This window comes from Cheilinus undulatus, linkage group 15, assembly GCF_018320785.1.
Source record: "Cheilinus undulatus linkage group 15, ASM1832078v1, whole genome shotgun sequence".
Taxonomy (NCBI): Eukaryota; Metazoa; Chordata; class Actinopteri; order Labriformes; family Labridae; genus Cheilinus; species Cheilinus undulatus.
The window spans coordinates 24,370,739-24,645,053 of record NC_054879.1 but is presented as its reverse complement, the minus strand read 5'-3'; the positions used below and the strand labels follow the sequence as shown (position 1 = coordinate 24,645,053).

The following is a 274,315-nucleotide window of genomic DNA, read 5'->3' as shown; positions in this document are numbered from 1 at the left end:
AATTTACCAGAGAGCTGCAGTATAGTTTAATGTATGTTGAAGGACTGTGCATGTCCACCCCTCTCCCTGCTGAAACCTACAGGTCAAGCATTCAATAATAGTGTTGGTATTGATTCTGCGTGATATTTATGATGCTTATTTCATATATATGTCCACTCAGAACACAGCTTACTGGTAACCCACGGCAGGTCAATGAGCTGCAGTGGATCAGGAGGATAAGGAGCAGACCGTATTGGTGATGGAGCGTTTCCAAGGTGACGGGGTGCTTCCAAAGCCTCAATTGTTCCCGGTAAATGGATCAGGATCATTATACTGGGCTCATGGCCTAATCTGGACTGTGGACAGCAGATAGGAGGAGGATGGGTGGTGTAAGAGCTGGAGAAGAATAATACTTTTAGCTATGTAAGCTTTAGGGTTGTGTTGGTCTACTGGTCTCACCAGACTTAAATATCATGTAATCAATTCTAACGACAAAGCAATGAATTAAAATTCAATAATTGAAGATCTGGTTCTAGTACAATGGAAAGTGTTTAAGCAGGCATAAAACTGAGGCAGAACCAGACTCATATCTCCTACAGTAGAAAGACCTAAGCAGACTGTTTCCACATGTACAGTGCCTATAAAAAGTATTGACCCCCTTGGATGTTTTACCCTTCTGTTGATTTTATAAATCAATCTTGGTCAATATAATTTGGTTTTGTTGACAGAAAAAGACAAAACCCCCTCTTTAATGTCAAAGTGAGAACAGATTTCTACAAAGTATGTCATGCTTCAGCTAACTGTCTCGCTGGAAAATAAATCTCCCAAGCAGGAGCTCTCTTGCAAACTGAAAAAGATTGCCTTCCAGGATTTTCATATATTTTTATGCATTCATTTTACCCTCTACAAGCCTTCCAGGACTGGCTGAGAAGCATTCCCACAGCATGATGCTGCAACCACTGTGATTCACAGTGGGGATTGTGTGTTTGTGATGATGTGCAATGTTTTAGTGTCTGCCAGACATAAGAACTTTCTTCCACTTTACATTGGAGTCTCCCACATGCCTTTTGGTGAACTCTAGTCCAGATTTAATCTGTGTTTTCTTCAACAGTGACTTTCTCTTTGCCACTCTCCCATAAAGCTTTGACTGGTGAAGAATCAGGGCAATATTTGTTGTATTCAGAGTCTCTCCCATCTCAGCTGCTAAAGCTTTTAACTCCTTCAGAGTAGTCATACATGTCTTGGTGGCCTCTTTCAATAGTCTCCTTCTTGTATGCTCACTCAGTTTGTGAGGATGGTCTGATCTAGGCAGATTTATACATGTGCCATATTTCTTTCATTTCCTGATGATGGATTTTACGGAACTCTGAGGGATGTTCGGGACCTTGGAGATTTTTCTGTCTCCATCCCCCGACTTATACTGTCGTGTTCCTTTGTCTTTGTGGTGTAATGGTAGCCAGGAATACTGATGAACCAGGGACTGGACCTTCCAGACACAGGGGTCTTTAGACCTCAATCACTTGAGGCACATTCACTGCAATCAGGGAATTCCCATCCATCCATCATCCATCCATCCATCCATCCATCCATCCATCCATCCATCCATCCATCCATCCATCTGCCCACACATCCATCCATCCATCCATCTATCCACCCATCCATCCATCCATCCATCCATCCATCCATCCATCCATCCATCTATCCACCCATCCATCCATCCATCCATCCATCCATCCATCCATCCAGTCATCCATCCATCCATCCATCCATCCATCCATCCATCCATCCATCACAGTGGCTTCAGGAAAAGAAGTCAACACAAATATTCCCTCTCAAATGATGTTTTCAACTCCAGCCGGGGCATTCTGGTGTGATCCTAGGTTAGAAAGGGTCGATAATCCATCCAGCTTGTTCTGGGTCTTCCATTGCCAAGCATTGCCATGATCAACCTGGGTCTTCATCATATCATGTTCCCAGCGACTCATACACCTCCTCTGACTCTGCTGAAAGAATAATCAGAACACAAAGAGGAGAAAAAGAGTACAGCTAAAAAAAAAAAAAAAAAAAAAAGAAAATCTGTTGTGAGTGCCGAAGGCGACTACATTCACACATAAACACAATCTATCAGGGCAGGGCACCTCCCATGAGTGCACTAAAAGGTCTTTCATAGCATTCAAAGGCACTCTGCGCTCTCAATCAATGGGAAGTTGCCTGCCAGGCTGTGTTAGAGGAGACCAGAGCTCGGCTTTTACACTCTGTGGTTTGATAAGACTCTGACTCAACACAAAGCAGAGAGCTGACGGCCATGCGAACAAAGTCTAAAGCTTCTCACTTTTATCAAGAATCCGAAACTGTCAGGATACAGCACAAGAACATTTAACCGCATACTTTAATTACGAACTAGACACTGAAAATGACAATACAGGCCTCAAGGAAAAATGGAAATCATCCAAGGAGAGGTTCATTTATCCATATAGAACCATTCATCCACAGATGAACCAGAAGTTCTTTCACACAACTAAGCTATAATTAGACATTTAAATACGAAATGTATCAAGATAAAAGTCCAACAACCAGGCTTAATGAACCTTGAACTCCTATCTCCTTATATTTTATGGGGCCCATGAACCTTTTATTTCGAGGGCCTTGAACCCTAAAATTTTATGGGGCTTTGGCTTAGACCATAATGGGATATCAGTTCTTTGACTTCATGTGGCCTTGAACCCCAAGGTCTTTATGAAAAACTTTATTTTTCTGCATGGATTGTTGAACACCCAAGGCCTTGGACTTTATATTTACCAGGGCCTTGGACCTGTCAAATTCATGAGGCATTGGCTTAAATCCTTATAGCTCATAGGGCCTTTAATTCTTAGATTTACTTAAACCCTAATATACCCGGGGCTTGGCTTGAACCTGAGTGGTTTATTGGGCCTTAAATTCTTACACTTTATCTGGTACTGAACCCCAAGGTGTTGAACATGTTTATTTGACATGGGGCCTAGCATCACTAAGGCCTAGGACTTTAATAGGAACTTAAGCTCTTATATTTCAGGGTGACTTGAGCCCTCACATTTTATGAGGCCTTGCCTTGGACCCTATCTTTCACAAGGCAATACATTCATAGATTTCTTAGGGCCTTGAACACTTTACTATCACAGGGTCATAAACTCTTTTAATACCTGGCATTGAATCTTAGAATTCAGTGGGCCTTGAACCCTTAAATTTTGTGAGGCCTTGGCTTGAAACTTTATATTTCTTAAGGCATTTGATCCTTACATTTTATGGGGCCTTAAACCCCTGTATATCTGGGGCCTTGACTAGAACCTTTGTGTTTTACAGGGCTTTGATTTCTTATACTATATCTGACCTTGAACCTACCCTTATATACCCCTTGGGTCTTGAAATCTTACACTTTATCTGGCCTTGAACCTTCAGGGTCTTGAATCCTTATACTTCATGGGTACTTTAGCCACTTGAGATTCAAATTCTTTCTCTTTGTCTGGCCTTTAAAATTTTACATGGGCATGGAACCCCCAGGGTCCTGGACTTTTCAAACCTCTTGATTCTTGAATTCTTACACTTTTTCTGCCCTTGAACCTCCATGATCTTGAACCTTTATATCTAACATGGGGAACTTTTTGTTTAATGGGGCCTTGGATTCATGATTCTTGTCTTTTATGTGGTCTTGAACACCTAAGACTTAATGGGTCTTTAAGCCCTCTCCCAAGCCTTGAATTGTCTTTGAAGCCCCAAGTCTTAAACCCTTATATTTCAAGAGGCTTTGAACCATTTAAGCCTTAAAGTTTTACATTTTAGCTGTCCTTGAACCCCCTAGGATCAGCATGTTTCATGGGACCTCGAACCCCTTACACCATCTTTTTGTAAATGTTTTCTCATTATATAGAAATCTAGTGTTTTTTGTACAACATTCATATAAAATACACAAATGTAGATCTAATGGGGTTAATATGCAGAGGTCCCTTTTAGTTCCTTAAAACAGTTGTTGATTAAAGTAACTACAAGCAATTCTGGCCTTATTTTTGTGGTTTATATCTTGAAATTTGATCTTTATCTGAGCTAAGCAATTTAAAGTGGGTTGCAATAGATGTCATGAGATGTTTTTTCCATGAAATTATACAAATTAGACAGACTTTCATTTAGTCCTTTTGAACTTCTAAAGTCATTTTAAACCTCTATAAAATCTTATTTACAGTTTCTGAGATTATGAATCAGTAGTTTATCACACCAGATGTTGCTTTAAGTATAAAGTTGGGATCTTGGGATTTTTAAAGATTTTTATTGTTTGTTGATCTTGGTTTCACTTTTCTGCAGTGATCAGTGTTTTTCCTCGTACACAGTTTTAGCAGATGTTGCTCAAACAGTCAGGCCTCAGGTTAAGAGAGAGTAATCATTTACTCAGAAACACAGAAAAGAGTCAGAAGCATGTGACTCATGAAATCAGCCAGGTCAAGCAGAGTGACTGCCAGACCACAGCAGCCCGTCAGCTGACCGGCCGACTGCACGCAGGAGGAAGAAAAAAATGATGAAACACACCAGGACTGCAGGCAGTGAAGCATAAAGGACCGTTTATTGTACCCAGTACAGATTATCATAAACTCAGCAGTGTAAGAAACACATTGTGAGGGAGGGGAGGGGAGGAGGGGGGGCTGAAGCCTATACAAGAGCAGACTCCTCTGTGCTCGGGCTCGATCCCATGATAATATCCGTGGCCTTCGCTGGAACTCTGGCCTTTTTCAAACATCTAACTCAAAGCTGAACACAGAGGCCTCTTAAAGAAACAGTCTGCATGAGGAGCGTCGTAAGGATTGTTTTTTAAAAAGGTACATTTCTATTAGAGGCAGAACTATACAGCTTATACATCAAAATCAAAACAAATGCAGCCTTATAGCAAAAATATATACTTTTATATACGTTTTGTCTTTGCCCCGGTTCAGAAACATACATAAAGAACACAAAAATAAAACTGCAGAGAATATCACAAATATCTTCTTTGTCCAAAGACAGTAAAGCGATATGTTAGTGGACACTTACACCATGCAAAGAGAAGCAGAAGTCTCTGGTTGTGACTGGCAGAGAAGGTGTCCAAAAAACGGGTCGTCAAAACGTCAAAAAACCCTTCTGATTTTTTTTGCATGCAACGTCCCGATGCTCCGGCCATACTGGGGCATCAGAGGAACTAGTACACTGCCAAGGAAACATGAAGCACCCAGACGGGAATACAAAAGAAAGGGAGCAAAATCAACTTTTATCATATATAATCTTAGGCGTTTTAATGGGAAAATATGTACTTGTGTGTCCCTTTTGAAAACAGAGGAGATGGAGTGCTTATCATCTCGATAGAAAAGGACCCAGCAGTGAGAACAAACATGATATAGAGGAGTGTACTGTACTGTAAAGACTCTCAGTCTCTAAAGGGAAGCAGATACAATCTCTTACACGGAGCGGTAGGTAGGTACGATTAAAATAACGTAACATTTACACGAGAGAGAGAGAGAGAGCAGCCTGACCGACTAGCCTGAAAATACAGCAACGCCCCAGAAACCTGAGAGTCCTGGGTCTCAACGAAATTCTACAAACAGCTGGCATATTTAAAAGAAAAAGAAGTCCTATCTACAGAAAACAAAGTCATCTGTGGGGTTAGAATATGCTGTGGTTTTCTTGTTAATCCGTTTTTGCAAATTAAAGCCCTTTAACGGATCTTCAGTTAAGATGTGGTGAAGTGAAAATGCAGGAAAGGGGACCCAAAAAGGCAACGATAGAATTTAGATTTTAAATTTTACTCTGTTTCATTTTTAAGAAAAGCAGATTGTCACAAAATCAGATGTGTAACATCTCTTGCTGTCAGTTCTTTTTAAAGTTGGCGGCCTCGCTTTGTTTGGTCTCTGAAGAAAACAGCAGCCCCCTTGTCTTATTTAAGGAAGCCGGGGCAGAGCTACCGAGTCCACTTGTTTCTGTCCTTTCTTTTTCCCCCCTCGTTGTAGCTCGGGAGCTTCCGGAGTTTCCGAAGGTTTTCCAGGGAGCAGGAGAGGGAGCAAAGAGCGTGAGGTTTAGCTTCCTCGCAGCTCAGCAGGTCCAGAGTGGGCATCGAGGGAGTGTTTTTGCATGTAGATAAGTGTGGTGGGGACGACAGTTGTTAGTAGCCGTAGCCGTCTGGGAAGGGCAGGCCGGCCGCGCACTGCTCCGCCGCGTCCAGCAGGTAGGGGGCAGTGTCTTCGTAGTGGGTGAGGGGCACCGTGTCATCATCCAGACCCGGCAGGCTGTCAGGGTCCACCTTCAGGTTGGGCCTCTGGTTGTCAGGGAAGGCCATGGAGAAGAGAGCCTCAGGGTCGCACACAAACTTGTACACGTACCTCTCACCTGCCACCTGGAATAAGAGATGAAAGAGATTATTGAAACCGGCATCAAACTCTCAGATTATTCAATTATCCATAATATGAGTGCATGCAAAACATCCTATCCATCTAGGCAGCAACCCATAGACGGTGGACTGGCCGTTCCGTCAGTCGCATTCATCCATGGCCAATCAGAGCAACAAACAATATAAAATAGACATGTGCCACCATGAAGCTTGACAGGTAGCCTTAAAAATTTTCACCATCAGTGGAGCCTGTTAGTGAATCAAACTCCTTTTTTCCACCAAGGAAACCTTTCAGTGTGTTTTTTGCTGTCCTTTTATTAAAGAAACATCCAGTACCAATAGAACTGCCTCTATAGCTGCATCATGTCTGCTCTTTTTTACCAGCCGGCATTGTTTACAGGCTAGCAGTCACTTCAACTACACCTGGCTTGTAGCTACTACGTCTTTCCTCTCAAATGGCGTAGATTCATCTGGTCATTCTCTCACTGAAAGCAAGCACATCAGCTTATTGCCTTGCTAGATTGATTATGCCTGATAACAGATATGGAATCTGGCCAATGCTATCCTCCCAAAACAATCACTGGTGTGTAGCCCAACACAAGCGACCAGTTATTGTCCTTTACTTGCAAGACACCCTGGCTTCAGACCACTACTGTCAGACACCACCACTGTCAGGGTGGAAATACATGCAAAAACTTTCAGAATAAAATCACTTCTGGCTAAAGTAATGGTTAAGATCACAGTGGGTGGGTTAGGAACAGTCTTTTACATCAAAAGTAACTAACCTGACCTGCAAAACCTAATTACAAAACATTTAATTTAAAGCTGACTAATCAATATGCTATCAAAAAAAGATTGTCCTTCATAAAAAAACACTAACATAGCTAAATTTGATACATCCCTGTGCAAGCTTTAGCTGCATTAGCTAAAGCTATGCTAATGCAGCTAAAGCTATGCTAATGCAGCTAAAGCTTCCCACTGTTCGCATATCTATTTCTGAAAACAGCAAGTACATTGCACCAGCAAATTGCATCACTTCCACCCTGACAGAGGGGGTGTCTCAGTTGTGATCTGTAAAAGGAAGTGTCTGAAAGCAGCTGTCTGCAGCCAAACCCCACTCTTAATTTTATAGGACAGCTGAAGAAGGATGGGAAATATGGAGGGAATGGGTGCCAGGACCAGATCATTACAGACTTTGTGTCCATGTTTGCTTCAGTCAATTAAGAAAGTAACAGGTAAGTCCCTCAACCAGGGAAGAAACTGAACCAAGGTTTAAACCTGGCTACTACCAAGAAATCCTCACCAACACAAAGACTGTAGCCTCTGTATATGGGTCCCTGCTTTACTAACTGAGCTAAACCACTGCCCATTTTATTATATAATTATTTAAGTCAAAGCCCTGAACTGAATCACTAAAATCAAATACAATATTTTCATTTCCAGGTCAGGTTGGCTTGAACTGAGTGGCTGTAACAGCCAATCAGAGTGATCAGACTGGATGTTGCGTACTTTGACAGTTCTATAACAGGGCATTGAACAAAACTAATCCTTTGAGCCAGAGTATTGAAAAAGAAGAGCAGCTTGTCTGGAAATGGCATCGAGTGCTGAGCTGCCGATGTTAATTATCCGCCATGTTTGTTTTTCTTCTGAATGTACGTTTAATCACACAATTTCTGTGAGCTATTTCATGCTGATTGAGTCTGAACTGTGAAGTTGTTACTTCAAACAGCAGGTGTTTTACTGCTTGCATTCAGTGGATTATAATGTTAACAATTGGTTCAACACTGTCCTTATCATCGGTGGTCTCCCACATTTTACAAACTGTTGAATGTTTCAAAATACTCCAGTGTATAGCCAGCATAATTCAATATGTTACAGACCCACAAATGCTGCTTTAACGCGTCAGCTGAAGCAGTTCCGGTACATTTTGCACAAATAAAGCCAAATTTTAAAACTGATGTATTGCTCTTTTGTACAAAACGCCTCGAAATGTGCCTGAAGGAGATTAATCTAAATGAAACAGTCATATATTCAGTAAAAGCAGATTCTGCAGGCTTCTTATCCACTTCGACTACTTAGCCCCCGGCTGTTGTAAGAATCTACATCAGATAATTCCCTGTTGGCTGTAATCAAACATGACCATCAGACCGTTTCAGCCTCTCTGCAGCTCTAATGTTTCTCAGGGAGGAGGGAGGGAGGGAGAGAAAACAAAAAGAGTGAACGTGCCTTTACCTTCTGCATGATGCCCTTCTCGTAGTAGTAGCGTAGAGAGCGGCTTAGTTTGTCGTAGTTCATGGCAGGTCGGTTCTTCTGGATGCCCCAGCGACGAGCAACCTGAGGACAAAGAATCATGGTTATCAGTCATGTTGATGATGAGATTAACAAACTGTAAAACTTTCCACATGCCCTGATGCTGTCTATACCGTAACATGTTTGCTTTCTACTTCAAGAAAACAAAAGAAGTCAACATGCAATTATGGCTCGTTGTATAAGTAAAGCTTCACAATTCAAGTCTGACTGACTGTCAAACTTTACCATGTAGTATATGACTGATTTAAAGCAATTACCGTGATTTGTTTTCTTCAAAAAACTTAATTTCTGGGTTCTGGATGTGGTTAATTCATGCTCTGTTCATAGAGGCTATGACAAATATGTACTAATTTATGAGCCAATTAATTAAAAAATGAAATCATAATATTGATTACTCAGCCCACAAGCAGAGATACAAGGTATTCCTGTTGTTGGTATTCAAATTGTGCTTTAACTTCTTAGAATCTTTGAACTTTTGTGTTTTTGTCTTTTCACTGTTGTCCTGTATTAATATTTCTCATGTTTTCTCACGCTGATATGGACCTATGGGTTTTAAATAAAGTGTAAGGGGAAGTAAAGTCAAGTAAGTAGAGTAGTCCTCAAATTTGGCCATCTGGGTTTGGCCCTGACCATAATTACTCACTTTCTTCCCCTGGTTTCCTGCTCTAACCACTATCCACTAGCAGAAAAGCCAGAAAGTTTTTAAAAAAGGCAATTAAATTGTTGCAAAACTTCTGTAACTGTAATTCCATGTCTGTAGATTCTCCTGCAGTTACTGACAGGGAGTACTGACCTCTTCAGGCTCGATGAGCTTAAACTCCATGCCACGGCCGGTCCACGCAATGAAGTGACCATTAGCTGGGTCGTCCAGTAAAGTGACGAGGAACTGCCAGAGCTGCAGGGAGCCGCGGCGCTGGTAGGGTGGGCCGTCACGGTACACTGAGGGCTCCTGTTTTACTTTACCTGCAAGACAAAAAACAATGGAAAATCAGCATTAGCATTTAGCTTGACATCAGTTTTATCCTCGTCCTTTTATTCTAAACATGTTGACTTTGCATGCTTTATAGTAGGGTTCTTAACATTTGCGATACTTTGATACTTTCTTGATTCCATGTGTTTAAAAGAAAACAATCTTTCTTATTTTAATGATTATAGCCCTGATAAGAACATTATCTTTAAAAAAAAAATGACATATACAGTACGTCAGAGTGTCATCTATGATCACCTAATAGAACTGAATCCATCCAAAATTGCAGGCAAATTTCTGTCAACTGATTATGTGTAATCCAACTGTCCCCTGTGGCCCATTTGGGGTCACAGGGATAGCTGGGAGTCTATCCTAAGTATCACCGGGCAAAAGATGAGTTACACCTTGCACTGGTTGCCAGCCAATCACAGGGCTAGAAGAGTCCCCAATTCACCTAACAAAATGTCTTTGTCCAAAATACCCCGAATGTCTTATTTCCTATTACAAATGACAAAATTGTAGCAAAATATCCAATTTACATAGTTTTATAAAAATATACATTTGACATCTATGCTTTAACTACCCCAAAAAGAGGAATGCCAACTCAAAGTACTCAGATTTAGAGGTAATATATATTTTGTCTTAAACTTGACAAATCATCATTAATCAATAATACGTACTTTCAGTCGTACAATTGTAGCTGTTAAGTGACTTGGTATTAAAAAGTGCCAAAAAAGGAGGGTGTTTTATTCATCTATCAACAACTGCAGGGAAAGTCCTGCACATTTTCCATACTGCACAAAAACTTAGGCAACATTTGTCCCTGAAACACTGCCAATGTGTAGAAATTTGCCAGTAGTTTTGGGGTATTTATTACCAGAATTTCTCAAATAATTGTTCCTTTTTTTGGTATGGTTATCTATCTTACTGTATGGCAAAATTATGGCATCCCTGCTTTCTAACCTCCCCTTGCACTGTGTCTTTCTAGTTAGTTTTTTGTTGAAGTGTGCCAAAAAATAAGAAAATCCAATTTCACCAGAGCAGAATGGAGCTCAGAGACGTAAAAAGAGGCAGAAGGGGAGCAAGAGAAGAAAAATAAAAGTGTCAGTCAGATCTGCGCTGCTTTGAGGCCGCAGTGTGGTGAGAAATTCCTGCCAGATGGTGACTGTGAAGTGGACTTGCTGTTCATTATGCACCACAAGCTGAAGACTAGTTTCAGCCTCTGAAACAGCTCACAGTATCGAGCTCTTTTGGTTGAGTGTTTGCTTCCTTTTTTTGTTTAAATCCTCACCTTCTAATCTCTCAGGAACCACACAGGTGTCGTCAAAGTACAGCTGATGATCTCTGTCGAAGGGAAAACCTGCGATGGAAAAACAGAAGAAAGCAACATTAATCGGGAGAATCTAAGCAGCATATAAAGCGTGGGAACTTGGCTTTTCTTCTGACGTAAAGGCCAGCGACCAGAGATCCAAACTGCATGCAAAGCAATATAGCCGGGCAGCCTCCCAAGACTGGAAGGCTTGTATTGTGCTGAGCCGCTGCCAGCTGCAGCTACACAGCATCCATTGATAGATTCGCTTTCCCCTGAGCTGTCACTTTAACGCCACTCTCCCAGCCGGCTATCACTGAGCAGAGCTTTCAGCCGCTCGATAAGATCCAGGGCCGTGGAGAGACGGACATCACTAATGCAATCATTTAAACACCTGGGACTTAAAAAGGGAGAGAATAATGAGAACTTACTTTCATGGTTATTTTGGTAGAAGCTCCCCGCTCTCCCGAACGATGACTGACAGTTAGGCACTTCTGTAAACAAAGAAGAAGAAGAGAGGGTAAATTTAGACCAGAGACACCCTCACTGTCATATCAGATGTGTAATACGTCAAAATCCACCTCGCAGCTGACAGATATATTTGGATCCCTGCCACTGTGTGCAAAGATACATGGCTTTGATACTTAACCACTGTGTGGGTCTGTGAATAGAGGAGGCTAAAGGCTCATAAGGGATTTATGACACTGTTACTGATATAGAAGGGGAGAATTTAACTGATTAAAAATACTGCGACCCACATAAAGTCCAGTTTGAAAGCTTTAATAAGCATGGACCCAGCGCAGATACAACAAATATACTAAAAGCTTTTACAAAAACAATAACCAGTAGTTTCTTTAGTTAAATTAAGACTTTTTAGGACCTTTTAAGACCACTTAAAGGCTTGTTTATCCTGTCTAATGCCTGTTTTCAAGAGGGTACACACCAAATGTTGTAAGCAGTGATGCTTCAGAGTCATACCAGCAAAACATAACAAAGAAGAAAAAAAAACAGAAAATGCCAGTGCTTTTTGCAAAAGGATTTTGTGCATTGTTTATTAACTTTTAGCATATATTTGGTAGTTGCAAGCCAAGTTACAGGACACAGATTTAGTCTGACACAGAGCAGGTAAAGTGAAGTGTGACTGCACCCTCTTGCAGATGCAATTTCTAACATCTATTTAAATGCAAAGGACAATATGAAGCAGGCTTGACAGCTTTTTTAGTAATGCATGGCTGCTCTCAATGGAACCTTATTACTATGCAAGTTTGTATAAATAAACCTCTTTTACCAGCAAAAATGATCCCTAAACTAACAATTTCTTTCATTTTGTAATGTTTTATCCGCATTTTTATCCCTACCTAACAGCAACAGCCATGAACCAAACTTCTTCAGCACCTTTGATGCTGTTTTTGCAATCTGATGCAAAGGAGAGGTGTCATTTCATAGATGTGAACACTGCATGGCTGATACCATTGCCAAAAGATCTGATCTAGGATCAGTTAAGTGTGGTTGAGTGATCACAGAGGAAAAAACGCATTGTGCGGAACAAGGGGCGTCCCACCCAGGACAATCAAACTCAGTTCATAATACCAAACATCCTGGCTAATACAAGATGGTTCACAACCCTACATGGAAGTATAGTGATTGTTAAAACACATCTGGATCTATTTTCATACAACAAAGGAAGGGTCAAAAATGCATATAAATACTAAAATGTATGAGCTTTACACTGGTATATTACCATTTTCTTCTGTCTTGCTAGCTATGAAATTAAGACCTTTGTCAATGAAATTTAAGACTTCTAATGCCTTGATTTTTAAAGGATATTCTTGGGGGCTTTTATATCTATTTAGATACAACAGCTGAAGAGAGACAGAAAATACAGGGGGAGAGAGTGGAGGAAGACATTAACCAATAGCACCAGAACTACATCTGAATATGGGGTCTTCTCCACAAGCTGAGCTTTAACCAGTGCCTTTTAAAGCCTTGATTTGAAGACTTTTAAGACCCTGCAGTACCCTTGTACTTAGTTTTTACCATTACAATGATGTTAACAATTGCTGTGCTGCAGAGAGCGCTAAGAGTGGGGTTTTGTTGACAAACTTGCATGGATTTATAGGCTGATTTTACCATCTGATATCAGGTAGCTGTCATCTTACATCAACTTGGTATTTCTTGGTTTGCCTGAGTGCTTATTTACCTGATTTTATCATATTAGATTATGTTCAACTGTTTTTATAAACCACTCATTTGTGTCGTTTTTCTGTTTTATCAATCATAAATATGGTATTTGCATTTGTTTTTACTTTTTAGCTCTTTATGCCTCTGATAGCAGAGGCTGGAGGCATTGTGTTTTCAAGTTCTCTGTCCACGTGGGTCTCTCTGGTGAGCTTGATATCTCAAGAATGCTTTGGTGGGTTTTCTTTGTATCAGCATCTACTTTGACTCAAGGATTAACTGTCTCAATTTTGGAGGTCAAAGGTCAAGAGAATTGGTCATTAGGCCTGCATGGGCAGCCATTACACTGTGCAGTTTTTTAACTGCATTACTCATTCAGGTTTATAACCACTAGACATTAGTCTTCAAGTGTTTTCACTATGCATTTGCATGGGTTGCACCCTATTGAAGTTCCACTGTCCTCACGCCTAAGAAGTTCATACTAGTACAGTGATGGCATGATGACAAAGTGCTTTTCAGTTTTACCGGAAAGTGAAAGAGCGCAGCAGAAAATGGACACTTCCTGGCCCTGTTTTTGCCTCTGTTACTTTTTCTGAAGATGGGACAGAGAGAGGATCATCTTGTCCATGCCTCTGTGATGTTCATAGTGAGGGCGAAGCATCGCAGGGGCGTCGATATCACATCAGCATACTGGGGATTAACTTTCATAATCGCCATAATGTTATTTCAAATCTGCAATAACTTCATATTTATCATCATTATTATTATCTTTAAGATACATGACCTGATATGATGTTTTCCTCTCTTGAAAATAAATTATTTATCCCATCAACATCTGGAAGAGTTCTTATTTCAGGTCTGTGTTTTGATGTTTCAGTGCCTCAAAATTTTTTTTTTTCGTGTTTTATCTTTGCTGCCAGATCGATTTAATCTAAACATCAGTGAGGTGATTTATGTGTCAGCCTCTGCAGGCCAAAGCCTCAAAATTGAGTTTTGTGACACTATGGACATAAAATCTCCATGACAGCCCCTTATCCGTGGCCACCACCGGCCTTTAGCTCAAACAGCTGGCCTAAAATATGCCTGATCCCAAACACCCCCACACAGCCGGGATCAGAGAGCAGCACACGACATCCCTCCCATGTCCACCCAGCTTGTAAATAAGATTAGCACCATGGCTGCTGTTTTAAATCTCAATGACAATCGAGTTACACCAGTCCTCCACCCCTGAGGCTCGGAGTCTGTCTTCTGTTCTCAGAGTCCCTGCAGAGCCGTCCCGCCCCCGCATTTTATTCTGTTTCCTGTCTGCTGATAAGATGAGCAGAGATCAATCTTTGGGAAGTGTTTCCTAAAGTCATGTCTTCTTTTTAGGAGACGTCTGCTGGAGGTTGCATCACATTTTAACATGCAGGGAACAAAAGACTACAATCAGAGATATGCTGATTGAGGCTGTCAGTGTGCAGCAGTTCTTGGTGGAATCTTCGGTGATTAAAAGCAAGAAACTGATCAGTATTATGTGCTTAAAACTGTTTTACTATGCATTAAGGATGCCATTCTCGCTATTAAGGTGGTTAAATCTTTGACACTTAGCTAAATGTTGTTTCTGTTTACTTCAATGACCAGCAACCTTGTAGTACAAAACTAGAGATTTTTAATCATGTTTTTACTGCAAGTTGCTGCAATATGAGCAAAGGGGACTGTAGTTCATTTCTGAACAGTTTGTTAGTCCTTTTGATGGCTCATGAAGTGTCAAGAGTTATGTTTATGTCTTAAAAGCACACGAAGTGCTGCATATTGAATCTTTGCCAATGTATTTGTGCAACAGAGACATGCATGACTTTGCCTGTGTTTCTGGTAATCAAAACAAGAAACTACCCAATTTTAGGTGCCTGCAAATTCAACATTTGTTGGCATGGTATCAAAACTGGTATCAATACTGTTTAATTTATGCTCTTTTTGTTTAAAAAATTACAAATCTGGTATCAGAGATACCACAAAATTTCTGTTTTGTATGAGTATAAGGGTAAAAACAGGCAAAACAAAAGTAAGAATGTCCAAAAACAGGAGTAGGTAGAAATTTAACTTAAATATCCTCGCCCCTCTTTTTTAATTTTCTACTTCTAATCCATGTTATTTCAGAAAATCCTCACTTCTGTTCACAACAGACAACTTTTCACAGTTTATTTCCCATTAAATAAATAAATTATAATATTTACTGTTATTCTTTGTTTATTCGTTGTCATATGGATACAAGCAGGGCTGCAACAACGGGGTTATTCATTAAATTGTTTGCAAGATAAACAACCTGCAGCTGTTACCAACTATATTTAAAGACAGTTCGAAAACATATGATGGCTCAAGGTCCTAAATATAAGTATTTTGTGCTCCTCTTACTCTTGCATGAGAAAAAAACAAATATTCAGATTAAGCCAGACAAACAAGACGACATGGAGAGAAGATTGCCAACTGTTTTTAATCCTAACTAAAAGGCCTGTGACGAATTAGTATTAATATAGAGTCAAATGTTTTCCAGTATGGTATTGTGACAACCTCTACTTTTATAACTGAGCTGTGTTTTTTAAAAAGAGATGTTAGAGGAGCTGTATCAATAAGCAAATTACAGGATTTAGTTGCAAAATAAACTACTCTGCGAGTCTAACAAAGAAGACTTAATGTAGAACATTGAAAAACTTGATGGTTAAAGGCCCTTAATGTGAGGATACTCTGCTATTTCTACTCTTGGATGATGAAGTTTCAATATTAAGAGTAAGCCAGATAAACATAGAGACATGGAGAGAACCTTGCTGGCAATTTTTTGATAATTAACACAGAATTACCCTATTTTGTTGCTGTAGTACCAAATAAGGCATCAATAGTCTAATTTTTATGAGTATGGTATCTACAATTACAAAATAGTATCATTAAAAAGGACTTTTATTTTTCTGACATGTTTTTTGAATAAACTGTAAGAATAGCTACATCAGTGAGCACATAACAGGATTTTTGGAAAGGAAACTGATTTTAAACTCTTACCAGAATGAATTTAATATGAAATATTACCATTTTAACACTTCAAGGTCCTCATTTTTAAGATTTTGTGCTCTTCTGGCAAACAAGCAAGACAACCACTTTCCCACAACTGGAAATGGATTTGCCAGGGAAGTCAAAAACCACCCCGTGAGCATTTAGGGGAACTTTATGGCTTGCATTGAGATTGTGTGCAACTTTTATACTTGCATGAGATTAGACTGAATATTCAAGATTGATAAAGGGAGCTGGCCTCAAATTTTTGCAAATTAAAAACAAGAATGTACCCTATGTTTGGTTGCTGTAGCACCAGAAAGGATATATTTAGTCTCATTTATCTAAAATGACAAATCTTGTGTTTTTAACAACCTTGATTTTTATATTTCTCCTGTGCTTTTTCGAATAAGATGTAAGAACATATGCACCAATAAGCAAACATTAGCAAATAAAACTGATCTGCAACTATAAAGTAAATTGAATGTAAAAAATAAAAATATTTGACAGTTCAGTGTCTTATTTTTAAGATTTTGTCAACATGCTGTGACAATCACTAACATGGTGAAATGGATTTGCTAGCGAAGCAGAGAGCTACCCAGTGAGTATTTAACAGAAAATCATGACAGCTGTTGAGATTTTGTGCTACTTTTCTTCTTGCATGAGCAATAACTGAACATTTAAGCCAGACTAAAGGATTTTGCCTGCAATCTTTGGAAAGTAAAAATTACCCAAAACTGGCTGCCTAAGACCTCTGTTTTAGTTGCCGAGGTACTGTAGCAGTTATCATAATGTGGGTTTATAACGCTTGGATTAAAATAAATTGCTGTTTTATGTCCTCATAACTGGTTTTGTTGACGTGTGCAGACCACCCACACTGCCGTAACAACATGTTCCATGTTGGAATGCCGAACAGGCACTTCTCCCGTCCATCTAGAGATGCTAGTCCCTAGTGACGTAGGTATTTAAAGGCCATAAGAAGCTAAGAGGATTTGTCATTACATCACTGCCCGGGCCAGCCGGTCACCAACCAGTCGGCAGGAAAGGAATGAGAGTATATGAGAGCGATTGGAAAGATGAAAAAGAGTGGCGAGTTTCAGGGAAAAGGGATGTAAATGCATGAGAGCGAGGGGACAACAGCTGGGTGTGTGGGCGTTGGGATCAAACAATGCCCCGACAGTGGCTCGGCCTTGTTTGCTTTGCACCACGTGGACAAACAGCCATCACTGCCAGGATGAGGCCTTGTGGAGAGGACGGGCACCATTTGGCCCCTTTTGTGTTCTGTCAGATTTTCCAGGCTTCTTCTAATCAATGGTCGTACTGCAGGTCACTAAGCACTCTGCAGGCGTTGGCCTAGATCTATTCCAGGTAGGCTCAGAGAAGAGGCTCTGTGCACCTGGCTGGAGGAGTGACCCATTTACTTTTTGCCCTTGGAGGCTTAGGCTGAGCTAAAAGACCCACTTTTACTTTGCTGGTGTGACTCTGGAGGAATGATGCAGATTAGGGCTTTCAAAGTGAGTGTGTGAAATGAGCACCTGTGCGTTCAGCGCTAAAACTCACAGGCATGTGTTGGTGCCCAGAGCAAACATGGAAAGGCACATTCCCCACCTTCAGCCTGCTCTACTTGCACACAAAATGAGACAATGACTTTCCCACAGATGGCTTTGGACCTGCCAGTGAAATAGAAAGCTCTCTGGCCTGCATTTTTACATTTAAAAGGCGCTCAAAACTGGTTCAAAAGTGAAGGGTTTTTTTGCAGTCAGAGTCAACCCAGATGTCACCAAAAATCTTCTTCAATTAAAGTTTGATATTGTTACTGCATCGTCATTTAAATCATTTCTAACACTTGTTGCTGGACTCTTATTTTGCTTCTAGATATTGTGCATTTAGAACCTGATTCCAACATGTTTTCAACAGAATTTACCTCAATAATGGCCATTTTGGTGTCCATATCATAGTTCAGTGCAAATTGGATGTCATTAAGAAGGACGTAACACTTGTTGCACCATTTTCAAATTGGCTAAAAGGATGAAAAATAAGGTACATAATAACTGGCAACCTATTATGACTATGAGTACCCAAATTCTCCTTTTCATAGCTTCTTTTAGTGCAATATCCAAATGTAACAATGCACTTAACTTAGGTTTTGCATTACTGAGTGTACAATCCATGAATTTCTGGAGATTTGTCAGATATTCTGCCTTTTCAGCACCTTTCAACACCCAATCCTTAGTGTGATATCAGAGAAAAATGGCCACCAAGTGAAAACAACAATTAGATGCAACTTCAGGCTCGATTTACTCACCAGAATCGAAGCAGAAGTCTCTTGGCTCTTGCTTGATGGCCATGGGGTGGAACCCAACCTGGCGTGGTGGCCCCGACGGAGGGACAGGAGGGCCCATGGTGGGGACGCCCTGCTCTGTGTATCGTGGGTCGATGAGTTCTTGTTTGAACCCCTGTGGTGGAGGCACGGCTACCAGCGGCTCTGACATCTGCCGGTGGTACGGTGGCCGGCTGTCTCGTGGCAAACTGTTGTTGCTGCTGGGAACCTGCGGTAGGAACTGGGGTCGTCCTTGGCTGTCTGACGGCGGGAAAGGTAGACAAGGCTCTGACATCTGCCTCTGGAACCTACAGATGATGGGACAGACAGAAGACAATGAGATTAAGACTTTCACAGATTTTATCATCTCCTTAGTTAGTCCTCCTTTGCACTTTTGACAAGATCTAAACATGCAGGATGCAAGTTGGTACCAAGGAGCTCTGAATCAAAACAATGACCAAAAATGATGAGTCAAGATGCTGCTGAACTCTGCCATCTGTTCTTACTTCTTGATTTGATTTGAGGAATTGCTTCTAATAGTTTTCTATAAGCTGTATTTATCAAAAAGATGCCTCCATTTTCATTTCATGGATATATTTCAAAAATAAGGGAAATAGGCCATTTGGTATTTCTACCTTTGACATAGAAACTGGATGTTTTCGCTCGAGTGTTAACATGTAAAATAACTGCTAGTAAATAACAAATGTTTGTAAACAGTTGTGCAAAAATGTAAAAATCCATTGAATTATCTTATGAAGATGCAAAGGAATATTCACTTTAGTTGGCAAGGGTTGCATTTCTGAGAAGCTGCAGTTTATAATTCAAGCTTTAAAGCTTAAAGGCCTTTCTGCAGACATTTTTGTAAACCTGTCAAGTACTACTGAATACTAAAATAATTGTCACCTTTTATGCGATTATATAAATGCACAGTCTATCGCATCTTGAATATTTGTGCAGCACTGATGTAAATGAATATTTGCAAGTGCAACTTCGAAAAAACCCATGTGTGAAAATTAAAAAAACACATTCTTAAATGCTGACAAATTAAGATTTTAACCCATGTATCTCCATTTTAAGGGCTGAACCTGGATGAGAACTTAAAAAAAATTGTAGCTGGATTGTTACTGGGCCCAAGATAAGGTTTCTGACTGATACTTAACAGGAAGCTAAAAAGCTTAAAAGAGAAAGTATGAACACAAACCTGTGCTCAGGTGTGAAGGTGTTGGCATCCTGGCTGATTGGTGCACAGGGCACCACGAAGGGTGGGGTGTGGCTGTGGACTGGGAGGGCCTGTTGGCTGGCTGAGCTGGCATTTGCTGTGAGCGGCTGCTGTACATGAACGGCACGTGGCCCTGCATTTGGGTTGGCTACGTGGGGATGAGGTGGAGGGGGGGTCTGCTCGCTCAGGGGGTGCGTTACTGCTGTGCTGGTGGGGCCACAGGGAGACACAGGTGTGGAGGGGGGAGTTAATGGCTTGAACCCTGGAGTGGGCTTCCTGTCACAGGCACTGTGGAGGAGAGAAAAGGCAGAGTGGGACGATCAATACATAGTCATGCTCCAGGTGAACTCTTAATGTGATTACACCGCTCTTACCTGTAGCTGTAAAGGCACTTCTCTCCGTAGGGCATGGGACTGCGGTCTTGGCGGCAGGGAGAGAGCTCTTTGGAGGGGGTCAGCTCTCGTTTGATCTTGGCTGGTGGCGGGCCATGAAACATCACTACAGAGGAGGAGACAAACAAGTGAGTGCATTAGATAAACTCCAGATATCTCAGAACTGAAGCCATAAACAGAAGTGCAGCAGTTATCTTAACCACATTTAAACTGATGGATAATGGACGTATGGACAATGTCTCGACTGACAGAGACACTTAGCAGCAATTTATCATCATCCTCTCTAATGACGCCGACTCTTTCTGTGAAAACAACCATCCATCCTCCAAAGCTAGGTAGCACGATACTAACTGCACTGTACACACAAAAGCTATCCAACTCCTCGTCTGATTCCCATTAGAGCGGGCCAATACCAATACCCATGAATCAGTGTGGCTGTAATCTAATGGCGATGAATGATTTTCTTCTCCTGTGCTGTAACCATTAGACACTGGCTGCAGCTTCCGGGGCGCCACATAATAGCCGGGCAGAAACTAGATCCCTGAGCGCAGAGGAGCGGGAGCCAAATAAATCAGCCGTGGTGCTGATGGACCTGAGCGGGGCAAACAATGGGCACGTGAGCTCCCGTGTGCACGCTGTGGAGCCTAATGGCTGGATGGAGACTTTTCACACAGAGGGAGTAAATAATGGAGAGATTAGGCATCTTTGGATGGGTGAACAGGGGGCTGGATTAGCAAACAAGTGCCCTAAATGCAAACTCCTCTCCTCCCCTGCACTGGGCTGTGGGTTTACAAAAATCTATTGATTTAAGTATCATGATATGTAGCATATCAGGGAGCTTTTAGTTCAGCTACATAAGGACATAGTCAATTCTAAAACTACATAATGCCCCACTGAAACAGTGATTTTTACAACAGAACTGCAACAAAGCTCTACCATTGCATCATCTTTGTTTTAAACACTGAACAAAACAACATGTTTTCTGCTCATGGTGTGAGATTTTACACCAGCATTGAGAGATGCACATTTACGACTTTTTCCTCCACAATTTACACCAGAATTGTTCTGCCCATGTCTCAACTGCTGATTCTGGTAAAAGGGCAAAACGTCCTGTATTAAACAGGCTGTTTAAAAGGGGCTACTGTCCGAACAATGCACCCCAAGTGGGAATATTAGTGCTAGGAAACATTACGAGCAGTAATTAGTAATTGCAACTAGTGTTTATGATTGCCTAAACAGGTAAAACTATATTATTGTATAATATAGACAATATTATATTGTAATAGACAGATTTTTTACTCCTTGTGCAGGCTAAAACAAAACCAGTCCATATCACAGTTGAAAAGTCTTCATAAACTCAAGACCTAGTTGGGTGCCCGTTTAGCTCCGTGGTTATTTCGGGTGCTCAAATAAAGAGGCTTTGGTCCAGTTCTCAGCACTGTTTGGTGCATGTGTTCCCCTACTCCCTCTCCCCCATATTCTCTGTCTCTCTTAAGCTGTCCTGTCCAAATAAAGGCAAAATACCCCAAAATATTTCAAAAACTCAAGACCTAGTTAAGAGTTCGGAAAGACCCACTTCAAAGACTATGCGAAAGGGGGCTGTTGTCCAGAGAATACACCAGAAGAAAAATACAGCCCTGACTTAGAACATTTTAAATCAAGTCATGCCAAGTGGTGTTAAGACCTGTATGCTCAATGATTTTAAAATGTAAGCACCTTAGGAGGTATATGGTGGTGTAATAATGCTTGGAGAAGTGGTTATACCTCCTGTTTTAACTACATGCAAGACCATTTTGCATATTTAGTTCACAATAAAACAGGTCATTGGCTTTGAAAAATGAAAAAGCTGATATAAAAGACCACCACTGGCAAAAAGGCTGAGATCACCACATTCCCTTTTCAGTTTCAGCAAACTAATGGGGTTAGTGCGTCACAAAGCGATATACTAGTGTACTTATAACTTCAGTCTTGCCATCCTAGGAGTGGAGATTTTGAATTGGGTATACTGAAAAATGATTGGGTGCACTCCATACACCACTACTAGTATATATTCTGAAATGCACCACAGGAGACATTTCTTATAGAGTTTGTAGGAAGCACGGCCATAAATACAGGCACAAATCAAGCCATATAAACCTTCCTTTTGAAAGCTGCTGCTTATTAAAGTCTGAAAGTGTGCACAGATACGTCCCTTCAACTTCCCTTTTACATGCAGAATCAGAATCATAATTGTCATTAAAAACACCAATGTGCATGTTCCTTAACAGCAGAAAAGGCAGCATCTGAGCAGTTACAACATCATAAAACATAGAAATCAAAACAGAAGATTTTCTCCAAAATAATAATCAAAACAATCCAGTCTAAAGGGGGTCAGTGCACGGTTATTAAACCCATGTGATGTCCTACTGACTGGAGCTGATATCAGAAAATCAAGTTTCAGTGAATAGGCAAATTGTGAGAGCAAGTGGCCTGCAGCCTAGCAACAGAAACAACTGCCAAATCCACTTCTCTGTTTCCCACACACACAAAAAGTACACACAAGGTCAAAGACGACGCCTCAGCAGCGTTTACAACAAGCTGACTACACATCTACGAACCTACATAACCTTGCATAGGAACACATACATGTCAATGCATCGACCTCAATAATACGTTACAGCTCTGCAGCTTAGCGGTCAGTTTGCAGCTTTCTGAGCCGCAGGAACCAAGATTTATCGAGGCAAAGCTGACAAAGACAGGCAGCCACCACACCCTGTCTCCACCTCCTACGCTTCAGACCAAAACATAAACTCTGAGAGTCAGAGGGGGAGGAGTCATAAAATGCTCCATCGGGCATAATTCAAACATATCCCTCTGCTGCAGGCAAAAAAATTAGAGTGCAGAGACAAACAGGCGGCTGCGTGGAGTTCAGGGGATCAGAGTTTAGCTCTGATGTAGGGCTGGGAAATAAACCCAGATTTACAGATATAATGATGGATGCTTTCGAACGAGACATAAGACAAGAAAATATTGTTTACAGTGACATGGTTTATGCTGATGTTGATTCTTATATATTCAAATTCATTTAGCAGCTTTCATTTTATTAGGAAAAATCAAACATAATAGATACCTATTGGATACGATAGCAACCCAAAAAGAAGCCCTAGACACCTAATATTGTTCACTTGTTATTTTGCAGGCAGTTTCTGTTAGTCATTTATAACAGAAAACAGGAAGTTGAAACCTGATTTTTTTTTTTGCCTGTAAAATGACAGATAAAGCCATTTGAAGTATTTGAGCATTGGCAACATTTCATATTTGTGCAATTAGGACAGTTTGCTTGCAGGCTATTTCACTTCTAAGCACTTGTTACATGAAATAGGTGTTGTTCTGTTGGAATATTGTTAATGTCATTTTTTGACACCATAGCATATTTAAAATAAAGGAGGATGTATCATGGTAACACATGGTACTAAAACTTCAGAAACTGGGAAAATTTATCCAGGAAAGTAACAAATAACCTCTAAATTCTTTACCTTTAAAGAAACACCTGTTATCAGAATAACGGACATTTGATCATTCTGAAACACCAAATTTTGACAACCTGAAATGTTTCTAATGTGCAGGAGTATAACTTAAATTATTCATGATTAAATACAACAAATATGCATAGTTCATGGATCCTAATTTTTTTGCTTTTCTTGGATAAAATTTGGTAAAATTGTTTTGTATGACATTTCAGTACTTGGTGAACATTTTCAGCATTTAACCAACAAAGTGATGGTTTGAATTGTACTACAACCATATGAAAGTTTGTTATTCTAGTATTGTGACACTCTTAGTTCTAGCTTTACAAGAAAAAAAAGTATGTTATGTGATGCCATTCATCTAAAAAAAAAAAAAAATAATGAGATAAGAATTTCAGTCCATATCGCCCAGCCCTAACTCTGAAGCTGCCCATCCTCTGGAATCCATCCCACTCCAGCAGCAGGGCCTGAGTGCGGGAAAGTGTGAAATCAGATTAGAGGCTTGGCTCATGTGATGCCCCATGCCAATCGGCTGATTAAACTCAAAATGGAGGGAGGGAGGAATGGGGGGGAGGGTGGTCTTCCCAAAGCTATGTTTTTGAAGAGGAAGGATGGTGTTTGTCCTCGGCAGGATGGAAAAATTTCAATAAAAGACGGGTGAGCTGGATGTCTCGGTCAGGGACGGCAACTCCAAAAGAACTAGAGCTCTCTTCCTCAGAGCAGAAACCAAGCCCACGCACTTTTTTGTTATGAAATTTTGTGATGCAGAGCTGCCACTGCTGCTTAAATCTCTCGCCAGATTTCACTAAAACTCCCAAATTGTAGTCGGGTTATTATTCAAATTAGAACCAAATTGCAAATTTTCTTAAGGAAAACAGGAAAGAACTTAAACATAGCAGAAAATAAAGATAAAAATTAAGCACTCACAGCTATCCGACTGGAAATCTGGGACAAACTGTTCGTCATCAGGCACCTGGGCTGTAAAGACAAACAAAAATGTTACACAAGTGAGAAAAATCAAACAACTTTTGACCCCTCTGATAACTTTTTCCTACGCACCCAGGGGAAAAAACACCGAAAGGGAAATGATGAAAAAAGCTGGGAAAAAAACAACAGGTATTTTTGCCAAGATAAAAAGAGAACTCCGTCAGCAGTTTCCCTGGAAGAGGACTTTGGTTTTTTTTGCTCGACTGATGAAAACAAAAATTGAAATAATTCACATTCTCATCAAGCTAATCTTTAAGCTGCAAACCTTCCCAATTTTGCTCATTCCTAAAGAGACAAGAACCTCTGCAGTGGCTGGTTTAAATACAGTAACATACTCAAAAATGTATTTTTTAATTCAAGTATTTTATGGTTTGTACTTTTATTTCCAAAATTGAAGATGCCCTTTGTCATCATCCGTTAAGAAATACATCCAATTCACAAAAACATAACTTGCATGGAGACTTAAGTGTGCCATTTCCTTGTTTCACAACTAAGTATGAGCATGCATGATTAAGTGAAAATGAGAATGAAGCAATGTTTACGGAAAGTTGCAGCGCAAATTTTGATAATGTGCAATAAAAATTAAAGGTTTCCTGATCAAACCTACTTCCTTAGTTAATATTTTAGTGTTTAAATGATGAAAAAGACATTTCAGGAAGCCTTAAATAACAAATAAATGGTTATAAAGCAAATAGAGAACTCACCTTCTGCAATCCAGATCTCTTGCAGCTGACTGAGGTCTTGAAAAAGTTCTAGAAAATCAAGATTGAAAGGTTTTGAGCCTTATTGCAACTGAATATTTAATGAAGGTGAAAGCATTAAGAAATTACAGGTTATTAGAAGATTGCAGATGCTGTGTTGGTACCTTCTGTGTCCTGGGCGAGCTCTGTGTCCACAAATTTTCTCTTCCTGTCGTTTAGAGGCCTGCTGTGAGATGGTTCCTCCACGTGAGACTTGTGCTGTTTGGGAGAATGAGAACAACAGAAGACGTCACTTTTAAGCGGACTTAAACAGATTTATAATATGATCAGTCTACAGTAAAGTGCCCTGATGCTGCATCACTGCCATAGGTCCACTTACACTGGGAGGGACCATAAATGGGACTTGCTGGTCGTAGAATCCGTCCATGTTATCTGGGTGATTGGGGGGCTCCAATATTTGAAGGGGGAGGGGGAGGTGTTCGCTTTAAAGCGACAGCGCCTGGGTCACTTTGTGGGTCACTGGAAAACACATGATTGGAGAGAGACACACGCATAAATAATCAGCCCAGTGAAGATATGCATGTGATCTGCTATGGTTCATGAGAAACACTAACATGACTCCAGTAAAAATCAAACAGTATTGATAATTCCTTGGACACCATAGCGTCAAAAACAGAAGTCCTAAGCACCTAATTTAAGTGTTGCAGAAAATCTTCTGCACTGAATTGTTTTTTTTTAATGGTCTTGCATATGTTTCTAGGACTTTGCTCTCATCATTTTTTGACACCACACATTTTTAAAATGATAGAAAAAGGTGCCACACAGCACCAATACAAATCAAAATTGTAACAACTTCAGAAAATAACGTAATTAAGTGTGGCTAAATGTAGTTGTTTTGGCCATTTTTCAGGGTTTTAAAGCAAAAATCCCAAACTTGGGAAACAATTTTGGGCTTATTTAATAAGGATTTTTGCAGTTTATTTGTTATTTAGAACAGAATATAAATATTTGCTAAGTTGGTAGAACAAAAATAACCATCAAAAAGCACTTTGGGATTTCAGAAGTCATACGCAAACTATAGACAATTAAACTGTTTTGTAAAACTAAGATTAGGAAAAGATGACAAATTAATGGTATAAGTTTGACTTCAATAAGAACAGTTTAGTATTTGGTAAACTGAGCTTCTTATATGTTAAAATGGCCATCTTTAACATGCAATAAGAAGTTGAGAGAATCTTTGCTGCTGTGCAGACAAGAAAAGCAACGTGATATCACTTAAGGACCCCAAAAGTTTTCCAGACGGCCCCCCCCCCACACACAAATTTTCAGACTGAAAAAGCCTTATAAACCATGCAAAACTACTGCAGACTGAATGACAAGGAAAGAAATAAATAGGTTTAATTGTCAGAAGTCATAGCCTATCTTACTGCAGAAATGTAAAAAATAGACTTGTTCAGGCCTGAAAACGTAAATAGTTCTTAGTTTTTGATCATCTATGGACTAAATCAAAGGTTTTTTTAAATTTTTTAGCTTTTTCTTGGTGAGGATACGTGATCTGAAGATATCACTTTGGGAATTTTGGTATTATGGCAAGCTCCTTTCACTACTTTTTAAACACAGAAAATGTTAACGAAGATTGTGACTTACAGCCTCAAACACAACAAATTAATGATTTAAGTGGTATTTCAAAGCAGGACTGTCAAGTATATTCCTGTTCGTGCATCTTAAATGGAAATATTTTTCCACTGAGAATACATTTTTTTGAATCATTGTCTAGTTTGACAAAATAACCCTTGCATGGCATCCCATTGGTCCTTTCACCATTTTGTAAAGATAAAATCACTTCGACTGTATTCATATTTGCCTTCCACCATATACACTAAATTTATATCAAACATAAAACGAACATATTGCATAATGAAACACTAACTATTTAATAAAAAGTACACTTAGGGGCTTCAGAGTGTCATTTCTACTGTAATAAGGCATGCAGTGATGCACTCATGGTCTTCTGCATCATATTCCAACCCTGAAACATCTCCATATTCTTCCCTCCAGCCTTTTATTTAACCAACAAACAGCCTTTGTAGCCGCGCCATGCAGAGGGAGAGGAAAGTAGCACAATGTAAACAACACGCCGTCATCATGGAACACATGTAATACAGTTATATAAGCCTCACTCACTGGCCATCTGCGGGCAGTAGTTTCCACTATAATCAGCTTGGAGATCTTGAGTAAAAGACTTAGAAATGTGACACTCCGGAGTCTGTCTAAAGTCTGTGACGTCCTCGACTCAAAGCTGAGCAAACGAGATAGAAAAAAGGGCGGCCAGCGGGCTGATTGGTGTCTAACAGCACTGGCAGAACCTGGACTCTTTACTCGAAATACAACAAGGGAGAAAAGTTAACTTTACATTATAGGAGGCATGATAAGGCTCAGACGCTGCCCTCTTTTCTCACATCTCCCTGTGATATGACTCACTCCTCTATGTGCTGTTTAGGATGACGAATCCAAGATAGCTGCGGGGCAGTAATTACACATACACAGCACAGATAGCAATTACAACATTGGACCTCATGGTACATGCACTCATGTGGACGATAAAATGTTAATGCAGCATGTCAGTCAAGAGCAGCATGTTTAAAAACCTACATATTAAAGCTTTTAGGGCATATAGGAGTCACAGCAAGAGAAGAAACTTGAAATAAATAAAATAAGTTACTTTCTAAACAAAAAGAGCTTCAGTAAAGAAATTTAAAATCATTGCATTGATTATGACCGTGTCAATAAAGCTTAGAATATGTAAACAATTACACTTTATAGTTTAAACTGGCCCTTCACTTCACAAGCCAGTATGCATGGGTTGAGTAGGAATTGGCTTTTCCAGTTAATTTGTAATTCTGCAATCTTATTTTGGTGATGAATTAAAAAGTGAAGCATTTTCAGGCATGCAAATCCAGTGGTTGTCTTGCAGAAGTAATTCTGTTCAATACTAAAGCATGGGATGAATTTACATTTTATGGTGTTTTATAAGTTAACAGAAATGGCAGCCTAACCCAGTTTTCTGCAGCAAAATGAACACATTTCTAACACATAAGATGTCTTGAATATTACTTACTTCTTGTAAGACATAAGATAAATAAGTTGTTTTTAAGTGTTGTAAATGATGGCGTTGTGCCAAAAATGTTCATTTCAGCCATGTTTGTTGCAACACTCCAAAATAGAAGGAAAATTTGCTGAATATAACTGATTTATACAACTAGTTCTTTGCTATTGAATAAAGAGTTGATTGAAAGTTGAAAGAACTGAACAAAAATGATCTGCAAAGATGCAACGGAGCTGCAACCGACTTTTTTGCACTAAAATGACAACATTGTGGATGCTCCTTTTCTGTTAAAGAGTAAACTCAAACCCCAATTATGTCTTTTTTCCTTTTAACCTTTATTTAACCAGAATAATCCCATTGAGATTAAAAACCTCTTTTTCAAGGGAATCTTTGTAAGGTAAGGTGTTTAAATAATGGTTTCATGGCATAAATAATTCACATTTTGGATATTATGCAAACTACAAGGTCTCTAAAAATGCTGCGAAATAGTTAGAATAGTATTTGTTCAATCATTACGATTATTGGTCAAAGCTAAGGATGCATAAAAAACAGCATCTGGATCAATGCCAAACCTAAGAACGTGTATGCATACGATGTTTGTAAGTTCTATACAGCATGGTATGCACACTATACACTACTAAATTACCAAGCGGATAAGGAACATCAGAAGGGGATAAGACCAAGTCTCCACATTAAGGACTTAAATGTTTTTAAGTGGGCTTTTTATACTCTAACATATACCTAAATGTAATTATAAAAAAAGTTTGACTAAATTCGATAAAACTAGTAAGATAATCTAAACTGGGGCATTTGAAAGACGAAAAGAGTTGGTCGAAATGAGCGGATCACGCAAACGAATCGAAATTCCCATCTAGACAAAAAGTGCACCACATGCAGCGACCAAAGTTAACATATAATTTTCGCTACGGCTTTATAGCAATTGTGTTACAAAACAAGTAAACAGTCAAACTTGGCTACATCACAGTTCAAACCAAGTTTTCTCGCTGCCCTAAAATTACAACATGAGCCAATTTTTGTACAAACTTTGCCAAATAAAAGGCGGGGGACGAAGATCAGCAGACTCCCCCCATTCTGCCTCCCCCCTCACACTCCTCCTTTCCTCCTCCTCCCCCCGCCCTTCCCCCACCCTTCCCTGCCTTGTTTTTCTCAATGAAGTGAAACTCGACCCGTGTGGAAACACAGAGGGAGGGAGAGAAAAAATGGCCCGTCCATTCATAAAAATCACAAACAGTCGCTCCACCGCGCTGATAAGCTAAAGCCAACATCCACGCAGATAAAAATCAAGGGTGAAATACGAGCCACGCTGCACTCAAAAGCAAATTACGGGGTATTTCACACGAAAACACGCCGATTTAAAATGGTTGACAAAGTAAATATCTTTATATAAGATGGCGTTGGGGTCGTTTGTACTCTTAAAAGAGCGTCTAAACACCAAGCAAACACCAAGGCTTCGTTAAAGCAAAGTTCTCACCGAAATAAACACTGCAGCTTACCTTGTTTTGGTATAATTACGTCCCTTAATTCGAAAAGAGATTGTAGAAATATCCACAAATAAAAAAAACAACGTGTCGACAGTGGTACAGTCGCCTGAGCACGGACAACTGCTGTTCCTCCGTCGACTAGCAAAACTTGACTGAGCTTTTCGTTAATGGCCCGGTTGGTTTTCCCCAGGGCTCAAGCGGCAGGCAGAGACACGCGCTGATTGGTGGAATGCTGCTGCCCGTTAGGAAAGCAGCCAACCGCGTTCGGGCAGCTTATGAATTATGCATGACAACCGCTCTAGCCAATCAGAGCTTAGCAGAGGACTATTTTTATGAATGGCTGGATTTCATTCACATTTTTTTCAAGCATCAGTGCCAAGATGTGTTTGTTAAAGGGCCAGCTGCCTTTGGTGGAAATGTACTAAAGATCGAAGCCCACACAGAGGCTGCTGTGGCAACGTCTGTGTCACGCTGTCTCTCTCTCTTGGACTCTAATGATAGATTATTACTCTGAAAGAACAAATTGTATTTTAACTGCACTATTGGCTTTGCCACATTGTACCGCACTGAAGAAATCATTAATGTGTGAATTTAAAGTTGATTTTTAACAGCGTAGTAATGGAACAGATTCAGCTGAGTGACGCAAATGACCGAGGATTAATAAGGATAAAGAGGAGGCTGTATTTTAAGTAAAATTTACAAATGAGTAGATTATATAAGTCTCACTTTTATATGTCAAACTTGCAAATGTTGCACAACACATATAAATAACTCTTGTTTCATGGTAATTTGCTTTTTGCATTTTAGACAATGCAATCTCACCTATAGAGCACTATCAATACACAAAGCTATTCAAAGTTCTTTGCAAGGTTAAAACAGAATATTTATGACATAAAGAGGATTAAGAAACAGTAAAATACATCTAAGAGAAAAAGAGAAAGTGATGGGCCTCTCCATGCCATTATCCTTAGTTACTTATATTAGTTCAACCTCAATTCCCAAAAAGTTGGGGCACTGTGTAGAATGAAAACAAAAAGCAAAGGAAAATGAGTTGTAAATCTGATAAATCCATATCTTGTTCTGAATTTAGTGGCAGCAAATCATCTAAAAAATTGGGATGGGGCAAAAAGGGCTGGAAAAGTAGGTGTTACTAAAAAAAACAGCTGAAGGAGCATTTTTCAACTAATTGAGGTAATTGGCAATGACTGATCAGTTACATGTCTGGGTATAAAAGGAGCATGTCAGAGAGGCAGAGTGTCTTGGAAGTAAAGATGGGCAGAGATTCGCCTATCTACAAAAAATGCATCTAAAAATTTGTGTTCCTCAGTGTAAAATTGAAAAGATTTTGAATATCCTACCATCTACAGTACATGACATAAAAAGATTCAGATAATCTGGAGATATCTCTGTGGGCACGGGATAAGGCTGAAGGTCAATATTGGATGCTGGTGATGTTGGGGCCCTCAGGGGCCACTGCATTAAAAACAGGACTCAGGAACACTTCCAGAAATCATTGTCTGTAAACACAGTTGGCCATGCCATCCACAAATGCAAGTTAAGGCTGTGTCATAGAAAGAAGAAGCCATATGTGAACACAATCCAGAAACGCCGCCATCTTCTCTGGGCCAAAGTTAATTTTAAATGGACTGAGGCAACATGGACAACTGTTCTGTGGTCAGATGAATCCAATTTTACATTCTTTTCAGAATCCACAGACGCCATGTCCTGTGGGCTAAAGAGGAGCAGGGCCATCCAGCACATTTCCAGCCTGCATCTCTGACGGTAGGGGTTGCATTAGTGTCTATGGTATAGGCAGCTTACACATCTGGAAAGGCACTATCAATGATGAAAAATAGATAGAGGTTTTAGAACAATATATTCTCCCATCCAGTCGACGTCTCTTTCAGGGAAGGCCTTGACTATTTTAGCAAGACAGTGCTAAACCACATCCATCATAACAGCATTGATTCACAGTAGAACAGTCTGGGTCCTGCCTTTTACCAATAGAAAACATTTGGAGCATCAGAAAACAAAAACCCAAGCAAAGAAAAATCCTACATTAGATAAAATGGGACAACTTTCCTCTCCCAAAACTCCAGCAACCAGTCTCCTCACTTCCCAGACATTTACAGTCTCTTGCTTAAAGAAGAGAGGATGCTACGCAATGGTGAACGTGGCCCTGACCCTACTGTTTTGGGATGTGTTGCTGCCATCAAATGTAAAAGGAGCTAATCTTTTTCATGAAATGATAAAATGTCTCAGTTTCAACATCTGATATGTTGTTTATTCTCGCTGTGAATAAAACATGGGTTTATGAGATTTGACAAGAATTATGCCCACAGCGCCCCAACTTTATTAGGAATGGACTTGTACTGGAATGTTCAATGCACAATCATACATGGTCATTACCACTAAAATGACACATATTATTTATCATTATAACTTGAATAGTAGCCAGATATATTTATGACCAGGGCAGTCATGAACTCATCCTATACATTGTTGGTGCTTCTCATTTTTCTCTTTTTATATCTCCCTCGTTCAATTTACAACCCCAACAAAGATTTAGCAGATGCCTATTTAGCATGAGCCTGGTTCTTCCCAGGGTATGTTTATGAGCAATTTTTCCTGCCACTGTAACTCTGTTAAATGTTGCTTCGATGTGCTTTTGGCTTAATGTTGAAGGTACATATTAGATTGTGCTGATATCAGATAAACTAATGTAACCTGATTCATTTTTTTTACAGCTGCTAATATAAATTATACACAATTCTGCTTAAAACTCAGCAAAACGTGATGCTTCACTTTAAAGGATGCATCGTTATGGTGCATTAGTGTATTCTGCCAATATGTGCAGCTGTTATATCAGCTGTACTGTTCATATTTGCCAGTACCTCTAATCCAATCTGATAGGCCAGATTGGCCGCTCCACATATCCACGGCAATATTTTTCACATCCACCTGGACAAGTCACATAGATGGTGTATGGGAAGGGAAGAACCTTTCATTAAACTTGAAGGGTGATTAGATGAATGTTCTGTCTGTTGCATTCATTACAGCTCAGCAAAACGTGATGAAGTAGACATGTGCCAGCATCATGGAGTGAACTACATAATACAAACTCAGCTAGCAGCTGTTGTCATTTTCATACACAATTTTACACTAACAATGGAGCCAGTTGGTAAATCAAACTCTTGCTGAAGCTGGTAAGGAGAAGAGTAAAAAAATCTTTTCCATTAAGAAATATTGTCCAATCCTCATAAAACTGCTGCTATAAGCTGCATCAGTCCTAATCCCTTCATCGGCTGCTGTTGTTTACAGGCTTGCAGTCGCTTCCACTAAACCAAGAATGTAGTTACAGCCTTCTCTGACTGAGAATAAGCATTTCATCTTCAAGCTTTACAAGATAGATACTCCTGATGACAGACGTGGAAGCTGGCAAAACCATCAACTTTGCAAGATAACTGATAATTCTCTTTGAGTTATTGTCCTCTGATAACATGTATGGCAATAAATATATTAATGTTGTGTCTTTGTAAATGAGATGGCATGTCGCTTACGGTGGAGCCAGTCAGTGAATATAACTCGTACTGAAGCCTGTTGGGAGGAATAAAAAACATCTTTTAAGTCTGTAAAAGGTTTCAGTGCAGTTCTTTGCACCTCTCTATTAAATAAGTATTCACCTGAGCTCCACCAGCATAAACCATTGTCTTGCAGTAAAGCTAAACTATGCCTGTATCTACCACCTGTTTTCTTCAAATGATGCTGATTGGTCTGGTCTGACACAACTGTTTTAAGATTGGAGCTAAGCAAGATGGATCTGCTTGATGACTGATAGAAATCTGGCTAATCCTTTGGCAAGAAAGGCTCAAGGAAGGTCAAGGAGCTAGCATCAGTTTGGTGTTGGTCAACAGCTATCCTGCTCATATATATAATAGCTATCCTGCTTCAGTCAGGGGGGGCTTTCAGTATCTTTGTGTGGGTGGTCTTCTATTGAGAATTTCCCTTGCCAGCCAGTGTTAGCTGGTAATCAACTGAAGCCAGTGCTTTTTCTTCAAATGAAGTTGCTGTCTGCAATGATCAGTTGTCGCCTTGCATAGAGGGAAACAGCATCCAAATTAGATTGATCTGATGCATACTGTAGTTTTCATCTAGTTAAAACATTTCAGTGTTTTTGTTTGCATCTTACAGACTACATATTTGGTAAATTAATTCTGACATAATAGGGACTTTCAAATACAGCCAGAGTGTTAGATTTCATCACCTCATCAGATTTGATTTAAACACCTCCGACAATAATAGTGAATGATTACTATGAGTAACTATCTCTGCACACTCAAGGATCCTGTGTTCTGTTCCTAACTGTTCTTATCTAATCAAAATAAATTCTGCAATTTATGTCTCTCCAGGACGTCTTCACGAGGATTCAGACTCACAGGTTACTACGTTCACTTCTGCTCATAAAAGCTTCATCTGTTTGGGTTCACAATCTGATCCCTTTTATGAGCCTCTGTGCTTAACAAGTACAGAGGCAAACATGTGACGATGAGTCACAGCAACATGTCACAAGTCCTGATAAGATTAAAATGTTTTATAGACATTTATTGACGCTACAGGATGTAATTAACTTCCGTGCTGAGCTGACATTTCATGCAGCTTTATTTGCTTTAATCCTTTCCTCTTGTTTGAGTCCCAATTTGATCTTTTCTCACAGTTTAATTCAATTTTACAGCCAAGTTTTCCTTTTATCCCAACCCATTCAGAAATGTGTTTTTTTGGGGGGGGGGGGGGTTTGGGAGTAAAACACAGTAACATGGAGATTTGCGGGATAAATATTGGAGTTACGAGTCCAAGTTTGAGCCAAAGCAATCTTCAATCCACAAAAGGAAGGACTTTTAGTTTCTATTTACACAACCATTGCATGTTTCAACTACTTTGATTTATTTACAAGACAGGACCAAAATAGTTGTCTTGACATAAGAGTTTTAAAACTTAAATATGATACTGTTAAAAATCAAATAATATTAATACCTGATTTTAGGGACGATTAGAGTCATTTGGAGGTCCTGGGAAAGACCAATAAGTATCCCTTCCCTAGGGCAGGAAACTGCAGGATATACCAGAATCTGAAATGCAGTACTGTGCAGGCATATAGGCATTTAATAGTGTATAAGCCTGCCTGAAGGCACCATCGGGTGGGAAGGAGGATTGACACGATCTTGATTGTGCTCTGGATGTCCTTGCATATTACCAAAGGCATGGGAAAACAGTCAGCTAAAAAAGAACAAAGTCTACACCTTTTGAGCAGAGAAAGGGGATGTGGAGAGTAAGCATGGCCTAGGGTGCCAGCCAGGCAAGTTGTAGAGTTTCCACAATCCCCTGGTCGTGCTGTCAACACCTGGTCTTCGGGTGTGGCCACGTCAGGTATGGGAGCATATGTCAGTTTGGCACTTTGATGTTAACCTTGGCCCTGTATTGCTCTGGCTTTCTGATGGCCATCACCAAGAGGGAAAAGACCCAGACAAAAGAGATACCATCAAGCTTGATCTTGGCTGCTGAGCGATGCACATGTGTCGACATGTGTTCAGCTTGACTGGCAGCCTACCCCGTCGACCCTGGTTGTGGCACATCGGTCCCTGTAATCAAGGCTGCCCATAAGGGGGGATAAATGGGACAGCTATCTGGGGCCCAGCCAAATAGGGGCCCATGGTGGTCAGCAAAACCATGGTCCACTGTAAAGTTAATCTGTGAAGACCATATTTTATTATTTTATTTTTAACCTTAATAATAACCACTTTCATCAAAACAGCTAAAAATGAATTGTATTTATCTATGCTGTGGTACAATGTAGCTTTATCAAAATGTAAACCTCTTTTCTTTAAACAGAATTACCATTCTTTAGGTAATGTCAACAAGATGGATGGGCACACTGGCTAATCCATTTGGAAAGTTATGTTAGACTTTATAGCTAAACTGTGACGTGCACAAATGTCAGGATGCCAGAGAAAAACTAGAGAAAATGGGTAAAAAAAAAACTGGTTAAAAATTGCAGAAAAAAAAAAGCAAAAGAAAGTTGGTGGGAAGTGGTTACAGAGTGGCAAAAGGGGGTTTAAAGAGGCAAAAATGGGATATAAGCAACACAAATGAGTTTTTAGAGGCAAAGAAGGATTATAAATGGGTTTAACATGGTTAAAAGTGGCTTAAAAGTAGCAAAAATGGGCAGCTTAAGTAGTGGAAAGGAATGAAAAATATCAAAAATAAATCAGAAGTGGCAAAAATGGGCAACAAGTGGCAAAATTTGGTTAAATGAGGCAAATATGGGTCAAATGGGGAAAAAAAGCATGGAATCAGTGATGAAAAGTGGTTAGAAAGTGGCACAAACTTTTCAGCTCCAATACCAATGCTACCGATCCAGCACACATTGATATCAATGAATCCCAACTGCAGAGGGCCCATTTACTGGGCTGTCCAGGGGCCCAGCCAGTTCTGTGGGCTGGCCTGCCTGTGATGAATCCTTAGTGACCTACATGCTGAAAACATATCTACATGACTGCATCAATACCCCAGCATTTAAGACCCATTTTAATATTTCATCATGTCTGTAGGCCAGGTAGATACAAATATATACAGTTATACAGATATATACAAATATAAATATGCTCATTAATGGTGCAATATCTAGTTTTCTACCAAATATGCTGTTTGCCTGTTAGAAATGAAGCAATTCATTATTTCAGTCTGTCTCTAGAGTTTTTCCTAACTGTATTTGCTTGATACAAAAACATTTTGTGACGTTTGAGGGTCTTAGACCTTGTTTTTAGGGCTCTGGGTAACCCAAGAAACTTCTTAGGAAAAAGAAATCAATGTTGAGTCTATTTTGATATGATTCCCTCTGGGGGTCGCATTGACTAGTGAACTTGTCGAATATGTTACGGCTGTGTGATGCTTGAAGTTGACCAGTTGTTTATCCCATGATAGGCATTGACAAACTGGGCTCCAAAAAGACAGGTTGGACGTATGTTGAGTCTCCTATTTCTCCTCAAATCATGCTGATTAGTTTCATTCTCTGACAAGAATCAGACTGAAGCTTTGCAAGATGGAGCTGCCTGAAGACAGACATGGATCCTGGCCAATCCATCAGCTTTGAAGGGGTAATATACCTTTTGAAAGGCTAGAAATGCGGTTGATGTAGTTGTTTAAATAGTTTTGGACTTTAAGAGAATATTGATTACTAATTGGTATTGTTAAAATAAAGTTTAAAAAATGTCCATGTGTCAAAAATTTGACAACCTTTACTGAAATTAAGGATTTAAAGGCTGCAGATGGGCTAAATTCTGAGAAATTGCACCTTATTTTCACAAAGATCACTTTTAAAAGCAAAACATGCACTTTTTTACCACATCTCTGAATTTCAAAGATATTGCAAGAGTGGTTTTGTAGCAGCATTTAAAGAATGAGTGTTATGTGTGAGTGTAATCTTAAATGAACAGGCACCAGTGATATTATTGAAAGGACTGTGAGGAGCCTGGCGACAGCTGCACTCCTGGTATTTTGTACCTCAGGAAGTAAAGCCTTCAACTGAGAACCCTTCTGTTTATTCATCACACTTTCTCCCAGCCCTAAACGATGTTTAAAAACAAAGAAACACATGAAGGGAACATTTATCATCTGGTTAACCATTGCTGCAAATACCTTTGTTTAGTGTGAAAAAGCTGCGAAGATAATTCTTGCAAATGTTCTTGTGTTGAAATAAAAAACCCTGTAACTTCCTCTGTTTTTAAGAATTACTAAAGTCTAGATTGGTCTTAATTTCAAAGACATCATGATGCATGTGTGTGCATTTGTTCATGCAAAGCAGTGACTGTTGAGGCCCAAAGGTTAAAGGTCATAAATAAATAATCTTTCTCATTATCACCTAACTCTCTAGATCACAAATCCCTTGTATCATCTCTGCGTCTCTGCACATCCAGGGGCGTGACCAGGATTTCTGGGCCCCTCCACCACAGTCAGACCCTTGTTAGCAGATGGAGTATGAGTTTTTGTATTCAACTGTTACCCTGATGTCTGTAAGCCGTGGCTAAATGAGAGAGAACTTTGACTAGAAGAGTTTCTGCACCATTAAAGCTGCTAAACAATAACACCAATAAAGATACAGCCTAACCTGATGTTGCAGTCTGTTGTTACTAATATCTGCAGGGATGTTCACTCTGCTGCTAGATCATTGCTCTCCCATTTACCATGAGACAGATCATAATGCTTGCTGACTGGTTGTGTAACCAGTTTGCAATTATTGCACAGCAACATACCCAGCTTGGCATCAGACTGTACTGAAGTTTACACCAATGTGTGAAAGCCTGTCCTGTATTACCTCTAGTCAGCCACTCTCTTCCTCGTTTCTTATCTTCATCAGTCACCATCCTCCTCACTCTTAGCCTCAGCTGTTGTATCAAATAGTAGAGTGACTGGCTAACTGGCTTCTTGTTAGCTGAAGGTGGTGTGTGAACCAGTGTTGTAAAGCTGTATGCACTCCTTGTGAGAGAATGATGTCTTCAGGGTTAAAAGTTACTATGCTGTCATCAACTTTGAAACTTCAATTTCTACTTGTTTGGCAAGAATAACAAAGGTTTTCCCCAAATAAATGGTTAATATCTTGAGTTCTTGAAAAAAAGAAATAACTGATATTAACTTATAGGAAAAAAATCAATGTTGTCATCTCACTCTGAAGAGATGAGAATGTTGAAATCTTGAGAAAACAACCAAAATTCCCCTACAAAGACAGGGTCAAATAAATCATATGGATACATTTCCTCTCAGGGCTTCTATGCAAAAATCTATGAGCCGCTACAAACAGCAAATTCTTACTTGAGTTACATACAACCATAATCCTACAATTTATCTTACAAATTTTTAACTTCTTAAAAGTATAGAAGCACATAAGAGGTATGCATTCCTCATGAGAGAACCCCAGCCTGCAGTCTAAGTTACATAGGGCTGAAAGCAGGCCACTTTGAAATAAGAAAAAGTTATATATTGTTATTGCTTCAAGAATGACTGAGGAACAACCCATCCATTTTCTATACCACTTATCTCATTCAGGGTCACAGGGGGTTTGAGCCTATCCATGCAAACTCCGCACAGAAAGGCCCTGACTGGGAGGCAAACCAGGGACCTTCTTGCTGTGAGGCAACAGTGCTAACCCCTGTGCCAATGTGCAGCCCCTGACTGAGGAACCATATTCATTAATTTTGTCGATATTACCTTTATTATGTAAGTCCTGAATCTCACAAAGATCACTGAAGGACTGTAAGTTCTTGCAAGGATTGTGAGATCATGCAATGACTAACAAGTCCAAGAAGACAGCAGCATGGTAACAGCATTTTGCTTTACCTATCATTGGCTGATTTGCCGTTCTTTAAGATAGTATTCTGTAATTTTTTAACCTTCTACCATGGACGAGTGCATTAGGAAATTAAAGGGTTTTAAGTTTTCTAGAAACCTCTACAATTAACTTTTCTTCATCCACATGGCTTTGCTTTACCTCTTTGACCCTTAGACCAAATGATGACCTATGGCTTGTGCCACCTGTTGTGACATAATGTTGATATAGACATGAAATAAACAATCAGGAGTCCATGCATCATGTTGTGTTTTGAAGCTGATCGAATGCTTTATGGATTCTTGTTCCTGTTTGGGCTGATCTGCTCTACCTAGGTCGTTGCATTTTGGCAGCAGTGTCCACTGAAAACCATCAGCACACATCTCAACTGTGCTTCCATGCGTTTGTGCTTCTTGCACGCAGCAGAGACAGACCAGAGTGCATGCTGTGGAAACGCAAGATTATTTGGAAAGGAAAAGGGTTGCACTTTGCATGCAGATCACTGTACAAATGGAGTATGTGGGCTTTGTGGGTAACCTGCAAATTGCACATACTTGGTTTGCAGCAATGTACGCCACAGATTTGCTCTGTTCAGTGGCATGAGACCTTGCACACTGGATGTGTCTCTATAGGAGTGCAGCAATGAATAACTGGGGATGGGAACACAAGATCAAATGGCTAAAAATAGAGCAGTGTTTTTGGCAAACCCAGAGATGGACCTGAGCATGAGCTGTGAAACTGCAGACTGACTAGAAAGGGCGAAATTTGTTTTGGAGTTTGCCTCGCATGCATTTGATCCGCGGACAGAGTATGTGGAATCTGAGGGTCAGAGAGAGAGAAGTCAGACCTAAACTGCACTCACTGAAGGGCCCTCTCCTTGGGTTGTGGTCTGGGTAGTCTGTCCCATGTCTCCCCTACACTACGCTGCCCTTACGAACACCACTTACTGTTTAAAACCAAATCTAGCAGCTGCTATGAAAACTATAATCCATGTCAAATCCCTGCAGCCACGATGCAGAGATTATGAGATGGCTGCAGAGGCAATAATAGCAGGAAAAGACAAACACACATGTAGCTGTCACACAGAGCTATCTTTGTTGGACCCTCTCCCAGGTCTAAAGGCCAAAGGCAAACAGCTTGTCTTTCACTCTGTTTGGAGCTGAAGAGCTACAAAATATAGAGGTGAGCGGCCTTAAAAATATCTGCCGTCAAATTCAATATGTGTGGAGCGTTAAACAGCAGAGGACACATATCAGCGAGACTTTTCCAGAAGCTCCAGCCTGCAGGTCCACTGTATGTGCACCTCTCCTCTGCTGCGGATGTGGTGGGTGGTCACTTGGAGGCGTGTGGAGAGCGAGCACATTGTGTTGCTGTTCTTACTCTTTCCTTAAATAAATGTGCCATATGCATACGGGGTGACACGCTGCTTTCTGTATACATCTCTCGCTCTCTCTCCCTGTGAATGAGTGTGGGCGTCCTGAAGGCAGATTTAAAGCACTAATTTCCTGTTCCCTCGAAGACGAATGCTACTGTAGGTTAGTGTGACACTGACATAACAGCCAGGTCAGCAGAGCTGCATGGGTGTCATGTGTGCTAATCTTGATACCAAGAATCCTTCACTAAGCCACCAAAGACACTGACGCAGTGAACCACTGAGGTATACATGCACGGTCACCTTGGTGGATCAACCATCTACCCAGCACCAGGGTTAAAAGTTAATGTTTGATCTCAGCAACAACACAGCACTCTCCATTAATGAGCTGCAGGGGTTTTTGGACTGATTACATAATCTTCATCAGCTGATACAGTTTTCTTTGTAGATGTTTGCAAACCCAACTCCATAAAAGTTAGGATTGGCTGAAAAAACCGAGTCCTCTTTTGGTTCTAAATAACAACCCCTGTTCCATAAAAAGTTGGGGTGTGTGTGAAATGCAAATAAACAGATTTAATGGTTTCTCATCAATCTCATAAACCCATATTGTATTCAGAATAGACCATAGATGACATTTCAGATTTTACTATTTCACGAAAATATCAGCTCATTTTGAATTTAATGGCAGCAACACATCTCAAAATAGTAGGGACAGAGTAACAAAAGGATGGAAAAGTGAGTGGCACTAATGAAAAACAGTTAGAGGTGCATTTGGGGACTAATTAGGTTAATTGTCAACAGGTCAGCAACATGACTGGAAATAAAGGATCATTTTAGAGAGGTAGCATCTCTTAGAAGTGAAGATGGGCAGAGTTTCACCAATCTGAAAAACTGTGTCTGAAAATTGTGGAACAAGTCCAGAAAAATGCTCCTCAATGTAAGATTGTAAAGTATTTAAATATCCCACCATCTACAGTCTACAGACAAGGCTGAAGTTCAATATTGGATGCTGGTGATCTTGGGGCCCTAAGGGGCCACCGCACTGAAAACAGGCATGGGCTCAGGAACACTTCCAGGAATCACTGTCTGTTAACCAGGCCTGCCCACAGAACTGGCTGGGCCCCAGAAAAGCCCAGTGAATGGGTTCTCACCTTTTATTGATGATATCAATACATGATCAGTAGCACTGGTGCTAGCATCCTGGCTAACAGTTCCCTCATTTTAGAGCTAAAAAATGTGTCAAGCTATTATTTTTGGTGTTGAAATTATTGAGTTGTGCTACTTTTGATCCACTTTTTACCCATTTTCACCATCGTTTCCACTCATTTTTGCATCTTTTTCAAATGTTAGCTATTTTTTTTTCCACTTTTAACTCTTATTTCTGTTCCATCTTTCACCTCTCTTTAATACTTTATCCAGGAATTTTCACAACATTTGCTACTTTTAACTCATTTCGTCACTTTAACCCAATTATACACATTTTTGGTTATTTTCGTATACACATTTAGCCCATTCTTTTCATTTAAGCCCCTTTTATAAGTTTAATTTTTGTATATTTCTAAACCCCCTTTACTACATTATCTTGTAATTTTAGCAACGTTTTGCCTCTTTAACCCATACATGCCAATTTTGACCATTTTTTAACCACATTTAACCCATTTTTTGCATCTTTTAGCCCATTTCTCCCCAATTGTAACTAATTTTTGCCTATTTTCAACCCTTTTTACTACTTTTTCAAGCATTTTTTGCAATTTCTGTGAAACATATTTCACAGCTGTGTTGCACATTTTTGTCTCTTTAACCAGTTTATGCCAATTTTGGCCCACTTTGCCACTGTTGATCCACTTTTGCCACTTTTTAACCATTTTCCACCAATCTTTGTATTTATGCACCCAACTTTGCCTCTTTTAATCTCTATTCACTACTCTTCCTCCTTTTTTTGCCACTTTAAACCCATTTTTGCCAAGTGTATTATTACTTTTCCCTAAATTTGTCTCTGTTCCTTCCACTTAATTTTCTGACATCCTTACATTCATGCCTGATATAAGATATGGTTCTCACAGATTAACTTTATAATGGACCATGATTTTGCAGATTCCATGGGCCCCCCACCTGGCTGGGCCCCAGAAAGGTCTCCCCTTTATCCCACCTAATGGGTGGCCTTGCTGTCAACACAGTTAACAATTAAGGCTGTATCATATATGTGAACAGGATCCAGAAACACTACTGTCTTCTCTGGGCAAAAGCTAATTTAAAATGGACTGAGACAAAATGGAAAACTGTTCTGTGGTCAGATAAGTCAAAATTTGAAATTCTTCTTGGAAACCACGTAGGAAATGCTAACTTGCGCACTTCATTTTTCAACACAGTAGGATTTGTTAAATTTCTTAAAACGATGAATGGACTGTGATTGGCAGATTTGGTGTCTTCTGTTTTTCCACTTAAAAATCAGAGTTTCAAAAGGTACAGCAGGTAAAATTTAGAGCACCAGAATGACTGAAAAGGCTTTTTTTCTGACTGTTCTTTCAAAGCAATCACTCCTTTGTTAACCAAATGGCAGAAATAGCACAGCTTTATCCCATCGGTGAACCTAACCTTTAATCTCTACTTGATAAGCATTGGTGTGATGAAGCAGAAGTGGGTGAGAGGCTTCATAATGGAGAGTCTTTGCAGTTCATCCCTGTTTGCAAATGTCTGTCAAAAGGCACATTTGAAAAGGAGTTAAAATGGGAAAGTAGTGCCTCTGGGCGCAGGATGCTCTCTCACTGAGGGACAAGATGTGACTTGCCTGCTATTAATAGCACTTTGGGAGATAATTCCTGCCTTGTTATCTTAGCAGCCGTACTCAAGAAGCCTCGCCAAAGGCACACTCTTCAGAGGCTCCCTGTTGTATAACCATGCTTTCTTCTATTATCTGGCTCTTGTCTCTCTCTCATTCTTAATTCAATGCCTCCATCTTCTTTGACATTTCCTCTTTTTATCCTTGTTTTCTGCCTTCTGCCTCTTTTGGAAGCGGTTTGGCCTCAAATCAGGGCCAGCAGGGCAGAAAAATATTTAAACACAGTGGAGAAAACAATCAAAAGAACCAGGAAGTCCCTCTGTTCTGGTGTAATTAGCTTATCAAATGTTTGAATCAAGTGTTTCTGGAGCTCCAGATATTAAATTCAGTGATAAAGGACAGATATGAAATTGAATTAAACCTTTTAACAAGAATAATCCCACACAGCCATGCTAGTAGATCTGTGAGGTGTTTTCATTGTACATTTTTGTAACAGTGCTGCTGTCATTCAGGTTGAGCTTTAGTTAAGTTTGTATTTTACAACATTTAAACACACTATCTTCACTCATGCACACCCCACACTTCTGACTCTACTGACTTACATATTTGATGTTGTAAATAAGTATTTTTGTAGTAAGTAATTTGGTTTAATTTGGCCTAATTTGGCTTTTTATACTCTTTAGTTTGGTTTAATTCAGTTTAATAGTAAACTATCTGATTTGATTATTTGACTTGGTCTACTGTGGTTTAATTTGGCCTTATTTGGTTTAATTGGAGAATTGTTTGATTTGAAAAATAAAGACTGGTGTAAAACTTCGCAATGGTATTGGTCTCCTTTCTTTGCTGTGACCACCTAAGCCAGGTCATGACAACATCCTGAGACATTCATGTTGATTCTGCAAAGATGTGACAGTTGGTATACCTATTGATAACACTGCATTTTGATGCAGAAGGAAAGTGACAGCATGGTCCAGTGGGAGCTTTACATACAAACATAGACATGGATATACACTGCACTCCCTCACTAACTCTGCTGATCTCATTCTCACCTCTATATGGCTATTTTAGACTGGGTGCATGTATACAGCGTGATGGCTGGGTCCTAATTTTTCATACACACAGTTCAGCTTCTCCTAAATCTGCAATGTGATCTTTTTCATTCACAAGCTTTCTCCACAGAATCCTACCAGGGAACTGTCAGTTCTATAAGATAAACTAAAGGCTGACCAACTGACCAGCCTCATAAAAGCCTGTCTGATGTTCTTGCTTGGTCCCTCCCTTTTTGTCTTTCTCTATCCATCACCATCCTCTTCTGTGTGGTAGCTTAGGCCATTCTATCAAACAGTTAGACAGGCTAACTGACGTCTTATGAGCTGAAGACTGGTGTGTGAACTTCTGTAAACTGTCCTGTAAAGCCATTTTTCATCAGATATCTGCAGCCCTCCGCCAAAGTTATAGCGCTGAAAGCAGGTGACAGGGACGATCTGTGGAAATGTGGTTTTTATAGTAAGAAGTTGTAATTACCAAGTAAATTCTCAAGAATAAGGTGTCAATAGCTTAGTAATAAGTTGGCACAAAGTAGCAGCTCAAAAATATGGTAATGTTAAGAAAGTTTTTACCTCATAATAATGCATTAATTATAAAGTAATTCCTTGTAACTACAATCCTACATATTTACATGCAAGTGTTTAATAATATGCACGGACCCTGATATTTTAGATAAAAATAAATAAATAAAAATAAATCAATAAATAAAATAAATAACTGTGTGGCAGTTCTCTGCTAATTAGATGGTATTTTTCTTCAACTCTAACAATAAAGCCTAACTACCAGAAAATGATTTAGACAGGAGTCATTTTAACTTAGTGGGTGAAGGAAGTTACCTGGGATTTATCCAGCAACTTGTGTATAAAATTATCATCTTACTTGTTAGAAATTACATGGCAAAATACCACCCAACTACCAGAGATTTGATATAGTATTACAAGGAATAGGATTAGGGTTGGATGGTTAGGATAAGGGTAAAAAACCCACCTAATTACCAGACAACTGCCATAATATTCCATGGGTCAGGGTTAGGGTAAAATACCACCCATTTTGCTTGAAAACTGCCCCAATATTACAAGGGTAAGGGATAGGGTTAGATGGTTAAGGTTGGGGTAAAATACCACCTAATTATCAGAGAGCTGTCACAATATTACAAGGGTCAGGGTCAAGGTAAAGTACCCCCTAATTAATGGATAATTGCCATAATATTACAAGGGTCAGAGTTAGAATTAGATGTTTAAGGTTAGAGTAAAATACCCTCAATTATTAGAGAACTGTCACAATATTAAAAGGATCATGATCAAGGTGAAGTACCAACTAATTAATAGAAAATTGCCACAACATTACAAGGGTAAGGGATAGGGTTAGAGGGTAGGGTTTGGGTAAAATACCACCTAATTACCAGAGAACTGTCACAATATTAAAAGGGTCAGGGTTGGGGTAAGAGGTCATGTAAAATACCACCTCATTACCAGAGAATTTCCACAATGTAATGAGGAATTATTTGTTATTAGTACACTGTTACTAAGTAAATACTTTCTCAATATTATTGAGTTATTAGTTGGTAAAATGCCACTTATTACTAAATAGTTACTGTAAAAATGTCTAGTTAATTAGAGCCCACTTAAATACAGCATTACCAGAATATCATAGTGTTACTTAAAACTGAACTATATATTCAGGGTTTATAGAAACATGCTAAAAATAGAAAACTTGATTTTTTACAATCCTTTTAGATAGAAATACCAACGATAACCTTCTTACTGATTTGAATGGTATCTAAGTGAAGAGGGATTATTTTTAACACATCTTCACAGACTTGAATATGTAGTCTTTGTTGGTCCTAAATTGGTTAATGGTTAGTTAACCAGGTGTTATTTACAGAGCTTATGCCTCTTTTCTATAGGACAGTGACTGTTTCTGTTATCAGGAGGAAAATGGGCCTCTTTTCAGAGCATTGTCTCGTGGTTTATTTGCTCTCGTCCCAGATTTCCTCTCAGATTAAACAGGGCTGTTTAATGTCATCAGTGACTCACAGTTGTTGTTGGATGTGTTTAACATCAAATGAAGCATGAAGATAAAAAACAACACAAGTTTGAGCCTCTATCAGGTTGCTCTAACAGACACATTTAGATCAGATCAGAGGACGGAAACCTGCTTTTAGAGCAGAGTTTGGAGCTGAAATCAAACATCGTATGAAGAATCTGAGGATGAAAAATGTAGATGAATTTATAGTTAGCCTCCTGTTTATCTGCTACTGTTTCAGTGACTCAGTGAGGGACACAGAGTAAAGAGAGGCTGAATGTATGGATTTTTCATGTCAGAATCATGAAAATGTGCTGAGGTCGTCTGCCCTTGAACATGTGTTGGATCAGACCCCATCACAGCCTGAGGGCCTACAGAGCCCTCCTAACACACAGTTAGTCTTCATTACTCAGATAATTTGACCAATTAGGCTTTTATTTAATACATTTTCTTTCTGTTTTAATCCCTTGATGTTGTGTGAGGACTTTCTGCTCTTCTGTTTCGAGTTTTTGTCAACCATCTACTCTGTAAACTCAACTTCTATGATGTTTAATATTTAGGTAGAGAAATGAACCCTCAGGCTCTACTACATGCTGATGCCACTCAATACTGCTGACCCATCCCAGGATGAGAACTGGATCAAACCAGACTGGAGAGACACCAAGCACCAACACACGGTGGTAGACAGGCCCTGGGATGGTTCTACATGAAGGAAGGCTTGGGGATTGAAACGGCCTTTTGCTTGAACAAAGAGGAAAAAGTACAATTATGGAATCATGATTTAAGTCCTCAAAAATAAATCCTGTATTGCTGTGCCTACATTTGAACACAGTGGTCTCAGTGTTTAAAACATAACACTGAATTTAGAACTGCTACATGAAAAGCAGAAATATGTCACAAATCACAGAAAAAATTTTCTAAACTCCCAAACAATTTTCTTTATACATACATATTGAATGAAATATGAAAAAAGTTACCATAAAATGCAAGAATATTTTTTTATGTAATGCCAGAAACACTCAGTGAATCATGTTCCAACACATGGTTTTGATTTTTTTTGTTTTTGTTTTTGATTTTTGATTTATTTATTTTTAATTAAAGGTTTTAGGGGCATTTTTGAAATATCTGATCTGCATTTTTTTAAAAATATAATTGTCTTTCTAAGATGCGCTTAATGTATTGCGTTGGTTATTTGTTTTGGTAGGTCTTATGTTGTCTTTTATCAGATATTTGTTTTTATGAAACATTCTTGCTACATTTTATTTATGATTTTGGGGCTTTATGACATTTTTTTTTTCTTAAATACTTTTTTGTTATTTCATGAATATTTGATGTACTTTTTAAAGTTTTAGTTTCATATCATACGTTTGTGCTTTATGAGATATTTTAGAGTTTCTTGATTTTTTTCATTTAATTTATATTATTTTATTTTTCATAAACATTCTAGTGATCCATTAAATTTTTAAGAGTTTCATTAAATATTTTTTTGGCTCTGTGATTTTTTTTTTTCTATATTTTATTTGACATTTTTGCCTTTTATGAAATATTTTTTTGTTTCATGAGTCTGTGTATCTTTTCATATTTTTTGGCTTTGAGAATTACTTTGTACTTAATTATTTTTTTTATGTTTCATGAAATATTTTTGTTTTTTTTAATGTTCGTTTGCATTGGATATAAACATTTTTGCTTTTCGTGAGTTTTACTTATTTTTTTTATTTTATCAAAAACAGCCCTTTACATTCAAACTATTTCTGCTGTAAAATCTTAATCTCCTGTTCTTTATTATGTGAATCAGGTTTATTCTTCATGTTTTCAGACTTTAAAATACTAATCTTGCAAAGCAGATGGATTTCCTTGACTATCATCATAAATGTGAGCCTTTATATGGCTGCTGGTGGAGTTGTTAGCTTGGATGTAGCTAGCCTCAGTGGCAGTTTATCAGAACTGGACGACAGTGAGTCAGGCTTTAAACTCTGGGCAATGAAAGAGGATGCATATATTTTCCATAATGTTAACTTCTTCTTGAAGAATGAAAAAACAAAATAAACTTGCTGAACTTTATTTTTAAAGTAGGTTATGTGTGAAATTTCCTGTAAGATCACCTGGTCTGTTTTTTGTCCTGCTTGTTTCTATAGGGGGGAAGAGGGTAAGGCTCCATGGGACCAAGAATCACAGAGGGGCTCACTGGGGTTAGCAGAGATATGGTCTATTCTAAATTCAACCAATGAAAGTCTTTTTATTCGAACTTTAATACCCATATAACCCATTAAAGAAAGGAAAAAGCACACATTGTATTTGTTGTTGCTTTTTTCAAAATGCAAATGTGGTAAAAGCCTTAATTTTTTTTTTTTTTTAATCATTTTAACACTGTGGGTGGGACCACAGAACACAGTAGGGGCAGTAATGTCAGAGAAACATGGACTAAAATTTTTTTGGCCACTTGACCATCACACCAACAGTGGCTATCATGATATTGTATTCAAATACAAGTACTTTAATAAGGAGTTGGCCCCCCTTTTGCTGCTGCAACAGCCTCCACGCTTCTTGGAAAGCAAGAATTTGGAGTGTTTTTGTGGGAATTTGTGCCAATTCATTCTGTAGAGCATCTATGAGGTCAGGCACTGATGTTGGACCAGAAGGCCTGGCTAACAATCTCCATTCCAGTCCATCCCAAAGGTGCTTAATGGGGTTGAGGTCAGGACTCTGTGTAGGCCAGTCTAGTTCTTTCACACTCATTAAACCTCGTCTTTATAGTCCTACTTTGTGTACTGAGACAAAGTCATGTTGGAATAGAAAAGAGCCTTCCCCAAATTGCTGCCACACAGTTGGAAGCATAGCATTGGTCAAAATGTCTTTGCATGCTGAAGCATTAAGATTGACCATCACTGGAGATAAGGGGAACCAGCCCAAACCCTGAAAAACAGCCCCATTCCATTATCCCTCCACCACCAAACTTTACAGTTGGAACAATGCAGTCAGACAGGTGATGTTCTCCCAGTATCCTCCAAACCCAGACTCAACCATCTGACTGACAAACAGAGAAGTGTGATTCATCACTCCACATAACACGTTTTCCCTGCTCCACGGTCCAGTGTCGCTGTGCTCCATTCCATCCAACGCTTGGGATTGGACTTGGTGATGTGAGGCTGGCATGCAGCTGCTCAGCCATGGAAACCCATTTATGAAGCTCCTGCTGTACAGTTTCAGTGCTTGCGTGCAGTCATTGACCCTGCTCTGTGGTCTTCCTCTGTGTGGCTAAGCTGCTGTTGCTCTTAAACTTTTCCACTTTCCAACAATATCACATACAGTTGATTGTGGAATATCCGGCAGAGGTAAAATTTCACCAGCTGTCTTATTACAAAGGTAGCATCCATCACGGTACCACGCCTGAAGTCACTGAGCTCTTCTGAATGACCCATTTAGGATCATAAATGTTTGTAAATGGAAACTGCATGGTAAGGTCCTTGATTTTACACACCTGTGGAAACAGATCTGATTGAAACACCTTAAATCAATAACTAACAGGTGTGGATAAATACTTCCTCATGACAGCAGTTGGTGCCTTCTTAGATGGAGAAAGACATCAGTGAGAAGCCTGTTTTCGTCTGACTCATCAATTTGGACACTAGGAGGAATCAGAGAGAGAGAGGGGCCAACATTTACACCGACACTAGCTTTAGCAGACAACACAGTGATGATATAAGAGCGTTTTTACACTTCTTTTACAGCTGGAAACCTGCCTGGTAACTTAACTTAAAGCCTGCGGCTGAAGAAGGCCGTGATGTTTACCCTTCATTATGAGCTGTCAAACATGATTCTCATGACAGAAGAAACCTTGAACAGAAAGAAAAGAGTTCACAGAAATGATAAAACTGACCACAGCTTGATTCATTTCAGTGGATTTTATTTTAGTTTGACTTTACCAGAACCATGATCTACATGTGCCTACATGTGTTGAATGCTTTGACAACCAGTCATTCAATAAATATTTTAAAGTAGCAAAATAAAACAAGGATAAGGCTGGTGATAGTCCTTTTTTTTCTTATTTTGAGCAAAACCCGTGAAAAAAACACAACCAGCAATGAGTACACCACAGAACAACCAAGTCCTTCATACCTTTATCTTCTTAGTATTTAACATTGGACTTCAGAGATGGGTGTGGACAGAGTTGGAAATCAGAGATGGAGAGAGGTGGGTGCCTGCTTTGAGGAAAAAAGCCTCTGTACATGCAGCTCAAACTAACCACAAGGACGTTTGGGCCCTCTTTTGTCTTAAATCTTTTAATTAGTGAGCCAAATATTGCTTTTAGTAACACATTTAATCTTAAAAAAGCCATGGGCTCTGGAATTGTTGATACGGCACCAAATAAAACAACCTGCTTTAGAATAAACTCAATAAAGGGCCAGATTCATATCCATCCACAGCTGAAAATAGTCCCTGACACTAGCAGCATTTCCTCCTCTTTGAATAATGTTTGCTAAAACCTACAGTACCCAGATAGTTAAAAAGTAATATTGCTTTAATTAGGAGATCAAATACATGAGATCTGTTATTTTAAAGGGTAGCTGAAAGTTGAAAAGAGCACCAAGAAATGAAGCAACCCACTGTTGGTTTATTTTTTTAACGGGTTATGTCGCCTTATCTTATCAGAGCAACAACTTGCTTCAGGAAACAATGCAGGTAAAGATGAACACAACTCCTTTATTTGCTAATAAAGTTCAGCTCAGTGGTTAAACCAGTCCATCAGCATGAGCCTCTGCTGCTAACTGAAGGCCAGGATGAAGCAAAAAAGGCCGAGCCAAATATTGATTGAATTGTCTGTATTTGTTTGGTCTAAATTCTGAGGGGCATCTCTCGGCAGTCTGGGTTTAAAGAAATCCTTTTAGGGCCAGCATACTGTTCAAAATCTTGCACTGGAAACTCAATTTGATGACTCTTTTCCATCTTCTGTTTGCGCCCCGTGGCATGGCGTGAGCACAGAGCAGATCAATTTATTTGTTAAGGCAATTGATTACTTCAAAGGACATGAACAGACATGATTTGTTAGCCAGACAGGCTGTGTGGGCCTTCATGCTGCTGCTTTGATCCAACAATGAATCACAAACGTATCGCTGGATAATAGCAGAAATATCTAGGTGTCCGACTTTCTCTTTCCTTCTTCTTCCTTGCTTTTTTCTGATCATAAACATGCTGCAAAGAGAGAAAAATAAAACCACAACAAATAATAAATATATATCAGATAAATGGAGCAAAGAAAGAAGTCTGAACAGCTGATTCACGCTCTCCTCTTTGTTCACTCTCCTTTTGTTTCAGCAGGCATGCGGTGATGTTAAGTTTCAATTCAGATAAAATATTATAAACAAATATGTACACTTGGTAATATAGCTGTCTAAAACCATTCTTATAATAAATGTAGATTTATTGTAAACATGCACTCTTTAACCGCTGAGCTCTCTTTGCACCCAGGCTCCACCGGAGAAAAAAATAAAAGTAAAAAAGATTAAAATACCTAGATATTTTCAATCTTGTATATTCTAATGTGATAAAGGTCATGCCAGGAATGAAATGTGGCCCTAAACTGATGTTTAATAAAAGAAAAACATGCAGATTGCTGAAAGCAGGCAAAATACAGCCCTAATTCCAAAAAAGTTAGGATGCTGTGTAAAATGATAACAAACACAAAAAACAATGCAATGATTGTCAAATCTCATAAACCCATATTGTACTCACAATAGATGTTGGAACTGAGACATTTTGCCTTTTCATGGAAAACATTACCTCATTTTGAATTTTGCTGCAGAAACACATCCCGAAAAAGTAGGAACAGGGCAACAAAAGGCTGGAAAAGTAAGTGAATTGATGCAAAACAGCTGGAGGAGCATTTTATAACTATTTAGGTTGACTGGCAACAGGTCAGTTGCAGGAGTACGGTATTAAAAACAGGCGTGACGGGCTCAGGAACACTTCCAGAAATCATTGTCTGTCAACACAATAGGCTGTGCCATCCACAAATGACAGTCAAAGCTGTATCATGCAAAGAAGAATCAGATTAATCAAAATTTGACATTCTTTTTGGAAACCATTTACCCCGTGTCCTGAGGACTAAAGAGGGAAGGGAACATCCAGCTTGTTATCCTGGAACAGCTCTAAATTCGGCATCTCTGATGGTATGAGGTTGCATTAGTGCCAATGGCGTCGGCAGCTTACACATCTGGAAAGGCACTATCAATGCTGAAAAAGGGATAAAGGTTTTAGAGCAACATATGCTCCCATCCAGACAACGCCTCTTTCAGGGAAGGCCTTGATTATTTCAGCAAAACAATGCTAAACCACATACCACATCTATCATAACTGCATGGCTTCACAGTAGAAGAGTCCTGGTGCTGAACTGACCTGCCTGCAGTCCAGACCTTTCACCATTTTGGGCATCATAAAACAAAATATCCAGCTGAGGACTGCTGAACAGCTAGAATCCTCCATCAGACAAGAATGGGACAACATTCCTTGCTTAAAACTACACCAACTGGTCTCATCACTTCTCAGATAATTACTAACTATTAAAAGAAGAAGGGATGCTACACAATGAACATGGCCCTGACCCAACCTTCTGAGATGTGTTGCTGCCATCAAATTCAAACTGAGCAAATATTTTTTATGAAATGGTAAAATGTCTCAGTTTCAACATCTGATGTGTTGTTTATGTTCTGTTGTGAATAAAATATAGGTTTTATGAGATTTACAAATTATCACATTTGGTTTTTGTTTACATTTTACACAGCACACCAACCTTTTTGGAATTGGGGTTGTATTATCATTCCTTTCTTTGCATAAAAATGAAAGAAAAAAAGAAAAAAATACACAAGTAAGCTGAGCTCAGACTGTGAGATGCTAACCTTGCATCTCTGAAAGTTGAACCTGTTTATAGAAACTTAGATTTGATATATGAGGAAATGCTGGACATCATTTATCTTCTGTTTGCCTTGAGCCCGGGTACAAGAGTGATGACTCAGGGTTTTTTAAAGGGAACCAGAGTCTAAAGGCGTCAAAGCCGGACCCTAAAGTGGAGCTCAGTGTGAACCATCAGAGCGTCTCAACAGTCTCTCTCTGGTTAGAGTCAGCAGGATTCAAGACAGTTTTCTACAAATGTCCAACTCAGATTTTTAACACTTAGACATTTACATTCTCTTTCAGTCTGACTTTTCTTTAACAGATCAAATATTAGTCCACAGAGAGCTTAGACTGAGATTACTCTAGCTGCCAATTTGTTAAGCATGTGTAATAAAATAATCTCAACTTCAGGTCTTTTCCCCTCCATAACTGAGAATATTTTCTCTAAAGCAAGATCATGAATCTTTTCTCCAAATAAACATCAACAGTGTGATAAGGATATGTTTAATGTGTCTCACCACAGACTTGTAGTAAAGGTTTGTTAGGATCGGGGATGACAGATGGAGAACAGTGGGTCCATCATGTCAGATCAGACCAAATAATCTGGTTAAAAGTATTGCCATGGAATTCTGCAGGAACAGCGATGGATAAGTCCATGGTGTTCTTCAGACTTTCCATGATCACAACTAGTATGCATGCTGTGATTACATTTTTGAGCACACGACTATCAAAAAAAAGACTACTTTTAAAAATGTATACTCCCCATAAGTACATTTGAGCAGTCTAGTATTTTTTTGTTTTATAGTTAAAGCAATCTGAGTTAGACAAAAAGGGAAAACTGTCTCCAGAGAGTGACTGCAGCAGCTCTGCTGGGTGAAGAATACTGATCTGAACCCCTCTAAGCTAAGATATCCACATTAATAACAAAGATATATTAAACCACATTCGCGTGTACAGTATATGTGAGCTACACCTACCTTCCATATATATACATATAATCCTTCTGCACATACTGTATATTATATTTGTAATGTGGGGACAGTAATATGAATAGTGTTTATAAAAACACTGAACTAAGAGCTCTCTGGTCGACAGTTTCTCAGTGATACATCCATTTTTCCATCGTGTGAAAATACAATTCCCCCTGGTTTGTCCGTCTCCTCTATTATCATCACGTCTTCATTTGGCTTGGTCAAACAAACCATGACTGCAGTAAAGCCGCCCAGCAGCAGCGTGCAGCGAGGGCAGGCTCCAGGATTTGCACAGTGACAGCACTCTTGACATTGTGAGTTGATGTTTGACACGGTAATTAGGCATAGGGTTTCACTGGAGTTGAGATAGAGCATCCCTGAAATAGAGGGATAAATTTAGTCCCTCTGTCACTGCTGTGGTAAATAAAACCCTCGGGGGCCTGCTGATTTACCCTTGAGGGGATTTATTTCAATCCTTGACCCAGTAGAAAGATCCGTTGGCATACAGTTCATCAGAGCTGTTGATTCAGTTTTGGTGGTGGCTTTCAGATGAGTACAGGTCAAAAGCGAAGCAAAATTTCATGTTGTTTACTCCCATGAGTTTGAACACTAAGTAATTTGTGTTTCTTTAAAGCAGATTAAAAACAAACTGCAAAAATTCACCCTGCCAGACAAGCAAAAGACCAGTACATGGTTTCTGACTACATAGCTTCACTGGGAGCTGCACAGGGCTGATTTAAATTCAACATCTTATCCAGAGCTGGTTTGGTGAGTTGAGAGCTATGTCTGGCTTGGTGCAAGGATTTCTTGGAAAAGGACCGACTTACAGTCATCTTTTAAGCTGTAGAGTGCTTTTAATTTTGCTTTTACACATTTCACATGCATTGTTGATTTTGTTCCACTAGGGACACTTGGCACTATTTGACAATTCATGGCAATGAAACTGGGTCAAAAAGTGGCAAAATTCATTTAGTCTGAAATGGTCTTTACAGACTCCAGAGGTAATTTTGGCAGCTTTTAGAGATTTAGTCTTAGTTAAAGCATTAGAATAAGTTTTGTTTGATTTGAGGATCCTGTTCAACAAAACATAAAATTATAAGGTGAATTTACTAATCAGAAAACCAACGCTTTGTTTTCATTCCTAAAGTTCTCATACTGAGGGAGAAATACACTTAAAAGAGCCCTTACCATTTACGCTGGAAGCAGTCCTAGAATATGCATGTATGCTGGAAGTGATGCTAAGCTGAGTAAATAAAATTTGTATGTGATGGCTTAACCCTCTCAGCCAAGGACTGGCACAAGCACAGCAACCTGTACACAAATTTCCTGCACAAATTCAACTGGTGCAAATCAGCAAAAAAACTAAATTTGAAGCTATTTACATCTTGTATTGACTTGATTTTATGCAGCATGAAAAATTTGCTCTGCTTTTGATCTGAACAGTGCGCATTGTACACAAACCTAGGCCCACCGACACCTTGAGAGTCCGTTAAACTTAGACAAAGAACAACAAATGTCTCTAATCTCATCTTTAAAGCCAGAATCTTGTCATTCCAACTGCTCATCTTGATAGACGCTTCCTCTTCCTGCTGCTCCAGTCTGCACAGGGTCTGTTTTTGTAGGCCAGTGATGCTAAGGGGCTAAACTCTCTGCATGTTTCCAGGCCACTGTTACGCCCCACTGCCGTCAACCCACAAACAAAATAACTCAATAATGGATGAGGCTCTTTCCTCTCCTCTGGTTCTGGGCTGTACCGTGCTGTTGGTCTGTGGGGAGGCCCGCAGCGAGTGCTCTTACAAGCATGGACTGATGCATTATTTATACAGGTGTTTTAAACCGAGAGGTGGATCTTACTTTATCTACTCGCCATTCTCTTGTAAACAGCAGCGATGACTGCCACACCACTCTTCCCCCTTCCACTGTAGTGTGTTGGAGATTCTTCCTCATTTTTCATTCAACCTACTTGTGTAACTCCCCCATTTTTCTCTCACTATGACTTCCTCTACTTTATTGAGGGAATCCCAGCAGTTGTAGCTGGATTTAGCGGGCAGTGCGGTACTGGCATATGGCTGAGTTTTTCGGGCAGGGTGTGCCTTGGATGAAGAGACTAGGCTGCTGCAAGTGGCTAAGCCTGAAGTTTGGAGATGAGACTAGAAGGGTACACAGACTGGTCTAGATTTGGAGTCGATTCATTTCAGGTGCCTTCCTTTGGGAATAAATCATCTGTTGGCATCCTGATTGAAGGAATGTTCCACTTGTTATCCCATTTTTAAACTTGCCACTTTCAGTCTTTAACATATGTCGTCCAATCGAGCTGCCTATACAGTCAGTGGCATTTATGTGTGCGTAAATATGAACTGTCCATGTGTGATTTGGTGTTTGCATGCACAAGTCCTAGTCACGGCTCCGGTTGCGTCTCTTGAAGAAAAAGAATGGCGTCTTCTGAGGTGGGCCCAGCAAAATTGGAACCTGGTTCTTGTGAGTGATCCTGACCTATAAAAGTTAAAGAAAGACATGAAAAACTTTAAACATGGGCCTTCTCTGCAAGTTTTCTACATGTTTACAAGTCGTCACTCATTGCTTCCCGGTTCTTTACAACAGAATGTTATAAAATCACTCTCTGGGTCCTTGAAAGTAACCCACAAAACTCAAGCAAAAGCTTTCCGTTTTATGAATGAAGGCCTCTGAAAAATTGGTGAAAGTGCAGCGAGGCTGAACTGTTGATTTCCTCTCTTCTGAAGGATTCGCTCCTTTCATAATCTTTGATGGCATTACAATGACTGTTTTGAACGTTAAGGCTGTTGGTGTGCAGAGGTGGGAGAAGAATAAAAGCAGGGAAATGAGCAAGGTTAGAGAAAAAGTAGGTAAACATGAATCATAGTCAAACATACGGCTCACATAATCAGTGGTCAAAGACACGGATGTCCACCGAAAAACCAGGGGAAGTTTTGAAGATGCTAATCAATAAAAACCATTATCTCCATTAGAATGAAGAATCTGTGAACAAGGATGCTGCTTTTTAACTGTTCTGGTTTATTTCAGCAATCCAGGTTGCAGGGCTGCTCCATTATGGCAAAAAATTATAATCAAGATTATTTTGATTGATTCTGAGACCACAACTACAACATTTAGCGCAATAAAGCCACCATAGAACCACACTTCATCTTCTCTGCATTTAACCTGAAAAACCTGGATGCCATATGTTTTTTCCAAGGGCTAGAGAAATATATCAAACAGCGTGGACAGCTAGTATGCAATGCAACACAATGTAGTACACTTGCACATACAATTCCCCCAAAAATTGAGCACTGTGTATAACCTAAAAACTGGTGTTTTTTTCTGATCCAGTCATATTATTGAACGATCAAAATTAATGACATTTCTCCTCTGTGCATCCAAAGTATGTTAGTTATGCCAGTGGTGTATTTTGAATCAATTTAAATATTGGTAGAGCACTTATGAGTATTTTACAGTTACAACACCAATTCCAAAAAAGTAGGAGCGCTGTGTATAATGTAAAAAACAGAATGCAAAAATTTGCAAATCTCGTAAACCCACATTTTATTCAGAATAGAAAACTGACTACATATCAGATGTTGAAACCGGGACATTTTATCATTTCATGAGAAATATGAGCTCAATTTGAATTTGATAGCAGCAACACATCTCAAACTAGAATGGCCGTCTGAGGCGGCAGACCCACGCCTAAGCAGCGCCACCGAGGAACTTCCCATTGATTATTATGGTTGATTATTAAGACAATGCTAAACCACATCCATCACAACAGCATGGCTTCACAGGAGAAGAGTCCTGGTCCTGAACTGGCCTGTCTTTCACCAATAGGAAACATTTGGAGCATCAGAACAGGAAAAATCCAGCAAAGAAGACCCAGGACTGTTCAGGAGGTAGTATCCCACATCAAACAAGAAAGGGAAAACACTCCTTTCCTAAAACTCCAGCAACTGGTCTCCTCACTACCCAGATGTTTACAGACTGTTGTTAAAAGAAGAGAGGATGCTACACAATGGTGAATATGGCCTGTCCCTACTGTTTTGAGATGTGTTGCTATCATGAAACTCAAAGCAAATAATTTTCATGAAATGGTAAAATGTCTCAGTTTCAACATCTGATCTGTTGTTTATGTTCATTGTGAATAAATTATGGGTTTATGAGATTTGAAAATCATTGCATTCTGCTTTTGTTTACATTTAACACAGTGTCCTAACTTTTTGGAACTGGGGTTGTATATCCAGTAAAATACATATTAGCTGGTGAGCTGATATTTTAATGGGTGAAAAGATTTTATGTTACATTATTGCCCATTTTAACATGCATTGAACTGTTACTGTCAGTCGATTGCTGTGCCTTTAGTTCATCATGGCCATGTTCTGGCCTTGACTGAGATTAAATCAGTATTCTTTACTACATTAAACAGAAATTTCAACAGAAATGCTCATACTGTATGTGCCATGAATGCTGTAGGCTCCATGACAACTAAACATTAACTAAAACTCTCTCAGACTAGGCAGTGATTCACATTTAACTCTCACCGTGCAGGGGGGCTGCATCCAGGGCTCGCCATCGATCTGCATGGGCAGCCGCCGGGACGTCCTGTGAGGGCAGAGAGGAGGGACGAGTGAGAGAGGGTGGGGGGAGGGAAGAGTGAGAGAGAGGGAGGGTAGGGTGGGGTTGGAGGTTGTGAAGGTCAGATCACACACACCTCAGAGGCACGAGAGGCCTGTTCACACCGTCCAGGGCCCGGGTCAAACACTGCACCCTTTGTTCCCATGAGACCCATTCCCAGACAGGCCCCCACTCTTTAAACTCACAGACCCACTGTAACTACACACATTATACACACACTCAGAGTTGGTTTAAGACTGTCATGCATGCCTCTGTGGTTAGAGAAACACAGTATGGGAAAATGAGTGGCATGAATGCTCTTTTAATTCTGGTCGTGGAAAATATTCGAGGCAGAACAAGTGAGAGAAGAGATTGATAAAGTCGCTTCTGTTAAGAGCTAGTGTCTCACTGTAGAGCTATTTAATGGGCTTTAAGAGCTACATCTGTTTAAAAAACCACCTTCACTGAAGAGGATATGGAACAAAAAGAGGCCATGATGTACTTTAATTTTACTGCATTTCATTGACTCCAGGAACAATATCAAATCTGCTGATTGAGGGATTGTTGCTGATTTTAGTTGAATTTACATGGGAACATTCATTTTACAGGCCCGTTATTAGTTTGACTGATTTATCATATCACATTATCATATCATATCTTACTGTATGATATTCTGACAATTCTATGAAAACCAGGTATGAAAAAACCTGGTATGAAAACAGCAAAACCAGATCCAAGTCTTCAAAGTCTTTCTAAGTGAACTCGACAGAAGGATTCTTTCATTCTCTCTGTGATTGTGGGTCAGTCGTCAGCTCATTTAGTAAAACATGAAGTACAAATGAATAACTCATGAGAAACAAGCATGTTATTGTTTGGATACAGTGGGGGATTTTAACCTTCAAAAACACAGAGACACTCCAAAGGAATACATTTTTGATCAGATGTGTACAGAGTGGATATAAAGCTTCCAGATGGGTGACCAGGAGGAATAGGGAAAGATTCAGGCTAGATGGAGGTTCTAACCTGATGGTGACGTTTGCACACTGAGCCAGTCTGCGTCCGGCACTCTTCAGCCCGGTGTAGATCTGACCCATCTCTATCGCTCCTTCTAGGCCGACCACCTCCAACAGCTGGTCACTGAGGTCTGCATGGAGAGAGTGACAGAACACAGAGAGAAGTTATGAGACCAACTCTGCTTGACCAAACTCAGAAATAGATGTTAGAGACGAGGTCAGCCTTTGAACTGAACAGCACTTCTACACATCCTTTTTGCAAGGTTTGATCTTCTTTACCAAGCAGTTTTTTTCCTTTTAACACCTACTTCTATCATGTTTACAGCAAAATACAGCAGCACGAACACCTTTAGGAGCAGTCTGTCTGAAAACATGAACTCCAGTCCACCCAGCACTCATTGCAACACCAGCCTTTACTAAAAGACTGACTTTGCCCACTCTATGATGCATGATTGTCAAATATAGGAACTGATAATTAAGCATACCAATGCCTTGACGCCTGCATAGCTGTTCTCAAGGATATTCTTTTGTTTAATTTTTCATTATACAAAGAGGCATTCCTCAGTACCCTCTGTTTTTAATATCTCATTCAGTTCAAAGTCACCAGTTAACTGAGTCATGTTTTATAATGATGTATGATAGCTTAGCCATTAGCTCATTCAGTACTTCTGCTACAGTGAGAAATTGATATGGAAATGCTGTTTTACCCTTCATACAATGATTTTGCAGGCATAACATCTGCAAATTTCCCGTAGTCTGTGTCTACAGTGCTGTGTGCACACTGTGGTTTGCCCACATGATGGTGCAAGCCCTCGCCCACTGGATGCATTTTTGTAGAAATACTCACTGGAGTTCAAGTGGGAATCTCAAAATTCCACAATAACGGCAAGTTCAACGTGAGAGTAACAAGTGGACAACTGATTGCCTTTACCTTTCTGAGGTTACTTTGCTGTTGTAAAAGGTTAAAATGGTTCACCCATGAATTATTTCTCTGTCCACCTCTACCTTCTCCTTGTTCATGCCCATTCATCACCCATTGGATACCCTACCTGCCAGTCAAAACCCCAGAGAACAAATCACAAACAACCTTCTCAACAGTTGACCCATCCCCCTCCCCTCTGTGCAGCTCACCTGTTCTTAATCAACCTCTCATTCTTCTTCTTCTTCTTCTTCTTCTTCTTCTTCTTCTCCTCCTTCTTCTTCTTCTTCCTTTCTTCTTCTTCTTCTTCTTCTTCTCCTTCTTCTTCTTCTCTAGGTTAATGGTGGTTCGCAACCAACTTGAATAGGTGCATATTGCCACCGACTGTACATGAGTGTGCAACTTACGGGTGACAGTTACTTCAGGTTACATTCTTAATTCTTACAAAGTAATAATGGAGGATTATGACAGTTATAATTCCCGTTCTAATCCTGTGTCTTTTAGGTAGACTAGAGGAGCCTTATAACAGCCTCTCATTTTATCACTTCTTCCTAAAATTCTGTTCAGACTCCAAGGTTGTTCTAAATCCTGTTTTTTAATGCATTTCTTTCTGTTTTATGTTTTCTATACTTTAAGACAATATGTTCAATGTTTCCACTTATTTCACAAACATCACATTTTTCTGATACACACTTTCCCATTAAATAAAAAGTTGATTTTAAACCTGTGTGCCCTAATCTAAGTCTAGAAATGATTACTTCTTCTCATCTGCATTTTCCTTTGTCATCTTTTATGTTAACGGATCTTTGGATATTATAGTAGTGTCTTTCTTTAGTACCTTCATTCCATCAACCTCTCATTGATCTCCACTTCACACACCAACTGAGTCTGAGTGCAGCAGCAGCAAAATCACAGCAGAAAACCTCACTCAACCTTCCTCCACATCAAACTAACTTTGGAAAAAGCAGAAAGTGAAAATAAAAGGAAACTGGAAACTGGATTTTGGAAACACATCACTTACCCTTGGACCTGATAAGTTAAAAGCACTGTAACAATTCAAACAGTTGTGCTAATACTAGCAAACTTCTCCATAACTCAACCTCAATATCAATTCAATGCCCTACAAAACTGTGGATACTCCTGTGTGGCATGATGCAGATAAACTGAGTGAGAAACTGCTGGAGAACAGTGAGCAACATCTTACAACTTTGATGAAAAGGAGAATGAACCTCTGACTGAAAACTTCATGTTCATTAATCGCAAGGTTTTTTTTTTAAAAGGTCAGGCTGGAAACATCTGGATGGCGAGCTAAAAGACAAAGACGACTTCTAAAGGCTTCCCATTCCGCACTAGGCCTCAAGCCTCAAGCCTTAGCTCCCTTTTCCTGATGTGGTAGGACATACGGCCAAACCCTTAGCCCTTTTTCATTAGTTGAAAAAAAAAAAACCCTTTGAATGGACTCTATAGGCATTTATTTCTTTATTGTCAAACATAGAAGAGCTTTATTTGATTTAAGATTTCTTTTTATTGAAACAATTTGAAAAGTGAATTAATGTACCCTTGGTTATTCATTCATATGCCTTAAAGAATTGTGATATTTGGTTACATTGAAATTTAAAAGAGAAAAAAAATATTTATAGTTTGTAAAGTTTGTTTTATTTTAGTGCCTGGTTTTTCCTTGATTGTATATCATGTTTTTTGTTGAACTATTATAATTTTCAATACAGTTGGCATAAATGTAACTGTCTCTGTCTATTAATTTTCACCCAGCTCCAGAGCCGAACCACTAGCCCTCACTCTAACCTTGCGATATATGTTTAAGAAAAAAAATCCCACAATTATTCCTAAATATTTCATAAGTGTTTAACTTTTCATTTGGATATTATTCTGTTTGGGTTGACTGATATTGGTTTATTTAGGCCAGATATTGATTATTAGTAATGTATGAGACTGAAAAATGGAACTGATTTGCATTTAGTACGATTTACAAAATGTACTTAATGTGGCAAAAGTAAAATAGAATGATATGAAAAAGGAAAATAAAAAATCTAGCCCAAAGTCTATCAGCATGAGAAATGACACACTACACAGTTGCAGCAGGAAAACAGGAAGTGATTCCATATGCTTACTGTGTCAGTGGTGATTGGCTGGTACACATGTGACACCTAGCCAATCAGACTGTGATGCAGGACATGTGGTGAGTCTTTAGAGAGGGGATGTCAAACTCAATCACAGCAGGTCTAACCTGCCTAATGGGGTCAACATTTAACCATAATCTGCTAACCTTAGTTTCACCAGTAATGACTTCTCGGGGCAAAAAAAAGTAGCATTTATGATAAATGATCTTGAGATTTTAAATATAGACAAAATGATGCGTTTAAAGACTCAAAATCTGAGATAAAAAGTCAAACTTGTGTCAACAGGTCAAAATCCGAAAGTCAAAATTATGTTTTACAAAGGTCAAAGTATGAGTTTAACTTTTAAATTGAGTCTAGAATGTCAAAATATGGGATTAAAAGTAGAAGGTAGGTGTTGAAAAGGTCAAAACATGAGATAAAATTCAAAATCATAAGTTTAAAAGTCAAAATATGACTTAAAATTTAAAACTGTGAATCTAAAATGACAAAATACGAGAAAAAAATGTCAAAATTATGAATTGAAAAGGAAAAAATATGAAATAAAAAGTCAATAATATGTTTAAGTTGTAATTGTGAGATGCAACATTGCATCTGGTGGGCCATTCATAATTGAAATAATCTTGTGGGCCATGCATAACTGTATCATGGGCCAGATTTGGCACCTGGGCCTTGAGTTTGACACCCCTGCTTTGGAGTGAAAATAAAGCCAGAGGGGAAGGCACACATTACACTGGAGCCAAAGTAGTACACTTTTTGATTAAACAATCTTATCTGTTATTGGTAAAATAAAGCAAGAGCAGATCAATAATTGACAAAATGCCAAATATCAGCTTTAATAATTGGCCCGGCTAATAGTCGTTTGACCCCTATTATTCTGTGATTTTTTTTTGCTTCTATGATGAGTACATAAGTAAAAAGGTTTATGCTTTCTAGAAAGGAAGTGAGGTGACAAATAAAATCTGTGGTTTTCAACCTTTAAATGAGCTTTTCATTGTACATAGTGCTGTATTACCTCTGTGACCCTCTGACCTATGACCTCTGCTGTGTGCCACAGAATGAGGCTTAGTGCTGATATACTAGTAGTGACGACATGTATGATCAGGAGTCTTTGCAATGTGTTGCATTCTGAAATTGACTGAATGCTAGTGTAAATGGGTCCTTGATCCAGTTTGGGTTGAATGACATGTTTTGGCAGCAGCCTCCTCTGAAAATGGACTCGGCAGCCATCTCGAGTGGCGAAGAGCGGAGTGGTGCTGCGGGCCACACTGAGATGGACAGGAGCCCATGCTGAGGAACTGCAAAAAACTGACCAGAAAGGGAGTGATTTGCCCTGGAGTGTGATTTGTGTGTGGCTTGCTGTGCAGATGGAGTATGTGGAATTTTAGGATCACACTTAGAATTCAGGCTTTGTAAACTTTTTCATGTACAAAATGTGCATCACAAAGATAACAGTGTGGATTTTGTGAACAAGATTATTTATTTAAGGCTTGGATTCAGTGAGTAACATGTCCTTTTTGCCTTCCAGGTAGGGGCAGGACTGGGTGGGACTGTCTGTCACATGCAAAAGGTCTATACACTTCAGGTAAGAAAATTAAAGATAACTAAAATGAATAAAATGAGTGAATGAGAGCAGTCAGGGAAAGCTAGACTCTAAATTGAGTCAAATCTCCTCATCTGTTACCTATTCTCCTACAGGTCAGCGTGCCTGGCTCTGAGGGTTGATAAACTTGACTCAGGCAGTGTGGTGCCAGCCAAACACCTCAACATCCTCTTCTTCATGCATGCAAAAAGCACTGGGCTTTCCCTCTAATAGCCTTTCAGTCTTCATGCAGTGATGAATCACGGACTTCTTAAAATGTCAAAGACAGACTGAGAGAGTGACTCCTCCATTAAATCTGCCACTCTCCAAATCCTAAATGCTTTCTTCTGATTACATGTTCCTAACGTTAATGCCTGCCTGACAAAAAGGCCAAAAAGAATAAAAGTGAAAAGAGTCTCGATAAATATAAAGGCATGACTTGATTTAATGGCTCCTGCAGAGTTTGCTTCAGTGCAGCAGGAGAAAAGGTTTGTGAGAGGCACCCAGGGGAACAAGTCCAACCATTCTCCCCCTGAGGGTCTGAATCCTCCATCAACCCTGAGACAAGCTATGACGGGCAACGCTGCATGTTGTGACTGGAACCGGGGGCTGCAGGTCTGACTGTCTGTCTGTTACAGTGTAAACAAGGTGAATAATTTCCAAACTCTCTCAGACCTCGCTCATCCGGTTGGCTTTGTTTCAGACTGAAAACAGGAAGTGGTTTTGTGTTTTTGCTTTGCTCAGGAGAGGAGAATTGTTACGCAAAAAGTCTGATGCAACACATGGATGGAGTTGACAGGTCATGCATATTAGGGACAATTTAAGAAGAAAGGCATGTAAACACTGTGACATAAGCACCACCACAGTTAGGATCTACCTTTTAAATCAGGGTAATATACAATTTTCCCAACTCTGTAGTTTTTGTTTTGATAGTCTTTTTACTTTTCCATGGATCTTTTAGAATAAATAAATATGAATTTATTTACGAATATGAATATATGAAATCTTAAAAATGTACACAGTTACTTCCATGGCAGTAATAAAAATATTAATTTGTAAATGTTTAAGGATCAATTATTGGGCTTTCTACGTAGTTGGTAAGACAGTGGAAAGAGTAAAATATGAGAACGGAGGAAAAGCAGTATCTTCAGCTCTGACAATGGTGCAGCATGTAGGCCTTTATTGTGCTAAATCAGCTGAAAATATTTTCCTATATTAGCTGTAAATATCTGCCTGTATCAACCGAAAACATTGTCCTGTCATTTGTAAAGTAAATATCAGCCTAAATCATCTGTAAACATTGGCCTATATCAGCTGTAAATATCAGTCTGTATCAAATTTAAATATAAGCCTATGTGAACTGTAAACATTGGTCTATATCAGCAGGAACTATCTGCCTATATCAACTAAAAACATTGTCCAATGTCATCTGTAAATATCGGCCTGTATCAGCTGTGAATACTGGCCTGTATCAGCTGTAAATATTGGCCTGTATCAGCTGTGAATAGGGTACCCATCAGGACCTACTTTTTGACAAACAATGCATTATAGCACAAAATAAAAGCCTATGAGCACAAATTGATGAATGTCACAAATAAAAAAAACATAAAGTTAAAATTGAAGAATGCAGAAACTGACAACCTGTGGTAATCTGCCATTTATGTTGGTTCTAGTGTACAAAATAACACATGTAAGTCTGCGTTTGTGACATTTAAAAACCTGCTGTCATTTGGTTTTAAGTTTAAAAGAAGATGAAGGTTTCTATGTGAATAGATTTGCTTCTGCTGCTGAGTCACTGGTACTTTTTAATATTTGATTTGACAATTCAAAAGAAAATGTCAGAGCTGAGTAAGAGGCAAACATTTTACCATCACTCAAGGACTGTACAGGAATTTAGTCGTCCCTCTGAAGAATTAAAGGCTCTATGCCGATGCGTTAGTCCAGGTGAGACAGAAAATAATGAAATAAACCGCTAATTCTCATTATTTGTAATGTGAAAATGTGCACATTAGTCTGAAAAAAGTGAAGAAAACTTTTCTTTTAAAGTTATAGCCTGGTATTGGTTTGGTGATGCAACTGTTTCATATTTTCAGAGAAAGATTTCATCAACAGGAGTCTGCAGAGCTCTTTCATATTCTGTTTGGAAATTTGTTGGATTAAAAGTCTTTGATTTTTAAACATCTTCTCTTCTGGTGCATCATAAATATAAAAACAGACATTTTACAAGATAAAGCAGTTTTAGCAGCTCTGTAGGAGAGTGTGGAGGGGTTTAATGCTATGTGTCATTAAGATGCACATGTCCGAACATTTTGCACACTTTCACAGCTACATTTTTGAAATTAAGAAGGTATTTCATACTGAAGGAGCCACAAAACCAGGAAGTACAAGCACAGTAGATGTGAGAACAGTAATTACAGATATTAAAGTTTGATTATGTCTTGTTAAGCTACTGAGTTGTTTGTTTTCATCCATCAGCTATGGAGCACAGTAATCCTACTTTAAAGTAATGTTTCTCAAATTTCAAAAAGTTTAAGCTGATTTTTTTTCAAACCCAAATTCTGGAAAAGTTGGGACATTTAAAAAAAAAAAGAATACAGAGATTTGCAAATACTTTTTTAACCTTTATTTAACTGCATACGCCACAAAGGCAATACATCTAATGCTAAACTGTTTTGGGGGAAATACACACATTTTGAATTTGATTCCTGCATCACCTTCCAAAATAGTTGAGACAGGGGCAAGAAAAGCTGGGGAAACATTCTAATTGGTGACAGGTTATAGTATCATGATAGGGTATAAAAAGGAGCACACTTTAAAGGCTCAGTTGTTCAAAATGAAGCTTTACCACTGTGAGAAAGATTGTGTGGACACAAAGACAAAGTTTGTCAAAGTGAAACTGCAATGAATGTAGAGGTTCCACCCTCTACAGTCCAGGATATCAAAAGTTTCAGAAAGTGGGAAAAGAGGGGTGCGTTTGTGGACTTTAAGCATGTGTCTTAAGGTTATCTCAGAAGGATAACCACTAAAATCAGGAGTGAATAACTGGAAAAGGGGCAAAATCTAAAGCGAATAACAGTGATAACAATGACAATCAACAGCATCACAGACAAACTCTAACACTGGGGTAACAGGCAAACCTGCTAAATGCTTAAGCAACCTTTCAAACCCATGAGAAAACACAAGGAGCTGCTCTCCCTGCCTCTGAAGGTAAGGTAATGAGTCAGCATTGAGTGCTGCAACCCTAGAGTTTATAAAAGCTTGTCACACCTGGACACAATCAGTGGCAATCAGCCACACACACCTGGCACTGCACTGATTGATTCCCACACAGTGAGTGACCAGTGTGATCTCCCTCACACAGAATATCTGAGGTCTTGTCCACATGTAGACAGGTATTTTCTAAAACAAATGTTTTTCTGCGAACAGCATTTAAGATAAATAATGTACTTTTCTGAACATTCCTTCCATGGTGAGGATTTTTAGAAACTCTGTTTACCACATTTTCGCGTAGACAGGGAAACAGTGCACCCCCTTCTCCTCTGTTTGACATCACTAGTGTGTGGTGAATACCTTTGTTTTCATAGTGAAGACTGACATAGCCAAACTTGCCACAGAACAGATATGCTGACACAGACACAGTTTCTCAAGGTGATGAACAGAGATGCCTGAATGAACTATGGGGTTTGCTGCTGCTTCATGTAACACCAGAGATTTTCACACGTCAAGAACATTATTTATGTATGCCTGTGAGTAAACTGCTTCACCCACACAATAGAGGACAAACTAGTGTTAGCATGGTGTGATATTTACAGTGGTGACTTTTTACATCTTCGTGTAGATGAAGATGGATTATTTTTTAATACAGATGAGGAAAAAACTCCTGTTTTAAAAAAATAACCGCCTTCACATTTGATTAATTAAAAAAAACAAAGGGTTTTCTGTGCATTTGGACCTTCTGTACATATGCAAACAGTGTTTCAGATCACTGTAGCACCTGTATGAAAACTCCTTCCAGGGTGAAGATTTTTAGAGACTCTGTTTACCACACTTCTATGCAGATAAGGAATGAGAATCTGGAGAAATCTCTGCATGTATAGGATAAGGCTGAAAGCCAGTGACCTTCAGCCCCTCAGGTGGCAATGTGTATTACAACATGGGCTCAGGAACACTTCAGAAAATCACTGTCAGTTAACTCAGTGAGTCACTGCATCTACACATGTCAGTTAAGACTCAACTATGGAAAGTGACAGACATAAATAAACAACATAAGCCCCGCCCACTTCTCTAGGCCTGAGCTCACCAGAGAAAGACTGACCTAAAGTATGTTGTGGTCTGATGAGTCCACATTTCAAATTCTTAATGGAAATCTGCACTCCTTGCAACCATACAATTAACTAACACAGACTTACATTATTTAAGAAAATTAGAACATTTTAATGTCTTATTAGAGCTTGTACACATTTCATTTTAAAATTGATACAATATTTTTTCAGTTTTTATTTTTATATTTAATATTTATATTTATAGTATTATTTGAAAAAAAGCATACTTTACCAATAAAACTGATTCTGAAGTAACGGTGGTCCAGTTCTCTGGCCTAAAGAGGAAAATAATTGTCTAGATTGTTATGGTATGGAGGTGTATTAGTGCCTATTGCATCTGTCACTTCCACATCCGTGAAGGCACCATTAATACTGAGAGGGACATACAGGTTTTGGAGCAACACGCTGTAATGACCCAGGGTCATATGTTTTGTAGTGTTCGTTTGTAAATAAAGCTTTGCCTCCTCTCCTGTCAATGAGTGTGGCTGTCTCACTGAGTGTGTCTGTGTGTGTCATTAGGTCTGGGTGCTGAGGCTGATTGGCTAGTACAGAGATTGTTGCCATCTGAGAGACTCCAGCAAGTCTGCAAATACCTGCTCTTCCTCTTCTGCTCCAGCCACTTCCAAAAAAGCAGCATGGTTTTGTATGCTCTGTGTGTAGTAGATCATTTTGACATTTAAGTGAGTAGTAAGGATGACAGACTTTCAATTGTAATGTGTTAAAGTGCTAGCAATGTTGAAATAGCCAAACTTAGATTGTGTTAACTTCAAGATTTCAGACTGTCATTTATAGGGGTAAATTGTTTGAATTGTTGTTGCAGCCAACAATTTAACCCTTGTGTAAAATTTAGGATTTCAGACTTAAATTGTGATGTGTTAGCTGATTAGATTGTGATTAACGCTAAACACCACACTTTGTGTTAACTCTAAGATTACAACACCCCAGTTTTTGTATGTGGGGACTTTTGTGTTACTGGGTGATCTTTTGTTGTATGGTTTGTGCTCTGTGGCAAGCAAATAAACCACTGAGTTAATTTTTGAGTAGTTGTGCTGCTGGCTTTCTTGGGAGTGGATGGAATTTGGGCAATATCATGTTATGTCTAGGTTCTCCTAGACCGGGGATGTAACAATGCTCAAAGACCTCCCTGCATATTTCAATGCAGGGCGACAATGCCAAGCCATATTCTGCAGGAGATACAACAGCAGGGCTTCACAATGAATGAAGGCGGGGTCTAGAATGCCCTCCATGCCTCCATACCTGTCTTCCATTGAAAATGGCCAAAGCATGAAATACAACAATGGAAACCTAAACTGTTGATAAACTTAAGATTAAAATCATGCAAGAATGGAAAAGTGTTCCACTTTCAATTCTGAAACAATGTCTTTAATTCCCAGATGCTAACAGAGAGATGTCAGGTGATAGAACACATGCCAGTCCCAACTTTTATGCACTAAACATCCAGTGTTAGTGCAGTATGAAATTGGATGTCAGTGGAAAAGGATTTGCAAGTCACTGTATTTCGCTTTAGTTTTAATTTTGCACATCCCAACTTTTTTTTAGAGTTGGGGTTTGTACAACAGGATATTTGATCATAAATACTTTTGGTACAAATTCAGAGCAGATCAGGGAGGGTAAAATCACTTTCAACACACCTGAGAATCTGTCAGGATAATCTCTAGAACAATCAGATGATTGGGCCTTTGGTGACTTTGATCAGGAGGGGGGATCAGGCCCAAAATTGTCCCAGATCTTTTGTAGTGTGTACCCCTCTTTAATCTATCTTCTGTTTGAAGCTGGGTAGGTATTAGTGTAGAAACTGTGTATCACAACGTGTTTAAGCCAGGCGAAACTGTGAAACTTTGGCCTTAGTAACCATAAATGTGATCAGAGAGGAGATGCAGAGTTTTTAGGATAAATCTAGAAGATATTAAGGGATCCCCTTCACATTATATGAAGTTAATTCACTTGTTCTTTATGCAAAAACAATAAAATTAAGTGCAGCTTAAAGATTTTCCCAGAATAACAAAGGATAAAACCCTGACTCAGAATCCTTCTTAACTGATTCAGATCCAAAAAAAAGTTTCATTTTTTTAGTTTAATTCTAGGAAGCTCTGAAAATACATTTTTCTGTGCGGCATAAGCTCCTCCCAGCGTCCACTAAACCTCAAATTCCATGAAAAACACTCGGACATAATCTCAGCGTCCAGGATGGCAGCAAAAGCTCTAATCTCATGTTTATTATCCTGCGTCAGACACAGAACCGATGCCTCATCTTTTGCATGCTACTGCACGGACACATGCTCACCATATGCATCTGCGTCTCTGCAGAGCTTTCCAGGAAATAATTCTAATAGGATTGGACATCCATTAACAAAAAGTGGACAGTTGGAGAGCAGATCATGAAGGGGGAGCACTGACACAATAGATGAAGATGACAGAAAGGAATTAAAGACAGCAGTGGATGTAAAGATGGATGAATTCTGTCACTGAGGAATGAGTGAGTCAGGGAGAGCTCAAACTGAAGAAATAAATTCCAGCATTGAGTGTTGACATGGCCTATTTTAGGATTTTAAAACAGTACTATTCATATATCCTTCTCCTAAATATAAATATATAAATCCCCCTCCTTCGCACACCCACCCGCACACCTCTACTTCCTCCAAACACCAAACATGGGCATGCCGTCCTGCCCGGGTCCCAGAGCGAGAGCCTGATGGCAGAGTAGCCCACTGCGCTGGTTCTCACCTCGCCGATGATTCCCGCCTCATCAGATCTCTGCGCTCTGACTCTCAGGCAACCAGCACTGTTACTTCTCAGTGAGGTAGAGCTAAGAATAGAATAGAACAGCCTCTTACATAACGCAGCCACAGTGCATTCTGGGATGGGGTGGCATTGCTCTGCCAAGCAGCGGGCAGCAAGAAATGCTGTGCTGCACTATTTTTCTCTACTGTGAAGGCAATCTGAGCACATTTAAATCCAATCTTTGGTTGAAAAATGGAGCTTTATTACTGAGTCATTAGAATATTTAAGTCCATCATTAAAGAACATCTCACTTATACTGTCACCTGTATTTAAATATTCAGAATTCTTTCATATAGGTTTGTCATAATATCAGGATTTAAAGACTTTGATATGATACTAGTAAAGTCCTGAAGTTAATCAGGACATTTTCATGGAGTTAAAAAAGTTCATTTGCTTGCTAGCAGACTTATCCTTTAATATACAAAGCTCCATCATTTGTCAGAGGATATGAGAGATGCTTTCTTTCTTATTCTTAGAACTCAGAGACAAAAAAACAAAAGACCTCTGCTCTGACCTGAAACCCCTTTTATGGATTTTGTTGAACTTGAATAAAGGAAATTAACTGTGGTGGGGTTAAGGTTTAATTGTACTAAATCAAATTTCTTGAAGTTGGACTAAGGTTTTCTGAGCATGCTCCATAGCTTTTCTGATGATCTTTGACCCAAGAGTTAAACTGCATCAATGTGCAGCATCACAGAAGATGCATCGTCTGCCTTTGAGTACCGCAACTCTGAAATAATGCGTTAGCCTCATAGGCTAGATAGATGGCTTCACATATCCACGGCATTGGATTTCACATCAAGCTGGGCAACATCTTATAGGTGGTGTTGGGGACTGAACACGAGGACTGGAAACATTGTTTAATTTTTGGAACTTGGTTATCTACAGTGTATTCAGAAAGTATTCAGACCCCCTTCATTGTTTTTGTTTTTCTTATGTAGCAGCCTGATACTACAGTCATTTTTGTTTTCTTTAATCTATACTCCGTACCTCGTCAGTACAACAGCATTTTACATTTTTTTGCAATTCTGAAAACAAACAAAAAAAAATGCGGACAGTTTTCAGACCCTTTACATCAACACAGTAAATTTAGCTCAGATCTCTTTGCTGAGATGTTTCTACACCTTGAATGGACTCCACCTGTGCTAAGTTAAACCAAAGGCCTCACAGCTCACAATGCATATCAGAGCAAAAACCAAGCCATGAGGTCAAAGGAACTGCCTGCACAGCGAAGACACAGGATTGTGACAAGGCACAGATCTGGAGAAGGCTACAATAACATTTTTGCTTCACAAGAGCACAGTGGTAGAAGTTTGGGAAAACCAGGACTCTTCCAAGAGCTAGTTGCTGGGCCAACCTGGGAGGAGAAGGGCCTTGGTAAGAGAGGTGACCAAAAACTTGATGGTCACTCTCACTGAGCTCCACAGATCCAGAAGGACAACCATCACTGCAGCCCTCCCCCAATCTGAGCTATGTGGCTTAGTGGTTCAACTTAAGATCAGAACTTCAGAACAAAACAAAAACGACTGGACTAACGCATGATCTGTAACATTCATTATGTCCAATCAGAGCAACAAAACTCATAAATTATGAATACATTACATTACACAAGTTCACAAGTTATCAATGTTCACTACCAGAGGAGCCAGGTGGTAAATCAAACTCCTACAGAAGTCGCTCAGAGGAAGAGATAAACATCTTGAATGCCAGACTTTCAGTAAGGTTTTGCTCTTTTTTTAATAAAGAAATGTCAAGCAGTCAGTTCTAATCTCCTCACTGGCCTCACTGGTCAACTTAACCACACCTTAAGCTTAGCATTATGGATTCACCTGATGATGGACATGGAATCTGGACAATCCATTGGCATTGCAAGGTTGGTGGAGCACAGACTATGGACACAATGTGTGTAGTTGTAAAGCTTGTTCATGTTTCACAGTTGGACGTGCAACTGGTTAGCCACTTGGCAGTTTGTTTGCAAAGTCAGAAGGAAAACAGTCCAGTAGGAAATAGCTGGTAGGGGTGTATGGCCACCTAATCTACCTACGATAGAGAAGCTTCCACCAATAGAATGATTCTCCCCTGGTGTTTACATACTGGGACAAGGATAGTAGTCCTGGTAAATTCCTAATCAAGCATCACTTAAATGCCCATGTAAACATACTAATCAGCTGTCTGTATACCATAGCAGAATAAACAAATGAATAAATAAATGAATAAATAAATAAATAATCAAATTAATTAATTAATAGATAATTTAATTAAACAATTAAAAAATAAATAAATAAATACATACATACATAGATAAATAAATATAGAAATAAATGAATTAAAAATAAATAAATAAATGAATAAATAAAAAAATAAACAAATAAATAGATAAATCAATGCATTAAAAATAAAATAATAAACAAATTAATTAATTAATTAACAGGCACCCGATATTAGAGGCCTTATGGTTTGCAGTTATAAAAAATAGCAATTGAGCATGCTCTTGCAGAATATCAAAAACATTTAGGTATAAAAACATCGCCAATGTCTTTGTGTATAAAAGTATTCCTCCCATTTTTGCTGGCTAAATTTCGCTCCTAAATTATATGTCTGATCATACAGATGTTATTATCAAAGGTTTGGTGGTTTAGATACAGCTACTCACTAAAATATTAGAAATAAAACAATTTCATAGTTTTTGATGAATAAAAGGCTTAAATTAAAGTAAGGCTATAAAACCACTGTAGAAAGACATAGGTGGATGATAAATTGGATGATTTTTGTATTTTTTAACAAATCAAATGACTCGTCCAAAATAAATAGTGGATTTCTCATTGTCTTGTATTTTCCTTCTTTCCTGTCTTCCTACCTTCTGCAGTCCTCAGACAACACAGATGCAATTTCTAAAATTAGGTTTTATTTTCCTCTAGAGCATTCATTCTTTGTGATTCACTTTTGAATATGTAAAATTAAATAAGACAAATATAAAAAGTAGGAGAATTTTACACTCTGCTTTATTGTGCTGCCCTCTTCATTTACATTCAGCCTAAAGAAAACCATTTTTGTGTTAAGTTATATAAATGTATACTGGCTTTAATAAAGAAAATGCACATTCAACAAAGTCCATTTCTAACAGTGAGCCTTTTAATACAGGCCATTATCAACCAGCAGCTTTACCACCAGTTTTGAACAACAACAACCCATGTTCACTCATTCACTTATGTCATCTGTTATCTACAGTGACCTATAAATACATGAACATATGTGTGGTCATGTCATAAAGCTCTGTGAGCAACTGGTCAAACAAAGCCCATAAAGCTAAGGTGCTTCAATGACGTCAATATAGAGACTAGATGCTCACTTACATGCACAGCTTCATTGTCGAGTGTTTCTTGCTCTTTCTTATATTCTTATATTACACGGACATTTCTATCTTAATAATTGTAGAAGCATAAGCAACAAACCCACAGAATAAGGATATGTTTACCATTGTAGTCTGACTTCTTTTTTTACCAGATGACACAGAACCTGGTATTTCCTCAGGAAAAACATAGGCTACTGACTGGATTAAACGGCATAAGAAGGTGATGGTCTTGTTTTGTATTGAAGGTTAAATGGAAGCATCAGTATTAATTTTCGTCTGCTTTATTACCAGATTAAGTCGTCCTCACAGGAGTTCTAAATGAAAATGTTGAATATTTTTGACAGAAATGTGTGAAAAATGAGAGCTGCAGTAACTAGGAGGTATCTGCACTTCATTTACTGGGAGGAGGTTACCTGGAATATTATTTCTCACAATAGAAATTGATGAACAGTGATTTATCCTGATGTTATTTTGAATTTAAGGTCATTTAAACAGTTTCTCTGCACAGCCAGCTCTTACCTAACTTTAATGCTGTATAAAGATTAATTATAAATAAACTCTGCTGTCTATTTCTATTTTAATAAAGGAGTCTGTCAGTCCACAAAAATGAAAGTAAGCCACATTAAAAATATAGAATGTGCCTTTAAGTTTTAAATTTAGTGATGGGTTATTTATATGTGTGCTCCATTTAGATACAGACAGATGAATTATAAATCCCCCTGAGGAATAGCTTTCATTGTGCATCGGTTTGAGGTGTTGGAGCTATAATTATAAGCTGACATATTTGTGTATCCTTCCTCTGCCCACTCGCCCTCTTCTTCTTTCTCTCCCTCCTCTTCCTCCTCCTCGCTCGGCCTGTTTTTGTCTCGGGTTGGCCGAAGTCGTGGCAGATGGTCAAGAGGAACTGCAGCTCACCTCGCCAGCACCGGCGGAGGTAAAGGTACGGGGGGAGAGCACTTGGACAGCTGACAAAGAACACGATGTTACTATGATAGAGAGCACAAACACAGCATCTCTGCTGTCATATTTTAGAGAAACTCAGATGGGAAAGAACACATTATTCTGACATGTTTCATCTTATCCACTGCCCACTTGTCTGCAGTGATTGGCCACTTTAAGAGAGGCTTGTTTGTCATTCATTAACTTTGAGTAAATGTATCACTGAAAGGTCATCCACTCTCCCACCGTCCGTCCACTCAGCAGCACAGTGCACAGACTATTTCCAGCCGCACACACCAGCAGGGGGGAGAATCAAAGTAATTATAGTCTGCTGCCTCTGTAGTGTGAGAACAAAACAATATGCTGAATGCGATTGGCTTAATATAGACTCCTTTATGGCGTGTCACAGCTTGACTAGTGAGTTGGAGGGAGGAGGGGAGGAGGGGCATGAGAAGGCAAGGTGAGAGGAGGGGGAGGGGAGGGAAAGTCGGACAAGCTGGCATAGAAAACAAGTGAGTCATGAAAAAGAGATGCGATGACAATCCAGTCAGAACAAACCTCAAACAGCAGGTTTATCAAAATTAGAACCAATATACTACAACGGTTATTTAAATATATGGTCCATTACTCATCGCTGATATAAAAAGGTTTACCATTGCTCTATTAGTGACTCAACAGGAGGAGAGAGAGCAGTCAGTGCAGCCCTGTTCAAGGTGCTTTAAAACACAAAGGCTAGGGGGAAGACTGTAATTTTAGAGAGACAACTAAGAAGGTATTTTTCTTTAGCGAGCCAGCAGCCCACTGTTTAGAGAGATTAACTGATCAAGAATCAAAAGCAATCTTTAAACTTGTTGATTCATGAAATCTAACCCTGCCAGGCTGATGGACTGTCTAGATTCCATGTCTATCATCAGGCAGCCGCAACTTGCAAAGCTTTAATCTGATAGGCCTGTTCCTGGTCAGAGAGTGACCAGCCAATCAGAGTCACTTAAGGAGAAAGAGGCGGTAGCTACAGGTGCTGTTTAGCTGAAACATCTGCAAGCCTGTAAACAATGGTGACTGTTGAAGAAATTAGCATGGATGCAGCTATAGCAGCAGTTTGATCAGATCTGGACAAGATTTTCTTAAAAATGAAGAGCAAAGAATCACACTGGAGGTTTTTGTTGGTGGAAAAAAAATGTTTTTGCTCTTCTTCCGGCTGGCTAAGTAAGAGTTTAATTTGCCAACTGATTCCACTGATAGTGAGCAATAATAAAAGCGACATGTTGAGTTTGCATTAACCCTCTTCCCTCATGTTTCTTCTTGTTGTATACGACAAGAAGAAACATGAGGCTCTGGAAGCCCTCAGCTGTGCCATTTTAATGACGCTATCCATGCTTTCATAGCCCTTGTGGTGACTTTTCTGGTGAGCCTGGAACTTGGGTGTCAGCACATGTGTAAACACTTAGAAGGAGAGGGCCTGAGTGGCTCCTAATGAAGAGAAAGAGAGACAGAGAGGCTGTGATGTGTCACTCTGTGTGTCTGCAGACAGGAACGGCTTTGAATAAGGACTCATAATCAACCAGTATAAAAAAGTGCATGGACCTGTTTATGCATGACACAGTAATGAAATGAAATGAAATGAAATGAGTGTTAGTTGTATAACCTGAAGCAGCTCATGGTGCCACTTCTTTGTTGTTGGGTTAAGGAAGATGCTTTATTCTGCAGCCAGTAATAGGTGTAGATTCCCATAAAAGTGGCACCTCGTCCCGGTCCTTTTTGATGACCCAGTGATGCATGACTGCGCTGATCGCTGCAGTATGTACCAGTCACAAGAACTCAACAACACAATGAGCTCCCATTTAATCAAAAGTTACCCTCACAAGGAGGATTGTGGAGACTAAACATAACTTTGAAAGCTGGTAGAAATGGTGGACAACATTTAACACATAGTATGTAAAATTCCACCACCAGGGGGCTCTAGACCAAAACAATAACACAACATAATGATAACAGACCAGCACTGCCCATCTCCATTTTTTACCTCTTGTTTTAATCAAGGAATCTGTTAAAATGCCACATCACAACATGTATTTACTAAATAGAAAGCTGACCTTTTGTCATCATTCATTACCTTCTCATTAAAGGGGAGAAATGCACTTAAAAGTGGACTTCCACATTTACACTGGAAGCAATCCCAGAATGCAAATGTGCTCTGAGAGCGATGCTAGACTGCATGTGAATTCTGGGACCACTTCTGGTGGAGTAACTGTTTGTCTGAAGGCCTGAGGCCCTTCCCAGCTTCACTTATATTCCTGGTTGTTTGCTTGATCAAACGATTCAGATGATGTTTCAAATATGGCAACCACTATCAACAGGCTTCAAAAGCTCCATTCAGTATCCTTCAGTATCCTATGGGTGACATCATTGAGACTTTGCCCATGTTTATATACAGTGGATGGTTATAATTGTAGCTCAGATTCACCATAAACACCTTGACTAGCAGTAACCATCCATTGATCTCCAAGAAAGCAGAGGAATAAATTGAATTTACTGAATACATTTTCAAAACCAACCTGGAAATTATCCCGTCACAAGTAAAAGCCTTTCAAAGGTATGCCTCAGTAAACAAACCCCTGTCTTCTAACATGAAACTGCTGTCCGAAAGGCACTCACGACATTCCCACGTTTCAATCCCTCGGCATTTGCATGCTACCTCACTTTATTTATGTGCATCCTTTCCAGCTCAATCCACAGCAGGAAGGAGAGGAAATGTGATCCAGGAGCAGAGAGGAAATAAACAGGGCAGGGGGGAGATGGTGCAGAGATAAAAAGTAGAGGAGGAGCATGGTGATGGGACGGTGTGACAGCGGGGCCTTCATACGTGAGTCTTGTTCCTGCAGGCAGCTCTGGATTTCCGTCTGCTCCTCTGACTGTTATCTGTCTTTAAGACCACAACAAGAGTGGACTTTTGACCCCATTAGCTCACAAATTTAGACAGTTTGATATTTAATATCAGCTCATTTGGAAACCATAACTCCTCTTTATATCAGAAAAAACAATATTAAGACTTCTTTTATTAGTCTCAAATTTTGTATTTTTGCTATTGCCCCTTCAATTTTTATTGTTTTTGTTTTATAAGAGCTGGAAATTACCATATTTCAATGGAGCGGACATTCAAAACTGATTTAAGGCTTGTCTTGTCATGAATAATTATTTGTCCAAACAAAATTTGAATGAATGCTGTCAGTACTGTACTTATTTTACTGCTCCTAATGTAGTCAGAGCCTCCACAATCTCAGATATGTTTGGAATCTAAAAAGACTAGATTACACAACCCCCAATCCCGAATAAGTTGTGCTGTTTAAAATGTAAATCAAAACAAAAGTCAATGATTGTCAAATCACATAAACCCATATTTTATTCACAATAGAAAATAAACAACATATCAGATGTTGAAACTGAGACATTTTACCATTTCATGAAAATTCTAAGCTTATTTTGATTATGATGGGAGAAACACATCTCAAAAAGTAGGGACAGGGCCATGTTTGCCATTGTGTAGCATCCTCTCTTCTTTTAACAACAGTCTGTAAATATCTGGGAAGTGAAGAGATCAGTTTTGGAGTTTTGGGAGAGGAAAGTTGTCCCGTTCTTGTCAGACATCTAAAACTTCTATCTTCTTTTCAGCATAGTTAGCGCCTTTCCAGATGTGTAAACTGCCCACACCATAGGTACCAATGCAACCCCATACCATCAGAGATTCAGGATTTAGAACTGTTCCAGGAAAACAAGCTGGATGGTCCCTTCCCTCTTTAGTCCACAGGACACAGGGTCTGTAGTTTCCAAAAAGAATTCCAAATTTTGACTCATCACAAAACAGTTTGCCTCAGTCCATTTTAAATGAGCTTTGGCCCAGAGAAGAAGGTGTTTCTGGATCCTGCTCACAAATGCCTTTGTAGGATCTATCTTTAACTGTCATTTATGGATGGCATGGTGAACAGTACAAATCAGTACACTGATTTCAGTACAGAATCAGTGTACTGGAATGTAGGGGCCCTGCGGGCCCCAAGAACATCAGCATCCAATATTGACCTGCAGCCTTGTCCCTTGCTCACAGAGATTTCTCCAGAGAATCTGAATCTTTTGATGATATTATGCACTGTAGATTGTGGTGGTGGGGTGGGGGTCAAAGTCTCTTTTAGTGTTTCTAGATGCAGTTTTTTGCAGATTAGTAAACTTTTGCCTATCTTTACTTCTGAAAGGCTCTGCTTCTCCAAAATGCTCGTAACTTTAACTGCTGCAAATTTACCTAATTAGTTGCAAAATGCTCCTCAAACATTAGTACCACTTACTTTTCCAGCCTTTGATTGCCCCCATTTTACTTTTTTGGCATGTTTGCTGAAATCAGATTTAAAATGAGCTATTTTTTTAATGAAGTGGTAAAATGTCTCAGTTTCAACACCTGATATGTTGTTTATGTTCTATTGTGAATAAAATATGGGTTTATGAGATTTGACAATCATTGTATTCTATTTCAATTTACATTTTTCACAGTATCCCAACTTTTTTGGAACTGGGGTTGTAGTACTGAGCTGTAAATAAAGCCGTTGTTTATTAGCAGAATATAGCAGATAAGGTCAATTGATAGGGAGGTAATCAGTGCATGCCAATATGAGTTGTGTCTACTCAGCCAATCAGGTGAAGGCATCCCAGATCACCACATGCAGTCTGAGCAATCAGATATAAAACCAATCCTAAACATATATTAAAGTGCTTCCATACAAAGCATTAAAGATGGCCAGATACCCATAAACATTTACCATTTTCTACATGGGGTATAAATGTGCAGTCACCCTTACTGCAGGCATTGAAATAGTAAGGGTATGTAAAACAGGCTAAAAATGTTTTAGCTCTGCATATACTGTGCAAAGATACAGACAAAAGAATAAAAGAAATATGTGTGGAGAGAAAAAAATAAACAGAAATTTTCGGCCCCTGATAGGCGTCAGAGTCTGAGCGGTCACATTAACACACTCCTGACACACGGTTGGTGTGTGGATCTGTTGTTTGCAGCTGAAGAGTGAACGGTTGGTACTATTTGTCGTTTTGAGCACATAAACATGGCAGGCACATTCCAGCTCTTCACTACGTGTAAATAATGAGACACAAACATGTCATCTCTGCAGAAGAGTGGAGTAGATATACTCCAGTTTAAGCAGTGTTTGGATCAGAGTTACACAACTAACTGTATTAAAATTAGACATTATTCCAGGCTGTCTCTGTGTGTCTGTCTCTGCTGTCAGTTCTGTCTGCGCAGAACAAAAACCAGAGCAGAGACACGGTGACTCAGAGCGCTGAAGTTTCATCACTGAGGTCAGAAATGCCCGCGGCGTCTTTCACTCACTCTGGGTAACCCGGGCTGATTGCATTATCTGCAGCAAATGGATTTAAAAGCTTTAGTTTATTGCACCAGAGAAAGCAGCTGCCATAAACAATTAGTGGTATGATAAACATGCAGGCACGCATGGACAGTGACAGAGGGGCTCTCTCTCTCTCTCTCTCTCTCTCTCTCTCTCTCTCTCCCTCACATGAACTGGAGATGTACACGGAGCATGCAGACAAACGGTGTCTATCTGAAACTGGAGCACTCGTCTCTGAGCCCCGATTCCAAATAGAATTAGTGAAGAGGCTAATTTAATAAAGGTTAAATCCTGAGGGACGACTGTGGAGCAAAGATTCCATTGCACACGTCATAACATGCGGTGTGGACAAATTAACACTGAAGTATTTACAGAAAACACGTCTGTATGGAGCTGAAACCTTACACATATATTGAATAGATACTTAAACATGTCTGCAGAGGATAAAACGTGTTTCTGTCTTTGCTGCCTTCTCATAGATCCAATCTCTTCTTAACTACTAATGCTTAATTATTTTATGCAACCACGATTTATATACTTTTCAATTGATCTTATTTGCATGTATTCTGTATTCAAGTGCCTTTGTTTTTCCACATTCTTTTCATTTTACTACTGTTTTTTCATTCTATTTTGGCAATTTTGTATCTAAATGTCTCCATTATGCTTGGTGTCATAACTATTTTAATGCTCTATAAGCAACAGTAGGTTGGAGTTTGGCTTTGGCGCCTGCTGAAAGTGTCTGATTGCAATTACACTTTCATAAAACACAGATGTCTATAAGCTTATAGCTTATGATGACAAATTCTCAAAGAGAATTTGAAGAGAAATCAGAGGGAGGCAAAGATGTTGTGAGAAGCCAAATGTTGATCTGCAAGGTACAGTGTTATCACAGGATTTTGTACAAATATGACTCTGCTAGTGTCTACAGCCCGTTGTTTGCTAACTGTTAGCATGGGGTGCATACGTATTCAACTGTTACCTTGATGTTGCTAGCCTGAGGCTAAATGGCTTCATTAATGAGGCTAATCTATTAAACACTAGTTAAGATAGGTTTGTAAGATTCTAAACTTGTAAAGAAAACTTGAAAGTTGTAAGTTCAGATCAATAGAGATGGGGAAATCTTTACTTACTCTGCTCTCATTTCATCCTGCATGTTCTCTTAAAACTTAAGTGGGGTACACACATAAGGATTTTCTAAATCTTAAGAGATTTTTTTGTCTGTTAAGAGACCCCACACATGAAGATTAAAAAATCAGGCACTGAACAGTTTTGATCGTGTGTGTGTGTGGTGTGCTCCGATAATCTCAACACATCACACCACACACATCATGATTCTGTCCCACCACCGATCTACAATCTCGTCCTCCAAGCCAGAAATCTCGCGTGATCTAACAAAAATGAAGAAGAGGAAACATAGCAACAACCGGAAAACACAACACGCAAAGTGGAAGAGGACATACAAGAAGAGGGAATGATGGTGATGATGATTATGGCTCCACAAGCTGGTCCTCCATTTCAGAAGTCCACCGAACTTTATAATGCTTCAGCAGGTCAGCTATGCTTGTTTTTATTTACGCTTCCTTGTTCCTCAGTCAGCTCGCTTCTTCTTCTTTTTTTTTTTTCTTTTTTTAAAGGTTTATTTTTGGCTTTTTAATGGATAGGACAGTGGATAAGTCGGAAACAGGGAAGAGAACGGGGAGAGACATGCAGGAAATAGTGCCACAGGCCAGACTCGAACCCAGGCCGCCCGCGTACATGGCGCGCGCCTCAACCACTCGACCACTGGCGTGCTGGTCAGCTCGCTTCTTGATTGGCTACATTCTATTCCACGTCACAATTCATGGAGTCATGACTCGGGAGTCGTCAGCTTTCCCCACACACATGAAGATTTTTGGACATAAATATTGAACAGGTTTAATATTTAAGATTGTCAGCCCTGACCGTTTTCGGAGCCAATTATTGGGTCAAATTCACTCTTAACACACCTCAGACCACAGGATAATCTTATAGGATAATCTTATAAGAAATAAGATAATCAGGCATTTGCCGTCTTTGGTTGGGGAGGGGGAAAATCGAGACAAAAGCAGCCCGATTTATCTTTATGTGTGTACCCCACTTTACAGATATGGACAAAATGTTGCAATACCTCGGTAATCACAGGGGCAATGTTGAGCACTGCAGCCAACAGCCCAGTCAGAACAGCAAAACACAATGAAGAAAAGAAAACTAGTAAAATGGAGTAACTTAACTGGGACTTTTAAGGAAATATTTCTGAATACTGAGAGTTAGAAACTGCAAACATGTAAAGTGGCAATCAAAATTATTAAACCCCCACTGCAAATCAAGTTTATTGTGAAAATGTACAGACTTTTGGCTGTTTGCAACAAACAAATCAAACAAAAGGGGATGAAATAGCTCAACACAACTAATGCTTCATGTAGTTTCCTTGAATCAAACTGAAAATGCAATTTATAATGACTTATCCAGTCTCAAATTAATTCAACCCCTGAACAGAATCCCTCACAACAGTTAAAATATGCAAAAAAAAAAAAACAAAAAAAAAAAACAAAACAAAACAAACAAAAAAAAAAAAACCAGTGTTGTTTCAGTTGCCTTTTAAGTTGAATTTGGGGAAACCACTTGAAGATTGGATTTGTTCATTGCAAAAAACTGATAGTCGGCAAATTTTCATCATATCTCTGTACACTTTGCTGTCAGCTTTTTAACAGTTTTCTTGCTCTTTTGCTCTGTTTCTCTCTTCTCAGCTTAATCTTCTATCTATGAACTGTGTGTACTTCTTACAAGAGAAATGTGGCTTGCAAATGAAAGTTACTGTACTGTTAGATCAACTTTGAAACTTCAATCTTGACTTATTTATGCAATTTTTTTAAATTTTTCAGGTAAATTGCCCTGAAAAGGTATGCACTTCTAATAAAAGAACTGCGGCCTGCTGCCAGAGTTCCAGAAAGCAGGCTACTGGGGCACTCTGTGGAAATGATGATTTTAAACCAGTAATTGAATATGAAATAGAAGTACATTGTTGCTTCAGCAATAATACTCTGTCTTCAGCACTTTAAAGCACTTTTAATTGCTTATGTATGAGCGGTGTCTTATACAGTGCCGTGAAAAAGTATTTGCCCCCTCTCTGATTCCTGATGTTTTTGCATAATTATTACACTTATATGTTTCGGATCATCAAACCAATTTTTATATTTACAAAGGCAACCCAAGTCAATACAAAATGCAGTTTCTGAATGATTATTTAATTTTTTAAGGGGGGAAAAAATCCAAACCTATCCCTATGTGAAAAAGTAATTGTCCCATGAACCTAATAACTGGTTGTGCCACCCTTGGCAGCTATAACTGAAATCAAGCGTTTGCGATAACTGGTGATGAGGCTTTCACATCGCTGTGGAGGAATTTTGGCCCACTCTTCTTCACAGAATTGTTTGAACTCAGCCATTTTGGAGAGTTTTCCAGCATGAACTGCCTGTTTAAGGTCACACCACAGCATCTCAATTAGCTTTAAGTCCAGACTTTGACTTGGCCACTCCAAAACCTTAATTTTTTTTTTTTTTTTTTTTTTGCCATTCAGAGGTGGACTTGCTGGTGTACTTTGGGTCGTTGTCCTGCTGCATAACCCAAGAGCGCTTGAGCTTGAGGTCATGAACTGATTGACGGATGTTCACCTTCAGGATTTTCTGGTAGACAGCAGAATTCATTGTTCCATCAATCACAGCAAGTGGTCCAGGTCCAGAAGCAGCAAAGCAGCCCCAGACCATCACACTGACACCATCGTGTTTCACTGTTGGCATGATGTTCTTTTTTATCAAATGCTGAGTTATTTTTTATGCCAGATGTAACGGGCTGCACACCTTCCAAAAAGTTCAACTTTGGTCTCGTCAGTCCACAGAGTATTTCTCCAAAAGTCTTTATTAAGATGTATTTTGGCAAATGTGAGACAAGCCTTTGTGTTCTTCTTTGTCAGCAGTGGTTTTGGCCTTGGAACTCCCCCATGATGCCATTTTTGCTTAGTGTCTTTCTTATGGTTGAGTCATGAACTCTGACCTTAACTGAGGCCAGTGAGGCCTGCAGGTCTTTGGATGTAGTTCTGGGTTCTTTTGTGACCTCCTGGATGAGTCGTCGTTGCACTCTTGGAGTCATTTTGGTTGGCCGACAACTCCTGGGAAGGTTCACCACTGTTCCCAGTTTTCTCCATTTGTGGATAATGGCTCTGACTGTGGTTCGCTGGAGTCCCAAAGCCTTGGAAATGGCTTTGTAACCTTTTCCAGACTGATAGATTTCAATCACTATGTTCCTCATTTTTTCTTGAGTTTCTTTGGATCATGGCATGATGTATTTCTTTTTGAGATCTTGTAGCCTACTTCACTTCATCTGACAGCTTCTATTTAAGTGATTTCTTGATTCAACAAATCTGGTGTTAATCAGACCTGGGTGTGGCCAGTCAAATGGAACTCAGCTTTCCAAGAACTGTGGTTAATCACAGTTAACTCATGATTTAACAAGGGGGGCAATTACTTTTTTCACACAGGGCCAGATAGGTTTATACCCCCCCCCTAAAAAATTAAATAATCATTCAGAGGCAAATTCAGGGGCAAATACTTTTTCACGGCACTGTAAATAAACCTGCCTTACTTCGTATATGATTTGAAATTCATAAAATATGTTCAATTAATATCAGGATAGGTCTATTGCTATTTTTGCATGAGTTTGGATGTTGGTTGATTTTAAATGTGTAATTAAACTTAAAAAATTAAAGTAGACAACAAGAAAATATCTAAAATTTCAATGATATGTCTGCATGTTTGACTTGACTTGAAGTATTTAATGGTTTGCTTTGTTCTTGGATAAATCTCTTAAACAATTAGGCAGTTATGTAAACTAAGAGATCCACAAAGTGATTAATGAAGTTACCTTTTTACATAAACATCACTGTTATGGATTTACAGATAATTTTTTTCTAAAAACACAAATAAACATACACATTTCTCAATAAACAAACTAGAAATCAGGCAGAGGGCACTTTGATTGCATTACAGGTTTGTGGGTTTGTGTTTTTTCTGGTCAATGTGAGTAATAAGATCAGGATAATCTCTTCACGTGAGGACAGCGTGTTAGTCTTCACTTCTTTAATAGGCTACTTTTGGGATTACGGCGTGGATTAAGGTCAAGAGTTACGAGTCGGCTCAAGAATTACAACATGAACGGAGTCAATGGATGCTAAGACTCTCACACATACAGGGATAAAAAAGTCTGTGCAGTCTGTAAAGGTGTTGGAGATGTGACTGAGCAGAACAGTTAATGGGTAACAGCACAGGGAGGCATTTACTGTGTAAGTACGGTGCCTTAAAGGGACATTTCCGCAATCAAGCATGGTGTTTAAAGACCTTAATAATCAAAATAGCCCCAGTCTCAGACTCAAGGACGCTCCCATCCAAAAAACTTTACATAAGTGTATTTAAAGGTTGATTACTCCTCTGTAGATTTATTTTTCCCCATGAGAGAACTGCCAAGTCCCACCTTACTCTGTTTTAATTGGCTAAGACTACTTTGCTATGATTGGTTAAGAACTCTTCTTGGTCAAACATAAAACTTTCACTTAGGAGATTCAAGTCTGTGTCCTGTCTGAGACCAAATGTCAATACTGAATAAATATTCAAACTCTAAATAAGATAAACAAAGTAGCTTGGTGTGTAATGCAAAAAATTGTTATCAATAAGCTATTTTGGTTAAGGATGTTTGAGAGCAGCGGTACTCAACCTTATTCTACCCAAGCGCTACTTTGTCTTAAAAATACTTCTGTGAGAGCCACATTCCAAACCTGGGGATTTGATAATCAATCTATCAATAGTTGAAATGAAACAGTGAATTGGTGGATTTTTGTGTTGTTAAATGGGATAAAATAGGCTACATAAAAATGTCTGTATAGTGCCAGAAGAAAGGATATTTCACCAATAATAAACATATGTTTTTATTTATGTAAATTCCACCTAGACTAAAGTCTTTTTAAAATATCAGAACATGCTGGCTTAGATCTATGAGATGCTTTTCAAAGAGCTGATGAATCATGGGTGTCTGTTTGGATATTTATATTTTATATTTGGACATTTACTGTAGTTCTGCAACTCTGTTAACTTAAAGGGATGCTTACAATTTTTTTTCCTCTCATTATTAATGCTTTTAGTGAAAGGGGGAGGGTCCCCATATTGGTCTTTGCCCTGGGCATCCAAATGTTTAAAGCCAACCCTGCCTTACACCTGCAGCTCCCCCTCACAAATCCTTCTGCCCTGCCAGTTTGTTACTTTCATTTTTCTGTTTCTGCCCTTTTGACAGTATTTATTATTAGTACGTTTAAGATCAAATAAAACACCCACGTTTGGACAAGTTTTACTCAATTTTACATTATTTAAAAATGTGATCCGTGTGTGTTTTACTCTTTGATGATGATGCCCATAGCAAAAGTTATCATCAAATGCGAGTATTGGAGAGCATTGGCAGGGAGTGACTGAAGAAATTAATTAAAATGAGGGCATTAGAAGCTTCAATTTAAACACAAGACAGAAAACCTCCATGAGTGAACTTACTGAAGAGAATCACCACCAGCGGACTTCCTCTGCGCTTTTTTACGCACGTTCCTCCATCCAGCGCGCATCCGACGGTAATAATATACAAATTTTCATTTGAATTTGGCAGTTAAAGTCTGCCTTCTTTGTGTGGAATTACATTTATTAATATGACTTGTTGCAATGAGTCTTTACTGTTGACAGTTTTTATCTTAAGAAAAGATTTCGGAAGGATTATTTTAAGGAAGCCTTAAAAGAGCCGCAACTGGTCACTCGAGAGCTGCGGGTTGAGTAATCACTGTTTTAAAGGATTTTCTTAACCAGGAAAACTCTGACATGTTTGCAAATCTTCTAAACTGGAGTGAAACTGACCAAAGATGCTCTAAAATATCAGAGGAAATCAGAAACTTTCCAAAAAATCACAAAGATAAATTTCACTGCTTCAAACAAATACATGATTAAGATCCTTAGATAATTAGAATTTGATGAGACTAAAGCACCAACGCTTCTTTTTTAGATTAAGAAAAAGGCTTGGGTTCTTAGAAAAGTCAATGTCATCTTCTACACTCTAAAAGAGCACTGCCCTCTTGTACTTTGGGGTCAAAAGCTTCCTGGCAGATGGCCCTGTAGGCAGAATTTAAGGCAATTAATACAAGCCAATTACTGTCCAGTAGAACCAGCCAATTAGGCTGCATCAGCACTAGCCAATCACATGCTGGAGGGGTGGGATTAGACACTATAATACAGACAGAGCCTCAAGAACACCACTATTCTCTCTGGCAGGAACTTAAGGCATTAAAAAAGTGGATCTAACTTGAGTTATATTTGAATGTACATGTGGAATTTCACATTTCAGCGGCTGTCACAGCCATGAGTCAGAGGCTTTCTAATTTCAAAGGCTCCTTCAAATGCAGCCAACAAATGCATCCTCCTTTCCTGGGTCAACAAAAGATATATTCTGTAACAATTCAAACAACCTGGCAGACTCTCAAGCACCCAAGGAATACACATTTGAATGCTACATTTCAGATCAACCTGGGCGAGCTATAAAGGCTATAAAGATTTTTAAGTATATTATTCCTGGAATGAGACATAATCGCTCCATTTTGACTGTTGTCACCGATGGGTATTAATTTTGAAATCTTGAGGAACACAACTGGACTGGACTTCTCCCAGGCAGAAAAATCCCTCATACTTGTTTGAAATCTGTCAAATCACAACTGTTGCTCTAAGAAACCATTCAGTATCTTCAGGATGGATGGATACATGGATGGATACATGGATGGATGGATGACTGGTTGGATGGATGGATGGATGACTGTTTGGATGGATTGATGGATGACTGGATGGATGGATGGATGGATGGATGGATGGAAGGAAGAGTGGGTTGATGGATGGATGGCTGGGCAGATGGATGATGGATGGATGGATGGATGATGGATGGATGGATGGATGGATGGATGGAAGAGTGGGTTGATGGATGGATAGCTGGGCAGATGGATGATGGATGGATGGATGGATGATGGATGGATGGATGGATGATGAATGGATACATGGATGGATAGATGACTGGTTGGATGGATGGATGGATGGATGGATGGATGGATGATGGATGGATGGATGGATGGATGGATGGATGGATGGATGGATGGGATAAAATAGTGGCTTTGGGGGGACATATCGAAGGATAGCTTGTTGGAGGGAGGGGTGGGTACATGAGACAAAAGGATGTCAGACATGATGAGCGGATGGCTGGCTGGGTGTTGGCTGAAAGGATGGCATGTTAGGTGGATAGATAGTTGATGTTATATAAGATGAGAGAATGGCTAGATAGATGGATGAATGGATCTATGAATGGATGGAAAGATGAAGTAGTGGATGGATGAGTTAAATGTCTTGCTGTCTGGAAGACTTGATGGATTGATGGATGGAAAGAACCATTAGATTGGCCAGTGAATTGAAGGATGGATTGATGGTGGATGGATGACATCGATGGGGCAGACAGATAGATCCAGCTCATGGATTGCTAGAAGAACTGTTGAATGGATGAGTTAAATGGATTGCTGAATACATAAATGATAGAACAATGGATGGATGAACCACATGTATGGATCCAACACTTGAAATGTTTGGTCTCAGAGTAACAGATTATTAAGATTATTAGAGCAAAACAGAGCAAATAAAAATGGTAATGACAACCACTCATTTCTAAAGTTTGTTGCTCCAATTAGTTGGAGTTAAAAGAAAACAGAACACATTCATCACATCACAAAAACGGCTATTGTTCCAAATATTGAGCAACTACAAAACCAAAGTTTGATTACTATCATAACAGTGACATCTTTACCATTCATTCTTCTCTAACACAAACAGCCTTTGACTCAAAACAATCGAGTTTACTGAGCAGTTTAAATGAAAAGAGAAAGAAAGAAAAATATTGAAAAGGGATGCAGATGGTGAGACTCTGACAACAGGGCCTGTGAATCTAACACAGAGATGGAGGAGACATCAGAGGAGTAGCAGTGCATTCAGGCACACAGACACAAAGAGACAGACTGTCTCTTTTCTTAAACAAGTCTGGAGCCTGCCAGTGTGAAGCCTTGAGTTTCACATTTACATTTCCAGCTTTGATTGATCAGCCTTTCCTCGTACTGCTTCTTCACTCTGAGACAATAAGGGAGTTTATGTCTCGGGTAAAATGTGCATTTTTCCATTTTCCAGTCCAGTATCCCCTTTAAATTGTATCATTTAGAAGTGGGAGAACCTTGACAGCACAATCAACATTTTCTCCATTTAGTTTATGAAGTTTTTTATGTAGCTCACTGGAGCAGCTAACACATTTTTCTGTTTGATCAGGGAAACTAAATGAGGAGGACATTTGTGAGAAGCCCCTCAGATGCTTTAACATCTTTACTTTCCTATCTTGAATTCTTGGTGTTTTTCCAATGTGAGCACAAGCTTTGGATGAGATTAGAGCATTTATGGCTCGTTACTGGGTATTATCATCTCCCTTAGAGGATAGTTATCTGAGAGTACATGGAGACACACCGGCCATCTTTAGATACAGCCAATGTATGTAGACATTTTCTAGTGATAACTGCAGGGCATAGGTCCATTCAGAGTTTTAATGTTCTCTACTTCCTGCCTCCCATCTGACATATATGCTTCACTGGGATCACATGATTACAAAAAAATTATATGGGCTGCAAGGTGAGCTAAACCAGGACCAAGCAGCAGCACTTCTGCAGACAAACACCATGAAGTGACCATCTGTGGGGCCATCTAAAAATCAAAAGTTTAAACTGCTTAAATGATGTGTGGACAACAGTAGGATAGTTGAGCTCTTAACCTACGGTAACACTGATAGTTGTAAAGTACAGACCCACAGTCGGTGACTGATTTGTCCTTAAATTGCTATGCCAGGCTCTGCTGTCTTTACTTGATCAGTCTTTTCAAGCAAACTAAATACATGACATTCAGAAAGTTTTCAGACCCCCCTTCACTTTTTCACTTTTGTAATGTTTACAATCAGCTACACCCTCCCCACAGAGGCCCCTGAACAACCCTCTCCAGTTGTGATTTATCTGATATCAATGCATGTGTGTTCGATCAGTTGCATTGGTGCTAGTGTCCTAGCTGGATTCTGAGTTTGAAATGATGTATCTGTGGAACTTTTAAACACATATGTGACCAAAGCCAGATAAAGTTCCTGAAAGTCGGCATTCCGGTGGTTGAGAAAAATTGATACAAAGTCGTTTTCTTCAAAATGATCATTTTTCGTTTCTTCTCATTTTATACAAGTCCGACATTTAAACTACTAATTCGATGAAAAAAGTAACACAAATGTGATTTTTAAAAGCGTTAATTTTGTGTTTTAAAATGCTCTGTTTTTAGAGTTGCTGCGTAGAGATTAAGGGGAGGGTAAAGCGAAACTGCGGGGTGATAATTGGCCACTCAGCCTGGCATTGTTCCCAGTTTCGCCCATTGAGATGGACAATAACAAACACTGCATGGCTCAAATGCCACCCCTCCCCCGGCACATAAATACAGCTGTTTCTAGTTATCACCTTTTATTAACAAGCCTCAAGATGCACCCTGCAGTGAAGAAAAGTAGAAGAGACGATGAAGAAGTGGCAAGAATTATCAACAGACTTGGGACAACTTCAGGGTCACTCGACAGTGAAAGTTTGATGAAGGCCGATTTCCTTTGGGAATATTTTGATGAGCATCCCCAGTCCGATTCAGAAGCTTGGTTTGGGTGGACTTTATGTAAATGTGGCCCTATTACCTGGCCTGCCTGAAGGTAGGAAAAATCCTGAAACTTTGAGCCTGGTTTTCTCAGAACAAACAGAACCTAGAAGTTAACATTCAAATGAGCATATCTTTGTAAAATATGCTCAGATTAAGGTGTATGATACACCATTTGAAAGCTTGGAATCTACGCTTTCATAATGTGTAAAAAAACAAAAAATGACCTTTGACGACTTGCAGGAGTTTTTACCAGCAACCTGACATTTGTGCAGCTCATGGTTTAGCTATGAAGTCTGACATAACATTCCTAATGGTATAGTTCAGTGTGACCATCCACTTTGTTAACATCACTAATAAAAAGGGAATTCTATTTTAAGAAAAGAGGTTTACATTTTGAAAGAGGTTATGAACAACGTCATACATGAATAAAATGAATTTTTGTTGCTTTGATAAGAGTGTTTATTATTCTGGTCAAAAATGAAATATAGTTATCACAAATTAACTTTATGGCTGGGCCCCAGAAAGCTCTTTCCTTTATCCCCCTTACAATCAAAAATAAAACATGTTTTTATTCTCATTGATCTACAATGAGTGACAAAAAATGACAAAGTGAAAACAGAATTCTACATTTATTTTGTAAATTTATAAAAAAATAAAAAACTGAAATATCACACTGATAAACTCATGTCAATCTGTTTTCACTTTGTCATGATGGTACTGAGTGTCATGATGGGTTACTGAGTATCGATAAAGGGGTCTGAATTCTTTCTGTACCTCTGTTCTCCTTCAATGTACAATTATGACCTGATGAGGGAGAAGATGGTGAAGATGCTGAAGCTTGCTGGTCTGCATGGAGCTGGGATGCAGCTTAGATGAAAAGCTTGTCAGTTAAGTATATAAAGTGAGTCTTATACACCAAATGTTCTAGCCCTTGATGATATTTATGGTCTTAACTGACAGCCATGATCTTCATAATTTCAAACAAGTCTGCAGTGGAGTAGCAGAGCTTCAGCTGTGTTTCCATTAATTAAACAAGTTTCCATGTTTTTACATAATCCTGAGTACAAGGACTACATCTATTAAGATTGAATCAGATGGAAAGTCAAAGTGAGTGACATGAGTCATCCCCCTTTCACTACTCTTTTCTTTTTCTCCGTGTCTTCCTCTCCTCTACCTCGGTACAGCCCTGAGGTCTCCATGGAAACAAGGTTTAGTTCAGTCAGCAGCGATGTGGAGACAAAGTAAAGAGAGAGAGACGGGAGTGGGATGAATCGAGAAAAACCTTGGTGAAAGCACAGAGTGGATTATTCTTTTAATGTTGGTGGACATAAAAATGCAGCTTCAATGCCAAAAGGATGTAACTCACCCCAGAGAGGAACAGAGGTGTATATAAAACATACAAAACCAAATAGATTAAGTGCATTAAAAGGTCAACTTTATATCTATAATGGACACAACCTTCAGTTAAATCCCTTTAGTCCACAGATCTGTGTATTCAGACTTCAATCACTGATGTATTTAATGTCCCTTTAATCACAATGAAGTGGCCTTTTATGCTAATAGTCGTGTTTTACTGCTTCCTGTTTGAAACATTTTTCAGAGTCATGTTGGTTGATTTTTTTTTCTGGCGAGGTGAAAGAATTCAAGAACAGGAAGAGATAAAGAGGGTGACGTGAGAAAAGTCCTTGTCTGGACATGAAGCTTCGAAGAGACACATCCACCAACATCACACACCGAGCTGTAGATTTAGAGAGAGACATCTAAAACTTTATAAAAGTCATAAATATGTATTTCTGATTTTAAAACTGTTAGAGTAAAGTATGTTTTATATTGCTGAAGTAATATTTGTAATCCTCTATATTTATGAAAATAAAAAAAAACTGTTAAAGACTACCTAATTGATTGTTTGCAATAATGTGATCCTGGATGTTCACTGGGGGTCAGGAAGGGAGGGCAGCAGATAGGAATGAATGGGAATGGAGGGATGTTAGTACTTTTCAGCTCTAAATGGACCTCTATGCTGCAATTATAAAAAAATTCTACATACATTTAGTATGATCCATACACTTTAAAAAATTATTTTTACCACAGTTTAACCAGTTTACATGGCTTAGAGGAAATCAGTATCACAAATGGCTCAGTCCTGCAGACCTCTAGCAGGGGCTAGCTGAGCACCTTTAATATACATTGCTTAACAAATTTATTAGACCACCTGTCTCAGAGATTTGTCTCAGAGACCATCCAGCATCATGAAGTGCTTTAATGTGGACTCTTTCATTTTCAGTGAGCTCTCCACGTTTTGCCATTTTGAACAGGAATGAGGGATTTCAAAGTGAATTCACCTTTTTATACCCAAATTTGAGCTGGCTCACTGGGCTTCTCTGAGAAAATGAATCAATCATAACATTCTGAAACTGAAACTAATTTTTCTGTTCAGGAATGCAAGTAAATAACTATAATTTGACATATGAATCGAGAAATATTAATGTGCTTTACTATTTTTTCAGGTTTTTTGTAAATCAGTAAACTTGAAAATTAATGGATAACAATTATAATTATATTTTAGCATTAAAAATATCATTTCAGTTAAAGAGCTTCTACATACTGGTGTATTAACCATTGCAGAAACATAAAAAATGATTTTGGTAATTACCAATGCTGTTAATTTAGGGCAGCTGTGGCATAAAGCTTACTTTGGGTGGTGGTCTAATAAATTTGTTAAGCACTGTATAAAAAATGCTCATTTAGTCACAGACACCCTTTTAATTAAAACTGTGATGTACTTTCAACCGACTAAACCTTATGGTGTGAGTGACCATGTGATAATGAGCTGTTCATGAATGAGCCTGGTCTAAAATATGACTCTTTAATGTTAACCACTGTAGCTAGCTCCCGTTTGAGTGCCAGTTTCTTTTCCTCCATCCTTTGTCCTTAGTTAATCCACGTTTAAAAAGCCAAACTTTAAGAAAATAAGAGTTGTTAAGGAGCAGAACAACCAGCTCTAATGAGATGAGCTGAATGATCTGGATCTCTAAAAAGAGATGGATTTCCCATCACAACAGGCTGGACTAGACAGACATCGGCTGAAGAAACACAGGTGAGATCAGATTTTAATGTGCTAAACCATGACATTTTTTTGCCACATATTTCACTACTTTTAGAGCATAAAAGTAGCTTAAGAATAAAGACTGTTTTAATTTTAGCACTTTGAACATTTAGCGTAGTCTTAAACAGCTCAAACGTGGTCTTTTTGGTAATGTTTCTCTTTGTAGAAATCACTACTATCACAGGAGTTTGCCACTGCTGTGATGCCATCTGCAACGAACGTTTAAAGTTTTTAACTAAATATATGTCATCTCTGTGCCAGTTGTGGGATCCAGTCCCCAACTTGGTTCATGTATTTCCCCACTTCCTCTCCCTATATTTCCTGTGTCTCTTCAGCTATCCTATCAAACTAATCTTGAAAATAAAACCTAATTCAAGAGACTAAAGACCATTGCACAAGTTTTTTTTTTTCTTTTTTGGTCAGAAACAACTGAAGTTTAAAACAGAAAGATGATCCTATACTGTGTTAGACATGTGTGGAAACTGTCTCAGAAACTTCTCCCAATCACTGTTTTATTCCAAACAGATATGCTTTTTTTGCAAAAAGGTTTTAAGTATTGCTGCAGCTCCATTTCTCACTCTTCCTTGCACTTAACTTTGAACAACATGATTTGCCATAAATTCTGAGGATTTCAACCCAGCTGTGCGCTATCTCTCAAGCTTGGCACAGCACTGTTACACACAAGCTTATGCAAACATCCCATGAGAGGTCTCTGTCAGGATGGATGGACCTGTGTGTTTTCTCTTTCCAAGGAGTGGAAGTACCATAAAATCCTCTTGGATGCTTTATGCCTTCCTAGCAGGAGACCATTTAGCCTCATACTGCGAGTTTTCACGGTAGGTGAAGTAATAAATGCGTCAGACTCAAAACATGCATACATAAATGTTGTCTTAGTGTGTAAACACCTTAATTTATGATTATTGGTATCTGCTCATTCAGGTTTTCATAGGACTAACTTAACAAGATGAAACAATGATGAAGATAGGTTTCCTCCTTGACAACCCCGGAGAAGTGCTGCTCTCTGAGCTTCCAATTGGGAACATGTATCTTAGATTAATTTTAAATACCCTTTCACAGGCTGAGCAGGCTTTCTTTCCCTCTCTGATCTGGTAAATGCTTACTTCATATTCTCACATATGATTGAGATTTTCTGTTACATCATATATTTACATCATTAGAATCTAAAGCTTGCTCTTGGTTTTATTTTTCCTAATTTTCTTGGGCTTGACGAGGCTCAGGGACACTGAGGATATTATACAACTGTTATCTGATTAATACTCCTCAAGATGAGTAAACTGACCTTTCTGTGAGCAGTAAATGCTGATACACACAACACTCAGGTAGCGAGCATGCTCAGTGCTTATCTTCTGTTGTCACACAGAGCTGAAATGTCATTGTCTACCAGAGAGACACAATCCGCACAGTGATGCAAAGAAAGCATTTTTACACAATGGATGTGTGGTTTTCTGGATCAACTGCAGAACAACAAACCCACACAAGTGTAGCCCTGGGCTATGATACAGCTGTAGTTTCAGTGGCTAAGTTTTCTTTAAGTAAAAGGGAACTGAACGTCAATTTTCCCTTCGTTGTTAGTTCTTACAGAAGATCCTTTGACTTACCTTGCACACAGAACTTGAGCTCTTTAGCGTCCGTGACGGTGCTCGATGGCATCATGTAAGGAACCTTCTTGCTCATGCGGTTGTAGTTCCTCCTCTTCTTCGACTCACCCCACAAGTTGGAGCCACCATGCATGCTGGGAATGTTGAGGACGGCGATGCCTTCTAAGGAGGTGTTGCTCAGGTCCAGGATGATCCCGTCGCACTGGAGAGACAAGCACAAGGGAAAAAGAAGGACTGTAACACATAATCTACAAACACCAAAAGCTTCCTTCTTCTTACAGTAGATGACAAAGATAGGACGACTTTTACTGTGAATTATGCACATGAATGAAGCTTGGGGATAAAATACACCATATCATTTAACTTTTCACCGCATTTATTTGGCAAAATGTTTAGCCAAAACAACACAGGATGTTTAAATTTAATTCATGTAGAAGAAGAACCGAGGTCCATTTTTTTGTCAGGAGCTGGAGGTTCAGGGCCTGGCACGATGTCTGATGATGTATGGGTTTGGGGGTAATTCATGATAATGAATCTGGTGTTGCATACCTTGATCAATCTGTAGTGTTTTCAGGAGGGCAATGACGCTGTAATGGCCATTTTTTGTCCTTTAATGAACTCTAAATGCTATTGAAAATGTTTACACTGTTAACTAATGAGTGGAGAAGAACATCCACATAATAAATACACTATGAAGCAGCTTTTATAAGTGCACAAAGATTTCATCAGTCACTTCCCCCTGCCTGCATGCTTGTGGTTAAATTTCATGAACATTTCCGGTTGACTTCACACAAAAAATATACTTGTAAACCTTGGCCCTGTACTGCTCCGGCCTCCTGATGGTTATTGTACCGGCTTGCTCAATTCCCCATCCTTCCAGGTATCTTCCCGGCTGACCGCAAAGAGTCCTCCTAAAAATTCTAGCTCCAGGCGTCCATCTGCCTCAGATTGAGCAAAACAAATAAGAACCAGTCGTCAACACCTCCTGCATCTATATGAAAAACATGACTAATACTTTTATGTACTTTCCCTTCCAGGATGTGGTCTAGTATATATTCAACCATCTCATTTTTGTCTTCCTTTATGTACATTTCCTGATACAGCATGACTTTAAGTAACTTTAGGTGTTCCCTGAGCATAAAATCAAAAATATATAAACAGAACATATGTATGTGTTAAAAAAGACCATTCAAGACAGGGTGGACTTCATTGTTTTCACAGTGATGAAACAAATGTGAGTGGTTGCCGGGTTTATCTCTTCTATCTTGTCAGATTTCCAAACCAACATGCATGCCTCCACCAACTGCATCAGAATGAGGTCAGGGGTATCAAACTCAAGGCACAGGGGCCAAATCTGACCCATGTTGCAGTCATACCCGGCCAGCAAGATCATATCATATTTTCATTCTAACTGGCCCACCAGTATGAGCTCTGCCCATTTCCTCCAGAGTAAACATGTAAACATGACCTTGATGATGTAAAATAGACTTGTTAAGTGAAAATAGCTTAAAACGTAAAGAGTAAAGAAATAGATAAAAAGTCAGGTATGTGGGAAAAATTAAGAAATTTTTGTTTTCATTTCATATTTTCAATCAACTCATGATTTTGAATTTTATCTCACATTTTGAACTTTAAAACTCATGATCTTAAATTTTATCTCATATTTTGAATTTCATCTAATATTTTCAATATTTAAACTCATGATTTTGAATTGTATCTCATATTTTGAATATTTAAACTTATGATTTTGAATTTTACCTCACATTTGAAATTTATAACTCATGATCTTAAGTTTTTTAATTTTTTATTTTGAATTTCATCTAATATTTTAGACTTTAAAACTCATGATTTTGGATTTTATTTCATATTTTGAATATTTAAACCCATGAATTTGAATTTTATCTTATATTTTGAAGTCATTATTTAACATTTTATCTCATATTGTGAATATTTAAACTCATGGTTTGAATTTTTATCTTATATTCTGATATTTATTACGCATTTCAAACTGTGTTAGTAGGGAAACCAGTACTAGGTTTCTTTATGTTGAATGGTGGTGTGAGACAGCGGTATGTCTTAGGTGGACTTTTGTGATGCAGCTTCTTTGTTCACTTTTTGAAAAATCTTTAAAGTTGAAAATGCATGCTTCAAAAATATTCCAAGTAGGGGGCTAAATCTTGACCTGTAATATATATGCAGATTTACATACTCCAGGTTACTGCAGGGCAATGATCTCCTGCTAGCTGAGTGCTTTTTAATATACAGACTGAAATGCAAACATTATTGTTAATGATACCGCCGACAGCTGCAGTGTCGAACCTGCTGTGACATGGAGTATAGTATAGCTGTCTGTGCTTGCATTTACTTTCATACATCAGTGACTTATTGAAGACTCAAAGATTTACTTTGGCCTGATGGATTACCTGGAAAGCAGCCAGGCATGCAGCGGTGTAAAGCAGAAAAGCAGACGCATTAAAACGAGCTGGCCCGACGTCAAAGCATACTAAATGATATTAAAAGATATAAAGTTACCACATTTGACTTTCTTGGCCTGTCTATGAATTATACTGTGTCTGGCCCTGTTTGAAATCATCAAACAGAAAGAAAACACCAGAGAAAGTCAACAACACATTGCTGTGACTCAGCACACACGGCTGATTTGTGCTGACTCAAAGCAGCAACAAAAAATGCCGGACTTTACCACACGCCCACAACATGCAGGCGAACAGCAGAGGAACCATCGCGTACTGGGTGTGCGTGGATGAACTACATAACACTAAAGCTGACAACACAAAAGGTTTAAATCTGTCCTTCTGTTTTTGCTCTAAACCATGCTTGTTATTGTGTTCAATAGACGTGGATATGAAGTACATATTTCTACCGACCCAGGACTGTAGGTCTGTGTTTGCAGATGTATTGCATGAACAAAAACACTTAATATTGAGGCCTCAATACTGCCCGAGTGGATGACGCACTTGTATTCTAGTTTTAATGTTATACTTTGAGTGTACTATTAAAATAACCCAGAGTGATGCTGACACAGAGAACAGTCCCATACTTTCATTAATGATTACAGGCTCTTTAGTCACACATGTAGGTCTTACTCAGAGTTAATCATTCAAGTGAATGAACTGCAAAAATCTATTTGTTCAAAACAAAGTAGAACTACCACTTGATGCCAGACATGGGAAATTACAGCAGTGAGCTAAATAAAGTATTTTTATTAAAAGAAAAATGTAGGCCACTGAAAAGATGATGCTTAAAGCTCCAGAGAAGCCACAATTTGGTTAAAGGCCTCAGGGGCCTGGTCTTACGTAAAGTCCCATTGACCTTTGAATTCCAAAATCTGATCAGTTTAACTGAAGGGTCGTCTCAAGTCTTTGAAATGATCTGTCCTCTGTTATTGGTCCTTGGTGAAACCACTTCTTCTGCATCCAGTCATAGAGTCACTCTGATGACCACTCAACAGAAACCGAGTCACTCTGGTGACCATCCAACAGTCACAGAGTCACCCTGGTGACCATCCAACAGTCACAGAGTCACTCTGGTGACCACTCAATAGTCACAAAGTCACTTTAAAGACCACTCAGCAGTCACAGAGTCACTCTTATGACCACTCAATAGTCACAAAGTCACTCTTAAGACCACTCAACAGTCATAGAGTTACTCTGGTGACCATCCAACAGTCAGAGTCACTCTGGTCACAGAGTTTCTCTGGTGACCATCCAACAGACACAGAGTCACTCCGATGACCACTCAACAGACAAAGAGTCACTCTGATGATCACCCAACAGTCACAGAGTTACTCTGATGACCACAAATAAAAACAACTGCTTATAACCTTCTGACTATTCAAGTCTTACCAGAGATATAGAAACATCGGCCCATATTGGTCAAACTGGATCTATCTAAATGGTTTAAAGTCTGGAGGATGCTCAATTTAGAGTCTTTTCGAAGGAACAGAGTCTGTGTGCTTGGCCCCTCTGCTCCCTAAAAATTATCTCTGTGTTGTCTTGTGTGTTGTCTCTCTGTTTTCTTGGAGTCTTGTGGTGCTTTAAACACCCAGGTGACACATTATGCAGCACTGTATGACAGAATGAGGCAATCAGTGACTTTATGGAGCATTCAGAGCATTCTGATGAAGTGCTAAAAATAACCCATCTCATTAACATTAGAGAACAACATGGTTGTAAATTTCTGAAACAATTTGCAGGAAAAAATACACAAAAGAACAACAGCTCTTTAAACTCTAAAGGCAGAGAGACTCAAAGAGTGTAAACAAGATGTTTTATACTTTTCTTCTTTTGCATCAAATACAGAGTATATTTGGGTAAAAAAAAAAAAAAAAACTTTCAACTCACTTCTGTCAGTTACTCTTTGCAACAAGACCCTTCACAGACAAAAGAGAAAAAGGATTTTGCTGCACTTTTGGGGCATTTTTTATTTTTATTTTTTGTTAAAGCTTTAGTTATAATTTTATGCTTTTTGAATTTATACATGTGTTTTTAAATGCACAGTAAATTCTGCTGTTCTCAATTAAAACAATGACAAAAGATAGACTCTGTTCAAAGGCACTCCATATTTACTGACCACTAAACTGGTGGTGGGTGGTAAACAGTATTAATACCATCACCAGTATTATCTATGCCACAAAAATGGATTTTTGCAACACCGTCATTACTGCTTTAAATGCATCAGCCGATAGCTCAAACTACCAGTGACAATGCTGGGGAAGTGGCCTCACTGAGTGATCTGTGACCAATAACAGCTCAGTTTGAGACCTGTCATCAGCACACTTCACTCTGACACTAAAGTGCAGCCAGGTAGCAAGCCAAATGTCACCTGTTTGTGTCAGTATGATCATCCTGAAGCACAGTTATCAGGTGGAACAGGTGTTCTTTCCAGATATGACATCTGTTAAGACAGCAACATACAGCAAGTGTGGTCACTTTGCAGAGCATCTTTATCGGCCTGTCAAGGGCTGTAACAGAAGTTGTGAGCTGCAAGGGATCAACTCAGTTAGACAGATTATCAAAAGTAAAATAACTTTTGAACGATAAATGGTAGACCCTTACTTTTGCCATTGAAGCCAGCCATCGTGCTGTTCCAATGAAACTATCCATGCCTTTGTTGTTCTCACAGAGGCTTTTCCTGTGAGCCTGGAACTTGGGTGGCTTTCTTAGGTATTTTACGTTTAAGTCTACACCGGTATGTCCAGTATTGAACATCTGTTTATCCATTTTTTAATCCACTTCCAATTATTTCTGTCACCAGAGTTGCATGTCAAATTGTGCATCTATGACTGCACAGATCATGTTAAAGACGGCCTGAATATCTCAACACGGAGAGAAAGAGAGGTCCTTCTGTGTCCCTGCAAACAGGGACTGCTTTGAGTAATGGCACAAATAGAGCTAAGACAAAGAAGTGCAAGGACTTCCTGCAAATATGTGAATATTCCGAAGACTTTTTGTCATTAAATGAGTATTTTTTCACTCTTTGGTCCCCAAAAGATGAGACGTTTGGGCCAAAATATTCATAGGCACTTCTGCTTACTGTGTCACATCTTAACATTTTAATTTCCTTTCAGTTTTTTCCTTTATCTTTATAGTCTCATACCTTTTTTAAAATTCCAGTGACATTACTGCATCATACATATTCTTAAAGTCCAGGTTGTCCTGAAAAAAATGGCTGTTTGGAGCTTAACTGTGCACCAAGGGGTTGATGTTCATGTCCCAGGCGTTGAATCAGACTGTCAGCCTCAGATTGAGCCAAAACAGCTAGTGCTCCCGAAGTGCTCCCTGAGCATGAAATTAAAAATATACAAACAGAATACCTTATGTATTAAAAAAAAGACCATCCAAGGCAGGGTGGACTCCATTTTCTCCCAGTGATTAAACAAATGTGTCAAAGGGAGTGGTTGCCGAGTTTATTTCTTCTATCTTCTTGTCTAATTTACAAACCAACATGCATGCCTTCACCAACTGCATCAGACTGAGTAGGTCTGTACACTTGCCAGCCCCTCTGCCACTATTTCCAACAAGTTCTTCACAGCAAAAGTCTGTAGCCGTTATTTGTGTAATTGCTTTTATTGTGAATCCCCCATCAGGAATGTGGTAGTCAGTAGTAGCCTGACATACCTCAATAGGAGAGAAATGAAACTGAAAACCACAGGAGCAGGTACAAAGAAGTAAACACAGAGACACTTAAAATGTATTTTTCTGTGACCTTATGCTCAGACGTGAACATGAATGGTGTGCTATCACAGGCTTGTTTTAGGTGGAATTCTTGCATCTGAATATGCATAAAAATGGGTTCGCCCTTAATTTTGTAATACCGTGATATTATGCTATGACTGAAAAGGGCAAAAATAGAAATACACATGGAAGGCCATTTCTACATATTTCTAGTAAGCTAAGGTTTTGGTTTAATGGATGAAATTCACAGAATGATGAGAGAAGCAGTTGAAAGTGTCCTCCCTGGTTAATGCTGCAAGCTTGTCTCAAGGTACTCTAGGATTATGTGCAGCACGAATCAGGGAACATTTCAGGATTTTTTCACTGATGTTCTAGTACTCTCCAGTCCCATTTTCAAATACTTTAATGTATTTTTCGCTTCATATTGTCTTCACCAAGGAAAAGGGGTTGCTGACAAACATTTTTGAAGGTATTTCGTGTGCAAAGTAACTCTGGTAAGGATTTTGCATGTTCTGTTTAGTTTCCATGTTTTGTTGCATTTTGTGTGCAGACTTTCATGTTCTGTGTGGAGTTTAGACATTATGTTTAGAAGTTGCATGTTCTCCCGGTGCATGTGTGGGCTCTCTTCTGGTAATGTTGCCTCCTCCCACACACAAAACACAATTTCCTGAGGTTAATTTAGGACTCTAAATAGCCTGTAGCTGTGTGAGTGGGAATAATTGTCCTTTCAAGTCAGCTCAGTGATTGGCCAGCCAGGATCGTACCTTATAGCGTGGCGTTATTAATGGATGGACAGATGGAGGTCTTGGCATTAGGAGGAGGAGTATAAATTTACCTGACACATGGGTAATCATGCTTGGTTTGAATACCTAGCTGTATTTGTACTTCTGTTCTTAGCACTCCACACTTCTGATAATTAAGTGACTCACCTCAACTTCTATGCATTCATTGAGCTTTTTGCAGGTTGCAGAGATTGTCTCAGTGGTGCCGAACTCAAAGTACCACAGCTTGTTCTTCATCCTGAGAGGAGAAACAGAGGACAGACATGTTTTTAAATAACCCTTTACCAAAAATTTCCAGTCCTAGCTCAGCCTACACATGAAAACAGCTTAAAGCGAGGTTTGTTTTGGGTGCAGTGGACACATATTGAAGCTGTCCGCTGCCTTGAGTCATCTCACATTTTGAGATCTGACAGCTCCGGACAGCCAGCGGCTGTGTGAGCAGAGAGGTCAGAGCTCCACCGATTTACCCCAAAGGATTTTAAAGAGACACTGGAAGTAGACACTGAACTGCACATCCAAACCATCTGTCACACTGCTGTTTTTTTTTCTCTTTCAGTGAAACGAAGCCCACAGTTGCCTCTGCACCCTCATGAGAAGAGTTAAAATGTCAACATTGCTTCTGGAGGGGACACGGGGGGAAACATGGCTGGTGGAGACTAACAGATCAGGGTAAATATTATTGTGATTCACAGCGTTCAAAGCGGCCCACAGGACGGACTGAGTTGTGGTTCATTTCTGCCCTGAAGACGATTTGTCAGAGGTGACCTGATGGATGCTGCTTTGTTTTTATCCTCATGTCATTTGTTGCAGGTTTGGGACTAAATGGTGACTGAATAACAAAGGACATCAAGATGAAAAACTCAGTATGTACACAAATGCATCTACAAACTGTATTAAACACTGATGCTATTCCTTTATTCATGAGATAACTAGTGATAACTGTTGGTCTGCAAATGTTTGCAAAAAACTCCTGAAAATGAGCCAGGTTTTTAGGGATGAAGTCTGAGTCAGTACATTTATTATGTGCAGATAGAAAAAAGACATTGTTGTGTTGATTTGAAAAATGACTGGAATTTTGAAATACATGAAAACCTGTTTGTCCAACTAAGGCCAAGTCCACCCAGGTGGGTGTTTCTTCTAACTAAGGTTTTCCTCCACCATTTTCACAGACCTCCATTTCCACGTGCTGTTATATGTTGTAAGAGCATGCTACGTCCACAGTAATCCATCCTTCGCTGTCACCATTCATCTGCAAACACCAAGTTGTCCAACTAAAGCCTATTTCAGACTGGGCCAGTGAAATGCTTGTCTTGGTCACAACTCAGCTTAAAGTCCATTTCAGTTTCAAGATAACATGTCAGGGCTTTCAGACTGCCTGCGTGAGTGCCGCGTCTCACTTGCATTGATCACACTAAAGAATCGTACCTTTAGAATTGGCAGTCTGTCCGTCAAGGTCAATTTGCACAACACTCCCTTGCTTCAATTGTCTTTGATACCTCTTAGAAGACTTTTTAGATGCACTGGTTTGAATCTGGTGCCATAAAAAGCTCCTAAATATGTACAGATCTTCAATAAAATCTAAAATTGTTGCACCTGTTGCTTTAGTTTGCCCACATACTTCGCATTTTTCAGGTGTGCAACGATGGCGAGCAACCTCGCACACTAGAAATGTCCTCAAAGGCCTAAGAGTTCACACTTCGATTGAATGTATGAGGTTGATTTGCCGTTCATTTCAACATTATTCCATGTTTTTTTGCTTCTACCATAGGTGAGTAGGAAGTTAAAGATTCATGTTTTCTCCAAAGGCTATGCAGTTTCATGTAAAATTATGTGGTTTCCACCCTAAAAGTTAACTTTTCTTTGTTAATGGCGCTGTAGCTCTGTGACCCACTCACCTCCCAGTTGCCTGTAGCTTGTGCCACAGGATGAGATCCACACATTGTGTTGTATTTCTGAATTGGGAAGAAACTTGGCATGTTTTTCCTGCTGTCTGGATGGGTGTGCTCTATGTGGATGTATGTGGTTTAGCAGTAATAGGTGCTGAAAATACACCTGGCACATATCTGGAGTGGAGCAGACCGGAATGACACTTCTTGGAGGCCAAGAAACAGACTGGAGTCCATGCAGTGGCACTGCAAAGATTGAATAGAGAGAGTGATTTGCTCTGCAGTGTGCTTTGTGAGCAAGTTGCTGCAGATTGGGTACAGGCAAATTATGTGGAACTATGTGAAATACACACCTGTGTTAAAAAATTGTTGTGCAAAGCATTTTTTCCATGTTAAAGTCCTTGTTAAAGTCTCCGTCCACTAAGGTAAGAATCAAAGAGCCCAAATCAGCCATAATCTATCAACACAATATGTGAAATGACAAAAGAGTTAGCACTTACACTCCCAGCTATATTTGGCTTTTTTATGCATGTGTGCAATGAAACAACTCGTCCTTGCACCAAAATGACAGGATAATTCCGTTACTGACGACTTCATAACTAATAATAACTGATGTAACTGATGCTTCACCTCTACGTTCTGCTTTTATATTTTATTTCACAACAGAGGGTCTGTTTGGCTTTCTGCTGGTATACACGACACAGATGTTGACACAACAGCTCTGTATGATGGTGGCATAGGTGCCAAGGATACATGCTGCTGAGAAGAAATATTCACACTCCCTCAGAAGCTTTTCTTTCATAACTTGAACACATTTAATCATCAGCTGAAGTCAAAAAACATCTCAAACTAAACAAAAAAATTCAAACAAAAACATACAACGCTGTTTATTTTGCGTGTAGATATTAATCCTCGGTACTCCATCACGTGTTTTCCTCACTGCTAATTGTCTCTGTGTCCCTTGTTCTCCCTCGCTCACCTTAATGCCTCCCCAGAAACCTCTGCCGCTGTCAAATCAGGGGATTATGAGCATATTTGAGATCACAATTAGGAACAGTTGCGATTCTCAATGAGGCGAGCTGCCTAACCTCATTAAGCTGCTTCCACTTGAGACGCCCTGTAAAAAATGCAATTAACTCATGTTTTCTGTCTCTCTGATGGACATAGAGTGCAACGGGGAGACTCAACACATCCATAAGCTTTTCCTCCGTTATTCCCAAGTTTCTGCACTGTCCGTCAAAACGCAGCAACAGAAAGGATCTAAATAATCTTTAAAAAGGGTTTTTTCTCCTGATTATTGTCAGAAAAACGTCTTATGATCAGATTATTTTGTGTTTGTCGAACTTTGGGGATTTGATTAGTAAGGAGGGTTTAAGGTGTTTCACACAGGGCTGGCTGTGCAACTGGTTCTCCAACAAAGCAAACAATTCATCAAGCTATTCAACTTCAAACTTAGGTGAATGGCAAGTATATTTTCCTCAAATGCATTTAAAGTCCTGGATATCTGCTCAGTCATGTAATTTTGACTGGGGAAAATTCAAGCTTTAATGGACATAAATATCAGCTCTTCAAAGCCATGATTATTTTCTTACTACTGGAAAAATCTTCCAACACAGTGGGAACCAATCAAGATTTCAAGTTATTCTTCATTGAAAACATGGTGATATTGGGTCTGAATTTCAACCCTTCTTGGGCCAAAAGATTGTGTGTGACCCTACCCCAAGTCTGATGATAATCAGAGCAGTGAGGATGAGGAGCAGACGTGCAAACATCACTGTGGACTAGGGGTGTAGCGGTTCACTCGGGTCACGGTTCTTTCTCTTCCAGATTTGGGGTCAGGGTTCAGCTATCTAAAAATCATTAACATGAAATCCAAGATTTACAAACCCAGCTCCAAAAAAGTTGGGACATTGTAAAAGATAAATAAAAAAAAAAGACAAAATGCAATGATTTTCAAATCTCATAACCCCATATTTTACTCACAATAGAAACAACATTTCAGACATTGAAGCTGAGACATTTTACCTTTTCATGAGAAAATCTAGCTCATTTGAAATTTTATGGCAGCAACACATGGGGCAACAAAAGACTAGAAAAGTAAGTGGTACTAATGCCTTGAGAAGCAATTTGCAACTAATTAGGTTAACTGGCAACAGGTCAGTGTTATGACTGAGTATAAAAGGAGCATTTTAGAGAGGCAGAGCCCCTCAGAAGTAAAGATGAACAGAGCTTCACCAATCTGCATTAAAACTGCATCTAAAATGTGGAACAACTTCAGAATAATATCAACCTGACACGCCAGATAGATGGTTTCATATATCCATTGCACAAATATTTCACATTCATTTGAGAAAGCTTACTATCAAGGCTTTTGGGAAGGGCGGGACTTTTTTGAAAATTCTTGGAAGGTGATTGGATTAATGCTCTGTCCTTCACATTCATCACAGGCCAATCAGAGCGACAAAACATGTGCCGTACGTACATAGTAGCAGCAGCTTTAGTTTAGGAACTGTGGATTATGATATGTACTGCACTCGGTCGGAGAAGAGCAAAGATGTCTTCTCTGCCAAAAGGAGCTTAAAGTGTGACTCTCTGCTCTTGTTTTAATAAAGAAATGTGGCCCAGTTCTGGTTAAACCGCCTCTATACTGATGCTACAGCCAAGCTAACGGCTCCACCAGCTCTCATGTATATACAGACCCACACTACACGCCCCACCCCCTGTAACTCTTGCAAACTCATGCCAAAGCAGGGCGGCAGAAGGGTGGAAACATCTTTTGCATCATGAAAAGCTTCAGTGCTGTTTCTTCATCTTATTAGTGTATTGTATTAAAAATGTGGTTCAGTTGTGATAAAACTGCCGCTATACACCACCGAGTTAACTGAGAGTAATGCAGGAATTGCTGTTAGCTCACAGTACAAATAAACCCACCTGTAGCTACCGCCTTGTTCTCTTCAAATAATGCTGATTACCCCGAACAGCATCTGGTTTGCATGATGGATTTGACAGACATGGAGTCTGGCCAATCCATTGGCTTTGCAAGGTTAGAAAAATATTCCTCAATGTAAAATTGTGAAGACTTTGAGTAACATCTACAGTCCATAATAATATTGAAAGATTTAGAGAATCTGGAGAGTATGGTGTATCCACTGGCTGCTGCTGCAGTAGCTTTTAGTTTGGATGTAGCTGTAGGAAAAGTGGCAGTTTAATCAGAACTGGACCACATTTTCCTGTGAAACAAGAACTAAGAGTCACACCGAAAGCTTGTCTTGGCAGAGAAGATGCTTTAGCACATCTTCTGACAGGCCTTTGCATAAATTTATTCACAGAAGAGCCCCACCATTCACAACTAAGGCAGCAATAGCCTGTCAGCTCAGGAGAAATGCATAAGCACAACCTTATTTTGTCTTGTCACTCTGATTGGTCCCGTCACGAATGTGACTAACAGAATGCTCGTCCAATCACATTCCGAGATATTATTTTTAGTCCTGCCCTTCCCAAAGGCTTTCTATGAGAGCTTTCCCTGATAAATGTGAAACATATCCATGCAGTAGATACTGTATCTATCTGGCCTGTCAGGTTACTTTGGGCCCTCAGAGGCCACTGCATTTAACAGGCATGATTCTGTACTGGAAATCACTCCATACCACTTCCAGAAATCACTGTCTGTCAACACAGTTGGCTGTGCCATCCACAAATGACAGTTAAAGCTGCATCATGCAAAGAAGACACCATATGTGAACACAATCCAGGAGTGCGGCTGTCTTCTGTGGGCCAAAGCTCATTTAAAGTGGATTTTAGCAGAATGGAAAACTGTTCTGTGGTCAGAGGAATCAAAATTTATAACCACGGACACTGTGCTTTGGAGACTATATAAATGCTCATTAGAAAACTCTTTTTTCATGACGGTAATTAAAGGGATACCACGGCTATTTTTAAATGGATACAGCATTACTGTATTACTGCCAAACCTCACCAGACTGGTTTATGTGAACGCAGGATGGGACATTGTAACGGAGGCTGAGCAAAGAACTTAAATAAACATTTATAGCTTTCATTCTCTGCCTCTACATGACTGCATATAGCCTTTAAAATGTATTAGCATTAATAATATCATCAACCTGCTCTGCTTGATATCCAGAGGCAGCAAAGAGAAGTTGAGGAGGGGGAGAAGAACCTGATGAGTCTTATGCTCCACTGCTTTTGCCAGTGAATATAGCTTTTCTTTACTGCGTGTTTTGTTGTGTCTGGTTCTTCCTCTTCTTCATTGTTTTTTTAATAGCAGTTAGCAAACAGTAGTGTTATTGCTACTTATACTGACATGCAAATACTGCCATGTGTAATTTCCTTTTTTCTTCATTCAGACGTGTTCATCATGTGACAACGTGCACTAAACTGTGACCTCTGAACTGATGGATACAAATACTGTTATATCCCTACTGTGCACTGAGATCATCTGCCTGTTAATAGACTGTAGTCTGCCGTGTTGTTCACTCACATCTCTGAGAATATGAATTACATTACAGCAGATGATCAACTGAAGTTTTTGCTTATTTTTCCTACACCTTTGCAGAAATACGTGCAACGTTCCTTCTCTTTCACTCATCCCCCACTACACTTTTTCATGTGTGCATCTGAATTAAAACAGTGCAACTTTTTAACAGCTTTTCTGCCCCATGGTAAATAGCCCATTTTTAATGAGTTAAATGTAGGAATGTAATTTGTTTTTATTGTAAGGTTTGTTTTGTTAAGGGCTTTTAATTTGAAGGCCTGTTTGCCCGCCTCCGGTCTCAAACCGGATATAAACAAAGGCCCGTGTTACATCTGACAGGTAACAGAGCACGGGGAAATCGCCGCCTTCCTCGCTTCTCAACTTAGCTTAGCGTAGGTGACCAAGGTATGAACCTCTTTTTGATTTTGTAATGTTTTACTGCGGGGGTTGATGCCTTGTGTTGGCTTAGGTTTGAATGTGACGCGACTGTGCTCAGTAATTAGCTCCTCTTTCTTGTTTGTTAACTTAGCGGTAGCTTAGCGAGGCTTGCTGCTAGTTAAAGCATTTTTAGTTGTTTGCTTGTAAAGGTTTGTTTACTAGATGATTCATTGCATGCTCAAAATTTAACGATTGCAATTTTATTTTCAAGTTGTAACTAGATTGAATGAAATAAGATATATCTGGATTCACGTTACAGATATTTGATTCATTCCCTGCAGAAATTTAATAGAAATAAAGACTTCAATTCTTCTGAGTGAGTACAAAGAAGGGACAAAGGTAGAGGTTGAACCATGTTGATATAAAAACACTGTCCATCTCCATCACAGCTCAGGGGCCTCTTTCTGTATCCGCCCGTTGGGCCCCTCCTCTCAGATAATCATCTCCTTTAATCCCCAATAAGAGCAGTGAACTCCTGACCCCAGCACCTCCACCGTGACCCCTCTCCACCTCTCCTTCCTCTCATACATCTGAAGAAATCTGAACACAAGGTGCATGGAGCAGCAAGGCTGAGTTTGATATCATTGTCATGTGACCACTGCCCTTATTCAAGCCTCTCACAGGCTTTTTCTTCACATCAACAGAGTGATTCATTTGATTCAACCTTTACATGAAATATTGATCCACAGAACTAAACTCTCAGCTCCATCTATGCCTTTACTGTTTAAGCTCTGACACCATAATTCATGATTTATTGATCAGGTTATGTCTGGTAGGCCTACAAGACACGTCTTGTTACTGGGCCAAAAATAAGAGAACTTCACTGAAACACATATTCTCTTGAAGATGAATGGATGAGTCTCTGGGAGAAAACAGGAAATGACAATCCATAGCAGCTGTGGGAGAGTGCACAACACCGTAAGCTTTACTTTCAGAAAGTTGAACTGTTTCAGCTGAAAATTCTACAACAAAAACAGCTAATGTCAAGGGTGTTTTTGCGCTCTGGCCACTGAGAACCGAAAATACTGGATAACATTGGTTTTGTAATTGGAAATGAGCACTGCCAGTGCAAAAAAACAAAGGCTATGGACACAGGCCAAGATTGTAATGAACTATTGAAGTTAATCACAGTTGCAAAAAACATAGCATTTTGACAACCCTCATTATCACTATCCTTAAATTTAAGCACAACATTTTGATAGAGGGCTGTAAAACAATCAAATTTTAGTCAACAATTGAAATTTTTTAAATATCAATATATATGTAAAACATTAATCTTTATTTGTGTAGAGCCAAATCAGAGCCAATGGTATCTCAAAACACCAGCTATATATCTTATCTTATTAATTCTTAAATCTAACATAAGAAAAAAGTAAAACTTAAATTAAAGAAATTTGGCTGTACACGTTTTTATGTCTCTGAACCAACAGACATTAAACATTAAATAACATTAAATATAATATAAACTCCCTGAAATTTTCTCAACACAAAGCCTAAAGGTTTCAGTGACACAGGCTTCAGTGTTTTAGTACAAGGGGTCACAAAGGTGGTGACACCTGAGCCCTAATCCAATCAGCTGATAGGTGTCACTGACCTTGTTGCAACTGAGCCGCTTACGACGAGAGCTAAAGGGTCTGAATAAAAAATTAAAATCATCATAATCACTGCTGTAAATACTGAAACAGAGTCTGACTAACTATTAGATTACAGCCAACAAACAGGAGTTTCATTCATTCAGAGCATATTATTTTCTTTTTTTCTATTTGCCTTTGCAGAAATGTCAAAGCCATTTGTAACTTCCTGCCTTGAATGCACCATACATATTTAGCTTTAAAAAAACAAACAAACAAACAAACATATTATTTTTAACTCATAAAGTTATGCTGGCTACACACTAGACAAATTTTAAATCTTAGTTGATCTAAAAAGATGGAAGACTGCAGACATAAGGACAGTTTCAACCAATTTTATAGGGATGCACAACAAGATCTAAATCAGTTTCACCAGATATTTGTTTAGTATTTTAATTATCGAAATAACCTGCTGACAGTTCCAACCAATTTATCGGCTGTAAATGATGGCTGTATATCTAAATACGTTAATGGAGTTTGTTTATGTCGTTCATCCTCATTCTTTCAGAACATGTGTGCTGAAACAAGTTGTCCCAAGATTTTCCCCTCATGATGTCATGTGGGGAGTAAGCACCGTCCCCAGGTTCATTCGGCTCTCCCCACTTTGAAAAAAGTTCAGCCCTCCTCTCCTGATCCTCCTCTCAGCTGCCAGCAGGAGAGCCACATCCATAAAGTCACATCCATGAGAGAGGCAGAGTCAGGGGCGGAGTCAGACAGCTCATTAACATTTAAAGTCACAGAAACAGCTCATTCTGAGCAGGGTTGAAACAGAGGGTTTTTAGACATGCAACAATCCAATACTGGAGTGGTTTTTCTGAAACAAACTTCACAGGCATGTTTTGGGGACCTCTGAGACCAATATAAACTTGTCTTAAAAGGGTAATATATGTGACCTTTAAGTGACTTTGAACATGGCATAGTTCTTGGTACCAAATGGGCTGGTCTTAGTATCTCAGAACCTGCTGATCTACTGGGATTTTCACACACAGATATCTCTAAGTTTTACTGGAGATTGTCTGAAGAAGGGAAAAAATCCTTATGTAGAAAATCAACTCTGAACGCACACAACATGTGGAACCTTAAAGTAGATGGGCTACAGCAGCTGAAGACCACTCCTGTTAGCTAGGAACAGGAAACTGAGCCTATAATTCACACATGCTCACCAAAATTAGATGATAGATGATTGGAAAAATGTTGCCTGGTCTGATGAGTCTCGATTTCAGCTGGGACATTCAGATGGTATGGTCAGAACTGAACTTAAACAACATGAAAGCACGGATCCATTCTGCATGGTTTCAATGATTCAGGCTGTCAGTGGTGATGTAAGGGTGTGGGGGATATTTTCTTGGCACACTTGGGACCCCAACAGTACCAACAGAGCATTGTTTAATGCTGCAGCCACAAAACTGGCTTCTAGAACATGATGATGAGTTCACTGTGCTCCAGTGGCCTCCAAAGACACCAGATCTCAATCCAGTAAGCCCCTTTGGGATGTGGTGGAACGGGAGATTCAAATCATGGGTGTGCAGGCAACAAATCTGCAGCAACTGCATGATAGCATCACACAGTTGCTGTCACACAGTATTTGTCTTAAATATGGTAGTTGTAAATATTTCAGTACATTTATATCAGGACCATCTCTGTGAGACTTAGCCCATGTGTCCTGCAGACTCATGCCTGTAATGAAGGTCAGGTTTGCTCTTTTGTGCCCTGTCATGACTCATATACCTTCATGTGTGTCTTAATGAATGTGTTTTCATGACCAAAAAAAAAAAAAAAGAAACCTTCTGTGTCTTCAGTGACTGCTAACTTGCGTGCTCATACATTCTTGTAGCTCTGACAGTGAGGATGGATTTTCCTTAGAAACATCCAGAAACACATGAGAGAAGAGTTCAACAGTGTCATCTCTGCGTCACTCTGATTTCATTATTCATGAGTGACACACAGAAGCTGGCTTTCTTGTTTATTTACAAGGTCTTGGTAGAAATGGGACAGGTAGAAAACAAGGAGCTCAAACAGAGACATTTAAAAACGACGGTGCAGAGAACTGTGCCACTGTGTTTGGTCAGACTGGTCAGAATCAACTCAAGACAAACATGTCTTTCTATTCTTTTGTTTCTTTGTGTCTCTGCACGGTTGTGCCTTTGCAGCATATTTGCAGTCAGCCGTCTCTTCTTGGTTTCTGGGTTTGGTGGAGTATCTTTAGGATCCTGACCCACCAGTAGGGAACCACTGGTTTGAAGTAAACCCTTTCAGACTGGGTGAAGCTCTATACTGTGTACTGAGGTGTCAACAGTCACACTTCCTCTCATCCCAACAAGCCCTGAACAGGAGGGTGACACTTTGTGGGTTGGGGTGGTGTTTTTATGTGCTTGTAGAGGGCTGTGTTTGTGGTGTTTCTGTGAAAGAGACACACACACGCAGACAGTGTGTGACTGTGATTGGCAGGGAGGACAACTGAGCTAAAAATCTAGGTGCTGCATGTGGCTATGAGCTTGTCTCTACAGGTAATAAAGGATAAAAAAATAGATAAGGAAGAAAAAAAAGGGGGGGGGAGTCGTTTAAACTAAAAGTGCTCTTTTGGATGCCTTTTTTGGTAGATAAGAATGACAAAGAACATGTAAAATGGCAAAGATTTTCTTTTTTTTTTTTTAAGATTTATTTTGGACATTTTTGTGCCTTTATTTGATAGGGGAGGACAGTGGATAGAGTCAGGTACAGGGACGAGAGCAGGGGAGAGACATGCGATAAAGGGCCTCAGGCCGGATCCGAACCCAGGCCGTCCGTGCACATGGGGCTCGCCTTAAACCACTAGGTCACCTCTACCCCTAAGATGGCAATGATTTGACAGAATGCCCTCTTTGATGCCATCTCAAAGGACCGAGTTTGACATATAACATATATTACAACATATATTTAAAATATGTTGGATAATGTATTTTATTAATATATTAAGGTAAAAAATTGAATTACAGCGTCAACAAACAAACTGTTGCTTCTTCTGTCATTTCTACATCGTTCTTTTCACCTTCTCCTTCCTGAGATTTGCATGTGAGAACAACTAACTCAGGAAGTTTAGAGCCAGCCTGTCCTGAAATTTTCTGACATTTTCCAACCTTGTGTGAAATCAGCTTTAGACAACAGCAGGAGAGTTTCAGTGATCAATCAGCTAAATTTACAATTTGTGGGAGTACTAAAGAGGAGAAAATGCTTGTGTTGACTTTCTTTAAAACTGGATTCTTTTAGTTGTTTGGTGCAGGGGTGGGGGTCAGCACAGTTCATGTTTTATGAGCTACAGTTGGATTACAGCCATGAGTGTTTCACAAAGCGATGGGATGAAGAATGAGTAGAAAAGAAAGAGTTTAAAGCATCAAAGAGGAACATGCAGCAGAAAGAGAAATATAGTTTTATGGTTACTGTGCTTCCACCTATAAAGCTGGGCTGACGTGAGCTGAATTCATCCTCCACATAAATGCATTACATCTTTTTAACTCTGGCCTTTGTTTAATGGATCAAAGAGAGCTTCCCCTGAGGGAACAGAGGTATCTTTCTTTTATCTTTCATCACCCTCTCCTCCTTCTGCCTGTGATGGAGCAGACACAGGACCGAGGATGTGAACTTAAGCATTAATTATTCAATTTCAAAGACAAAACAATCCTTTTTTATCTCTTACACTCACTGCACTTTGGGTCAACTCATTAAGTTTAAAGGGGAGCATGCATGACGAAAACGACATGCAAACAACATGAAAGAATCATACTAAGCTGCTCTGAGCTTCTAGAACAAGATTTTATACTTAACCCAGAAGCTTAACGACTTAAAGTACATACGAGGGGGATTCAAAATTTCACTAAATGAATTATTTGTGCCCATGTGAATGCTTATAAAACATGTTTACTTAAAATAGCTTAAAAGTAAATGATTGATGCACATCTGCAAAGCCCCATCACATATGAAGCCTGGTTTAAATTTGTGCATTGATGCTACACCATAGTGTAGATATTGATCAGTTGATTACGCTGCAGTTATTGCAAACAAGAAGTGTATGCAGTCACTTATCTTACATTACACATATTCTTATTTAAATGACATAACTTGATAGAAATCTGTTCAGAAAACCTCCGGTGCTCAACCAAAGTCCTTCCAGACTGATCTAGCCCATCCATCAACAATACCTCAATATAACTTATATTACATGGGCAACAAGTTAGAAGCAGAGGCCACTGAGCCAGCGGCCGTACTTGAAGACGCAGAGAGAACTTGTTGGTGTGCATCATTAACATTGGGTAATTCTTTACATAAAGGTTTGCTTTGAGAACATTTTCACTGACAAACAAACCAGCTGTTTGTTTCCACACACCTCGTCCTCAGGCTGCAGCGAACGCCAGAGGCCGCTTACAGAAGCCATCCCAGCAGCACCGTAAACTCATCAGCTCCGATTTACCTCCAGGCTCTGCTGTCTGACTGAATTCTACTGCTGATTGTTCTTGCTTTGCATCTGAATGAGTCGTCACAGAGAAGTGTGGCCACAGCAAAGGCTGCTGGGAATGAAAGCAGGGGACATCAAAGGGTGGTGTTTCCACCACAGCTTCTGATATCTGTGGGTGGTGGGAGGGAGGAAGGGGGGCTGCAGGCGGGTGATATTTATGTGTTCAGAGCAAGGCCAAGGAAATGAGACTTATTTTTCCTGCTGTCAGTGAATCTCACTGAAAGAGAGATTATTAAAAGTTTATCTTCCTTATCTTTAATTCCCCAGGGTTGACTCTGATTGGATGTGAACAATTACTACAACAAAAAATATATATTAGTGGATTAGTCTGGAGAAATAAAGATGGAATATGTGAAGTTTTATCTCATCAGCCAATAAAATCCCCTACCCCTGCTCATTTATGCTTCAGCTCAATCCAAATCCAATGTTTTAAACCCTGTTTTAATCATGAAACCTACTTCCTGAAACAGCACTTCCACATTAAAGACAGAACCTGACTGAAGGTTGCCCTACCCTGTTGTGTTACATCACTTAAGAGCCCAGGATGTCCTTTTCATCAACTCATATTGATCACATGTATGAGGTTTCAAATAAAAGCCTCAGTATGATGTCCTCAGCAGAGGTTAAATATGAGTCTGCAGGGTCTCTAAGGTCATAGCACTGGTACCACATCTGCAACAGAGTACAGTGTCACTCCTCTGATTTAAACACATAAAGATTTAGTCATCTTAAGACGTGAAACTACAACTATGAAAGCTGTTTACTAAATTTTATATTCTTTCCTTCTGTATCCTTTCTGTTTTCCTTCTGCTGCTGTGCTGAGTTTATATCCATCGTTCTTTCCTCTCTGTGCATCATCACGGAGGTATTTCTCCTCTGACTCAGGATGCCTGACCTCTCCCACTCTCTGCTCAGACCAAGGCAGCTTCCCCCATTATATAACTATTAATTAGACGGCTGTGCACTCGTCTGCACGGCCTGCCATTTGAAGATACCTTCTCTGCTATTAGAACGACACAAACCTCCATTGACGTCACAACTGCCTCCATTTGGCTCTACTACAGCACAACAGAAATGTTTCCAGATAATTAACCCCTCATTTAGCTCTTTATAATCAGAGAAGAAATTTAACAAACATTAAAAACAGCCCTGTGTGGTTCAACTTTGGCTCCTCATACGCTTATATCACAGCTAACGTCAGTTTTTGCACTAAGAGGCTCTGCCGATATATTGATCTCTCCATGCAGGACAGATTTGTCCTCTTATTGATCGCTGACGAAGCGGCTGGGAGTGATATTGTGTTTCCAGATTAAAGTGCGAGGTCACTAGCTGGTTAGAAGGTTGCCTGTTAGCTAATGGTGTTAATAGTACCGCACATCTGTCTCTTTAATTTCTCTTTCTCTTACCTGCTGTTGAACTTCTCAGGATGCTTTTCCCTCATCAGGTGGAAGCGATGGGCGATGGAGGCGTCCTGAAGGAGAGGAAGAAGATAAAGAAGGCATTACAGCTGCAGGATAAAACCTCAACATTATAACAGATGACTGAAGCAATCAAAAAGTATTATATATATATGTTTGCATCAATGTTCTTCTCTGTTTATGCATTAGTGTTTCCTTTCATGGTTTTAATGTATGGCAAAACATCAACATAATCTGCAGGATTGTGGGACAAATTAATCAGCTGGATCATACAAGCTTCCATTCTATATTCAAAAAGTATTTTCTACTAGGGTTTTAAGTAAGAAAAACTTGAGTTTTTGAAAAAAATAATTCCTTAGTGCCTCAAAAATAAATAAGAGCAGACAATGAACAGAGGTGAATCACAAGTTAAACAGAGCAAAAGAAGAATCAGGCACAAAACAGGGACAAAGTACTCCTAAAAGCAATAGTGAGTTACATGAAGGTTTGTCTCTACAGGTGAGTTTTTACTTTTTGAAGCATTCTAAAATACTGCAGATCTTCTGAATAGTGGGAGTTTATTCCAGAAGCTCAAAACACACCGGTGCTGCATATGAATCATATGCCATGCCTCAAATGCTGCCACAAGCACAAACAAGCAGCAGCACGTCAACGGTCAAACGCCTGACCAGCCAGTGCTGGGCCAGGTAGGACAAGCATACGTCCCAGTTTACCTGGGACAGTCCTATTCTTAGGCTTTGTGTCCCATGTCCTGACAAAAATCTATTTCTTCAGGATAACCTGAGCTTTAAGAATACATGTGCTGCAGCAATGCCACTTGAATTAAAAAAAGTTATTGGACTGTAATGACAAATAAAACATTTATGACTAAGGGTTTTTGCACAAACGTGCTCTTTTATCTCTTTGGGAGTAAAGAACTAAAAAATAATTATTCTGTGAGAAAAAGTCTTCAAATGTTCACATTTTTACAAAAAAAGTCTTTGAACTTTTGGGAATCTGAGTCATCATCCAAAGAGCCTCTCTGTGTCTCTTTCTCTCTATTATGAGTCATTCAAGATCTATTCAATTTTCAATTACAATTTTCTTTATTAGCAGGAACAGATCAGTTACTGCCAAAGCAGTGTAAAAATTAAAATGCGTTAAATATTTACAAATAATTAAATTTGCAAATTAAAAAAAAAAAAAAAGACTCTAACCTTCAGTTTCTAAGTCTGTGCACATGCCCTGATTAGCAAAGCATGATGTGGCGATGTCTGCCATTGGTTGTCACAGCCCAGTCACAATGTGTTCTGAGATACAAATAGACAATATGGTGGCGGGCTAACTCTCTAGCTGCAGAAACAATTAAAAAATGGATTATAAAAAAAAAAAAAAATCAACATCTGAGATTCTGGTGTGGATTTAATCTTAAAAGACCTTGGAAAGTCATCCAAGTTCCAGGCTTGTTCTGTAAGAGCTGCAAAAGCATGGAAAGTACATTAGGCGGGAAAAAAATGGAGCACTTTCAGAGGAAATAAGTGGCTGCAATTTATGTCTCCCCTAGTGATATATGACAATGCTGTCCTTAGAGCATTTATTCCCAACCTGGGGTCAAGGGCAGCAAAGATCTTAGGGGGGGTGTGGGCTTTGTCTGCTTTGAGGCTGCCAAAATTAGATTTGCAAATATTGACTAAAACCATGATAAAGCGGTTATAAAGTAATCTATGCAAATGTCTTTTGATAAGAAAAGCATGCAGGGGTGTTTTTTAGGGTTTTATCCGTGAGCAATTAAAATCTATGTTGATTTTTTGGCAGCAGTGTTTCACTTTCTCCTTCTCTCTTGGGTCTCTTTGCAGAGAATACCATAAAAGCAATCTTTCTCAAATTATAGTCATATGCAATTAATTGCAATTAATTAATTACAACGTCTATAATCAGTTGTGTAATTTTTAAAAACCGAATGAAAGCCCTTTTCATAAGACACTAATGAATAAAAAAGAAGCAAATACCAGCATGAACCATGCTCAATTGCCTGGCTTTATGCTGTGCCTCAAGGTCTGATTTCAAAAGAATATCACTCTAACCACCTTCAAGCACCAACATTCCTGTAAAGTTTTTCAGCTTTCTGCATTTTGCTCTTGTATTGTGTCTGAATGAGCCATCAGCGTTTCCCCTTTCTGCTGCATGGATTGCCATTGTCACCCTAACCAGGGGCGGAGCCAGTGACGAGGTAGACGAGGACGACCAGAGTCTCCCTGAAGTCTGATTGGCGGAGACCAAAGTGTTGCCCAAATGAAGCATGCTGTTTATCATCAAACAAAGAAAAATCTCTATATTTAAATCCGCTTGTAATTTCAGCTAACCCTTTGCTCCTGGACATCACATCTCAGCTCTAGCTTCTTTCTAGTTGTTATTCAGACTGTTAAAAGTGAGGATGTATAGCACAGTTACACAAATTTAGTGTAGAAATAGAAAATTAAATATCTTTGCCCTAGAAAAAGATCCCTCAGATTGCAAAAATACTACAGAAGCGAATTTGTATCCATGCACTGTTGCCTATTTTCTTTATTTGAATAAAGACAGTTATTTTTTGATATTGTGGCTCTTCATCATGTTCTGAAGTCATTCAGTCAAAGCTCTGACTCACTCCACAGTTCTGTGTTTATCTAAAGGTCATAAGTTGTTCAGGGCACAGCTCACCGGACCCTCCAACTCCTGTCCCCTCCCATGTGTTTAACCTTTGACCTGAGGGTCAGAGTTGAGTGTAATCCTCATCAGTCACATCAGCCTCAGAATGACCTCAAACAAACTGTTTTTACAAATGAAAAAAGGACATTTAAGGAGGAGCTGCCTCTTGGAGCAGAACAAATTTTACCTCAGTTTACCCAGAATTTCTGCTGTCAGCACACTAGTAATATTTCTGTGTTGTTGGAAGAGCTGATGTGTGAGAGGACAATAGTATTCAGGAAGACCTCCAGCAGGCAGGGGATGATGGTTTAAGTGATGCAGAGTGAGTAGCAGAGGAAATATTAAAGACCCTGTAAAGTGATAATAAATCTGTATTTAGGTTTGTTGTATGAAAGGCCACTGTGTTATGAACCACTGGCACAAATTTCAGTCATGATAAACATCTCTAAGTTTATAATATAAGCATCAACATCATGAAAATGTGGTAGCAAAATCTGCTACAGGGTGTGGGCGTGCTGGTTGAATGAGATGAGGCCACACCTACTCAGGAGAAATACAATCCTCTCAAAGTTTAACAAATATTACAACCTGAATGGAGAAATCATCTCTGTTGGGCCTGTCACCTCTCTCTCTCTACAGTGTGACTGCAAAGAGTCTGAATATTTATGTCAGTGTGATATTTCAGTGGCTTTTTTAATCTGCAAAAATTTTTAATATTCTATTTTCACTTTTTAATGATGGGGAATTGAGTGTAGATTATTGAGAATAAAGATGAATTTAAACATCTGTAGCATCAGGCTGCAACATAACATACATCATTATAGCAGGATTAGTCAATTTAAAATTAATGGAGACATTTCAGGGCAAAATCTACACATAATTTGCCTTAAATGAGCTAAAGCAGGGGGGTCCAAACTGTGGCCTGGGGGCCAAATGAGGACCTTGCTCCATTTTTTTTTTTAGCAAATTCTAGAAATAAAATTAATTATGGCCCACAGTAGACCATGAAGCTTGAGCTCCGTTGCACCATAAATGTTATTTCTAACACTAGAAGGCACTGCTGTGCTAATTCTATAAACAAACATTTTGATGAGAAGACTTCATATTTTTTTCATTGGTTGAGATTGTAGGGTAATTGGTAGCCGTATTGACAACTGAAATAATGATACCCTAAATCATAATGCCAGATAGAATGAAAATAACGAAATGACAGCAGCCAGCAGCAGCGCTCCTTCGTTTTGCTAGCTAGCCCATTTTAAGGTGCGATTCACAAAGCATATCATGCTTATCATTTTCAAGCACCAACACCACTAAAAGGTTTGGCAGTTCTTGTCTCAAGATCAGCTGGTCCAAAATCTTTATCAATGATAAGCTCATGCACTGATGTGGTTTTTATTTTTCTCAAAGGAAAAACAAGTAAGGGGTAACAATTTATGGCTTCAAAGTTATTTAACTTTTAATAAATGGTGTCACTTCTTTTTGTGTATGACAAAGCCGGTCTTGAAGGTGTTTTTTAACAAAAATACTGAGAATAAATGTCACGCAGCCTCCAAACTTTGCTGCTGCAGTAGGTCCTTTGGTTCTCCTTCGCTGCTTTAAAAATGCTAGCCTGTGCATTCAAGCGTTTTCTGGCAGCAGAGAAGAATAGTGTTCTGCTTTAAAACGCTAACAGTTAGCATGGTGTGACGAAGCAAAATATAAAATCAAACAAAATGATATCAAGCCAGTGCATCTCACATTTTTCTGCTGCTGGTATTGGAATTGGGACATCTCTAGTTTTGACTAAGCTAAAGCATGTTATCATGCAGCTAAGCACAACATACAGCAGACGTTTGGACACTTCTAGATGATGTCATTTAAATAAAATTTAATCTGAGTTTGTCCAGAGCTGCTTCTCTGCAGGCCTGAGGATGTGATCAGTGTATAAATAACATACGTGGCATACAGTAAATGTAGGAGGCATCGACCTTATGTCAGAGAGGGTAATGTACATGAAGCTGTTTGTGACAATACACAGATGAGAGCATAGTGAGTGTAAAGCTTTATATGTAATGATGTTAGCACATGAAGGCTGAGTTAAAGGGCTCATCTGGTTCACCCTCTCATGTTCTAATAACATCATCTGCTTCTGTTTAAAGAGTTTAATAGAGACAAAACACATGGCACAACAATCAGTCAAAGAGATAAAGTCAGTGAATTTTAGTAAAACACAGGCTGTGAATGCTCAGGAGATGTATCTGTGTGGGGCGGTGACTCGCTTTTCTCCACCTTCACCACTGTCATCCAAATACATCTTTTTAACCTCAGTTAGAGCAGTAATATACTAACAGAGGTGTTCATTTACACCAGACTCTGTCATCCTGCAGCTCTGACAGGCTGGAGCATCTGTGGTGACATCCTGACACCCTGCCTGCTCGTGCAGGTGTTTGAACGCTCTGCAACAAGGAGAACGGAAGGTTGTGACAAGACAGCTGCACAGGTTATATAATTAAACGCATCCTCGCTCGGTTGTCACTCTCACCAAACGTCCACGGGTGTTACCGGCTCACCTCCGCTCCCAGACGCTACGCCGATGTGCCGAGATCTCACAGCATCAGCACATATTAGATCTTTAAATAGAGCTGCTGCTTGGGCTGGATGAGAAACCTGATACTGGACACCGGGGAGAGAGAAGACGTCATAGGTGAAGCGCTTCTCTGCAGAGATACAAAAGACTGACTTTGCCGCACACAGAGAGGGAACTAAAAAAGCTAGTTCTATTGGCAAGGTTACTTTTGGATACAACAGGCACACACAAAAAAGGAAAACAGGGGACAGAAAAGAGGCCTGAGGAGCCTTTGTCATGTGTGAATGACCTGCTTCATGTCATTTAATCTGCTCTCTGCAGGCCATCTCTGACCACATCACTTTTACCACGTTCAATCCCCCTGAAATCAAATCTGTCTGTAACAATATGTGACATTTTTCATCGCCTATAGTTGCCTGCATGATGAAGGTTGTTTTGATCTTGCCTTCTGAAGTTTTGCACATGGAGCGAGGGCAAAAAGAGGTGCTAGTGAATGGCTGTTTTTAGAGGGAGACGATGCACAGAAAAAAAAAGGTAAACAACAAAAACAGCGGCTGGAAAATGTCACCTTAGTGGGACCTACAGCAAATAATCCGTCAGCTCAGCCCGATTGTGTTTCATTGCCTCTGGTGGCAGTTTGGTTAGCTTAATGTCAGTCAAATGTCAAAGTCAGCATCAAATCTCTCCTACTATCCTGTTACACTGAAGGACAGTATTTGTGATAGAAAACATGGTTGATACACCACATCACTATTTAGAATAACCAAGGTTCTGATCTGACTAACTTTATGAACAACATCTCCAAACCAAAGATACTGTGATCATTACGGATGCTCTATCGTGCCAAGAAAGGACACAAAAACTTTGAAAAGTTGTCTTTAGGGTTGTCCAAACTATGGCCCTGAGACAGGGTTGTAACAGTTTTTATATTTGTCCTGAGCCTGAGCGTCATGGTTCGGTGCAAGTGACCTCAGTGAACTGTCACACCTCTACCTAAGCGCCAGACGGTGACCATTTTTGATAGGCCTGGAGGAAGTACCAAGAATAAAATCAAACACAGCCATTATTAGATCAGGAAGCTTTGGCTTGATTGTATTGCACTTCTTTGTTTCAACACTAGAAGGTGCTACTATGCTAACTCTGTAAATAAACATTCTGATTAAATGAATTTATCTACTTAATCATGCCTGAGACTGTCCCAGCAAGTGGTTTTGGGCATGGTACACTTGGGCTCACACTACCAAATGGAGCCGGATTTTGGGGTCAAGGACAGCCTGGGTCGCTACAGTGAGAACACCCTCAAAGTACTTTGTTTGTTGAAAATTTCAAAGAAAGATAACTAAATTACTGATCAGATAAACAACATGAGAGGGTCCTAAAAGCACTCCTTGGAAGGGTTTTTTCACTGTCTCGTCTAAAAATACTTGGCCCATGAATTCTTTGTTATTTTTACTAGATGTGTTTGCTCCAAAAGCTCTGGACTCTGAGGAAGAGAAAAATGTGAGAAGACAATTTTCTGCCAGAAAAAGAAACAGCTTTGTGTTTTTTAATTTGCTCTCATAACTGGTTAAAAGTGAATGTTGCTCCATTTAAAAATAATTTTCATCCAAATTATCAAAGAAAAAAGGTTTATCAGCAATGCTGCTGAGGGCTGTTTATTCATTCAGGAATATTTTGTGTTTTGGAGATTTCTTCAAGATCTGAAGCCAACTGTTCAAACGCTCTAAAAACCGTCCAGATGTTGTGTTTGTGCGTCCACGTGTGTGACCATGTGTGCGATCTCGAGCTGCGTTTCCCTCGTTTTAACTCCGGCCAGGTGTCACTCAGCACGGCCATTCATTACCGTGGTAACCTGGCCTGAACCTGGCAGCAGCTCACTTCCTGTCACTGATACTTCCTCTGACCTTCAGCGTGTGCCAGCGCTACTGCATCCCACCCTCGCACACGCTCAGATCATTTTATCTACACACTTTCTGCTCCTGTGGCCCCGCCTGTTTCTGATAAAGAAGAACTCTTCTCTCAGGCTTTAGATAAATTTAATTTAGTTTTGTTTGGTACATTTACCCTAGATTAAAAATCTTATGTATATTTTTAGTAGTGTCATGTAATTCTTTTAACTCTTTTGCAGCCCTGAGATATTGTGCTGTGATATCAGGCTGTTAAGAGACTGAAATTTGAACTTAAATTCAATAAAAAAAGAAAAACATTTAAAATCCATACAATGATCCATAAATATTAAACAGTATCAATATATATTTCAATACCATAATTACAAAAAACAAAACACACAAAAATTGCAGGCGATCTCCTGAAACTCTCTAAATTACATAAATGCATAGGCAACTAAACACAGAGCACTGTGCAGAGCTTTTAGGCATGTTCACACCAAAAAAAGCGCCTGAAGTAAGGTATGTAATGGCAAGTTAGCCTGCCTAAGTGCAACTGGGCTTAGAGAAGGATTGACACAACCCAGTCATGCTCTGGAAGTCCTTGCATAATACCAGGGGCTGTTTAAAAAAACATAAAGTCTACCCTTTTAGGGCAGTAAATGGGTGGATTTGGCAAGTTAGCATTGCCTAAAGCAGGGGTTTCCAAACTTTTCCTCCAGAGACCCCCGTAATAAAAATGCCAGATGGCAAGGAACCCCACTGTACCTGAGGGTGGTTGAGGCGCGGGTCATAGTTGAACACAGCCATGCTCATTCAAAAAAAGTTAGGAGCAAACATCGATTGTAAGGGGTTTTAAACATTACTTTGATTTAAGCATAAATCTCATCAAGTGGCCATGATCAGATTCAAATTGAACCAATTTTCTGCACATATTTTTAAAAAAATTGGTAAAATATAAAAATCTAAACCATTAAAAATAATTTCTATTTCTTTGGGAGGCATCTTCATGACCCCCTGGGGGGTCCTGAACCCCACTTTCAGAACCATTGGCCTAGGCTACCATCCGGGCAGGTAGCAGGCCACAAGCCCCTGGTCATGCTGTGGATGTCCCAAGGGCCCAGAAACTGCTGGCAGTCTAGGGGCATATTACCAGGGGTGAAAAGACCTTGACAAATTCTCCACTGAGCTTGACCTAGCTGTTGAGCAATACACACGTGGGCACACAAGCTTGACTCTGGCCCTGCCCCAGTCTCCAGCCCTGAATTTTGACATAGTGGGTTTTGTGATGAATCGTTAATGTCCTACATACCTAAAACTTCACATTTCTCCAGCTGATTAAGCGGCAGTACTTTTCACTTTAATCAGATGCTGCTCATTGATCAGTTCTACCATAATATGTTTAGTTTCAGCTGCTATGGTGTCTTGTACAAAAAAAAACAGGAAAAAGTGGCAGGACCAGAAACTGGCATAAAAATCTTGCTGTCAGTAAATTTTGGGTGGAGATTGAAAAGTGACACAGATACACTAATGCAGAAGTATGTGGTGCTTACAACAGCGTAGGTCACTATGGCATAAAGGCAGAAATTAGACTTTAGGCAACAGAACCCACAGCTGAAGAGTTGTTGCTTAATGTGATTGTTATGTTTACAGCTTTGGCAATGCAACCAGCCTCCTAATGCTTTGAAAATAAAGGTTTAAAATAAGTTAAATTAGTCTGAGGATCTACCAACCAAAGCTTTATTAACAATAAAAATGTTATCTTAGCCTGCTGTAATACTACTTAGTACTGCTGCATGTGTTTCTGCAGTTTTGTTTCATTGTCCTGGTGTGACTCTGCCAATAAGGTCACAGAGCAGCTCTGCTCTTATAAGTCCATCAGAGCAGACTCGACTCCTCCTGGCTAACGCTGAAGTCAGGGATTGTGGTCAACGTTTAGAACCGGCCATTAACACCAGGAATAATTCTGCAGCACATACACAGTGTTTCAGTGCATGCACATACACATTTAAACATCCAACCACATCCAGCTCATGCACAGAGACGTGCACCGCAGAGGGATCAGCTTCCTCACTGCAATATGAGGTGGCATCTTTAATGGCTGCTGACATGGTGTGATTTCCTTCTCTCAGATTCCTCTGAGGAGATTCTTTCCAGGCTGCAGGTCGAGTCGAAAAGATTTCACAACCAATGTGTGGGCACTTCATGCACTATTTTTTTTTAATTAGAACTTTTATTAATGCAACAGAGAGCATATTTTAAAAATGTCAAGAAGGATGCACTCACACTAGACAATTTGTACTCTGCATGAGCACATTTAACCTTGGTAGTCCAGTTTGCCAAGCCATTAGAGCACAATTCCCTGACCCTGGCACAGATAGAAGAGGTGGGCTTTAGAATAATATAATTGTCCAAGCATGTGCATGGGTTGCAACGTGAGCATGATCATTGAAATGACTGTTCCTATTGACAGTCAATGACAATGACAGAGTATTTGAGGGCTATACAAAACCAAAATGTCTCAAAAGAAGCCGGAAAGTGAGTACACTTACTGTCACTTGTGCTACAGCATAGTCTGGGGCATCTGGCCAGAGTGTGATGGCAACCGTATACACTGCTTTTCACATTATTAAGCAAATGACATTTTTCTTGTATTTTCTGAAATATTAATGCAAATGACAGTCAGAGTATTTTTCAAGTCATCAGCCATCAGAGCATAATTCATATGTTTTTGAACAAACTTCATAATGATAACCGTCATTTTAAAAAAAACAAAAACCTCACAATGCACTGTTCCACATTATTAAGCAGGCCACAGGTTTCAAGCAATATGGGAAAGAAAAAGGATCTCTTTTTTGCTGAAAAATGTCAAATAGTGCAATGCCTTGGAAAAGGAAAGAAAACATTAGATATTTCATGAAAAATTAATTGTGATCATCGTGTTTGGGGCTGATTCAGAGGACAGACAGGTTCGTGCAGATAAAGGCATAATGAGGAATGTTTTTGATGGACAAATTCATCGGATTAAGAGAGCAGATGCTAAAATGCCATTATAAAGCAGCAAACAGGTATTTGAAGCTGCTGGTGCCTCTGGAGTCCCACCAACCTCAAGGTGTAGGATCCTCCAGAGGCTTGCAGTCCTGTATAAATGTACTATTTGGCAGCCCTATCCAATGCTCACCAGCAGAAACTGTTGCAGTGGGCCCAGAATTACATGAAGACTCATTTTCAAATAGTCTTGTTGACTGATGAGTGCTGTGCAACCCTGGATGGTCTAGATGGAGGCGTAGTGGATGGTTGGTAGATGGCCACCATGTCCCAATAAGACTGTGACATCAGCAAGGAGGTGGCAGAGTCCTGTTTTGGGCCAGATTCATGAGGAGAGAGCTGGTAGGCCCCTTTAGGGTCCCTGAAGGTGTGAAAATGACCTTGGCAAAGTATATAGAGTTTCTGACTGACCATTTTCTTCCATGGTAAAAAAAGAACCAAGCCTTCTGTAGCAAAATTTTCTTCATGCATGACAATGCACTATCTCGTACTGCAAAGAATACCTCTGTGTCATTGGCTGCTATGGGCATAAAAGGAGAGAAACTCATGGTGTGGCCCCAACCTCCCCTGACCTCAACCCTACTGAGAACCTTTGGAGCATCCTCAAGCTAAAGATCTATGAGGGTGGGAGGCAGTTCACATCAAAACAGCAGCTCTGGGAGGATATTCTGACATCCTGCAAATAAATTCAAGAAGAAACTCTCCAAAAACTCACAAGTTCAATAGATGCAAGAATTGTGTAGGTGATATCAAAGAAGGGCTCCTATGTTAACATGCAACTTTGCCTATTAAGATGTTTTTGATTGAAATAGCTTTTGATTTTAGTAAATATGACCTCCTAATGCTGCAAATTCAACAAATGACCATTTTCAGTTCTTTACAACCTATAAAACCTATAAATGTTAAAACTCTGTCATGCTTAATAATGTGGACCAGTGCATTTTGAGGTTTTTATTTTTTTTTAAGTAACGGTTACCATTATGAAGTTTGTTCCAAAACATCTGAATTATGCTCTAACGGCTGGCGACTTGAAAAATACTCTGACTGTCATTTGCATTAATATTTCAGAAAATACGAGAAAAATGTCATTTGCCATATAATGTGGAAAGCAGTGTATGTCTGAACTAGGGCTGACAGATTACAGACTGTAGGTTGATTGGTTGGTCAATATGCTCTCATCCAGCCAAGATTCCTGCTTGTCGGTTGGTTGCACGCACACTTGTGCATTTGAGAACAAAACAGCTGAAGCACACAGCTGACTGAGTGAGAAATGCCCAGCAGGAGAGAGAGGAGCAATACAGCACTGAGAAGTCCAGGTAGAGAGGCACACAAAGTGACGCAGAATAAGTTACTTTCTGAAGTGTAACATAGATTTGCCTGATGACAGAGATTAAGTCTGGCAAATCCATCTGCAAGGTTATGTGCATGTTGATAGGCCCCTCCCACTTTTCATGCACAGTTTGCTCTGCTGAGCAGTTTGTGTGCATTTTATATGTAGTTAGCGTGGCATTTCCCTTCGTGCGTGCTCTGTGGATCTGGATATTTTTAAAATCATTTTGACAACTTAAAAATGCACAAAAGGTACGCGATTCTTTCTGCCCGAAAGAGTGCACGGACTTGAATAATTTTGAAAACGGAGGAATAAAAACCTCCCAGTCTAAGAGGGACATGCCTAAAAAGTCCTTAATTTGCACTGTCATAGATGGAGCTGACACACTTAACATGTTTCCAGAACTTTGACATGTTTTTACTTCTATCCCAGCTATTTTGACAGGCATGTTTGTGGCCTTGGCATAATTCTAACACTGTGCAGATGTGAAAAACGTGGATCAATTTGGTTTATCAAACTTCCTGTGGTTGTTCCTGCTACTCCCGCTGTAACTCTCACCTCCCTCCTCCTCTACACCGCCCCTACCACACATGGGCTCATACATCTGGCGTCCGTGTTGCTTTGATTTTTAAGGACATGCACAACCAATACGCCTCACTGTGCAGATATAGTTAAGAGCAAGTATATCCTGACCTGGGACTGACATACTTTTCAAAAACAGTAGAGGTTTTCTATATTTTGCTTGCTGGAGCTATAAATGTGACAGTGTACAGTTCTAAAGAAGCAGAAACAGGAGGAAAAGCCTTCACACATATTCTTGTATCTCTGCAGCCCCCACAGTGAGCCCACTGCTGCTGCACCTTTACACTAACACTTAGTCCTGCCAACAACACAGCCTGAACCTACTACATCCTCAGATTACATAAAGACGGCTCATATATTTTTGGGTGTCTCTAAATATAAAATATTTACACTTAAAACAAACAAAGGTAATTTGGACCCTAGGATGATTTAAAAATCCACTGTATCTCGAAGACTGGAATCTAATGAAAGAGAAGTTACATAAGCTCCTCTCTGATTTACAGTTCTGACAGCCAACCACATGCTCCACACCATGTCATCCACAATTAAGTCAGCGAGATAAAGGACAGATGACTGTGGAAAAGCTTTCAGATTCGGCCTTGCCAGCCTCCCGTCTCCATAGCAACCAAACCCCTAGTAGCGAGGTCTGCATTGGGATGGACGGAAACGCAAACCCTGTATGGTTGGTAAAGCAGATTTGAGGGTTAGTAATGGCTGCATCATTGGTGAGTGAGTCACAGATCAGTTTGTTCAGGTGTCATGTGCTCACAGATACTCGGCCATCTGTCACCACCGCCATGCGGCTCTGTCCCTTTATTTTATGGACGTGTAACAGTACAGGAAGCGTTTAAAACCAGGAACAACAGAATCGGTTTAAAATTAATAGTCCGGGGTGCAGGTCTCCTTAAAGGTCTAGTTGTTAAGGAATGATCTGGCCTTTTCTCCTCTGGATCAAACTCTCCTGATCCGGATACAGCGTGTTAACTGTATCATCAGATCCTAGTGCTTTATATGAGACTTCATCATAAGGGTTGCCAAAACCCACATAAACTGACACTTTCCCAAGTCACGCTTCGGCACATAAGAACTTGAACACTTCCATTTTACACCTTGACTAAACTGCAGCATTGACAGTTAAGTTATTAGGGCCTGTTTCGCTTTCTTTTGAAATCTATCAGAAAGGTTTAGGTCAAAATAGCACTTTTCAACTCATCTGATCACTCAAAGTGCTTATTCCACAGCTCATATTAAACCCATTCACTTCAAATTCATGCACTGATGGCAAAGGTTGCTGTCGAGGACTGGCCAACAATATTACCTAATCCTATTCAAATCTATCCATACACATTTACACACCAGGGGACATGGTGTCAACCTGTCACTGTACTATATCTTCATCAGTGCTAACTGCTCCACAATTACTATCTGATTCCAGCACAACTTAACCCCAACTGTAGCTACCGCCTTGTTCCCCTGAAATGATGCTAATTGGTCTGGGTTGTACCTGACACAATTGTTTCAGATTGGAGCTTTGCAAGATGGATTTCCTAAAGACAGACATGAAATCTAGACAGTCAATTGGTTTTGCAAGGTTTTTTTTCTGCAGCTATTTGCTGACAATCTCAGTAGATCTGACACCCTGCAGTCAGTTGGTCGATAGGTTGGCCAATGAGTTCTCATCTGACCAATCACAGTCGCCACCTTTATGCCAATATATAGTACTTTGCAGAACTTTGAGGCATGTTTGGGCCACAAATGGAAGCTGAATTAAGGCGCAGCGGTCGCGAGTGAGCCGCCATCAGTCAGAAAGGAGGATTGACATGACCCAAGTCTAAACCTACGACCTAAGGTATTGTCCAAGTGGGTGGTAGGGTTGCCACAAGAGCCTGCCTGTGCTGTGGATTCCTAACAGCCTGAAAACTACTGGCATGTCACCAAGGGTGGAAAGACCCTGACCATCAACATGTGCTTGACCCCCACCCCAAACTCAGGTTGTGTCAAACTGTGATTAATCCTTAGCACACTACTAGCCTTAAACCTATGCACAGTACTGTGTATCTGCATATATGCTACATTGAATTTGATTGTACTGAGCCTGCATTGCACCATAACAGTCTTACTTTTCTCAGATTTCAAAATGCTGCAATCCAGACTTGTGAAAAATAAATATCACAGGCACCTGCTCAAACAAAATGAAGTAATCAACAACAGGGATACTAGTACTGAGATGCATTAAAACAGACCATGTGTACAGGGACATGAATGATTAGTTTTCTCTGTTAGCATGTGAACGCAATATCCCAAACGTGATCATAACCAGGAGAAGGCTTGTAAATGCAAACCTTTATCTTGTTAAACAGAAGATTTAATTACTTAAGTCTATCTAATTGTATTAGTCATTTTCTTTAAACAACTCAAGCTTGAGATTTAATCTGATTTGATCACTTTATCCTGATCTGGGTTCTTCTGGGACCTCATATCATGATGAACTGAGCGTATGAATTTCAACTTGAAGTAGTTGTAAAGTATATTTCTAGTGAATAATTATAGCTCTTTCTCATTTTTATCTTGTTATTAGGGCAAATAGGCAAAGTAAAATAAAAATACAAGAATAACTGAACCAGTTTAGCCTATAAATTGCTCTTATTCCTCTGACACACATTCAGCAGCCTATAGATCAGAGTCATTTAATCACATTTAGTCATATTCCTGCCATGACGCTTACGCAGGTTTCGGGGGCGTGGTGTAACATCACCGTGGTTCTTCTTCTTGTTGCCAAAAGCCTCTCACATCTACCTGTGCACATATGTCCACTTCAGGCTTATGTCACTGCGGGTTATTTATAGCTGTGTGTACTGTACCTTCATATCCACTGAGAGAGTGTATGTTATTTTTATGACCCAGCCTAATGGTGCTTGAATGTTAACGTAGGGGAATAAAAAAGCGTCAGATGGCGCTTACTTTAGCAGTTATGGAGATGAGTCAGCTCAAAGTTTGGCAGAACACCAACATGAACAGTCTGGTTTCCTCTGCTGCGCTGAAATGTTCACTGTGTTTGTAATTACAGGTTTTCTGTGGTGGTGTTAATGTGCTCCAACACAAGAGAAGGACTGAATAATTGAACCATAAAAAGGAGGATAAAGCAATTATAAGGAACTTGTAAGACACAAAGATAATGAGATTTTGATTACTTTGAAACAGCTACGAGGGCTTTTATTTGTTTGGATTTTGGTGCCCCTGGAGGGCAAAGGTGGTACTTTTGGTGATGGTAAAATCTTGATCTGGCTATGTGCACATGCTCTGGGTACATTTAGTGACAAAAAATATGTTGAAAGGGTGATATTTTTGTCTTGAAAAATAATACACAAAGTTACTATTTGTGTGCATGGATGTACAGTGCCAGTAAAAGTTTTCAACCTTTTGGGATGTTTTACCCTTTCATTGATTTTATAAGTCAGTTATGATCAGTGTAATTTGGCTTGTTTGACAAAAAACAAAAGAATCCCTCTTTAATGTCAAGTGAAAACAGATTTCTACAAAGTAATGTCAATGAAATAAAAATCTAGTCACCTATGGCTGCAATCACAGCACTGAGTCTGTGTCGTAGGTCTCAGTCACACTCATGTGCCAGCTGCTGAGAAGCATCCCCACAGCATGATGCTGCCACCACAGAGGGGATGTTGTGTTTGAGTTGATGTGCAGTGTTTGGCATCTTGTCTGATGCTCACTCAGTTTGTGAGGACAGCCTGATCAAGGCAGATTTCCACATGTGCCATATTCCTTCTATTTCTTGATGCATTTAACTGAACTCTGAGAGATATTCACTGCCTTGCAAATGTTTTTGTATCCATTCCCTTGGACTTATAATTTTCAATAACCTCTTTTTCTGAGTTGGAGTGTTCCTTTGTCCTCATGGTGTAATGGTAGCCAGGAATACTGATGAACCAGTGACTGGACGTTCCAGACACAGGTGTCTTTATTCTACAATCACTGAGACACATTCACTGCGCTCAGGTGATCCCCATTTCAATGTATTTGAATTGAAAATTGCTTCTTCATATACAGAGACATTCACACCCCTGTTTTACAGTATATATTTTTAACTAAGTTTAAATCACAAGTTAACAAACAAGTAGGGCTGAAAAATCAATCAAATAATGCAATATTGCAGAAAACAGTTTTGTAGTTAAACAGTTATATTGTTTGTGTTAATCTTGTGTGTCTAAACATAAAAACAGGAATATTAAAGCTCTGATATTTCTCATCATTAAACTAAATCCAGTCATTTCAGTGACCTGTGATGGGGATACAGCATCTATCTGACCACAATGAAGCTAAACAAGCAGAGGAGCAGAGAGACAGCTTCACAGCAGCCTTGTTTGTCACCTCTGTGTAAATGTCCCTGAGCCTTCAAACGACCATCTCCATCAGGACCAGATAAACAGGTTGCCAAGCAACTAGAAACCTGGCAGCATGTTTCTCTCCTCCAATTAAAAGACAAAAACCGGCCCGAGAGGGAGCAGAAACTCACTGATGAATCTGCTAATTGCTCCAGTCCACAAAGACGGGATAATCTTTGTCACCATACTGTCATTGTTACAACAGGAAGGAGTTACAATCAGATGGATGAGGGGAAGGATTTTATCTGAGACATTTATCCATTAATCAAAACAAAAAAGCCAGATAGCTCTGATTATTTTACTCAATTATTACACCTTTTCCTTATCAACTCTCCCTCATATTACTGAGATCACAAAGTTAGCTCAGCTATCTCTCTGAACTGCCTGTTGTTGTCTCCACTACATGTTGCAGAAATCCAGACAGTTTTTCTGTCGTTTTTTTAAATGACCTCCTATTCTGTGTGACATCAACATTAATTTTTTCTCCATCATATCTCCCAGAGTTGCTCCTGTTTATTTCTGCTAAGTCTCAGCCTGACAGTAGAATAAAAGTTACAGAGGTGTCTTTTTTGGCTTACTTCACCAGTAAAAGCCCAAAAAATGAGCTGATTTTCCTTAGATTTTCATGTACATCCTTACATGAACAGGTCTTAAGTCTGCTGAAATATCGAGACTGTCTTTCCTGTCGTCAAAAACAGAAAACCAATTTTTGCTAAATAGAGGTTAAATCAGTCATTTCTGCTTTTAGTCAACAGAATTTTGACAACAAGCACCATAAACATGGATCTAGAAAAATGACTGGAAAAACTGTAGTTAGTATGCCAGGCCAGTAGTAGGCAGCATGACTTTGTAATGAAACAACACAAGCAAATGTGCGCTAAATATGTTTGCCGGCTTAACAATTAAACATCAGGTCTCTCTGTAGCTGGAACCAAAATTAATTGTGGGACCACCTAATTCCTGACATTTTTGATGAAAATGAATGATATCATTGAAATCAGGGATATTGATTTTTGTATCCTGCTCAGTCTTAATTGTAATGCAGCTGCCCTCCTCTTGTAGCTACTTTAGCTGTAATTAATGGTTATTGCCTGGCTGCAACAATGCTCTTTAGCCAGTAATGTAAACAACTGTGAACTCATAGCACAGATAGCACCTTGTAGGAACAGAGCAGTTTAGAACTATTTTGATCTAAAAATGGGGATAAAGTTTTCCTGAGGCTGTAAGGTTATACTCACATACGCTGGCATACAGAAGCATTGCGTGACGACATTCAGCTCAGGGATGTGGATGTTAAAGACTGACGGTGCTAGCACTGCTTAGGGGTCACAGTTCTGGTCCCACCTCAGTTTCAGGGTCACAGCTTAGTACAGAATTGGTTTATCGATAAAAAAGGAACATAATGTCCCAGATTTATAATTCTAGATTTCCGTCTCTCATTATTATCATTTTTAAATGAAAAATGCAGCTTATACTTTGTGCTATCTTGTGTTATGTAGAACTATCAGTGACAGATGGTGCAGCCTGTGATGATTAAATGTGAGACAAAAAAAAGGAAAACAAAAAATGAGAAAAAATAAAAATGAAAACAAAAATTATATGTCACAGGACATATCTTAAGGTGTCTCATGACCAGTTCACTCCAAGACAACATGGGGCGTTACATGTGGACAAAAGAGGAGACGAGACTTTTCTTAACATCAAACTATACCCTTATGTTTGGTTTTTGTCATACATATGGATTTTGCCTCTAAACTATCATCTGCTGCCTTTGCCTTTTGTTCAAAATCATCAAGGCAACCGCTGTAGACGCAATCATAACCATACCAACATGCAACAGGTTTTGAACATCCAGATTCCTTGCAGTGGAGTCTCGCGAGGTGAGATTTTACAAGAATTGTGAGGCTCATGCCCAAAACTCCCTTCAATGGAAACACATTCAAAATGCTATTGTACTTAGTCAAAATTTAAGAAGTATCGCTTTCATTATGCGATAAACTGTAATGGAAACCCAGCAACAGACACTGTTGTTGGTGAAAAGCCGGTGCAGCGTTTACTGGTAAATCCTGACTCTTGTATGTCAGTGAAGGACTTCAGACTAGCTCACATAAACACAGGGCTGGACGTCACAATGGAGTGTGAGCAAAGCGTGATGTCTTCACCATCTTTAAATGAATTAACATCAGTAATGTCTTTAACTCTTTCCCATCCTGAGGCTTTTTAAAAGCAGCACAGAGAAGAGGAGAGAAGGAAGAACCTGGCAAGTCTCTGCTTCTCTTTCAGCAGGAGCTAACTTTTCTTCTTCAGGTTTTTGCTTTGCCTGCATCTCCCTCTTCTTTGTTAGTTGTTAGTTAGCAGTTAGTAAACACTTAAGAGTATTACTGCCAATCAAATTGGTGGTTACTTGTCCCATTTGTTTGCTTTTGTTTACTTTTCTAAACAGGTTTAGGCATATTTGTTATGTGACTACATGCATCAAGTCCTTTACCGGTTCAGGACAAATACAAAAACACCCCTAATAAATATTGATCGATTTAGACTGTTTCCTGGGTTTTTTAACCTGGCACACCAGATGGATTTGTTTCACACACCCATCTGATAAATCACTCATAGACAGCTTTTGGGAAAGGGCAGAGCCTTTGAAAAATTGGGAAGGTGATTGGATGAAGGTTTGTCACATCTTTTTGGGCCAATCAGAGCAACAAAACACGTGACAAAGCAACTACTGGGGTGCGCCCCTACCGAAGGAGTAAACTCCATGGAGAACTGCATAACCCGAACCATGGCGACTGTAGACATGTCAGTGCATGACTTTTGTCATTTTTGAAAGGAAAACAACTCACTTCTGTTCTCTGTTCTTCTTTCAACAAAGAAATGTCATCAAGTTCTGATAAAACTGTGGCTTTAGCAGCTAATGTCTCCAGCCATAATTGCACCGGCCTCTTGCTGCTGCTTTCTTATGCACGACTCTGCTGCGTCCGAAAGTACTGCCCCTCGAAGCTGATTGGTCCTGTCACGTTCTAACTGGGCCCAAACAGTTCAGATGTGAACTCTGCAAGATGGATTCACCAGTGAGAAACATGGAAACGGGCGTCTCCATCTGCTTTGCAAGGTTATGGGTGTTTTGCATTTAACTGGATGTGACGTTAAACCTCTCACATATGCATATAAAAATGGCTAACACACAAATGTCTGTGTGGACAGATGACGAATTTGGGGTTTCCACTCCAAATGACTCTAAAGAACAGCTTGAGTAGATTTCAAGAGGAAGTAAGCAGCTCAAACAGAAGTCGCCTGCTCACCGTTGTTGTTTAAGCTTACCTACTTACATATGGATACTGACTAGAGGCACAATGAGCATGTGCAAAATGCTCTCTTGTACCCATTTTCAAAACTTTTACCTTTTCAGACACCTAAAGCACTGCTAAGTGAAAAAAGAGCCAAAATACAATAATAGTGTACCTTATTCTACTGAATGGCTGATCTGTATACATGCCCACAGACTGTTTCTCTTGCATACGCCTCAGCCTGCTGATACATGATTGATCAATACTACAGATGTACAACAAAAGGAAATACAATGCCTCCCATACTGAAAAATCCAGATCCAAAAGCACAGGTTCTGCTTTAATGTTGAATTTGTCAATAAAGACCCAGTATTCACAAACCTTCCCTCTCTTTGAGTTGACATAAAATAAGTTTTCACTTTTTAAAACTCATTTCTTCAGGTCAATTCATGTTTGTCTGTTGTGAACATGGCAGTTATACTTGGAGTTTTTCAGCCAAAACTCTCAATGGTTTAACTTCTTCTTGCTCTTTTGTTCCACTTTGAGAGCCTTGAGGCATCAAAAGTCCAAAAAGTTTTTGGTTTTCAGCATCAAAGACCATCTCTGTCAAGTTTTACAACCATTTAGTTACAGTTCTTCTTAAATTGAAGAGGAACAGGCCGGTCTGATTTGATCTTTGGCTTGTTTGTAAAATTTTCATTAGATTGGGTCTGAATGGGGACAAATTTGGTGCTAAAACAGGCCCAACAGATGCTCAAAATCAGAGGGAAATTATATTTTAGATTATAAAAAAAAAAAAAAAAAAAAACGGCGTCTGGTTGTAGACAGTTTAGTCTGACAGGTCCAATATTCAGTCAATGCCTATTTTTTAAATTTACAATATGGCAGTTTTGTGGTTAAAATGCCTGATTAGTAAGATGGGATGTGCTTCAAATACTTTTTAAGGTATATTAAGAAGGACATTTTATGGGCATAGTAAATATATGAGTTAAAATCTTACCACTCCAATGGAGAAGTAGTTGTTGACGATGCTGTAAGGGACAGGGTCCCCCTTCTCCTCCTTGTCATCGGGGATAATGTCGATGTTCCAGCGGTCCAGAACGACCTCTGTGCTGTGCTCAATGTCCCGGAGGAACTTCAGCAAACTGCCGCCTTCGTAACCTGCAGGGAAAAGCCATAAATGAAGGTGAAGGGGGTTAAAATACATGAAAGCTTACAGCTCAAATCACAGGAAATGTGCCTCTTATGTCTTGGGCTGATTTTTTGAAATATTGTAGGGGGCGCCACTGAGCCAATAAGCCATGCCCTATTACAAAACCAATACAAGTCATCTCCTTTTGCCAAAGGAATTTTTTTCTACCTAGTGTGATAATTCTACAAGTATTTTTAGCCCCTGAAAATATTACTTCCTGTTTCATGGTTGCAACAAATTGCCATGGTAACCACATTACATTAAAGTTTAAAATAAAGGTTATATTCAATGAATTATGTCCAGCAACTCCTGAGTATACCTTCCCTGATTTATATTTCTCTCAGTCCTTATTCAAAGGCTTAAATATAACTGCTGTAATGGTGGATTATATGGTAGAGAATATGAAACACAATGGCACTGATTAGGCTGCCACTTCACAGACACCACCACCCTCACCTCCTCCAAACCTGCCTCACAGCACCCCTGGGAGCTCTCTGGTTTTACTCCACTGCTGACAGTCAGGCGTCTTAATGGCAATCAGAGGTGGAAGTGTGTTCTGAGGTGTCATGAGGGCGTGAGGCTTTAATAAGCGCCATCACAAGAGGAGCGTCACGTGTGAAATGTGAGCGTGCATGTATGAAGAATCGGTACTACAGTGATGTAATGGCAGTTTGAGAAGGAACAATTTCCTCCTCAATTAAAAACAATTGTTTCTTCCTCATCAGATCCCTCATTATCGTGTGTGCAAACACAGACAAATGTACTGATGAGCCCTTCTGATTAAAATACACAGAAATAAAAGTTCAGACAAGCTTTCACTACAGCTGTAAACTAATGAAGTCTATTTTGGGCTGTCTAATAAGTCTGCGGTTGTACTACTGCCTCTTTGGCACAGAGGAACATCTAGCGCATGAGAATAACTCTGTAATGTTCTAATAATGTCAACATGCTGATGTTAATGACTTATGTAACTCCTCTGAGTTTAGCAGGCTAGAATGCTAACACTTTAGATGGAGCTCATTAAAGATATCATTTTCAGAAAACCCTTATAACAATACATCTAGTAATTGGTTTATTTTATTTTATCTATGATCCAACTGTCCATCCTTCCGTCCATGTGTCTGTCTGTCCATCCATCCATTCATCCATGCATCCATCCATCCATCATCCATCCATCCATCCATGCATCCATCCATCCATGCATTCATCCATGCATCCATCCATCCATAGAAAATGTGAACTTAATTTCATATATTTTGTCATCTGTCCTGTTATTTATTAACCTGACATGCCAGGTGGATGTGTTTCACACATCCATCTGGAAAACCTTCAATACTAAGCATTTGGGAAAGGGCAGAGGATTTGAAAAAAAACTTGGAGTGTGACTGGATGAATGCTCTGTCTGTCACATCTTTACGGGCCAATCAGAGCAACAACACATGCGACATAGCAGCAACCGAGGTGTGTGTGTGCAGCTACCGAGGAATAACACGAACCATAGCAACTGTAGACATGTCAGTACACGACTTTTGTCATTTTTAAAGAGAAAACAACTCACTGCTGTTCTTTGTTCTTCTTTTAACGAAGAAATGTCACCAAGTTCTGATTAAACTGGCGCTTTAGCAGGATCCACGCTAATGTCCTCTGCTATAATGGCACCGGCTTCTTGCTGCTTGCTTATGTCACGACTCGGGCTGCGCCTGAAAGTACTGCCCCTCGTTGCTGATTGGTCCTGTTACTTTCTAACTGGGCCCAAATGGTTCAGACGGGAGCTTTTCAAGATAGATATGCCGGTGAGAAACAAGGAAATGGGCATATCCATCTGCTTTGCAAGGTTAGTTATTTATCAGTCCATCTGTATTGCAGTCCCATTAGCCTCACAGCTAACATGTTTCAAACAGTCTGCTCACCTCTGCACAGATAATCCTCACTTAGATTGTCTTCTGAGAGAAATATTAATCAGGCTCAGTAGTTGCATAGACTTCAGTGTTTATTTCTCCAAAAGTTGATCTAATGGAGTCCCACAGCCCCTTTGGACCAGGCAGCTTATTGACCAAATATCATTCATAAGCCTGTCTAAGTGCTCTGCAGGTCCTCCAAGCAGCAACAATCCAGCAGTGATAACCAGCCCCTCTAATTACTGGCATAAAGCAGAGGAACAAATCAACGGTTGGCAGAGGACTGTCAGCACAAGCACTCTGCATATTAACGGATCTTAATTTGACACATAAGAGCTCCCTCTTTCAGATTCCCATTTTTCAATTCTTAATAACTTGCAGACAAATGCTCGCTCTCTGCAATCTAGTCTACAACTGAGAGCCTGCTCTCATTCTTTCAGTCCAACGATGAACACTGTCAGGGTGTATCTACCAATTATAAGCTCTATAAAACGAACTGAATCTCTGCAAGTAATGTAACATATTTCTATTGCTCTTAAAATACCTGAAGGAGAACTGGGAATCTAAAACTGTGATCCGCGTTATGTTGGGTTTCCACATATTCACCCATTTCCTTTAAAAAGCTCCAGATCATTTTTAATCAATTATGGGGAACAAAGCACAAATAATGAGGGTAATCAAACAATACCATCTTAAAATGTTCTAATTTTGTCAGCCTGAGCTGCTGAGGTTTGGTTCGGTGCAATCATTAACACATATGAAACAGTAAATGCACAATAAAGGTTTTTAAACCCAAATAAAGCTAAAAGAGTAGATGTCTCACCTCCTCCCCAGCGTAAGCAGCGAGCGAGGTCATTCCCTGTACCCAGCGGGAGGATGGCCACTGGAGGGTGCTTGGCAAAGTTTGCTTTATCTACAATAAAAAACAGAACAACCTTTAATGTAGTGAGATGAACAATCTTTGAAATATTTCCCACCAGATATTCACAAAAAAGGCAATTAGGATGCACTCACGCTAGGTGTGACACACTGTGCCCAAGCATGCTTGAGCCTTAAGGATTTGTTTAACCTGTGTAAGTGCACCGCACCATGCTCAGGCACAACACACTCTATGGCTCTTAAATCCTCCTAAGAACCTGCATGTGCATGTTCATTTGAAGGCATTACATGTAGAATTTCCCAAAACACAGTTACAATTTCTGCTATTAGAATTTTTAGATAGAATTTCCAAAATCTTTATTGAATTTATTTACTTAAATAATTTGCTTGAAATGTTGGGTAAATTTGCTATAAATTTCCAGGAATTTCATAGAAATTTAAGGAAATATGTTTGGATATTTAAGAGAATTAGCTTGGAAATTATCTATTTTTTCAAGGAAATTTGGAGGTTATATTTGCATATTTTGGCGAGTTTCATTGGAAGTTTTGGGGGAAATTAGTTTTAAAATTTCTTTGAGTTTTCATGGGGATCTGAGTAAATTTTGGGGAAATTTGTTTCTTTGTTCGGTGAAATTATGTTTGGAAATCTTCAGGATTTTCATTAAAATTTGGTAAATGTGTTTGTAATTTTTGAGAATTGAATTTTTAAATTGTTGGTGAAATCAACTTTGAAATTTTAAGGTATTTTAATGTAAATTTAAAGAAAATGTATTTGTAAATTTCTGGAAGTATGATTGGGAATTTGTGGTGGGCATGTTGTTTGAAGTTTTGAAGAATTTTCATGGAAATTTCATGGATTTTTTTTATGTTTGTGGAAATGTTCATTGGATTTTGGGGGATGTATTTGCATTTTCTTATAATTCTGATTAGAAGTTTTAGGGGAAATTTGCTGGAAACTCTACAAATTAGATTAGAATGATTTGGCTTCATGATAAAGTTTCACTGAAACATTTGGAACCATTTAAAAATAAAAACTGGACAACTTTTATGAGATACTTTAAAAATATGTTTAAGAATTTTAGGAAATTTCTTTGGCATTTAAGGGAATTTGTGTGGATTTTTGAAAGGAACGATTCCAGTGATGATCCAGTGCTATATTTTCTGCAGAAACAGGCAAAGACTAATTCTTGTTCAAAGACAAGGCTCAGGTTTTATATTTATCAGGTCATAATTATCCCCAGTAAGTGGGAGAAACCATAAATGCTTTCTAAACAGAAGTTCAGACCTCTGGAGGATATGGAAAAGGTAGGCTTGGGCACAAGTGAAGCAAAGTCTGTGCACAGGTGTGAAACATGCATGTAATGCATAACCAATATGAAAAACTTTTAAACAACCAAATGGTGTTAGTTGTATCTGACTCAACATAAGGCACAAAATGAGTAAAGTTAATGTGTATTTGTCCATTTTACTGACTCTGTGAGACTATGTGTCTTGTAAACTGCATGTGCCATTTCATGATGTGCTAATAAATCCGTTCTCAAGTAGATTGAGCTTGGAGAAATGTGAGTGGGGAGGAGAGATAACCACGCTCCACTGAGGTACACTAAGCGTCAACTATGCTGAGCGATAGTTTGCCCTTGGAGCTTTTTCAGAACTCTAACCTTAATTTTTCGACATCTGTTGTTCTTATTGGTTAAAGTACATTGTTACTGCAAGTCAAATGCCTAATTCAGCACAGATTGGAACTTAGATGGCTCAAAATAAAGCCTAATTGCCAAAAGAAACATAGGCTTTTAGAGAGAAAAAAGTAGTAATGTGGACAATTTTTTAGCAAGGTGAATTAAATGGTTGAAAGTTTTTTCATTTCATGATTGTGCCATACATACAATCATACAACCAGCCCACATGTGCTTTCATGGCATCAGGATCTTAACGCCTAGTCCGATTTGAGCCCAACTGAGGTGTATATAAGCTAGGTTAAACTGATCTCCAACAACACTATTTTAATGTGTTAGTCAAACCTCACAAAACAAGTTCAGTCACAATTATGTTTTATATGGGTTTTAACAGTCCAGTTTCAACTCCATTTTTTTCTAACTGCACTTAAACGTACTGAATGAAATGTGACGGATGTTTTCAATGAAGAGTTTTGAGCAAAATCTGGAACACGAAATGCACTTTCAAGACCTATAATATCTACATAATTCATTTATCTAGTTTTAGCCCCGCCTACTTGTATCTAAGAAAAGCTAGGCCACCCCAGGACCCACACAGAAGATTTAATGTCAATATTAACTGCTTTCTTTGATGAAATCCCAACAGAATAGGCCTGCATACTTGTTTTGACCAAGTGATCAATGTATAAACTTTACATTTTGTGACATCTTGTGTATTTTAATATAAATTTAATTTTTACAGCCTCATAGCAGACAGAGCCCAACTATCCCCTTAAGATCTTTAATGCCCCCCAAATAAGCAAATAGTGAAAAATTATGCAATATATATTGTATAAACTAGAAGAAATGTTGCAAGAATTAATTAAAATAAACTCAAAGTAATTTTACTACAACCTACCTCCTGTTTAGTGGTGTGATTGTTTATCTACACAAGATAGCACATGGCTAATTTAGGCGGTGAATATTCATGTCATCAACATTGATGACTTCAGACAGAGCCTTTCTCCAAGGGAGTTTAAAGCTACTGGAAACTATGCAAGGAAATGAGAGGTATGAAAGGATTCTGAGTTAGCCATCGTGGCAGGTAATAAGGAAGCTAAAACAAAGGGAACTTTAGACAGCTGAGTGGCATGAACATTGATGCAGCGGTCGGGATGAGGACATGCCTGGGCCAAGCAGGGCTGTAGTGGACTTTGATAAATTTGGGTACATCTTTTGGTAAATTTACCTATGACAATTTCCTCAATGAAGTGGAACTGGATTTAACACAGAATCATGTAATGAACAGCATGGACACTTTGGGCTGGTGGCAAGAGTCATCTTATTTCCCCATAGTTGGCTGTTCATGCTTGGGACGTCCTGGCTGATCAGCAGCAGCATTGAGGAAAGAGCCATCCATGAGAGGAGGACCGTACTGAACTATCCACAGTGGATGCTTTCGTCTTTCTTCTTGACTAATTCGAAGAAACCATGTCTGGATTTTACTGTTTTAGCGGAGGTTACAGTTGAGATCATCAGTTTAGAAGGCATTATATGGAACAATTAACATTATGACTCAATTTTCATATGAAATGTGGAGTTTTAATGTGCTGTCATCTTAACCGAGCACTGGTTAGCTATTTGTTGGGACAATTCTTCTGCCATCAGATCTTGAAAGTCAGAAAATTTCTTGTTTAGGTAGATCTACAGATCTTGGAGCTATGCAAGATACAAATTATACATAAGCAGTAATATTAAGTACGAGAGGATTATTAGACAAAACATTTGGAAACAGACCTGCATTGCTTTGCATTTGCAACTTTCAGTTGAAAAGAAGACAAATTTCCCACTCATCTATTTTGTTTAGTCATATAATGTGAAATCTTGGTCCAGTTCTGATGAAAAAACAGTTAAAACCTCAGAGAAAACACAAAAGGATGAAAATACATGTTACCTATTTGTTCTTCTGTGCTTGGTGTTATGTGTTCAACATTAAGAAGAATCTGTGTACCTATACAGTCGAGGATCCAGCCCACTGTACCGTCTCCTCCACAGGCGAGCACCCGGAAATTAGGGACATCATGGAAAAAGTTGAGCCTAGAAAGGGACAGAAGATGGATTAGATTTACCAGACATACACAGCTGAAAAAGTTTGACACAGCTAAAGTTGGGCTTTTCCTGTTCAAGGCTTCTCAAAGTGTATTTAAGGTGAGAAATCCAATCATTTCTGTGTTATTACAGTCTGAGAGGGATTTCCTGAGCTCTAAATGATTTAATGAGATGAAGTGAAACAGTGACAGGAGAAGAGAGGGTTTAATCAATGAGCGTCCCCTCCAGCTGTGTTCACTCCCCTCCCTCTCTGGAAGCTGCCGTCGTCACAGTGCGGTCACAGAGAGCGCGCCCTTCAAAGAGACCTTTAATGTGTTGGGACAAAGGTGTGGACAGAAGCTTTCATCTGTGTTGATCAGGAGACAGCTGCATGAGAAGGACAGACCCCAAACACAGAGCACCTGGCCTGGAATAAAACTCTCATAATATTGGTTTGACTGTGAATGTATTTCAGTGTTAAAGCTGTGAAAATGAAGCTGCAATGAGAAGAAGAGGAGAGTTCAGTCATTAAACTAAAGGATAATTATAGAAAGATAAATGTATGTACTGTCTTGTGAGGGATTTCAGTTAAAAACATAAAACCACCCAAAAAAAGATCCAACTAATAAATACACACCCAGCATCTACATCAGGCAAACACATGTTTTATGTAGCAACTGTTGAAACTGAATATTTATAAAATGCTTTAAAGTTTTAGGAAATTCATCATCAAACTTCCCAAAGCCTGGAGTGATGTCAAAAAAGTAGCATGAGACAATTTTTTCAATCATAATATGACAAAAAAAAGCAGAAAATCCCTACATGTAGACAGCACAGAGATCATTTTGCTCCAAAAAATTCTGCTGAACTCTTGTGACAAATCTTGCAGCTTTTATCATGTTATTGATGGAAACAAGTAGGGAACCCATAATCAGCCTGGCCAATTAGTGAGGCCAATAATGGCATTTGGCCAATAATCTCTATTTCACTGATCATTCATAAAATTAATTGATAAACAAAGAAAAAACAAAAAAAAAAAGTGCTACCTTGCCCACCTGCAGGCTGTGGGGGTCCACACTCTCTATGGTTTTTCAACTGGAGGCCCTGGGCTCAGGTCAGCCCCCAAAAGTCATTTTTAGTGGCCCTTTAAGGAGACCTTTTATGCTTTAAGATGAACCACACAAGTTTTTCTTTTACATCTATTTGTTTATTTGTTGATTTATTTCTTAAAGGTACAATATGTAAAAATTCCACCACCAGGGGACTCTCAGCTAAAACAATAACTATATGATGAGTATAGACCAGCATTTCTTCCAATTTTAATTTGACAACCCTGTCAGTAAAAACGACATCTCATGAAGTACATTTACTGAACAAGAAAGAAGAACAGAAGTTCTGCTTTCATTCATAAGCTCTCAAAATGAGGGAGAAATCAACTGAAAAAGGCACTTCTGTGTTCGTGCTGGAAGCAGCCCCAGAATGCTTATGTGCTCTGGTATCACGTCAACCTGGAAGTCCCTCTCAAAGTTCATTTCTCCCTCATTATGAGAAGTGTATGAATGAAAACGAATGGTTGGTTTTCTGTCTCCTTGTGAGGGGCCGTTGTTATTGAACAGAGTCTTCATTCAAAACACAAACTAGTATTGAGAAGGCTGCGGAGGGGTGTGGCTTTGAGCAGTGCTGGTCTTAACTCACTGGAAACGCTGACTATAGGGGGTTTCCATGTTAAAGAGGTGCCTATAGGTCATTCAAGTCCCAATCTATGGCATTCACCATATAAAAAACTTGTTCTATTAAAATTATCAAAATGAAGAATTTCTCTGTCTTTCAAACTTTAGTAAATATTTGAGGTACTGTAAGACCTCAATTAAAAAAAAAAAAAAAAACAATATAAGAATAGTAATTTTTGAAAAAAAAAAAAAGTTTTTCCATGTAAAAATTCTGCATAATGTATCTTTAAATGGAATAATGCAAGTTTAATATTTGTATGATCATTAGTCACATTAAATTTTCGGTTTGATCTTCCCATCTAACAGTCTTGCAGTTCTCCTTGCTTGCGTGTATACATGTTTTTCCCCTTCATCTTTACCATATTGAAAACACCTAACAACAAGCTGTTTAATTTCTGGCCATCACTACTTTATTTTTCATCAATGCAGTTGAATAGCAGCGAAATTTCACAGCATTAAAATGCTTTCTTAGCACCTAGCCATGCAGTCTCCATTTACAAATAGCTGTGATCCTAAATGTATCATTCTAAAGAGCTCAGTGACCTCAAGTGTGGTAATGTGATGGATGCCACCTTTGCCATGAGATGATTTGGGAAATTTCAAACCTGCTAGATATTCCACAGTCAAATGTCTGTGATACCATTAGAAAGTGGAAGAGTTTGGGAGCAACAGCAATTCAGAGATGAAGCAGAAAACCAATTGATCAATCACATAGCGAGATCAATGACTGCTAAGATTAATGGTGTGTGGGGGTGGACTGGCAATCTGGCATACCGGGGATTTTCCTGGTGGGCTGACACACTTTTGGGCCTGTATGATTTATTCATTCATTTATTTCCGCTAAGCACCGGCCCACTGGCTTTTTGCTTGACAGTGATGGTTTACTGGCCCAAACATGTGTCCTAAAGGTCCAGTTACACCCTGCCCCTCCCCAATTTGCCCAGGCTTGAAAGTGAAAGTATTAAGAGGAAACCAAACTTAAGTGCAAAAATGATCAACTGGATCTGCAAATAAACATCACTTCCTAAAGAAATAACTCAATCAGGATGCTGCAAAAATCACAAAGACTCTGCAGTCCCTACACTAGATGGTCTGAATCTGGTAAATATACAGCTCCATGATGAGGAGGAGGGGTTGTGTGAGACAGGGGAGAGCAGAGGTGCATGCAAGTGAGTATGAGAGTAAAGTAGTGAATAAACTCTGTGGAGTATCATAATATGCATGATGAAAAAACTACACAAACAAGTTTTGCTCTTTCAGCTTTGAATTTCTGATTTATTAGCTCATATAGGACCATGCATCTTGCTCACGTGTGCAGCACGACTTCTGTTGTGAAACAGAGATTATCATTTTCAAAATTAACAGCATGACTGTATCCGTTCCTTTTCAGTTATTGTTAGTGTTTCTAACCTTTCAAAATAAGACTTCCATTTTCCTTTTTATCTGTTTGTGTTACAGCTGCTGAGCCATTAATTGTTACAGCAAGGTTGGCCAAAAAAGTTTTGAAGGAATGATATAGAGGAATTCAAAGGGGAGATGTCGAACCATGTCAGCTGACAAACTACCTGAACATAACTGTGCTAGTGTCTACAGCCTGTTGCTTGCTAATTGTTAGGATATGGAGTATACAGTATGTACATGTTTTCAACTGTTGCTTCAATGTCTATAGGCTGAGGATTAACAGTTGGATTGATTGACTAAATAAATCTATCTGAACCTGAAACAGCAGCTTTAATACCTTTTCCTCTCTAAATTCTGGCTGTCTATACTCAGATGCTGCTCTGATGATACTCTCTTTTCAGTTCTCTTCTCAGATGAAAGTAGGTGTTGGTTTATTTCTGGATCAGGCCGGATGGTGCACAACAGCCCTCTCTAATGGACGTAGAAAGTAACTACATGAACATGCAATCATCTGGGGAAGGGGGGCTTTTCCTCTACATGGAGCTGAGTATCACATCCGACCAAAACATAAAATATTAAAGAATCCTTCTAATTCTGACTGTTTGAGGCCATTCTTTATGTACGTCAACAGGGAAGAAACATCACCATTGAGCTGAGAGGAGGTTCACATTAACAGGAGGGCTGAAATGGATGTTTTTAGTGAGTGAAAGTAAAGAGGAGGAGCAGCTTTCTCTAAACAAATTAGTCAGAGTGAGCAGCATCACCTCAGAGCTGCTGAGCCTGTTGCTAAGGAGAGCATAGTAACGGTGAAGAGTTCAGCTGAGTGTAGGTTAACCCTCAAAGGACAGCAGGGCTTCATTCACATCATGTTTATCAGCATACATGTGTTCATTCTGCCTCTGTCAGCGCTCACTGGATTACATCATCTCATTAGAAACCTGGGAGATGACAGAGATCACATGTTTTCATGTTCAACATTAAAAGTTTTGGGACTCTAGTAACCGGATTTTATTGCAGATCTATGATGACAGTATTTGACACATCATTTATGTGTTTTATTTTAAATGCCACCCTAATTCCAAAAAAGTTGGACTGCTGCAAAATGTAAACATAAACAGAATGCGATGCTTTTCAACCCATCTCATAAACCCATATTTTATTCATAATAGAACATAAACAATATATCAGACGATGAAACTGAGATGTTTTGCTATTTCATTGAAAAGTCAGCTCGTTTTGAATTTGATGGCAGCAACACATCTCAAAAGAGCAGGGCAGGAGGAACATTTTGCAACTAATTAAGTTTATTGTCTACAGATCAGTAACATGACTTGGAAAAAAGGAGCATTTTAGAGAGGCGGAATCTTTAAGAAGTAAATATGGGCAGAGGTTCACCATTCAGCGAGAAAACCGTGTCTTAAAATTGTGAAACAATTTCAGAAAAATGTTGACTTTGACTCTAAACATCTCATCATCTACAGTTTAAAATATCATCAAAAAGATCCAGAGAATCTGGAGAAATCTTTGTGAGTAAGGGACAAGGCTGAAGGACAGATGGATGCTAGGGATCTTTGGCGCCACTGCATTAAAAACAGACATGATTCTGTAATTGAAATCACTGCATGGGCTCAGGAACACGTCTGAAAATCATTCTGTCACAGTTTGCCAGAAAGCCACCATCTTCTCTGGGCCGAAGCTCATTAAATAGGGAAAGAGGCAAACTGGAAAACTGTTCTGTGGTCAGATGAATCGAAATTTGCAATTCTTTTTGGAAACCACAGATGCCTGTAGATTGTCCTGTAGATTAAAGAGGACAGGGACCATCCAACTTGTTATCCTGGCACAGTTCTAAAGCCTGCATCTCGGATGGTATGGGGTTGCATTAGTGCCTATGGTGTGGGCAGCTTACACATCTGGAAAGGAACTATCAGTGCTGAAAAGTAGATGGAGGTTTTAGAGCAACATATGCTGCATATGAAACATATGGTCTAACAAGAAAATGATTTGCATTAACAGAAGACACAAATGCCATCAGCTATGACCAGAATCCAAGCAGCTGAAACACCAGCACAAACAAGTGAAAGAAAACTGCAAGTCGCTACAACACAACCACAGGTTGCTGAATACAAAAACACAAGTCACTGATTGCCAAATTCAAAGGCTTAAACAGAAATAACCCTGCAATGGAAATCCAAGAGACACTTAATCTAAATGGACTCATTTAAATGCAAGATAAATGATAACCACCTTAATCCAAAAAAATGAATGAATGAAAAATTAACACATAGACACAATGTTTCACTTACCTTTTCAACTTTATTTACCTGTCTGTGCACAATCACAGTCAATGTATTATAGTCAGTTAACAGACAATAACCGTCAATAATAACTGCCCTCAACATCAGCCATGGTTGGCCGTAGAGAGAGATGCAAGTTGATGCAATATCTTTAATCAGGAGATGGAGTGTGTCAACTATTCCTGGTGTTAAAGGGGGCAATTATTGTTGACAGACATGGACAATTATAGTGTAAGGACAGGTGAATAAATATGAAAAAGTAAGGGAAAAAAATATCTATGTATGTTTTAATCCTTTATTTATTCTTTTTTTTTTTTTTTTTTTTTTGCAGGTTATCTTTTAATTATCAAGCTTTTAATGAGCCCATTTCGATTTAGCGTCTGTTGGACTTCTGACTTGTGTATTTATATTTATTGACATGTGGTTGTGTTGCAGTGACTTGTAATTTACTTTTAGTTGCTTGCATTGGTGTAGGAGCTGGACGCCTCCACAGACCTCCACAGGAAGGTGACCAGGAGGGATCCTGATCAGATTTGGTGCATCATAAAACCAGACAAAGAAGACCCAGGACTGTTGAGCAGCTTGGATCCTACATCAAACAAGACTGGGACCACATTCCTCTTCCAAAACTCAAACAACTGGTCTCCTCACTTCCAAGATGTTTCCAGTGTTAAAAGAAGAGGGGATGATACACAATGGTACACATGTCTGTCCCTACTTTTTTGAGATGTGTTTCAAACTGAATTCAAACTGAGCTAACATTTTTCATGAAATAGCAGTCCATTAACTTTGTTTTGATTTGCATTTCAGACAGCGTGCCAAATTTTTGGAAATTGGGTTATATGTATGTAAAGATTGAAGGGCAACCCCATCCATCCACATCACACTTCCACCCTTGGCTATCACCAAGTCTAATATAACCTAACCTGACTGGTTTCCTGAAGCAGAAACTTTCTGATTTAGAGATTTTAACTCTAAATTGTTCTACAGTTAAACTGAAGTACCTGTACATAAAACTAAAAATGAACATCTTAACACAGAGACTTTTTTTATTGTACTCTATCACATCAGAGTTCCAGTGTTCGTGTTTGACGCTGCATGTATCATCTACTGCTTCTCCCCTCAGACCTGAGTGCGTCATCGGGTCGCTTTTCCTACAATGGGCTCTCGAGGGCAGCTGCTCTGCCTAGTCGTGACTGAGAGAGAGAGCGAGAGACATGAGCGGACAAGGGCACAGAGAGGGAGAGTAACAGAGAGAGAGGAACATAAATGGAAGTAAAAGGGGAGCGCTTCACCTTCAAGGTAAAGCATTTACAGCCCCTTTGCTGCGTACGGCACTTTTCCCTCCCTGGATGAACAAAAGGCGAAGTGGCATTCATTTCAGAGTACATGCCGTGCTCTGCTCTGACGTATGCTCGTGTGTGTATGTGTGAGTCAAGAGGTCAAATGCACCGTACGGCAGTGCTGCAGCACTCCCATTCCCCTTCAGCGACCTCCACAGCAGGTTAGTATGACATGGATGGGACAGCCGCTCTGACAGAAACTCAATTTTATATTCATGATGCTCGATTCAGTCTGAGAGACAAATTCCTGCTGCAGCTTAAAGCCAGAGTCAAATAAATCAGCGTGCATTTTCTATTTCTGATAAGAATATCTCTTTGACTGGATCAGTCCATCAGTTTTTTATTCACAGAGAGATTGTCTGAAGTTTGCAGATTTTCTCTTTGATATTCTTAACAGGCCGGTGCAAGCCTGTCCTACTGGAGAAGGTTTGTGAAGCCAGAACTAGATTTTAAAAATCCAGACTCATGCCTCAGCTCAACCAATATGGCAGCTCAATCAGAGCCACAATCTTCAATATGTCAAGCTGAAGCTATGATGAATATATTTTCTATGTTAAGGCCTACTTTTAATTGTGCTTCTTCTGCAGGAATAAGACACATTAGAGCTACAATGCATTCGCCTGCATATGCTTGATGGACTGGTCTTACAGGTTCTTTGCAGATGACGCCACACAGCAGCGGAGAACTCTAAATGGGGCCAAGTAGTAATTTCTGCATAGAGAAACACGACCAAAAGGCCACGCTTTAGCTGTTCACTACTATGCTATGGATTCAAAGTGCAAAACTAAAAACATTCTTAATTCTGAAGGCACTTTTGTGTCATGAAAGTAGTGAAATATTCAGGCAAAAAAGTCTTTGTATAAAGCCTGGACAAGTGGTGCCACACAAATTCGTGTATGCTCTGTTTCCACAGAGCAGTCTAGTTTGGTCCGGTACAGTTTGGCCACAGTTTAGCTCATAAAACTCTGATCTTAACCGGGTCTCCTCAGTTGACATCTATCTAGCATCACTCTGAGAGGCTGTCATTTGGGAAAGGAAATCCACCTCTTTTTAGCGATCCAGGTCATGTGGCTCAACTCAGTGGAGCTGGTTGTTTGGCTCCCTAACAGCTCTTCATTTGGTACCAGTTTGGCTTTTTAAATGTGGATTAAACAATGACAAAGGATGGAGGAAATGAAACTGGCACTCAGATAGGAGCTAGCTTCCCCTGTTCATATTAAAGAGCCGTTTTTTTAGAACAGGCTCATTCCTGAACTGCCCATCATCACTCGGTCTCTTACCCCTCAAGGTTTAGTCGATTGACAACAAATCAGTTTCAATTAAAAGCATGTTTGTGACAAAATAAATAGTTTTGTATATGTTAAAAGGGGCTAAGCTAACCTTTTAGCTCTGTACTAGACTCCTCTAGACTCTTGTCTCTTTTCATCTGGATAGATGACGCTATAGGAGGTCTGCAGAACTGAGTAATTTGTGATACTGATCGCCTCCACGCCAGGTAAATTAGTTAAATGGGGAAAAATCACTTTTGTAAAGTACAGGGATTGTACTCAATGAATGTAAAAATTTTATGATGATACTTACAGTGAACAGGTCCATTTACCGGTTTGTGAAACAGAGATATACCAGTATCCCAGTTTTGCTACCCAGAGAAAACAGGATTGTTTGCCATGTATACACCGTATCCCACTTTTTCACAGTTGCAGACTACCTGTGCAGGTGCGACTTTGATTTAACTGTTCCTTTAACTTCAGATACTTTGAAATATTGTGGATGTGTAGAGGAGGAACAGCCTGTCTGCTGCCCAGATAGAGCGAGTGACAACCAGGCTCGGGTGTCTGCAGTGGATCTGTGAGACCTGACCGCTGTGTTTTGCCTAAACACACTCATACTTAGATGAACGGTGAACTGAACAGATTTTCAGCCAATAATGAAAAGTTAACTCTGGAGAAAAGGATGTCCACTCATGCTACAGGTTATGGAGAGTTCAGAGCTCTGGGAGCTGAAGTTGGATAAACAGCCCTCCATAAGCATCCGGCTGAGTCTATCAAAACATCACAAGCCTGAAATGTAGATACAACAGCTCTTTTGGTGTTCTTTTCAAAATAAAAGCTTTAGATACTCCCATTTTCACATGAAACTTTTGATTCTGAAGCTGTTTCCAGGTCTGTTTTTTAGTGACTGAATTCTTGGAGTCTTGGCTGAACTGTCTTAGTGAGTAATAATAATAATTATTGCCTCATGTTCACAAGAATTGGAACTTTGTTGGAATGACTAACCAGGTTTCTCTGAGTGCATATAAACACAGCACTATACCAAATATGATAAGAAATGGGACTCATAATCCAGATATTTAAGTCCATGTAAAGACAGTCTATGAAACAATCTATAGTAGTTTTCCTTAACTGACTAACTTAAATCTGATAGGTTGAAAAGTATCAGAAATTTTAGTCGCATTTTCTCAATAAAGAGGTTGATTGTGGATCCTGAGCCTCAGTCAGCTGAGAACCATTTCTCTGAGTCTTTAAACTCCTTTTGCCTTAAAACATCACTTCTCTCAGGACTCAAAACCAACTAAATTCCCCCCCCTGCAATTGTTGAATTGTTGAACAGAGCAGACCTTTGGCATTTTGACAACACTTCTTTATGCCGAAGATCTTAACTTTTACATGACGTGACCTGCAAACAAACTACTGAGGATTTGTGAGGAAAAACTGGTTGTTTGTGAAACACCACTGTTGTAAGTATTATACTTTAAAAGTCAAACAAATGGCCTCTAGTATTTTTTTTTCAAAGACATAAAAAAAAAATGTAAATTATACATTAAAGAGGCCTGTGAGCCATGAGACAGAAATCTTGGAGCTCTATTCATTTACAGATGTAAAAAAAATAAGGTGCAAAATGCAGAACTTACCCCACCATTGGTCCTCCTTGATCCAAACTGTACACCTGCCTTGGGTTTAAGAGGTACCTGAACTTCCTCAGAACTCTACAGGAGACAGAAAAAGAGGATTGCGTTGCATTTTCATTCCTGCAGGGCAATTTAGTTTGCAACACCAGTTCATACAAGCTACACACACCATAAAAACTTCACTAATGCATAAATACAAACATATTCATGATATTCATTCAGTCCAACAGCTCATGTGCAACTGCAACAATGCCTTTGCTAATGGAACAACCGACTCAAATATCAGTTTGATTTAAATATGCACAAAGAGCATGGTAAGGGCTTTCAAAGAAAGCAGTTGCCTTCTGATGGACTTCTTAAATTCACAGTCATGTGTTCAAGAAATCTGCACAGGATTGAAAGACTGTACTTGGTTGTCAGAGCAAATAAAGTCTACGAAAAAGAAATGCACAGTAATTAAACCATAAAACACTACACAGTAATAATGAGCTATAGTGAATATATAATGAATTATATATGAAGTCAAATGAAAACAAATAAATGAAACAGGAATATACTTAATATAGAGGGAGAGATGTTAATGTGCATATAAGGTGTATAAAAGTACATGGATGGAATTAAAAACTTTAGCCTTAATATACAAGACAGAAGCTTATTCAACTCCTGCCACTCACTATAAACACGTTATTATATTTGATATGAAAAATTTCACACAGACAAAAATAGCAGCACAACAGCCCCTGATTTCCTGATCACAGTGATCACTTTGTTCTCTTAATGCCCGTTAAAAAATAATTTCCTTTCTAATGGTAATTCAGACAGTGTTGCTATGGTAAGGCAATTGCAGAAAAGGTGAGTGCTTTCTGCTGTGAGCGAACTATCCATGAAAATAACTTATCGGGCAGTATAAAGGTCTTTTCTGTGTAAATTACTGCATTCAGAGCAGCAGGGAGGAGCAGAAATAACGCTGCCCTCTGACAGGACTCACTCGTTATGCAGCCATTTTTTAAAAAGCACAAATAGCTTTAATAACAGTGCAATTTAGCTATTTCATTCAATGTGACTGAAAACCAGACGGGTTCAGTGCATTCACTCAGTAACTTCTGGAGAAGTTGTAGGTACTGTTCCTGGTTTATGATTTATGCTCAGTCTTTCATAATGTTGTGAAAAAGACACTGATTGCCTCTTATTGAGGTAAGTGGTCTAATTTTAATACAGAAGGGCTACATTTGATAATAAATACAGAGAAAATAGGGAAATTAGCAATCTGCTGAAGGAAAGAAAAGGCAAATAAAATGAGCTTTAAAGACCATGAATGATGTTAAAAGAAGGAACTGTTCTGAAATGGAAGCTCTAGGTGGACGTGCATCTACAGTGCTGTGTAGACCTTTTAGACATGTTTGGGTGGGAAGGCAGTCTCCAGGTGTATCAAGTCATTATCATAGGAAACTAGGCTTGTTATCCAGAGACATTGAGCTAAATAGGTGAAGTGTTTTGAGAAAGCAACCAAAATGTACTTGTTATAAAGGAAGAAAGCATGGATGCTTTTGCTCTAATGCTGGATGTACAATATATGCAATTTTCAGCAGACTTAGACTAGATTTGATTTTAAGCTGCCCGACTACAGCCTGACCAGCTGCTCCCAACTGGTTAGCTGGATTTTTGCATGTTTGATATTTTAGTCAAATGATTTCACACCCACTTGATTTAGAGCAGAGCAACAAGCAGAATCCCCAACTATGGAGCATTTTTTCCTTTGTAAAGTGTTGGACAGGGTCTTCAATCACCATGAAAACTGCTGAAATGCCTTCTTGATGTCCCTTTTCTATAACTAAGTAAATATGCAAGCAGAATATAGGCCCCTGCAGACCTCCAGCTGACACAAGATATTTATTTGTTATAAGCAACAAAGATTTCAGTATTTAAAAGTATAAAAGCTTTAAAAATGACAACCTTAGAGGGAAAGAGTTTCTGTGGGTGACATGAACTCACCTCTCTCCCTGTCTCCCTCCACTCTTCGGGTTGACCAGTACCAGGAGGGGGTGAGACCCTGGGAGGGGAGTGATCTGCAGAACCAAAGGAGATGAAAAGACTCAATCACTGATGCTATGTTGACATTTCACCAGTCTATGGGACAGAAACTGCTAAATAAATGTTTACCTGCAGAGCTTGTCCGTCTCCAGGGGAGAATTTAAAGGTCTGGTTGATGTCGTCTGGGCTGGTACTGGGCGGAGACTCCCCTTCACCCCGTTTAACCACAGAATGACGGTCCTACGGAGGGAGAAAGATGGATGATTTCTCTGCACAAAAATATATCTTGATTTATAAAGTCTGTGTGTGTGCAACTTCCTTCTGTTAATAACAACAAACCAGCAATTGCTGCAGGTGCATAAGCCTTGATTTAACTAAAAATCACTTCTACTTTTATGGATAACATGCTGATAAATCAGCTTGTCAGTGAGAAAAACCGAGATGTCAGACCACAAACTGGAAACAGAACCATGGATAAGTGTGAAATCGATGCAGGTGTGTGGTGGACACCGTTCTGACATGAACTGTTAGAGGTAATCTGCCGAAGGCAGCGTGTCACTGAAATAGCCAACTCCATCTAACAGCAGGAGGATCAAGATGACCTTAACAAACCTTCAGGTGACGTTTAAAAGGTCCTGAGGCGTTTCCAGGCAGAATATCTGGTCTGGAACATCCTTTGACTCCTCTAACCAGAGACTCCCAGAAGGCCTTAACTTCAGAACCACTTCCAATTACAGCTGATTTGCAATAAGCTGCAACACATTATATGAAAGGAGCAGCTAATAGTGAAGCCAAATCATCAAGCCAATCTGTCTGCAAGCTGTTGCGGAAAAGTTTTAAATCCGCTTTATTTTTCTCTCCAGCCAGTATCAGATGGGTTTCAGAGTTTCACAGTAGAGAAAAACAAGAAAACAGTCATCCAATTTAGTTGGAAAAGGATGTTAGTGTCAAAATTTTAGTCTCTGCAGGAGTGAATACATTTAAAAGAAACAGAACAGATGAAGTTATGTGAAAAAAATAGGATTCAAATAGCCTGGAGCTGCACAATATCTGAAATTTGCTGTTTTCACACTATAAAGATTTGCAATAGATACACTGCAACAGTCTGGATTTATTGGGATGCACAAAATTAAATTAATATTGAAGTAAAATAGTAATGTTGTCTCTCTCAGCACACAGACAGTTTTCCTGTTACATTGTTATTCTGTTTTGATCCAGTCAAATGGAGCTCAAGCTTTTAATTAGCAACCCCCAAATCAACTGGTGCCAATTTAGTGATATAAAAACATATTGATAAAAACTATTGTGGATACAGGAGGGGCATACTGGAACCATGTAGAGTTAAACACCAGATAAGCATTAAAAAAGACCTTGTGTTACAGCAAATATGCGATATAAATAGTTGTTGTTAATGTCATTTTTACCATTACCATTGTCCACTAAAATGGTAGCTGCTACGGAGTTAGCTACAAAGCTGTAGCACAGAGCTTTTTAACTCTCCAGCTCCTCAAAACAAGATGTTTACATCATGTGACAACTAAAGAAAAACAAAGATGGACATTTAAACTGTAGTTTTTGTCACTTCTCCTATACAACATCTGACACTCTATTTAAGTCACTAAGATCAGAAAAGTCTGAGCCAGAACCTAGCTTTAGTGATGTTTACTTCTGCTACATCTACAGAGGAGAATCCTTTAACTTACACCACTACTGAGAAGAATGTCTACAAAAGTACATTTTCATGTGTTTGAGTTAATAATGTTGACACTGAAAAAGACGAAGGAACCTTACAGACTAAGATGTCTAGATATTATTAGGGCATTGTGTAAGGCAGAGCGTCCAACCAGAGGGATTGCTATTGGTAGGCATTTAATTTTTATTTTGTAATTTTCATTTTTATTTTTTCAAAGGACCAGTGAGTTCCATGACTGGAGTCTTAAGGAGGGACCGGGAGCTTATCTCACAAGGTTTTTAAAAGTATATGGCCCCAAAAACAGAATTTAAAATAACTTACTGCAATGTAAACAAGTTATCCAAATGAAAGAAAGTTTTAAATAGAGTTAAGTGTTCAGATTCCAAAGTCCTGCTCTTACAGGAATCTCATTTATTGCAAAGTGACATTCATACAGTACAGAAAAGATGGTGTGGCCAGGTCATTGCATCATGCTATTCTTCTCATGCAAGAGAGGTGTTAACTCATATACATAAATCAATCCTCTTGACTCAAGTTAAAACGATTACCAACCCAGGAGGCAGGTACGCTATTATTCATGGTACCATTCTCTCTGATACTATAAATATTGTCAATAAATATGGTCCAAACGAGGACACTCCGCTATTTTATAAAAATGTATTCTTAATGCTTTCCACCCTCCGGGGACAAAATATTATTGGGGGAGACTTTAACTGTGCTCTTGATCCAATTAAAGACAGATCCAAAGGGAAAGATTCATCCCACATTCAAACAAGGAAAACCTTCTTACAACTAATGCAAGATTTCAATTTGTGTGGGGTTTGGAGGGCATCTAATCCAGCAGCCAGAGAATACTCCTGGAATATAAAATTAAATATTTACAAAATCAAATCTTAGCCCAAGATTCCCCTGAATTACAAACAGAGCTTATGGTGCACAAATCACAGTATAGTGAACTTTCAAGCAACCAGATTGCTGCCAGTTTAACAAGACTTAAACAAAGTTATTATGATCAAGGAGAAAAGGCAGGTAAGATTTTGGCCTGGCGAATTAAAAAGCTACAATCTGAAAGGGCTATTAATGCCATCAAAATAGAAAAGAAAATGATAAATGTTCCCTTAGATATAAACAAGGCTTTTAAAATGTATTATGAACAACTTGACACATCAGAATATAAAAGTCCAGAACAACAAGATATCTTTTTAAGTTCATTAAAGTATCCATTAGTTCCAGATGATGCTTTAAAAAAATTAGACCAAATTATAAATACAAATGAGTTGTCAGATACAATTTCTAGTATGGCCGGAGGAAAAGCTGCTGGTTCAGACGGTCTTCCAATAGTTTTATAAGCAGTTTAAAGACAAACTGATTCAGCCACTTCTAGATATGTTACTAGATTCATATGAAAAGGAAGACCCGCCATAATCTCTTAGAAACGCTATAATTACTCTATTATTAAAACCAGAAAAGTCTTCCTTTGACTGTGCATTGTATAGACCCATTTCATTAACACAGACAGTAAGATTTTATGTAAGATTCTAGAAAGATGCCTAGTAGAGGTGGTACCTGCCTTGATTAGACATGATCAAAATGGCTTTATTCAGGGAAGGCAAGACTTTCACAATCATTCTTCATAAAAATAAAAGGGTTTCCAAACATGGCAATGCTTTCTCTTGACGCAGAGAAAGCTTTGATAGAATGGAGATGTCTGTTTGATGTGTTAAAGAGGTTTGGAATTGGTGAAGGCTTTCTCAAGTGGATTAGAACAATACATAAGAACCCAACTGAAGTAGTCACAAATAACATTATTTCTACACCTTTTTCTTTATTTACGTCTACGCTACAAGGGTGCCCCCTCTTTTAGAACTCATTAAGAATTTTGGAGATACAAAATAAACACATATAAATCTTCTTTACTTTATTTAAATGAGCAAGAGAGGTTACAACCCAGTATACCATATCCTTTTTTAATCACTTGGAAAGGATTCAGTTATTTGGGAATCATAATCACACCTTATGTTAATGACCTGGTTCCAGCCAATTATAGTCATGTTGTAGAATCTATAATAGAGTCTTTAGATGGATGGACTTTAATGCCAATTTCTTTAATTTGACACATCAACACTTCTAAAATGAATGTACTCTGTAAAATTGCTGACAATTCCATTGCCCCCTCTGGATTCATTTTTTCAAAGATTTAAGAAAGCTTTTACAAACTTTCTTTGGGACAACAGACGTCCTAGGCTCCGTCTCACCCTTCTTTGTTTACCATAATAGAGGTGGTTTAAACCTACCCAACCTACCCAACCTGCACTGGTACTATTGGGCACCTCAGTTAAGAGCAGCAATGTGCTATTTCATAACAAAAAAAAAAAAAAAAGATCCACCAGCATGGGTAAAGATTGAATCCTGCTCTGCCCAGGGTTTACCAGTTAACAGCTACATGTACACAGCAGATCAAAAAATGTTAAGTAAACAAACAAACAAACAAAAAAAGCCTCTCTTAAAAACACTATGCTCATTTGGTATGAGGCCCAGAAATACTTTGGTGGACCTCCCCCACTCTCAGGTTTTACACCTATCTGGGACAACAGCAAGTTTTGCCTGGGTGGAAGGACCCTGGTTTTAAGTCCTGGGCAAGCAAAGGATGATGTAAGATAATGGATCTCTTCAACAATGTAGAGTTAAATGTCATTTTCTTTGCTACAAAACAGATATAATATTCCCTCACAGCACTTCTTTAAGTTTTTACCACTAAGACATTTTATCTCTGTTTCCCAAAATAACTCACTCACTCAGCCTCCCCTTTTAAAGCTTGAAGAGTTTACTTTGAAGCATGTTTTTGGAAGTCACCAAATGTCTTTTTTTTTACAAAATGATTGTAGACATCTCCCCTGAATCGTCAGAGGATAAACGTCAATGCTGGAGTGTAGATTTTCAGGAGGAAATTTCAGATGAAGAATGGGCGAAAGTTTGTCTGAAGGCTCAGACACAACAATTAATACCCGTTTCAAACTGATACAATATAACTGGATTTTAAGAACATATATAACACCATCAAAGTTAAATCACTTTAATCGCAATGTGCCAGATACATGCTTCAAATGCAGTTGTGTGAATGGAACACTGTTGCATTGCTTATGGGAATACAGAATAGTTAAAAGTTTTTGGGAGGAGGTTCTTGCTTTCATTAATAAAATAAATCTAAAGATCCCTGGTTTGCCAAAGTTGTGCATTCTTGATATTTACCCAACGGGCTTTTCTCCTAACAAGACCCAACGTGCTTTAATATATTTATGTCTCTTACAAGCTTAAAGGGCAACTGCTATGGAATGGAAAAATGTTAGTATCAATATATTAAGGACCTTTCATCGTGTGTTGCTATGGAGGAACTAACATATATTAAAAAAGGGAAGTTAAACTCTAATGATAAAACAGAAATCCACACATTTATCAAATTACACTATCTGTATTGTCTTAGCCTTTGTTACTACACCTATGTTCCTAGGTTTCTATGTAGATGCCTTTATATGTTATGAATATGTATGTATGGATATACACTTATATGTGAGTATATGTAAGTTTTTGCTTATGTGTACATAAGCACGTATTAATTTATATTTGATTTTATTTATTTTGCACCTTTCAGGAAATAATGCATTTGTCAGACTGTTCATTATTTCAATAATGCCATGTTTGTCACACTGAGATAACTCCAATTAAAAAAAAAAAGAAAAGAAAGAGGCGTTTACCAATGGCTGATAAGCTTCTTCTTCTTCTTTGTTTTTAAATTGCACCTATGTGATGTGCCAGCCTTTTCCAGAGTAAGCACTTTGCAACAGAAGTGTTCTAAAAGCGTTCTATAAATAAGGGTTAATATCACTATTATCAGTGATAAAGTGTATTCTACCCAGTTCAACCTTCTGCAGCCATAAAAAACATTCCTGGTAGTAATCATGCCTTCAGGCATGTCATAAATCAGAACTTTAGCATCATTATTAGTGATAACTCCTCCATAGAAGTAGAAACAGAGGCCTGCTGTAGCACAGAGTCACAATACAAGCTCATGCACGTAGTGAGGATGATGAAACACTGCAACAACAAACCCTCCGTCCTTCTGCTGAGGTGAACTGACTCTCTGTTGTACATACTGTACGTGCAGTGTTGTGTATACGGAGCAGAGAGGAGGCTTCTCACCAGGACGACGGGGCAGATGTACGAGGGCAGCAAAGTGTGGTCCCTTAAGGCTCCTCCGTCACACTCAGGCTTCACGTTGGATGCACATTTATTATGGAGCTACAGAGGAGAAGCACAAACAGAAGAAGAGTGGGTGGATTCCATCTGTGACATTCAGAGCATCAAATGTTGATGTGTTGAAATGCTGCAGCTCTGAGGCCGTTTATTCTGATGTATATGAATGGACTTAAAGATGTACAGGATCGATCTAAAAAGACATCTGTCTGTAGCTCTGAGGTGAACATTTTAATACTGACCTACTGCGTCTACCAGAGAGAATTTCAGCAGCAGGATTGTCCCTGAATAAACTAAAGGTCAATGGTGCCATCTAGTGGATATAACAAGTAAATGAAATAATTTATTAAAAGTAAGCAAACACCAGGTTGAAAGACTTTGTGGGGATTTACAGTTGTTTTGTGGGTCATATTAAAATGCAGAAAACACATCATCAAATGCTATTCAAACATATTTGTCTCACAAACCTTTAAAATTAACAGTTGGGGTTTAATTACAAGATAGATAAAAACATTTATGGTCGTTTTGAACAGATTTATGTTGCAAAATGTCAAATATTAAACCTTTTTCATTGCTTTCCTCCAAGCAGTAGTACTTACTAAGTAACACAGAAATGTCTAGCTTAATGTTTACATAATGTGCCAAAGATCTGGATCATAAAACAGCTAGTAGCTTGCAGCTCATGGAAAAGGAAGCTTTTGCTAAATTGATTATCTTGCACAGCAGATTAAAGATGCCACAAGCTGTCAAAGAGGTTTTATTGGTCTTTAAGGTATTTACATTAAACTGTTAAATTTAAGGGTCAAGGTTTGGATAACAGTAATGTTTGTGGTAAAGGTTGGCAAGTCTTCTGGACAGTAATTCGCCATATGTGGAGCCCATAGTCTTAAAGCTCAGCAAAGCTGTGCAAAAACTAAAAAAGGCATTTTGCTTAGCTAGAAAAGTGATTATAGTGCAAATTAGATGAGTGGACTTCTGGGAAACAGAAAGAAAAGGCTAATCGGTCAAATACCACCTTAAGAAGAGTAAAGGAGTATTTTTATAACCTGTGGTGCATGTAGAACCATAAGAAAGTGACTTACAGTGATCTGACACCACACACAGTGCAGTCCCGTCAGGCCCTGGTAGCACTTGATGCTTCTGTGACAGCGGTCGCATTTAGTCGGAGAGTTCCCCTCCATCCAGATATGCTGCATAGCCTGCAGGACAACACAGCAAACCAAAGAACAACAAAGATTTTGTGTAATTTATGCTGTATGCATTGTCAATGACTGGTTAACTCTTCACTATGTTGATTTTGCATGTTTTCTGACCTACATATGTTTTTCTCTATAGGCATTCTTACCTTTAAAAATAGCTGAAGAAACACTGGGGACATTTGGCAACTTTAAATTATTCATAACTTTGACTTAAAATCTGTTGTACAGTTTTAACTAAGGCTGGTAGCCTGCATTGTGTTAATCACAATATAATAAACTAATGCACTCATTATTTTTCCCATGCTACTTAGTCCTTCTGGGCTTACCATTGTAAACCTCCTGTATCAGGGCTGCAGCTGGATACTACTCAGTGTAGGATCTTCCTGCTCTCACAGTGATGAAAATTAAATCCACCACTGCTCTTTAATGTCTCATTTCACTTAAAAATCTCACAGACAGCTCAATGGACAAGTCAGAAGTCATCTGTACCCGGTGATATCAAATATTTTAACTTTTTACCATCACTTTACTTTACTTTTCAATCCATAGCAAGTTATTTTTTTAGTGGCGAAGCTTATGTTCCTGTTTTCTTACAAAAAAAGAACATTTTATCCAAACAGGAAGCTAAATACCCTCAGCTTAATGATAGGAGAGATAGTTTATTTTCTAAATTCTAAATTGCATTATGCAGGTTTTTATGTGGGAAATAACAACAGGTTTAAGCTGTGTTGAAACATCACTGGTTTGTCTGACAGTCCTAAGTGCACCATCCAAAAGAACAGGCAGGTGACATGTCACCTATAAAGACTCAGGTGAATGACTGCTGCAGAAGGGACAAGAAGGCACAGATTTGCAGGAATAAATTGAAAAAAACTACCCATTAATTTTGTTAAAACCCAACCAAGCTAAAACTGAAGTCCACCAATGCCTGGGCTTGCTGTTTACTGCAACATCTTTAAAAGAAAACAAAGCTGGAGGCCCAGCTGACTGGTGTGGGGGAAGTGAGCTTACCCCACATGTCCCTGAAATCCTGTCCCTTCCTTTTGTTGTTCATCTTTTTCTTTAAATCCCACTTTAGGTTAGGGATAGTTTGTCTTTATGTGCCTGAGCCTTAGCTTGTACCATTAAGACTAAAAAAATTACAGAGTAAAACTAAAGCTAGGAACAACATGCAAGGAAAATCCTTTAGCCTAATATTACACACTGCCTCAGTGAGTCATTTTGTACATGCACTCCTGCATATTTAGTCATGTATAACAGTGTTGAATGGTGTATTTGATAGAATAAGCACTTTCAAACTGTCTCCTAGTTCTAAGTCATGGTTTCAGATCACACCGGTGTAGCGGTGCAGCACTCTCAAATCATCAATTTGAAAGTTAAAACAATAAAATACACCTCTTTGACTTCTTTAGAGTTCCACACTGAACACGAATGAAAAATGTAATTAACTGTGATTGACTACTAAATTCAGGGATTAATCGCAATAGTATAATTTTTTGACTGCACAAGTTTCAACGTGATTATTAAAACCTTCCAGCATTTAGGTCTTAAAGTAAGAGAGGTTTTGGAGGGATGGGGGGTAGTTTCCAGCTAATATTTATGAGGCACACAGGTGTAGTGTAGGCGTTAGGTTTAACAATTCATTTCCTGTGTTAGGAGAATTTTCCACACTGATGTAATAAAATTATGTTTTTTCTTGTGAAGGAAAAGAAAACGAGGCCTGTCTTTTAAATAATAGCCTGAATGTCTGCTCTTCCCTTCAACATGTATTTAAACATTAGTATTGTCATTCATTGTCTGATAATGCTCATGTAAAACTACTAAAGAAACTAAAGAAAAGTTCAAACTTGAACTGATTTTTCCCTTTATCACATCAACTCATACTGAATTTGCAGTATGAATCAGAATAATCACAACAAATCATTCAGCCCTAGACCAATGCTCACCTAAGGACAGCTGGAATCTATGCAGTGCAGGATAAAGTAAACCTCAGTTAGGGTTTGGATCATGTTTCTGGGGTGAAACTATCCACAAAAGTTTGATCCAAATTGCAAAACAGGCAACTAAAACTTGAGTCTGAGCACATTTTCCTGGAGAAAAACTGATAAATGAAGCTTCAAAGAAACAGAAGTGATGCTTAATGGCTTTTAGTTTGTTAAGGAGGGGAATTAAAGCCCCGTAGGGCAGGAATCAACATGTGATTGTAGAAATACTTCTAAACCACATCACTGCTCAATAACAGAGGATATTAACCAGAGGAGAAAGCTTCCCTGGCCTCAGAGACCGTCTCGTGATCTCTGCTGGTCTGTTAAAGTCAGAAGGAACTCATTACCCTTCATCATGTTATCATGCAGCACTGCGTTTCATGTGCAGAATAGAGCCTTTCATGCATTGTCTGCTCTTACGTTTGTGTGTCTGCGTGACTTGGCGTAGGTGCTGATGCAGGCGGCGATGTCTTTAGAAACACACCGTTCATGCACCGTGTACTTGCACGCTGTGATGGAAGAGAAAAAGGATGTTAAAATGGTCAAAAACAACATCAGAAAAAACTGCAGAAACACAGGGGACACTCATAACTGTGTCTTCTTTATAACTGCAACAAAACAGCAGGAAATAAGAGGTTGACGACATCAGGGATCATTCAGACAGCAAGTGAGTCAGTATCAATAACCTGAGCTCACAGAACTGCTTCCTGGTAGGATTTCATCAATAATGGAGTTAAACGTGATAACATTGTTAATGTTTTTTTAATGATGACCGCAAGGACTCTTAATTGAAAAACAGAATCGACTCAGAGGCACTTCAATCGGAGTCAGATTCAGAGAGAAAACAGAGAGAAGGAAGAGATAAAGATGGAGGAGAAGACAAAGAGGTATTGACAGAGACAGAGAGAAGAGATTTAAACAGACACAGACTCACTGGAACAGCAGAGGCCCTGCTTACGGACTCCCAGCAGCATGGTGTGGCAGTAGTTACAGTAGGCTGGTTTGTTGAAGTGCTTCAGACGCCAAACGTGCTGGCCATCCTCCTGTACATTCTGTCAGAGACAACAGAGGAGAGACGAAGCAAAACAATCACCTTTCTAGTGGGACAAAGTCGTAAGAGTAAGTGGTGCTACCAACTGCACAAATTAACCAAATAAAGACTGTACTTTGTTTGAGCACAAATGATGGGTTTGTTGGTTCCACCATTCTCATTCTGTAGTTTTGCTTTTTGTATGTTTTACTCTTTTTTCCCCAACATCTATCAGCTGTTTGACTTGATCATTAATCATCATATCATGTGGTTTGTGTGCATGGAGGCTTGATGACAGGGTGGGAGGTACAAGATTTTTCTAGTACTTTCCTTTTCAAACTTTACAGGAATTCAAAACAACTAGATTTTGGCAGGGGCACATTATGCCTTACCTGAAATCTTCTTGGTGTTCTTTGTTTTATTTTATTTTATTTTATTGCCATTATTTAACCTTTATTAGGCATTGTAAAGGCCTAATCTTGTGATGTGTGACTCGTGTGACTTCAAGCTAAAAGAGTTATCATGCATCAGTAGAGTAGACTAGTCGATCAGTTGACTACTCTATACAGCCCACAGTAGACAATACTGAACTACCTTTTACTTTTACTTGAGTAGTTATACAGACTAATTTCACTTTTACTGAAGTAATTTTAATCAAAGCAGCAGTTTCTTTTGAGTATTCTTGTTTCAATGTTACAATGCCAAAATGTCATTTAGTAGACACTTTTGTCCAGATGTAAGTCGCTCTGGACAACCTGGCAGTCATAATGTTAATGGAAAAAATAAGGCTGACATAACTAAACATGCATAAAAAAGTGATATAAAATGAAAGGAAAAACATTAATAACAAAAAAGGTACTTCAAGTGAAACTGAGATCTCTGCCTATCAAGTTGTGCTAACTCAAGCTAAAAATATGGATCCTAGATCTATAGTCCTAAATCTGCTGTCCATACACTGCTACACATTGTTTAATTGCAATGCTCATCCACTTCATTGGGTGGCGCTTTTGTGAAAAACACAGAAACACACAGGCAGAGCTTGAGCAGTTTTGCGAAGAACGGAGTAAAACTACGGTGTCCAGATGTTTGAGCCTGATTCAGACCTATCCACACAGACTCAGTGCTGTGATTGCAGCCACAGGCGACTCTACTAAATACTGACTTGAGAGGGGATGAATATTCATGCAGTCACTTATTTGCATTATATATTTCTATCTAATTTACATTACTTTGTATAAATCTGTTTTCACTTTGGTGTTAAAGAGGTTTTTGTCATTTGTTTTAATCAAAAAAAACAAATTATATTTAACATGATTGATTTATACAATCAATAAAATAGTAAAACTCCCAAGGGGGTGAATAAGTTCATATGCTTCTGAATGCCATGTGGCACCTGTAAAACAAAAACTGGCCAAGTTAAAGTTTCTGACAGAAAGCGTTGACCTCCTTTAACTATTTAGATTGTATTTCTATCTGTAACTGATCCTTTCTTAAAAATAGGGATGCACAATATTTTCCTAAAAAGTATGCTTAAGTAAAGTAAAATAAATGATTTTAAAAACTACATAAAGTTCACAAAAAAATGACTCAATTACAGTTATATGAGTAAATGTAATTAGTCACTGTCCGATCCTTCTTGGAGACAATGCATATCATGATGGTTGTGGGAAAATGATGAGCACCAGCAGCACCAGAAAACTTCCTTGGTGAATTTCCTGGAAAGACAGACCACCAGCAGACTTTTCTTTCTTTCTCTATCTTGGATGCTACAGCTCTCTCTCCATGCACAGAGGTTGGCAGTTAAATGTTGCACTTAAAGCCTGTTTCAACTGTATGTGTGGGCAATGAATTGATGTGACCTGCAATAAATCATTTCTGATGGCAATATTTCCTTTTTTTGTTACGTTTTTCTGGGATTATTCTTTCCAAGCAAGTTATCAGAGCCACAACTTTTGACAAAAGAGAGCTGCAGGTTGAGGATAAGTGCTCTAAAGGAGTTTCAGAAGTCACTTTTTTATGTCCAATAACCTGAGTGTTGGCTTGTACAGTATTTTAAATGTAGTGTGTTGTTGCAACCAGCTTGTGATACAGTATGACGTATGAAAGCATCATTCAGTGCATATAGTATGTAGCCATGCTGCATTTCATGTAATCATATCATATCATCTTAAAATCCTCCTTTCGTAGATCTAATCAATGAACACACCACTACACTGAAGGCCTAATGCAAATAAGGCTGCAGGGGTTAAGATCTTAGGTGGTGTTGTGCTGGCATATTGACTTTTTTACGCAGCAGGGTTTAAACAAAACCTCTGATTAAACTTCAGATCAAGAGGAAACATAAACCAAAGACTATTAGCAGTAAAACTGGACCATATGAGGAACACTGCATGCTTTTTGGATTTGTTGCACTGCAGGATGAGTACATACTGAGGTTGGTCCCCCAGCAGGTGCTAGAAATGCAAAGAAAGTCAAACTGTGTTCTTTATGTGGCATTATTTAGACGGAGACTTGCAAGTGTAAGGTATATTAAGCAAGAGAAATAACTCTTCAAAAATATCACTCACGCTGTTTAGGACCACTATAAATGCTGTAATTTATGAAGAGCTCTCCTTAGTCCAGCCCTACAGAAATAAACTTTTGAACATTAAACCTTAAATGCGTCTCTCTGTTTTCCAGTAAAAATTAATACACCACCTCTTGGGCTTCTTGGCTTTAAAAGCTTAAAAAAAAAAACAGATAAAATGGGATGTTGTATTTTATTATAACGTCTTGGTTACATCATTCCTCTTAATAAAGCTCCGTTATTCTGTAATTCGCTTCTTAAGAGAGCATGATGTCTCACCTCAGCTATTTATATTTTACCACACGGACACCACAAGATAATAAAACCCTTAATCCTAGCGTGGCTCTGCAAACATAAATTTAAGTATAAATCTTTGAGGTATTAAAAGCTCTTTTGGCTGAAGCTCTTCAGAAACTGAGATGATGGAGTCTCAGACTGCAGAGATTTGAAAATATTTAAATGTTAATTTAGAAGCATTACGCATGGTTGGCACACCAAAGATCATTTCTGTCCTACAAAACTCAGCATCATCCGTACTTATGCAGCACAGGATGAAGAAAAACTTGGGCTCTGCTTTGTAAGAGAACATTTAAATGCAAAGATCCTCTTTACTTCCCTTCCTGCAACTTTGAATTAATAATCAGAAAAACACAATGTCAGATGATGACAAGACAGCATGGTTGCACCTAAAAGGAGAGATTTTTAACTTGGAGGATCTCAAACATCTCCACTTTAAAAGACAATACAGGCTAAATGTGCTCAGAGCTTGACATTTAAAGAAAAAGAGGCTCGGAGGATCAAAAGGGTCTGCTATGTACCGTATCCATGCCCAGCAGGACCAGTAAAGGGATGGTGGTGAGGCCTCCTCTGATCCACTCCTCCAGTGTGACTGTCCCATCTCTGTCGAAGTCGATCTCCTCCATCATCTCCTTCAGGATCTACAGTCACACAGATGTACGCCTAGGTGTTAGTGTCATGATGTAAACACATACATCTTTTCCTCCAACACAGATCATTTGTTTATATGTTCAGTGACAGCAGATGTATATCAATTGTGCATGAATTTAATGTATTTTGATATAAATAAGGGGTCCAGGATGTATGATATCAAATGACATCAAAATAGAGGATGCCTGAAAGTTTTCTCCCTCTAAACTTCTCTCCATATCTTCATATCCTAGGACTGCATTATTGCTACAGTAAATACTGGTACTGATAATTGCATTCTTAGATATTGTGCAATTAAGGAGAAAGATAGTATTTAAGGATTATTTTCACTAATAAAACATAAAATTAGACAAGAGACTAAAAAACTGATTGAGATGAGACAACAGGCAAAGAAAGAGATGAAACTGGCAAAGGTACTACCGATGAAAATTAGCCTCCCAGCTAACTTGGGTACATTTACATTTGCTTGAATGTTGATTTATGTAAACTGTCCCTTTTCAAATAAATAAATAAAATTAAAAATTTTAATTAAACACATAAAGCTGCACAACAAAACAAAACCTAACTGAAACCAAATTAGTATGGCTTTTATAAGTAATCAATAAGAGTAGCAGCAGTAGCAGCAGTGGTAGTAGAAGTAAGAATAAGAATAAGAATAAAAATACAAAATACTAGCACGCTGGTAGTCGAGTGGTTAAGGCGTGCCATATACACAGACGACCTGGGTTCGAATCCGGCCCGTGGCACTATTTCCTGCATGTCTCTCCCCACTCTCTTCCCTGTTTCTGACTCTATCCACTGTCCTATCCAATAAAGGTGAAAAGGCCAAAAATAAATCTTAAAAAAAAAAAGAAAAAAAAAAAAACCGTAATAAAATTGAGGAAACAGACATGCAGATATCTAGTGAGTTTTTCATTCAATATACATATGAGTTATACAATTATCTGTCCAAGGTTGCTTTTAAACTACGGCTGAACAATTTTGAAAAAATATCTAAAAATAAAATTGTGACTGCTTTGACTCACATTACAAATTCAATATAAATTGCTGTTCTGCAGAGTGATCATTTTTACGTCATTCTCATTAAGATAAAAAAAAACATACAAAAATAAGGAGAGTGGGATTTTTGGTGAATCATTTTTTAAAAAATGACACTTGAATGTTTGCATATGTTGAGCAAAACATAAGTATTAGCCTGTTATTTTGACTACCATTTCAGGTTCATGAAATATTGCATCTTCTGTGAGTTGAAGATTGCAGCATATTGTGATTTTATCTGAATTTCGATTAATTTCTCCACCCTTTATCACATCATAATGTGTCACATCATATTTTATTGTATCATCACGTTACATCATATTATATAGCAAGGTATGTATCGTATTGTATTGTATCGGAAGATGGAGTAAATGGAGTACCATGCAATGTAAGGAGTCACATGTTACAAAGTAATCTGTTAGAGTACTTAGATTACTTTTTGTTGTAACGAGTAATGTAATGTCACAATCCAAATAATCCAACAATCTAAATTCCATTCTCTTCTGTGGCCACAAAAAGAGGAAAAGAAAGAAGCTCCTTGAAGCGTCTGCACTGTTTGTCCTTCTTTTTCCGTATGCAAGTTGGCACGTAGCAGCATGCCAGTGGGAGGAAGCACTCTGTGTCAGAATGCCTGCATCGCTATCTTACTGAGTTAGGGAGAAGGCAAAGAGACACTGTGGAATTATCCCCCTTTATGTTGGATTTTTGGATGAAAGGGACATCAACATCATGGTGAAATGAAAGTTTAAAAGCTCCATTTTTGTTTTCATTGAATCAACTGTGCAGCCTTTCTAATTATGCACGGTTATTATGCACAGCGTTTGTGTTATTCTGTTTGCCTCTACTCAGTCTCTTATCATATTGTTAGCATATTAAAGAGCTGTAAAGTTTTTCATGTCTATTTATCTAAAGAGTTGAACATTTCTGTTTATTTCACCAGTCTCCAAGTACATTGGGGTGCATGCTTATACATATAAAAACATCCATTATCAATAAAGTTTTAAAATAAAGTTTTTTACAAACAAACTACTTTTCTAGCACCTGGAAGTAAGATTGGCAGTTCTGTAGCAAAACCTGATTCTGGTGCTTTCTTTCACCAACACTTTCCAGGGGTCTTGGAACAGTTTGATTCTGCTGATAATTTCACGAGTTGTGCGGCCTTTGTCAGCATGCTGAGAGAGCAGTTTAAAGCACTTTTGTGGTTGTTTTTCTACATTTTTGGAACCTAAATCCTTCTCCTGCTGTCACTGAGGCTTCTGCTGGTATAAAGGAAGAGTAAACAGAGACTAAATCTGCACAGAGGGGACTGTTTACCTTTCTCCCTCCTGTTTTTCTGCAGACTTTACTGCAGCAGCGTTTTCACTCACCGGTCTCAGTTCTGTCGAATCCCACTCCAGATACTCAGCGACATGTACCATCTGGTTGATGATCCGATCCAGCTCCTACAACAAACAGGAAACACTTTACAGAGGATGAAGACGTGCCGAGCAACTGGTTGGTCAAACAAAGAGGACAGGGAGTAAAAATGATCAACTTTTTGGGTCTGTTGTAAGAAAAATGAGAGCATTGTCCTTAGTTGTATCAGTTAGTCTTATTCTGCATACAAGGGCAGTGTAAGACCACTTAAACATGCTGTAATTGGGCACTTTCTTGCCAATGGAGAAAATTCAGGTTTTTGAAGGGAGTTGTATGGTTCTATTATCTTTAGACTGTTCATTTTATACAGATGATGTTGTTTGGTACGGTCTTTTTTAAGAAAAGCAGATCTTAAGACATAAAAGAACAGCTAGGCACATCCACAGACCTGTATTTTGAGCTAAAATACTTAAATATTAGCATTTGCATGATATTAGCATAATATATGAATGTACAGGTGCATCTCAATAAATTAGGATATCATCTAAAAGCTTTTCTTTCAGTAAATCAATTTAAAAAGGGAAACTCATATATCATATAGAAAGCTTCTTTTGCATGAATTACTGCAGCAATATAGAGTGGCATGGAGGCGATCAGTCTGTGGCCCACTGTGAGCCATGAAAATCTTGAGTGAAATCTCAAACATAAAACAACTACCAGACTGCCTACTTCCACAGTGGTGGTGGTGTTGGCTAAAATGACTTTGAAAATTTCATCATATTTGATTAGAAATATTTTTTTTCTTTTTTATCAAGCTGTAGATGTAACCTGTTGAACGTGAGGTCAGCCCTACACATGGGTCTGTATGTGTCTGCCTGAGTGAGAGAGTGAGTGATTATACTGTCTGAGCAGTACAAGGTTGCATCAGCGGAGGATTAGCGACATCTTATGGCAGTTCATGGAGCATAAAGGGCTGGGGGTCAAGGGGGGGCTGGAGCCCTGGACTGGTCACCAGTCAATCACAATGCTGACATATAGAGACAGGTCTGCTCACATTCACACCTATGGCCAATTTTAGAGTCACCAGTTAATCCTAACGAGCATGTCTTTTGTGGTGTGAGGAGGCCGGAGTACCTGGAGAGAACCCATTTATGCTCGGCAAACTCCACACAGAAAGGCTCTGACTGGGAAGCGAACCAAGGACCATCTTGCTGTGAGGCAACAGCGCTAACCCCTGTGCCGCTGTGCAGCCCACTCACTTCGATGTTAAGTTTAAATTACAAAAACTTAAAAAAAAATAAAAATAAAAATAAGGGAGAAAAACAGCTGTCATAGGGCCCTAAGCATAGTTGTCCTCCGCTGGCGTCATGCTCTGCCTATGGCCCTGTGGATACCTTATTAGGGTGAGTAGGCAGAGCTACTTCCCTCCCCTGTCCAGCATTCTAAGAAGGATCCCAGTTAATTGTGGTCAGCCATATACAAGGTTTTAATCTATTCTTGTTATTTTAAATGTTTGTATATCTTCTCTAGTTTCTTCATTTAAAGAATGCTAAAACGTTGAGATGCACATGATGAAGATGTTGTAAATCGATGAAATGTGCTTTATAATCATAATCTCAAAATTGCTCAAAATAACCCTGATAATGATTTTTAGACTTAAAGAGCAGCCCTAGCATTTAAATATACAAAGTGCAAGCAATGCAAGGCCTTAATTTATGTGTGTTATGTACACATGGCAAAATTTAAAATTTGGCACTGGGTCAATGTACAGCAATAAGCTCTGCTACCAAAGCATGGCACATTATATGAGAGGTCTTTCTGAGTAAACTTAGGGCAATGAATCTACACCAGACATCATAATTACCAAACTAAGGCAAGAAAATGTGGTGAGTTATTTCCATCTTTGACTTTGCCTGTCCAGCACTGAGTAGCAAAGAGACCCAGATCCTTTCTTTCATCCTACTACTGTGAATTAGGTTTGTCTGCTGTTGCCTCAATCACAACAAAATACAGAGCAAGGCTGGACACTGGAAACGGCAGTGCCAACTTGGAAGTTTCATACATTGCTGCTATTCGGGACTTTTCGCAAACAACACTTGAAAAAAATTCTGAAATCAGAATAATAAGTGTATATTAATGTGTGCACAGTGAGGAGTGAGGGGACTTGAAAATATCCTCATCTGTCAAGAGGGGGCCAGCAGAAAATTTAGATTTCAGAGAGGCCTGTTGAGTAATATAAACCTCACACAGCTATGGCTAGCTCCACAAAGAGAAAACATCCCCATAGTGGCCTCTCCCTCTCTTGGGCCTACTGACCACCATCTGCTGTCAGTGATAAACTAATTATTTATACCAGCCTAGCTTTGAAAAGCCAGCTATTCCTTTAGAGTATGAGCTCAGTAATAGAGCCTGTGTTGGTATGTATAACAGAGAGATAATCTGTTTATGTTCTCACTTCAGCACATGGCTGAACTGAACACGCCTCCTTTAGAAACAACGTCCTGATGTAAATGCAGCAGCTCCAGGAGTGTTCAGGTTTCTGTTCTTAAAGCTTCTGACCGAGTGAAAACACCAGAGAGAGAGGAAGACAGATAGCAGAGAGGAGGATGAGGTCACAAGACTAAAAGAAGACTCACCGAGCTGTCCAAGACCCCGTTGCCATCCGTGTCATAGAGCCGGAACATGACTACAGGGGGACGAGAGATGAGAGACCCCATGGTGATTCAGATTCTGTCACATTATCAGCAGCTCTTTGAAGAATTTACTCCTACTTCCTGAACTCTTGTTACACTGCCGCAGGGTTAAAAAGAGTGACATGAGCCTGGGCAGAGATTATCCTCGTGAGCAAGCGCTAATTTAGAGACATTAAGAAGTCGACTGGGCAGAGCGGGCTTAAGCATGACACTGACGCTCCCCGTCACCGGGTGAGGCAGCAGGAGAAGGAGGGAAGAGGGGGGCTGGGAAATAAATGGAGTTATTAGGAAATGTTCATATGTTTTCAAAAGATAAATGAGGTATAACTATATCCTTTATATTACTGTAGCTTATCTTGATGTTGATTCTAATAAACAATAGGTCTAATGCTCAGTACATAGAGGTTAAAGGAACTACTAACAGCAATATACCTGTAGACAATAAGAGAAACTCTCACTACTCAACAGTTCCACCAAGTTGCAACACCTTTTGCCAAAGTATATGTGCAATTTATACACCACTTTTTCTCTTTCTTTGATTTAGAAATATGACTGAAGATAACTAGTTTCGATCCTTTTTGATACTACCCATAAAAACCAGACAAGACCAAACATTTGCATCACAGTAGGACCTTTGTAAAAATAATGCAGGAGATAACTGCAGCTGTGTGAACGGAGTCACTGCAGCTCAAGCAAGCTGTCTGACTGTTTGGAGTGGAATTCAGTTAGGAATGCACAATTGGTAAGATTTTGGGCAATAATATTAGCTTAAAAGGTTACAATTTGGTATCAGCAAGTATGAAAACTATAATTATCAAGAATTGTAGGACAACTCCTGCCCAGTATCTAAACTGTTCACACCATGGTCACACCTACCCATCCACACCCATTCATTCACTGATAGCATAGGTTGCTATGGAGAATTGACCATCAGTATGCTTCCATACCCATTTACACGCCACTGACACAGAAGTGGGAAGAAACTGGGGTTATATGTCTTGCCCAAGGACACATCATGAATGACCTCATAAATGCTCTAAAAAATGAATGGGCACAAATTCCCACAATAACACTGCACAAACAAAATCAACAAAAAAACAAACTCTTGTGGCTAGCCTTCAAAGTAGAGTGGAGGCTGTTATAGCTGCAAAAGGGGCAGCAACTCCATATTAAAGTACATGGATTTGAATACAATGTCATTAGTCACTGTTGGTGTAATGGGCAGGAGGTTTATGAATTTTGTTCTATATTGCCCAGCCTTGGGGAGACGTATTGTTGCTACTGCTGACAACCTGAACAGACACATGTGTAAGAGGAGCTAACATCCGCCTACATCCCCCATCATCCCTGACACTCACACTCCAGCTTGTCCTCTGGTGTCCCCCTCTCCAGCAGAGAAAGGTAGCAGACAATGTCCTTGAGAAAGACCACCTGGGGCGATGGCAGGGGGGAGCCTTTCTGAGGGGATGGGCTCCTCCGCAATGACAGATGTTTCTCTGAGTGACTCCTCTCTGTGGATGGAGAGAACAAAACTTGAGATTTGTGGTTCTAAAAAGTAAATGGAATGGTTTGTTTAAAATGTAGGAAAATCAAGTCTTAAAAAAGGGACATTACAATATTTTTTCACAGCTCAGACGGATGATGGAGACATGAAAAGTTGCTGACTGATAAATTACAGCCTCATGTGACAAGATGGACAGCATCTTCACTGAAGGAATAATAGCCATGTTTTATCTCACTCTTAATCTGGTTTTAGAAAGATACACAGAACATCTACAAATTATCTTATTGACAATAAGCAGAATTGTGCACCCTTTTTATTGACCTTTGTAAGGCATTTAACACATCAGCTCTCAAATTCTGATTGTTTAAATCCAGACAGAACTCAGTGTTTCCAAGCCAACGGTTTCACTTTTTCCTCCCTCACTGTGACCAAAAGTGTTCCCTGCTCAGTTCTGGCTACACTCATGTTCATGTTTGGCAAATGTTTGTTTTTAGATTGTTATTGTGTGTATCTGGACTACATATCTTGTATTATTTAATTCCACGGTACTATTTGCACGGGGCTACTATTACCCGTGGACCTCTGATAGTTTGTGAATTTCCCCCTGATGTCAGTATTTGGTGTGGTGCATTCACACAGGATAAGCTAAGTTTGTAATGTACTCAAGTTTACAGACATTTCTGAAGGAAAACATAAGGGTGCTGCATGGCTGCAGCAATGAAAATGCATTGCTAATTTTTCTTTATAAAATTCATACAAAGATTGCAATGTTGTACACATCACATCCTGCAGGTGAAGTTTCCTGCATGTGACTTTAAGCAGAGTTTACAAGAGACAACATGTGCTGAAATATTTTTCAATCTCTCTATACATTGTAACAATTTTAGAACAGTAGGAAGCCGTCCATTATCAGTTAATTAGTAATATATCTCCCCTATCTTCCATTACACATCCAGGTTGTGTAAGTCACCTGTGCGTCTCTGCAGCTGATCAGAAAGAGGAAAAGAGAGAAAGTCGAGCATCCCTCCCATTAGTTTTTATGTAGTTGATGCTTTAATTATTCTGCATCCCATACATTTGGGATCATATCCACAACAACCCTACTCACACAGATCACATGCTGCAGCCTAACCACTGAATGTCAAGGGACGCATTTCAAACCATAAATTGTCGTACTAATGAAGTGTATGGCTAGATAATACTGATATACTCAAAAGAGAAACTGTAGGAAGCAGAGCAGGAGTGCTGTTCGTATGAAGGGAGTAGTGGTGAGCGCACATTTGAACTGTGGAGTTTAAAAAGATAAGTAAAATAAAGCAATTTTTTTAAGATTTATTTTTGGGCTTTTCATGCCTTTATTCCATAAAGGAGGACAGTGGATAGAGTTGGAAACGGGAGAGAGAGAGTTAGGAGACACATGCGGTAAAGGGCCAGAGTCCAGATTCGAACACAGGCCGCTCCCGTACATGGGTAGTGCCTTAGACCACTACACTATCTGTGTGACCAAATAAAGTCATTTTTAACAATGATTACAATTACCCGTGGATCTCTGTGAGTGTGAAATTTGGCCCATAATTTATCCTGGAATTTTTACCCCGCACACATGGTCGATTTGTATGATATTATAAGAGATTACTAGAAGTCCCTAGTTATTTCCAATTGTGTGTGCATAGGGCATATGGCAGCTCTTTCTCTGTATGAAAATGTTTACTGCTGCTATTTTTGCCCTTGAACCCCCTTGGGGAAAAGATTTTTAATCTCAGAGAAGTTTTTTCCAATTTAAATAAATAAAAATAAATTCAAAGAGAGACATGTTGGAGGCAGACAGAGCTGGCTAGATATAATCAGCCTGATTGATTCATAATTAAGAATATCTGAATGTTTAATTTATTTAATGTCTTTTTAAAGTTTAAAGCCATGGGTCTTGTAATATTTTTATGTGAATGGTTGCTCAGTACATGTCACAAATTTTGTCAATTTTACTGCTGCCTGTTTTGGCCACTTATTAAAAATGTTATCCTGGTTAAATTACAGTTTTATGAAAATCAGTCTAAATTTAAGAAAATTAAAGTCGAATTTTTAGAGGAATATCTTTTTTTTTTCTCAAGTCAGAGAAGGAAAATGTTTTGCCTTTTGTAAAAACTTGATATCTCATGATCATATATTCAGATCTGTATAATAAAGTTTAAAGGTTGAGTCTAAAATAATGCAACAAGGAAGGTTTCACTTTTTAACAAACTTTGAATCAACCCAAGATTTTCAGAAGCTTAAATGATGAGAGGAAAAACAGAACTAATGAAAAAAGTCTACTCAAAGAAAATAAAGAGTCAGATGCTAAACATGAACTTCTCAGTCTCAGAGTGATGTGAGAGAGATTTCTCTGGTCACTGACCGAGCATGAGGAGGAATCATGTCAGTTCACTGCCAGGTGTCTGAGTGGCTGATTGGCCCTGATTGAGACCAGGTGTTGAAGCTAATATACTCTTAGGTTGCAGGGATCCGTGCTGACTGATTACCCCACTATCAGAGATGGCCGGATCCTCTCTCTCTCTCTCTCTCTCTCTCTCTGTACCATTCAGAAGTGTGTGATTCCAGATAAGCACCACTAAAATATTCTCCAGTGTTACAGTGATATTTGTCCCATTTCCTACAGATCTAAGGGTTCAGACTGTTGATGCAGGGTATTCCTGACCCAGCCTTGATTGTTTCTTCTCAAACAGGTCTGGTGGTCATTGCATCTCAGCTGCAGAGTTCCTTTTGTCTCCCAACTAATGCAACTATGCCCAACCAACTAAGTGCATACCACCCCCTACTATACCAGACTGTGCACCTAAAAGTGTGCTCTGGCATTGAACATTAATACTAATGTTAGAGGCGTCTAGCAGGAGAGGGGGAAGGGGGGCATGGAAATAAACACTGTGCCTAATGTTCCAGTCTCCATAGTTTCTTTTTTTAGCATCATTTAAGAATGGGAGCTTTCCATTTCCCCATTTCCTTAACAGAGTAAACCAATGAGAAAGATTTTTTAAACTTACAATCTGAGGAAGTTTATTTCAGAATACTGTTAAATGAGGAGAAAGACCTCAAAACTTCTAGACGGAGTTAAAATGCCATTGATATATGAGGAAGTTTCCTTGGTTATTATGAGTAAATAAAAAAAACAGCAGATAAAGTGGATGCTACGCTTCATGATCCTAGTCTAAATCTTTGTTCTAAACATTTTTTCTGAGTAATTTGCCTCTAAATGCAGAACACTAATAAATTCTTTGCTTCATTATTCCTCCTAATGCGTGACCTTAAAACTGTGACATATAAATACCACGGCACAGAAAACCCTTTATTCTTCGACCTTTAGCTGAGTTTCTTTTAAAGTGAAGCTCCATCAGGAGAAGCTTTTATCGCTAAACTGTCCTCACTTCACCTCCTCTGGAGGATGGCAGCTTTGTTTCCAGGGAACAGGAACTATAAAGTTTTTATTAGCCGTCTATCAGTGATGCTGGTGTGAGGCCTGCTGATGGTGACTGTGTTTACTGGGTACACTGGTACACCTGAGCTGTAACCAGATTCCATGATAGGAATTTTATTTATGAATCTATCAAAAGCTGTTAACATCACTGTGGCTAGAAATGAAATTAGATATGTGATCCAAAATAATAATCAAATGTGATCAGTGGAAGATTCAAAAGGTTTTGAAAAGCAGGACTGAAATATAAAATCTAATAAAGAAGCTTTAGAGATCTCTGCATCTGCAGGAAACTATGCTGGAAAATTACAGATTGCAATCCTCTAAAAGTCTAAAATCAATTTTAAAAAGGTTTGAATGAAGGTTTGTGGAGAGTTTAACAAAATTTCTCTCTGACTCCAGGAAGCCCACACTACCTCTAAACCTCTGTTTCAAGTTGAAACAATGAAGAATTCACTGTTTGAAATCTGCTTTTTTAAATAAAGACATTGTTTTGCTTCTACAGTACTATGCAGAGCTTTTAGGCATGTACGGGCCAAAAATTGAGGCTGATGTAAAGTCCATAATGGCGAGTAAGCCAACAGTGGCTGGGGAAGAGGATTAACACAAACCCGGTCATGCTCTAGATGTTCTTGCATATCACTAGGGGCATGGGGAAATGAGGTGTAGAAAAAATAGGAAATTCCACACTTTAATGGTGGAATAAGGGGTGGATACGAAAACTAAGCTCAGCCAGGAGTACCATGGTGGGGTTGCAACAAGCCCACTGGTTGTGCTATGGATGTTCCAAGGGTCTCAAAAAACCTCACGTGGTCTCCAGGAATACAGGTGCATCTCAAAAAATTAACATATCATGTAAAAGTTCATTTACACCAGACACTAGACTCAACAATGCAGACAAGCTGAAGACTGCTATCAGAGCAACCTGGGCTTCATAACACCCCAACAAGACCACAGCCTGATCAGCTCCATGACACAAGCATAGGTGCAGGAATTTATGCAAAAGGAGCTCCAACCAGGGCTGCAGGGCGGTGCAGGGGTTAGCGCTGTTGCCTTACAGGAAGGAGGTCCCTGGTTTGATTCCTGGTCAGGGCCTTTCTGTGCAGAGTTTGCATGTTCTTCCAATGAAATAATCACGGAACATTACGAGACAGAGATGTTTTAAAGCTAAATGCAAAGCTGGAACTACACTCCAGACATAGCTGCTGCATTGTGTCACTCCGCCCAGTGGTTTACTCAAGAAATAGTTCCCAGTATTTGCTTCATGTGTTGTAATGTTACATAATTCTACGTTATTTTTTCATAGTGTGGTAAATGCGCAGGTCACAACTTGTCCACGAGAGCCTTTTGGAGTTGTTGGGTTGTGTATTTGATGAGTTTAATGAGGGAAAGCCGCAATACCATAAGACACCATAGCGTTAGCTGAGCAGCTCCTATCTCAGCACCGCCAATCTAAAAATAGCTTGCACCGACAACTAAAGGTAACAAACCTATTAGTAAGACTATAGGGATTATGGCAATGGGCAAATTTGCCAAAATGTTTAAGTATCCCTTTAACAACCTACAATCGTGAGCAGTACAACATTTTTTTACATTTCAATTAAAATAAAGTAATTAATACCATTGCAAAATTGATACGTCTGTTTGCATGACCATTAGGTAACTAGAAGTACCACCTGGTGGTAGACCAAGAAGAAAGGCCGGCGTGGGTTTTTGTGTTCGTGTAACCTTACACGCCAGATTGACTGTTTCATAAGGGGATAACTTGGGATAAATTCTATCTATGATATATGATGATCTATTCTATCTCTATTCTATCTATTTTATTCTGTCCATGTGGGCAACAAAGCCAGAACCAGGTGCCAGATAATGTTTACGAAAGATAAAGATCATGGTTAAAAATCCCCTTGATAAAAAATAATAAGACTACATTGAGATAAGTAGTTTTTGCTGTATTAAAAGTTTAAGTGTGGCTCTATCAGTGAATGAAGTGATCATTACCTGCCTGTCTGAGTTAATCAGATTATGCGTGATTCTTCTCAAGCTTCCGACAAGGTTTAACACTCATCAGCCTCATTTTCAGATCAGATTATGTTGTTAAAGCAACATGAGTTTAGCCTCAATCCTCCTCAATCCCAGTGTGCCATAAACCGATTTTTCAGGTGTCCTCAGACGGCACGTAGCTCTCTAGAAGGAGGGTAGTGGATTTCATTTTAGTCCAGGAGATGTACATCCATTCTTTAGGTCATATTTGTCAAGCTTTAAACCTGGGACTGGCACTACAACACCTTTTATAATAATGCTGCAAAACGTTTAAATTCAAATGGATCTTTTATATGTTTCAGCTTTCAGAGACATTGCTCCTCCTGTGATATGAAAATTGCAGAAGGCCATAATTGTTGAGTTCTAGCTTTGAGTCTTACCTGGTGAAAGTTTTGGCGACACCGGCGACCTGGCAGGACCGGCGTTGGGAGTCAGAGCGTTGCTGCAGCCCTCTGAGGATTTGACCTGATTGTTGGCGGGTGATCTTTGGGGCCCTCCTGGTGTGTGGGCCCCTGTCCCTGAACGCTGTGAGGATGAGCGGGATGAACACGGGGAGGTGGTTGCTCCAGAGCCGGGCGTGCTTATGACGCTGGAGTGCTCGGGTGTGTGTCGACCCATTGCGGACAGGATGCTCTTCCCGTTCATCCCTGCAGGTGTGGAAACCCAAGAGTGTGATCAAAAGCAGAAAAAAGGAGAAATAACGGATGAGTAAGGGTTAAGAAAACTGATTTAAAAGCCAAGAGAAGGGTAGGGACACACATAGAGCTGGTTCACTGTCAGAGCAACATAAATAAATTCTGTAATACTTCACAACAACAATTTAAACTCAAAAGGATGTCCACAAAGAGAGGAAGCAGATAAAATGTTGACAGTACTTCATAATCAAACAGATACACCATCCACAAAGCTTTAGACCATCCACTGATCCACAGGCACAACATCAACACAAAAGCACACCAACAAAGGAGCAGCAGGTTAAACATCCAGCAGGATTTCTGTCCCATTAAGATGACATCAGCATGATTGACAGGCTCTTAGGCCTGCTGTGGTACCTGTAATGGGAGCACAGGCCACTTCAGTCTGAATAGAGATTCCTGCATCAATGGAGCGGGCCTCTGTGGTCAGCCACCGTTTAAAAGAAGAAAAGAGAGACAGCCACAGCAGACGCAAGAAGAATGAGAAAACATCAGCAAAGAAAGACAACTCTGTCCTCTGTTTGAAGTTTCACAAAGAAAAGGTTTGATTCTTCAGGAACTGAAGGTGACCTTAGTGCTTATAGAGGATGTTTAAAGGGGACAAACTGAGTCCTTTAAATCATAAAAATGTTATTAGTGAGGATACATTAAAAATAAGATGACAAAAGAGCTGAAACAACCCCCAAAAAAGAAGCCAATGGTTGTCAGATCTCATAAAACCATATTTTAATTCACAATAGAACAAAAACAACACCTGCTATTGTGAAGCACCCTCTCTTCTTTTGACATCAGTCTGTGAACGTCTGAGAAGTGAGGAGAGAGGAGAGGAATGTTGTCTCATTCTTCTCTACTGTAGGATTCTAGCTGTGCAACAGTCCTGGGTCTTCTTTCCTGGATTTTTTCTTTTGCTGATGCTCCAAATGTTTTCTACTGGTGAAAGGTCTGGCTGCAGGCAGACCAGTTCAGGACCCAGACTCTTCCACTGTGAAGCCTTGCTTCTGTGATTTATGTGGTATGTGTGTGGTATGCTATGCCCCTGAAAGAGACGTTGGTCCCTCTGCCCATCTTTACTTCTGAGAGACTCAGTCTCTCTAGAAATCTCTTTTTTATACCCAGTCATGTTACTAACCTGTTGCCAATTAACCTAATTAGTTGTGAAATGCTCCTTCAGCTGTTTTTCATTAGTTCCACTTACTTTCACAACCTTTAGTCACCCTGTCCCTACTTTTTTGAGATGTGTTGCTTCTATCAAATTGAAAATGAGCTAATATTTTTCATGCAATGATAAAATGACTCATTATCAACATCTGATGTCTTGTTTATTTTTTATTGTGAATAAAATATGGGTTCATGTGATTTGACAACCTTTGCCATGTTTTTACTTACATTTAACACAGTGCCCCAACTTTTTTTGGAATTGAGATTCTGAGTCCTTGTTTGAACTGCAGCATACTCTTGTGCAGCATTTCTCAAACTTCAGTACACTGAAGCCCAACTTGAAACCTGAAAATCTTCAGAAAACCCTTTTACAACTATAACACAAGAATTCTTAAAACTGCAAGTGATGTTATAGAATTCTAGACGAAGTGTCACCAGTTATTCCAACACCAGTTAAACCATCAGATGGGCAAAATAAATGATAAAAAGGTGGCATGAGTTTAAACTTTTGGCAGTGTTTTGTTACATCTGAAACTTAAAATAAGAAGATAATGATATGTACTAAAATATTTCAGGGTTAATTAAAATGTGATTTCTCTATTTATTCATTCATTTATTTATTTATTTATTGTAAATAATCTGTCATGGCCCACCTACCAGCTGGTCTCTCCACACTTTGGGAAGCAGTGCTCTAGTGGAAAGTTTTAATAGAAAAATGTCACTAAATTGTCTTGAACATGCAGAGAAAGTTAAATACACAATTCTGTGTTTTTCCTCTTTTAAAGGCCAATGATGTACATCTTTTTCCTCCCTTTCCTCTGATTATGAATTTTGGTCACAAATACCAAACCAGCAGCAGAAATCTCTGATTATCAGTCCAAAAGGTGATTAGCTAAAGCCTGTCTCTGGTCATTTTAGCTCAGATCACCACAAGATGTCAGTGTAGTCTACAACAACCACTGGACTCTGGGATAAAACCTAAAAAATTTAAATTTAAATTCATTTTACTCTAATATGAATATGATACAATGAGTTGATTCTTTTTATAATGTTGTCAGGTATATTTCAGCTTCCTAAGAAAGTGAGATTGCATATGCAGAGCTGAATGGTTGCAGCTATGTTCACACCTGCCTGCAAATTTTTACACCTTTATATATGTAAGTAGACGATAATCCACTTTAAGGGATTATCGGACACTTTACATTATAGATAAAGAGTATAAATGTGATGCATAAATGACAAATGTGAAAATTACAACAGTATTAATTTGGAGAAAACATTTTCTACAACTGTTTAAGATGGGCCAATATGATCCTGGTGCTGGATATTGGTCCAGTCCAGATTTAAATATCTAGATCAGGCATGTGGTATGTCTATGTTATCCTGCATTTACCATAAGCATGTGTGGGTGCTTCATCTCTTTGCTTAGTTTTCTGTCAGGCAGCATGGAAGATGTAAAGCTTTGAGGTAAATGTTGTTTGCAGTCAAGTAGTCACAATGATGTGCAAAAGTCAGATGAGATGTGGAGCAGGAAGTGAAGCAATCAATGAGAAAGTAGGGAAGTTAGAAAGCTCCAGGTGGATCAGAATGCTGCAGTTATCATTTAAACTTCTAGATACATCAGCTATGACCCTGTACACTTTATGAAAAAGTGTTTTTTTGCTATGGGTTAACCACCTTGTCTGGTATGAAAGCAATCAATATCACAAATACTTATGTACCTATGAATGATTTAGACCATAAAAAAGAGATTAAAACCTTTAAAATACTCAAAATGTTTCTCTAAAAGGTTTCCACTGATGTGCATGAGGCAAAACATACCAACAACAGCAGAGAGGAAGACAAGGACTGTAAAACATGAATGTGAATAACGGACGTTGACAAATTCTCAGAAAAATCCACTCTGCAAGAGGAGAAAATGCACTCATTAAATGTGAGAGAATGAATGATGTATTGTGAGTCTAAGCATAACTTCTGTTAGTTTTTCCTCAGGGCAGCTTTAATCTTTATGGATGTAAATAACCTGGAGGAAGGCAGCAGGTAAGATTTGCATCCATTCCTCAGATATTTAGAGAATTCACTTAAGCAATGGCACAGAAAGAGAGAGATACACAAAAGTGATCCCTGAAGCAGCTGGTATGTCACAAACCGCTCCTATCACCACACTCAAAAGTTGAGCTCCACTTCTGTCACACTGGCACTCATATCCAGCCTCTCTGCACTTGTTGCCTCTTACTTTTGCGAGCCGGGTTACCACAGAAATAGATTTCTAATTCAACAGTCCATCTGTCTGCTCAGCTGCTCTGCACCGAGGAGCAGACAGGCAGAGATGGTGCCAGAGCCCACGCAGCACTCGTACCCAGGGATGGAGCCAGTTTACATACTGCACAGAGCAAAGTGCAAGAGACCTACAACACGCCATCATTTCTGTCTTCTGCTCCGGTCAGCGTCAAGTCCTCGTGTGATCAGATCGTGGTGAAGAAGCACGTCTGTTCAGGCCGTATGTCTGAGTGGACATTAGAGCCCAGCCCTGTAGCTGCTTAAAGTTTTAGAGTAAGAACCATGTACAGATAAATAAATCTGGGTTATATCATTCAAAAAGCCTGAACATATTTCCAAAGATAGGCTGACCCTTAAACTGTAAAGAAGTCAGCCCACCAGTGTAAACTGTGTTCATTCATGACTGAACTAAAGCACTGATATCTTACCCAGTAAGCTGGTTCCTGCTCGTGACGGCTCAGGTGAGCATCCTCCTGTTTTGCTCTTGAAGGAGGTGAAGAGGTGCTGGCACAGCTCCTCGGGGATGTCGTTCTCCAGGTACGTGGTCATGAATAGCTGGAAGCCTTCATAGTCGATGGGCTGCATGGGAGGGAAAAGGGAACAACTTAGCAAGATTATAAAGCCCACATATGAATGAGGTCAACACCAACCACAGATGAAGATACATTCATTACAACAGGAAGGTGTGATGGACGTCAGGTTGATCTTGCCTGAAATGAAGGTCTGCTGCTTTGATTTGGGGTGAAATGAAAGAAAAAGTAACAGTGTAGTGTGACAATGTGGTTAAAAGCCGCTGATTTCAACTTTGAGCATGTAAAACATTCATAAATGTTGTTATGGTAAGGCATTAAAGGTTAAAAGATGACAGAAGCACAAAAGACAGATAATTTATCTTTAAAGTCAAGCTGAAGCTTTTCCAGAGTATCTAGACCCTGCATGATGATGAATGGAAAAAGGGAGATCTGATGGTAATAGGAAGCCATTGGTTTCAGTTATTTTTTCCGAAGGGTGTGCAACCAGAAGTTACATTAAGTTGAGGGTGCCAACAATTTTGTCCGGCCCACTTTTTGGGTTTTGTGTAAAATTATGTCAATTTTGGCTTTTTGTACTAATGATAGTACAAAAGTCAGTCAGACTTCTCCTAGTCCTGATATCAAATACTGTACTAACTTGATGAAAATATAACTGCCTTTACCATTACAGCCCCAGAACACTGACTGACAGCTAACAGTGATCCTGATGAGGAATTTCTTGCCTTTTACTTCCCAAACAGCAGTATTACTGACCCAAACACTTGGTAAATAAAAATGTAAAGTTAGGTCACAGCATCAAGTGGATGGTGCTAGGTCCTGAGACTAGACCAGTTTAGTGAAACAACTGTTTTTCATTCACAAAATTAAAAGAAAACTATTAAAACATACAAGAACTGAAAACATCAAGATCTCTACAGCCTACAGTAGCAGGGGTCTATTTCCATGAGTTTAATGTCACATAAAAGCTACTAATTAGGAGAGAGAGTGGGAAATGACATGCAGGAAGGGGCTGCAAGTAAGATTTGAACCTCGGCCACCTGTTCAGAAAACTACAGCCTCCAAATTTGACACACTTCTTGTCGTTCTAATCTTTATTCAACCAGGAAAACCTCATTGAGATTAAAAATCTCTATTTAAGAATGTCCTGGCCAAGACAGAAGCAGTTATATGTTGCAAAACCCAACCATTAGGCCATAAGTGGGGCAATTTAAAGTCTTTTAACACAAACTTTCGGTTATTTGAGTCATCGTTTGAGACTTGGCCTCCATTTGGTCCATCAAATCTCTGCATTTTTGTCTCTTGCAGCTCTTCTTATGGTGCATTTCTGCAGATGAGTCAATTCAGGAGTCGTTTCAGCTTGACATTAAGATTAGGAAGGGCAGTAGATGAAAGCTGTATCCGGATAAAACCTTATGGACAGAACAAAAACATGTATAAAATGCAATACAAACAGCACGATAAGTGATATTATCATACGCTGGAACTCTAAACCCCCCCACTCATATTCCCCTCACAAAGTCACGTGATGGAAGCATAAAATCACAAACTCAACCTAACGACCCTATGAACATTGACCTGGTGCTCTCTGGCAGGGTGACAGACCATCTGCAGTATAAAGGATGGTTATGTTATGCTCAGTTATGTGTGTTACGTTATGTACATGCAGTCTGCAGACACAGACACCACACAGCATGCAGAGCCACCGGGCCAGCAAGGCTTACTTGGTTCAGAACGTCCTGCTTCTGTTAAAGAGAGGGAACAATGAGGAGGAGAGGAGGGAAGGAAGGAAGGAAGGAGGGAAGGAAGGAGGGAGTGATGGAGGAAGGACGAAGAGAGTTAGCTGCTTTGTTTGATCATGCTGGTGGAGGTTTGATTTAAGGCCAGACTCCAAATCTCTGCAGAATCAGTTTGGTTTCTGCCTTCACAAAACTCATACATAACCCAAACTCCACAAAAATCTAAATACAGACACTAAAAATAAAGCAGAAGTCATAAATTGGTCAATATTGTTAACTGTAATTAATATTTGTTGGATCTGAAACACGAAAAATACAAACATCTGCCTCTTAACTCCCCTCCCTTTAAAACTTATTACCATCAAAAGAAAAGCAATGTGTCAAAAATATGGCTTTTTTGTGCTTAAATTAGAAAAAGGAGCAATTTCCATGGTTTTTATTCCTGGTTCACTGGTCCAAATTTGGATTTCAGGATCCTGACCATAAATCAGGTCTCACATACATTTTACTACGGATTGGCATGGGTGGTTTTCCTACTAATTATTGAGTTTTACTAATGAATATTAGAATAACTGTGACACAGAGGGCCACATCACAGGCTCGCTATCTCTCTTTCTCTCCTATAGTCTCTGTGGTGATCTGCCAGTTTAAGCATGTTGACACAGCATGACACGATGGCAGATCAGCCTGCCATTGGTTGACACACTCTCAAAGGCATCCTGGGAAAACAATCAAACAATATGGCTGTTAGCCTTTCAGCTAGCAGCAATAAATGATCTAAAAATGATTTTAAAAATGAATAGAATGACATTCCACATTGTATCTACTAGTGTTGATTTAATCCTTTAAGTCCCCAAAAGGTCTCCCAAGTTCCAGGCTGGCCAAAAAGGCTTCTGTGAGAGCTACAAAGGCACAGATAGAATCAATGGACTGGCACAACGGCTCGGTCTAAGAGGTACAAAAGTCTATTTTTGTTGTATAAGACAACACCAGCCTGAGAGGGATTTTGTGTGCAGTGTTTTGAAGCAATAAAGGAGAACTGATTTCCCTTTTCACAACAATAAATAATTCTCATTTAGAGAAGCATGTGTAAAAAAGTTGCCGATTGTAGAAAAAAGGGAAAATACTGTAGAAAACTGTAGAAAATACTGATGTTTTCATCACTTCTTTTGGTGTAACACTTCTACAGTGCTGACATACTCTGTCATGTTTGACCAAAGAGGTCACAACTTCCACCCAGGAAAAATAAAACTCTTATTAGATGCATTGGTTGACCAGCAGATTTATGTACCTTGGCAAGAGATGTTTAAAAGAACTTCTGAGTAGACAAATGTAGTTTTTGTGTGCTTTAACTCAATTTATTTTGTTTCCTCAAGTCTCTTTAAAAGGGCTCAAAATTTGACCAGCTTCACTTTACTTTTGTATTTAAATATTTCATATTCTTGTTTTAAATTAAGCCACAAATAAACATTTTCATCATTAATCAATTTGCTGCTGAAACCATAAGTTTACATAGATTACAAGCCATTACTCTAAAAGCGACATGAAAAAAAGCCAGATTAGAGTTTGCAAATGCACATGGGACAAAGAGCTTAATCTTTGGAGACGTGTCCTGTGGTCTGATGAAACTAAAACTGAACTGTTTGGCCATAATGACCATTGGTACATTTGGAAGAATAGCCTGAGAAAACCATCCCAGCTGTGAAGTGCCGGGGTGGCAGCATCATGCTGTGGGAGTATTTGCTGCAGGAGGGACTGGTGCATTTCACAAAAAAGAACATTATGTAGAAATACTGAAGCAACATCTCAAGATGACAGCCAGGAAGCTAAAGCTTGGGCACAAATGGGTCTTCCAAATTAAGCAGGGCTCTCTTATTTTTCCTCATTTTTGATCATAAAACCAGGTCAGCTCCAGATGACATCAGTTCTACATGCGTTGTGGTCAGGATTTTCCTTCTCATGCATGTAAGAATAAATAAATGGAGCAAAAAATAAGACACAAACTAAACCCTTTCCCTCAGGGGAACATGCAGTTCACACCAAATTAGGACGGAGTAGAGCTGATCCTTTTAGTGCATCAGGACGTAGTGGAAATCTTCTGTTCAGCAGGTTTGAAGCAGCTGTAAGTGACGTCTATCTCAGAGGAACAAACCGTGATGAAGATCCTTCGTCAGTGTTTTTCTAACCCAGCCGGCTTTTCTCCACATCACTCTCCTCTCCTTATTTGGACAAACAAACCACGAAGATTCCATTTGCTGTGCATCGAGCAGAAGATCAGGTTGGGACGTGCCACAGAAAACAAACAGGATCTTCTTAGAGACTACAAATATAAAAATCATAAAATACTGCAGCAGGCTGTGATTGACAGCCTAAAATGTAAGCACACACAGATGTCTTTGTGGAAATACTCGTCCCCCTGGAAAACACGTTTACCCCAGAGTCTACCCACCGATTATTTTCCCTGCGAGCGAGCTCACGTTCACGGCTGCCAATCTATGAATCTCTCCCCGGGGCAGCTATGACACATTTACATGCTTGGTTTAATCCTTTTTATTCTGCCAGGCCTGTCAGGATGATTTGATTGGCTTTCTTTTGGCATTAGAGGTAGCACTGAGGGATCTACTGTCCCGACTACAGCACAGATCAGACCAGTGGATCTGTCTGTGTAAAGTTTAATGTTATCAGAGAAGAGCGATGAGGATGTAAGCTGAGATAAACTACAACTGACAGAGGGGCTGAGGCCTGAACACAGAGCACCTAAGAGTGTCAAAATATGGGGTTCTTTAACACTTTTCAGTACTACAGGTTTTAAAATAGAGGAATAAATCCATCAGAAAATCAAAAAAAGAAGAACTTCAGCAGACCTTTGTACAACAGGTTTGCAACAGAGAATGTCATCATCAGAGGGTAGGTCAATGAGTCAGAGACATCATGAGAAAAATCATCCTAGGGTATTTGCTTCATTTCTCCTTTAAAGTATTTTGTTCTGATCTGTAGAACAAAGTCAGTAAAAATGTGTTTTTGACTGAATAAGGATGACTTTTATGCTGCTTTTATCAGGTTATGCTGCCACCTGCAGGAGGTTTCAGTGTACTAAAGTAGGCTTACCGCAAGGTAAACAAGCTGATATACGAAAACACACTTTGAATTGGGAAAAGTGGTGCCACCTAGTGAACATAAATGAAAGAATTACAAATTTAAAGCTAGTAGTTTAAAATGAAATCCTAACATAAAGGGATGCATTAGTTCAGGTTAAGATAAATGTGGAATCAAAAATGGCATTTCCATGGTTTTCAGTGGGACATTTTTGTCCTTAGGAACAAATGTGTCATTTTTTGTGTAGCTTAGCCATTTTAGATGAATTCAAGGAATTGAGACCACAAGTCCAAAAAACATTTTTTAAATGTTAATCCTCTTGCAGATCTGAGCTATTTTCATTCAACACAGCCAAAATGGCTTAAAAATCAAAACTGAATGGCACAAAATGTCCCTTGGATCTCTTAAGGGTTAACAGATTACTGCTAAAACATCAAGTGTTAAAGTTTTGCAAGTTCTGCACCTGATGAAATGATCAGTATCAGAAAGTCCCAACCATAAATGATCAGTAGCTGCAGAAAAAAGCCTGATCAAGACGTCCCTAATACTGACACCTAATATTACAAAAGCCTATTTATCTTCATCTGAGGATTAATTATTGCATTAAACACAAAAACCTTTACAGGGTCTTAATTCTTGGTTTTAAGACGGTATTAAGTGGAGGATCCTGAGTCCCTGGGAACAACGGTCCACTCCCCCCTCTCACATGACCTTGCTGGATATTTCTCCCCTAAAAACAACATCCCTGTCACGTCAGCATCTCTTCTCTCACAACTAAACATCCATTGGCACACGTCTTCAAACTGCTTTATGTTGATTGTACATGACCCTTTTAAAGATGCTTCAATGTGACATCATTAATTCAAAAACCAGAGCACAATTAAACGGTAGGCTGTTAAATTTATCATGGCTGATGAAGCCGTCAACAGCTACATGTGAAGGGAAACCCTGTGGGTGTAACATACAGCCTCTGTGTCCCATCAATCACTGAGAAATATGGCTCTATTGTCGCTTTGCTAATCTGCTCAATGAATAAAAGCCGACACTACTGACGGCTACCAGTGTCAATCACGGCTCTTTATTCTCTTTTTCTAAAAACTAATCTTTAAAACTCCGTCAGAAGAGGCTAAAAATAAACCAAATAAAAGCAGAGAGTAAGATAGAAAAAGGTCATCGTCTCCTTTTGTCGTCAGAGGCTCGGTAGATTCCTCCACAGATGGCACAGTGGGCCGATGAGTCATTAGAGGGACATGAACAGGAACTGATGGGTGTCTGAGGGAGCATCACACCAGTCATCTCGGCGCCAGGTGACAGTGTGGTCAACCAGAGAAATGCGAACTATAGTCTCAGTCTTATGGCGCCAACCGTCCAGTCAGGCTGTTATTCATCATAAAAGGTGAGGAGGAAGATTTAAACAGAGAGGAGGTGATGATGAAGAGGAGGAAAAGTGCAGAGAGGTATGAAAAATTAGAGTTTTAGGATGTGAAAAGCAGGATTTAAGATTATCTGACAGGTGTATGAGCAGGTTTTACTGCAAAACACTGAAAATATATTGATTTATGTTCCCCACCTCCAGTACAGTTATTAGCTTGTATTACCAAATTTGGTGCTTCTAAATATCAGTGATAAACTGCAGGATTAAGTGTTCCCTAAATGCTGCAGTTATTCATTTTCTCTTATGGAGACAAATGAACTATTCTAACTCTCCTGAAGCTGTAAGATACATAAACAGCTGAAAACACAATGACTATTCTGAGCTCATTTTTGTAGAGTTATGTCCAAAAAACAGCAATGAAACAAAATGTTAAGGGCCTTTAAGGACGTGAAAAAGAAAAACACAATTAACTACAAGGATTGAAAACTACCAAGAGGAAGTGTAAGGAAGTTAACATTTAGGCAGTTCATGAACATGTAGAAACTCCTCATAATAGTGAGACTTTGACTGCTCTGGTCTCCTGATGGACACCCTTCAGGCCTGCTGAGCCCATCTTTCCAGGTAGCGTCCCAGCTGACCCCTTCATGACAAATGCAGTCACACCTCATGTCTGGACCAGCCAACATGGTCCTGGGCACCCAGTTTGGGGTGAGCTACATCAGACATGTGAAAGCACGCCAGGTGCCCGTAAAACAAAACAATGATATCTGAAGATGTGCCAGAGAGAAGTTGTCACAAAGGCTAGTGGTCATCATCCAGGCCTGATAGTAGTAAGACCAGGAGGACCAAGGACCAAAGGACTCAGACTTTAATCTGCATCCACAGATACCGATAACACCATACTGTCTTGCTTAGCGAACCCATCGAATCGTGCATGAGTCCAAGTCTGCAGTTGATCTCAGCCTCGCAGTCAGCAGATCCATGGATCTCACTGCCAAGGTAGGTAAACCGCTCTACAAAACTGTGATTTGTTTGTGTAATATGTGCATAGTTTGAATTACAGGAGAGCTAAGGGGAGCTAAATGAGACATATAGGTCAAGCTCTGAAGTTGTCGGCATGCAGCGTTTTTTTTTTTTTTTTTATGTACATAAAGTTTCCTGAAATATAAAACCAATACTTTAAACATCTCAGTGTTGTTTGTTTATTTGCTCGTTACATAATAAATTAGTTTTGGACCATTTGTCCCCACTAATCAACAAAATTCTACATGGTGGTGGTACATCATCGTGCACATGGGAATATTACTACTGTATGTGGATATCAACCATGGAACATAATTGATAGTGTGCTAAAGAGTGTTACTCAAAGCCATGCAACAGAGACTGAATTCAAAAGCTGCTCTACATCACCGCACAGCGCTGTGAAGCATGAGCTGGCGCTGTATGAAGCTCTCTGTCAGGATGGATGGACCTAGTGTGATTTTAAAGAATCATCTTCACTCCTTGTCTTCACAGAACAAAACAGTGACCTATATTTTGCAAATTTTTGCAGTGAGTGCAAATAAAACGCAGCGTGCAAGATTTGAGTGCATGAATTTTTCATTCCATAATCAGAAAAATCTGAAAATAATGTACTCAGTGTGCAAAGAAGGGGTCATCGGAAATTGCTTTTTTTTTTTTCAGGGCTGGTACCAGTACTGATTATTTGTAGTGCATGGGACTGATAACTGATATTTGGAAGCAATATGAATTTCATCCCAAGAAGTCATTGTTCAAGCATTTATTATTGCAACATAACATGCTTGACAGCAGGCTCCGACTTCATCACTCCTCACAGATTTATTTAACATGCATCTTAAACCCTCTGAGCCTACAGATGGATGCTGGGGTGGAGGTGGGATGAAAGCGAGAGCGCAGTGCTGATTCAGGGCAGAGCTGGCAAATGCAGAGCAGAGGAAGAGACTGGAAATCCTGCTGCTTGAATAGACTGCTGAGTTAGGAGGATGGGTGTCATGTGGTTTGATTATGATGCCTGAACTCGCTTACAGGCTGCACTTCATTTATCATGATTTACAGAATGTATGTGGCAATGTGGCAAAAGTAAAACTGCATGTGTCAGTGGTACCCAGGCTTTGGTGTTGATTGGTTAATACACATGTGACATCTAGCCAATCAGACAGTGTTGTTTACAGGGCATATAGTGACACTGTGGAGAGTGTAAATAATGCCAGAGGAGAATACACATCTTTTTGTTTAATTAATGGTATACTGTTTAGTTATTAAACCTTATGAAGTTGGAAGACAACAAGAGACCAGAGGTGCTGGGCAGCGTGACTCACATACTGTGTCTGTACTTCACAGCTATAAATGTTAGGAAAACTAAATAGATAGCACACAAAAAGGCTTTGATTCTGCAGTAAGCCTTTGTTAGAGCTTACTGCTAGAACACAGTTATTGTGAGCTCCACATTTTTTACTACCATCACTGTTACAGTAGGCTGAAATCTCAAATGCTTTAGTTTTAGCTTGAAGGATTACAAACTCCATATGGTTGTACATGTACAAGTAGATTTTTTATGACACAACAGCAGTTATTTTCATTTACTGAGAGTGATGAAGGCTCTAATTTTGTGTTTTATAGCTCAAAATAAGTTGTTTATCTGGACTTGGACAGATAAATGCGGCTAAAAAAATGGTGATAACATATTTTTGAGAAGAATTTAGACATATGTTCAGATTATTGAGTTTTTGTAGCAGATAGACATTAAAAACTGAGTTAAAGCTAACATGCACCCATTTATATTTGAAGAGGATTAAATAAATCAAGAACCTCATCATGAATGTAAACAAAGATGAAATGATAAAGGGATATAAAGAGGGAAAATAATAGGTGAATAAAAACCAGCCCCCATTGACTGCTGCAGTGAAACGATGGAGCTCGGAACTGATCTGCTGACGTCAGGTGCCAAAGTTGATGCTGAGGGTGTGTCTCCACCAGCCTCCGTCTAAAAACAGGGCCTGTGACTAAGCACTTTGGTGATTGATATTACACTGAATCAGAGGAACTCAACAAGCAGCCGCTAACGTCACACCATGTGTTTGTGTACGCACAGGCAGCAGCAGAAGAAGAAGACAGAGGCAGAAAATCGAGCTGAATTTAAAACAGGAAGAAGAAAACGGTGGATGGAGTATATAATGGAGTTCTGTGATTCAGACACACCTGCTCCGGGTTGTATTTGGAGAGGACTCCTTCACCATGAAACTCCTCCAGCACATCCTTCAGCTTCTTTGTTGAGTCTGAAACAGAAACCAACACAGCTCTGTCATTACATCATCTATGATGAGTTTCACCTTAATGCAAGGGATGCATGATCAATAGTTAAAAAATCACAATCAATCCCCCTCACTACAACAGCCACACTTAGTCAATGTAAATCAAAACACAACTTTAACTCATTAACCAGGCCTAGGCTAGTCTACGGACTGATCCAGACAGGGTGCGTGACGGCTGCATAATGGCTCTGCCATGGCTTGATTTTCATTTTGGAGTGCATGTCAACAAGTTACCTTTCAGACTGTCTGCATGAGCGCCTTGTCTCAAGTGCCTGAAACACAAGTATCATCTGGCAAGAATCAAGAGAATAGAAGGCTTTTTACTTGAGCCACATAGTGTACATCTCTCAGCCAAAATAGACAGAAAAATGTTAAAAAGAGGGCCATATTTACCTTGATTTAGTAGATATGTCCACTATATGGACAAAGGTATTCGACCACACCTGATTATTATTGAATTCAGGTGTTTCAATCAAACTTTAATTGACACTGTTAGAAAGTGGAGGCGTTTAGGAACAACAGCATCTCAGCCACAAAGAGGAAGCCCACATAAAATCTTAATGCTTCAGCATACCAAGACATTTTGGACAATGCTATGCTACCAACTGTGTGGCAACAGTTTGGGGAATGCCTTTTCTAATCCAACATGACTCCACACAGAGCCTTGACTTCAACCCCATCCAACCCCATCACAAAAGGGGGGCCAACTTCATATTAAAGTACGTGGATTTGAATACAATTTCATTACAGGCCATGTTGCTGAAGTTGTCAGGTCATCGAATACTTTTGTCCACATAATGTATGTCCAAACTTTAAGATTATGTTTGCAATGTTTGTTTCGGGATGATCCTGATAAATGCCACAAGCTGAAAAGCATTGCTTTGAAAAAGTTGTCTAAATATAGTAGCTTCTGGTTAGTGCTTTTCAAAGTAAAAGTGTTCGTGGCACACGTGGACATGCAGGATGGAAGCAGGCAGGTTACAGAGCAGACTCTCTCACAGCAGACAGTATGCTCCTCCAGAAAACTCTCCTCTGTGCATGAGAGGACCCTACCCTACCCCTGACAGTTTTTATATCAGAAAGGAACAGAAGGAAGCATGGGAGAGAAGAGAAAGTAAGCAAATCACCACAGCAAGTTGGTGAGAGATGGTAGTTTGAGATGGAGATGGAAAATTTGGTTACTCTAACCAAAGTATGATTTTTGGTGTAATTTTTTTGACTGAAAACTCAAGCCAGAGTTGTACATGTAAGAGAGAAGATAGCCCAGCAGCTAATAATGTGACCCACTTCTCCACAACTACAGATCTGTGAGCCTTATCTCTGCTTACCAGTACATTTCATGGATAACTGGGAGTTAAAAAGTTTGTGCCTCTAAACCAGCTTTTATCCTGATGATGACACCGGAACTGTTGTTTTAACTGTCCTGTCTCCTGATCAAAACGTCCCTTGGTGAAAACCGCTTTGGTCAATAAACATGCAGCATCTCATTATCGAATGTTCTGATAAATACTCATCTGTACCGGGAAGTGCTGCATCAGTGGCACTGAGCCTGTGAGTCACCCTGTTTAGTGAAAGTAAAAGAGGACACGCTGTCTTTCTCACTTTTAGATGCTAATCCCAGATCCACTCACACATAAACACGTCGCTGAGCCGCCGTCCGTCCAGCAGCACACTGACCGTGATGACCCCTCCTACGATCATCTGTCAGACAATCAGAGGGACAAATGTACATGTGTGCATTGGCAGAGCTCCACACACCATCAACATAAACAGCCATTTATGCACACGCACGGTGGAGACTGGCTTTAACCAATCATGTTAGTGCTCATAATCAACTCACTATGACACTTCATTATATTTAGTGCTCACAGCTCTGCAGCCTTAAAGCTTTAGATGTGAACAATGACAGAGAGAGAGAGAGAGAGAGAGAGAGAGAAAGAGAGAGAGAGAGGGAGAGAGCAGTGGACTGTTTCTGGTAAGATGAGATACGTGTGACTGCAGAACATCCGGTGTTCAAGCAAAGACAGTCTACTGTACTGTTTCACCTCTGTGTACAATGAGTTATCAGCTGATGATGACATCATTGTGAGATAGGGATGCATTTATTTTACAACATCAATTCCAAAAAAGTTGGGGCACTTTGTAAAATGTAAATAAAAATAGAACGCAATGATTATGAAATCTTAACGATCCATATTTTATCCACAGTAGAACATAAAAAAACATATCAGATGTTGAAACTGAGACATTTTATCATTTCATGAAAATATTTGCTCATTTTGAATTTGATGGCAGTAACACATCTCAAAAAAGTAGGGACAGAGCAACAAAAGGCTGGAAAAGTAAGAGGTACAAATTAAAAACAACTAGGGGTGCATTTTGCAACTAATAAGGTTGATTGGCCAGTAGGATTGGGTGGTATCCGATTTTTTAAAACTTGGTTGCCCTCCCCAAATTTTACCAGGGAATACAATATTACTGCCAGGTGTCTATAAAAAAAAAAAAAAATGCAGAGCGCCAGCCTCTACAGGCACTTCCTTTAGTCCTTCAGCTCAAAAAAAACACATTGATAGGACGATGTTTACAGGAACGTAGGAAGTGATTCACAGGTGAGCATGTTTATTATTAGAACACAGGTGCAAGCAATGTTTCTCTCTTTTTCCTCTCCACACAGACAAGCACTCTTTTCTTCCCTCGTCCCTCCCCTCCCAGAGCTAATATGAGAAATAATAATAATAATGATGATAACAACAATAATACATTTTAATTTATAAAGCACTTTTCAAGAACTCAAAGACACTGTACAAAAGTTAAAAGACATTACATGCCAAAGAAATCAAAAGACACTATAACAGCTAAACAGACAACACGCAAACAACAAGCAGATAATCAGGCAGAAAAAGACAAGACAAAAGAATCAAACATTAAAAGCCAGTTTAAAAAAGTGGGTTTTGATCAGGGATTTGAATGTGGAAGAGTCCGTACAGTCTTGGATATTTTTAGGGAGTGAGTTCCAGAGGGAGGGGGCGGCTATGTGCTTGGTGCTTGGTTGTTATGGGTGGGGAGAGGAGATTGAGGTTTGAAGAGAGGAGATTACGGGAGGGGGTGTGATGGTGTAGGAGGTCAGTAAGGTAAGGAGGGGCCTGTTGGTTCAGGGCTTTATGGGTGAGGAGGATTTTGAATTGGATGCGGTAGGGGACAGGGAGCCAGTGGAGGTTTTGGAGGACAGGGGTGATGAGGTCACGGGAGCGGGTGTGGGTCAGAAGGCGTGCTGCAGAATTCTGGATGTACTGGAGTTTATTGAGGACTGTAGAGGATGTGCCATAAAGGATGCTATTCCGGTAATCTAGTCTGGATGTGATGAAAGCGTGGATAAGAGTTTCAGCTGCAGGGAAGGAGAGTAGTGAGCTGATGCGGGCTATGTTTTTTAGGTGAAAAAAGGCAGTTTTAGTGGGCTGGGTGACATGCTGATGAAAGGAGAGGTGACTATCAAAAATGACATCAAGGTTGCAGATGTGAGGTGAGGGAGTCAGGGTAAAAGAGTCTAAATGGAGGCTGAAGTTATGGATGGGTGTGGTAACTGATTTGGGGCCAATGATCATAAGTTTGGATTTATTGTAATTTAGGGAAAGGAAATTGTTGTTCATCCAGGTGTTTATTTCAGTGAGGCAGTTGGTTAGTGTGGAGTGTGTGTCTGAGATGATGGAGGTGGTGGAGATGTATAGCTGGATGTCATCGGCGTAGCAGTAAAAATTGAGTCCATGGTGGCGGCTGATATGACCAAGGGGGAGCAAGTAGATGATGAATAGGAAGGGTCCAAGCACCAAACCGTGGGGGACACCTTGAGTCAGGGGAGCAGTGGAGGAGGAGCAGTTGTTAATGTGAATGAATTGTTGTCTGTCTATGAGGTATGACTGGATCCAGGATAGTGTGGTACCAGTGATGTGGAGTGAGTTTTCCAGGAGAGAGAGCAGGATGGAGTGGTTGATAGTATCAAATGCAGCTGTAAGGTCCAGGAGGATGAGGATGTTGATGTGGCCGGAGTCTGAGGAGAGGAGGAGGTCATCGGTGACTTTGAGGAGAGCTGTTTCGGTACTGTGTTGAGGACTGAAGCCGGATTGAAAAGGTTCATAAAGGTTGTTACAGGAGAGGTGGGATTTCAGTTGAGATGCGATGACTCGTTCCAGAATTTTAGAGAGAAAGAGGAGGTTGGAGATGGGCTGGAAGTTGCACAGGTTGTCAAGGTTGAGTGCAGGCTTTTTGAGGATGGGGGTAACAGCTGCAAGTTTGAGGGATTGGGGAACGGAACCAGAGCTGAGGGAGGAATTGATGATGGTGGTAACGAGAGGGGGGATGGCTGGGAGACAGTTTTTGATCAGGTACAGGCATTAACCAACAATTATCATAAAGGATCTGGTAATGTCTCAATTTCAACATCTGATATGGTGTTTTTGTTCTATTGAGAATAGAATATGAGTTTATAAGATTTGACAATTGTTTTTTTATTTACACAGTGCCCCAACCTTTTTGGAAATGGGGTTGTTATACTGTTAACTGAAAGAGCACAAACTATACAGTGATAATTAGGTCATATCCCTCTGCTTTACTGGTGACTGGCATAAAATGAAAAGCTTCTTCAGCCTTTGATGACATAGGATCAATCAGAAGTAATCAATACTTCAATGGCTGCAGACTGATCGTTCCAGTTTAATCTGATCATGATCACTGCCTTATTAATAAGATTTTCACCTGGGTAGTCTGCTCCCCCTCTGAGTCCTCTATGAAGAAACCCAGTGTCCTTCATGAGTCCTTGATTGATCAGTTGCTGATACACAAGCCTTCCCTCTGCTCTGCTCCTCATCATCAGTAATGATGAGACCTCCACTGTCTGCACAGGCCTCCCCAGCATGCACATTTGTCATGTTTCCATTACGCTCCATCTACTACAAGCTTAAAAACAAAGACACTGCTGGACCACAGCAACAACACGGGGCAAAGAAAGGATTAGTTTAGATTAATTGTCCTCTTGTCTGCAGGATGCTACAGAGACGACCCACTGCAAGCAAACACATCACTAAACGTCACCTTCACACAGCCAAACATGAAAACAAAACAGCGACTCAGAAACTACAACAAAAGATCCTCTCCACAGGGATTTTTTTTTCCATTGCAATGTCCAGTCCCACTCTGTTTTGTTTTTTTACTGAAAATGAGAGCAGTTTCCAGGAAAACATGTCCCTCATTTCCATGAAGGTACACATTTCCCCCGTACACAAATTCATATTGCTATTATTATTATTTTAGGTTTCAGTCTTGCATCCCCTGAAACCCCACGATACCTTGCAGAGAATCAAACTTTGCATCCTGTCACGTCACATTTAGTGAGTTCTGACATTTTTGTAAAAGGATGCAGTGCCTGCTTAACCACACAGCTCCTCTTTTACATATGTCATGGTATTCACATAGCTGCACCTGCCTTTTGAAGGCATTGTTAGGATGCAAGTGGCTGGGTGGTTACACAGGCAGCCCTTAAGGTAGGCTGCCCCACTACCACCCTTTCTATAAAAGCTTCCCGATTTAAAGAGTAACTAAACCTTGCAGCTTCAGCTCAGGTGCATCTACCCTTGAATTTAAAAAAAAAAAAAAAAAAAAAAGAAGCCAACTGCAGGGCGCAGATGGCCTAGTGGTTAGGTCGCACCCCATGTACGCAGGCAGCCTGGGTTCAAGTCCAGCCTGTGGCTCTTTCACTGCATGCCATTCCCTACTCTCTCACCCCTGTTTTTGACTCTATCCACTGTCTGATCTCTACAATAAAGGCGAAAAAGCCCCAGAATAAATCTTAAAAATACAAAATGCCATCTCCCTTTTTCCTACTGTCCCTAATCAGCCACATCATCAGTCTGTGCTGCTCTAAGATTTGTTTATGAGCTATAGTGCTAGAACCACTCTCTGTTTTACTTTGTTTACTTCTGCAAATCACAGCAGTTTCCAGGGGAAAAATACCTTTATTTTCATAAAGTTACACATTCTCAATCTTATGCAAATTATTATTGTCATTTTATTTTAAGTTTCAGTCTTATATGCCTCTGAAAGGATCAAACTAGGCATCCTGTCACGTCTACCTGCTAGTTTACTAAAACCCTGTGTTTTTGTTTCATTAGCCACTGTGTTAACTGGCGTCTTCAAGGATGTCTGTGTTCCCACTGCTATAAAAAATGCTGAAAACTTGATAGTCCAAAATGCCTCTTTGTTTATTTTTTTGTGATGATGCCAAAATGTGCTATCAAATGTATTTAAATGAGAAATTAAATAAATAAGCATTATTGAGGACTTTCATTTTTCAACATCTTTCATAGTTAAGACAACCACTGACAGGTAGATAGACGGTGTTTGAGCTCACACTGTCAAATTACACCACTTGGTGTTAAAACACAGACAGATTTAAAAAAAAAAAAAGACACAAAAAGCTGTTGAGTCCATCAACTATCAAGCTGTCCAGGCCTCCACACATATACATATTCAAAACATCAAAATTACACAATTATGTACATATTTTAAATATATAAACCTACAAGACAGATGATTAAAAGAATTTATACCAATATAAAGTGTTTAAAAAAAGCAAGAAAAGCACTAGAAATAAAAGTCCACTAACAAGTATAAAACTGAACTGTGAACTTCAGAGCGTTGATCTTCTTCTACTGCTGCTATATCTGCTATACGCTGGTCTCTACCACCAATGGTCGGAGGTGTCACAATAAAACTACTGAAAATAAGCCAAAGGGAAATTCATATATCTTCTGTCAGTACCTGTATTGACCTGTTCATATCAAAATAAAGTAATGTAAATGTATACTTTTTTTATATTAACATAATTTTTATTTCTTTATTTTGAAATATTAGAGTTGTCAAATTAAACACCATTAATAAGACTGTAATTAATTCAGATCCACAGTTAGTGCACCATTAAAAAAACATAATTAATCTCATGATGTTGTCCCATTCAGCACACTTTGATTTTTATACTGTTTCATATATCTACAGTATGGAAATATTTCACATTCATCTGGGAAAGCTCCCATAGAACACGTTTGGGAAGGGCCGGACTTTAAAAAAAATTCTGAGAAGGTGATTGGAGGAACATTTAGTAGGTCATATTCGTGACGGACCAATCAAAGGAACAGACAAAATAACCTTTGCGCATGCGCTTCTCCTGAGCAGAGAGGCTCCTGGTGCTGTAGTTGTGAACGGTACAGATCTTTGGTTTATCAATTGATGCCAAGGCTGATCAAGAGAAGAGCATAAACATCTTCTCCAAGAAAAGCTTTAGGTGTGACTTTTAGTTCTTGTTTCAAAGGAAATGTGGTCCAGTTCAGATTAAACTGCTGCTCTCCTACAGCTACATCCAAGCTAAAAGCTACCGTAGCCACAGGATACACCGGCAGACCCCACCCCTAGCCAGCGTTTCCCATACATTCATTTATTTGTGGTGGACCACCACAAATAAATAAGGCCCGCCACAAATAGATTCTGGCGCTACCTGTTTGCCCTGTGAATGTAGCATGTCATTAAAATGACTATATCGCAAATATTTGAGTATAAATTATGTGGAAGTTTTAAGCCGCCAGGGTGCATTTCTCGCTGGAGTTTCGCTTCTCCCATTGTCCCTGAATGCATCTCTCACAGCAGAGAGCTGTCTTTTTCTCCTGCACATGTGGCCAGGTTTTTTTATATCAGCGGCGAGAGAAGCAAGGGAGAATAAGGTAAACAGAGCAGCGTGGTGAGTTAGTGGCTAGTTAGATGCCTTACAGACACTGAGAAACAGCGCTGGATCTGTAGCATTGAACAGTCGTTAAACGTTGAAAAGGAAGAGGTCTAACTCACGCAGTAATCGCAGAGAACAGCAGAGAACACAACACGCCGCTAAAGACATGAGCTCCGTGTTGTTGAAAAGCCAGGATTTAAAAATCTCACAAAGACATTTAACCCAGAATACGTGATTTGCCTGGGTGCGAACATTTTGCTGAAAACTCTCTGCCAGAGTCGTACATGTCAGAGAGAAGACGGCCAAGCAGCAGACAAATGTGATTCACTTCTCCACAACAACAGAGACTTATCTCAGCCTTACAGTTCAAAACACTGGCAACAAGTAGTTAAAATGTTCCTGCCTCCAGACAAGCTTTCCCCTATGATCACACAGGAGAGTTTATTGAATAAGGTCTAAAGATGCTCTCGTGTTATGAACTTGTCAGAAACAAGTCCAGCGTTCATCAGCACAGATAACAGACTAATATAATCACAGCTGTGAGCCTGAATGGAGGACCAGACTGCAGGGTTTTGGCCTCTGGCTGCATACAGGATTGGTGAGTCTTTGTAGGTTTGCTTCACTCTTAATGGGGGAAATAATCATTTTATAAACAGCAATAGCAAACATAACACAGAAAACATTTCAGGACCTTCCATACACTGTAAAAGACAGAGTATTTCATGATTTATGTATTTTTGATTTATTAGTAAAAGATTGAGTAAAGTCCTTTTCAAAATAAAACTGCTAAATTTGACTTTATATTGATTTTTACTTTCTGCATACAATTTTATTAAAAATCCAATAGAACAGTCTATTTTATTTACCAAACTAGTGTCATTTGGGGCTGAATTAAATACAGCTGCTGTGAGGCTATTTCAAAATATCGCGATATATATCGTGTATCAGCAAATAGCAAAAATATATCGGGATATCAGTTCTAGGCAATTTTTTTTTTTTTTAGAAAACCCCATAAAATAAAATGCCTTGAGAAAGGGTGCACACTCTGCAGGAACCAAGTTTAACAAAATTGTTACTCCTTTAGATTTAATTTTCCTACTTTATTTATTCAACCTAATTTCATATCTATTTTTTTTTATTTCTTTCTTTAAATAAACTATTGTATGTTTTATTTAAATGTATTTATGTTAAGTTTATTTTGTGTTTTCGTAAGTTTATTTGATGTTTGTTTACATTTGACATTAAATGCAGGTTTTATATTTAATCCAAATCAAACTCCATGGGGTTTTTTTGCAGGCGCACCCCCACCACCACCACCACAAACAGATTTGGGTCCTGTGGGAAACACTGCTAGCGATCGCAAACCAATGCCCAAGCTGGCTGGGAGAAGAGCAAAAACATCTTTCACCATGAAATGCTTTCAGTGTGGCTTTTTTCTCCTGTTTTAATAAAAAAGTTGTTCAGTTCTGATAATTGTATACAATCACTCACACAACAACTAACCACAAGTCTGTAACAATCACAAACGCATGATAAAGCAGGTCGGCAGAAGAGTGAAAACATCTTTCAAATCACTAAAAGCTTCAGGTGTTGTTTTACTCACTATATTATACAGAAATGTGGTCAAGTGATAAAACTGCTGCTATGGTGTGGCTACATCTGAGCTAATCACCACACTGGAGGAAGCCATAGCAACCAGCTGGTATAACTAAACTCCGCCCATAACCTATGCCTCGTTCTCCTGAAATGATGCTGACTGGTCCAAACTGTACGCTGTTTGGCACAACCGTTATGGATTGGAGCTATTCTAGATGGATTTGTTGGAGTCAGAGATGGAGTCTGGAAATTTTTTCTGCTTTGCAAGTTTACTGTACATCCCTGCATGCTATTTGGCAATAAAGCATTTTGATGCTTTACTTTGATTGATTTACTTTGATTTTTTTCACAAAATTAGACAAAAATGTCATGAATAAATCAAAGAGGATAATTTCATTATACGTATATGTTTGTTTGCTGTTATCATAATTATCAATTTTTGCTGACAAAAATAACTTTACCAAAATAAGCCAGTGAAAAATAAGGCAGAATTGTAGATATTAATGTAATCTAAACAACAGAAACATGTTGAGAAGTCTTATGTTTTATATTGTATTTACACATGATTTAGTCCATCCAACAGGCTAATATGATGTGGGGGTCTGTGACGTGGCTGAGATTGGGGACTCCTGTAGTAGACGACATGCAGGGAGGGAACTTCTGCTGTCTTTCTCAGCCTTGACATGAACAATCCTTCACTCCTCCAGCTTTAAGAGGAAGCTTCAGCCTTCAGAGACTCTGAGCCGTGACCCAAATCTGTCAGAGTTAACAATAAATCAATACGTTTCCTGATTTAGAACAGAAAAATGAGAACTGGATCAGGGAAATATGTACAAGATAATAACCATCTATAAGTTAAACAACAGCAGCCAAAGCTATGCTATAGAACTGAGCAATTATCAACGTAACTATAAAAGGAGAAAATATAGGCAATAAAGAAATTAAATTATGGTTATATAGTGCAGTTGTGTGATTAAAAGGTGAACAGGGAGTTGTATTGCAAACAGACTGAGCGGTATAAAATCCCGTCCTGCCTTTCATATTTCTTACTCTTCACTATCAGATAATCTGACGTACCGGTAATTGCCTGTTGTGGTTTTACTTCATGCAAGTCTATAAAAAACAATGATTTATAATGATGGTGTTTACCCTCTGCAGGGAAGCTTGCGTGACTTCATTCATCACCCACAGAGACTCCCAGAATCCAGCAGGAAGCACCGGACAGACGCTCTTTTGACTAACAAATCAAGTTGCTGTGAGGACGGAGATAACCATCCAACAGGCTAATCAGAGGCGACGTGACTCGGATCATCCCGACGGAAATCCTGGTCTCATGTTTGTTTGTTCACCTTTTGATTCAGAATGATATTATAACGGAGCCAATGAAAACTAGAGTCTCTGGAGTGACAGCATGTCATTACTACTGTAAACTAATACAGTCAGTTTATGATGGTGATTTACGAATGAGTGTTAAGAGGACAAGACTTAACTAATTCATGTTATCTTTCCTAAAACCCTCACAGTCTGTAGGTTATGGAAAATGTAAGGCTGTCACAAATACAACAATGATGCAAGAAGATGACACCCTTTCTGGATGTCGTCAAACCATTAAAAGCCAATAACCATCCAAAGTCCCATCTATTATAAGCCTATATCCAGGGAAACAATTCAAAAGAATGTCCCCTCACTGCAAAAGTTCAAGTTTTAATTGTGGGGGTAAACTGGTATCAATACCATCACCGGTGTAATTTCTGCCATGAAATGGGATTTGCAACACAGCTTTAAATGCATACACCTGTGTTGTAGAGCACATAAGAGGCAGAACTAATGCAAACATTAGCTCAAACCCAGTTGTTGGGTGAATAAATGTGACATATATGTGACAGATAAAAGCTGTTTGAGTCCCATTATCAACAGGTTTCGATCCAACATTAAAGAGCAGCCAGGTTATTAACCGAACCTCATCCACTGTGACAGTGTGATTGATGTGCAGCACATTAAACAGGTAGAACGTGTGTTCACACCTGTCCAAGGCTGATTTCTGTACTAACAGGAACATACAGCAAGTGTACTTTCTTTATAAAACATCTCTGTTGGCCTGTCAAGGGCTTTAACACTTGAGCTAGAGTTGTAACTCAATTTGACTTGAGGCCAGCACTGCAGTGATTTGTATCATAACAGCCTAAAAACTGTTTAAAGGTGTACTCAGACTGTTGACTGGCTTGTTTGAGCCCATGATGATTCAAATAAAGAGGCTGTGGTGTTAAAAAAAAAGGTTTAAAGATAATAAATGGCTTGACAGAAAGACTAAAATGTAAGGCCTTCACTGACAAAAACCAGACTAAAACTATAAAAATAAATAAAATGTGACTAATGTTAAATCTAAAGACTAAGACTACATCTAAAACAGATGCCAAATGAACACTGATCAGGATACACATCCTACAGAGCTTATTAGTTAACCTTTACAAGTTCTGATATTAACATCTACAAAATCTGTAGTAAAACAAATTACCTCCCAAAATGTATGTTGTTAGCATGAACACAATCAAAAGAGAAAAAGAAAAACAAAAAAAAAAGACTAAAAAGCTGCAAAATGGCCTCAACGTGCTCAGTGGGTTAACTGTGTATTCACGTTTGAATCTTGTTCTTTGTAGTGCCCTTTAATACTGTTCATGTAGTTTTGACATAAAATGAGGGCATTCTTTCTGTTATTATTTGAGATTAAATAATGAATTAATGAATGTATGAATGTATGAATGAATGAGTGCTCATTGGCATCTATAGACAGATGGACAGCACACCTAATCAATGCACTCTTTTGAATGTGAACTGCATGAAGCCCTCAGCAGCCCGTAGCATGAGTACCATAGTATCTGGTTTTGCAAACAAGCGGCACAAGCTGCACAAACGTGCACATGCAGCATTGTGCAGAAACAGATATGAACTCATCATCTACACCACAATCTCCCACACAATCTTAAAGCAAAACCAGAAGTGAAACTTGAGGTTCAGCTACTCACACTCGCTGTATTTCTGCAGCTGTCCGAACTCAGCAGGGCTCAGACAGACCCAGCTCCCGTCTCCCATGCTGCCTGAAGCCGAAGGCAGGGGCTCTGTGTCAGTGAGTTTGTCGTCCTCGTGTGCCGCTGTGGGGATTGATGGCTATCCTTGAGTCAGACTGTGAAATAAAACTAAGGCGAAAAGCTTTTTGGATGTCATCCCTGCCTCACTTCGCAGGCAAACAGGAGGCAGAAAGTCTAAAAAGCTGAGGCCACATGGAGGATGAAACTGGAAAGATGATAATATTCAACCAGACTGCCAAAGCTGCTGGTCTGAAAAGTTGTCGAGGTGCTCCAAATATCCAAAATGTCACTTTGAAAGCCAAAAATACAAAAATAAAAAGCGCGTTTGGCAATCAAAGCTGAGGATGGCACAGCAAACTCCGTCTCTGACCTGCAGAAAGAAAAAAACAAGCAGAAGAAAGCAGAATGTAAATTGCGACCATCACCAACATCCCCTTGACTGCATGTATATAACACATAACAAGGTTTACAGTCACAACAGGCAATCTGTTATGTATCTGTTCCTATTAAACCTCATAGAGGGTTAGGAACAGAGGGGAGGAGAAGAGGAAGGGGATGACGGTGAGATGTGAACAAAACGAGATTTACAGCAGAAACAGAGAAGAGTGATGGAGCCTGAAGAAAACAGCTTTTTTGTGAGAAACGTGAGTTGAGCAGGGAGACTGGAGGGGATTTACGGCATAGTCTCATCAATATGTACTTTTATAAAATATTACCATCACTCCTAGTCACACAGGGGCGAGCTAATTAGACTCTAGTGTGATTCAGTGAACAGAAAAGGGTTGTAAATATGCAAACACTGCAATGTAAGAACAATCTAAAAATGAAAAACAGTACTCCAAAGAAAAATAGTCTATTTTTAAACTCTTTAACTATCAAACTAAGAAAATAGCACACAAAATATCAATTTGGCAGTATATACTCACAAACTCATTAGCAATGTGTTGTTACAGAATGCTAATTTTTTACTGTGCAATTGACCCAAAAGCCAACAGGTGGCAGCAGACGCTAAACTGCATGATACAGCACACACTTCAGATCAAAACAAACAGCTGGTATGATGGATGAGAAAGGCTCTCCACCACCAGTAGACTAAAAGCAAGAACCCTAGATTATTTCAGGTTTTTCCGAATACCAGGGAGTTGGACATGTTATTTAATCCACATTTAAAAAGCCAAACTGGTAACAAATGAAGAGCCATTTGAGCTGAGCTTAGCCAAATGATCATACCTCTGAATAGAGACGGATTACCTGTCACAACAAGTGACTGGAGGTACATCAGCTAAGGAGACACAGGCGAGTAGTCAACCAAAGAAAAACTTAGTCGACCACAACTACACAGCCACGAATCAACTGGTCTTTCAGGTAAAAAAAACAAAAAAAAAAAAAAAAAAGAAAGAAAGAAAATGTTCTCTTTATCTCAAATTTATCTCACAAGATTAGTATTACCTTTACATCTCATCTCTCTGACTCCAACTTGTGGTCATCCATAAGATGAGTCATAACAGACCGTTTGTCGACTTGATTCTGATGACTTCTGCCTTTTATTGAGGACAAATGTGAACTAGCTGCCACACCAGGGAAAGAAGTTAAGTCCCATATCTGAGCATGATTGCATTCATAGCTTATTTGAACCGTGCCGGGGTCCACTTGAATCGCATCCGAGACCACCTCCCCAAGTGGGCCCCAGCATGGTTCATTTGCATTCATACTGACCAAAACAAACCAGACTTTGGGCTCCAGTGTACTCGGATCCAGAGCCCAAAGTCTGGGCCCCTAGTGTGAAAGCTACCTGTAAGTATATACTTTAGAGCCTAACACAGGTTTTTTGAGCTTAATTGTGTTTTCACCAGACTCTTTAGTTCTACTTTGTAAGCTGGAACAGAAAGGGGAGGGGAAGGGGTTAAATGGACCTTTAGGAGATGTGATTGGGTAGTAAACTTTCATTATAAAGAAAACAACGAATGGGCTGCTGTCCCTGCTCTATGGGCCGGCGCTTAGCAAATAAATTACAATTATTAGCTCACACCAGCCCCAAAGTATGTCGGCCCACCAGGAAAATGCCGGCATGCAAGAATGCCAGTCCACCCCGGTCCTGAATATTAATGCCCTTAAATGACAAATTAATACAAATCTTAGTCCATAACTACACTTGAAGCATTGATTAAACACTTGGTAATGTCAGATGAAAACAGACTGTATCAGACTTTGTCTACAGTTGGTTAGTTCAGTCTATCAGGTTAGTTTGTTCCCTACATTATTAATTTTTTTAATCAGTAAAAAACACCATCTTACACCTTCAGCCTTCCTCTTTAACACCATGAACCAGGCTATAAAGTAAATCAGTGCTCTTACTTCCTCTGTCAGCTGCTCTCCTCTCTCCTGGACAACATGGCAGACAGCTGTTGGCCCACTCTAATGTACAGCACATGTTTTAGTGATGGTACCATCACAGAGGGAACAATGGGGGGATCTATATGTATACACTGTGTGGGGCTGACAGAGCACGTGCAGATGAAGCCAACAGGGCCTCCCCTCTGAGCTGAGAGGGATTCTGTTTGCTGGAGAGGTTGCCCAGCAACTATGACGTCACAACAGAGAGAGCATGACAAAGAGAAGCATCGAGAGAAGAAGAAGAGACAGGGGGACCTACAGGTACAGATGGAACTACATGATATACCTACAAATACTGGACATGCACCAGCCTCACTGCACAGAACATGGGTCCTTTAGTTAAGGGTCTAAAAGTGTTTTTAAAGTTGTGTGGATATATTTGTTAGCAAATTTGTTAAAATACTAAAACTAGCTTGAGATAAATGTATATCTTACTTATTTTTATGCACCAAAATGTAAAAGATGTTTAAGAGTAGAAGAATCATATCAGCATGACTTTACTGTGACTGTAAGCTCTGAATACAGAGAAATGTTGGTAAATATCCATCTGTAATTGAGGGAAATATGGAAGCCTGAAGCAGACATGCATTCATGCATTTGAGTTCATTGTTCACTCATAAGAAGTAACCTGGAGTGAATTTTTCAAGATTACCATTTATTTTTAGGGCAGCCAAAAGACAATCAACCCTCTAAGCCCTATGCTATTTTTAACAATTGTGCCTCTCCTGGACTTTTTCTCTTAAAAAGCTTGTAAAACATCAACCCTGTGGTGCACAGTCAGGCTCTAAACATCCCCTTTTTCAGGACAACCTGGGTTTTAAGAATATGTGTGCTGCAGTAATGTCACTGGAGTTTGAAAAAAGTTATGGGAATATAAGGGCAAAACTTTAAACTCTAAAACTTTAACATAAATTTAGCTACAGAAAAGCAACTTGGGAAGTCAATATGTGAATAGCAAAAAGGAAAATGTTTCATAACAGAAGGTTCAGATTACTTTTCCTTGACCACTGAGCTGTCTGTGAATATTATAAAGTAAAATGAAACATTGAGCAGTGGTGGACTTATTTTACTGGTGATGGGCAGATCCACTTTTTTAAGTCCCGATCCGATTCCAATACCTGTGTTCTTATACTCGACATGTGAAGCAATATTTTTTTCAAATAACAAAAAATATTTTTTATTGTTTTTGGTTGTATTTTGTCGAAGGTTAAAGAAAATTCAAGTAAACTTGATTTCTTATTCGAATACCAAAAATGTATCTAAAATGCATGAAACATAATGTAATTCCCAATAACTATTTAACTTTGAGTTGGCTTCACATAGAAACAGGCAGCAACAACAATTGTAATGTTTTATATTTAAATATTTGAAACTTCAAATATAAAAACATAAAAACAGCAGCAACAACTGTAGACAACCAAAAGCAGCACAGGGCAACTGCAGAACACATAATATTTAGAATAACAACGTAACACTGAATACAAATAAAATTGTGTAGAAATAAATACATACAAAAATAAAAAAATCTCCAAATAAGTAAATAAAGCCAATGATTCCACTAAAAGGGATATTTCTAGGGTTACTGCAGCAGGAAGCCACAGATGTGAAGTTTTCCAATGAAAAATTTACACAATAAAGTAAGCTGTTACTAAAAACACATTTTTTGATGTGGGCATTCACAATAAAAGCAACTGAGGGAAAACAACAATTACAGACTTTTATTTTGAAGGATATGTCTGAAATACATATTTATCATTGATTTAACTTAACTGTAGTGATAGTTTACAGTCAGCCTTGCTGTCACTCTGTATAGCTGTTTTTCAGACATTGTTAAACGACACAGCCAGCTTCTTTGAATCATTATGGACTTAAAACAAGCAAGTCATGAGTTAAAACTAGGGATGCACCGATTGATCGGCCAAAATCGGTATCGGCGCCAATTTCCTTAATTTTAGGAGATCGGCAATCGGCCGATCCTTGTAAATAAGATTGTGGATAAGATCAGTTTCATATGCCTCTACCTACTAAAATGTGAAATTGAAAGACTAAAGGAACTGATATAATTTGGTAGTTTGGACAGCAATGCTTCAAACTTTTCATTTATATTTGAGAGAACTACCTCATGTGCAGTTAAAACAACAAGTTTGTATTGTTTCACGGGTATTGTTCAATGTTATTCAATAAAACAAGATTGGAACATTAAAGGTGTATGCTGTCAGTTATAAAAAAATCGGTATCGGCCAAAGTCGGAATCGGCAGGTCAGGCTTTTTAAAGATCGGTGATCGGCCAGAAAATTGCAATCAGTGCACCCCTAGTTAAAACACCTTTAAACAGCTGTTGTAATATGAGTCACTGCAGCTCATTTTTCGACACAGACAGGCCGACAGAGTGAACTCCTTCATTTTGCTGCTAATAGACATTAAACTTGGAGAGGAGAGGACAAACCATTTTACCCTTTAACTTTTAGCTTCTCATTAATTATACAGACACAAACAAGTGATGTTTATGATGTTATCTAACTGCTCTTTAGTCCGATTTCATGATGGTGAGTGGACTCACAATCACTGTGTAGCACCGTGCTATACTAGCTGCAGCCCTGGTGTATATAAGGGCCAGTGAGAATGTTGGACTTTGGCTCGATGACGTGGATTGGTGTCTTAAGTCTTATCTACAATATAAAAATAATGTAAATATCAGAGCCTTGACCGCTATTGGATCAGATCTGGCCCATCTCTATATTTTACATCACTGTGGCTGCAGTCAGTGGGACAGTGGGAAAACTTTGGCTATAAATTGGTCGTTGCATAGGAACAGCAACAGAATTTTAGATGTATTAGATGTATTGTTGTTAAAAGTTTCTGGTTTCTAAATATTTAGGCAAAATGAGTGTCGATATGGAGCTGTCCTTGGTGCTGAAGACTGAGACTGACAGCTGTCAGAGAGAGTGAGGCAGAGATAGGCTCGCTGTGAACAGCTGATTCTGCGCTTCTCTCCTGTGTAATTTGAGTGATTATTGAGTTGGAAATATATTTCTACGGCCAGCTTTTGAAAGGTTTTCGGTGGATAACACATGATCAAAAAAGAGCATAAAGAGTTTGTTCTTGTCGTGCAGTAATGTACTGTAAAGATTATATTGTACGTTGTTTGGTTGTTTTCAGTTGCTCATTTATCGATCAACTTGATCTCCAAGGTTCCAGGTGAAGCTTGTTATTAACATTTGATTTAATGTTGGTTTGGGATTTAAAAAGGTTTTTGAAGATGCCAGGGCGATTTTTCAACGTCAGTCAATCAATGCCTACACATTTACTTATTTTTTCTAAATCTACATCAGAATTTGGCTACCAAATCAACAGACCTATCCATGACTTTCTCCAAAAGAGGGATGTGGAAATATGTGACTTTGTTCTGAATTTATCACTTCTTTGCTTCTTTTGTGAGTGTCTAGAATTAGGTCGAGTCTTTACTTAATGAATGTAATTTCAGTTTAGGCCCTCCTGATATTCTTACTGTTTTTGAGCTACAATGGCATTAAAAGGATTATTTGATGGTTTGCTGTAACAGAATTAGGTGAGGCTGTTGTTAAAGGTTGATAGCTGGATAGCAACACTAGCACCATGTAGCCTCACTGGACCCTTTTATTGTATGCTAGCTTTAATTAAGTAAGAGGTTCTTTCAATTAATGCTTGTAGAAGGACCTTGTAGGAGATGGGGAGAAAGAAGATGTGGATGATGGAGAAGAAAGCAGGGACAGAGAGTAAGATTAGGATGATGGGGAGAAGAAAGAGGGAATAGAAAGCAAGATGAGGGTGATGAATGAGAGGAAAGGACAGAGAGCAAGATGAGGATGATCCAGTGAAAGAAAGCAGGGAAAATGAAGGTTTTTTCTTAGGGTTGTGAATATGAGGAGAGATGAACAAATGCATATGCCGTATTGTCAGCATTTTCCTAATGTGGGAGTCAGAAAGCTAAAATGGTATATTGTGTTAAACTTTGGGAAAAGGCTAATAAACACATACTCTAACTGGAAGGGAAAAGGGGGGGCCCTGTGTAATTTTCTTTCTGGGGGCCCAAAATTCCCTGCCTATATGGAGGCAGTTTAATGTGTGAACCCCATGACTGAAAGACATGTTTCCCCAAGGGGCTGGGAGAGCTAACTGTATTACATTATACCATACCATATTTCATCGTATCTTATCATAAATAGCAGCCAATTATAGGTCACGTATATTAGCTACAGAGGCTGTGCATGCCTTCAAATCCCTCTGACTCAGCCAGAAATAGCAGGAAGCTTAAGATGGACCATTTAATCTAGTCCAATGAAGCACTCCAGCCTGCTGTTGTTGTGTCTGCACATTTAAAACAGAGAGGTGATCCAAGACATAAAGCGTGTGGAGAGAGCAGCACTGCCAAATTAGGATCCTGATGATGATTACAGCGATAACACTGAAGAAGAGGGAAGGTAAACAGAAACCAGAGCTCTCATTTAATTATCTTCTCAGAGGAAAAGATGGAGAGGGGTCTACATGCTAAGGCCTGGAAATACATCAAAATTTTAAGATGTATGGATTTGTTTTTGAACAAGATACGGGGTAAGACAGTGTTTCTCGACTGGTGTAGATGTCAATCTAAAAAGATGTAAAAGTGCTGACAGTGATATACTTATTGACCATAAGATAACTTGTTTGAAATGTTTGTTCTAAATGGAGAATTATCTTTGTATTTATTGTATTTAGCTCAGGAGCATTTATATCATCTATAAAAATCAATTTGTCTGACACCTGCTTGTTACCATAGAGATTTATGAGAAAACCTAGACAGCCAATATTGGTAAGTTTATTTGTTTAAAAGATACTAAATTTCAGGCAAACTCCTTCACACCATCGCAACTGCACAAAAAGGTTGGGAACATTTGAAAAAATGGGAGGAACAATGAAGTGAGGGCTCTTCGTCACTTCCTTTTCTTATGTTGCTAGCTAGCATACCTCTGCAATATATACAGTGCTTTCTCTGATTAAAATGACCAAAGTCAATTAAGTTTCTGAGGTTCTTGATATCACAGATCATTTAAAAACTGGACATTATAGTCATTTTAACTCACATGGTTTAGAAGGTATAGATTTGGCAACCTAAATTCAATGGCAGCTACCATTGACCATTATGTGGAGCTGCAGCACCAGTATTTTAATCCTCCATTTCTTAAAAATGCTGCATGTTTGCATCAACTAACATAAAACTGAGATAGTAATTTAAACTGTAAGTTTTGTCACATTAGATACGTATACAGACAGGGACACTATTTATATCATTAAACCCAAAATGTGTGAGCCAGAACACCGCTTCAGTGATGTTTACATGCCAGTACACAGTGCTGTGAAAAAGTATTTGCCACCTTTCTGATTCATTTATTTATTTTTTTCATATTTGTCACCTTTGAATGTTTCACCCCATCAAACAAAATTTTATATTTGGCAAAGATAAACTTAATAAATGCAAAATGCAGTTTTTAAATGATGAATTCTTTTATTAAGTGAAAAAGCCATCCAAACCTACCTGGCCCTGTGTGAAAAGTCAATGCAACCTGCTGTTAAATCATGAATTAACTGTTAGTTTTTGGAAAACTGAGTTCAATCTCACTATCCACACCCAGGCTTGATTACTTCCAGACCTTTTGAATCCATAAATCCCTTAAATAGAACTGGTCTGACAAAGTGAAGTAGGCTAAAAGATCTCAAAAAAGCAACACCTCATGGAGCCATCTAAAGAAATTTAAGAACAGATGAGAAACAGTCATTGACATCTATCAGTCTGGAAAGAGTTACAAAGACATTTCTAAGAATTTCAGACTCCAGTGAATCATGCTGAGAGCCATTATGCACAAATGGAGAAAACTTGGAACATTGGGAGAACCTTCCCAGGAGTGACCAGCCTACCAAAACGACTTATCCAGGAGGTCACAAAAGAACAAGAACAACATCCAAAGACTTTAAGGCCTCACTTGACTAACCCTAACCACTGCTGACCTAAAATAACAGAAAGGCTAGTCTCATATTTGACTAAAAACATCCTGATAATCCCCAAGACTTTTGGGAAAATAATATTCTGTAGGCTGACCAGACGAAAGTTTTAGAAGGTGTGCGCCCCATTACATCTGGAGTAAAACACAGCATTTCATCAAATGAGCATTGTACCAACAGTCAAAAATGGTGGCAGTGTGATGGTCTGGAGATGTTTTGCCGTTTTAGGACCTGGACCACTTGCTGTAATTGATGGTACCATGAATTCTGCTGTCTACCAGAAAATCTGGCCATCAGTTCATGACTTCAAGCTCAAAAACAGCTGGGTTATGGAGCAGGACAGTGATCCCAAACACACCAGCAGGTCCACCTCTGAATGGCTTAAAAAACAGAATGGAGGTTTTGGAGTGGCCTAGTCAAAGTCTCGACTTATATCTGATTGAGATGCTGTGGAATGACCTCAAACAGGCCCCTCATCCTGGAAAACCCTCTAATGTGGCTGAATTCCAACAACTCTGCAAAGGAGAGTGGGGAAGGACTGCAAGGAGCAGTTCAGCGCATGCTGGCATCATGTGAAAGCTATGAAAACACCAAAATATTACCATTTTAGACGACACAATGATTGCAAAAAAAGATATATTCAGATATAAAAATTGTTAAGATATCTTGGTCCATATTGCCCTGCCCTACTGCAGGCTGATGTAGTGTCAGTCCAGTGTAGTCTCACTTAAAACTGACAGTGTGTTTTTTAGTACAACAGTGGAAGCTAAATGTGTTACAGGATGCCTCTAACTGTCATCCTGCTGCAGAGATCTGAGCAGGATGCTGTGGGCTCAGCCGCCCCTCACTACAGGAAGAGAGTGTTGAAGACTTGATAGCAGCTCTCCAGTCAGACAAGCTCCCCTCTCCCTCGTGTCTGCTGCAGGAAGCCTGTGTGACCATATGATTAAATGGATCCCAGCAGCAGCTTTTCTGTGTCAAACATCAGTCATTTACAGCACACAGATAATCTGCATGATCCAAGCATGGCTAAATATAGACCTCCTCGGCTATAACTGGGTCGGTAGCTCACTGAGTAACTGCAAAACTCGAACTGCAGCCACCTCTTTACACCTGGGGTCTGTGGTAAACTCCAGCTCAAATATTGTGTTTGTTTGTTGTGTTTCTGTTGGCTAAAGCTCATGGTTACTGGCAGGAATTTGATGCAAAGTCCTGGGGAATAAGAAGACTAAGACTGATAGATTATTCTTTAGATTTGCTTCAACACGAGGGCTCAGTTGAATGTCACACTTCAGAAAACATCTTTAGTCTTTGGTCATGCGAGTGAGACTAATCTTATATGTTAATGGTTTTAATCAGGATGCATATCTAATTCAACAATTTCACAGCAATAGGACTGATGTAAAAGAGGTAAGGATGACTGACTGAGGGTCAGGTCTGTCTGATTTCAAAGGAAAAAATAGACAAGATTTCTCGTAAGCAAAAAGGACAATAATCATATCTCAAGAACATCAATTATCTGCTGTGATGCAACTGAGAACTAGTGACTGTTTCCTCTTTAGCCCCCCTACCATGTGGAGTTCCCCAAGACGCCATTCTTGGACCAGTTCTTTTCTCCCCATACCTCCTCTACCTCTTGGGTTGATTTTTTTTTTTCTGTGGGAATTTGTGCTCATTCATTCTGTGCAGCATTTATGAGGTCAGGCACTGATGTTGGATGAGAATGCCTGGCTTGCAATCTCCATTCCAGTTCATCCCAAAGGTGCTCAATGGGGTTGAGGTCAGGACTCAGTCAAGTTCTTCCACACCGAACTCATAAAGCTATGTCTTTATAGTTGTTGCTTTGTCTTGTTCTAATAGAAAAGGGCTTTCTCCAAACCACTGCCACACAGTTGGTAGCATAGCATTGTCCAAAATGTCTCAGTACGCTGAGAAATTTAGACTGGCCTTTACTGGAGATAAGGGGCCTAGCCTAAACCCTGAAAAACAGCCCCATACCTACCTCCTCCACCAAACCTTACAGTTGGAACAGTGCAGTCACAGTCCAGCATCAGTCTGATGTACACCGTTCCATTCTACGCTTGGTATTGGACTTCTTGATGTGAGGCTTGCATGCTGCTGCTCGGCCATGGAAACCCATTCATGAAGCTCCTGCTGCAGAGTTTTAGTGTTTACAGAATTTCACCTAAGGTGGCATCCATCACAGTATCATGTTTGAAGTCACGTCATTGAGCTCTTCAAAACGGCACATGTAGGATCACAGGTATTTGCTAATGGAGACTGCATGGCTAGGTGATGAGTTTATACACCTCTGGCAATGGGTCTGGTTGAACACTACCATGAGAAAACTGCTGCCCTCTGCTAAAGTTACATAGCGCTAAAGGCAAAGAGACTAGGACCCTATGTAGAAATGAGATCTAGTCATTGTCCCATCCATTTTCACTACAACCATACAACAACTTAGGTCAGTGTAACATGCTTGTGTTGTGTGCCTTGGTCTTAGGTGTATCTTGGGCAAAAAATAGGGTTGAAATCAACTGCAGTAGAAAGACATGAAACAACCCTCTTAAGGTGGAAAAGTTGTCTCAAAAGCACACCTGCTGCAGCCCATATCTGCTCTGGGTTGTATTTGCATTTTCCTGTGTAGGTGTGTCTGTTTAGAGCCATCAACATCATCTCCCCCTCCACAATAAGAGCTCTTTGAAAAACAAGGAAATCAAACAGTTAGTGTATGGGCAGAGGTTTAAATCCTTTCATCCTTGAAACCAAAGAGGGCTCGTTTTCACTATTAATCACTGAGGCACTTCAATCAGAGAAATCCTGTGGCAAGTTTCCTCTGCTTTATTCACACGTATGAAACACTATAACAGCTCATTGACTGATAAATAAAAAAATGACTGTTGAGAGACTTGATATGATGACAAAAGACATAAAACCATTTGTCCACCGGTGTCCAGGTGTTTGAGCCTGATTGAGAACGATCACAGAGATTACAGCCAAAGGTGACTCTACTAAATACTGACATGGGGAGGTGAATATTAATGCGGTCACTTATTTTTTACCTTATATTTGGTACTTATACTGTAGTATGAAAAGTACTTTTAACACTATTCTAAAAATACAATTCCCAGCACTTTTAGTGAATAATTAACATCTCAAACCCAAATTGCTGCTTTTTATGTTCCTTTGTTTGAAAATGTATGGTTTCAATTTTAAACTTTGTCACCAAATTCCAAGCCTACCTATGCAATGTAACTTAAAAATAAACTTCAGATATTTTTAAGAGGCAGAAGTGAAAAATTATTGGACTTCAACATGGTGTATAATGGTTTTGGAATTACACTTTTAGCGCAGTTGGATTAGGAAAAAATGGCGTTAGCAATTAAGTAAACAGCAAGATTTCTGCCTATATGATGCCTAGATTTGTTGGTATTTTATATTTAAATTTGTCTTTTAAAGCCCCCCCCCCCCCCAACTGCCCTTTGTTTGGGCTTAGCCCTGGATATTACATCTAGCTCCGCCCCTGGTTTTAAGAGATAATAAAAGGTGAACACACTGATTCCCTAGCATTAACCTGGACACTTTTCACCCACCTTCTCTGCACTCAACTTAAGAATGATGTAGCTGTAAAAAAGTGGTGTTTTATTTTTTTTATTATGTTGTGTTTAGGTGTAGTGATTTTAAATGCATGTTTGAATATATTACCTTTTGCTTTAAATGGCCCTTACCTGCATAAACAAAAGAAGACAATATATTTTCTACACTGTTATTTTCTACTCATGAATTGCCTCTTTGTTACTATGGCTTTATCTTGTTATTCTTGCTGCAAATAATCCTGTATATTGTGTATAATAGTCACTCTTTTAATTTCTTTTCTTTCCTGGCTCATTGCTTATTGCATTTTTTATTGTTTTCCTTGCTATGAATCTTCTTCCAGTGGATTAATAAAGATCTGAATTGAACTTTTGAAGCGTTCTGCTGACTAAGAGGAGGCTGGTGAATTCAATCAGTGTGGGGGTACGAGGCTGCATGCTCATTCTCTGGGGCCAACAGAGGGAATAAACATCGACAACCACCATAAATTTAGAGGATCCACACTTCCAAATTAAAAGTTTAGCTCTGAGAGTATCATCTAAACCCAGAGTAAAGTAGTCATAAGTGTGTGGAAAGTATTTCTGCCTGAACTTCTTTAGTGTTTTGTTCAGGATGGAGTTCTTTCCGTTTGACATTTTCAGTTCAGGGACATCGAAGGGCAAGAGGAAAGAGCAAAGGGGAGGAAAAAGTTCAAGACAAATTTAGAGGCTAATATTGTTTCACAGAAGGAGCTGCACAGGGGGACGGTTAACTTTAGGGGCCGCAGACTGAGCTTCATCTTTAGCCATAAAAGGAGAGCTGCTGATGTGCTGTCAGGAGCTGACAAGACACACAGACCCGACACTACATCACGCTCACACAGACCATTCCTGTGAGCCATACCGGACTATCTTCACCTCTCGACCTCTTTATCAGAATTCACTGTTTCCACTTTAGAATATGTGATCTTTCCGTCTCAGTGAATGAATCATCTCAGTGTTCAGCTCTGTTTTCATGGCTCTGCAGCAGAAGGCGGTACGATAGGCGTCAGAGCTTCCTTGCTATCATTAGTCATCTTCTGAAGTTTTACCTCAAAGTTATTGAAATGCAGCAGGTACACATTTTCAAGTATTTTTATCATTTTTCAGTATTTTGATTCAACCCTGATTTAAGCTTGCAGCCATTAAGGAAAACACTGTCCACCTCCAAAAAAGGTCCATAAAAATATCATATATGAACATTTCTTTGCCAACAGGTTGAATCTTTGATCAACTTCAGTCCTGATCAAAACTACAGTACCAAATATTTTAAGGATTTTAACCCTTTAAATACAAGTTTGATGTATAATTTCAGTGTTAAGAGGAAATGTTTTGTCCTTACAGGCCTTAAGTTGCAGCAAATCTAAAATGAGAAATTGCCCAAAAAAGCATTAAAATCAGTTTTGTTTTGTTTTTTGCCGATCTTTGACATATTCTGAAAATTCCCCAGTCCTCTTTTCATTTATTACATAAATATCCATCTCCAAAAAAGTTGGGACACAATGTAAAATTAAAATGTAAAGTGTTGCAATGATTGTCAAATCTCATAAACCCAAGTTTTATCCACAATAGAACATAAAAAAGCATATCAGATGTTGAACCTCAGATATTTTGCCATTTCATGAAAAATATTAGCTCACTTTTTAATTTGATTGCAGCAACACATCTCAAAAAAGTAGAGATGGGGCAATGAAAGGCTGAAAAAGTAAGTGGTACGAATTAAAAAAAAAGCTAAAAGAGCATTTACAACTAATCAGGTTGATTGTCATCATGTCAGTAACATGAATGGGTATAAAAGCAGCAATTTAGAGACACAGAATCTCTCAGAAGTAAAGATGGGCAGAGGTTCACCAATCTGAGAGAAAATAAGTCCAAAAATTTCAGAAAAATGTTCAACATAAAATTGCAAAAACTTTGAAAATCTCACCATCTACAGTCCATAATATTATCAAAACATTCAAGCGAATTTTGAGAAATCTCTGTTTGCAAAGGACAGGGCCTAAGGTCAGTAAAGGACACTTGTGGTCTTGTGACCCTCAGACAGCACTGCATTAAAAACAGGCATGATTCTGTACTGCATTGGCTCAGGGACACTTCCAGAAGTCGTCTGTCGACATAGTTGGCTGTGCCAACCAAAAATGACAGCTGAAGCTGGATCATGCAAAGAAGAAGCCATATGTGAACAGGATCCAGAAACATCACTGTCTCCTCTAGGCCAAAGCTTATTTAGAAGAGACTGAGGCAAAATGGAAAACTGTTCTGTGGTCATATGAACACTAGGCCAAAATTCTCTTTGGAAACAACAGACGCTCTGTCCTGAGCACTACAGAGAAGAGGGACCACCCAGCTTGTTATCCTGGCACTGTTCTAAAGCCTGTGTCTCTGATAGTAAGGGGTTGCATTAGTGCCTATGGCGTGGGCAGCTTACACATCTGGAAAGGCACTATCGATGCTGAAAAGTAAATAGAGGTTTTAGAGCAACATATGCTCCTATCAAGACAGCATCTCTTTCAGGAAAGGCCTTGACTATTTCAGCAAGGCAATGCTAAACCACATCCATCACGTTAGCATGGCTTCTCATTAGAAGAGTCCAGGTCCTGAACTGGCCTGCCCAGTCCAGACCTATCACCAATAGAAAACATCTGAAGCATCAGAAAAGGCAGAAATCCAACAAAGGAGACATCAGACAAGAATGGGACATTCCTCTCCCACAACTCCAGCAACTGTTCTCCTCACTTCCCAGATGTTTACAGACTGTTGTTACAAAAGAGGAGATGCCACACAATGGTAAACATGGCCCTGCTTTTTTGAGATGTGTTTCTGCCATCAGACTCAAAATGAGCTAATATTTTTTCATGAAATGGTAAAATGTCTCAGTTTCAACAACTTTTTTTTGGAATTTGGATTATAAAGAAAACATATATATGTCCTCATGTGCATTATTATCTTGTCTGCAGCTGTTTCATGACCTATCCTGATAATGCAGATCATCTTATTCTTCCTGGTCCATTCTAGCCCTGGCATAAACCTGGTAGATGTGATAACGTGATAAAGATGTCTGTCACACCTGCAGCACAGAGCAGACTCCACACATGTAAACGTCTGTGTCACAGACTCTCAGACCATGTGAGAACATTCTGGATTGATCTGCGATTAGCTCTACTGCAGGCTTGCCTCACATCAAGCTGTGGCTTTCTGTTCTCCAACCTACTGGGGATGTTGCCTCACAAATACCACGAGTATTTATGGAAGGTCTGGGCGTCATGGCAACTGGGGGATTGTGTGTAAAATGCAGAGGGGAACAGAAAGGCTGAACTATACCCTACTACTGATTAAATTGAATTTAGAGGGGAACACATACAAATAATTAACGACTGATGTGAAAGTTGACAGTATGATGTCGTAGTTAAGTGGTTTTCAACCTTTTTTGTTCAAGTCGCACCTCAGATCAAGCCATGCCTAAAGTCGAATGGAATTTTATTCCATACATTCATGCTGCTATTTGCTGCTGTAATCCTTTTATCATTCATTTTTTTAGCTTTAGGCAGGACCAACTGACTGCTAAAGTCTTTTTCTGTGTCCATCCTATTTACTTAAACTTTACTGTGTTCTAGAGACTGAAGTATGTTTCTTTGTTCATCTTTTAACTGTGTTTCAAGGACTGAAGTGTTAGGTCTACACATTTTATTGTAGTATTGATATTGGCTAAATTTAATTTGTAAATATCACCATATTGTATAAAACCAAATATTGTTAATCCTAGTCAAATTAAGAGTAAATAAAGTACAAGTTTTATGTTCTTATGTGGGCCCTATTTAATGCATTTCTTGCAGGTCAATTCAAAAGGACCAAGGGCCACGGTTGGCCCACAGGCCATAGTTTGGACACCCTTTATATATTTACTGATACTCAGAGTAATAGGAAAATATTTGTAACATTATTAGAAATTCATTAAACACTGTTAGAGTTTGGTCCACATTGTACTATCCCACTGGGGTCTGACATTATAGAGCTGATGTAAATGAATAAATCCCCCTTTTTTCTCTCTAACAGTGTAATGATGACATCAGTACTATTGAAGTTAAATGGTACATAAAACGAAAAATCTATCACTAAATCGTGTCTTTACCCTAACAATACACACAAAGTTTATGCTGTGTGGGGCTGTATTGATCTACATCTCCGTGCTCCTGTCATTCTCCCTCATCTCTTCATCAGACACTGCTGTCCGTCTGTCCATGTAATATCGGACCTGTATGCTACATTCTGATGTGTGTTGGCTTGTTAACCAAACAGCAGCAGCTACAGTATTAGTGAAGAGAAAATTCATCGTTTTATACATTAATATTTAATCAGAAGTTAGCGCAGACTGAGCAGTCTGTCCTCTCACTGACAGCCAACACACCGCGGCCATCCATGCATATTTGGAAAGGACAAGGCGAACAGAGGAGCAAGTTTTTAACATCATCCAGCCTACCTGCCTCAATAAAAAACTTGGGATTAAAGCAGTGCTCCCCTTAAACATGATGACCACCTGTACTGCGTATGCCCTGAGCCTGCCCTGTCTGCATGAGCTGCTGCAGGTCACTCTCTCGACAGCACAGTGAATGTGAAAGCTTGCCAGACGCGGCAACTGTAACCAAAGGGGGCAGGGCTTAGCGAAGGGTCAATTGTACATCTCGTCGTCAAAAGGCCATACTCTTGTAGAGTCTTGAACCTCCACAGGGACTAATTCAAAACAGCAGATGACCCTGGGTTTGAATGATAAACTGGAGCATCTCGTATTCACAAGATCCAGGGTACAGAACATTTCCCAGGAAAAGCTCCACAGCTGTGCAGCCAAGAGACATGTGTATGGCTATGGTGCAGAGCAAACCTGGAAGTGTCTCTGTAGTGCCTTTTCTGAATGTGTGCCCCTTGTCTTATCGTTGCCAAAGTCTATCACTTTTACTCTGAGAGGCTGCCTAACATGATCTTCCAGCATTATATTATCTGGTTTTAAATCAGCATGAGCAACACCCAGTTCCTCTAGAAATTCAAGGGTTGTTGCCAGTAAAAATACAATGCTTCGGATCTCTTCCAGTTGCAGGAAGAAACTCTCAGAGGCTTGTGTCAAGCATTTTAAACTTGTGGCAGCGATGGTCTTTGTGGATAAAGGAGTAATTTCATCTAACAAAGTTCCAACTGTCAGGATGGAAATGACTACATTTCTGCAGCATTGAATTTTCTTCTCTTACCTGAATGAATTTGACCATTCTCTTAGCCACCCTTTCTTTGGTGGCTGACGTGAAACACTTGGCAACACTAGCAAAGGAGCCGTCCCCATCCAAGCCCTCAGCAGGCGACTCTGAAGACCATGAGGAAAGCGTGTGTGTTGTCAGAACAGACAGATTTTCTATTTAATTTTGCAGTCAAAATGCTGTTGAAGTTAGTGCACAAAAAAAAAAAAAAATTAAGAAAATTGAAATTCCAAGAAATTTTCCATGATTTGGTGAGAACTGACAATGATCGATCCTGCCTCTTATCTGTTTGTCTGTAATTTACTTAATACTAATAAATACTAACATAAACATTTTGCATTTCTGGGTATCTTCCCAGCTGACTCCTCCATGGCGCATGCAGTCACCCCCTGCATCTGGATTAGCTCACTGGGTTCTGGACACCCAATATGCATTGAGATGGCTCAGGCCTGGGAAAGCACACCAGGTGCCTTTAAAAGTGCAGCTGCCATTCCTGTATCAGGCAGCTAACCTTTCCCATTCTCGCTCTCCTGAGCACATCAGCATTAGACACACGATCTAACAATGATAGTCAAAGATGCGTCAAAGGGAAGCCGTCATAAAGGAGTCTAGTTGGCACCTCTGGCCGTCAGTCAATGTCCAGGCCTCACAAAAGTATAAGACTGGAAGGACTAAGGACTGAAAGACTCGGGACCGTCAAACTGTCTTGCTCAGCAAACCTATCCCCCATGCACGAATCAAAGTCCACCTTTTATCTCAGCCTCACAGGCGGTGGATTGATGGATCACGCTGCCAAGATAGGTGAACTGCTCTGCAACTTCCATGCTCTGACCATCCACAAACGCAGAATCGATGGCAGCATCCAAGGCACCCCCAAATGCCTTGGTCTTTGTTTTGGCCCAGGAGATGTGCAATGGCAACGCTTCAATAGATAGTCCTGTCCACAAATTCCCATTTTCCTGTAATGTGAAAAAGACTCTCATAGGGCCAAATTAGGTTAAAGTGCAAGGAATCTTCCAACAAGATTCATGATTAAAAATGTTATGCTTTGCATTAAATTTTGACCACAAACTAATTGTATTTCCACTTAATTTTACCTCTATGTAGCATATCATGCATATGGCCTTCTTTTTATCAAGCTCACCTCAGTTATTATAGTTTTGAAATCCAAAATGCAGCCTGACATCCTTGAAATTTCGAGGGTACCTTTAGTGGAGCAGAGTCGCCAGGCTCTGTCATGTTTGGCAGGGCTAAATTACTCATAGAGGTCAACATTGCCCGCCCATTTATTGGTGGCTCTGGTTCTAGAAGTACATTTCTCCATTCAAATCCCCCATAGACATTTGATAAAATCCTTACTACTCGGCTTTGAACGTATGAACCAAGCAAACCACCTACCTGTAAACTCATGACAATGAAAAATATAATTCCACACAAAAACGGTATTAAAGAAAATAGAGACAAAGGCATGTCCCATAATCCACTGTGGTTCATCTTGTTCATAGAACTTCGATATCCAGCCTGCGAACCAGGACCCTAAAGGTGCGCCAAAAATCCATCTGATTGCAGTTTTTCAAAATACAACCCTGACTCCAAAAAAGTCGGGACATCATGTAAAACATAGGTTAAAATAATGCAATGGTTTTCAATTCTCATAAATCCATATTTTATTCACAATAGAACATAAAAAACATTTCAGATGATTAAACTGAGACATTTTCCATTTCATTAAAAATGTTAGCTCATTTTGAAGTTGATGGCATCTCAAAAAAGTAGGGACAGGGCCATGTTTACCAATGTGTAGCATTCCCTTTTCTTTTAACAACAGTCTGTAAATGTATGGAAAGTGAGGAGACCAGTTGCTGGTGGTTTGGAAGAGGAGTGTTGTCCCATTTTTGTCTGATGTAGTTTTCTAGATTTCCATCAGTCCTGGAACGTCTTTGCTAGAGTTTTTCCATTTTCTGATAATCCAGATGTTCCCTATTAGCACTGTCACAATTTCTAGATGCAGTGTTTTGAAGATTGGTGAACCTCTGCCCATCTTTTTGAGAGCCTCTACTCTATCTAAAATGCTCCTTTGATACCCAGACATTCTGCTGGGTTGTTGCAAATTAACCTAATTAGTTTCAAATGCTGTTTTTCAGTAGTAACACTTTATTTTCCAGCCTTTTGTAGCCCCATTCCTACTTTTTTAAGATGTGCTGCTGCCACTAAATTAAAAAATGAGCTAATATTTTTCATGAAATGGTAAAAGGTCTCAATTTAAAAATCTGATATGCTGTTTATGTTCTAATGTCAACAAAGTATGGTTTTATGAGATTTACAAATCAGTACTTTTTAAAAAATTTACATTTTAAAGCATCCATTTTCTTTTTGGAATTGGAGTTGTAAAAATGTACCATGATACCTTTCATGAACCAGTCATTTTTTATATATATATCATCAAAATGTGTACTCCTTGTGATTCCATATACAGACAAATCTAACTCACATTTCTACGTTAAAGAGGCAGAAACCTTTGCGGTTGGTGACAGCTTACTGTCAATAGGCTAAAAAAGTAGACACAGGGCAATGCTGAGGGAGGTGAAGATAAAACTGTATCACACCATCTGTTTCCACCTTGTCTGTTTTGAATCCACTGCTGGTTTCATTGTCTGTGAACAGCTGAAACTCCACGAGAAAGAGGTGAGTGATCAGAGTTTCACTGCTCACACCCAGTCATTTGCAGAGGTGTTAAGATTTGAACTTCACAGTTTCTGTTGCTGTTTCTCAATCTTTCCACCAGACAATCAGTCTGACTTTTAGTGTCAACAGTGACTGAGACTGCCACATCTGGATCTTTGAAAGGTCTTAAAAGTGTAAGAATCTAGATTTTTTTTTTTTAAAGTTAAACCAATAAAGCTATTACAAATACGCTACTTTCACCCAGCAGTGACAGCCTTGTCACATAACGTAACAGCAGGCCCGTAACTATGAGACGAACAAGCGCTGTGCGGTGTCTGCAGAATAAACTCCATTAGTGAGGTGAGACCGCTCTGCAGGCCTGAATGCACTTTAATCAGACACAACACCAGCCCAAACTGAGCCTGTTACCTAAAAACAGTGCTAGGAGTTCTATAGCAAGTGCATTTTTTTCACCCTTTTGTTCATGAGCTCATCTTTTCTACAGTTTCATGTTAGGGCCTGCACTATTATCAGTTTTCTGCTTCTTTTGCAATGTCGACTTCTTCTTGTCAAAGTTTCTAAACAAGTATGGCAACTTTAAGTGCAGAAAATGGTTTAACAGGGCCCTTACATTTTTGTCAGTGTAAGGTATTATCTAAAAAAATAAAAGGAGTCTTGCTGATATCAATCTTACACAGGTGTAAACACAATTTAAGCAGAGTGCAGCCATACAAACCTCAGAGTTCTCAAACCAGAAGTTTCATAACCCAACAAAAATAAGGTAAGCTTTGATTGTGTAAGAATGCCTGCCAAACTTTTTGAATTTATTCTAATGCAGATGATAAAATGACCAACAGAATAAGTCATTGGTTGACTTGGAGAAGCGAGAAGGTCAAAAACAAAAGTTAATGAATCAGTGAGTCAGCTTAAGAATGAAATGGACTTCCAACACACTGATGAGCTTCGCCAAGCAAAGGCCGGGCAACCAGATCGCAGTTTGTAAAGGAATGAGACAAGTTTGGCTAAAATGAAGGTTCTAGTGATGAGAAGAATAAATTCACCTGGTTCAACAAGCTGAAAATAATCTCTGCGGATAAATTATTATAGCTTTAGATGTTGTTGAGTCCTGTAACGTTCTTCTAATTTTAAATCTGTTGGCGACAGAGGCTAACTTCTGAATATTGCTGTTTTATACTGATTGTCATTTATAATCAAAATTGCCTGAACATTTTTTTAAATATAACTACTACACCTTTTTCACTAGGCCTACAGACCAGTTTTTGTATTCTGAAGCCTAACTGGTGGCAAAGTATTAGCTGGTTTTAGCCTGTGGTTGATTCACATCATCTGTGGTCAGCATCTCTAATGAATGCTAAAGCTAAGAGATCGGGAGAATCACATTCTACTTGACTAAGATAAAATAAGAAAGACTTTAATGTCCCCATAGAGAAATTTATCCTGGACTCTGTCCCACAGTTACAAAATCAATAAATACATACATAGAGATCTTAGAGAACACATAACAGTACATCCTGCAGCAGCAGCATTCCATCTATATTTGACCACATTTACATAAAAACAAACATCTGGCAGCAGTGGCATACTTCATTCTACATTCTCTCCCCCCTCCCCTTCTGCTTCAGCTGAGCGGGGATTCATGCCTGACAATGAAACTGAAAGTGATGATTTTGTCCTTAAAAAAAACCTCTGGCTGATCTGCATGGAACTACTTTGGGTTCTTCTACTGTCAGTGTGCAAAGAACAGTTATGTGCACAATCTGCACAGAGTTTGCAAACTTCTTTGACAATGTCAACAGAGAGCATCCCGAGAGTCTGACAGGTGAGAAACAGACACACCTCCATCGCACGGCAGCTCTGCAGTCTTTGTTACATAAACATGTATCACCAAGAGTTTAGCAGATGCAGATCTAGTCCTGTTGTTTCAACTGTTACAGCCAATATTCTGCTCTCCCAGTGCTTTAATAAGTCATTAACAAGTTCCTTCACGTCTGCACTCAAGGCTTAACCTGTCAGAGATAACTGAATCCCGAGTGAAACTCTATTATACCTGAGTCTTTTTTTACGGATGTCAGCCATTATTAAAAAATGTTTAAGACAGCATGATTATTGGTTTGCATGTAAGATTTACATTAAAAACGCACGCAAATCGAAGTGATCCTGCATCTCGCTGTCTTTCCTTCAGAGTGCAGCAGGCAAGTGTGTGACACTAACATCACAGCTCTGTGTCATAATAAATGATTCCTGACCCCTTAATGAACAGAAATCATGATTACTAAAATAAAATAAAGCCACTACTGCATGACTACATATTAAAAGAAATAGATCTAATTTTGGCTTATGTTTAAATCAGCTCATTTTATAATTATTGCTGATCTATAAAAACATCAAATACAACCATCATATAATCAGGGATGTCCCAATTGTATGTATCGGATCGGAGCCAATAAGCATTTTAATTGATTGGAGAACTGCAATTTGATCCAATCAGCCCAGCTGATCATTTATGTAAGCTGTTTTAAAAGGAGCACAGTTTACGACTGGCCGTAAATGCATCAGTAACACAACAAAGCAGCAGTAGCAACATTAGCATTCCTGTGTTTAAAATGTCAGCGGTGTGGAAAAACTAAGAATGAAAACAGTCCAGTGGCCACTTGCAGCATCTGTAATACGACCGTTTCAAGAGGCGGTAGCAGCAGTTAACATTACAAATTTGATCCGTCGTCTCCGAACTAAACATACAGTGGAATACTGTGACTTCACCATAGCAACAGGCAACTTCACTGAAGCAACACACTGGACTTTAAGAGGAAAGACAAGTACCCTCGAGAGAGCGATAAGGCAAATAAAATAATAGAAAAAGTGGTCGAATTCTTCGCTTTGAACCACCATCCCATCTCCGCAGTAGAGAATTTGGGTTTTTGTCATCTTCTTGAGCTTTTAGACCCATGCTATGCCCTGCCGTCTCAACATTACATTATTGAAACTACCTTACCAGAGCTGTACAAGAAAGTACGTGACAGCATACTAAAGAATTTAAAAGCAACTTTGCCACCATTAGCTTCGCTACAGACATTTAGAGCTCTGATGTTTGCCCCATGTCAGTGCTGAGTCTCACTGAACAGTCCTCCACCTTTGAGTTAATGTGCGAAGTATTACATGCACACCAGTTTAGTGGGTCTCACACAGCAGATCATGTAAAGCAGACCGCCGAGAATGTTTCTGAACAAGAAGCTACCCTTCATTTTGAAGTAATAGTGGGTAAAGAGGGGCGCGCTGGTGGTCGAGGCGTGCACCATGTATGCGGGCGACCTGGGTTCGAATCCGGCCCATGGCACTATTTCCTGTATGTATTTCATATATATACATATATATATATATATATATATATATATATATAGTACAAAATCCTAATTTCATTATGGTGAACGCAGTGAGATGAAAAATGTCAGGTGATTAATGTATTTGGGAAAAGACCTTCAGATCCCTCTTTACCTGGTTGTGCCAACTATAAAATGTCAAATATTTAAATATTTCATGCGTTGACCAACAGGTTGTTGCTGAAGAATTTTTTTTTTTTTTTTCAATACAGAGTTTACATAGAAACTCAGGATTCTTGCATTAAATTATATGTGGGAAACAAGTTTGTTTTTTGGTCAATCACTGAAAAATTTGCCTTAAAATCAGAATGAAAAAGAATCATGATAAATTCGAGATTGTGGTCCAGCCATAAAAAACCCATGATATATATATATTTTCCATATTGTCTGCTCCTAGCTGACATAGGTCTTTTGGTTGATATTTACAGCCATATGTATTAGTAAATAAATAACAGTGAGATTTTCATATTTTCTGATAAAGACAATAAATGTTTTTGGCTAACATCTATGCCAATACCATGCCAATTATATTTTGCAATTTGGTTTTGAATGGTAAATCAGCACTGCCAGGGCACAAAAACAGCAGCTGTGGACACAGACCTTTGATAGATTCTAGCAGTGGCAGTTTGTCTAATTTGGAGGCCCCAGGCTGGGGTCGACATCAGGCCCTTCCTTATTTAGCAAAAAGCAACTCTAGCAAGTAAATAAACTATTTCAAAGCATCTACAAGACACACCAAAATCTGACATATAAATATCACTACACAGTGCCTTTCTAGTGCAAATGTAATGGACAATAAAATTATATGCTCACTACTGGTGCTAAATCCATTCCTCTGCTACTAATCGTGCATTTTTACCAAACAATCAATCAGTTCATTGTTCTAATGTCTATAGGGATCTACCCTGCCATTGTTTGTATAATATGAAGGCATTTTTGGATTCTCTGAGGGGTTTGACCCCGTCTTTTAAGGACCAGGTCAACTCCTGGGACTTTCTATGAAAATCAAAAATAGGTTTTGTTGCTATTTAATTGGCCTTACATATTTAAAATACTCATATTATGTATTTTAAGACCTAATCATATGTGTGAGGAACACCTATAATGACTATATCTTTAGGCCCCTTGGAGCTCAAGGTCCCAGGCAGTTGCCTCCCTATATCGAATAGTAAAACCACCTATGGTTCAGCAGCTACAAAAGTGCCTCATTATTATTGCCATTTCTTTCAGCCTTCAGTGGGTTTGCTGAGCTAACAATTACGCTCACCTGCAAATGGAGCTGCAAAGCAAAAAGCAACGGCTTCAGACACAACAGTGACTCATAACAGTCCAGGGGTTTGTTGTTAAAGATTCATGTTGTGTTTTTCAGCTCTTTGCAGGATGATTTCATGTAAAGTTGCCTTGTGTTTAAAAGAAAAGATGCTGCTGTAAGACTCCTAATGATGGCTGTCGTGTATTGGGGTCAGATCAGAAATGAGAGGAATCAGTGCGAGTGGCTCTGAGCACGCTTTTGTCCTAATCACACAGATCCATGTTCAGACAGGCCATTGTTCACCTCTTAATCTGAGTGATGAATTACTGTCTGACGGCTCACGGATCACCATCAGGAAGCTTTCAGCACCCTCCTCACCACAGACCTCCTCTGACCCTGGGGCCGGCCTCTCACTGAGACACGAGTCCGACATGAAAAACACACTTTGCAGCTTATATCCTTCCTGGGACTGAGAGCGTGAGCTGAATATCATAGCTCCATCCATCCTCCTCTGTCTCTACCCTCGCTCTTTTCCTCTCTGTTGATCCTCTCCTCCTTGATTCCCGCTGCTCTGCCCTCTCTTCGCTCGCCTGCAGTCAACATTCAGGGCAGAGGATCTCGTGTGTTTATCAAAGACACAAGTGGATGCTGTCGGGGCAAAAATAAGCATCACGTTTGGTGATTGCTTGATGAGATGTAATTAGGCGTTCCGATTGAAGATTAATCACAAGAAGTCAGCTAAAGCATCGCTCTGAAGGAGGCAGGATGGGATTGAAAGGGAGTGACACTACAGGCAGCAGTATATACATAAAATCTGTTTAATTAGACACCAAAATATGGAGGGACACCTTCAGAATAAAAGCCAAATTTTATATGTTCCAGCTTTTATATATTTTGGTTTTCCTCTCCAAGCAAACGATGCCTCAAGATTAAAAAACTGTGCAGTCGGGGCCATCCGACCACATCCAGCTCAATTTCTCCTCTTAATTCACCAATCTATGCATAGAAATTTGTGGAACTACTACCCCCAAACAAGGTCATCTTTTGGAGGAGCATGTTTTCGATGAATACATTAGCCCGTGCAGAAAGAAAGAGGACTGATTGGTGTTTATTCCAGAGAAGAGTAACTTAAACCTTATTGATGAAGCTGTCATTGGACACCAAGGGATCGACCGACAGTATAGATCGTATGATGTGCTCAGTCGTCTTGTTTCCAGCTGGTTTCACCACCATCGAATGAGTCTGAGACATTCTGTTTTTAGTCTACTCCACCCTAACTCTCTTTGTTTGTGTTGTTATAACCTTCTCTGGTAGTAGGACAAATGTTGGTGACATTCAGAGCAAGGAAAACAAAGTAGGGTGGGGCAATATTGAGTTTTTAAATGCATTGATGTATTTTCAAATGAGCAGAGTATATTAAGTTTGTTAACAAAGACATTGATAACAGTTAAACGGTTGCTTCTGCTCAAAATAAAAGGAAGTTAAAATCAACAAAATGTTAAAACCAAGCAGCAATAAACATTTTTACCACCTGGTTTAAAACAAACATTTTGGTCTGAAGAGATCATGTCTACAGGCATACAAAGACTGTGGATGTCAGGGGGGACCGCATTAGATTGGTCTAGGTCTGACCTGTCAGGGAGATCCTGTACTGTCAGGCTGGGGGACTCCACCTTGTCCGCTGTCCCTCTCCACTGTGGAGTCCCCCAGGGTTAAATTCTTGTCCCAATCCTTTATTTGCTTTACCTTCACCCGCTGGGTGCAATTTTTAGAAAGCACAGCATCTCCTACCATTTTTATGCTGATGACTGTCGGATTTATTTGCCTATCTCCAAGGCCCCCTGACACCCTTGTTGAACTGCCTAGGTGATGTCAAGGCTTGGTTGGCCCAAAATTTTCTTTGTTTAAATGAGGGGGAAACAGAAACTGTGTTGTTTGGACCCACTGATCCCTTTATGGACCTGGGCCCCCTCAGAGATAATGTTCAACCCTTCGCCACCAACCTTGGCATCATCATGGACAGCGATTTTAAACTCAACAAACAGAGCAGCACAGTCGTTAAATCAGGCTTTTATCACCTTCATCTTTTATCAAAAGTTAAGCCGTTTTTATCTTTTAAGCAGTTTGAGCAAGTCGTGCAGGCTTTTATTTCTTCACACATGGACTACTGTAATGCACTTTATACCGGCATTTTGCATAACGGACTTTCACGCTTTAGTTAGTCCAGAACTCTGCGGCACGACTTTTAACAGGAACCAAAAAACGTGAACATATCACCCCAATTCTTGCGTCTTTGCAGTGGCTTCCTGTTAATTTTAGAATTGATTTTAAGATTTTATTGTTTGTTTTTAAAGCTTTGAATAGAAAGGCCCCACAGTACATCTCGGACCTCATCCAAATTTATATACCAGCGCACGCTTTGAGGTCCGAGGGCCAGCTCCAGCTCGTGGTGCCTAAGACAAGACTTAAAACCAGGGGGGACTGGGCATTTTCTGTGGTCGGCCCTAAACTCTGGAATGCTCTGCACCCCTACGTCCAAACAGCCCCCAAAGGGGAGTGTTTTCAGTCTTGTCTTAAGACCCATTTTTATTCTTTAGCTTTTAACACCTTGTGAGTTGTGTGGTCCCCTGTGTCTATTTATTATTTTATTTATTTCTATTGTTTGTATCTTTTTATATTTTGTATTTATAGTTTTTTTTTTTAGCTGCTATCTATTGTTTTAGCAAATTCTCTTGGTTTTACTGGTTTTATTTTGAGCACTGGTAGAACAATTGTTTTGTTTTTAAATGATGTTTTGTGCAGCACTTTGGAAACGTTCAGTTTATAAAATGTGCTATATAAATAGAGTGGATTGGATCGGATACGATGTGCAGGAGTTGAATTGTTTGTAACTCTTCCATATTACTTTAAACAATACAGATTTTTTGCATTATTAGAGGCTGTCAAAGAGGCATGATGGGATTAGAAACAAGCAACAATACAGGCAGCAGGATCTACAGAAAATTTGTTTAATATAGGTGAAAATACAGGTGGAAAGCTTCAAAATAAAAGCTCCAAATTTAATGTTTTAGCCTCTTTGCATAAGATCCACAATAATAGACCACCATCTTGAAAAAACTCAAACTATCAATAGTTTTTTTGGGAAAAAAGACCCCTTCCCATGCAAATTGGTCTTAGTGCATTAAGCATCTAAAGATGCATGGCATGAATAGACTAATTTAGTTTTTGATGCGAAACTTCCATAAATACAGTTGTGAATAAAAAGAATGTGTTTATATTTGAGCGATATAAAATAGATTTGACAGACTGAAAGATAGCTTTTTAACTCAAACACTACTCAGCTAAGGCCACTTCTAGTGTAAAATATTTGTCATCATTTTGTCTTTCCACCAAACTATAGAAAAGTATCTATGGTATCGATAAGGACTCTGATTAATAAAGAGTAACAATAAGGGTATCAAGATCAATAAAAATTAATGATCCCCCATCCCTAATGTATGTGTTATTCTGACTATTTAGCATGTTTGGTCAGAAAACCAGAGACAGCAGTATTAAGAAGAGAGTCCCACACAGGGCTGTAGTCTGTTTAATTAGAGGCCAAAATATGAAAGAAGGGCTTCAAAATAAAAGCCCAAAATTTAACCTTTCAGCCTTTTAGTTTCTTGGTTTTCCTTCTTAAAGCAAAAGATGGCACAAGACTGAAAAACTGGAATGTTTTTGCATAATTAGACACTCTTAATGAGATGTGATGGGACTGAAAGGGAGTGACACTGGCTAATGTAAGCCTGTTCAATGTAGCTGTGTAGCTGAGGTTGAAAACCAGCCTCAAGTCTGCCTCTTATGTGTCTAGGTTGATCTGAAGATAGTTTGAGTGTTTATAAGATGGCGGTCAAAATGGATTGCACTCAAATGCCCCCTGTAGTAACCAAATGGCTCACCAAATTTTGTCCAATGAGGGGCAACTGGACTTGATCGAGGTCCTTGAAGGTTTAATAAAATTTGGATAACCATGACCTGAGTGAATGAGCCTACAATAGAAAAGTAATAGTAATAGTAATGATAGTAGTAACTATAGTAGTTAAAACTATATAATTATAGTGGTTGGAACAATAATAATTATTACTATAACATTGGATATAGTAATGTCTGAGATTTATCTCTTATGGGGTTAATGAGGATCCTAAAGAAGTAAACTGAATGGCTGGTGCCACTCAGGCTCTGTCTCATACTTTCTACAGTCTTTTGTTAAAACCCTACAAAAGTCCTTCCCTGTGCTTTCAGTATGTTTCCTCTTCATTATCACGATTATTTACAAAGCAAATGTGTTTAAGTATCATGTTATACATTGCTAGAAAGTTATGATATTTGTGGTTCCAAGATCCAGTGACCACAGCAGCTACAATCCTCACATCTGTCAGACCACCAACAATCAGACGATTTTTAGAGCCGTCAAACTTCCCATTCAAAGCACTTTAACTCCAACTGCATCTGAAAGAGTCCGCATACAAATCCAGTCAAAGATTCAAGGTTGCTTCAAATCTATAAATCTTGATCAACAAATCGCCCCATGTAACCTTTCCTGCATGTCTCTCCCCACTCTCTCATCCCCGTTTCCGGCTTTATTCATTGTCCCCCTCTATCAAATAAAGGCACAAAAATCCAAAAATAAATCTTAAAAAATACATATCTTGACATTCTAGCAGCACTCAGGATGTATGTCCTTTCACACTAAAAGCTAGGCAGGCATCCTTAAGGCAGGCGTTTTGGCTGGTTATCAAAAAGAGTAAAGGTTTGGAGAATTGTTTATCAAATTAATGTCAATGGTTAAAAGAAAACCTCATAAGACTTAACACCAATGATTAGGGATAAATGATTAACAGCTCTAAAAAATGAGATATACAGTAGGGCAAAATTGTATACAGTACTGTGCAGAACTTTCAGGCGTGTTTGGGCAGATAATTGAGGCTGTAGTAAGGTGTGTAATGGCGAGTAAGGTGGGAAGGAGGATTGACAAAACTAGGTCGTGTTCTGGATGTCCTTGCAGAGGCATGGGAAAATAATCTGTTGAAAAAAGAAGAGTCCACACCTTCAGGGCAGAGTAAAGGGTGGATGTAGTGAATAAGCATGGCCTAAGGCAGGGGTCCCAAACTTGGCACACAAATGTGCAATAAATAAATACAATATCCTTGCTTCTTCACACTTCCACCCACTTCTACTAAAGCTGCTGACATACTTTTTGCAATAAAGACAGTTCTTGCTTTCTGTTTTGGTTAAAAATGTGACAGAAGATCTTGAAGTTGTTATGCATTTTGGTACAGCTGGTCATTTATGGAAAAGAGATTTGATCATTTTGGAATATTTTTTATTTAGGAGGATAGGAAATACTCAATATTAGGAAATTTGGGTATTATTCTGTCAGTGTGAAGGTGATTGAAACAAAAAAATGCCCCTTAATCAGTGTCAAGGACTTAGATTTTTGTGGCTGTGGTGCCAGACAGGTTTAAAATGGTTAGATTTTTTTTCTAGAATCAAATCAAAGTTTATGTTTCTGTTACTGAAACAGTCATTTGTTATAACTTAACTGAAAAAAATGCTGAGATTCACTAAAATATATTTTGACATGATTTTTGGTCTTTATTGCCCAGCCCTACAACACAGCCTTATCAGCATCTTTGTTTCGGTCACAGAAAGAGCAGAAATAAAAGTTTGACTGAGGAAGGGTCAGAAAAGGAGAGGAAATCCAGCCCTAAAGTAGACAGCAGTGACTGATGACAGAGATGACAGAGATGACAACAAACATGATGAGCACCCTTGAAGCAGAGGAGGACTGGAGGAGAAATGACAGAGAAAGTGTCCTACCTCTGCTCACTGCTGCTCCGTCGCTGCTCCGTGTATCATCCTTGTTTCGGAGTAAAGCTCCGGTCAGGCAGAGAGAGTGAGACGAGGCTGGGCTCACCGGTGTCTGGTTCCCGGTAAACACAGAGCAGAAAGCAGAGTCGTCCACGCACACGAGGCTTCCTGCAGCACGACAGCAGAGGCACTGGAGGCTCGGTGGGGACGGCAGCAACATCCCTCCCATCCAGCCTGAATTAATTAAGCCTTTTTTCTCCCTCTGCTGCCCTCCCTCTCTCTCTCGCTCTCTGATTCTCATGTGCGCATGGTTAAAGCTCTCTCTCTCTCTTTCTGTGTTTCTGCTTCCCCCTGCGTTCAGCTTCCTCTCGTGCTCTCTTCCTCCTTTCTGTCTCTGATCATCGACCTGAAAATGGGTCTCCTTTTTCTCCTCCATTTCACATTCTACTAGCAGAAATATTTTCTCTCGCTTCATCTATTTAAACGCTCACTGACTGGGAATGATGGTTTCTTTTAAGCTTCTCTGTTTTTGGTTGTTTTTCTGAGTAGATATCTGAAACTAGGAGAAACTTTAACTCATAAATCCTGTGAAAGATGTATTTGCTCTAAAATGTGCCATATTTTAGTTTAGGACTACAAAACAGCATGAACTCCAAACTGTACATCTCATGCTTTACTAGTAATGCTTATATTTCAATCAGTGTACATCAAGTACAGTGCCTATAACAAATATTCACCCCTTCAGATGTTAACCCTTTTATTTATTCTACGAATTAATCACGGTAGATTTATTTTGGCTTTTTTTTGACCAAAAAGACAAAAGAACACTCAAAGCAACTCAGAGAAAAGGTTACTGAGAAGTATTTGTTTGTTAGTTTATTTGCAGATCCACCAAGATGATGCAAAGACAACAGTGGGAACCACTCACAAGACAGTCTGGCTGCAGACCATAAGCTACACCTCTGGCCCCCTCTCCTTGCAGACCACAACTGTGAGATGCCTGCTGTGCCAGATTGGAAATACACCCTAAAATGTGTTTTTTTTCTCAAAAATTAGATTAAACTTGCAGTTAAGGTAAGTGTTGTGGTAAGGGTTAGGATACCAAAAGTTGAAAGTCAAAAACCTTTCCTGCAAAATCCTGACCATAAAAGTTTCATAACGTCAAGTAAAAAAGGAAATTAAAAGTTTTTCTTCCATTAAAACATTGTAACATCACTGAGGCTAGGCTACAGCAAACTAAGCAGTGTTGTCTACGTGGACAATTAAGTTAAATCTAACACTAACAAAGCTATGTAAGCTGTCTAGGTTATGTAGCTATGTTGCTAAATGCTAACAAATCTACATTATTTATGTAAGCTACTAAGGCTAGGAGGTAAGCCCTACTTAGATAAATATAAAGTTAACAAAGCTACATTATCTACATAAGCTACTTAGGTTACAGTGCTATGTAGCTAAATCTATAGCTAACAACGCAATGTAAGCTACCAGAGCAACATTATCTTTGTAAGCTACTTAGCTAATGTCATTAAATCTTAAGCTAAAAAAGCTACGTTAGCTATATAAAATACAAAGCTAATGTACACTCATGATTACCATAGCTAAAGCTGAAGAGCAGAAAGCTAACCTTGTTAAAGCAAACTAAGGTATTTAAGCTATGTTCATTATGCTAAGTTTGCTAGAGCTAGAGCGGTTTTAGAAGTAGTTGCATGACCAGTGGCTAGCTTTAGCTTTGTGTGCTTTAGATAAAGCTAATGTAGCTACATTGGCTTATAAAGTTACACTAACATTTAGCTGAAGAATCACAAGTTATACAACTAACTGAACATTTTGTTTCTGAAGGTGACCAGATTAGAAATACATGTTGTTAGTTTAACAAAATGTATTAGGTATAATTTCATTGTGATCATTTTTGTTTGTTTGATCTTAGCTTTTGGACAGTACCTCTATAAATGTATAGGATTGTGTCTACATGATCATATTAATTTTTTGTCTATAACTTTGTGATTATATATATATATATATATATATATTTATTTATATATATACACTCTACTTTGGCAACAAAGGTCTCAACCATTCATGCCCATTAAAGCATTTGTAATTTGAAAACTTGACCGTAGCTAGCATAGCTATGTTAGCTTTAACTTAAGCTAACAAAGCTAAAGCAAGCCACCATAGAAAAGTAGCATCTGCACCAACAACTGGTTGTCGCTGGCCTTTAGTCATTACATCACTGCCTTTTTTTCCCACTGTATGCAGGTATGCATAGCCATGAGCACTTTTCTACAAGATGCTAGTTAGCCTGACAAAAAACTTGAAACAGTGAGGAGGTCTATGTCAAACAATGCCTCATCAACAGTTTGGCAGATGATTAAAAAACTGCAGGAACTTGGCGCTCTTCTCTGTGCTGATAATAATCCGCCACATTCTAGGGACCCAGGACCCAGTAGGTTGGATCAGGCCTCGGAATTTAATGTAGAGGGGTCATCTTGGAGGATACCTGGAGAGCTGGGGCATGTGCCTGGCAAAGGCCTGGAGGATGGCAACTAGGAGGTCAAAGCAGTACAGGATCAAGGTTGATGTGGCGATGTGCCAAACAGGCATACGCTGCCATATCTTTTCCGAGGCGTCAAACAAACTGGGCCAAAAAAAGAACATGCACTTGTTTCAAAGCAACCTCCAAATGATCCAGGATATGGAAGCAAGTGGCTGGAAAACTGATGGCAACATCTAGTACAGTGAGTCAAGGTCTGAGGGAACAACTAGAGCACATATAAGACTGAACAAAAACTCTGCATTTCCTTTAAGAATTTGACTTTTTATCTCCTCTCTTCCACACTACACTCTTCACTATTTTGGTCACATTATGTCTCTGTGTATTTCTCCCCATCCTCACTCACCCACTCACAGTGAGAACATCCAGCACAGTATGTCACACAACTCTTAAGGCGTCACTGCAACGTGTCAGCCTGTTGTTGAGCGGCTATTTCTGTAGTGAAGTCATTGATGAAGAAAGCTGGCCCTTTCTGTCTGTCTGTCCTCCCTCTCTCCTCTCTTTACAGCACTAAAACTCACTCAGTTCTCACAGAAGAATTATTTCTTTGTCTTTAGTACCCACACATGTTGTGTTGCCTCATCTCAGTCCCGTGTCACTTCCTGCTGCTGTGTGCCGGCTAAAAGCAGCTGATCCCCAGAGGAATAAGACGAGCATGCATTATTTTTCCTCTCGTTTACACATTTCCGTCTTCCTGTCGCCTGGATGTTACTTACACTCACTCAGTTTCAGCTAATATAATCTATCGCTCCTTGTTCATTTGTAACTCCGTCTGATATGAACAGCAGAGCAAAGAAAGCTTGTTAGCGTGAAGCCTCCAGAGACATGGCTTAAAAATCTTTAAAATAGTACACACTAGAAAAGTTTAGAGTCTAATTTAATATCTATAATACAAGGAAAGACAATTATTTACAACTGAGGTTTAATTCATCTTCAACACACCACATTTAGCTGTTTAGAACATTTTTCAAGACTGTGGGCAGATCACATTTTGATTGACAACTCTTTGGCTCTCTTACAACAATGGTTTATATAAAAATCAGTGACATGCAGCTTTAAAAAGCATTTTTGATTCAATATTAGAGGATCTGCAGAGGGTAAAATACTTATGTCAGCTGCTCACTACATTACTAATAATGATAATCATAAAGTAGAGGTAGAAGAATGTTATCCCACTCTTGTCTGATGTAAAAATGTAGCTGCTCCACAATCTTTGTTCTTCTTTGCTGGATTTCTCAATTTTCTGATGATCATGATGCCTTCTCTTGGTGAAAGGTTGGCCTCCATCAGAGATGCAGGCTTTAGAACTGTGCAAGGTTGACAAGCTGGATGGTTTCTCCCCTTAGTTTCCAAAAAAAAAATTCAGATTTTGATTCATCTGACCACAGAACAGTTTTCCATTTTGGCTCTTTCCATTTTAAATGGTCCAGAGAAGATGGCGGTGTGTCTAAATCCTGTTCACATATGGCTTTTCATGATCCAGCTTTAACTTAACCTTGCAAAGCAGACAGATATGCCCGTTTCTATGTTCCTTACTGGCGAATCCATCTTGCAAAGCTCCCATCTGAACCGTTTGGGCATGGTTAGAAAGTGACAGGACCAATCAGTGACAAGGGGCAGTACTTTCGGGCATGGCGGAGTTGTGTCGTTTGCAAGCAGCAACAAGAGGCCGTGGCTGTTATGGCAGAAGACTGGATGCTGCTAAAGTGTTAGTTTTATCAGAACTGGATTACATTTCTCCGTTAAAAGAAGAACAAAGAACAGCAGTGAGTTGTTCTCTTTTCAAAAATGACTAAAGTCATGTACTGACATGTCTACAGTCACCATGGTTTGTGTTATGCAGTCCTCTATAGATTTACCCCTCGGTTGCAGCTATGTCACGTGTTTTGTCATTCTGATTGGCCCGTAAAGATGTGACAGACAGAACGTTCTTCCAGTCACCCTCCAAGTTTTTTTTCAAAGGCTCTGCCCTTTCCCAAACACCGTATATGAGAGGTTTTCCAGATGGATGTTTGAAACAAATCCATCCGGCGTGACAGTGACAACAGACAGTTATCTCTGGAAGTGTTCCTGAGCCCACGCAGTGATTTCCAGTACAGAATCATGCTTGTTTTTAATGCAGAGGGCCCTTAGTTCACCAGCATCCAATACTGACCTTCAGCCATCTCTGAATCTTTTGATGATATCATGGACTGTAGATGGTGGGATTTTCAAAGTCTTTTCAATTTTAGATTGAGGAACATTTTTCTGAAAATGTTCTACAGAATCTGCCTCTAAAGCTCCTTTTATACCCAGTCATGTTACTGACCTTTTGCCAATTAACCTAACAAGAACAGTATACATCCTCTTTTCCATGTCAGTTGTTCAGTTTCATCACCTGTTTTTTCTTACAAAAATTGATGATCAGAGACCCACAGCAATTTTTTTGTCCACCTGCTCCCACATGATTTGCATTGGGTCTCACGGGATCCCACTCCAAACGCAGCCCTCTAGTGTATGTCAGCCACAGGTTACACACTCCTGTACAGTAGGTGATGATATTCATCTTTACAAATTGGTTTTGAACCGCCATTTACTCAGAGACGAAGAAAAGGGGGGAGCTGAAATGATGACTCAGCACAGCATTTTCAGATTGTGTTGAAAATATGTACATATCTCAACTTAAAACAAAAAGTAAGGCAATTTGTGTTTGGTACATTATTTCTTTGTTGTAACAATGCTTCTTGGTAATAAATTTTATACCGCTGGAAAGCCTGTTTATTACCCTTTTAAATGATGCCACATTTGTAAGGATCATGTTTTTGTGGGATGAGCAGCAGAGCTGAGTATGTGGGTTGTGCCCATGAAAAATGTGCCAAATCTTCTCCGCCAATGCCAAACAGCTTATTATGCTGTTGCTATTGACTCTCGTTTTGAGCTTCTGGTACCCCCAAGTGCTGCCAGCACCTGTGAGCATGGTCCCTGCTACAGTGGTCAGTAGATGTCTGCTTCAAGAATCGGCATGCCACATTTGACTGATCTGGATAGGGCCTGTCGGTTGGGCAACTTCAAGTAGGTGTTCCGCAAAACCAAGTTGCCGCATTGTTTGAAGTGAACCCTAGTACCATCTCCAAACTGAAGGCCAAGTTCCATATAATGGGGAATGTCAGAGACAGGTCACGAAGTGGCCGTCCCAAGAAGACAACACCCCAATAATACTGTTTTTTCACCCTGTCAGCAAAACCTCTATCCTAAAAGATGACAACACTGACCCCCACAGAGCGGGGCTTATCAGAGACTCCCTCCAGAATTTGAGAGTGGAGAGGATGGAATGGCCTGCCAGCAGTCCTGACCTTAACCCCATTGAACACTTGTGGGATCAGCTTGGGCATGCTGTTTGTGCCAGAGTGACCAACACAACCACGTTGGCTGACTTGCAACAAATGCTGGTTGAAGAATGGGATGCCATCCCACAGCAGTGTGTGACCAGGCTGGTGACCAGTATGAGGAGGAGGAGCCAGGCTGTTGTGGCTGTGTATGGTTCTTCCACACACTATTGAGGCTCCTGTTTGTTAAATGAATAAATTGTTAAATTGTCAATATGTCTTCTTTCTTCAAACTTCAATCATCCAATCCACCAAACAACAAACAAGAGTCAATGGCAAGATCAGCTGTTTGGCCTTCGCAGAGAAGATTTGGCACATGGGTGCAACCCACATACTCAGCTCTGCTGCTCAACACAAATGCATGATCCTTACAAATGTGGCACCATTTAATGATGATTTTAGGGTAATAAACAGGCTTTCCAACGGTATAAGATTTATTACCAAGAAGCATTGTTACAACAAAGAAATAATGTACCAAACACAAATTGCCTTACTTTTTGTTTAAAGTTTATACATTTTTTATGGCACCATTTTCAAACCAGCACACTCGAGAAGTCTTCTGAGGGGTAAAAAGGACAGTTAGATTAGCAATATGTTATACATCTTGGTTTTGCCGGGACGTAATTCTGATTCTTTTAGATGCTTGCTTTTTCCTAAACCATAAATCACAAAGTTAGAAAGTCTGAATTGCTTTGGCTTTTTAAGTAATCTTTTAAAAAGTGGATTGGGAGAGTTTTTCCAGTTAAAGCCAGGACCAACAGATGGGGACAATCCTGGTGATTAGAACTTAAAATACCCTGATCTTTATAGGGAAACAGATGTGTCTCTCTTCTCCTTTAGCTCTGGTTCTCCTGAACGAACCAGAGGAATGTGATTGTGTTGGAGCAGAAAAACATAAACCCCTCCAAGTTTCTACCACTCTCTGAAGAATGTCAGACATTTGCTGATAACTTCAGGCTCTGGTTTGGTGTTATTTTGGGGCAGAAAGAGGCCTGTTGAGTGTCAGAGATGACATAACCATAAAATGAAGCAGTCACATGATGGATTTAAAGTCTTTCTGCATTCTGCTAATTGAAGCTTGAGTATCAATGATAGGAGAGAGATGAGGCTTAAAGTGAAAAAACAAAAAGATTAATTTGAGCTGCAGACAAACAGGATGAAAATAGCATAAAGTTAGCTTTTTAATGATCAAAAGCAGACTGTTTTCCTCTGGTTTACTGACATCTTCCATTACATACCATCTTAGAATAATTCAATTACAAGGCCCTTTTTAAAGATCTCCAGCAGTAAATTGTTTTCTGCTGACTCTCTTCTAGTTGTTTTGTTTTTGGACCAATAAGTTATCATAAAAGTTGTCTGTCAGGCTGCCTTGAATTTTATTTCTCGGAAAGAGTTTCCCCTGGTGTTGGTGGTGCTTTGTTGACCTGTGTTGGACCGCATTCTTCAGTTTACCCGACAGTTTCACCCCGACTGGTGGTGTGTATAATTCAACAAAAAACTCCCAAAAGAAAGCAAGTCTGAACAACAGAAACCTCCTCTAGTGAGTCCCAGATTGAGTCTTTTTTCCATTTATCAAAACTGTAGTGCGTGGGAGCGTCATGTGGGCTCGGACACAGGTGGCTTTTCAACCATCCAAGTGATGAGATGAGAAAACGTCAGTTGGTTTCATTACATGAGGGGGAAACAGCAGCTACAACTTCAAAAGTTTCAAACAGTAAGAGCACGGTGAGACTCGAAGAGAGGTTTCTGAGTAGAAGTAAAGGTTTAAGTCACTCAGTTTCATGTGACATGTTGGAAAGAGAAACAAATGGATGATGAGCAATCTACTGCTAGAGTCATGTCCCTTGTTTCACCTATAAAAGTGTTTCCCCTATTAGACATGATTGTTTCATACCATAAATGAATGCAATTGCTCCCCCCTCCCTGTGCTGGTCTGCTTTCACATTAGTAACATCGTTCCCCACCTGAGCACCCTTATATATGTATTCTGTCTAGGGATGTAACGATTCATCGATGTATATTGATATATCAATTGGTTGATTGATGATCCAATCAGATCCATGGAAAATCAAAACATCGATTTAAATGGATGCTTCAAGTTACGCTTTTATTTTGAAATTCCCCCCACACACCTGTTGACAGTGTCCGCCCCAGGCAGGGTCCTCAACAAGCTAGCTGCAAGCTAACTAAGTAGCAGCAGTGGCTTAAAGTTTCATTTCGTTTAGTTTGCCGACTACCAGTGGCGTGCACAGATAGACTCTAGGTGGTGCTATAGCACCTGCCCGTTGGCCTCTGGACCAAGCAAGTGCCCTTTTCGTTTTTGTTTGGGTTTTTTTGTTGTTGTAGTTTTACAATGTAATGTATTGGGCCCATGTTGACATGATCATCTATAAATACTCAACGATTAAAAGCGTGTCATAAGAACGTGAACGTGAACGCGCAGAGCGGACACAAACGGAGTTGTGTTGTTGCAGCAGCAGTGCAAAGTTGGAGCCCACACACACCTCCTCCCCTGCCCCACCAGCCAGCCAGGTAACATAAATGAATCGAGTGTATTGTTTGCCCCCTAGGCCTCAGTTGCCAAGCTGTAACCTGCATTTGTCTCTGTTGTAAAGTAGCCTGTCTCATACAGCACCAAACATAGCTGAGCATAAATTAGCCGACTGCTCACCTGCTTAACAAGTGACGCTAGCCCAAATCAATAATAGATATGACGTGATGACCACCACACAACTAATGTCGGTAGAGTTTGTCATTGGTACAGCATTTGAATCTATCAGTATACTTAAGCTGAATATATACTGCTAAATGACAAACAGAAAAAGTAGCCTTCTGCCTTATTGTAATGCCATTAAGCATTCTTATTCATACTTTTGGTCTCTTTTATTTATTAATTGCAGCATTAGCATAATGCCTAGAAAGGACAGGGTTAAAAAGGAGAAAGAAAGAGAGCTACAGCAGGCAGCCCAGGGAAGCAGCTCTCTGCTCTCCACCAGCAGCAAAGAGGAAGAGGAAGATGAAGATGACAGGTCAGAGTCAGACCGGAGTCATGTTAACTGTTGAGGGCCTTTTAAAGCTCAGATTATAAAGTTGATCTCTTCCTCTAATTTTATTGAAATATCTTAAAAGCTGTCCACATTTTATTTTAACTATACAAAGTGGTTTGTCAGTACTAAATCAGGCATGAAGGTATATCAGCTAATTATATTATTTTGTACCAACCATAAGTTATTTCTATGTTACAGGACTTGCAGGAATCTTGTATTTACCTTAATAGGCTATTATTAAAACTTAAAGAATAGGCTATTATTAAAACTTAAAAAAAATAGGCTATTATTAAAACTATTATTATTCTCTAGGCAGCTACAGCAGGGAAGCAGCTCTGAGCTGTCCTGCAATAGGCCATCTACCAGCATGGATGATCAAAATGAGGGAGAACAAGAAAGGCATGAGCAAGAACAGCTGTATGTGAAAGAGATGACACAATTGCAAAGATAGCTACTATGTAACATGTGCCTGTAATGTTTTTTTTTTCTTTTAAAATCTCACACTGCTATAATAAGGCAGCCGGCAGTTCCACATGCCGCACACAGTGCCCTTATTTTTCACTGAGCATCTGCCCCCCAAAATGTCTGTGCACGCCACTGCCAACTACATCTACGTCTTTATCTGTATATAACCGCCGTTCATGGATAAGCACTCCACCCGTTATGGCTGAGGAAGCGAGTGCTGTCTGCGGCAGACCACCAATACACAGATAGGAAAAAGTCCACTGCTGCATATCTCCTTTGATACACCTATTTTACATCGCCGTCTCACGTTAGATTTATAATGAAAATATAAGCTGTCCAAACTTAACGTGGTTCAAGCAGGACAGCTGTTCTCTATATACCCCCCACCCCCCCCGCTCTTGTTATAAAGCTGCACATCATAGGAACGTCTTTTATAATAAAACTTCGCTCAAATATTCTGTCTAACCTTTCCATTTATTAATATCAAGGTTGCAATAAATAAAAATGATAAAGAATCATTATATAACCTCATATGCCAAATATTTAACCTCATTTAAATCCCATAATGTGAATAAACTACAAAAATGAACTATCTGCCACATTAAAAGGCCCCTGTGTTAAGTATGAAGGACTGATATAGAGCAGAAATATCTGTTGAAGTCCACATGTGTGTAAATAAGTTGAAGAAAAAAATCTAAAATGGGGACACAGGCCAAATATTTTGATCATTATTATAAAGGGTTGCAGAAAAAGTCCATATTGGTGCTTTAGAGTGATCTGGGGATATGAGGAAATAAAATGTTTGATACTGAACATGTTTGCTGTTTTAAATCAATATGTTTAAACACAAATGTGCATAGTTGTGTTCCTAATTTAAAGGTACTCAGGGGTAATCAGGTCTTTGTTGTTTTTGTTAAAGACATATTTTTATTAAATACAGAGACCTGTCATAATTTAATTGCAGAAACTGTTTTTTTTTCTGTAACTGTTTGAAATTTTTGCACAAAATCACCTGATATCGATCCTGGGCCCTATATTGAATCGAATCAAAATCATATCGTGGCAGATTTTGTGATATCGGAAAATATTGTATCGTTGTCCAAAATATTGATACTGTATCGTATCGGGATGAAACTGGTGATTTATGCCCCTAATTCTGTCTGATAAATAGTAGGTATGAGCGTATGCAAGTTTGCAAGTTTGCAAGTCTGCCAAGAAAAATAAAGAAGAAACAACCAATTTGGTCAATTTTTATTCTCTTTGCAGTCTTCCTCATCCTCCATTCAGTTATCTACCACACCTGTCTCATTGGGGGTTGTAGGGGGCAAGGGTACCAGCTGCCATTTTGCAAAAGGTGGGGTACACCCTGGACTGGTCTCAGAACCTCAGTGCTTTTCTAACTAACATTGTCATTTAGCAGACAAAGCAACATACATCTGTGACATAGACAGGTGTTTGGGACCTTGACTGAGAGTCCACACTGGTGCCCAGACTGGGATTCAAACCCCTAGTCTCCAGCATCAAAGTCAACAGTGTAAACCACTGACCTATCCAGTTGCTTTGTGGCAACCAGCCCGCGTTCACGTGATGGACATGTATCACTACGTCCAGCTCTACTTTTGCCTGAGTCTGAATAAACCAGAACCAGCACAGAGCCCTGTCAGCCTGAAAGGCCTGACTAAAGAGAAAAACAACCAGGCATGCTCACACTCACACCTTTGGGCAGTTTAGAGTTGACTACTATTGATTTCTTTTTAAATGTTTGTAGGACCAAGAAGACAATGCTCTTCCTACTTCCACATCTACTGTGCAGCTCAGAGGATAAAATGGGCCCAAGCTTCATGCATACAACTGATTTTGAAGATAGTTTTTTGCATATTTACTCTTTTGATGTGTTAGTAGTTATTCCTGCTCTGGTTTGTTGTACTGTATGCTTTTTAATGCAGATCCTCTCCCATCTCAGCAGTTGAGCTATAAAGGTCTTTGCGTGGGTGTGCACCACCGTTTGTTTCACTTCCTCGAAACTTCAGAGTTTCATTATCACCGAGCAGTATTTTTAAAACACCATAACAAAGTTTCACCACAGGTACCTTTACATTTTCAGTTTAGTATATCGGTACACAGGAAAGAAATAGTACACTCCACTGTGCATACATCGTGGACTTCCACCACCCACGCAGACAATGTTTCACTAAAAAATCTATACAACAGGTTCAAATCAGGTGGTGGGAGGTCTTGATAAATGGAACAACGGCTGATGAAGTGGCTGAAAAAGAGCATAGCAACTGCTCGAGAAAAGGAGAGGGTCGGTAATAAGATTTTTCAGAGATTTTCCTTTCACCTAGTTTGACTGACTCACACATTTAGCTGCTTTTTTCTAACAGTTAGATGGTCATTTTTATATTGAAGGATAAAAACAACAGCAGGAGCCATTCATTCTTTCCCTTCTGTCCAACGGACTCATCTCAGCTCCATTCATCTGCACCAACACCTCCTCCACAGAGAATGAATCAAAGTTCATAAAAATCAGTCAGAATCGCTCTCCAGAGCTGCTGGAAACATTGTGCACGTTTCTTACGCCTGGTAAATGGCTGATGAAGCGATTACTGACAAGAGCAGCATGGCCTCAGTTTTTTTTTTGTACAGTGGCCTTGACACCAACCATTCATTCCTCCATCAGCTCACAGTCATTTCTGAACACACATGGAGGATTATTAAAAGGCTGCAGATATGATGAATTCTGGCAACGTTTGCAAATTTCTGCTGAAGTGGCAAACTAAGAGTTCAGGGTTAATCGCATCACTGGAAATATGAGAAAATGAGCAACAAGAAGTTGTAAAAGCTTGTTGTTTTTCTGCCAGTAAACTTGAACAGGCAAATGTAGGCGTCCTATTTTCCACCTGATGTCATTTGTTCCCTGTGCTCATGTTGTTTGAATGGTGAATAAACTTTTGCTTCTATTAGCACACAGGGGTGATTTTACCTGAAGCACAGTTGTTATGAATCATGCTCAGGCGGGACTGCTTCCGTCTTATCTCTCCTCTGCTAGTCTGCATTCACATTCATCAGTCTTTACCCGAGCACCCTCATCAGAATGGAAATACATGCTGAAAATTACAAAATAGTCTGATTAAAATTAATGGTAGGGTAAGGGTTAAGGTGAGTATAAGGATACCAAAAGTTGAAATTTGGAACCTACAAAACTAAACATAAAGATTATGAAGCTATTTAAGCTATGTAATTTAAGTAGCCAGCTAACTAAACCTAACTCTAATGAAGCTTTATTTGCCATGTTAGATACATAGTTCAAGTAGCTACCTAGCTAAAACCAATGCTTTTGAAGCTATGTAAGCTATGTAGTTTGAATAGCTGCAGAACTAAACCTAACTTTAATGAAGTTATATTAGCCATGTAAGCTACATAGTTTAAGAAGCTACCCTACTAAGTCTTCCAATAATTAAGCTATGCAAGCTACGTAGTTTGAGTTGCTACAAAATTAAAACTAACACTTATAAGCTATATCACCTATGTAAGCTACAAAGTTTAAGTAGCTACCTTATTAAACCTAATAATAATGAAGCTATTTTATCTATGTAAGCTACATAGTTTAAGAAGCTAAAAATCTAAACCTAAAACCTATACAGCTATATTAGCTACATAGTTTAAGAAGCTACCTAATGCTAATAAAGCTATGTTAGCTATGTAAGCTACATGGTTTAAGTAGCTACAAAACTTAACCTAATGCACTGAAAAAAGTAAAACATTGGTTGAACTTAAAAAAATGAAGTAATCAATCACATGAAACATTTTGAATTGAATCAATTCAATATTTTTTAAATTAGGTAAATGAAAATGTTTTAAGTTCATAGAAACTACGTTTAAAGGTTTAGCAAACCTAATTACTTTAGATTGTCCTAAACTAAAAATAAAAATTTCCCTCAATCAACAGATATAAATATTCCACTCATTTGAACTTAACATGTTTAAGTTCATAGAACCATTTTATAAAGGTTGCTGGGGCTGGAGCCTATCCCAGCCAAGGAGTCTCATTTAACCTTTTTTTGGAGGTCAGAGTCCCCAAAGAGAACACACACGTGCACAGAGGAAACATGCCTACTCTGCACTGAAAGGCCCAGACCAGGAAGTGAACCAGCAACCTTCTTAATGTGAAGCAACAGCGCTAACCTCTGGTCCACCATGCCTCCCACAAATCTTGAAAGTCAACTCAACACATTTTTCCTGAAAACTCTTGCCCGATGGAAACGAAATGTTTAAATCAAAAAAGCATTGTTTTACTTTTTTCAGTGTGCTTATGAAGCTATATCACCTATGTAAGTTACAAAGTTTAAGTTTAGAGTTTAGAGTTTTGTTTATTCAACAGGACAATGTGCAGTGTCATTAATTATTAAAAAAAAAAAAAAAAGATGGCTACACCAGATTTAGCGTGATTTCCATCTGTAGACCTCACATTAAAAACAGACATATACAAAGTTAACCGTGCAAAGCAGATGGATACACCCGTTTCCTTGTTTCTCACTGGCTAATCCATCTTGCAAAGCTCCCATCTGAACCGTTTGGGCCGGTTAGAAAGTGACAGGACCAATCAGCGACAAGGGGCAGTACTTTCAGGTGCAGCAGAGTCGTGACGTTAACAAGCAGCAACAAGAGCTGGTGCAGTTATCAGAGCTTGACAACATTTCTTTGTTGGATGTGTTTCACACATCCATCTGGTGTGTCAGGTTAATACAAAGTGCTATTAAACAGAGTTAGGTATGTAAAATACAGGTCCCGCGCATGATGACAGATAGGAGGCATTCACTGTAAAATGCATACTAAAGTGAATAAAATATACAACAATTCTTAATCATCAAAATACAGTCAATGAGTACACAGTAAGTCCATTAGATGCAGTGTTATATTCATTCGTTAACTTTTTTAAAGTGCCTATACACTCATGTGGTTAACATCACAAGTCCTGCTATCTGATGTATGATGCCCATACGGGTAACCTCTGAAAACTAGAGTCACCCTTGGCCTCGGTGCAGACAGCACTGACTGCTAAGTATCCAGTCTTTAACGGCGCATGAAAAGCTGTGGTAATCTGATATATTTTTTATATTGTCTGGGAGCCCATTCCATGCTTTGGTAGCTTTGTAGGAGAAGGCAGACTGGGAGAAGGCGGACCTTCTCTGTGGAATTTTACAGTCACCTCTGGATGCCGACCTTAACATTCTGCACAGTGACTCAGAGCAGGGCTGCACAAAGTTCTTCAAGGAGGGTGGGGCAGCATCATGTAAGATTTTGTGTACCAGGCGGACATCAGAATACACAATTAGATTGTCAAAGCTTAGCATTTCATATTTCTCAAGCATATTACAATGATGGTGCCTGCATGGCTTCTTATCAAGGATTTTTAAAGCCTGGTTGTAGAGTGATATAAGTGGGTTCAAGACAGACAGTTTAGCCCGAGACCAAGATGGCAAGCAGTAGAGTATGTGAGACAGAATCATAGCATTTATGTAAGATTTTGCAGCTTTAATTGATAGTGAGTTCCTGATGTGGTGAAAATTAGCAATGTTAAATTTCAGCACACGGCGCACTTTTTTCACGTGTTTTTTAAAACTGAGTTTGGGATCCAGAATGACACCCAAATATTTAAATTCCTCCACATTTTTAATCATTTGGCTTCCTACAACAATGTTGGGATAGTCACTTTGATTACATTTGTTCGAGAAGAACATAGCAACAGTTTTCTCTGTGTTCAACATAAAGCGTGACCGGTTAAGCCACTCTGATATCTTCATTATAGCTGTAGATAGTTTAACTGCAGCTGCATTTGCATCTGTACCATGCACAAAGATGACCGTGTCATCAGCATACATCAAGACCTCCACGCCGTCACAGATGGATGGTAGTTCACTGATGTACAAGCTGAAGAGCAACTGTCCCAAAACTTACCCTTGTGGCACACCTGTGGTACAGGCTCTCTGGGCAGATATTTTATTCTTAATCCTTATGCACTGGAAGCGGTCAGTAAGATATTATTGAAACCATTTAATAGTATTTGATGAAAATTTAAAGTTTAGCAGTTTAGTCTGTAGCACAGAGTGGTTAACAGTGTCAAATGCCTTACGGAGGTCCAGAAAGACCGTGCCCACCACCCCTCCCTTATCAAAACTAGATTGTATAGCTCCTAAGAAGAAACAACATGCAGTTTCAGTGGAGTGTTTTGCTCTGAAGCCGAATTGCATTGGGTGCAGCAGGTTTTTATTTTTTAAATGTTCAGTTAGCTGCTCGGCAACTGCTTTTTCTATGACTTTGGATACGGCGGGTAGTATGCAGATGGGCCTGTAGTTATGTTTTTCCTGCCTGTCACCTGATTTAAATATAGGCGTTATAATAGCGCTCCTCAATGAGGATGGAAATTTATAGTCATCCAGGGACCGGTTTATAATATGCATGATTAGCACAGTTAGAACATCTTTATTTCTCTTTATGAATAGTGGATCCAGACCCAAAGAGTCCCTTGCTCTTGAATTTGATAGTGCTGAGAGGATTTTAAATACCTTTGTTTCACTTACATGTGCAGAACTCAACAAGTCCGCTGCTATCAGTGTGGGCCCCCCTGGCTGACTAGACCTCCGCAAAGGTCCATCAGGATCCACTAGAGGTGCTGACTGCTCTGCCGAAAAAAGAGCTATTTAGTTCTTTAATGGAATTAATGAAGTATTCATTGAACATATTTGCTACCACAGAGCTATCCCTCTCTGTAGCTCGTGTTCTTGAGGTAACTGTTGCACTATTGAGACTGTTTGCATAGAGCTCTATAGGTCCACTCCTCATTCGCTCTCTCCCGGATAGTTGATCAATACAGTTCCATAGTATGTTCATATTCCCTTTAGCTTGTTTTATTACATCCAGAAAAAAGTCTGCTTTTGTTTTCCTGAGCTGAGCTATAACTTTGTTTCTGATGCTTTTAAAGATCAGATGATCAGTTTCCAGTCTTGACTTTAGATATTTTTTGAGGGCAGTGTCCCTTTCTTTTATTAAGATTCATAGCCTCTCATTAAACCATTGTAAGTTTTGCCTTCGTCTGCGTCTCTGTGTACTGGTTTTCATAAATTTTGATATGATCTGGTCAATAGCTGTTTTAAAGGTATCACGTGCCTGCTCACTGTTCCTCCCACAAATTAAACTTGTCCAGTTTGTTGAACTTATTTCTGTGTCCAGAAGCTGTAAGTCCCTCTTTGAAATAGACAGTGTGTAGAACTTCTCTTTATTCAGATTTCTATAGTGCAATTTGGATAACTGTCTAGATACCAATGTGAGGTTATGGTCAGACAGACCTGTAATTAAGTTACAGGTCTTACGATCCAGTTTATTTGTAAATATTAAATCTAACAGTGTTTTAGAGGATTTGGTTATTCTGATTGGGTCTTTAGTCACTTGATTTAGATTGAATTGGTTAGCTACATTCTTTAACTTCTTGGAGCGTGTTTTGTCAAGCCAGTTTAGGTTGAAGTCACCCATTAAAATGGTTTCCTTGTAATGGGATTTAAGCACCTCGATCAACTTAGTAAAAAACACGTCCTTGTCATTAGGTGGTCTATAAATTACAACAATGTTAAATGACATTTCAGGTGAGAGACAGATAGAGACTCCAATACACTCTAGATCATTTTGGGAGAGAACAAGCTGTTTACATTGAATGGTATCTTTGACGAAGATTAAAATGTCCCCATCCTGAAATAAACCCCAAATACTTAAAAGGCTTGCAGACTATAACTTAAAAAGTCTTTGCAGTGAGGAAAAAAGTCCAAGGGCAACATTCATGGGGACATGAGAGTTGCCTTTTCAGTCTCTGGTGGTTGAGCTGCTGTAATGTATGCAGCCGGTCCAGATACATCACAGCCAGCCAATAATGGGATTTATTTTTGGAATATTGAGCAGCCTGGACTTCCTCTTAGGAGGGGAAGCATTAGGAGGAGTTAATGCTGAGCTATCACTCCAAGCTCCCAGTGTGTCTGCAATGTCTCGGGTTTGATATACAGAAAAGGAAATCTTTTGGATTTATGTGAAGTCAGTGCAAGTTATTATTTATCTTTGAAACACAACACAGCATCAAATCATCCTTTCATGATGTTGTCTTTTACAGAGATTAGCAGAATTTGCCTTTAGTGAAATTATGGCTGGCCTTGCAAATAAGAGAAGAAATCAGCCTCATTCAAGAAGACAGAGGTGGGTAAAAGTGTGGTTTAGTTGAAGGGACTGCAAACCTGTCATCTAGCAGAGAGATTAGCGTGTATGCAGCTATAGCGGCAGTTTGTTTAAAACCTCCTTACTCCTACTGTTGCTGCTCTGATTGGCCCATGATTAATGGGACAGACAGAAATCTTCATCACCTTCTGAGTTTTTTGAAAGGTTCTGCCCTTCCCAAACACTGTCCCAGATGGATGTGAAATATATCCCATTCCATGGAGATGTGAAACAGTCTATCTGATGTTTCTGGTCACTCTGTGGCTTTTTCATTTATTAATGAGAAAACAAGACATCAGTTTAGGTGATTTAACTGTCGACTTCCTTAACTGTAAACACCACACACGGACCTGACAGGTGTGACCATGAGGAGAGAAAGTGAATCACAGAGAATCAATGTATTGATCAACTTCACCTTCTGTAGGACGTGACATTTGCTTGTCCAATTATATCAAGACATATTAGCTCCTGTCACTGGGTTGTTAATGCAGCAGTTCAAAACAAGAAGAAGACGCAAAATTACCGTTAATCTGACCTTCATCTGATGGATATTAAGAACATGAGGCTGTAGGCCACCAAGCTGATGAGTATAATTCACAATAACCAATAAAAATAGCTAATGATGTAGTGCACCCTTCTTTCCAGAGTCATTGGTTGTGATATTTCTTCATGAGCCCTTTACGTGTGTACAGATTTTGTTTTAACCCTACATTAATAGCCCCACTAGTAACACCAATCTTCAGTGTCGCTTCACTACCATTGAGAATCATCTGGAACAATCTGTTTCTAGATAACTGGGTAAACAACACGGATTACAATACCTTATATTTCCGGCTTTGCCAAAAATGTAATATGAATGTACACAAATGTTGAATTTCAGAGTGAAAAAACATCACTAATCCACCTATTATGTTCAAATCTGGATAATCAAAAGTAAATACAAAATTTCTCTAATTTTTGCAAAGGCATTATTTAATTTTGAATGACAGTATTGTTAAAATTTTCACATGGGAGGGGGGCATGGCACCTACCCCCTCCAATATTTTAAAACTTAAGTGTTGGCTGGTATGGTTTCTCCAGCAGTAAATGACCACAGCCAGTTCAGGATCATCTCTCCTGCAGCCTTTTTTTACTTTAATGCCAAACTAGCCAACAATATGCACCAGATCAGCCTTTTTCCAAGAGTTGAATGTCTCCCAAGTAGGATTCTCAGTAGCAGTTCTCCAGAAGTGACCAACACAATACCTCTTCAAACAGATTTAGTGCACTGATCCCAGGTGTGAGACCCTCTCACATCTAAAGACAATTTGTCTGTTTGTAGTCACAGACTAAAGGCGACCTTACACCTAACCACTATTCAAGTGATTTCAATGTCTCAGACAGCCTGATCAGTTTGTTTCTGTGGTGAGACAACCCGTGTTTTCATACGGTACTTTCATTCTGAGGTGTGTCCGGGATAGTTCTTCAGTTGTTGCAGTAATTTGCAAAGTTGTTTTAGTTTGAAATTTTACTTTAATTTCTACTTAAAGTGAATGATTTAAAAACATCAGATTATAAGCGATATTTACTCAAATGCAATCTCCATCTCCTTCTACATCTTGTTCTCTGCCCAAAAATTGTTGTTGTGAATTTCCACCAGATTCATGATGGGAAATAATCAGAGATGCCAAGTAACGAAGTACAAATACTTTGTTACCTTACTTAAGTAGAAATTTTAGGTAACTATACTTTACTGGAGTAATTGTTTTTCAGCCAACTTTTTACTTCTACTCCTTACATTTTCTGTTTGATCAATCTCTGAATCTACTAAATCCCAAATTTGTTCAATAGCATTCAAATCTGGACTTTGTCTTGGCCAGTCTATCAGTTCCAGTACTCCAGATTCCTTTTTCTTGGTCAAATAGTCTCTGCACAGCTTTGAAATATGCTTGGGGTCATTGTATTGTTGGTATATGAACCCACGACCAATCAGATTCAGTCCAGAAGGGATTCCATGATGCACTAAGATGTTGTGGTAGACGTTCTTGTTCATGATACCGTGGATTTTCACTCATTTGCCCACGCCGTATCCACAAATGGAACCCCATACCATAATGGAATCTCCACCATGTTTCACTGTGGGTGCATGCATCTGGCATCAAAACCTTCTCCCGATTTTCTGTGGACATAACCATGACCATGCTGACCGAAGAGTTCAAACTTGGACTCATCCGTCCAGAGTACCTTCTTCCAGTCATCAACAGTCAAGTGTTTGTGCTCCCTGGCAAATCTGAGGCGTTTCTGGATGTTTGCAGGCTTCAACAATGGCTTCTTAGCAGCTATTCTTCCCTTTAAGCCTTGTTCCGTCAGTCGTCTGCTTATGGTCATTCTGGAGACTTTCTCAGACTCTGATCTAGAAGCATTCATCTCTGCCTGAAGATCAGCAGTGGTCTTCCTTCTGTCTCTAGTACTTCAAATCTTGAGGTGTCTGACATCTGCTTCAGTTAATTTGTGTTTCCTGCCTCTTCACTGGCACATTTTGTAAGTACCAGTCTCAGCGATTGACTCCAAAGCATACTTGACCACACTGTGAAAACACTTTATGTCTTTCCCTATTTGTCTCAGAGACCATCCAGCATCATGAAGTGCCTTAATGCAGACTCTTTCATTTTCAGTGAGCTCTCCACATTTTACCATTTTGAACAGGAATGAGGAATTTCAAACTGAATTCACCTTTTTATACCCAAATTTGAGCCGGCTCACTGGGTTTCTCTGAGAATTAAAAAATTAATCAAGCATAAGATTCAACCACTAAAACTCATTTTTCTGTTCAGGAATGCAAGTAAATAACTATAATTTGACATATTAATCAAAAAATAATAATGTGCTTTACTGTTTTTTCAGTTTTTTTGTAAATCAGTAAATTTGAAAATTCATGGATAACAATAATCATTATATTTTAGCATTAAAAATATCATTTGGGTTAAAGAGCTTCTACACATTGGCGTATTAACCATTGCAGAAACATAAAAAACGATTTTGGTAATTCCCAATGCTGTTAATTTAGGGCAGCTATGGCATAAACTTTACTTTGGGCTGTATGACCTTTACTATTTGTTTTAGTCTGACAAACGAATAAATTGTGGCTGTTGTAGTGGTCTTATCCAAGAATGGTGAACATGGTCAGAATCCTGGGAATCAGAGCGATCTAATAATGTATGCATGTGGTATACTTATGAACAGTTAGCAGATTTTTAAGGGGGTTTAAACATGCTAATATGAGTTACATTTGGAACTGTTGGAGATGCTGTTTGCAACTGTAGTAAGGTTTTAAAAACCTAAATGGATAATGATGTATCCATCCAAACCTACCTGGCCCTAAACCTAAGAGCTGGTTGTTCCATCTTTTGTGAGAACAACTTCAAGCATCTGTTTGTAATAACTGGCAATTAGCCCACCCATCTTTGCACAATTGTTGTAATTCAGCCACACTGGAGGGTTTTCCGGCATGAAAAGTCTGTTTATGGCCATACCACACAATCTCAGACTTAAGTGCAGACTTTGACTAGGCCACCCCAAAACCTTCTTTTCATATTTTCTAAGCAATTCAGAGGTGGACTTGCTGTTGTGTTTGGGATCACTGTCCAGCTGTATAACCCAAGTCCAGTTGACCTTGAGGTCATGAGCTGATGGCCAGACATTCTCCTTCAGGATTTTCTGGTAGAGAGCAGAATTTATGATTCCTTTAATTATGGTAAGTGGACCAGGTCCTGAAGCAGCAAGGCAGCCCCAGACATCTCACTAACACCACCATGTCGTCTGTTAGTCTGATGTTCTCTTTACGAAGTGCTGTGTTAGTTTTACCAACACACCTCTCAAAACTTCTGTCTGGTGAGTCTGCGGAATATTTTCCTAAAAGTCTTGGAGATAATCAGGTTGTTTTTTAGTCAAATGTGAGATGATCCTTTGTGTTCTTATTGGTTAGCAGTGGTTTTTGCCTAGGAAGTCTCCCATGGATGTTATTTTGCCCAGTCTCTTTCTTATTGTGGAATCATAAACACTGAACCTTGACTGAGTCAAGAGAGGCCTGCAGGTCTAGAGGTTGTTCTGGGTGCTTTTGGGACCTCCTGGGTGAGTCGTCCATGTGTTCTTGGAGTCATTTTGGTACACCTTCCATTACTGGGAAGATTCACCACTGTTCCAAGTTTTCTCCATTTATGGGTAATGGCTCTCACCATGGTTTGCTGTAGTCACAAAGCCTGAGAAATGTCTTTGTAACCCTTTCTAGCCTGAGATGTCAATGACTCTGTTTTTCATCTGTTCTTGAATTTCTCTAGATGGTACCATGATTTGTTGCTTTTTGAGATCTTTTAGCCTACTTCACTTTGTCAGACAAGTTCTATTTAAGGGATTACTGGATTCTAGATTCAAGAGGTCTGGCAGTAATCAGGCCTGAGTGTGGCTAGTGAAAAAGAACTCAGCTTTCCAAAAATGTGGTTAATTACAGTTAATTCATGATTTAACAAGAGAGGGCAATGACTTTTCAAATAAGGCCAGGTTGGTTTGGATGGCTTTTTTCCCCTTTATAAATGAAACCCATTCCAAAACCTCATTTTGTTTTTACTCGGGTTATCTTTGTCTAATATTAAAATCAGTTGGAAGATCTGAAACATTAAAGAGTGACAAATATGCAAAAAAGTGAAAACAATACAGTTTTGACTGAATACATGCCCAGAAAATACTGCTAGAACTACCGACTGATGTCTTAGGTTATTCTGTTTTAATTTAAGCAGCAATCCCCTATTAAGGTGTTCATCAACATCCACTGTGAGCCTTCTACGTTGATACATAGTTAACAAATCAATACAGCAGGACAACAGCTCTGGTTGCACATAATCAATCTAACATGTCACCTTTTAACCAGGTAGGATCAATACCTATAGCAGTGAACTGATAAATGTACATAGTTCTCCATCAATCATATTTGTACTCTCCTGCAGCCCCAGAGGCTTCACATCATCTTTAACTCCTTCTGCTGCGGGGAGGACTGTGGCATCTGTCTGTGACTCAAAGGTCAGCCTGTGGGCTGCTGTCGTCTGCAGACTACTGATGGTGAAAGCATCCAACCAGCGAACATATCAGAATCCTCCAGGCTGTGAATGTTGTTATATAAGTCAGGGAGGTAGCACAATTCACACAAATGATTAAAAAAACGTCCTCCATTAGCAGTCTTCTTTGAAACATGCATGCACGTACGTGGTTTTCTACAGTTGCAGTGGAAACAATGCACTGGTTTCTCCTGCTCATTAAGTCTTAATCTGAAGCACACAGTCTCTTGAAATCATCCCAGATGGCCGCCTGGTGCGGGTGGAGGAGAGAGCTGGGATGCAGAGGAGGCGGTGAAGGACACTAATATCAAGGATGGCTTTGATCCTACGAGGTAAATCCCTCTCTGATGTCACCGAGCCACTCCACATGCTGACTGTTAATGAAAAAAACACCAGCCGTCTTACTGCATCGAGCACCAAGTCAGGCTAATTTAGCGACATATTTAAATGGGGAAACCATGCATGTGAAGAACAGTAATGAAGTGTGTACTGAATCAAACCAAATAAATATTAATGTGGGGATGTCATCTCTGCCCTGACCTTTCTCTAAAATCCCGGAAGAACAGTTCAGTGTTGTGAGAGAGGAGGGCTGAAGTAAAACCTGTTAAAAAGGTGGATAATAAATGATTTAAAACACCAACTTCTGTTAAAAGAAATACAATTAAACAATATTAGAGCCAGTCAATGGCTTTTAATTCAAAGGCAAGGTAACTTTATTCATACAGCACACTAGAGCTACTTAAAGTAATCTACAGAGCCATAAACAAGCCATTTAAAACATTGAGAGCGTCAAAGGAGAGGATTTTACAATATAATATTCAACTGAATACAGCACAAAGAAAAGATATTTTATGTGAATAAACTTCTCAAATATGAAAATATATGTCTTTTCCATTCTTGCTTGATTGATGCACATTTTTAAGTTTTCCAACATTGCAGGTTTACAGTGTCTACTTAGCATCTTATAGGGACGAATCAGTATCAAATCTCATTGTAAAGTAGCATGTCTATAACAAGTCCATTGTATGGTATTTATTATAGTATCAAAGAAACCCCCAAAACAATAAATGAAAGCTTGGGTAAAAAAAATTAAACAACTACTGCATTTGAGTGTTACAATGTGTGCAAAGAAGTAGGTGTGCATTAGGTTTAAAAATATGTTGTATGTATATTTATACTCTGGCTCTAGCGTGTTTACTAACCTTAATAAAGGAAGTGGAAGAAAGTTCTTCGGTCTGGTGATACCAAAATGATGCTTTTTGGCCATCAGAACAAAGACACATTGCTTGGAGAACACCAAACACACCATCCTCACTGTGAAGCACGGTGGTGGCAGCATCATGCTGTGGATGTGCTTCTCAGCAGCCAGCCCTGGAAGGCTCGTAAAGGTAGAGGAAGGGGATACTTACCGTCACTTAATATTACATTACATACCTTTATTTAGTTGACATTACTTTGTAGAAATCAGTTTGGTTTTTTTTTGGTCAAAAAAGACACATTATATTGACCATGATTGATTTATAAAATCAATTAAAGAGTAAAACATCCAAGGGGGTGAATACGTTTTAGGCACTGTAGATGGGACACCACTAAAGGGAGGCTCCCACAAACCCAGTGAAGTCTTGGCTCTCTCTGCTCTTTGCTCTCCACATTATTGGGTTGCAGGGCCTTCAGGGGCCATATGGAAGAGTAGGTAGAGTACAGTAGTATGTCACAACTTAGAGCTTGCAGCATCACATGCCTGGGTCTGTGAAAGGCCCCATTGCTGTTTGGATTGCAGTGGAAGCTAAGGGTCATGCGGTAGGATCTGTAAGGACATCATCCCTCACAGACTTCCAATCAGCCCCAGGTAAAGAGAACTGAATCCTGTTGTAAGATTTTATCTTACCTCCAGCTCCACACATGTACCTGCTGCTTCTCTGCCTCCTTAAACACACGTTTTCTCCTCACATCTCCATTGTCCTTTGTGATATAATCTCCTGTGTTTGTCTAACATAGCGTATATGTTTGGAATTTGCATTACAGCTGTTGGTATCAGACATCTGTGGCCTAATCCTGCTGACCTCAGCTCTAAAAGCGTCTGAATTATTCAAAGGTTCACTTCAATTATTTCATGTTTAATTCAACAGAAAAAGCATAAATTGGATTTAAAATATTCAAATGCATCAGACCCCTGAGATGCTGCTGCTAATGTACGTACTGTAAGACGACCGGGCTAAAAATAGGGAGGCAGGTCTTTACTTATGATCCTTGCTGTTTGACGTATTATTAGGAGAAACTTGTTAACATTTGATTTAGCATGTCCTTTTCTTAGGAGATTAATTTAATTCATGTACAGCCCCTTGGGGAAGATCTTTAGGGGCGTACAGGTTAAAAAAAAAAAAGGGGGGGTACAGTATGAAAGCCTTACACTTGCCATTTAAACAAAACAGAATATGGATGCACTTCCATGAGAATCAAAAAGAAACAAAGTTTTTTAAGAAAAGTTAGTCTTTATCAATCACTTTATCTATGATAAATAGCGTTCTGCATGTGGGTTTGATAGAAACCTGTAAATAAACTCTTTAAAAACTACATTAAAAAGCACCAAAAATAGCAGACGCAATTTAGGAAATGCAGACTCTAACTTTTGCTTCAGCTACAAACTGGCGAAAGTGAGTTAAGATGAGCCTCAAGTCCAAGAAAACCAGCTATAATGAGTCCAGCTGTCAGTTAACTTGGCCATAAGTACACTGGTGCAGTAGTGTAAGTCATATGACACGCCACACGTGCCACCCCTAGCACACACCAGCAGCAGCATGCCAAGGGTCAGACTCCCCTCCAGCCGCTTCATGGCCAGGCACTTCCTACGAGAATCAAGGGCCCATTCGGGACTCGCCTTCCCACTTCCACCAAGTGAGTGAAAAAATGATATGAGTAGTTGTATTTCACCAGTGGCTGAGGCCTCCTATTTGTTTGACACCTCAGACAGAAGATGTTGCTAAGATGTCTGGGTGGGTTCTCATTGATCTAGGTCATGGTTATCCAAGTCTCCATCAAAGGGGGCAAATGGACTTGTTGCTCTCTCAACAAAGATTTGGATAAGAAGGGGCTCTCTCAAAACAGAGCTGCTACAGTACAGCCAAGATGGTAGGGGACAAAGAAGCTGTTCTCTCAGGAGAACACTTTGCAAGCTGCAACCAGTTGTGGAAAGTTGTGCGTCATGTTCATTTGTGTCTGGCTGCCACCAGTGTGGGTTTGTTTATAGGCTGGATCCATGGATGTGGTCACACAGCACTGGCATGTTTGGGCTTCAGTCCTGAGGCCAGCGTTGTTGTATAGGACAAGAAGAGATACATGTATTTCAAAGTTAAATAACTTTTGAACCATAAATTGTAGTCACTTGTTTTTCCTCTGAAAGCCCTCCATTTTGCCGTTCTAATCTATACATGCCTACATAGCTTTTACAGAACGTTTTCTCACAAGTCAGGAACTTGGGTGACTTCCTGGGGTCTCTAAAGATTAAATCCACACCAGGATCTCATTAAAGTATTGAAAGTCTTTTTATCCAGTTATAATGCTTTTTCAAACACCCCTGCAGTTAGCAGCTAATGCTGTCGCCATATTGTCTGCTTATACCCCAGAAGGCATTGTGAAGGGTTGTGACAACCAATGACAGGCTGTTCCATTGTCATGCCATTCTTTGCCAAACAGTTCATGTGTAAACACTTAGAAAATAGCCTAAATGACTCATAATGGAGAGAAACAGACACAGAGAGGCTGTGATGTGTCTCTCAGAGTCTCTGCAGATAGGAACTGCTTTGAATAATGACTCAAATTCTCCAAAGCGCAAGGACTTTTGGTAAAAAATGTATGTGAATATTTTAAAGACGTTTTGTCACAGAATGATTTTTTTTTTTTTTTGGTCAAAAAGTGATGGGAGAAAAAGTTTCTGCAAAAAAACCTTAACCATTATCGTTTACTGTGTATGATACTTTGAGTTTTAACTTCCGTTCATTTTTTTTCTTTTGCATTTACAGTCCTATAACTTTTCAGAAATCTGTTGACATTACTGCAGCACACATGTCTTTAAACTTAGGTTATTCTGTGAAGAAAAAGGATGTTTAGAGCTTGATTGTGCACTGCAGCGTTGATGTTTTACAAGCTTTGAAATACAAAAAGTCCTGGAGAGACACAGTGGTTAATAAAATAGCCTAGGGCTCAGAGGGTTAATAATGTAAATTTACACAAAACTCAATAAACTAAACATAGTCAAATATATGGAACATAAAGAACATTCATCTCCAACAGTCTTTGCAAAGCCAAAGCTGGAACAAACTCATGCTAAAGTCGGTTAGAAGAACAACAGAGAAAAGCTTCTCCACCATTGTATAGATAAAAAAATGTGGTCCAATTCAGATAAAAACTGCTTCCATAGATTTCAGTAGTTTTACTGGTCACCACTGTTTACCAGGTTGCAGAACAACCAAACCACGCCCCCGTCTGCCCCCTGGTTCTGCTTAAATGATGCTGATTGGCTCTCAGACCTGGCACAATACTTTTAGAATGAAGCTTTGCAAACTGGATTTGCCTGATGACAGACATGGAATCTGGACAATCCATTGGCTTGGTATGGTTAGCTGGCCCGGGCTACCGCTGGATCTGGATGAGAAAAATGCTCGGTGCAGCAGAGGCGAGAGACACTGAAGGCTTATCTCCACATTCAGACACAAAAAAGAGCAAACTACACAAAGCTGCCAAACTTTACTGAAGCACTGGTGCTTGAAGATTATTGTCTTTATATGCTTTGTTAGTTGACCTTGGGTGTTATAAATTGAGAGATCATTATTTTCATGGTTGGAAATATGTTAAACTTTTAAACTGTCTTTCTGTTTAGTCATGAAAATAAGCACAAAGACAAACACTCAGCAGAATGTTTGTTTACAAAGTTAACATAGAGCCTATACAGACAGGAGAAGGTCTTTAGGCTTAGAAGAAAAAAAAGATTTTATTTTTGTCTGAAATTTCAAACAAGGCATTATTATCTGATACTGGCCATAATTTACTTAAATTTTAGAATCTGATGTGGACATTAAAAATGAACGGCAGGCCATATTTTGGCATGTTGTACTCTATTTTCTAAGAATGACCTGTTTAAACACATTTCCTTCAATCTGCAAGTGTTTTGTATTTATTTCCCCTCTCTGTCATCCATTTTTCATAAAGCTTTGTATCATTTAAAAACATTTCTTACACTCCCCTGAAACATAATCTTAAGGTCTTTCAAAGGACACGTGATGAATAATTGAGCTGTAAACCTAGATATTCAGACACACTTCTGATATTTCCATTGTTTTATCAAGCTTTATACCTGAACCTGAGATGTGTTAATCCTTGTTTTGTCGCCTTTCCTCACCTCAGCCTCCATGATGGAGTGGCAGAAGGAGCGTTAGCTCTCTATAATGTGAAAATGAAGTGAGAGGAGTCGATGTTAGTAGTCAGCAGCAGAGGTTTGTGTTTTTTTCTGTGACATTAACTGACAGTGAACATGTTGATGGAGCGCCGGGTGATCGAGGAGTCTCTGCTCTGAGATGGAAATGTCAGCCAGGCCTTTGTGCTCAAAACAATTTGACATTCAAATCAGCCACTGCCATTTTTCAAATTGATCCCCCGTGTACAGAACAGGCATCAGCAAACATGTAGAGACATGCATGATGACATGAGATGCACACAAATAACTGCAGCAGAAGTGAAGTCAGAAAATACTTTGGTGCGAACAAGATAGACAAGAGCAGTTTTTAACAAGCTGTGAGTGCAAATCAAACACATATTTCAAGCACTTTTCCAACACTCAGGCGTTGACATTTATCTACTTTAGCGTGCATTTTTGTATGTGTGATTGTTTCGTCATGCTCACTTGCGGTTTTCTCTGCTCAGTCAGTGTGCAGTCATGTTGTCTACATTGATATGATTGGCTACAGTGGCTACGCCCTCCTCTCTTATGATGGGATGTCAGGAGTGACACGAACAGTTCTAATTCTCTTCCCTTTGCTGAAACATGGAGAGAAGTAAAAACATGCTTTGAACCAGTTTTTTAAAAATTAACCAACTCCAGAGAAATGACTGTGCACACGCAACATATCGGGGATATTTCAAATGAATATTTGCATTTATGCTGGCTCATCAATTACTGTGACACAGGGTTGCTTTAACGCTGTGTCCTAACTGCAAGGGAATGTCAAAGATCGCACTGTATCATACCATCCACAGGATATGGTGTCAGTTGTTTCAATGACCACTTTTGCACGGAGCAGACTGCATTATTTCTGGATCCTGTCCACATATGGCTTCTTCTTTGCATGATCCAGCTTTAGCTTGCATTGTGGCTGGCGCAGACAATTGTGTTGACAGAAAATGATTTCTGGAAGTATTTCTGAGCCCATGCCTGAGTTTCCGTTAGTTGGCGTTTGCTGGTCTTTCACCGGTTTCACAGGTGGATGTCTGACAAATGAGAATATTACCAGCCAACATGTCCAGCTGAATAACACTCAGATTACAAAATAAGTAACCGTGAATAATTACATATATATTGTGCTACCAAGAAGATGTGTTGAAGGAATCTTTTAAAATAAACTCAAAGTAATTTAGCTACCTACTTCCTGTTTGGTACTGGGGCTGTTTATCTAGGTAGACAGCACATGGTGAATAATCATGGGGTCAACATGGATGATATCAAACAAAGCCTATCTCTGAGGAACTTTAGAGCTCCTCAAAACTATGCATGGACATTTTGGTCAGGATACTCTGGAAAAAAACAGACTCATGATCTCAACTAAGTCTCTCAGGTTAAATATAGGTTCAATAAAGTCAGTAGTATGGAAGAATTTTGAGTTTGTTATCGCCCCAGGTAATAAAGAATTCCAAACAAAGGGAACTACAGATAGCTGAGCAGCATAAACACTGATGCAGCTGCCAGGACAAGGACAGGCTGGGACAAGCAGAGAGTTGCAGTGGACTTGAATGAGTGGGTAAATCTACCTATGACCATTTTTCAGATAAAGTGGAACTGTATTTTACACAGAATTACATCATGGAGAACAGCATGGACTGCTTAGGGCTGACGAAGAGGACACCATGCTCAGGACATCCCGGCTAATCAGCAGCAGTGTGGGAAGAGCAATCAGTGAGAGGAGTGTACTGACCTATCCGCAGTGGACTCTTTTTTCTTTCTTTGGGACTATTACACTCACGATGGTTGGATTTACTGTTTTAGCAGATGTTATAGTCGAGATCATCAGTTCATGTGGACTGATATGGGACAACTGACAGGAAGTATTTTTATTCATAAGACAGAATTTTAAACATGGTTGTCTAGTTAACTGAGCACTGGTAAGTTATTTGTTTGGAGGATTTGTTGGTGTTTACAGCTGATAATGGTATTCAGCTGTTGTAAGCTGCTAAGTCATGATAGCAGCTATTGTACTAGTGGGCTAACTTAGAGCTAACGGTGCTATCGTGAAGCAGATGCTACTGTTTTCATGCTAAACATAAACTTGTATTGCACAATTTACTGCAGGTGTGTAAGACACAGCTCACAATTTTTATTTTATTTGTTTAGAAAACTTACACAGACTAATAAAATAAAGTATTTCCACAGTCATTTCTAAAGGCTGTGTGAGTTATACAAACAATTAAGTAGATTAATTATGCAAGTTTTATTGCTGTTAAATGCAGGTTATTGATCACTCTGCTGGCTAAATAGGTGTCTGGTAGTTGTTCTAAGTTGCCAACATTATTGAGGACTGACATCAATTTTTTCCAGAAACAAAAAGAGTCGAGCAGAAACTCTGATTTGGAGGTGTTTTTCCTTAGCTTTTGTAGCATTTTCTGTAGTGTTGAAAGATGAAAAATCCTACTGTAGCTTGAGCTAATACATGTAGGTTGTTGATCTAATTTAAATATCTTTACTTGGAGGTTCTAAACCATGGACACCCCCCTCCAGGCCCCTGCACTAGAGACAGCTATGACTAGGTTAAGCACGTGTAAACCTTTAATTGCAATGTTCAGACACTGACTGCACATTTTGGCATGCTAGTGAGCACCTTGGTTTGTGTGAAAGTCTAAATTGATCTGAAACATGCGGCATGGCGTGTCTATTTTCTGACAGTTTAACTAAAAACCAGTCAAACTGTCTGGTTTTAGTGTCGTCTGAAGTTGTTATTTTTGTGACATTCTACATTTGATTTCTAAAGATTTGCTTCTCTCTTTGGAAAATTCAAAATTAATCAGGAACATTTTTATACATAATTAATCCTGTCTGTATTAATTCATGTTTCGCCCAATATTATTTATAAACCATTAAATTTAAATAGACTTGGTTAGAAATTATTAATTTATCATGACATTTAAAATTTACCATGTCTAAATCTTCCCTGAATAAGTTAGATATTTCTAAAATTAAACCACACATTATAAATTATTACAAACTATCACTGGTTTGACTTCACATCCTGTCCAACACATCAAATGTCCTGTCTTCATTTATGATCAAACTTCTGTAGCTCAAATCAAAATAAATAAATATTTTAAACTTCATGAATCCCCCCCATTTTCCTCTGTTAAAAGCTGCTCTGTTTGTTTCCTGAGAGGAGGAGGAGAAGGCTGAATGGGCAATTAGTGAATTAGTGAATCCCCAGCTGAATGGTCATCTGATTAGTCCGGTCCTTAAGCCTTGTGGGATCATCCTGGATCATTTTCTGTCATTTCCGCTGCTGCTGGTGGATGTGCTCCAGCTGCTGGGAGTAAACACACTGATGTACGTTTCTACAAAGACTAAAAGCCGTGTTTCTAATGTGATTAGCATGCTGAAGAGTACAAACCCTACTAAAAGTGACCAATTACATCCAGTGAGGAGACCACAACAGAAATCCCCAGATATAAACATAAACAGAGATTGTTTTTTTCCAACAAAATGATTTGAATATTGCAGGTAGAGTAAGTACTAAGGGTAGAAATAAATATTATCATTGACATTTTAAAAGAACACTGTAACATGGCAGCAGTTTCTCGCTGTGAATAGCCAGGTAGAAAACTTGAGTGTGGAGTTCGTATGTTCTGTCTGTTCTCTCACAGAACAGAGCCATGCTCCTTAGGTTAACTGGTGCCTCTAAATTACCCACAGGTGTGAATGCTTTGGCCATATCCTACACATGGCTATTGGTAAGCTTACTGTTTTCTCTCTTAAGGTATTTTGTGCATGCACACTAAGCAACCATTCATTTAATTTGCATAATCTTTCATGTTAATGTTAGATTACTTAGTTGTTTTCCAGTAATAGTAACTCATTTTCAACAGAAATACTGAACAAAAACATTACAGAGTACAAACAGAAAATGATATATGACCATAAACTCAGTATATTTCTATATATGGAGTGTAAAGACATATCCTGAGTATATAGACACACGATATGTGTGTGTGTATATATACATACATACATATATATATATATATATATATATATATATATATATATATATATATATATATATATATATAAGAAAAGGCTATCACACAAGTCTTGGCTGCTGAAAGGTCTGCAAGGCATCTGATGCTTACTTGGCAGGACATTGATGTTCTTGATTCATTCAGTGAAGCTCTTGGTCCACTCCTTGATTTCACAGACACCCTCTCTGCTGAAAATTACGTCACAGTGTCGTGCTTGAAACCTTTTCGTCAGCTATTCAGCAGTGAGCTATTGCAGAGGAAAGATGAAGACACAGAGCTTACCAAGGCAATTAAAATTTCAGTACTGGACTACATGAACAGCAAATACCATGACTCAGAGGTTGAGAAGCTGATCAACATGGCGTTGTTCCTTGATCCGCCCTTCTGCACCCAGCATTTGAATCAAGAAGAGATCCAGGTCATCAAAGCCAGAGTAGTCAGAGAGGCACAAACCCTCCCTGTCATGCCAAGTGACTCTGCTACCTCTGAAACATCACCTGAATCTACAGAAAAGGTCCAGAGTTCATCTAAGAAGCAGAGGAAGAGTCTTGCAAGCTTCTTCAAGAAACCAGCTGCTGAGCAGACCAGCATTTCTGATGCAGAGAGAATTTAGGCTGAATTAAACAGCGAGGTGAATTTCCCACTGATCAGCCATTTAGCTCGGAGGTACTTGTGCATCCCTGCCACAAGTACAGCCTCAGAGAGGCTATTTAGTGCTGGGGACAATATAGTTACACATCAGAGGTCTATTCTGAAACCAGCAACAGTTAATATGCTAGTTTTCTTGACCAAAAATCTCAAGGTGTGAGCCCCATTCTCCTTTTAAAGTCTCACACGCTTTACCAGTGAGTGTCATAACCTGCTCTATCTAACATGTTCTTGTCAGCCTCATTTCCACATTTTGTTTACAATTCAAGAGAATACCAATGTTTACATGTTCACTTAACTTTTGTTATTACTTATGTTTCAGTTATTGAAATGTTATTTATGAATTTGTTTTAAATTGACCAAGTTGTCTTTTGCACTATTTTGTCATACCTGAAGAAATTTTTGAGATTTTTTTAAATATTTGTACTAATTATTACCACTTTTTGTTCAATGAAACCAGAGTATACATGGAAAGTTGCACTACCCAGTTGTGGTATGTTACAATTACAAATTCATTTTTTATAAACATTATAATAGTGTGCCACTGTTTCATTTTCAGTGATCTTGTTTTATGTTTCTTACTTAATAATATTGTATTTGCATTCCTTTTGCAATTTTGTCATAAAAACCTGAAAGACATGGCTAGGATTATTTCTGCTGTTTGCACTTTTTTTTTTGCTAAATTGATTTGTGCCGTGTGCCATGATGAATAAATACAGAATCTGAGTTTACATGCCATACTGTTTGATAAGACTCTTACTGTGTGCTGATTTGCAGCACGGTTGCACTATTTATGTGTAACTGGTGTAGTTAAGCAGCCCATTTGATACGTTTTACCTAGCCAAAAAGGTTGTGTTGAATGTGCTATTTTTTATCCTGATTTATATCGTTATCGCAACAAATACAGCAAAATATTGTGATAAATTTTTTAGTCCATATGGTTGAGTAGCCATATGGACAATTTCCTCTCTCTTTTATGCTGTAACAACAACAGTAAACACAGCAGCTCCTCTTCTCCATGATGTAAACAACAAATCTTCTTCTATGACTTGTATTAAACA

General features: G+C 39.3%; 2 protein-coding genes across 9 annotated transcripts; both read right to left on the bottom strand.

Annotated features, from left to right (window-relative positions):
* Positions 1-4,548: 4,548 nt before the first annotated feature.
* etv5a (ETS variant transcription factor 5a) lies at positions 4,549-30,032 on the bottom strand. 2 transcript variants are annotated; one of them, XM_041807494.1, is made up of 13 exons: positions 29,889-30,032; positions 25,648-25,787; positions 25,433-25,526; positions 25,272-25,319; positions 24,508-24,558; positions 20,057-20,180; positions 19,665-19,970; positions 18,449-18,771; positions 11,376-11,438; positions 10,927-10,995; positions 9,462-9,631; positions 8,585-8,692; positions 4,549-6,364 (listed from the first exon to the last, which is right to left on the bottom strand). In XM_041807494.1, the coding sequence occupies exons 2-13, from the start codon at positions 25,693-25,695 to the stop codon at positions 6,134-6,136; spliced, it is 1,635 nt and encodes a 544-aa protein (XP_041663428.1). In that variant the 5' UTR covers positions 25,696-25,787; positions 29,889-30,032; the 3' UTR covers positions 4,549-6,133. The 2 variants fall into 2 exon arrangements, with proteins under 2 accessions (XP_041663428.1, XP_041663429.1); XM_041807495.1 differs by having other exon boundaries at positions 8,591-8,692.
* Positions 30,033-53,447: 23,415 nt separating this feature from the next.
* On the bottom strand, positions 53,448-240,639 carry LOC121522478 (diacylglycerol kinase beta). 7 transcript variants are annotated; one of them, XM_041806912.1, is made up of 26 exons: positions 240,356-240,639; positions 209,860-210,292; positions 197,363-197,439; positions 187,832-187,982; positions 184,323-184,385; positions 183,651-183,917; positions 177,619-177,771; positions 176,204-176,253; positions 173,579-173,653; positions 171,044-171,163; positions 167,564-167,681; positions 167,050-167,138; positions 164,528-164,644; positions 163,392-163,490; positions 157,631-157,741; positions 157,463-157,536; positions 155,474-155,548; positions 145,715-145,800; positions 141,993-142,082; positions 139,080-139,240; positions 118,302-118,366; positions 104,107-104,197; positions 96,984-97,185; positions 59,981-60,101; positions 58,885-58,945; positions 53,448-56,827 (listed from the first exon to the last, which is right to left on the bottom strand). In XM_041806912.1, the coding sequence occupies exons 2-26, from the start codon at positions 209,924-209,926 to the stop codon at positions 56,729-56,731; spliced, it is 2,682 nt and encodes an 893-aa protein (XP_041662846.1). In that variant the 5' UTR covers positions 209,927-210,292; positions 240,356-240,639; the 3' UTR covers positions 53,448-56,728. The 7 variants fall into 7 exon arrangements, with proteins under 7 accessions (XP_041662846.1, XP_041662847.1, XP_041662848.1 ...); XM_041806913.1 differs by lacking the exon at positions 184,323-184,385; XM_041806914.1 differs by lacking the exons at positions 197,363-197,439; positions 240,356-240,639 and having other exon boundaries at positions 209,860-209,918.
* Between the last annotated feature and the right edge of the window lie 33,676 nt (positions 240,640-274,315).

Coding starts and splice junctions, on each gene's coding strand:
- etv5a (XM_041807494.1), bottom strand. CDS start 25,695: ATGGACGGATTCTACGACCAGCAAGTCCCATTTATGGTCCCTCCCAGT. Junction 24,559..25,271: donor AGAGATCTGGATTGCAGAAG/GTGAGTTCTCTA, acceptor TTGTCTTTACAG/CCCAGGTGCCTGATGACGAA. Junction 11,439..18,448: donor AGACTTCTGCTTCGATTCTG/GTGAGTAAATCG, acceptor CTTTGTTTACAG/AAGTGCCTAACTGTCAGTCA.
- LOC121522478 (XM_041806912.1), bottom strand. CDS start 209,926: ATGGGAGACGGGAGCTGGGTCTGTCTGAGCCCTGCTGAGTTCGGACAG. Junction 173,654..176,203: donor ACGGGGTCTTGGACAGCTCG/GTGAGTCTTCTT, acceptor TGTTTGTTGTAG/GAGCTGGATCGGATCATCAA. Junction 157,537..157,630: donor GAGACGGACAAGCTCTGCAG/GTAAACATTTAT, acceptor TTGGTTCTGCAG/ATCACTCCCCTCCCAGGGTC.